The sequence below is a fragment of the Piliocolobus tephrosceles genome, chromosome 5, assembly GCF_002776525.5.
Source record: "Piliocolobus tephrosceles isolate RC106 chromosome 5, ASM277652v3, whole genome shotgun sequence".
NCBI classification, from domain to species: Eukaryota; Metazoa; Chordata; class Mammalia; order Primates; family Cercopithecidae; genus Piliocolobus; species Piliocolobus tephrosceles.
The window spans coordinates 1,177,205-1,465,562 of NC_045438.1; the positions used below are offsets into that span (position 1 = coordinate 1,177,205).

A 288,358-nucleotide genomic window follows, 5' to 3' on the forward strand; every position below is an offset into this window, starting at 1 on the left:
GAAGGAGAATCTTCCTAATGTGGCTTTAGAAATGAAAGGCCTAATTGGATATTCTCCCAGAATTTGTGATGGGGTAGAATCCTGAACAGTAGAAAAGATTATCAACTACATTGTCTTTGCTAAAAAATTTTCAGTAGTGCTATTATCTGCAGGATAAAGTCTTATTCTTCTGATATAATGTATAATCTTGGTCTCTAGTAATCTAGATACCCATTTGTTTTTGAGCATTAACCACACAAAGCTTCTTTAAACCCATTTCTCAATTCAACACTAATACTTGTGCTAGTCAGGGAAGGTATGAATCTTAAAATTTATTACTAGTGTCAAGTGGGCATGAATTGATACTGCTTTATAACTATTCTGGTTTGAACTTTCAGTTATACTCTATAAACACACCGATTAAATGTTGTTTAAATTAATTCAGTAGTATTTAGTATACCAAAAATTGTCTCAGAAAAATATAATAGTTTTAATAGCCAAACGCGTAAACAATCCAAATGTCCATTAAAAGTCAATGGATGAACAGTTTGTGGCATATCAATACAGTGGAATACTACTAAAGCATACATATGGAAGAACTATTAATATACCCACAACATGGACGAATCTCAAAGTAATTATGCTGAATGAAAGAAGAAAGACAAATAGTACTTATCATATGTTCCACTTATATATAATGCTAGAAAATGCAAACTGATCTATAGTGGCACAGAGCAGATGAGTGGCTGACAAGGGACAGTGAAGGAAGAGTGGGGAGGAATGAGAAGTACAGATGACAATACGGTTCCAGGAAACTTGGGGTGATGGGTACATTCGTTATCTTCATTGAGCGTTGGTTTCACATGTGTATACATATGTCAAAACTTATCAAATGAAACACTTTAAAGATGCAAAAAAAGCAAAGAGATATGTAATAGCTCTTTATTATTACTGGCAATATAAAGCTATAGATAGTGCTGTGTACTAATTTATGTATGCATTTTTTTGTTGTGAATTTCATTATTTTTTCTCATAGGATTCTGTGTTTATTGAAATAAATGTTTTTATTGAAGGAATCATATCTTTACAGAAGAACTGGCTGGCCTTATTATTTATTTCATGAGTTTAACATTTCTTGGTTATAAACACGTCTATCAATATGACTTCACCACTATACAATTCATCTATGTAACCAAAAACCACCTGTACCCCAAAAGCTATTAAAAAAATTAACATGGCTGGGCGCGGTGGCTTATGCCTGTAATCCCAGCACTTTGGGAGGCCGAGGTGGATGGATCACAAGGTCAGGAGTTCAAGACCAGCCTGGCCAAGATGGTGAAATCTCGTCTCTACTAAAAACACAAAAAATTAACCGAGAGCAGTGGCAGGTGCCTGTAATCCCAGCTACTCGGGAGGTTGAGGCAGGAGAATCACTTGAACGTGGAAGGCGGACATTGTAGTGAGCTGAGATCGCACCACTGCACTCCAGCCTGGGTGACAGAGTGAGACTCCATCTCAAAAAATAAATAAATAAATAAATAAATAAAAATAAAAATTATCATGCCTATCAATGTGAAATTATACACTGGCCACCATAATGAAATAAGAATGCTGAAATAAGAAATATTATAAAGAATCCACAAATGATATAATTTACTATTTGTTTAGTATATCCTAACATATATGTAATATAGTATAATATATATATATATAAAATATAAACAGCGGCAGTAGGATTAGAAGACAGATACAGATTGGAGACAGATTCGCGAAGCAGAATCAGTAACACTTGGTGATAGATTGGATTTGGGAGTTGAAGTAGAAGAAACAATGAAGAATGACTTCAGAGCTGCTTTTACTTAGGGAACTGGTAGATAGAGTGTGGATAGCGGGAAGAGGCTTAGGAATAGTGGAGATAACACTGATTTTAGAAATGATCACCAGTAGCTGGCAATGGTGAGTTTGGCATGTGGATATAAAATACATATTTTTAAAAATGGGTAGTTATGTAAGATGATACGAGATCAATGTCAAAGTTGAAAACTTAGGACTCATAAGCAGAATCTGGCTAGTTGAATGAGTAAAATAAAATTCAGCCAGTCATTCATCTGTGAGAGTTTTAATTGAGTTCTGACTTAGTTGTGTCCCTAGATGATCAGTTATTTTCTAGAATATATGTTGCTATCTACCATGGGAATGGTAGACTGGCCATCTCATCTTCAAATCCACCCTCCATCTACTGTGCTTTCTTGTTCTGTAAAGGCTGTGGCACTATCAATGACATTTTCAGACATCCTTGCAGCTAGTGTTCTGTGTGTGAATTTGGTTCTGCAAATTAAGCACACTTACACAATTGAGAAGGCAGAAGTTTTATGCCTTTTCTTGGTTGTATATATGCTGGCAAACATGGTCATGGAAATGTGACATTTTCTGTAGCATCCTTCCATACACTTATCTCCAGCTTCCTATGTATTGGGAAGCAATTTCAGTGGAGATGGTGGCCATATTTCACTACCCGATAAACAGCTCTATGGGATTTGATGGGGATTTGTGCTGATCACAGAAACTTCCAGACCCAAGTCTCCTATCCCTGAATTTGGCTATTGCTATTTATTTATACATTTCATGGTTCTGTAGTAGCACAGAAGTAGTGTTGCTACTAGAGGGTCAGTTCTGTAGTGCTCTGGGAATAATTTCTTGAGGCTCAGTTTAGAGCCTTCTTCTTTGGTCCTTCCAGTAATTTTATAAACTCCTAAATTCCTGTACTTCTTTTTTTTTTTTTTTTCTTGTTTTTTGAGACAGAGTCGCACTCGGACGCCCAGGCTGGAATGCAGTGACGGGATCTCGGCTCACTGCAAGCTCAACCTCCCAGGTTCATGCCACTCTCCTGCCTCAGTCTCCCAGGTAGCAGGGACTACAGGCGCCCGCCACCACACTGGCTAACTTTGTGTGTGTGTGTGTGTGTGTTTAGTAGAGACGGGGTTTCGCTGTGTTAGCCAGGATGGTCTCGATCTCCTGACCTCGTGATCCACCCTCCTTGGACTCCCAAAGTGCTGGGATTACAGGCGTGAGCCACCGCGTCTAGCCCCTGTACTTCTTAAAATATCTAGACTGGTTTCTGTTTCCTGTACTGAATAATATCTGATCTAGCCAGTAAATAATAATGCGTACAATTTGGGGAAAGCCAGAATATCACCATAGGTATATATGGCAGAGACTGCCGGCTATCTACCAATATCCATTCTGCCTTTCTCCTCTGAGTCACTGAAGATCCTAGTTTTATTATTTAAGCAAAGACCCCACTTTTTAGCCTCTGCAGCTGCACGTGTTCACGTAAGTATGTCCTGGCCAATGAGATTAAACAGGAGTAGCGTATGTCACTTTTTGGTGGTGCCTTTGCCCGCTTATCTTTTCACTGGCTAAGAAGCAGATGCAGTGGTGAGAACTGGAGAAGCCATCCTGGATCCAAAGATGAAAAATCCTTGTTGATGATGGCAAAGCCACTCTACCAGATTGGGACTGACTAGATCTGGATCCATACATAAGGGGTAAACTGCTATCTTTCTGAGGCTACTATATTTTTGGGTCCCCCCACTCTCTGCCTGTTTTTTTCTAGCAGCTTAGACTGTAACCTAAGCTAAGATATAAGTGAGCTATGAAATTTGAGCTCAAGTCTGAAGATGTATGTTACTCTATTAACAACAATTAATTAATGAGGTAGCATATATAATATGTTTATAGGAATAAGACTTGGAATAGCTCAAGCTATTATAAAACAAGAATCTTGCCTTCATTCTCCTTCTTTATCACCACCATCCATCACTAACCTAGTCCACATCTCATCCTCCCTCTCCAGGATGCCTGCGAGGCCCCTATCTCCATTCACTCACTTATTCCCAGGCACTTACAAGTCTTCTCCATGCACAGATTGTGCTGCACGCAGGAAGCACAGTGGAGAACTGAGCAGGCTGACTGGTCTGTGTTCCTGGTCTGCTGGGACCCAGAGACAAAGAAACGGACAGTGACTACAAGCACGTGAGTGAGGAGGGGAGCTGGGCTCTGTGCAGGTGCATGCAGGGATTTAGCCCACACTCACAAATTCTGGAGCCAGGGCCGGCAACTTCATCTGTGAAGGGTTGCGGGGAGGTATTGAAAAATGAAAACATGGAGTCGCTTGTTCACAAAACAGGAAAAACCACTCTCAATGGTACTAAAATACAAAACATTTTCTTTCTCTTTGTTCTAATAATTTACCATTGTTATTTGCTATTTAAAGTCATTCTGAGTAAAGAAAATTTTAATTCTAAATTTTTAGCTGAATTTTACTGTTCCTCTTCCTGTTGTGCAATGTTAATTTTAAATACAAATATAAGAGTATTATATTCCTATACAGAAACAATGAAATTACTCAATTCGCATTTTGCAGCTCATACATGCATATACATTTTGTTCTTATCAGAACAGTAGAAATGCTGTGCAAAACTATATCAAAGATTTTTATTTCACTTCTTGATAGTGGCAACGATACTGCCTTCTTGACACTGCCTTCAGCTTACTGGTGAACAAGGAAGAACTGAAAGAAAGGAACTAGGGCTTTTCCTGTCTTTCCCTATCTTTCCATGCCATTATTTTTGGCATAAGTGCCTGATTAATACAGGAAAATAAAAGGAGTAGGAAAAGGTATGACTGGGGTCGCTGGCGTGTGGTGTTATTCACAAGGTCATTGCCTTCTTTCTGTGTTTGAAACAAGACCTTACATAGGAAGTGTGGCCTCCCTGCAGACTCAGTTATAGACATACACGATGACCTGTTACTGGTCTGGAGCTCCGCTAACCTGCGCGTCGTAGGGGCACTGGAATACTGTGCTCACAGCGTCATCAACTCCTCTCCTCTGCTTTGTGCTCCTGCTGTGCAGTCCTTCCAAAACACAAGTTCAAAGATAAATAGTATTAAGATTCAAGGCAGACCTGGCAAAGCATTAAGCCTAGCACAGAGCCCTTTTGAGTGCAGGGCCCCCCATGACTGCGCAGATTGTATCTCTGTGAAGTCAGCAGTCCTCTAGTCTTAACTGCAGTCCACAGGAAATTCAAGGTTAGAGGAGCATGTTAAATGACACCACAAGGACACAGTCTGCAAATTCAGGGCACGGGGCGATGCAGAGTCAATGACCTGACTGCTCCAACGAGTCAGTGGGGGAACAAGAGGGAGAAAAGGATGAAACAGACTCAATGAAATGAAACGCGAATTTGTTTGGCTGCTGACTGAAATAAACCAACTGTGAAAACACATTTCTGGTCAATTAGGGAAATTTGGATGTTAACTTGTATTTGAAACTATAAAGGAAGTCTTTTGAATGTAGTTAGTAGTGAAGGAAAATCATATATATATAAAGTGGTTATGTGGGGAATAGGCCTGATCCATGAATGATGCAGGCTAAGGTGTTTAGAGATCAAATGACGAGATGTTTGAGGTTTAATGTATTTTAGAACAAATGGGGTGGGGGGTAATAGTTTTCATAAGATTGGCAAGATATTGAAAATTTTTGAATCTGAGAGGTTCGCTTTATTCTCTATACTTTTGTAAAGTTTTTAAAATGTTTTGTAATGGAAAGAAGGAAAATGTATGTGTGTGTGTGTGTATATATATAATTGTTAATATGTATTCCTTAAATAGTTATTTTCTTTGTTTTTAGTAAATTCTGTTTTCAACACCGAATTATTACCTTTTTTTGCAACAAATTACTTAACAGTTAATGAAAACATTTGAATTCCATGATTTATGCATAGGAATGTTGGCATGAAAGTCATTTTCTCCAACTTTGTGTTCTTTTATTTTCTTAGAGCAATATGGAAAATTTCCCAGCACATAAGACATTTTAATGTTCTTTCCTAAAGATGTAACTGTATACGTGTAAGTGGCTATTCAAGTTTTTATTTAGTAACGAATTCAAGAGAAATCCTATTTTTATTGAAAATTCTATTACTAAAATTGTTTGTGATAAATTAATTCATCCTATAACTCTTTTAAGGAACAAATATGTTTTTTATATTATATTTTTTCTTAAAGTGAGAGAAGAAATTCACATGTACACACAATGCACATGTAGTTTAGAGACTTGTTTAGACATGAGAGTAGATTGAATTAGACTGAATATGGTCTCAAATTAATAAAAACAAAGGAGGGGGAAAGTGTATTAAAATCAAGTCTTAAGAAGCAAGGTTCAGTTATACCTGATGTACAGAACTTTCTAGACCACATAACAAATATCTTTAAAGTTGGATTCAATGCTGGAAACATGAGAGTGAATATATTTTAGCCTTGCTTTCATTTCAGAGCAGTGAGATTCTTGTCTTGCTGGCATCATACTAAAAGCAGGATTAGGATAAGGCATTAGCTCAAGAGGCTTATTTGGAAAATTGCTTAGGCCAACAATTTAGGAGAGATCAGTAAGTGATCCCTGTAAATAATGAATGTTATGTTTCTTGTAAATAAGGAAACATAGTTATTTATACCAATTCAAATTCTTTTTCCAGACATGCAAGAAAACCTGCAAAGCCAAGAACTGTATTTTGGGTAATGGCCAAACTCTATGTTAGACTTTTGAAGAAATTTTTCATGAGTAAGTGTTTGGTTTTCCAATCAAATATCTCCCTAGGAAAAAGCAAAAGTCATTTTAAAATGGGAGATCCCAAAAATTAAAATAAGTCTTTAAGTAGAGATGTTAGAGATTTATAGCTCCCTAATTTCATTCTGATTTGTTACCTAGAGAAGAAAAAGCCAATTTCAAAACTTGGAAGATTTGAAATAGTTTACTCTCTTATTAGTTTATAAAAGTTGCATCTGGCTAAGTTCTATACAAATATCCAATTCAAAGTTGTAGAAATGGGCAATGATGATAACATTCAATAGTTATTCAACACTTTTCCAAAATCCAAGGCCTTTGCTAGTATTTTACATGTGTTATCTCACTGCAAATCCATGAGTACAAAGTACTTACTATGCTCACAGCCTTTTTAAAAAAGTAAAGAAAACACATTAAAAAAATTTAGATCATTGACACGGTTACTGTGGCCATATCTCTTTGGGACAAAAATTAGTTCTTTGACAAGAATCCCCTGTGTACAGAACAGAGATAAGGAAGACCTGGCAGTCTATGACATGACCAGAAACTCATGTTATTATTATAAGAACACCATGTGTTGGATAATGGGATAGTATCTGATTGACTGAATCAGATTCCATAGCCACATAGCATTCTCTCGGAAATAGATTAAAACTCAGAGATTCATATGCAGTAGGCTTACTGGGGTGTACTCTTGGGAACAAGGTCTGGGAAGAGTCTGGGAGGAAGAATTAGGTATAAGGTGAAGTTCAGCTGTAATGCTCTTGCAAAAAAGTCTCCAGTCAATCATGTGAGGAACTCTGAAGCTGAGATGGTACTTCAGAGTTGTCCCACAGATATCTTAGGAATTCAGCTTCCTAGGTTGAGTGCATCTTATTTAAGGATATATAAGAACATGTGCAGAAATATTCCCTGGAAAATATTGAAAATTTTGGAGAGATTAAGAAGTTGGTTTACTGATTAAAAATTCTCAAAATATTAAAAGTTCAACATTTTTGTGTCTTCCTGTTGAATTAATTTTAAAAATTACGATGTGACACTCTGTATCTCTGACATCTTTAAGTTTATTTTTGCTGATAGGAGTATACCTTCAACAGCTTTATTTTGGATAATATTCACCTATTTTATCTTTTCCTACCTTTTAAATTCTTACTTTTCTAGGATTCTTTTAAATTCTTACTTTTCTAGATTCTGATAGCATAGAGTTGGTCATTTTAAAATACAATCTGGCAGTTCTGGCTTTTAAGTGGAGTGTTGAGTTCATTTAAATTTATCAGTGTTTAGGGCTTTTTCCATAATGTTTCTTTGTATATTTTTATTTTTCCTACTTTTCTAATGCTTTTTTTTTCTTTTAAAAAAATGTATTCATTGTTTTCTCTCCTTATTTAACTTTTCTCCCCATTTTTTAAAATGAAAATTCTCTATTTCTTCTTTTCTTTTCTTTTTTTTTTGAGATGGAGTCTCACTCTGTAGCCCAGGCTGGAGTGCAGTGGCCGGATCTCAGCTCACTGCAAGCTCCGCCTCCCAGGTTCATGCCATTCTCCTCCCTCAGCCTCCGGAGTAGCTGGGACTACAGGCGCCTGCCACCTCGCCCGGCTAATTTTTTGTATTTTTTAGTAGAGATGGAGTTTCACCGTGTCAGCCAGGATGGTCTCGATCTCCTGACCTCGTGATCCGCCCGCCTCAGCCTCCCAAAGTGCTGGGATTACAGGCGTGAGCCACCACTCCTGGCCTCTATTTCTAATTTTTAAGTGGTTACATTTGAAATTTTGCCATGCTCACTCAGTCAGGTTTAACATCTTAAACTCCCTTTAGAAAAATACAAGATGCTGGATGCAGTGGTACATATCTGCAGTTCTAGCTACTTGGGAGTCTAAAGTTGGGGGATCATTTGAGCTCAGGAATTTGAGTCCAGATTGGGCAACATAGACCCTATCTCTAAAAAAAAGAAAAAAAAAAAAAACACACAAAAATACAAAGATTGCAGAACATTTCAACTTATGCTATTTCCTACTTTCTAATGATTGTTTCTAGTATTTTGGTACTATATTTTTAATCTTCACAAATTAGAATAATTTATAATCATTATTTTATGTAGGCAATATTTACAGAATTTTACCTTAAAGCATCCCTCCTCTGTTTTTTGACCTCTTTCCTTCTTGTATCTCAGATATTCTAAGTTTGTTTTCCTTCTTCATAAGGTATAATATTTAGAACAGTAGCTCTTAATCTGTCAAGTTCTATTCTCCCTTAGAAGGTTTTTTTGAAATATGTGGGGACATTTTGTCATCACGGTGGCTTCAGGGCACTTACTGGCATCTGCAGTGTGAGACAGGGACACTTAAACACCTTGAAATACACCCAGGACAGTCACGTACACAAAAGGATTGTTCTGGTTCTTACATGACTCTCAGTGGTTTCAATGGTTCTTCTGGGTATTTCATGCAGAAAAATGCTCTTGATAAGTATCTGAGTCTAGGATCTAATTCCATGTATATAAATAGATACAATATTTATACATAGGATCTAATTCCATATATATAGATAAGATATCATACAAACATGGAATTAGAAATATAAATATTATGAATATCCACTGCAGCTTCCTGCAGAACGATCTTTATATATGATACCATCACATGGTGTCTCTCTGGAATCCCATTACATCCTACTACTTGCACGAAAATCTCGAATCCCTTAACGTGCCAACAGATTAGACCCTTCCAGATGTGACCAATTTACTTCTTTAGCTTCCTCACCTCCTCTTTCTAACCCTAATTACCTCAAGTGCCAGTATATCCTACACTCTGAGGTCCCTATTCTTTGCATGTCCAGTTTGCTCTTTGCTTCTTTCCTCAACTCCTCTATCAGGTTGAAACTAATTCTGGGTCTCCACAGCACCGACTTGGCACATTTTTAAAATTTTCTAGCATGACATTTAATTGCACCGTATTGTAATCGTTAATTTATTTTTCTCTGTTACTCAATGAGGGAATCTTCTTCATAGCTCCTAGCAAGGTGCTTGGTAAGGAAAGTGTTTGGTGAGGCGTAGGAGCTTAGTAGGTGTTAGCCGTTAGAGGAAAACAACACTGCAACTTTTCAATACCATTTACTCTTCAATTGAGCCTTGTCAGGCTACTTTCAGTTTCACTTCTACTATCTTTCTTTTATTGATCACTTTCTCTTCGTACTCTCTTCTCTCCCACCTACAACGCGGCGGCGACGGAGAGCGGCTCACTCGAACATTTTCTGAGCGCCCCCAGGTCACCTGGTGCCACTCCCGCCCACCAAGGAAGCCACGTCAGCGAGCTGACGTCACGCGCACCGCTGACGTTCCGTCGTCGGTTCCTCCCATCAGATCATTCCCGATGTCTCTTTTGTTAGCCGGGAAAGCCTGAGGTCTGCTGGTACTGAAGGCTAGCAACTACGAGTAGCAGAGACGAGACCTCGCGGATCCCTGCTTCTCCAAAGTAAGGTGACTTGTTTTCCGAAATGACGCGCTGGCAGCTGAGGGCCCACCCAAGGCGCTAGCCGCGGTCTCCCTGGGAACGACGCCGCACGTAGCCGGGGCTGGGTAGTTGTGCGCGTGCGCAGTGCGCGAGTTTTGCTGGGACCTGTAATGAGAGTGGGCGTTTGATTCCAACAGGATGGCCAGTTTCTCCAGCGAGGACCAGGCAATGTTGCAGGCGATGCTGAGGCAGTTGTTCCAGAGCGTGAAGGAGAAAATCACGGGTGCCCCTTCCCTGGAGTGTGCCGAAGAGATTCTTTTACATCTGGAGGAAACTGATGAAAATTTTCACAAGTAAAATTGCTTTTGATATCTTAAGCCTACAAACCATTGATCCAGAGAAGGGTCAACAATGTTAATTTTTATTTATTGTTTTTAAAATAGTGCCCAACCTGGAGGTTTACTTTTTCTCTTATTTGCCAAAACGTCGAATTTATTTAACATTTATTCTTATTTCCTAAAGCTTCTTCCTCCTCTCTCTGTCTATATTTTTTGAGGGGGATTCTCTCTTTGTCGCCCAGGCTGGAGTGCCTCCCAAGTAGCTGGGACTGCAGGTGGCCGCCACCGCGCCTGGCTAGTTTTTGTATTTTTAGTAGAGACGGGGTTTCACCATATGGGCCAGGCTGGTCTCGAACTCCCGACCTCAAGTGATCCGCCCGTCTCGGCCTCCCAAAGTGCTGGGATTACAGGCCTGAGCCAGCGCGCTCGGCCCCCGCCTTGGCCACAACCACTGTATCCTAATAATCCATTACCCCGTGCCTCACCCGGGCAGCGCAGTAATACTAATTATAAATTATTCATCCTCCTTGAAAGCATACTTCCACGATTTCAGGGGATTCCTGTCACTATACAGTACTTAAAAGCGATGAGTTCCAACGATCTTTGTTCCTTTGCTGATATTTTCAGTGGCCACACGAATTACTCACCCTGAGCACTGCAGAAGGAACACCGAAGTGAGATCATTAGTTGCCTCTGGAATAGTTTCTGAAGTTTCTCTGGAGGGTAAAGCCACATAACTAAACGTCTGTGATACATGTCAGAATACAAGAGACAGGGAAGCGGGGACAGAGTGCTCTGCGTGTGGGAGCAGTAGGGAAAAGAGGTTTAATGAGAGAGGTGCCATTTGAGGTAGATCTTGAAGATCTTGAGAGACTTACGTTTTTCTTTTGGTTCATATAATTTCAGTTAAGTCTCTGAATGTACTAGTCTGCCTCCAGGTGCCTCCACTCATTATTATCACTAGTGTTTTTAACTCAGTGTTTGCATTTCATTTGGATCTGACAGAGATGACGTTGGAAATTTTTCTAGTTATACTACCTTTGCTGACTCTTGGTTACCCTGGGGTACCCTGAAGTTCTGCTTATCTGGAACTCCTATCAATATCATATATGTGCATCCGGGCATTTTTGAGTTCTTTAAAATTCTGTGTACAAGTTTGTGTTTACTTGCAGTTTTATAGGGGGAGTATTTACAGTTTTCACTACTTTCTCAATTTGAGTTTTAAAAAATGTGAAAGGAATCTTCATTAATATGGAGTTTCTAATTTCTTTGGTATTTCCGATTATACATACGGTTTCTTTTTCTTTTGTATTTCCATGATTTTCTTGTTTATTTTCTCATTAAATTCACTACTAATACCTGTTATTAGATGATAACGTTATTTATTTTGGAGCTACCAGAGACTAGCTTTTATTGGTTAGCTACAGATTTATTAAATAGTGGAGTACAGAAAAATTAGAACTTTTTCAAATATAGGTTGGGTGATTAAGGTTTTGTAAGCTCATATAATGATAATTTACCTCACACACATCCACATAAAGCATTATGTTTGGGATTTCGTTTCTGGTTTTTATTTCACATGGAATTGTTTAAATCATCTGTAAATTACTGAGTAGGTTTTTGCTAGGATCATATTCTGGGAATTTGGCCATTTCATCTAGATTTTCAAACTTATTTATAAAAAGGTTTTCATGAATATCCTGTCATCTTTTTAGTATTTCCAGTATCTGTAGTCATGTTCCCTTTTGTTTTTATTTGTATCTTCCCACTTTTGCTCTTCATCTGTTATGCTAGAAGTTTATTTTCTTAGCCTTTTCAATGGACCAACTTTTGAATTTTTCTCCTCCTGTTATATAGACACATGTTATTTTTTGTTTTATTAATTTCTGCTCTTTATTTTTTCTATGTAGGAAACCTTTAACCTTATGGTACTGAATACTAGCTCATTAATATGCAGCTCTTTTTCCTTTTTTATTAGAAGCATTTAAAGCTACACATTTGCCTATAATTATTGCTTTATCTGTATCAATTTAAAAATTTTTTCAAGTTAAAATTGGGTCATTGTAGTTCCTCTCAGAAGTCTAATGACTCTAGTAATACTGTATTACTCTTCAACAGCTCACTAGGTAGGTTAAATAAATGCTTTTTAAATGACATGCACAGTTAATAGTTACTATTAAAGAGATTTACTTGTGGCCTCCTAAGAAACAGTCCAGAGGGGCTCCAATTATAGCTAGTTTATAGTCTTAAAGGTAAGACTTGACTTAGAATCCTAAAAGTCATTTTTAATCTGAATAATAGGGTAAAATGTATAATGTCTTAGTTGCACTAGCCTGAGATCTGAGTCTTAGGAGGAGGGAATTCTTTTATGTGAGAAAGGAAAAGAGGAGGTGCTTAACTTTGGTGTCTCCACAGAATTTTCCAGTCTCAGAGTTGGAAGGGATCTTAAAAGGTCAGTTATTTCAGCTGCTTATATTTCCATTTCTCTTTCTTTCAGTGACCTAACTCTCCTTCAGCACTAATGTTCTAGAGTCACTTAGTTGTGTCTTCCTTTCCAAAGTGTTTATTTCAGAATTATTCCTTTTTCCACTTCTACTATTAGAACATTGATTCGCTAAATCCAAGTGATATTGGCCTGTAATTAGCAAGAAAAATAATCTAATTAAAAGACTTATAGGGGAGGCTGGGCATGGTGGCTCACGCCTGTAATCCCAGCACTTTGAGAGGCCAAGGCAGGTAAATCACTTGAGGTTAGGAGTTCAAGACCAGCCTGGCCAACATGGTGAAACCCTGTCTCTACTGAAAATACAAAAAAAAAAAAAAAAAAAAAAAAAATTAGCCGGACGTGGTGGTGGGCACTGGTAATCCCAGCTACTTGGGAGACTGAGGCAGGAGAATTGCTTGACCCCGGGAGGTGGAGGTTACAGTAAGCCGAGATCGTGCCACTGCACTCCAACCTGGGCAACAGAGGGAGAGAGACTCCGTCTCAAAAAAAAAAAAAAAAAAAAGACTCACGGGAAATCGTTGCTGGGCTGTTAACATTTTTATAAGAAGTTGGTTTTTAAGACAGTTGATGTAATTTCAGGTGGTATAATAAAGTGAGGGAAAATGTCATTTGGGGAGAAACTACAGCGTAAGCAGTACAGCCGTATCTAGGCATGTGTTTTATGGGACAGCTAAAATACTATCTCCGCTTTTCACAGGAACTTCTTTTTTTCTACAGTAAACTGTATACCCTCTAAAAGATCCAAGCTCTCCCGCTTTTCTCTAGGAATGGCAGCAAGGATTTGAGGCCTGGTGGGAGGAGAGAGAAAACAGTACGTTGTTTTCGTTATGTGTGTATGTGTTGTGTAAATTTTTACATGCAGACTGGCTCCCTATAAAGCAGCATTGCTTTTTCAACCTTTGCTGCACTGGAACCATCTGGGGGCTGTTTAGAAAAATACTGATGCTTAGTCCCTACCATAGATGAATCAAAATTTCCTGGGAGTTTTGGCAGAGGGAAGTGGTAGAGGCGAGGCCCTGGTGGTTTTAAAACAAAGCTTTCTATGTAAGTCTAATATGCAGTTAGAGTTGAGACCTCAGAATTAGAGTGTAGTTACTGGCATTTCAGTGAGAAATAGAGTGTTTTGTTGTTTTTTTTAAAAGTACCTACCAATTATAATGATTTTAACAGTCTAATGCAGAGACTCACCTTTATGGCCTTCTCACTTGGTTTGTTTTTGATACAGAGGGACTACAGTAATATTTATTGAATTGGGTATCATTCTTTGTTTTACAGAAGAATTCACCAGTGACTTTTTGATTAGGGAACTCTAGTATGTTTAAGTGGTAACTTCAAGAAAATATTTCCTCTGGGCTGGGCTCAGTGCCTTATGCCTGTAACCCCTGTACTTTGTGAAGTCCAGGTGGGCAGATCACTTAACACCAGGAGTTCAAGACCAGCTTGGACAACATGGCAAAACCCTGTCTCTACAAAAAATATGAAAATTAGTTGGGTGCAGTGGCATGTACCTGTAGTCCCAGCCTCTCAGAAGGCTGAGGTGGGACGATCTCTTGTGCCCAGAATGTCAACGCTGCTGTGAGCCTAGGTAACAGAGCGAGACCCTGTCACAAAATAAAACAAAATAAATAAAATAAAATAAGAAAGTATTCATTCTGTAAGGAGATTTACTTGTATGGAGAAAATTACCAAGAATTACGTGTGCTTCTATAATTAATGAATGCATTCCTTGTAACTGTTTATTATGAGCCAAAAGCTTATTTTTGACCTAAAAAGTTGTAGGAGATGTAAAATACTCGTTCTTTCTGTTATATGGTCTTATATACACTAGTGTGATTAAGTGTGATTATATACGCTAATGTGATATAAGATTGTCATATAATAAATTCTATGATTCTGAAATATAGCCTATTTTAAGAATTCCTCATGTCAACATTACAATTCATAACCACTAATAAAATACTTTAAAAAATTAGTGATAATTTTTTCCATATATGATTGAATATTTCTTGCCTTTTTATTTATTTATTTATTTTTTTGAGACGAAGTCTCACTCTTGACCCCAGGCTGGAGTGCAATGTCAAGATCTCAGCTCACTGCAACCTCCGCTTCGTGGGTTCAAGTGATTCTCTTGCCTCAGCCTCCCGAGTACCTGGGATTACAGGCATTTGCCACCACGCCCGGCTACTTTTTGTATTTTTAGTAGAGACGGGGTTTCACCATGTTGGCCAGGCTGGTCTTGAACTCCTGACCTCAGGTGATCCACCCACCTCGGCCTCCCAAAGTGCTGGGATTGCAGGTGTGAGCCACCGCTCCCGGCCTCTTGCCTTTTTAAATAGCTAAAAGGATGACTTTTTTGAAACAAACTTGTACCAATTAGATTTTTGAATGTCCTTATGTTGTAAGGGTAACCTCTGTACCTCTCCATATTTTTATATAATCATTATGAACATGTCAGAAGTTTATCACAGAAAAAAATATTGCGTTTTCTTGGGAAATATAGGTAAGAAATCTGGCAAAAAGAGAATGGAAAAAGTGAATGTTCTTTTACTCAACTTGGTAAAGTTTTTCAATGTAAATGTGAAGAATTTCAAATCATTGGTTACTGCTGATGAATGATCAGACACATTGCTGTGTATTTTAATTGAACTGCTTCTGAAATGTAGTGAGCTGCACTCCACATGTCTTTCTTTATTAACAAACAGTTGTCTTCTTAGGTTTTAATGTCCCTCTTTGAAGAATATTTTGTAAAAGATATTTTGCATTCATTTGGTAATAGTGGCATTGGTACCAAATTTTTATTTTTTTCTCATTAAATTACTTCTAAAGTAACAAGGTTAGTCAGATGTGTGCATAGTATATTTGGTGAGAAAAGTGTCAAAGTATATGAAAACACTATTTATATAAAAAACATTTTAATATTCAGATTATCATTACCATTAAGTAGTGGGCAATTGAAACTTAGGTCAAGTGTTTTGCCTAAGGTTGCAAAATTGGTCAGTGTAAACTTCAGAATTTAAACCGGAGGCAGACCTGCTTCATAGATTATTAAAAGAAGTATAAGAATTATAAACTTGTTTATTCATTGTACAGACTATATCTTTTAAAAAACTAGAAAAACCAGTTATTAGAAAAATTTTAAATGAATAATGAATACTGATGGACTTTAATTAAAATAGAAATAAGTGGAAGTTGTATTTATTGTAACCCATGTCAGTCAAAGCTGTATTATTCCTATTATTATCTTGATATTTTAAGCACAATTGGAACATGTGAAATCTGAAAATGTTAACAGCTTGCTTAAAGATCTGAAAGGATAGGACCTAAATTGTAACAAAATTGATTTAAATTAGACCTAGTAAGAATATTTTAAAATAACTTGTTAAGCATGATACAGATTTTTCAGAGAGCTTTTGTATTTCTTGAATAGAAATTTTAAACATATAGGACATTCACTAGTGGTTAGAATTTTGTCATTCTTGGGGAGAGAGGGTATTGAAAGGCCGGATTAGCATCCTGCAAGCCATATTTGGTCTGTGGACATGTTTGCTTTGACTACTTTAAAAAAAAAAAAAAAAGAAAAACACCATTTAAAAATTGAGAGATAATGCTTAAAAGTCAGTTTTCTGGCTTTTCTTAAAATGTTAAAAGGTTAACACCAGGCTCATATTTCTTAAAGACACGTTGCTGGAACTATGTAGAAGCTTTGCCTTTAGTTGGGGCATGTCTTCACCACAACCTCTATCCATTCTCTCTCATACATGGCTTGCTTTCCTTTACCAGACTGCCCTCTGTAGCATCTGAGTTTGCACTCCCTGGGATAAGCATAAGGGCCTTTTGAAAGTCTTCTTGAGGCATCCAGGGCTTTTATACAAAATAACTAGAATATATTATATCTCCAAATTATTTTCTAAAAATGATGCAATGGGAACATTTGATTAAAAAATCGGTAGTACTATCAATCTTTGGGATTAGATATAGATTTCATAAGAGCTAGTCCATAGCACCAATACTATCAGGATTACAATGTGGGAAACACAGTACTTAATTTTGTAGACCCGTATTTTTCCCTGCTCCATTGCAACAATAATTTTCTTTTTTTAGATTCAGGGGATTCATGCCTAGGTTTCTTACATGGGTATATTGCGTGATGCTGAGGTTTGGGCTTCTACTGATCATGTCGCCTAAATAGTGAACGTAGTATTTTGATAGGTAGTTTTTTTTAACTCTTGCTCCCTCCCTGTCTCCCATCTTTTGGAGTCCTGGTGTCTGTTTTTCCCATCGTTGCAACAATATTTTCTATCTTGGGGCACCATTATAGAACAGCAGCTTCATTTAGTATTTTATGGGGTACTGCCATGAATTCCGATGGTAAAAGAAATAACATAAAATTAATTGTTGGATTAGAATTTAAAGTCTTGAAGTACTCTTACCTAAAGAGTAGAAGGCCCACTTGAAGAAATGACTCTGTTCATTCATTTGGGATTGGAGGCTCTCAAAGTTTCTCAATGGTCCCAGAGTCAGTAGAATACCCTTAGCTATGGGCAGCCTGGCAGTCCTTTCATGATAAAGGGCATTGCCAACCCTAGGGATTTTTTTTTTTTTTTTTCCCCTAGAAGTTTCTTTTGAAAAGAGCAGTAACCTCTTAAGACAAGATTTAACCTTGGGGTCCTTGGGTTCATTTAATTTAGAACTTGGACGAAAACCTGGAAGCATTTCAAATGAGTCTTCTGGAGATATTACTGTGGTCATAGGTAAAAATTATGTCACTAGAAAAAAGCATGAGGTTATTCAAATTTCCACAGAGTAGATTTAAACGTTTTCCAGGATATTTGCTATTTAAAGCTGTTGCTAAATGGTGGAGATTTTTAAAAAGTAAATTTTATTTTTGAAATGACAAATAATAATTGAATGTATTTATGGAGTACACAGTGATGTTTCCGTACAGATCAAGGTAATTAGCATATTCATCATCTCAGACATTTATAATTTCTTTCAATTCGGTATCTTCCTTTTAGGTATTTGAAACTATATAATGTTTTATTGTTACTGTGGTCATCCTACCGAAGAATAGAACACTAGAACTTATTCCTCCTATTTAGTTGTATCCCTTCCTTCTCTACAGGGATTTTTTTCATGTGCCTTTTATTTTAGAATTGTGTTTTTTTTTAGCTTTATTGGCTACATTTTGTTAATGCGCTTGTGTTAACTTTCCTTACGGCCTCAATTACAGATATATCCTTTGTGTTGCTTACAGATTGGGCTTTATAACAAATCATACTGAAGAGTTACACTTCTCATTGTGGTTTTGATTTGCATTTCTCTAATGACCAGTGATGATGAGATTTTTTTCATTTGTTTCTTGGCTGCGTAAATGTCTTCTTTTGAGAAGTGTCTGTTCATATGCTTCATCCACTTTTTGATGGAGTTGTTTGTTTTTTTTCTTGTAAATTTAAGTTCTTTGGAGATTCAGAATATTAGCCCTTAGTCAGATGAATAGATTGCAAAAGTTTTCTCCCATTCTGTAGGTTGCCTGTTCACTCTGGTGATAGTTTCTTTTGCTGTGCAGAAGCTCTTTACTTTAATTAGATCCCATTTCTCAAGTTTGACTTTTGTTGCCATTGCTTTTGGTGTTTTAGTCATGGAGTCTTTGCCCATGCCTATGTCCTGAATGGTATTGCCTAGGTTTTCTTCTAGGGTTTTTATGGTTTAAGTCTTACGTTTAAGTCTTTATTTCATCTTGAGTTAATTTTTGTATAAGGCGTAAGGAAGGGATCCGGTTTCAGCTTTCTGCATGTGGCTAGCCAGTTTTCCCAACACCATTTATTGAATAGGGGATCCTTTCTTCATTGCTTGTTTTTGTCAGGTTTGTCAAAGATCAGATGGTTGTACATGTGTGGCACTATTTCTGAGGCCTCTATTCTGTTCCATTGGTCTATATATCTGTTTTGGTACCAGCACTATGCTGTTTTGGTTAGTCTTGTAGTATAGTTTGAAGTCAGATAACATGATGCCTCCAGCTTTGTTCTTTTTGGAAAGCAGTGATACTTTTATGCAATTGAAATATCAGATGTTCTGATACTTGATTCACTGGGTTCGTGGTTGTGGACGCATGGTTGTGGTGGAGAACAAAGAGCTTTTTTTTTTTTTGAGACAGAGTCTTGCTTTGTCACCCAGGCTGGAGTGCAATGGCATAATCTTGGCTCACTGCGACCTCCACCTCCTGGGCTCAAGCAATTCTCCTGCTTCAGCCTCCCAAGTAGCTGGGATTATAGGCACGTGCCACCACGCCCAGCTAATTTTTTTGTATTTTTAGTAGAGACGGGGTTTCACCATGTTGCCCAGGCTGGTCTTGAACTCCTGACCTCAGGTGATCCACCTGCCTTGGCCTCCCAGAGTACTGGGATTACAGGTGTGAGCCACTGCGCCTGACCCAAAAGAGCTTTTTTTTGACTTACCTCATCATGCACATCTGCCAACTCTGTCTCAGAGCCAGCTGTGTGTAGAAGCAGTATGGGCATTGTCAGGTATTACAAAATTGAGGACATGTTTAAAGGGTTCTCTTGAAATCTTAATCTTTGAATTTTTTTTCTTACCAGTGTGATTTCACTGTTTTATATGGAATGTGCAAAGATTTGGTTTGTAATTAGACATACACAAATTAAATAATGAGTAAATATTTAGTATAGATAGGAAGTTTCCATGTATATGGGAAGATCTTCAGATAATATAAGTCAATGATGAATTACCAAAAGAAGCGCAGACTATTTAGATGATGATTAGAGGCTGTTTTCTATGATATATGATTCAGTAAGCTTTGGGTTTTGTTTTTCTCGGATTGCATTTCTGAAAATTAATATTTGCTATTCCAATCTAATGTTATAAGACATTGGATTTACAAAATAGCTTCATCTTCCTCTTCTGCTATTCTTAATACTTATTCCCTTAACGCATAGGATTTACTATCTAAACATCAAATATAAATATTGAACATTTTAAAGGAAATTCAATCAATAATTAAAATAGTTAAGTAAATTATACTTTTAAATTTAATATGCTAGCTATAATTTTGGGAGAATAAAATTTAATTTTTCTTGCAAAATGAAATTGAAATAATATACAAATTGGTAAAGATATGAGTATTACATTTATTTATTTCCCTTTTCACTCAATTTGCAACTACAAAATATCTTATAACACTTCTGATATTTTTATGTCGTTGGGACTCTGGGATTATGGTATTAACATGGGCTTTGGAGTAAAGTGAATGAATTAGTAGCTTATGAATTTAACAAGGTTTTTTCATGTTTTGAATATGTGTCCTCATCTGTTTACCTATCATATGGTAAGTAAAATAATATTAATGAAGTGCTTAGCACAGAGTTTAGCATGGTAGTCACTTACAAGTTAGTTTGTCACCTTTTTTTTTGAGATGGAGTCTCGCTCTGTCACCAAGCTGGCGTGCAGTGGTGCAATCGTGGCTCACTGCAACCTCTGCCTCCTGGGTTCGAGTGATTCTCCTGCCTCTGCCTCCCGAGTAACTGGGACTACAGGCACATGCCACCACGCCCGGCTAGTTTTTGTATTTTTAGTAGAGATGGGGTTTCACCATTTGGCCAAGATGGTTTCGATCCCCTGACCTCATGATTCGCTCACCTTGGCCTCCCAAAATGCTGGGATCATAGGCATGAGTCACTGCGCCTGACCAGTTTATCACTTTCTTATATGAAGATCAACATAGTTGGAGGTTTGTTGGGAATTTTGAATGTAGCATTGTTTAAGTAGAGATACTCTTATAAAGAGATTTGATTGATGAGGTATTTAAAGTCCAGGCCAAGGAAGCAGTATTTGAGCATGAAACATAATAAGCAGCCAATTGTTTTAAATTCAGCAAATATTTATTGAGGCATTATGTGCATCCTTGACATGGTATGAGGTATTGGTATGAGTAAAATGGCTCTGGCTCTGACTGAAATAATAAAATAAGTTCTTTTGGAAGGCTAATATGTCTACAGTGTTTGGGATGAATATGAGAGGGAAGAAAATATGAAAGAAGAGAGAGGGAAGTGAGAAGTCAAACAAGAAGGCTGCTGCAGTAATCTCTGTTTGAAGTGATACGGCTTTGTACTGATTGGTAGAGAAAAAAGGGAGGCAGTGATGAAAGCCAGGGATGTACAGGAACATTAACACATGTTGGTGCCTGATTGAGTGGATGGGCGAGGGGTGCAGAAGATGCAGACATTAAAGAGCATTCCATGTTGTCAAGTCTGGGAGTCTTGAAAAATAATGCTGTTAGTGCCAAAAATATGGTGGGTAGTTGGAAAGAGGAGAGTGCTTTTTGCTGTACACTTTCTTTTTTTTCTTCCTTTCATTCCTCTTCTCTTTTTCTTATAGGGGAGTTACAGGAAGGATAAGAGGCCATATATGGGGGGGGGTAATTATTGTATAATGTCATCAGAAATTTGTTAATAGACATTAAATGAACAAGGTATTAACAACTAAAACAAACATTTAGAAAAGATAAGTAAATTCAAATTCACAGCCACTGATGTAGAAAATGAAGAGATAAACCTTTCCCCAATGCTATATTTCAATCTAACAAGTATTTATAAAGTGTCTACTATGTACAATATATTGCAGATGATAAACAAGTGGATTTGTTCTGTTGTCAAGTCTATAAACAATGTAGAAATCTGAGTGTAGAGGTGGTCAGGAACGAAGCAGGGGATAAAGCAGGTCATATAACTGCATCTAAGAAAATGTTTTGCATGCTAATAGAGAAGGACAGAGTACTTTTGGGTCTTAGGTGAGAAAGGATATCAGCTGTTGAGAAACGAGGAAAGCTTTTATCAGAAGGTAGCATTTTAGGCTGTAGAAGATAACGTATAGGAGTGGTGGTAAAACACTCTTAAGTGGGTGAAATAATGTTTTCAAAGGTATTGGGAATAAACATCACATGGAGAGTTGGGCATGTGTAAGGTAGTAATGGAACATAGATCTGGTAGGATAAATTGGAATCTATGAGGTCTTTAAATACCAGTGGCAAAGTGGGTCTTGAATTTAATAATAGTGATAATCTTAGTAACATAAGAACTGTTTAGGTGGAAGTTACATCAGTTACTACTTTCAAAATGTACACAAAACTCTTGTGATGATGGAAGTTAACTTTTTCCAATTTCTTATTTCATGATTACTATATTCTAGATGATTTTCCTCATCAGCCTGAATAACTGAAAATCCTTAACAACTGCTTTTCATACTCTTCACTGTCACATGTTAAAGATAGGAGCATAAAAAAGAAATGTGAAGAGTCTTCTAACTGCTAAAGTTTGGGCTGCTTCTGAAATTTGCTTTTTCCTACTGTGGTAATCTTTAAATGATGATTTTTGCCAAGTGTCTCAGAAAAATATAGCCAAAAATTTGTAGATTAGCTTGATGATTTGTGATGAATGACCAATTTAATCCTCATTTAAGGTATGAAATCTTAATATGTTACCTTTCTGTGTTGATTTTTTTTTCTGAATATGCTTATGATATTTACTGCATTTAATTTCTAAATATTTGTTTCAGCTATGAATTTGTGAAATACCTCAGACAGCATATAGGCAACACTTTGGGTTCTATGATTGAAGAAGAAATGGAAAAATGCACATCTGATCAGAATCAGGGTGAAGAATGCGGCTATGATACAGTTGTACAGCAGGTCACTAAAAGAACTCAGGAATCTAAAGAGTGAGTATGAGGGGAGGGGTCGGGGGGAGGGATAGCATTAGGAGATATACCTAATGTAAATGACGAGTTGATGGGTGCAGCACACCAACATGGCACATGTGTACATATGTAACAGACCTGCAGGTTGTGCACATGTACCCTGGAACTTAAAGTATAATTAAAAAAGAAAAAAAGGGTGAGTATGGCCATAATAATATTTTCAAATAACATTTTCTTCAATGAGACTTCTTGACAGCACCCTGATCTCTGTCGCTCACAGTCTGTTTCTCTCGTAGCAGCCAGAATGATTCTTTAAAACAGTGAGTCAGATCACGACACCCTTTCACCCAGACTCTCCAAAGGCTTCCCATCTCCTTTTGAGTAAAACCCAGAATTCTTTTTGTAGCCAAGCCAACGAGGCCTACCACGGGCCTTCTGCTCCCTCCCCTACCCCACTTCTTACCATTTCCCCCCCATACTGTGGTCTTGCCTGCTCTGTCACAAAAAACCAAGTAAGTCCTTTCCCGAGGGATCCGCACTCATGTTGCTCCTGTTACCTGGAACGCCCTTTTCCCAAATATTTGCATAACTTGCTCCTTCACTTTTTTTGGGGTCTAGGTTAATTGATGTAAACAGCACTTAAGTTCCTACAGCCTATTTCTGGTCAAAGAAACATCACCAAACTTCTAAATAAAGATGAAAACGCTTGTAATATTAAACACTAAAATAAGTGTGAGCTATACATGCATTTAAGAAACATTAATAAGGGCAGGATAATTATTTAACTGGAATAATTATTCCACTTCAGAGTTGCTGGTAGCCTATCCTGCCTGGCATCTCAGGGTACAAGGTGGGGACCAGCCCTCGGCAGGATGCCATCATCAATTTTGTTTTGCTCATCAATGTTTTAATGAAAAGATGTTGAATTACATGATGTCATTTGAAAACCTGCTGTGGCTCGTATTTCCAGTATCAGAGATGTTTGAATGTATACCTGAGCTTATATTACTGACTGTATTTTATTTTATTTTTTATTTATTTTTTTATTTTTTGAGGCGGAGTCTCGCTCTGTCACCCGGAGTGGAGTGCAGTGACCAGATCTCAGCTTACTGCAAGCTCCGCCTCCCGGGTTTACGCCATTCTCCTGCCTCAGCCTCCGGAGTAGCTGGGACTACAGGCGCCCACCACCTCTCCCGGCTAGTTTTTGTATTTTTAGTAGAGACAGGGTTTCACGGTGTTAGCCAGGATGAGTCTCGATCTCCTGACCTCGTGATCCACCTGTCTCGGCCTCCCAAAGTGCTGGGATTACAGGCTTGAGCCACCGCGCCCGGCCACTGACTGTATTTTAAAGTATTAAATCTAATATACTTTTAATTAGTTAAACTGTAAAAAAATTATTTTGGACAAAAGCTCTTCCTCTTTGGGACAACTGATTGTATTATTTAAATTAATATGTTAGTAATTGACAAAGTGACATCATACAGCTATTTCAGTAAATTTAGCAAGTTTGATGCACTAATCTATATCAAGCGTGAGTTATAAAGGCTAAGATTTCTTATTTCTTGATTTGGGGAAAACAAAAAATAGAATCACCTTTATCTTTGGATAATATTATAATTCCTAGTAAGTCTGTTTCTAGCAGTATCATTAAACAATTCTAGAAGGAATACTAAAATACTTTATTAGTCAGCTAATGAAAGTATTTTCATGGTAAGAGCAGAATTTTATGTAGTACTGCTAGGAAATTACTTTTTATCTCTATTTAAGCTATTTGATTTTCCTGTGTTTTAGTTCATCCATTTGTTAAAATTAATACGGTAATAATTACCTCACAAAGATTTTAAATGACTAAGTAAATGTTTATTTTCCACTTTATGAACCATGGATGAAAGATTTTACATTGTGCAACCTTTTTTTTTTTTCAGTTTTTTTTTTTTTTTTGGTGATTCTTCAGAAATCACTTAGGGCTAATGTAGCAACACTACATCTGTGGACAGCATTACAGTTATTATAAAGTATTTTTGTAATTAAACATTTTGAGATTTATTTTTTAAACAGATGTTTGCACACAGAATAATTCATTTATAGGATCTATATAATATACAATATTCCTCATATAATGAGTGGAAGTACTGTAGAATTTCATTGTTAATTGATGTGGTTTTTATTCACTGTTTCTTAGAGCTTTTTCTTTCTGTAGTCTTTAAAACTTGCAAAGCATGAAAGAATCTACTCAATGGTGTTTATATTCTATTTTATATCTGTTTTTTCTTAGTCTTTTCAAAACTGCAGTGGCTGCTATTGAGTTTTAGTTCATTTAACTCTTGATATTGATGATATGACACTATTTTTTAATTTACTTTTTAGAATTATTAGCTACTGCCTGTGGCCATTTTTTTAGTATTTCTTACAGCATAATTTATGCTGGTCTTTTCTAAAAGATCTGTTGGAAACATTTATTTTAAAAGCAAAACTTATAGATTTTCTATGGATTTTAAGTACCATTATCCTTATCCTGTATGTCATTAAGATGTACTTTTATACTTCTTTATTAAATCACCAGATTATAAGTTTTAAGGAGATAGGGACTTTATGTTGTTCACATGGCCTTACCTGCTATAAAGGAGGTTGGGGAGTATAGTATAGTCCTGTGCCCAGCTGGAATTCAATCACTGTGGAAGGAGAGAACAGCTTTTGATGGATGTGTATTGATTGCTGCCAGGATACTGTATTGTTTCCGTTTGTTGCTGCCCAGAATCAATCTGTAGAGGCAGAAGCTGGATCGCTGGGCTCAGTTATCGTTAAATATACTTTGCAAATTAGTGTGTGTGTCTCAGACTTCTGTTTGCTCTTTATGTCCCTTTATATCAAACTGGGATATTCTCTGGACTCTTTGTTACCTCTATTGAGTTATCTTCTGTATGTTTCTCCCCCTAGCGGTTCCTAATTTATTTCCGTCTGCTTTCAGTATTTTTGTGTTTTCTCATAATTTCTGGTACTTAAAGAAATATGTTAAATACACGTATTTTAAAACTTATAGTTCTATATGATATACATATTAAAAATTATATTTAAATATATTAACATAGTTTAAATTATGTAGAAATTATATCTATTTAACAAGAAAAATTTAAAATGTATTTTATACTTTTTATATAGAATCTCAGTCTATGATTTCTATTCAAATTCCCCAGCAGGTTTGGTTTCTCTTATGAGAGATAAAGTACCTTTTCTTCTTTTGATTTATGGAGTTACAATGACCCATTATCCAGAATTATACAGAAAAGGACATTTCTGTGCATAGTTTCCTAGTGTATTTTCATTATTTTAATGACAATAAATACATGTATATATGTATATATACACACACACTATACATGTATTTATTATCATTTCGGACATATATGTGTATATGTGTATATACACACATGCATATATTTATTTCTGGCTATAGACATATGAAATAGGTTAGCTAGATTGTATTTTTAGTCACATTTTATAGTTGAGGAAATTGAAACTTATTCATGATGACAAAGCTGGCCGGTAAAATAGTCAGGATCCCCATTCATGTTTTCTAATTTCAAATTTTATAATTTATTCACTATTTTTATTTACATCATTGTGCCTTTTTTGTTTTAAATAAGGAAATTTCAGTGGTTCAGGTCCCATATGCTTCATTTATAAAATAAAGAGCTCGACTATATTTATGGTTCTTTCTAGCTCTAAAATTCTATTCTTAGTGCTTTTGAGGATTTCAGTTTTGTATTCATAGGGATGCTTGAGAGTTTGAACTTACAAAGTGGAGAAATTTGATACCAGTTCTTTTTGAGCTTTTTAGACCAACCAGAAGAGATTTTAAATATTATCCAATTCACACTCTTAATAATTTCAGGAATCTTTTTCCTAACATCCTGAGAGTGGGTTTCCCAGCTTCTGTTTGAAAGGACACATTGATAGCTTAACTCTTACATAGGTCTTGGGAACATACAAGAGCTCTCAGTTGTGTCTATGGGTGTCTATCAAGTATGGACAAGGGAGAAGAGAAGGAAAGAAAATAGAGGATGGGAGGGGTGGAGAAAGAGATAGGTATAAGACCAGACGATGAAGGTAAGGTAGCCTGGGTTTTGGTGGTATAATATTAATAGTTGACTTTTTTGCTAGCAATTGGAATCCATGCTGTTGAAACCTCTTACCTTAGGTTCTTTTAATTTTACTACCTTGGTCCATGTAACCATGAAAAAACCCAGGAAATAACATACTTTTTGAATTCCCTATTAATTTTTATTGCTGTTTTGTGAATTCTGTTCTACCACTACTTCTTTAAGAAAAATTGAGTTTGATTTTTCTCTTTAGCATTGTGTTCTTAAAGGGACTTCCCTTTTTATAGAAAAATAGATAATTTAACTAGTTGACTGTTTTAATTTCTGATTGCATTTCTCTTATTAAGACTACCTTGAATTTAAAGGTACAAGGAAATGATGCATTACCTGAAGAACATTATGATAGCTGTGGTTGAGTCTATGATTAACAAGTTTGAAGAAGATGAGACACGAAATCAAGAGAGGCAGAAAAAAATCCAAAAGGAGAAAAGCCGTAGTTACTGCACAGACAATTGCTCTGATAGTGATTCGTCGTTCAATCAGGTGTGTGGTTTTGTTTTGCATTTATGTCTTGAAATGGTGTTTAATAATAGCTTCAATAAATTATTTCTTAGCCATATTTTTCCTGCCTTCTTAAGATTCAGAAGAAAAATAAACAATAAAATTAAATAACCTAATATTAAATATTTAGTCCACGAAATAACATCTTATAGAATTATGTTCAGTGAGTAGCTACATTATATCTGAGATAATTCTTGGTGAGATGAGGAAATTAATGTATGTTGGAATTAAAAAAAATAGCGTGTTGAACCAAATCTGCTTAAGCTCTAGTTGAAACATCTTATTCCCAGTTAATCTGCATTAAAATTTAACTAAATTAGAGATTACGTGTCGTGATAAAACATTTGGAGGTGAAGGTTGTGAATTGTTAGTTTTAAAACATTAAGCTTTTTTTTAATGTCAAGAGATTTGAGGTCTTACATTTTCTACTACCACGTTGTAGGAACCCTTGTCATTTGGCTGCAGCAAAGTTAAGAGAAAGATGGGGCCAGTGGCTAGATTAGCCGTAATAGAAGACAAGGAAAACTAGCTGGACTAGAGCCTATGCATGTGCCATGGACTTGTACACAGAGATGACCAGGCCAAAAGAAGCCTGTCTGACCTTAGTGTCGATCTCACCTGGTATTTTTAGTCAAACATTTTTCACCTAATAAGCTATACCACAGGGACATAACTATAAAATAGATCCTAACCATATACCAAGAAGGGGTTTGAGGAGTTTGGGTGAAAACATGAACAAATATGTATATTGGTCAAGTTGGGACTGCATGATTGAAGGAAAAAAGGTTTTGGAAATATTGGAAGCATAACTTAAAGGTTATGCTTTGTGCGTTGCCACCTGTGCGTTGCCACCATTGCATCATTTAGCAGGAGAGATGATGCTGAGTAGTGAACTTTTCAAGTCAAATTGATTACCTGATGTGATGGAGGACAAGACAAAGATTGTGAATTTTCTTCATGTTGTAACCCTTAATCATTTCTTGTTGAGGAACTGTGTGCAAAAAGGTGGGGTATAGAGATTTTAGTTTAATGCTGTCAGATGACTTGTTTAGTAAGTTTATTGAGCTGCTTCTTCAAATCAAGGACTTTCTGGACTTAAAAGGCACAAAAAACGCAATTTTATGACTCTGGGGGCTCACAAGATTATATGCTCTTACTTGCTGAACCACCTGAATACATTGAAATTGAAACATAAGAAAAAAGATGGAGCATTTGTTCTAAGAAGAACAGGTATTCAGATCTAAATAGGACCGATTTCGTAGCTGGCAGTTAAGACCTTGCCAAATCCCAAATGCTGAATTATTTCCAGTCATTAAAATGATAGATTTTTGAAACATGCAAAGCTTTGGTAGAAATGGGGTTATAGTTTTTGAAGATGTTCTTTTTTTTTTTTTTAATCTTGTTTTGTTTCAGTTCTTGAGGAGGGATCATGCTTTAAGTTTCCCTGGATTTCTTTGGGAGGTCCACAGGGTATATATAAGTTTTCACGTGTCTACCCTATAAATACGACTTTGTTTTAGAAGGCACTAATTGAGTTGAAAGCGAACTCTGCCCATCAAGAAGGCATGGTGTCCCTGGACTTTTGGGAAGAAGCCTAAGAGTGCCAGAACTGTCCTGAAAGCCCTTTCAGTATGTCCAGGTTCTAAGAGATATTGGGTATAGTTTTGCTTATAGTGAAATGAGACTCTCTTTCATATAGCTGACCAAAGAGAAGCTGAATATATTCAGAATTGAAAATATCTCTAAAAATATATTAGTCATTCATTCCATTAAATATTGACAATCTTATTCATGCCTTCAAAATTGTTGTTTCTTGCTGTGGAGTGAAAAAAAAGATCTGAATTTTCCTATGAATAACATTGTAAACAATGCTGATGTTAACTGTTTTGATATTAGTGAAATACTTGTGTTTCGTGAATAGAATGGGCTTTAATTCATTGTTATTACTTAAAAAATTGCAGCCTGATTATATTTGGAGTTTTGACCCATTACTGAAAACCAGGAGACTGTTAGTGTAAGTGTGAGGATATTAAAGAACAAAGGGGAGATAGCAGTTGTTACCATAGTTGCAAGCATTGCCATGAAAATATTTGGTATTGTGGTTAAACCTGGAACAAGTCTCTGCAAGATAATGCTAGAAAGATAGAAATAATAATACCAGCTCTAATAATAATACCTGCCGTATACTGGTCCCTGTACTTAGCTTTATATTCACTATAGATATTATTAGTCCATTCTACAGAAAAAAGCGAGGCTTATAATAATAGTTAAATAATTTCCCCAAACTTGAATAGCTAGTGAAGGGGGAACTTTGAGTTTAAAACTGGCCTCTCTCCCTGCAAAGTCGGTTCTTTTTATTCTTTTCCCAGCTACCTGGAGACTGCTTGGGTGTAAGTTATGGTTCCACCACTTACTGGCTGTGTGGCCTTGGACAAATTTCTTAACTTCTTTGTGCTGTAGTGTTTCCCATTTGTAAATGGGGATGAAAATACTACTTACTGTATAGGGTTGTTGAGAAGATTAACTGAGTTAATGTGTGTCTTGTGTTAGAGCAGGGCTTGGCACACAGACACTGCTTTATACAGGTTAGCTTTTATTGGTGACATCTCTTAAAGGGAATGCTGAAATGGACACAATTCAGAGACACACTCAAATATAAAAATTTCTCAGCTGTGGTCCTATATGATTTCAAACTGATCATCTCTGGGCCATTTCTAACTGCTTGGGAAATTAGAGGATTACCTCTGATATACATTAAGCTTTCAGAATTCCTATCCTTTCCTCTTGCAGTTTTTCTTTCTTTCTCTTCCTCCGTAGTAATTAGTATAGTACAGCACAGGCATTGTGCTGTTTTATAGCGTGAAGCTACTTTATAACCTTCCAAGGGAACTTCACCCCAGGGTGTGTAGCTTTATGCAGAAGGTGAGTTTAGGATAATAGTCACCTATTACTCTTGCCTGACACAAACATGTTTAAAGTATTCACTCTGCCTTTGTTTTCCAAGCAACTTCTCTTTGAAAGCCATCCTTTGGTACCTGTCATACATAGAATAATGGTCCTCTCAAAGATGTCCATGTTCTAATCCCTGGAACTTGTGAACATGTCACATGACATGACAAAAGGGACTCTGCTGATGTGATTAAGTTAAGAACCTTCAGATTGTAGGATGATCCTGAGTTATCCAGGCGGGACCCCTCTCATCACAAGGGTCTGTGTAAGAGAAACCCAAGAGGATCAGAGTCAGAGTAGGCGCTGTTAAGACTGACAGAGGTTGTAGTGATGTGATAGCTGCTTTTGAAGATGAAGGTAGGCCATAAGCCAAGGAATGAGGGTGGCCTCTAGAAGCTGGAAAAGGCAAAGGAACAGATTCTCTCTTTCCTGGGAACAACCTGAGCTCTATGTTGCTAAGCTTTGGATTCTTCCAGTAAGAATTTTCTTGAGTAGGTTTTTTTCATTATTGGGTACATGGCCTTTCTCCTGTCATTCAGAGTATGTCCTTTCAATTATCCTAATTTATTTTATGCTATTCAAATCTTAATCAGAATATCTTGCATTCAGCAACTGTTTTCTGGCCTCTACTAAAATCTTCAAAGCTCTACAGTGCTCTTTTTGGTGAAGAATTCTGCCTTTGAGGAGTTTATACAACTACTGAGAAATGGCAAGACACTGATTTCTTTTTTGGCAACATCACTCAGAGCAATAGGATTAGCTACATCCCAACCTGTACTTCAGAAGTTCCTCAATGTCTGGCTCCCTCACCTGATAAGATTTTAATTATAGCCGGGTGCAGTGGCTCACTCCTGTAATCCCAGCACTTTGGGAGGCCGAGGTGGGTAGATCACGAGGTCAACAGATTGAGACCATCCTGGCCAACATGGTGAAACCCCATCTCTACTAAAAATACAAAAATCAGCCGGGCGTGGTGGCACATGCACCTGTAGTTCCAGCTACTCGGGAGGCTGAGGCAGGAGAATTGCTTGAACCTGGGAGGCGGAGGTTGCAGTGAGCTGAGATCGCGCCACTGTACTCCAACCTGGGCGACAGAGTGAGGCGCCATCTCAAGGAAAAAAATAAAATAAAAAAAATAAAGGCCAGGCAGGCATTGTGGTTCATCCGTGAAATCTCAGCACTTTTGGAGAACAAGGCCGGAGGATTGCTTGAGACCAGTCTGGACAACATAGAGACAAGGTCTCTACACACACACACACACACACCTTAGCTTGGCATAGCATTGTGTGCCTGTATTCCCAGTGATGGGGGACTGAGGCAGGAGGATTGCTTTGTTACGGGAAAAGTGGTCTTGACCCAGAACCCAAGAGAGTTCTCAGATTTTGTGCAGGCAGGAATTCAAGACAAGTTGCAGAGTGCAGTGAGAAGAGATAGTTTATTGAAAGTTTATTGCCAGCATCTGTTGTTTCCTTACTTTTTTTTTTTTTTTTTTGAGACGGAGTCTCACTCAGTTGCCAGGCTGGAGTGCAGTGGCACAATTTTGGCTCACTCCAGGCATGTGCCACCATACCCAGGTAATTTTTGTATTTTTAGTAGAGAACGGGGTTTCACCATGTTGGCCAGGATGGTCTTGATCTCCTGACCTCGTGATCTGCCCACCTTGGCCTCCCGAAGTGCTGGGATTACGGGTGTGAGCCACCATGCCTGGCCTACTATTATACTTTTTATTTTTAGATGATGTTTTAGATATTATGTATGTTTAAATTGCCTTTGGTGGGAAAAATACCTTTTCTTTCTCCAAAATATCCTGTAATGTACTATAAACTTTTTTATAGATGGAAGTTTTTTCTTCAGGATTTTTTTCACCGAAGAAATAAGGAGAAAGGCTAAGGAAAAGTATAGGAAAGAAAGAGAACAAAACAGTCCAAACAGCACTGTAGCTGTGCCTGTGGTACTATTGGTAGTTTTTTTTTACTTCTTTGTTTTGTTTATCTGTCTGTTTCATTCATCTCACATTTCTGAGTATGCAACATTTTGGCTTTGTGTCTTTTGAGTCTTACAATGTTATATATATTTTAATTGCTTGTAAATAATAGTTTTCATATACATGAAGGTACACTGTTCTACTGCGACATTCAGTTCCCATTTAAAAGTCTTGGGAAGAAAAATTCTAAGTCGCTGCCAAATCAAAATAGATCATCTCCTTCTCTTGTCTGAATTATGTTTTGTGCTTGGAATTATATTGAAAAAGTAACTTATAGCAATATTTCTAAAAGCCTTTTAAATAAATGAATGTCCTGTCAATTGTGTTACAGAGTTACAAATTTTGTCAAGGAAAATTACAATTGATTTTAGACCAGTTGGATCCTGGACAACCTAAAGAGGTAAGTTTCAAGGATAGCTGTTAAGTTTCATGCAGATAGCATATATTTACCATGTATGAGATTACAATCAGTAGCAACCAGGTAGGTTCCCTTGAGGCTAAAGCCTTTATAATTATGGGCAATCCTAGACCGATATCCATAGTAAATTTTCAAGTCCAAATGAAAAGTCACAGAGCAAGGGAGGTTTTCCTTAGGGAATTGTCGTGGTTTGGAAGAGGAAATTTTTATCTTTAGCATCAATTTCAAAGGGATAAAGTTATAGGCAGTTGTCCCCCAAACTGTTCTTTCACTGTTGTTTTATATGTAACATTGTAGTTAGTCATTTCTTAAGAAAAAAGATTTTTAATTCTTTTTCTACTTTCAGAAAATGGGAACATCTTTTAAAAATAATTATTTTTAATGGTCAAATAAAAATTGTGTATATTCGTCTTGTATAACATGTTTTGAAACATGTATACACTGAGGAATGGCTAAGTTGAGCTGCTCTAACATGCATTGCCTCACATACTTATCATTTTTTGTGGTGAGGACATTTAAAATCTCTCTTAGCAGTTTTCAAGAATAAAACATAGTTATTAACATAGTCATCATGTCATCATGTTATACAGTAGATCTCTTGAATTTACTTCTCCTATCTGAAATTTTGTATCCTTTGACCAGCATCTACCCATGCCTCCCCTAACTATCTGAGCAATTTTGACCTATTTGTTTATTTTTTAGAAAAATTATATATATATATTTAAGATAGGGTCTTACTCTGTCACCCAGGGTGAAGCACAGTGGCGCAATCATGAATCACTGCAGCCTGTACCTCCCCAGGCTCAGGTGATTTTCCCACTTCAGCCTTCTAAGTATCTGTGACTACAGATGCACGCCACTGCACCTGGAGAAATTTTGTATTTTTGGTACAGATGGGGTTTTGCCACATTACTTAGGAAGATCTGGAAATACTGTGCTCAAGTGATCCACCTCTTGGCCTCCCAAAATGCTGGGATTATAAATGTGAGCCACTCTGCCTGGCCAGAAAAAGGATTTTTGAGAGAAGCAATTATATTGAATTGTGTGTGTTTATATTTTAAGAGATTGTACGAATCACTGTTTATGAAGACTTATTTCATTTGAAAGTCGGCATGAAACAGAAAATATGATAGGTTTTTTTTTTTTTTTTTTTTTTAATCTAAGCCTTTTATGTATTGGTATGCCTATCTTGCCATTTGGTCTCAATTTTTAAAATTATTTTTCTCAACCTATTAAATATAAACTGAATGAATAGTTGTGATTTACTCCTACTGAAATTTTCTAAAAAATCATAGAGAAGAATACTTTTTTCCTTCTCAGCATTTTGCATTATGATTTATTTTCTGGGTTCATATTAATAATAACATCTTTCAAAAAATATTGGAAATGAGTTTTGAATTTTTTATGATAAAAATCCTGTTGCCTTCAATTTAAACGGATGATTTGGAAATCTATACTTGTTTAGAAACCTTCATTTTGCTTCTGCAAGTAGTAAATTCTAAATGGGATTTTTTCCTAAAAATTTCCTGAAATGGAAAAATTACTTAACATTGTAAATGAATTACTAATTTTAAAAACTCTCAATGTTTCCCTTACTACTATCACAAATAAAGTTATATCGAGGAGTTCTTTCATATGAATATATAAACAGTTTCAAATATATGTATATTCTTTGTCTTTTTTGTCTAAAAGTTGGGCCCTGATTCAGAGTGTCTGATTTGCTGAGGTTTTGGCTCCTGTCTTTTAGGCCTCACCTTTTTAATGACTAGGCTTTAGTTGTTTCAGTTGGGAAATGACCACATTTTGAGGATGAGGCTGGAATTAGTGTGTTATTATTCACTACTTGGATATTGAGTGGGAGAAAAGCTTTGTTCCATTCTTCATTGGAGTGGAACTATTCTCTACTACTTTCCCTTGGGTCATACTGTTTTGAGTGAATTCTGATTGCATTTTGAGAAGACTGATTAAGAAGTAAGCTTTCTATGAAAATACATAAATTAGATTTTGCATCCCACTACTGAATGACTTCCTTTTTTTTTCTATCTAAGTAGTCAGAAGGCCAGAAAATATGGTATAGCACAAGTTCAAACTGATTGTTTTGTGAGAATCGTTCTTATATCCTAGAATGGGAATGCTTTGCCAGGGGCATATCTGGGCAACATTTTGAAATTAAAGCCCTCAAACTGTAGGAATGGCCTAGAATAGGGAAAGCCTGTAGGACAAGGCCACTGGAAAACATTGGTGATTCTGATTCAACTACTATTCTTCCTCCCGTTCCACTTAGACATGATACCTAAAATCTCCTACTACATTCAGTATTTTAATTTTGCTTTACACCAACAGCAACTGTTTTTTTCTCTGCTTAGCACTTAGTTTAAAAATGATTTCTCAAGAGCTTTTTAATATAAAGGCATCTGATAAATCACTCTTTATAAATTATCCAGACTTTGCCTTTTAGTAGTTTGTTAAATATTGTTTTGGAAAAGTGGCATTATTTTAGTGACTGAGTGTTAATAAAAGTCTTTTAAAAAATTGTAGGTGAGATACGAAGCCTTGCAAACATTATGTTCCGCTCCTCCATCTGATGTCCTGAACTGTGAAAATTGGACTACTCTCTGTGAAAAACTGACAGTGTCACTTTCAGATCCTGATCCTGTGTTTAGTGTAAGAAAATGGTTATAGAAATATTAAAAATAATATGTTTTCCCACCATTGTAGAAATAAGTAGAATATGATAGTTATGACGGTTTTCTTTTCTTTTTTTTTTTTTTTGAGACCAAGTTTCATTCTTTTTGCCCAGGCTGGAGTGCAATGGCGCTGCCTCGGCTCACTTCAACCTCTGCCTCCCAGGTTCAAGTGATTCTCCTGCCTCAGGCTCCTGAGTAGCTGGGATTACAGGCATGCCACCACCACACCCGGCTAATTTTTGTATTTTTAGCAAAGATGGTGTTTGATCATGTTGGCCAGGCTGGTCTCGAACTCCTGACCTCAGGTGATCCACCCACCTCGGACTCCCAAAGTGCTGGGATTACAGGCATGAGCCACCGCGCCTGGCCAATAGTTTTCTTTAATAGTAGCTCACACGCTTATGGAACTTCAGTTTCAGCTTTCTAATTGTCAAAATTTTTCTTAAGACAGTTTTATGATTAGATTCAAAATATGGTCATACTTCATTGCCAAATAATACACTGCTACCTTGTGCATTTTGTCTTGTAAAGGAATGTCCTAGTATTTTATTTTATTTTTGTTTTGCTCTTTGAGACAGGGTTTTGCTCTGTCACTCAGGCTAGAGTGCAGTGGCATGATCACAGCTCACTTCAGCCTCAACCTCCCAAACTCAAGTGACCTTCCCACCTCAGTCTCCCAGGTAGCTGGGGATTATAGGCATGCACTACCATGGGGCAAATTTTTGTATTTTTTGTAGAGATGGGGCCTCACCACATTGCTCAGGCTGGTCTTGAACTTCTGGGCTCAAGTGATCCTCCAGCCTCGGCCTCCCAAAGTGCTGGGATTACGGACTTGAGCCACCACGCCTGGCTGTGTCATTGCTTTTGAATAGTGCTGTTTTATGATACTCTCAAATTAAAAAAAAAGAAAAAATATTTTAAAAGGATTCATGGTCTATGGAAGTTTGAACTAAAAATGGTGAATTACGGTCAAAAGGACTTATAAACATTTTCCTCATGTATTTAGGTGTTTACTTAGAGATTGCTTAACTGCTTAAAGAGAGAAGCAAGAAAACTAATGCTGAGATTTTAGAAAATAATTTGAAGTGAATCATAATGCAAATATAGAAAGTTTCTAAAATTGTAAAATTATGAAGTCAGATATGATTTTATTTAAAATTTGATTTGCATATTACTTTTTAGTTTAATTTGCATATTACCTTTTGAGGTTATTTTATGATGAAAAGTAAGCTTTACATGAGCAAGTGCAGTAATTCTGCAGATAGTGTCTATGATGGAAATGAAGGAAAAAAACCCTGATTATCCAAGAATTACGTGTTAAACACAAATTGGATTTCCTTTCAGGGGATCTTTTCTTCCTAATTGATTTATCAGTGAAGATAGTTTTGGCTTTAAAATCAATATGATGTTTGGCATAGAATATAAGGCATGAGAAGAAGAGTTACATTTTGTTCTTTGTTCAGCAAATATGTACTGAGTATCTATAGGGTGTATCGTTCTTTAGACACTGGGAACACACCAGGGGCAGGACACAAACTCTTTGCCCTCAGAGAACTTAGATTTCAGTAGGTAACGCAGACAATAAATAAATATTTGTAGAAAAATATAAGGTATCCCAATATATTTGTCTATTTAAAATCAGTCTACCGTTAATGAAGATATGGTTATACTGGTAAACAGAAGTGGTTTGGGAATCTCTGTTTGTAACTGTTGTAAGGGGAAGAAGGTGTTTACCTAATACTTGGATGTAGTTCAACCTTGTTAACAGCAGAGGGTATTGTAGACTTCTGGAACCGCTCAATGATCCAAGAACTTCAAGGTGAAAAAAATGTATCTCAGGGTTATCTTTAACATTTCAAGCTCTCTAACGACAGATGCAATTGTAAATTTCCCTTTATTTTTTCTTTTACTTAATAAATACAGAATAGTAGCTGAGTAGGTTTCCTTTATTTTACAAATTATGAAATAACTTTATAAAATAGCAAATTGTAGCCATTTAAAATTATTATGCAGCAAGGTTCAGTTTTATTACTTACGCTAATAAAATTGGAAGCAATTATTATAGAGGAGAGATGCTAATAAAATTAGTCATTTTGAAGTAGAAAACAAGGCATGGAGTTTTTTTCATTTTAAATTTGTGCTTGATCCAAATTCTTTTTGAGTTCAATTCTATGTCTTCATCTCCTTCTCTAAAGGACTCTTACATGCAACTGAGTGAAGCCTATAGAGTTGAAAAGTGTGACAGATACCTATCAGTTGCTGCGACTATAAAAATAGACTTCCCAAAGTATCTAATATCCTTTGTTCAGTAGGAATTTCTTGGGGCTATTAGAAGATACCTTTACTAACTTGGGGAACTATTTCTTGTAAGTGGATTGTCTAAACTGATATCAACAGAGTTATTAATTCCCCCCCCCCCCCAGATTAGACTATTGAAGGCAACTTTATGTTTGTATTTAATTGAAAGTCAAATTTCACTATTAGGATTAATCTCCTCATGATATTAAAGCAGGTATAATTAAAAGGATAATAGCAGCTCCCATTTTAAAGTAACTCTTAGTGCCAGGTATTGTGCTAACTACATCCGTTGCCACTTTTAACTTATTTACCTTCTACTGGTTTCTATTTTGAGTTTTAATAATGTAAAAATTTAAACATAAGAGTAATTTTCTTGGGAATAGGCAAAATTATTAGAAATAATTCTAAATCTTTAATTACTGAAGCTACCCATGTAAGCAATTAAAAATGATGAATTTTGGATTTGGAAATATGGGGTGTTAAAAAAAATTTGGTACTGCCTACTCTGTTCCTTTGTTTGACACCTTTATATAGTCTCCTCTATGAAACCTCACCTTACCCCCTCCTCACCATGTCAGTAGCTACTATGACCAGATTGTGCAGTAATATCTTTCTGTTATTAGATTCACATATTAGTTTTGGTCAGTTTTAATTTTTGCTGACACAAGAGTGTGCCCTTTTTAAATAAGTACATTCTGACTCTGGTTTCTGAATGTCTTGTTTGTATTTATTTTATTTTCTGGGTTTTTACTGTGTGAAAAATATTTCATCTCTATTCTATTCTTGTAAGATCTTAGATGCAAATTTTCCGTCTCATTTCCGTAGGACCGGATTTTAAAATTCTGTGCACAGAGATTTTCGCTTTCTCCATTACATATGACCAAGGAAGTTTATACAAGCTTAGGTATGTTTATGAAAACATTTAAAAATGTTTTTGTCATTTGCATGTACTTAAGAATGGATAGGAAATAACTTTTTTCAGAAAACACTGTAAATGCATGATGTAATTTTTTTATGTTTTCCTTTTTTTTTCAGCTAAGTATTTGGAGTCATACTTTCTTTCTAGGGAAAATCATATTCCTACTCTTTCAGCTGGTGTAGATATAACTAATCCTGATATGACTCGTTTACTTAAAAAGGTATCCATTTACTAGAATAAGCTTTCGTTTTCATTTATTTAGTTTTATATTTGAGGATGCTAATTTTTTGAGAACTATTGTGCACTGCTTTGTAGGTTCGTCTTCTAAATGAATATCAGAAAGAAGCTCCATCTTTCTGGATTCGTCATCCAGAGAAGTAAGTCCCCTCCCATTGTATTTCAGCATAGAACTTAGCAGTGTTACCGCCCCATATACCTTTCAGACAGAAAGAGTAAAGACAGTCTTAATGGACTGACACAATTGGGAAGGGATTCATAAAATTTCTATTTTTATTTTTCTTAAGCTTGTCGTGTTTTATACTTAGCTATGTGAATCACAAGTACCACTTTACATCATTTATCACAAGGTAAAAAGAAAATGTAGCATTAGTTATTATTATTATTATTTTTTTAATGTATCAGTGATCTGAAGATCTGCATTAGGTCCTTATTGGTCTTTACTATTACATTTTGGACAAGTTCCTTAAATGTTCTTTAAACTTTTTCCTTTCAGCTCTAAAATTTATTCTAAGTTGTAAGAGAATCTGTGAGTCTAAAAAGGAAAGTTAAATTTGCAGATCCAGTGTTGAAGTAAAAAGAACCTGTTGTTAAAGCAGAAACATTGAGTATGAATCCTACCTATGTCATTTACTGAAATAGAAAAAATGTTTCTGAAGATTATATACTGCTTTATACAGTTTGGATGTTATCTAGCGATAGTGCTTTGTGCCTTTTACTAAGTTGTATGATAAATGCCCAATTAACCAGAACACAATTCTGTCACCAGTGGTGAGCCCTTACCTGGCCTATCTAGTAAGTGATTAATGTTTACTCAATTCCATAAACATAAAGTCTACCACCAGTACTATATAAGTAATTGCATTTCTTTTTTCCCAAACTTTAAGGTATATGGAAGAAATTGTGGAGAGTACTTTGTCCTTGTTAACAGTGAAACATGATCAAAGCCATATTGTCTCACAAAAGATTTTGGATCCGATCTACTTTTTTGCATTAGTTGATACCAAGGCTGTGTGGTTCAAAAAGTGGATGGTAAGGAAAAATAGAATATTTTTATACCTTTTAGTGCATTGCTGTATCATTTTAATAAATAGCTAATGTTTGAATAGTTACTGTGTACTAAGAGTTCTAATCAGTTTTACATGTGTTAACTCATTTATTATAAAAATTTATGAGGTTGGTGGTATTAATTACTCCCCATTTTTCAGATGCAGTAACTGAGATATGGAGTTAATTTGCCCAAGATTTTTTACCTGTTAAGTGGCAGACCCAGAATAGGATTTTAAGTGGTATTTCATTTGAGTCTATTTAAGCTGAATGACTTATTCAAAATCTATTTTTTCCTTAGTGTAAAAGCTTCAAAAATTTTAAGCAGATGTGGTATAACATAAGGATTCAATACGTATTTTTTTCGGGCTTAGGCGATATTTCTGAAAGTATTTTTTCATTTGCCTCCCTCCTGAATCTGAAGTTTGGGGAATGTGTTTAGTGTCTGAACCTGGCAATTTCTCATGATGCTGGCACTGACACTAATATTAAGAGTAGAGAGATCTTTATACTGTTACCTCCCTCAACCTCTGTCAAATAAGAGGTGTCTGTGTTTGTCAGTAGTAGCAACAGGACTGACTTTTGTGCTCACGTTGTTTTCTCTCTCATTCCGTACTGGGCACCTAGGTACTATATTTCTTGCACTTGAGAAGAGAGAGGCTGGGGCATTCATTTACACTTCAGCACAATTTGGATGTTATCTAGCGATGGTGCTTTGTGCCTTTTACTAAGTTGTATGATAAATGCCCAATTAACCAGAACACAATTCTGTCTCCAGTGGTTAACCCTTACCTGGCCTGTCTAGTATGTGATTAATGTTTACTCAATTAAATTAAATTAAATTAATTTAAAATGAACCCTTTGTTCCTCACATCTAACACTTAAAGTTTTTTCTTGATTATCAAATTATACCGTTATTTGAGAAAATATGCAAAATATGTAAGAGCTGAAATAAAATTAAAATTTTCTAATTATACAGTGCAGGGATAACAACTGTTGAGATTTTGTTTCACGTAGATATGTTGTATATACTTTTATATTTATCTGTTTAGGTCTTTTTTTTTAAACAAAATCAGTCATATTTTACTAACTGTAATTAACTTTTTTTCATTTGACTTTCTTATTGCTAGGAGTTGATTCTTAAGAGAATGGGGTACAAATTTATTTAAAAATCACATTCTGAAGTGTGTTCTAGTATACATGAAAATTCGTCAACACATCCTCCTATAATTTTTGCATCTAAGGCAGGAGTTGCCAAATTTTTTTATGTAAAGAGCCAGACCATAAATATTTTTGACTTTATGGGCTGTACAGTCCCTATTGCAGCTGTTCAACCCAATTGCTGTAGCTCCAGAGCATCCGTACATAATAGGCAAATGAATGGACTTGACCGTTCCAGTGAATTTTTTTTGCAAAATTGGGTCTAGGCAGAATTTGATCTGAGGGCTGTAGTTTGCTGACCCTGGTCTAAGAGATATACTATGAGGATTTCTTTTCAGAACATGGTCAATATTAAAAATAGTTTAATACTATATCAACTTATTTCTCTTATTAAATTTGAAAAAAAGGATTAATAGTTTTTGAAAACATTTTAAGCTACAAGGTTTAAAACACAAGGTTTTGATTAACCTTCAGTTAACCAAAACACAATTTAATCAATGTTTGATTAAAAACTCTATTCCCAGCTGGGCACGGTGGGTCACATCTGTGATCCCAGCACTTTGGGAGGCCGAGGTGGGTGGATCACTTGAGGTTGGGAGTTTGAGACCAGCTTGGCCAACATAGCAAAACCCCATCTCTATTTAAAAAGCAAAAAAAAAAAAGAAAAAAAAAGAAAAACAGTACAAAAATCCTCTATTCCCTAGAATTCTGAAAAGATTTTGACTTGTATTATGCTGTTTAATATTTTTATTCTTTAAAAAAATTTTTTTTATTATACTTTAAGTTCTAGGGTACATGTGCAGAACATGCAGGTTTGTTGCATAGGTGTACATGTGCCATGGTGGTTTGCTGCACCCATCAACCCGTTATCTATATTAGGTATTTCTCCTAATGCTATTCCTCCCATAGCCCCCCACCCCCTGACAGGCCCTGGTGTGTGATGTTCCCCTCCCTGTGTCTATGTGTTCTCATTGCTCAACTCCCAATTATGAGTGAGAACATGCTGGGTTTGGTTTTCTGTTCTTCTGATAGTTTGCTGACAATAATGGTTTCCAGCATCATCCCATTTCCCTGCAAAGGACATGAACTCATCCTTTTTTATGGCTGCATAGTATTCCATGGTGTATATGTGCCACATTTTCTTTATCCAGTCTATCATTGACGGACATTTCGGTTGGTTCCAAGTGTATGCTATTGTGAACAGTGCTGAAATAAATATACGTGTGCATGTGTCTTTATGGTAGAATGATTTATAATCCTTTGGGTATATACCCAGTAATGGGATGGCTGGGCCAAATGGTATTTCTAGTTCTAGATCCTTGAGGAATTGCCACACTGTCTTCCACAATGGTTGAACTAATTTACACTGCTGCCGACAGTGTAAAAATGTTCCCATTTCTCTGCATCTTTTCCAGCATCTCTTGTTTCCTGATTTTTTAATGATCGCCATTCTAACTGATGTGAGATGGTATCTCATTGCGGTTTTGATTTGCATTTCTCCAATGACCAGTGATAATGAGCATTTTGTCATAAGTTTGTTGGCTACATAAGTGTGTTCTTTTGAGAAGTGTCTGTTCATATCCTTTGCCCACTTTTTGATGGGGTTGTTTGTTTTCTTCTTCTTAATCTGTTTAAGTTCTTTGTAGATTCTGGATATTAGCCCTTTGTCGGATGAATAGATTACAAAAAGTTTCTCCCTTTCTGTAGGTGGCCTGTTCACTCTGATGGTAGTGTGTTTTGCTGTGCAGAAGCTCTTTAGTTTAATCAGGTCCCATTTATCAATTTTGGCTTTTGTTGCCATTGCTTTTGGTGTTTTAGTCGTGAAGTCCTTGCCCATGCCTGTGTCCTGAATGGTATTGCCTAGATTTTCTTCTAGAGTTTTCATGGTTTTAGATCTTATGTTTAAGTCTTTAATCCATCTTGAGTTAAGTTTTCCCAACACCATTTATTAAATAGGAAATCCTTTCCCCATTGCTTGTTTTTGTTAGGTTTGTCAAAAATTTATTCTTTTTTTTTGAGACGGAGTCTCTCTCTGTCACCCAGGCTGGAGTGCAGTGGCGCAATCTCGGTTCACTGCGACCTCTTCTTCCTGGGTTCAAGCGATTCTTCTGCCTCAGCCTCCTGAGTAGCTGGGACTACAGGTGCGTGCCACCACGCCTGGCTAATTTTTATATTTTTAGTAGAGACAGGGTTTCACCATATTGGCCAGTTTGAGACCATACTTGAACTCCTGACCTCGTGATTTGCCCACCTCGTCCTCTCAAAGTGCTGGGATTACAGGTGTGAGCCACCGCACCCGGCCAATATTTTTATTCCTAAGTGAAATGAAGAAACTATATTTTGAACACTAATGATATCTTATATAATCTAGCTAAACAATATTTATAGTTTTCCCTGGCTTTGTACAATGCTATACATTTAAATGTTTTAATTATATCTATATTTTGCTCCAAGGAGAGATTTAAAGCTCTTTTGACACTTTGAATCATTTTTAATTATGGTTGGCAGAAAATGATTAGGGTACTGTCACTTTAGAGCATTTCAGTGTTGGCAGATTTCTGCACATGTAGACCATACAGTATCCTCTTCAGTGTAAGAGTTGTGCTTTTTTTTTTTTTTTTTTCTTTTCCCCACTGTGTATCTTTTTTTGGATTCTGTCATATGTATACTTTTTTGGTGGTGATTTTAAAATAGTTTAGTGTGGAAATTGGACACAATTGATGGATAGAATGTTCTTCTACTGGTCGGTCACTAAATGATCTGCAAGTTTTTTGATACGATTTGCATTCTTGTGATTGCTATCCTCCTAATCAATGCACACATAAACACCTGTCATTGACTATAATGGTTTAAATCTAAGCTATTGTGTGATTTATGATGTTGTCATTGAAGATAATGCAGGAAAAATAGATTTTGAGTGGCACAGCTTGAGTATTAAATATCATTTCCTTTTAATTTTAGCATGCACATTATAGCAGAACTACAGTATTAAGACTTCTTGAAAAGAAATATAAGTCTCTGGTAAGTCTGTAATTCCTTCTTTATGTTGAGAAATAATACTACCAAAATATATATGATGTAATAACTTGAATATGCAAGTTGTGTGGTGATAATTAATATTGGATAATGAAGCAATTCGCCTTTTATGTGATCTTAAACTACCATCCTGTGGAACATAAAGTGATAACAATAGAGATTTAAAATGAATGCAGTCAGGATAGCAATTAGAAAATATGTTTTATGTATATAGTAAATTGGCTTCTATAAATAACAAGCTGGTTTGAGAGAAGCCATATTTTTAAGCAGTAGCATGTAGTTTGATTCAGATCAAGTATTAATAAAGCCATTACTTCTATAATATAGACCCGTATTTTTCAGTGAAAATTACATGACAAAAGTCATAATGATAAATACTTTTGCATTTTCAGTAATTAGTTTGAGTTATACCAAATGTAGACTTAATACTCTAAAATATATTACCAAAATCATCTACATTTGTTACTACTAGTAGAACAATGTATAAGGGTACTGAAAGAATTAAAAAGAAATCAGCAAGTCTAATAAATAATTGACAAAATGAAAAACACAAAATTTATTAAGATATTCAAATATTATACTGATATAGCTTTGAGTCAATAAACATCGTTTATTTAGTTAGGCAGAACCTTGATTTAGAAGTCACATGAAGAAAAGATTCTGAAATTGTGATTTTTGGTTGAGTGCAGTAGAGCATAAAATGAGGGAAGGAGAACAATAATTATTTTGTGTTTGAGAATCAAGAGAATTGAGCAGCAGCAGAAGAGAGGGATATTGAATAATAGGGTAAGAATTTATTTGTAAAGGTAAAATATACTTAAAAATTTTTAGAGAAATTGAATTTAAATAATTCTTTCTCCACATTTCATTTTTCTCTCATTCCCATTTAAATAAAACTTTGTTTTTGCTTTATGAGCATAGACTGATACAGAAAGGAAAAATAAAGAACAGGATGATTTTTCCCCATGGTTTATGTACAGCTAATAAGTCACTGTTGCTATCACAGAGGCTCCAGTGAAAGCATTTCAAATAAGGTTTTTGACAGATTAATTCTTAAAATTGGTTTCTTATTTGAAAAGTTAACTATACCTTAACTTTTAACCTGCAAATGGAATTATGTCATTATAAATCATCTTAATATTTTATCAACTTAGTCAAATAGTTTATTTTATGTATATAGTGTATCAAACTTTTTTGACATTTCAACTTAAACCTCCTTTGCTCTAAAAAGCTTTCCTAAATTTACAAAGTATCAAAATATTATTCATATTATATTTATTGTTTTAAAGTAAACTTGGCCCCACTTTTGAAAATAAACATTGGGGAAAATGATGCAAGATCTGTTTATTCCCATTGTATTTTCAGAATCAAGGATCAAATTTTGTGCATCTGTGATGGAAATTGCAGACCACTCCATCAATTTGTGTTTCTGTTCTATAAGAGATTCTTGTGTAAGAACTTTACTCGTAGCAGCCTGTTTAGCATGATGATCTGCTGATGTATTTCCTCTAGCTTCTCATCAGTGCTCTCTGATGTCGTTTTCTGCAGTGATGAAATATCTGCATTGTACAACATGGTAACCATGAGCCACATATGACTGCTGAAAACTTGAAATGAGACTAGAGTAAATGGGAAACAGTATTTTAAATTTTATTTAGTTTTTATTAATTTAAATTTAAATAGGCGTGTGGTTGGTGGCTACTGTATTTGTGTGGTTCTATTCTATCTTATGTTTATGACATTTTCAGTAGGTGGCATTAAGCTGTCAATTTTTGTATATGCTGTTGGTTTTTTATAGATATCCCTGAAAAAGTTAAGATAATCTTTGTTCCTATAGCATCTCAAAGACATGAACTGGTTAAAAGTTTTGGCTGTCAGCGTAAATATTTAACCTTTAATTTTTAACAATTTGAATCTTGATTCAGTCAACCCCTAAAGGAATGGTTTCTGAAACGGCTTTATTTAGTGCCATTTTTACTGCTCTCTGAAAGTCATTTTAAAAAATGACTTCACGGCTTGGTCATTTAAATTCTCCCTTGGTTTTTCCTGTCTTATTGTACTTAACCTTTTTAAAAATCTCTGCCTTAGGGGTTAACAATTAAATGAACTGGCTGGTATATATTTGATAGTATAGGGCAATAAGTATCAAATACAACCCTGAATTTTATAGCAAATTTGTGTCTTGTATTTTCACAGGGGTTAGAAAAATCATTCATTATACTCTCAACTTGACTCTTTAGACTAGTACTTAAATTAACCTACTATAGATCTGCTTTCTGCTCCTGTGGTTTAAAGGGGTGTCATGTAATGTGATTGTTTGTGCCCTGAGATTATTCCTTTTCTTTCCTGTGATTGCTGCCTTTTCTCAAATAAAGATAGCATGTTTAAGAAAATATAAGGGAAAGAGTAGAAGGAAAAGAAGGGAGTGTAAGTAAGTGGATAGTGAAGATAAAACTGGGTAGGAATTGTTGCAAGGAGGGTGGATTTCTAAAGCCTTGAATGAATGAAAGAATCTTTGAGAGAGATTATTTTGGAGACTGTTTTGAGTTTTCAGTTAAAGAAGCAGTCTATTGTTTGTTCTTTTGTCTTCTAATGCTTTAGAGCTTCTCTTAAGTGTATTATTTTATAAATTTTTCATGTCAAGAGTTTCCTAAAGTGTCAGTTGTTATTTTAATCCACTTCTGTTTTATTTTGTTTTTTGTTAGAAAATGGGTCGAAGGTTCTAGGTAGAGATAGGGGAGAAGTATTGAAGCAAAAAGATGTTTAATACATTGTATAATAATCCAAGCAAAAGATGATGGAATCATGGAAGAAGGATAAGACAGAATTGGGATAAATGGATGGACTCGAAATACTTTATTTAGAATGTAGGATTTAGAGGACTTTTGAATGAGGGGGTTGTGATTGAGGCCTCAGACAATTGATGATTAATGTCATTCACTGAGATAAGTAACACAGTGGGAGGCACACATTTGCTGGAAAAGATAATGATTTTTAGATTTGTTAGATTTAGTCATATTTGAAATGCAGATTTCTAGGAGGCATGGGTCTGGATCCCTGACGTTTGATTTAGAAAAGACTTGTAGATATGGGAGGGGGAGGGGTCCCCAAGACAACCCCCAGGTTTAATGATTTGCTAGGAGGAGTCATAGGATTCAGCATATAGTTATGCTCTCAGCTATCATTTATAACAATGAAAGGATACAAAGAACAATCAGCAAAGAGGAAAAAGTTCATTGAGTGAAGTGTGGAAGATATGAAATCGCTTCCAAGAGTCTTTTCCCCACTAGAATCACATAAGACATGCTTAATTCTTTCAGCATGGAGTTGTGGCAACTTATGTGAAATGTTATATACCAGGGAAGCTCATTAGAAACTCAGTGCCTGGTTTTTGTTTTTGAGGAAGGGCTGCTGATCACATGGAAACTCTCTGCCTCGTACATACCAGGGTCCAAGACTCCTAGAGGTAAAGCAGGTATTTCTCATAAACCACATTATTTGTGTAAACATTGTCAGCCATTCTCAGTTCTCAGAATGATGACAGCCCTCCTGAAATCCAAGTTCCTAGATGCTCTCAAAATCCCACCTTGTACGGAGGCCTTTTCTAAAGACAGAAGTCCTGCCATGTTACCTCTTTTCTGCCTGCGACTGAGGCCATAAAAATGAACGAGATGGGAAAATCCAGTGATTCCTTGATGCTACAATTATGAACTTGCTTCTTTTCAAACCTTCATTTTCTTTCCTATCTGAAGCTTCATTAATCCTTCCTTCCACTTGGATTCCATCTGCTTCTTCCTCTTGTATATATATTTTTTCTCTCAGCTCTCCCCTTTCTCTCCTATATAGTCAAACTCTTCCTCTGTTGGCTTCCCCCAGTAACATTTAAGCATAACCATATCCTTCTAACCTGAAAACGAGTTTAATCCGGACTCCAAGATACAGTTGTTGGTCTGTTTTAACATTTTTCCTCGCTGTCTTTCTTGAAAATAAAAATTATGCTAACTGCCTTTACTTTTTCACTTCCTGTTCCTTTATTTGGTATAGTCTGGCTTTATTCACCAAACTCCTCGGAAACTGATCTTTTCAAGGTCCCCAACAACTGCCTTGTTACCAGACTTAACAATTACCACACCGTATATCACTGGTGACTTTTATTTTTTTTGGGAATTAGGATAAGAGGCCATCGATGGGTAGGCAGGTGCTGAGGAAAGGGGAGAAGATTTGAAGCCTCTGTTGTGGAGAATGAGAGGAGGAGTTAGAATGGAGACTAGGAGGAGAATCGCTGGGTACAGTAGGGGTTGGAGATCATTTTTTTATTGTGACTCTTTTCTTTGACTTACGAGATTTTTCTTTATCAACTTTTAGCAATTCTGGTATTTGAGATGGAAATAAAGACTTGATCCACTTGGTATTTTGCTGCCTGGGTAGGAGGAAAAGATTCTAAGGCAAAGGAACTGGACAAGATAGTTTCTAAAGTTATGGTCATGGCCACAGAGTTTTTGCATCTTTCACTATAAAATATAAAGTGTATATTTATTTCTGTCCAGTGACACCAACATTATAACATTATTGTATTTGTTGGTCCACAAATATTTTCACGGTGTTCACCAGAGTGATGCCATAGTTAAAATGTAATTGAGGAGGCTGAGCTTTAATAGCTAGAAAGGTACTATACTAAATATTTTTCTCAAATATTTCTCCAAAGCATTTTTATAGCTTTGACTTTTAATTCTTGGACTTGAGGGCTGCAAAGTTCTGGAATTAATAACTTATTATTTCATCAGATAACTACAGCCATTCAGCAGTGTGTTCAGTACTTTGAACTGTGTAAGACTGGGAAAGCTGAGGAAACTTTGGGACATTCAAAGCATTGCAGTAAGTATTACTTCCTCTATTACATACTTTTAAAAATGGTACATTTTATTAGTAAATAGAGTTTATTAGTAACTTTTATTTTTAAATGATTGTTACTATGGTAAATGAGGTCACTTTTATTAATGACTTTGGAAAATATATTTTACACATTTATAAGATACACTATAATCATTATTTTCTATAACAGATCTACATTTGAAATTAATATACAACCATACTGATTCTTATTAGATGCAGTTCTTCAATTCATACTAGGGTATATAACCTAATCTGTTATATTGCAATAATAATACAGTCCATTCTTTCTCCTACAGTAATGTGTCAGTCATCTAATCAGGCACATATGCACTTTAATGGGAGAAAAACTTCCATAAAATGTTGTTTTTATTTTTGAACACTCCGTGTCACCCTGTGATCCTTCTTTGCTTATTCTCTGTCTGAGCTAAAATGTCCCGAATGCTTCGTAATCTGGCCCCAATTTCTCTATACGATCTCTTCTCTAGTTATTGACTAAAATGAATCTTCTCTTAGTCTTTTTTGCATACCAATGCCTATACAACATTGTTTTTACTCCTACTGCCCCATCCATAATTCCCTACACTAATAGATATCTTATTTATCATGAAAGAAGAAATTGTATTTTATTAATTAATTTTTTTAGACAGAGTCTCGCTGTGTCATCCAGGCTGGAGTGCAGTGGCATGATCTCGGCTCACTGCCACCTCTGCCTCCCGGGTTCAAGCGACTCTCCTGCCTCAGCCTCCCAAGTTGCTGGGAGTACAGGTGCCTGCCACCACACCCGACTAATTTTTTGTATTTTTAGTAGAGATGGGGTTTCACTGTGCCGGCCAGGCTGCTCTTGAACTCCTGACCTTGTGATACCCCCACCTCGGCCTCCCAAAGTGCTGGGATTACAGGCCTGAGCCCCTGCTCCCGGCAGAAACTGTATTGTAAATTTCAAGGCCTCCCTGCCTATTCTGAATTTTCCTTGCTCTTGCTTATGTCACACGATTTGCCATGTGAACCTGATAGCTTTTATTGTTCTGTTGTTTTTATGTTGTTTCCTTAAGCATATAGTAAGCTCTTTTGAGAGTATGATGATATCTTGTACTTTTCTTCATTCTTGGGTGAATTTCTTTTTCTAACTTAAAGCAAGGGGGATGGTGATAGACCAATAATTAATGGGTTTCACAAGCTAGTGTTTAGTAGGGGAGGAGAAAGTATAGAAGTTATAATTTATTCTTTAAGAGAAGGAAAAAGACATATAAGTTCATGTGTTATCTCATTTACAGACTTACAGATTTCTCTAATTTCTTGATATTAAAATGTAATATTTAGCTCCTTTCCCCCCATTACTCTCTCAGCCCTTCATGGTTTTGCTCTCTTCCCTATCTACTAAAGACCCCAGAGTGCCTCACTGCATTTTTTGTTGTTGTTGTTGTTGCCATGTTTTTAAAGGAATTCTTGCGCATTTCTCTTTCAGAGTTTTCTGCCTGAAGTTGCCCAGCTTTAGGTCAATTCAATTCTGTATGTTTTCTGGTACTCAGGAAATTAAGCAGAAAGTATATGGCTTGATAGTAAATATATGTTTTCTGACTTCAGTTGCTCTCTCTCTGTTGCTTTGGAATCCTCCTAGATGTTCTTTCTTCCGGGTTCCATAACAGCTATTGCAAGCCCTTGTCAGTCTCATCGAACCCTCTGCTTTGCTCCTGCCTAATTCTCTCTCAGGAGGAGGAGCCCTTGCTTATTCTTTCATTAAGAAAAATGGAACTTTCCAGATATGAATTCTCTAAGTGTCTTGCTTCTTTGTATGCAAATATATATTTATGTGCCCTAATTAATATTTCCTTTTCTTAGCCTGCAAAGAAGAGATGTTTTGTTTTGGATTGGTGTCTTGATTGTTTTATCTTCTCTCTCTGTGTGTGTGTGTGTGTGTGTCTTTTAAGAACCAGAACATTGCTTGTGTGTGTGTTTGGGTGTGTGTTTGTGTGTGTTTTAAGAACCAGAAGGTTGTTATTATTGCGTCTCACTTTCTACTGGCACTTTTCCCTGCATCCTCTAACCTTTTCGTGTGTCTTTCATATTAAAAAATTGAACAAGTTCTTTGCTTCATTGTGTGCCTTACCTCTCTGCTTCCCATTAGAGAAGAGCTCTTCTATTCTAAGTAGTCTCTATACTCTCATGTCCCATTCTTTACCTTATATTCAGTTTTCAGCCATGGAAATAAGGCTTTTATTTCTTCTGCCCCATGACCTTCCCATGTATCAGCATCTCCTCTTTCTTGTCCTACTTCTACAGCATCTGCTTTCACTCTTCGTCATGGTAACATTCTTGTTTAGAGTTCCTCATTCTCTAAGTTTTTCTTGGTCACTTGAAAATCTCTTTCTTTGTATGTTTGTGCTCATAAAGATTTTGCCCTTGGCTCTTTTCTCACCTTAGTCTACCTGCTCTCTTGGGAGGAAACTGTTTACTTTCATGGTTTCAAATATTATATATTTATATATAAATGATGACTGGAATATTTGAGACCACATCCCTTTCCTGAATTTCACACACATGCACTCACCTTATTTAGTGTCTCTATCTGGATATTACATGGGCACTTTGAATTAAAATATTAAAGATTGAAATCACAGTTTTTTTCCTTTTTTAGACTTTCTTTTTTTTTTTTAGACAAAGTCTCACTCTGTCACCCAGGCTGGAGTGCAGTGGCGCGATTTTGGCTCACTGCATCCTCCGCCTCCCAGGTTCAAGCAATTCTCGTGCCTCAGCCACCGTAGTAGCTGGGATTACAGGCGCGTGCCACCATGCCTGGCTAATTATTGTATTTTTAGTAGAGACGGGGTTTCACCATGTTGGCCAGGCTGGCCTCAAACTCCTGGCCTCAGGTGATCACCTGCCTCGGCCTCCCAAAGGGCTGGGATTACAGGCATGAGCTACTGTGCCTGGCCTTCTCTTTAGAATTACTTAAATAGAAGAAAACTTTACTCTGAACAAAGATACTTGAATTAGGACCTTGAGTTTTCTTATCTTCTCTCATTCTTTCACTCTCCATATGTAATCCTTCCTAAGGCATATTGATTTTATTTTCTTAAACTTTTATTTTTACAACTCTTCTGCATTCCTTTCACTAATGTTTTGTTGATGATTTTCTTGATAGATCTTTTTATTTCAGACTTTGACCTTCTTTTATTCACTTTTATATTGCCATCAGAGCCTGATTTCCACAGTTCATATTTATTACTTTGCTGCTTAAAACCCTTTGATGTCTTCCCAATTGCCCCTATAATAAAATCCAGATTCCTTATGAGGCTAAGTCCCTCCGTGATCTGCCCCTTCTAGTCCCTTCTCTTCCACTTGTTCTCCTCGTGCTCTGGTCAGATCAGATGATTTGCCGTACTCTGGATTGGAAGCCCAGTTTCATGGTTCTTAATGGTTTTTGACACTAGTGTTCAGGATCTTGTATAAAACTCAACAGACTTTGGATGTGCAGGTGAATGAATGAATGACAAATACGTTTTGGGAAATGTCTATATCTTAGAGATTCTAATTTCTTAGACGTGTGCTTGTTAATATGATCTTTTGTAATATTGGCTTTTAATTGGTGGAATTAAACAGTAACTAACATTTTCTATTAATTTTCTTCTGCTCTTAACTTACTTTTGGAGTTTCTCCTCAGTGACAGATAACTGTGACAATCTTATGGTATTTATTTTAGAATGGACACTATATGTATACTATTCCTTTCTGAGGCTGCTTTTTAAGATGATTGCTTTTCTTTGGGGTTTTATTGTAAAGGATCTTAGGAAACAATAAGGAAAATAAATAATTAAAAAATTTTACACCAACAGTGTCTCCATTCTAGCCTGTAGCCTTGTTTAATGTCTAGAAGGGAATGAAGACAGGTGCTGTAAAATATAATGACGCGAAATAAATGTTCTTGTTTGCTTCTCTTTTAAGGAAAAAAGCAGAAAACTTTCTACTACTTAGGACAAGAATTACAATATATTTATTTCATTCACTCACTGTGCCTTTTAGGAAGATTATTGATCTATAAACAAGGCAGAAAATTATTTCCTATTAAGCTGAAGAATAAAAAAGGTAAGTACAATTAGGAGAAATAAATTTTGTTAAGATATGCTAAGATTTATATATGATGGAGTATTCAAACTTGGAAATTTGACATGTTCCTTTCTACGGTACTTAGCTACGTACCTTTTAGTCTGTTGATAGCTTATACACTTTGAAGTGTTTGTTTTCTTTCAGTTTTCAGTGTGTACTTCTTCCTACATGTATTTTTTGTTTATTTGTTTTTGCTTTTGTTATTCCTTCAGCCTTTAGGAATCCAGATATAGATTTAGAACTAGAAGACCTTAAGTTCTCATTCCATTATAAACTAGTTGTGATCTTTTGGGAAAATCACTTAACCTTTGTTGTTTCAGTTTCTTTATCTGTAAAAATTGAATTGTGAAATCAGTAATATTTGGCTTGCAGAATTTTTGTGATCACAGAGAGATGAGGTTTGCAAATACTGTTTTATAAACTGCAAAGCCCTGTGTCATTTTATATATTACCATATTATTTTTACCCTAAGTCTCATTTACGTTTTTTCCTGTCAAACTTCAGCACATGCTGTTAGTATATTCTTAAACTCTTAAGGGAATTAAAAATGATAACTAAGAATATAGTATATAGCAGGGACCAGCAAAGGGTTTGTGTGTGTGTGTGTGTGTGTGTGTGTGTAAAGCACCACATAGTAACAAAGTAAATATTTTGGGCTGTTTTGGCCACATACTACTTTTGTATATTCTATGTGTGTACGAAAAAAGAGTTAATGCAGCAGGCCAGAAAAAGCTATCGTTAGAAAGGCGTTTGCAAAGTTGAACCTTGGCTGGGACCTAGGATCTTGGATTTCCTATTATTTCTAGAACTGATGAGTGCCTAAACTGTGCAGTGATCACTGCCTAAACTGTACAATGTTAATTATGTGGAGTATCTGGTTTTCTTTTGGGAGTTGAAAATTTTGGCGTGTGCTAGGTAGAGTGTGCTTACGTACTTAGATTCCCCAAAAACCTAAGGGACTGGTTTTCTAATGAGTTTTCTTGGTAGATGACATTTCACATGTGTTGTCATAACTTGCTGCTGAAGTAATTAAGTGTATTTTCTATGACTCAGCCAGGAGAGGACGCTTAGTAGTTTATACTGGTTAGCTCTGGACTTCACCCCATGCACTTTTGCGCTTTGATTTTGCTTTGTATCCTTTTGTTACAGTAAATCATAGCTGTGAATACAATTGTATGCTGAATCCTCTGAGTCTTCTTAGTGAATCATCGAATCTGGGCATGATTTTGAGGACCTTGGACACATTTAAAAAATGTGAAATCCATTCCTATCTTGTGAGCCTTATAAAATCAGTCCACAATGGCTATAGTTTGCTGACCCCTGGTATAGAGTATATTTACTTTGAATACTCTTTTATACTGTTTTGTAGCTTTTTTAATTTCTCTAAATCTTTTCTTCTCAGTTGATTGTGAGCTCCTTGAGAAAAGACATTGCCTTATATACATCTGTTGTAGTTCCCATGGTAGTGCCACATAATTGTATGCATAATGAGCACTCAGTAGATAATTGACTTTTAATAAAAGAGCTCTTACTTTATAGGATACTGCTGAACTTTACAGAAATATACTAACGTATACTTGTGATGGTGCAGTGTTCAGCTTACATTTATATGTTTGTCATCTATAATTTGTTTATCATTTTGTATTGACTTTTAACATCTACATTTTGGCCTACCAGATATTGTAGATCACCTGAAAATTGAGTTTCTAGAGGTTTATTCTACTATGTTAGACTGTGTTAGACTAATGTTAGGTCAACATTTACCTTTAAGTTTCACGTGTGATTTCACTAGACTCTTTTAATGTAAGCCTCTATAGCAAGAGTTGGTAAATTTTGTCTGTGGTCCACATTTGGTCTACTATCTTGTTTGTACACTTGTGAGCTAAGAATGGTTTTTATGTTTTTAAATTGTTGAAAAAAATTGGGGTGTTTTGTAATATGTGAGAAATATACATTAAATTTTAGTGCACACAAAGTTTTATTGGTGAATGGCCATACTCATTTATTTGCATATCATCTACATATATTTAGTGCTACCACGGCAGACTTGAGTATTTGTGATAGAGACCATTTGGCCACAAAATCTAAAATATTTATTCTCTAGTTCGTCAAAGAGGAAAGTTTGCTAAGCCCGGTTCTACAGTTTTTTTTTTTTTTTTTTAAGACAGCCTCTCGCTCTGTCACCCAGGCTGGAGTGCAGTGGCCAGATCTCAGCTCACTGCAAGCTCCGCCTCCCGGGTTTACGCCATTCTCCTGCCTCAGCTTCCCAAGTAGCTGGGGCTACAGGCGCCTACCACCACGCCCGGCTAGTTTTTTGTATTTTTTTGGTAGAGACGGGGTTTCACCGTGTTAGCCAGGATGGTCTCGATCTCTTGACCTCGTGATCTGCCCGTCTCAGCCTCCCAACGTGCTGGGATTACAGGCTTGAGCCACCGCGCCCGGCCTGTTCTACAGTTTTGTGTAGATAAATCAGCTGGACCAACTTGGCAAACTGAATTTTACTACTTCTAATTGAATAAACGCAAATAGCCTTGATCAGATTCATACATCTTTCTATCATAGGTATATCTTAAGTGATTGGTTCAAAATAAATGGTAAAACTGTATCTTTACATAGCACCTACAACATTGCTTGCCTTACTGTGTTTTAATTTGTATGTAATTTCTTCTGGAGTCTTCTATCTGAGATTATAGCTCCCTTCTGCCTGATTGCCCAATAGTCTGTACAAAAACTCAATTATATAGATGGGTAGATTGCAAAAATTTTCTCCCATTCTGTAGGTTGCCTGTTCACTCTGATGGTAATTTCTTTTGCTGTGCAGAAGCTCTTTAGTTTAATTAGATCCCATTTGTCAATTTTGGCTTTTGTTGCCATTGCTTTTGGTGTTTTAGACACGAAGTCCTTGCCCATGCCTATGTCCTGAATGGTACTACCTAGATTTTCTTCTAGGGTTTTTATGGTATTAGGTCTAACATTTAAGTCTCTAATCCATCTTGAATTAATCTTCGTATAAGGAGTAAGGAAAGGATCCAGTTTCAGCTTTCTACTTATGGCTAGCCAATTTTCCCAGCACCATTTATTAAATAGGGAATCCTTTCCCCATTTCTTGTTTCTCCCAGGTTTGTCAAAGATTAGATGGCTGTAGATGTGTGGTATTATTTCTGAGGACTCTGTTCTGTTCCATTGGTCTATATCTCTGTTTTGGTACCAGTACCATGCTGTTTTGGTTACTGTAGCCTTGTAGTATAGTTTGAAGTCAGGTAGCGTGACGCCTCCAGCTTTGTCCTTTTGACTTAGGATTGTCTTGGCAATGCGGACTCTTTTTTGGTTCCATATGAACTTTAAAGCGGTTTTTTCCAATTCTGTGAAGAAACTCAAAGGGCTAATATCCAGAATCTACAAAGAACTCAAACAAATATACAAGAAAAAAACAACCCCATCAAAAAGTGAGCAAAGGATATGAACAGACATTTCTCAAAAGAAGACATTCATACAGCCAACAGACACATGAAAAAATGCTCATCATCACTGGCCATCAGAGAAATGCAAATCAAAACCACAATGAGATACCATCTCACACCAGTTAGAATGGCAATCATTAAAAAGCCAGGAAACAACAGGTGTTGGAGAGGATGTGGAGAAATAGGAACACTTTTACACTGTTGGTGGGATTGTAAACTAGTTCAACCATTATGGAAAACAGTATGGCAATTCCTCAAGGATCTAGAACTAGATGTACCATATGACCCAGCCATCCCACTACTGGGTATATACCCAAAGGATTTTAAATCATGCTGCTATAAAGACACATGCACACGTATGTTTATTGCGGCACCATTCACAATAGCAAAGACTTGGAATCAACCCAAATGTCCATCAGTGACAGACTGGATTAAGAAAATGTGGCACATATACACCATGGCATACTATGCAGCCATAAAAAAGGATGAGTTTGAGTCCTTTGTAGGGACATGGATGCAGCTGGAAACCATCATTCTTAGCAAACTATCACAAGAAGAGAAAACCAAACACCGCATGTTCTCACTCATAGGTGGGAACTGAACAATGAGATCACTTGGACTCGGGAAGGGGAACATCACACACTGGGGCCTATCATGGGGAGGGGGGAGGGGGGAGGGATTGCATTGGGGAGTTATACCTGATATAAATGATGAATTGATGGGTGCTGACGAGTTGATGGGTGCAGCACACCAACATGGCACAAGTATACATATGTAACAAACCTGCACGTTATGCACATGTACCCTAGAACTTAAAGTATAATAAAAAAAATACAAAAAAAAATTATATAGATGGATGAAAGCTCAGTTAAATTTCTCTAAGTTGAAAGAATGTGTTAGAAATTAATTTTCTCTTTATTTTCTTTTTAAAGGTTTGGTATCCCTCGTAGATCTGCTTGTTCTATTTACCCAACTTATCTATTACTCACCAAGTTGTCCAAAGATGACATCAGCTACACTTTCAGGTAATTCTGTTTCTATTTTAAGTAGAAAAATAGAAAACATCTAAAAATAAGTATTCTATTGTCTAGATGTTTTGAGTGCCTGACCTACTTTGGTAAGTAGGTTTCATTAAGATACAGTATTATGAGAAATTACATTGGTCCTGAAGTAAGCCATGAAATTTAATTTTGTTCGTTGATGTTTTAAGATGTTTCTACTCTACTACTTTTTAAATTTATAATTTAATCACCGAGAATTTTAATGATGTTCTTTATTAAGATCAAAATGTTCTCAAGACATGGTACTGAGGGATATTTGATTGATAGGTCATAGTGTGATTTTTTTTCCCTGTTATTTCCCATTCTTTATACTTTCTAAAATGTTTTGATCAACTCACTTGTTTTGGCTTACATCCAGAACATCAATCTTTTCAGGGTCTTCTTTTATTGAAGAATAAAGAAAAAACTCTTCATGTTTTTCAGAAAAATGCCTTTTAGTTTTACGGCTGTTGACTAGCTTTTAAAAATGTTCTAAAATATTAACATTTAAAAGATAACTTATATTTTTCCTTTGAGTATCGAGAATAGTTTCCAAAGTAAAACACTAATAGTAAAACACACCAATAATCCATAGACATACAGTGTTCTAAAACTAGGAAATAACCCTAGAATTGCTGACACAAATTCTGAGGCGAACTCTAGTGAATCAAAGAAAAAAATGGTTTGGCCTATATATTAGTGCTGTAACATAACTATCAACTGGTAGGTTATTATTCAGTACAGTGTTCACTGTGCAGGTGATGAGTGCACCAGAAGCCCAAATCTCACCATTATTCAGTATATCTATGTAACAAGTCGACACATGTACCTTCTGAATCAATTAAAAAAAATATGAAACTAATAGGTTTTTTTCCAAGCAGTTATACTAGCCTATTGATCTTCACAGTGTTTCTCAGACATTTTTTCTGTCTTTACAGCATTTACATGTATAAAGAACCACCTTAGGTCTTCTGACTATATACTCCTACAACATAGGCATCCTTTATGATTAAAATCATCTTTCTTTGTTGTAATTACTTGTTTATATCTTGGTTTACCATGATGTGGATTGTGTTTGTCTTATTTACCTTTCTGTTCATAGTTAGTTCCTAGTACAGTGTCTGGTATATATTAGGCACTTAGTAAATAGAAGACGATTGGATGAGTGAAAGAATGACCCTATGCTCATCAGTAATATCTGTCGTTCACATGAAAAAATGCTCATCATCATTGGCCATCAGAGAAATGCAAATCAAAACCACAATGAGATACCATCTCACACCAGTTAGAATGGCAATCATTAAAAAGTCAGGAAACAACAGGTGTTGGAGAGGATGTGGAGAAATAGGAACACTTTTACACTGTTGGTGGGATTGTAAACTAGTTCAACCATTGTGGAAAACAGTATGGCGATTCCTCAAGGATCTAGAACTAGATGTACCATATGACCCAGCCATCCCACTACTGGGTATATACCCAAAGGATTATAAATCATGCTGCTGTAAAGACACATGCACACGTATGTTTATTGCAGCACTATTCACAATAGCAAGGACTTGGAATCAACCCAAATGTCCATCAGTGACAGACTGGATTAAGAAAATGTGGCACATATACACCATGGAATACTATTGCAGCCATAAAAAAGGATGAGTTTGCGTCCTTTGTAGGGACATGGATGCAGCTGGAAACCATCATTCTTAGCAAACTATCACAAGAAGAGAAAACCAAACACCGCATGTTCTCACTCATAGGTGGGAACTGAACGATGAGATCACTTGGACTCGGGAAGGGGAACATCACACACTGGGGCCTATCATGGGGAGGGGGGAGGGGGGAGGGATTGCACTGGGAGTTATACCTGATGTAAATGACGAGTTGATGGGTGCTGACGAGTTGATGGGTGCAGCACCCCAACATGGCACAAGTATACATATGTAACAAACCTGCACGTTACGCACATGTACCCTAGAACTTAAAGTATAATAATAATTTAAAAAGAAAAAATATCTGTCATTGTAAACAGGGTTTCTCACTTGGAGCTGGTTGAAAAATCACTTAATTTTCCTTTTCCATTTTCTTTTTGTCAGATATTGACCTGGAGTCAGCATGTTTTTTGAGTATGGAATATTGTAACATAAATTAAGAACTTTCATCTTAGAATAGTTTCCAAAGTATAACACTTAATAATAAAAAAACACCAATAATGCATAGACATACAATGTCTAAATACTAAAGTATTGTATCCTACTACAACAATCTTACATTAAAAACTATTATTTTGAGGATATTAGATTATGTGTCTGAAAATGTCACTTTATGAAACTGAAAATCATTTAATTCAGTGATGATTCCAACCACGTTACACTTACATGTATTGTGTTTTCCTGTATATACTGTATTTTGAAAGAAAATCTAAAAAAATGATCTTTGTTTCCACTGGCTTTATGGTAATACAAGAAGTATAGTAGTGTCTATAAAAGTTTATGAAAGTTTCCATTCTCTTCTGCCTCCTTTTTCCCATTTTCTTGTCTGATTGTAGTTTTCTTGTAGGCTCAATATTTGAATATGTTATTTAAGAAAAAGAATAAATATAAGTAAGGTAAAAGTGTATTCTAGGGAGAAAAACATGTTTTCTAGGAGGAAAAAATGCTGTACATTTGCTTCAGACCTCATCTTCAATATTAAGCAGTAATTTCATGTCGGACAGTAAATGATTACGTATTCTCGTCTTTTGGCATTCATGTTTGTTGTCATTTGCTTACTTTTTATGTTAAGCCAATTGAAATCCCGTAAGTCAGGTTATAGTTTGGTAATACATCATCCTTTGGACACTGAGTTGTATAACTTTTGAAGTATTGAATTAACTTTGATGTTGACCTTTTTGGAACAACAACAGCTAACACATAAAATAGTTCTAAGTATTTAATGTTTTGGTTTTAAAAAATATTTATTGTTTATTAGAGAATTACTCTCCTGCAAGTATGGTGACTGAAGTTCTATGGATACTCTGTGATCAAAAAGAATGTGCAGTGGAATGCTTATATAACAACATTGTAATAGAGACCCTTCTTCAGCCTATTCACAATTTAATGAAAGGAACTGAGGTTGGTATTATTTACTAAGGAGAAAAAGAGTCTCTTACCTGGGTATTAGTAAATATTCAGTGGGACTTTATTTCTAAATTTGAAATATTTTATTATGCTGTCCTTCCATGTATGAATGTATTTTGTGTTGGTATATATTTTTATTTAGTATTAAATTATAGCTTATGCAGTTGATTGATTTATTATGATATACAGAGGGAAAGTACATAGAATATCCAAGTTTTTTTTAAATCAGGACTAGATCTTCTGATGCAAATAACTTAGAAAATTTATTCTATTAAGAAGTTATTTGTTTTGCAAATCTAATAAATCTTGTAAATGTTTTGTTATTTGTTTTACGGCATTTTTATAGCTTTTGGAAATATGATTATTTTCCTTAGTAACCAACTCTGTTTTATATTAAGAAGAACTGGTATTACTTTAGAGAGAACACTTATATAGAATTCCAATTTGAACAGATGCATGTCTCTTTACAGTTTGCACAGTATATTCCCTTACATTATATAATTTAATAATCACAACTGAGACTGAAATAAGTGACTTGCTCTAGGTCGGACATTTAACAAGTTGCAGAGTTACTACTGTTACTACTTGTATGACTTAAACTTCTGGGCAGTGATTTTTAAGGCTTATCAGTAGGTTAAAAGCTTTTGCCTTTTTGTATCTGTTTTGAGGTGTTTTTACTGTTTTCATCTTTCTCTGATGTTCACCCGTCAATGGGCTGTCACATACTTTTCTGCTTGTTGCTTGCTAGGTAAACTTGGCAAATGCAAGTTTTCTGTCCCCTAAGTACTTTCTTTCTTATATATTCCAGTTGTAACAGACAATTTGCACTTTCTAAATAAGGTTATTATATCTCCTTGTGTTTGAATGCTTTTTCTTCACCCTAGTCCACATGAAAAAAATTCCTCTTTAGACTAGAGTTTATCTTTGAAATTTCCTCCCAATTCTCCTTTGCAAAGTTAGGTGGGTTTTTTCTGTGTTCCCATGTTATGTACTTCTGTAGTTGTACTTATGTTATGCTTGAATTATTTATTCTTAACAGTAGCCCTCTGGCACATAGTGGACACTCCGTATCTAATTTAAGACATCCAGCATCACCCACTGAGCTTCTGCTATATCATTAGCCCTCTGCTGGGTACTGCAAATATATAAGTGAATAATACATGTTTATTGCCTTTAAGAAGCCTACTGTAATAGGCAAGGCAGACCTTTAAACAAAAAAATATTTAAAATGAGGAATAGAAAGTTTTAAAATACTGTGTTTATATGTATATAGACATGAGAGAATATATATAGTCTCATATGTGAGAGAAGGAATGTATTCTAAGGAGAGAAATTATTTTAAGAAAGATAATTAATATGAAAAGTGATATACTTTTTGTGCTAAGTAGTAAGAATAGTGCTATTCATACTAAACAACACGATTAGTAATAATTAGGACTTCTTTAGGTGAATATACCTGACTAATCATTAGTTAGGCTAGCCTACTACATTAATTAGAATGTATTGATTGCAACGTTTACATTTTCAAATGTATTATAGATGATATGTGTGTTGGCATCCATGCAGGTTCAGGTAAATAAGCAGACCCCGCAAAGAACAGGAATTACAATACTGTAGATGCACTCTAGCATTGACATGGCTCTCTGGTTTTCAATGTGTGCTTTGTGCTGCTTTGGTATATATTGGCAAAGGCATTTTAGTACTTTCATTTGAAAGCAAAAGTGAGCAAATATGGTTGGTTCAGTCTTTGTTTTCTTATTAGGTGACATCATTGACTATTGGCCAGCCCATGAATTGGCTATCCCTAGTCGGATGTACATTCGTGATGCAAATGTGTATAAGAGGATGACACCCTTAGAAGGGATGGCAGTGTGTTAGATATCATATATAATGTAATTATACTCAGGAGCCCAGTGGATGGGAAATAAAGGGCAAAGTGGAAATACAAGGTCTACTACATTTGCCAACCAGAAATATATATAAAACTGTAACAAGAGCAGCAATTCTTAATAATTCTTAATTAATTTGGGTGAAAAAAATCTGTATTTATTTGCTTCATCAGTTGGGCTGGTAAAATAATATAATCTAATAACACATTTTATACGGACATATTATTTCACAGCCGAACAAATCATTAAGCTTGTTTTTTGTTGTGGTAATATAGCTTTATGAGACTACATACAATCCTTGAATTTTAGTCTGTGGTATGTTAGCATGTCATTAAATTATGTGATTTGTCTTGTTTTCTTTTTAATGTACAGGCATCTCCAAATTGCTCTGAGACAGCTTTAATTCATATAGCTGGTATTTTGGCAAGAATTGCATCTGTAGAAGAAGGACTTACTTTACTCCTTTATGGAGCAAATATGAACTCTTCTGAAGAAAGGTATGTGCTATTTTAAATCTGGATAATTATTCCAGGTGTAGTTTGGTTTTCTCACAAGCCACTAATAATATATTAAATGATCTAAAAAAAAGTTGGAATAACCAGGATTATGGACTATGCAGGCAGAGTAGACCTTGATGTCTGTAATTTCAAAATAAGGAGAGTTCACTCTTGATGGGTCTCCTTACCCCCCCATTATCTGCTCCCTTGTATTTTCACTTGCAGACTTTTGTCACACATGATTAAGTCAAACCAAAGGTGTGTAAAGAAGCTAGCTACTTTTTTCTTCGTCCTCTAGTTCCTATTTTCTCACTTAACCAATGGTAATATTTTAGTGTTTACACTTCTAGACTTTCTCTGTGCTTATAATTATCCAATGCATCAGACAAACCTACATACAAGCAGTCATATTTTTATCTTCTCTTTACAAAAATGGTGTTATATTTTATACATTACCCTGCAGCTTGATTTATTTTATAACTATGGGAGTTTTCTTAGGTGAATACAGAATGAAACATGCTTTTTAATGACTGCATTATACTTTTGTGTATAGCTTTACCACAATTTATTCAAACATTTTCCCTCTTAGTGAACATCAGATTGTGTCTAGGATTTTTCCCTCCATAAATAACACTGCAATAAGTATTCTTTTTTTATGTAGCCTGATATTACATTAATTGATGTTCGAATGTTGAGCCAGTTTTACATACATGAAATAAATCCCACTTGTTCATGATGTATAAATCATTCTTACACTTTGTTGGCTTTCATTTGCTAATATTTATTGAGGATTTTTGCCTCTATGTTCATGAGATATATCAGTCTGTAGAATTTGTAATGTCTTTGTCTGATTTTGGTATTATTGGAATGGTGACCTCATAATAAATGAGAAGTTATTCTTTCTTCTGGAGGGTATGACACAGAATTGGTTTAATTTCTTCATAAAATATTTTATAAAATTCACCAATTTTAGCCTGGTGTTTTTTATTTTGGAAGGTTATTATTGATTCAATTTTTTTAATAAACAGAGGCCTATTCAGATTGTCTACTTGCTCTTTTGCGAATGTCGGCAAAATACGTCTTTCAAGGAAATAGTCAATTTATCTAAATTACCAAATTTGTGGGCACAGAATTGTTCATAATATTTCCTTATCCTTTTAATGTCATTGAAATGAGTAGTGATGGCCCCTCTTTCACTTCTGATGTTAGTAATTTCTGTCTTCTCTTTTTTTTTCTTAGTTAACCTGACTAGAGGCTTATAAATTTTACTGTTCTTTTCAAAAAACTAACTTCTGGTTTTGTTGATTTTCCTCTCTTGATTTCATGTTTTTAATTTTATTGATTTCTCTTCTAATTTTTATTTCTTTTCTTACTTTGGATTTAATTTTCTCTTCCTGGTTTTCTATAGTGGAAGCTTAGATGATTCGTTTTAGCTCTTTTCTTCTTTTATAGTATTTGTACTTTTATACTTGTACTTAATGCTATAAATTTCCCTCTAAACCACATCTTTCTTACATCTCATAGTTTTGATAAATTGTATCTTCATTTTTCATTTAGTTCAAAATATTTCCATTTTCTCTTGAGATTTCTTTTACCCTTGTGGTTTTTTTTTTTTTTTTTTTTTTTAAATGAAATCTTGCTCTGTCACCCTGGCTGGAGTACGGTAGCATGATCTTGGCTCACTGCAAACTCCACCTTCTGGGTTGAAGCGATTCTGGTGCCTCAACCTCCCAAGTAACTGGGACTACAGGTGCATGCCACCATGCCTGGCTAATTTTTATATTTTTATTAGAGATGGGCTTTCACCATGCTGGCCAGGCTGGTCTGGAACTCCTGACCTTAAGTGATTCACCTGTCTCGGCCCGCAAAGTGCTGGGATTACAGGCCTGAGCCACTGCTCCCAACCCTTGTGTTTTTACAGATCTGACAGCACACTTTATATAATTTCTAGTTTTTAAAGTTTATTGTATGTTTTATGGCCCAGAAAGTGGCATCTTAGTGAATTATCTATGTGAGCTTATGTAATATATATTCTACTATTGTTGGATGTCAATTATATTCAGTTGATTGATGGTACTGTTTGGTTCAATTTTGACTTTACTGACATGCTGCTGAATCTGTCAATTACTGATAGAGGTATGTTGAAATCTCCAGCTATATTAGTGAATTCATCTTTTTCTCCCTGCAGTTCTATCAGTTTTTGATTTAAGTATTTTGATACTTTCTTGTTATGTGCATACACATTAAGGATTGTTATGTCTTCTTGGAAAATTGACACCTCTATTATTATTTAATGTTCCTTTTTACCCTTGATAATTTTCCTTGCTTTAAAGACTGCTTTGTCTGAAACTAATACAGCTACTCCAGCTTTCTTTTGATTATTGTCAGCATGGTATGTCTTTCCTTCATCCTTTTACTTTTAATTTATCTTCGTCTTTATGTTTAAAGTATAAAGTGGGATTTTTATAGACAACATATAGTTGGGTCTTGACTTTTAATCTACCTTGATAATCTTTTATTGATGTATTTATGACATTAACCATTAATTATTGATATAATTAGATTAATACTTACCATATTTTCTGCCCTTGGTTTTTTTTTTTTTTTTTGTCTTTTACTCTTTTTGCCTTATCTGGCTTTGATTGAGCGTTCTATGTGATTTCATTTTATCTCCTCTGTTAGTATATCAATTATACTTTTTTTGTCACTCTTTTTAATGGTTGCTATTAAGTTTGTAATATACATTTACAACAGAATTAGTTGTAATTGCTAATTATATTGTTTTAGTTGTATTTAGTCCTCTTTCAAATAACACTATATCACTTAACATCTAGTCAATGACCTTATAAGTAGTCATTTCCTCCCTTCTGTCCCTTATATCATTTCTGTCAATCATTTACTTTTTCATAAACTATAATCACCACATACTTTTTTGCAATAATTACTTTGAACAAACTTGTTCATTAGATTTTTTGTTTGTTTGTTTTTGTTGTTATTGTCATTTGTTTTTTTTTTGAGACAAGGTCTCACGCTGTTGCTCAGGCTGGAGTGCTGCGGTGTGATCTCGGCTCACTGCAGTGTCTGCCTCCCAGGCTCAAGTGAGTCTCATGCTTCAGTCTCCCCAGTAGCTGGGACTATAGGTGTGCACCACCATGCCTGGCTAATTTTTTGTATCTTTAGCAAAGACAGGGTTTCACCATGTTTCCCAGACTGGTCTTGAACTCCTGAACTCAAGCAATCTGCCTGCCTTGGCTTGCCCAAGTGCTGGGATTACAGGTGTCAGCCACCTCACCCAGCCTCATTAGATTAATTAACAAGAAAAATAAAGATTTTGTGGGTTATCAAATGCTTTATATTGCTAGCCTTTTTAATTTTAGTAAGATAGTCCTGAAAGTGATATTGCTGGGTCAGAGGGCCTGTACATTTTATATCTTATAGATCCTGCAAGATTACTTTTCAAAATAGTTGAATTTTACCTTCTTGCCAGAAGTCTATGGGAAGTATGAGGTATCCCCTCCTTTTTATATTCTTGTCAGGACTGCATAATCAGTTTGTAAATGTTTTGGCAATCTAATGAGTGAAAGATCTTGTTTTGATTTATATTTACTTATTCGATTTATGTTTACTTATTTGATTCATATTTCATGTGTCATCTCACTGAGTTTGAGCATCTCATTGCTCCTGCGGCAATAGGGTTATTGACTATTTCCATTTCCTTGATAGTAATGTTCCTTTCCATATCATTTGTCCGTTTGAAATTTGATTTATTGTTCATTGAGTTATATATGCATACAGTAAACATAAAGGTTTATTATAAAAAGTAGCAGTTCCTTTCTTGCTGTCTAGAGACAACTACTTTCAGCTGTTTTTGATATTTTCTTTAGTGTTTATGTTATCAAATAATGTGCATATAATTTCTTTTAGCTTAAGGCTAAATTATCAATTGTTGATTGACTTACATTACAACAGTTTATCTCTCTTCCCTGCTTTCCCCACCAAACACACAAATACATATAGGTACCTAGTCCCTTCATTCTCCATCGGTGCAAATACTGTTGTGCAATCAACTTTTTAATGCTTTACTGTGTTCACATTATTGTGAACAGTTTTCACAGCTGAGCCATGTGGTATTCTTTTGTTACTTTTCTATTCTTTCACAATTTTTGCTTTCTCTGGAGTTAATATTTTTTTTGTTGGTTGCTACAGTTTTCATTGTACTTAGCTTTCACTGCAGTGCTAAGCCATCTACATGTTTTTTTCTAATTGACTAAATCCTCTCTCAGCATATTAAAATACCAAAGTCCATGAGTTTAATTAAAGACATCTGTTTTTGAGCCTGCCCACCTACTTTATTCAGAATGGATTTCTTCCTCAGTTTTGTGCTTAACTTTTACCTTGAAATATACTTTGTCATCATTATGGAGTAGCCTTATTTTTCATTTTCCTTTCTCTGGAAGTTTTTTTTTTTTTGTCTTTTTTTGGTGTTTAGTGATCCAGAATGTTATGATGTTTCTTGATGAAGTTCTACTTTTATGTATTAGATGAATGTCTTTTTAAATTGACACATAATAATTGTACATATATTGATGGACACTGTAAATTTGAAGATTCATGCCTTTTAGGGAAAATAGTTGGATTTCTTCTTTTTTTTTTTTCTTTCTGAAAGTCTATTGTTTGAACTTGGACATTCTCATCTGTTCTATTTTCTATTCCTTTTAAAATCCTTTTTTCTGGGAACTTTTTTCTGCTTTCATTTTCTAGCCTTTCTGTTGAAATTGAATTTTTCATTTAAGCTGTGTGGGTTTTTTTGTTTGTTTGTTTATTTGTTTGTTTGTTTTTGAGACAGTCTCACTCTGTTGCCCAGGCTGGAGTGCAGTGGCACGATCTTGGCTCACTGCAACCTCCACCTCCTGGGTTCAAGTGATGCTTTTGCCTCAGCCTCCAGAGTCACTGGGACTACAGGCGTGTGCCACCACACCTGGCTCATTTTTGTATTTTTAGTAGAGATGGGGTTTCAGCATATTGGCCAGGCAGGTCTCCACCTCTCGACCTCATGATCTGCCCACCTTGGCCTACTAAAGTGTCGGGATTATAGGCATGAGCCACTGCACCCGGCTTTTTTTTTTTTTTTTCAATTCAACAGAGTTTCATTAAGCAAAGAACAATTTGCGATTCAAGCAGCCTCCTCAGCCAGAGTAGGCTCAGAGAAACTCCAGCACAGCTGCATGGTGGAAGAAGATTTATGAACAGAAACAGGAAAATGATGCACAGAAAGTGTAAGTGAGGTACAGAAAAAGTCGTTTTGGTTACAACTTGCTGTTTGCATTATTTGAACACAGTTTGAACAGTTGGCCCACTTTAGTTGGCCAGTGGTGATTGGTACAAGAATAGGTTATAGTCTGTTTACACTTCCATCTACGTTACAGTTCACTATGTACAGAGAAACGTTTAGGCTGAACTTAAAATATGCAAGAAGGCAGTTTTAGGCCAAACTTGATTCAACAGCTCTTTTTTTTTTTTAAATTATACTTTAAGTTCTAGGGTGCATGTGTACAATGTGCAGGTTTGTTACATATGTATACATGTGCCATGTTGGTGTGCTGCACCCATTAACTCGTCATTTGCATTAGGTATGTCTCCTAATGCGAACCCTCCCCTCTCCCCCCACCCCACCCCACAACAGGCCCCGGTGTGTGATGTTCCCCACCCTGTGTCCAGGTGATCTCATTGTTCATTTCCCACCTATGAGTGAGAACATGCGGTGTTTGGTTTTCTGTCCTTGTGATAGTTTGCTGAGAATGATGGTTTCAAGCTTCATGCATGTCCCTACAAAGGACATGAACTCATCCTTTTTTATGGCTGCATAGTATTCCATGGTGTATATGTGCCACATTTTCTTAATCCAGTCTATCATTGATGGACATTTGGGTTTGTTCCAAGTCTTTGCTATTGTGAATAGTGCCGCAATAAACATACGTGTGCATGTGTCTTTATAGCAGCATAATTTATAATCCTTTGGGTATATACCCAGTAATGGGATGGCTGGGTCAAATGGTATTTCTAGTTCTATATCCTTGAGGAATCGCCACACTGTCTTCCACAATGGTTGAACTCGTTTACAGTCTCACCAACAGTGTAAAAGTGTTCCTATTTCTCCACATCCTCTCCAGCACCTGTTGTTTCCTTACTTTTTAATGGTCGCGATTCTAACTGGTGTGAGATGGTATCTCATTGTGGTTTTGATTTGCATTTCTCTGATGGCCAGTGATAATGAGCATTTTTTCATATGTCTGTTGACTGCATAAATGGCTTCTTTTGAGAAGCGTCTGTTCATATCCTTTGCCCATGTTTTGATGGGGTTGTTTGATTTTTTTCTTGTACATTTTTTTAAGTTCTTTGTAGATTCTGGATATTAGCCCTTTGTCAGATGGGTAGATTGTAAAAATTTTCTCCCATTCTGTAGGTTGCTTGTTCACTCTGATGGTAGTTTCTTTTGCTGTGCAGAAGCTCTTTAGTTTTATTAGATGCCGTTTGTCAGTTTTGATTTTTGTTTCCATTGCTTTTGGTGCTTTAGTCATGAAGTCCTAGCCCATGCCTATGTCCTGAATGGTATTGCCTAGGTTTTCTTCTAGAGTTTTGATGGTTTTAGGTCTAACATTTAAGTCTTTAATCTATCTTGAATTAATTTTTGTATAAGGTGTAAGGAAGGGATCCAGTTTCATCTTTCTATATATGGCTATCCAGTTTTCCCAGCACCATTTATTAAATAGGGAATCCTTTCCCTATTTCTTGTTTTTGTCAGGTTTGTCAAAGATCGGATAGTTGTAGAGGTGTGGTATTATTTCCAAGGGCTCTGTTCTGTTCCATTGGTCTTTAACTGTGTTTTGGTAACAGTACCACGCTGTTTGGGTTATTGTAGCCTTGTAGTATAGTTTGAAGTCAGGTAGCGAGATGCCTCCAGCTTTGTTCTTTTGGATTAGTATTGTCTTGGCAACGCAGGCTCTTTTCGTTCCATATGAACTTTACAGTAGTTTTTTCCATTTCTCTGAAGAAAGTCATTGGTAGCTTGATGGGGATGGCACTGAATCTATAAATTACCTTGGACAGTATGGCCATTTTTACGATATTGATTCTTCCTATCCATGAGCATGGAATGTTCTTCCATTTGTTTGTGTCCTCTTTTATTTTGTTGAGCAGTGGTTTGTAGTTCTCTTTGAAGAGGTCCTTCACATCCCTTGTAAGTTGAATTCCTAGGTATTTTATTCTCTTTGAAGCAATTGTGAATGGGAGTTCACTAATGATTTGGCTGTCTGTTTGTTATTGGTATATAGGAATGCTTGTGATTTTTGCACATTGATTTTGTATCCTGAGATTTTGCTGAAGTTGCTTATCAGCTTACGGATATTTTGGGCTGAGACAGTGGGGTTTTCTGAATATACAATCATGCCATCTGCCAACAGGGACAATTTGACTTCCTCTTTTCCTAATTGAATACCCTTTATTTTTTATTCCTGACTGATTGTCCTGGCTCGAACTTCCAAAACTGTGTTAAATAAGAATAGTGAGACAGGGCATCCCTGTCTTGTGCCAGTTTTCAAAGGGAATGCTTCCAGTTTTTGCCCATTCAGTATGATATTGGCTGTGGGTTTGTCATAAATAGCTCTTATTATTTTGAGATACATCCCATCAATACCTAGTTTATTGAGAGTTTTTAGCATGAAGTGCTGTTGAATTTTGTTGAAGGTCTTTTCTGCATCTCTTGAGAAAATCATGTGGTTTTTGTCTTTGGTTCTGTTTATATGAGGGATTATGTTTATTGATTTGCATATGTTGACCCAGGCTTGTATCCCAGGGATGAAGCCAACTTGTTCGTGGAGGATAAGCTTTTTGATGTGCTCCTGGATTTGGTTTGCCAGTATTTTATTGAGGATTTTTGCATCGATGTTAATCAGGGATATTGGTTAAAATTTTTCTTTTTTTTTTGAGACAGAGTCTCGCTCTGTCGCCCAGGCTGGAGTGCAGTGGCCGGATCTCAGCTCACTGCAAGCTCCGCCTCCCGGGTTCCCGCCATTCTCCTGCCTCAGCCTCCCGAGTAGCTGGGACTACAGGCGCCCGCCACCTGGCCTGGCTAGATTTTTGTATTTTTTAGTAGAGATGGGGTTTCACCGTATTAGCCAGGATGGTCTCGATCTCCTGACTTCGTGATCCGCCCATCTCGGCCTCCCAAAGTGCTGGGATTACAGGCTTGAGCCACCGCGCCCGGCCCTTTTCTTTCTTTTTTTTTTTTTTAATGTTTCTGCCAGGCTTTGGTATCAAAATGATGCTGGCCTCATAAAATGAGTTAGGGAGGATTCCCTCTTTTTCTATTGATTGGAATAGTTTCAGAAGGAACGGTATCAGCTCCTCTTTGTACCTCTGGTAGCATTCGGCTGTGAATCCGTCTGGTCCTGGACTTTTTTTTGGTTGGTAGGATATTAATTACTGCCATAATTTCAGAACTTGTTATTAATCTATTCAGGGATTCAACTTCTTCCTGGCTTAGTCTTGGGAGGGTGTATGTGTCCAGGAATTTGTTCATTTCTTCTAGATTTTTTTAGTTTATTTGCATAGAGATGTTTCTGGTATTCTCTGATGGTAGTTTGTATTTCTGTGGGGTCGGTGGTGATATCCCCTTTATCATTTTTTATTACATCTATTTGATTCTTCTCTCTTCTTTATTAAGTCTTGCTAGTGGTCTATCAGTTTGGTTGATCTTTTCAAAAAACCAGCTCCTGGATTCATTGATGTTTTGAAGGGTTTTTTGTGTCTCTATCTCCTTCAGTTCTGCTCTGATCTGAGTTATTTCTTGCCTTCTGCTAGCTTTTGAATGTGTCTGCTCTTGCTTCTCTAGTTCTTCTAATTGTGATGTTAGGGTGTCAATTTTAGATGTTTCCTGCTTTCTCTTGTGGGCATTTAGTGCTATAAATTTCCCTCTACACACTGCTTTAAATGTGTCCCAGAGATTCTGGTATGTTATGTCTTTGTTCTCATTGATTTCAAAGAACATCTTTATTTCTGCCTTCATTTCAGTATGTACCCAGTAGTCATTCAGGAGCAGGTTGTTCAGTTTCCATGTAGTCAAGTGGTTTTAAGTGAGTTTCTTAATCCTGAGTTCTAGTTTGATTGCACTGTGGTCAGAGAGACAGTTTGTTGTAATTTCCGTTCTTTTACATTTGCTGAGGAGTGCTTTACTTCCAACTATGTGGTCAATTTTGGCATAAATGCCATGTGGTGCTGAGAAGAATGTATATTCCTTTAATTTGGGGTGGAGAGTTCTGTAGATGTCTATTAGGTCTGCTTGGTGCAGAGCTGAGTTCAATTCCTGAGTATCCTTGTTAACTTTCTGTCTAGTTGATCTGTCTGATGTTGACAGTGAGGTGTTAAAGTCTCCCGTTATTATTGTGTGGGAGTCTAAGTCTCTTTGTAGGTCTCTCAGGACTTGCTTTATGAATCTGGGTGTTCCTGTTTTGGGTGCATATATATTCAGGATAGTTAGCTCTTCTTGTTGAATTGATTCCTTTACCATTATGTAATGGCCTTCTTTGTCTCTTTTGATCTTTGGTTTAAAGTCTGTTTTATCAGAGACTAGGATTGCAACCCCTGGCTTTTTTTTGTTTTCCATTTGCTTGGTAGATCTTCCTCCATCCCTTTATTTTGAGCCTTTGTGTGTCTCTGCATATGGGCTGGGTCTTCTGAATATAGCACACTGATGGGTATTGACTCTTTATCCAATGTGCCAGTCTGTGTCTTTTAGTTAGAGCATTTAGTCCATTTACATTTAAGGTTAATATTGTTGTGTGTAAATTTGATCCTGTCATTATGATGTTAGCTGGCTATTTTGCTCATTACTTGATGCAGTTTCTTCCTAGCATCAATGGTCTTTACAATTTGGCCTGTTTTTGCAGTAGCCAGTATTGGTTGTTCCTTTCCATGTTTAGTGCTTCCTCTAGGAGCTCTTGTAAGGCAGGACTGGTGGTGACAACAATCTGTCAGCATTTGCTTGTCAGTAAAATATTTTATTTCTCCTTCACTTATGAAGCTTAGTTTGGCTGGATATGAAATTCTGGGTTGAAAATTCTTTTCTTTAAGAATGTTGAATATTGGCCCCCACTCTCTTCTGGCTTTGAGAGTTTCTAAGGAGAGATCCGCTATTAGTCTGATGGGCTTCCCTTTGTGGGCAACCCAACGTTTCTTTCTGTCTGCCCTTAACATTTTTTCCTTCATTTCAACTTTGGTGAATCTGACAACTATGTGTTTTGGAGTTGCACTTCTCGAGGAGTATCTTTGTGGTGTTCTCTGTATTTCCTGAATTTGAATGTTGGCCTCCCTTGCTATGTTGGGGAAGTTCTCCTGGATAATATCTTGAAGAGTGTTTTCCATCTTGGTTCTCCACGTCACTTTCAGGTACCCCAATCAGACATAGATTTGGTCTTTTCACATAGTCCCATATTTCTTGGAGGCTTTGTTTGTTTCTTTTTACTCTTTTTTCTCTTAACTTCTCTTCTCACTTCATTTCATTCATTTGATTTTCAATCACTGATACCCTTTCTTCCACTTGATTGGATCAGCTACTGAAGCTTGTGCATGTGTCATGTTTTTCAGCTCCATCAGGTCATTTAAGGTCTTCTCTATGCTGTTTATTCAAGTTAGCCATTTGTCTAATCTTTTTTCAAGGATTTTAGCTTCTTTGCGACGGGTTCGAGCATACTCCTTTAGCTCAGAGAGGTTTGTTATTACTGTTTGTCGGAAGCCTTCTTCTCTCAACTCGTCAAAGTCATTCTCCGTCCAGCTTTGTTCTGTTGCTGGCGAAGAGCTGCGTTCCTTTGGAGGGGAAGAAATGGTCTGATTTTTAGAATTTTCAGCTTTTCTGCTCTACTTTCTCCCCATCTTTGTGGTTTTATCTACCTTTGGTCTTTGATGATGGTGACGTACAGATGGGGTTTTGGTGTGGGTGTCCTTTCTGTTTGTTAGTTTTCCTTCTAACAGTCAGGACCCTCAGCTGCAGGTCTGTTGGTGTTTGCTTGAGGTCCACTCCAGACCCTGTTTGCCTGAGTATCAGCAGCGGAGGCTGCAGAACAGCAAATATTGCAGAATGGCAAATATTGCTGCCTGATCCTTCCTCTGGAAACTTTGACTCAGAGGGGTACCCGGCTGTATGAGGTGTCAATCGGCTCCTACTGGAAGGTGTCTCCCAGTTAGGTTACTCGGGGGGTCAGGGACCCACTTGAGGAGGCAGTCTGTCCGTTCTCAAACCTCAAACTCCGTGCCAGGAAAACCACTACTCTCTTCAAAGCTATCAGACAGTGACATTTAAGTCTGCAGAAGTTTCTGCTGCCTTTTGTTTAGCTACACCCTGCCCCCAGAGGTGGAGTCTACAGTAGCAGGCAGGCTTCCTTGAGCTGTGGCGGGCTCCACCCAGTTCGAGCTTCCCGGCTGCTTCGTTTTACCTACTCAAGCCTCAGCAATGGCAGACATCCCTCCCCCAGCCTCGCTGTCACCTTGCAGTTCAATCTCAGACTGCTGTGTTAGCAGTGAATGAGGCTCCTTGGGTGTGGGACCCTCTGAGCCAGGCACGGGATATGATCTCCTGGTGTGCCGTTTGCTGAGGCCATTGGAGAGCGCAGTATTAGGGTTGGAGTGTCCTGATGTTCCAGTTACCATCTGTCACAGCTTCCCTTTGCTAGGAAAGGGAATTCCCCGACCCCTTGTGCTTCCCGGGTGAGGCGATGCCCTGCTCTGCTCCCTGGGCTGCACCCACTGTAGGACCAGCCTCATTGAGATGATCCCAGTACCTCAGTTGGAAATGCAGAAGTCATTTCCAAGGACGTTCCAAGACGGTTCCTATTCAGCCGTCTTGGAACCTCCACCATCTTTTGCTGGTTTTCAAAGGAAGTGCTTCTAGCTTTTGCCCATTCAGTGTAATATTGTCTGTAAGTTTGTCGTAAATAGCTCTTCTTATTGGAGATATGTTCTATCAATACCTAGTTTGTTGAGAGTTTTTAGCATGAAGGGGTGTTGAATTTTATTGAAGGCCTTTTCTGTATCTATTGAGGTAATCGTGGTTTTTTTCCATTGGTTCTGTTTACCTGATGAATTAATGTTTATTGATTTGTGTATGTTGAACCAGCCTTGCATCCCAGGGATGAAGCCACCTTGATCATGGTGGATAAGCTTTTTGATGTGCCGCTGGTTTTGGTTTGTCAGTATTTTGTTGAGGATTTTCACATCCATGATCATTAGGATATTGGCCTGAAGTTTTCTTGTTTTGTTGTGTCTCTGCCAGGTTTTCGTATCAGGATGAAGCTGGCCTCATAAAATGAGTTAGGGAGGAGTCCCTTCCTCTTAATTGTTTGGAATAGTTTCAGCAGGAATGGTACCAGCTCCTCTTTGTACCTGTGATAGAATTTGGCTGTGAATCCATTTGGTCCTGGGCTTTTTTTTAGTTGCTAGGTTGTTTATTACTGCCTCAATTTCAGAGCTTGTTATTGGTCCACTCAAGGATTTGACTTCTTCTTGGGAGGGTGTATGTGTCCAGGAATTTATCCATTTCTTCTAAGTTTTCTAGTTTATTTATGCAGAGCTGTTTGTATCCTCTGATGGTATTTTGTATTTCTGTGGGGTCAGTAGTGATACCCTTTTATCTTTTTATTGTTTCTTTTTGATTCTTCTCTCTTTATTAATCTAACTAGTGGTGTATTTTATGTTTTCAAGAAAACAGCTCCTGGATTCATTGATTTTTTTGAAGGGTTTTCATGGCTGTCTCTCCTTCATTTCCACTCTGTCCTTAGTTATTTCTTGTCTTCTGCTAGCTTTTGTATTTGTTTGTTCTTGCTTCTCTGGTTCTTTTAGCTTTGATGTTCAGGTGTTGATTTGAGATCTTTCTAGCTTTCTGATGTGGGCATTTAGTGCTATAAATTTCCGTCTTATCACTGCTTTAGCTGTGTCCCAGTGATTTTGGTATGTTTGTCTTTGTTTTTATTGGCTTCAAAGAAATTATTGCTTTCTGCCTTACTTTCATTATTTATCTAGGAGTCATTCAGGAGCAGGTTGTTCAATTTTGAGGTAGTCGTGTGGTTTTGGATGAGTTTCTTAATCTTGAGTTTTGCACTGTGGTTTGAGAGACTGTTTATAATGATTTTGTTTATTTTGCATTTGCTAAGGAGTGTTTTAATTCCAATTATGTGGTTGATTGTAGAGTAAGTGCCATGTGACACTGAGAAGTAGGTATATTTTGTTGCTTTAGGGTGGAGAGTTCTGCAGATATCTATTAGGTCCTCTTGGTCTGGAGCTGATTTCAAGTCCCGAGTATCCTCGTTAATTTTCTGACTCTTTAGTACTCCACTGTCTAATATTGTCTGTGGTGTATTAAAGTCTCCCACTATTATTGTGTGGTAGTCTAAATCACTTTTAGGTCTCTAAAAACTTGTTTTATGAAACTGGGTGTCCTATGTTGGGTGTATATATATTTAGGATAGTTAGCTCTTTTTGTTGAATTGATCCCTTTGCCATTATGTAACGTCCTTCTTTGTGTTTTTTGATCTTTGTTGGTTTAAAGTCTGTTTTGTCAGAAACTAGTGTTGAAACCCTTGCTTTTTTTCTGCTTTCCATTTGCTAGGTAGATTTACCTCCATCTTTTTTATTTTGAGCCTATGTGTATCTTTGCACGTGAGATGAGTCTCTTGAATAAAACACACTGATTGGTCTTGACTCTTTATCCAGTTTTCCAGTCTGTGTCTTTTAATTGAGGCAGTTAGCCCATTTACATTGTGGGTTAATAGTGTTATGCGTGAATTTGATCCTATCATCATGATGCCAGCTGGTTATTTTGCACACTGGTTAATCCAGTTTCTTCATAATGTCATTGGCCTTTGTGGTTTGGTGTGTTTTTTTCAGTGGATGGTACTGGTTTTTCCTCTCCCTATTTAGTGCTTCCTTCAGGAGCTCTTGTAAGGCAGGCCTGGTGGTGATGAACTCCCTTAGCATTTGATTGTCTGTAAAGGATTTTGTTTATCCTTCACTTATAAAGCTTAGTTTGGCCAGATGAAATTCTGGGTTGAAAATTTTTTTCTTTAAGAATGTTGAATGACTGGGTGCCATAGCTCATGCCTGTAATCCTAGCACTTTGTGTGGCTGAGGCGGGCAGATCACCTGAGGTCAGGAGTTTGAGACCAGTCTGCCTAACATGGTGAAACTCTGTCTCTACTAAAAATAGAAAAATTAGCCAGGCATGGTGGCACACGCCTATAGTCCCAGCTACTCTGGTGAAACTCTGTCTCTACTAAAAATAGAAAAATTAGCCAGGCGTGGTGGCACACGCCTATAGTCCCAGCTCCTCAGGAGGCTGAGGCAGGAGAATCGCTGGAACTTGGGAGGAGGAGGTTGTAGGGGGTTGAGATCTCGCCACTGCACTCCAGCCTGGGTGACAGAGCGAGACTCTGTCTCAAAAAAAAAAAAAAAAAAAAGTATTTAATATTGGCCTCCATTCTCTCATGGCTTGTAGATTTTTTTTTTTTTTTTCTGAGATATCCACTATTAATCTGATGGGTTTCCCTTTGTAGGTGACCTGGCCTTTCTCTCTGGCTGCCCTTAACATTTTTTCTTTCATTTCAACCTTGGAGAATCTGATGATTATGTGTCTTGTGGTTGATCTTCTCATGGAGTATCTTAGTGGGGTTCTCTGTTTTTCCTGAATTTGAATGTTGGCCTATCCTGCTAGATTGGGGAAGTTCCCCTGGATGATATCCTGAAGTGTGTTTTCCAACTTGGTTCCATTCTTCCCATTTCTTTTAGGTACTCCAATCAGTCATAGGTTTGGACTTTTTACATAGTCCCATAATTCTTACAGGTTTTGTACATTACTTCTTACTCTTTTTTCTCTAAGCCTGCCTTATTTCAGCAAGATAGTCTTCAAACTCTGATGTTCTTTCTTCCACTTGATTGATTTGGCTATTGATTCTTGTGTGTCATTCACAGAATTCTCATGTTGTGTTTTTCAACTCCATCAGGTCATTTATGTTCCTCTCTCTCTCTTTTTTTTCTTTTTTTGGAGACAGAGTCTCACTCTGTCGCCCAGGCTGGAGTGCAGTGGCCGGATCTCAGCTCACTGCAAGCTCCGCCTCCTGGGTTTACGCCATTCTCCTGCCTCAGCCTCCCGAGTAGCTGGGACTACAGGCGCCCGCCACCTCGCCTGGCTAGTTTTTTGTATTTTTTAATAGAGACGGGGTTTCACCGTGTTTGCCAGGATGGTCTCGATCTCCTGACCTCGTGATCCGCCTGTCTCGGCCTCCCAAAGTGCTGGGATTACAGACTTGAGCCACCACGCCCGGCCTATGTTCCTCTCTAAACTGGTTATTCTAGTTAGCAGCTCCTGTAACCTAGTATCATGGTTCTAAGCATCTTTGCATTGGGTTATAACATGCTCCTTTACCTCAGTGAAGTTTGTTATTATGTACCTTCTGAAGCCCACTTCTGTCAATTCATCCATCTCAAGACTGTCCAGTTCTGTGCCCTTGCTGGAGAGGTCTTATGATGATTTGGAGGAGAAGAGACAATCTGGCCTTTTGGGTTTTCAGCGTTTTTTTTTCATTGATTCTTTCTCATCTTCATGAGTTTGTTTACTTTGGATCTTTGAGGCTGCTGACCCTTGGATGAGGTTTTTTTGAGGATTTTTTTCGTTGATTCTGTTGGTGTTGCTTTCTGTTTGTTTTTCTTTCAACAGTCAGGTCCCTCTTCTTTAGAGCTGCTGTGGTTTGTTGGGGGTTCACTTCAGGCCCTATTCATTTGGTTCATTTCCACGCCTGGAGATGGTACCTGAGGAGGCTGGAGAACAGCAAAGATGGGTGCCTGGCCCTTTCCTCTGGGATCCTTGACCTTGAGGGGCACCAACCTGATGCCAGTAGGAATGCTCCCGTATAGGGTGTCTGGTGACCCCTTTTGGGGTGTCTCATCCAGTTGGGGGGCATGGGAACCAGGACCCCTTTAATGAAGCACTTTGCTCTTTGGCAGAAGGGGTGTGCTGCACTGGGGGGAAGCCAACTCTTCTGGGCTGCCCAGATTCCTCAGAGCTAGCAGGAGGAAAGACTAAGTCTGCTGTTCCATGGAGACTACAGTCACCCCTTCTTCTAGGAGCTCAGGCCAGGGAGATCAGAGTTCTGTCCCTGAGCCGCTGGCTGGAGTTGTTGTAGTTCCCATAGGGAGGTCCCACCCAATGAGGAGGGTTGGATCAGCATCTGGTCTGAAGAGACAATCTGGCCAAGATCTGCCACAGCTGGTGTGCTGTGCTGTCGGGGAATACCTCTTGGTACCAAGCCATTCAGCCTCCCTGGCTCTAGCAGGGCAAAGCACGGCCTGGAGCTATAGTGATAGCTGCAGCCCTTCACCCCTGGGAGCTTAGTGTCTTAGGTAGCTAGCCGCAGCAGTGTTGGCTCTGCTGCTCCCCCAGGGAGCTCAGATGGCTTAGATAGCAGGCAGCAGCAGTGGTGGCTGCCGCCCTTCCCCCAAGGAGCGCAGATGGCTTAGACAGCAATCAGCAGCAGCAATGGTGATGGCCACCCCTCCCTCCAGGAACTCTGCAGACTTAGGACGATCCCAGTTGAGTGGCTGTTGAGAATCTGCACGACTCCGTGGTTGGGACTGAAGGCCTCAGTGGTGTGGGCTCACGAGTGGGATCTTCTGACCATGGGGAGCACAGTTCCTTGGAAAAGCACGGCTTCCCAGGCTGGGTAGCATGATCACTCACCGCCCCACTTGGCTGAAGGGAGGGGGCTCCCCTGCCCTGTGTAGATCTAAGGTGGGCTGCCGCACCACCCTCCTCTTCCTTCCTCTCCATGGGTCGCCAGCCGCCTGGTCAGTCCCAATGACAAAACCTGGATACCTCGGTTGCCAGTGCAGGATTCGCATGTTGTTTTGGTTCTTTTCAGTGGGAGCCTCTGATGGCTGCTGCTTCTAATTTTTTTGCCTCCTGCTCCGTTTTTTTTTTTTTTTTTTTGAGTATAAATTCTTTTTACCTACATAAAGATAATAAAGTTTTAATCTGTCATATTTTCTTTTTTGCTTCTTAATTGCTTTCTGTATTTCTTATCATGGTCTCTATCTTTTAAATTGGAGGTTTATTCAAATATTTGAAAGTCAGTAAGAAGATGCTTGGAAACTATACAAGAAAGTGGGACTTGTAATTTGTGGTCTCTACTTTAGTGGGCCCTTTTTGTGGCATTTTTTTGGGAACCCCTAATGTCAGTATATTTGGTTTTTCCTTGTTCTTACAGGATTCCGTAGAGAAACCTCTTACTGTTCGCTGCCTGAGGAATGGAAGCCTAGTGGGAGAAGAAGGCTGTGTGGAAATAGTGATGGGTCTCAAGTGTTAGTATAGAAACTTTGATTGAAACATGTGACACCCGCTGTTGTCTTCTCTTTCTTGAGCTCTGCCTACCTTCCAAGAAGCACCCTGGGTTAGCTGCATGAAACGCGGAAGGGAGTCTGGAGGTCAGACTCCTTCAACTGGCTTTCAGGCAGCTCTTCTGTTTTCAATTTCACTTTTACCCCCCAATTTAGAGATATTTGTTACCACCAATTCCTGTGTGTTTTTGAGAGGGTCTGTAAGGTGAATCAGGTTTATTCTGTTTTTCACATTGTGGCTGATAATTGAGGTTTTTCTATGTCCCGAATTACTGCTTGTTATTTTGATTTCCAGGTTCTAAAATTTTGTTACCACATCGTTTCCATTCTCCTTGTCTTTGGTGGTTTTACTGCCTACTGGAAAATCCTTTTACTTTTGAATTTTAGTATTTATGGAGGGAGCAGTGAATGTACATGTTCAGTCTGCCATGTTTAACTAGAGGTCCTTATCAATAACAGCTGTTTTTAAAATAAGGAAGACTAATTCTTTGTCATGAGTTCCAAGACTTCTTTTTATTGTCTACCACTTAACCCTATTTAAGTTTCTTTTTCTATATAGATATTATTAATTCACATGTAGTCAGATTTTTCCCAATCATTATCTTTATGAGATTTGGGTTCTTTTTTTTTTTTTTTTTTTTTGAGATGGAGTCTCACTCTGCTGCCCAAGTTGGAATGCAGTTGTGCGATTTCTGCTCACTGCAACCTCCACCTCCCAGGTTCAAGCGATACTCCTGCCTCAGCCTCCAGAGTATCTGAGACTATAGGTGTGTGCCACCATGCTGGGCTAATTTTTGTATTTTTAGTAGAGATGGAATTTCGCCATGTTGTCCAGGCTGGTCTCGAACTCCTGACCTCAAGTGATCCACCCGACTTGGCCTCTCAAAGTGCTGGGATTACAGTCATGAGCCACTGCATCCGGCCCCCTTCCCTCCCCTCCCCTCCCCTCACCTTCCCTTCCCTTCCCTTCCCTCTTTCTTTCTTTTTCTTTCTTTCTTTCTCTCTCTTTCTTTTTCTCTCTTTCTTTCTTTTTCTCTCTTTCTTTCTTTTAATATTAAAGAAAGTCTCCCTTACATTGAAGTTAAACAGATAAGGCATAAAATATTAGATTTTCTTCTGAATCTTCATTGTCCAGTTAAAACTATAGGTTCTGATTATTTATATTAATGGAAGACTGGAATAATCTCAAATGTTCAATAAGAGGCTAGTTGATTGAATTATGTTTACACGATGGAGCACTGAGCTGTCTATAAAAGGGAATCTTTTTGTCTATTTCTGTGGAGTTATTTTCAGGATATGTTGTTAAGTGAATAAAGGAAAACAGAAGAATGTTAATAGAATGCTGCCTTTTGTATGGTACAGAGAAATATGAATGATCATATTTGTTTATGTTTTTAAAAGAGAATGATGAATGGACAAAGTGAAAACTAATGAAAATGGTTAATTTTAGGAGAGGGGAGAGAAAAATATGGAGAAACAGATATGGAAACAAGATATCTAGGATTATACCTTAATTATACCTAGATTTGACTTGGGACTCATCTTGCTGTTTACATACTAAAAACAAAAAAAAAAAAAAAAAAAAAAAGAAATGAAGCCACAATATTTAAAAGCTGCAAACAAAGGGATTAGTAAATTTAAATATCAATCAAGTTAGTGACATATTCATGCAGAGAAAAGAATTACTTCAAATAATCTAATTTTGATTGATAATTTCCAGTGGGATATATTCTAAGGTGAAAAATATCCTCAAAATAATCTGAAACTGCATTTATTATATGTTTAGAAGTAATATTGCTGTTGCTGTTTTGAAATTGTTATACATAATTATAGAGCAAATAAGTAATTATAGTAATGTCATAAGGAACTAAGATGTTCAGTATAAGAGAAAAAGATAAAAGTATAAAGTTAAAGTAGTTAAATAAGAAACCTGAATCTTCATAATAGAAATAAAATTATGAACTTTTTTTTTCTTAAGTTATGTTTTTCCCAGCATTATCAGTGGAATAGTAGCAACTGCTTCACTGTGAGCTGTTATCTGTATTGTCTAAATATCTTTTTGTTCTAAGAAGAGACAGGAGTGGCTGATTCTGGGTCTGGGCCAGGAAGTGTGGAGGATGATCCTGGGATATCTTACCGTTTTAGAAGCAATCTAAGACCAATGGGATAGTGTCAAAAGGACTCCAGAGCCAACCAGAAGGGGCCTGCTACTGGCTTAAGATGGACAATTTGAGAATCAGAAAAATAATGACTGCAATGAATTGACATACATAAAGTATATAAAAAATACATGCATTTGAAAAGGCACTAAAATAGAAAACAAACAAAAATAAACTTTATCAGTTACCTGCTGAAATTACTAGGACACCAACTTATTGGTATGCAAATTGATAGAAAGAAAATTTAAGCATTTTTTCTAGCCTTTTCTGTACAAACTGTATTTTAGTGTAACTAAAACATTACTGAGGAAAAGTTCTTCACAGAAGAATTCTAGCTGATAAATGCAAGATAAATGGTATAATCAGAAAAATCATAATTTGATAATCCTTAATGAAATAGTAGATGTAGGAAATGATCATTAATGAATGCTAAATCATTAGGTGAAAGGTTGATGGGGAGGACTACATACTCGAGAGGTCAGGGTGATACCATCTGACCAGTGATCTTCAGCACCACTAAAATTGGGACATCCAGATAGTGCTTCATTCAGTAGGAGGTAGACAGCGGCAATCAACTATGAAGTTATTTTACCAAGGAAAAAAAAGGAAAGGAAACAAATTAAACTTAAATCTAAATAGTCTTCTAGATCTAATGATCACTTTATAGGATATATGGAGAACTAGAGAAAAAAGTTAAATGACACCACGGTAAAGCATGGTAAAGCAGTTATCCAAATAAACATGACTGTTTTCCCAACAAATCAGTGGCATGGGGGAAAATATTAGGACCTGTAACTACAACAATCTAATGCACACCATTGAACTTGTGTAAATTCTGAGCATTTATTAAGTACTTATCTATTATTATTATCTATTATTACTTTTTAAAGTGTCTCAGCTGGCCGGATACCTGTATCCCAGCACTTTGGGAGGCCGAGGCAGGTGGATCACCTGAGGTCAGGAGTTCGAGACCAGCCTGGCCAATATGGTGAAACCTGGCCAATATGATGAAACCCTGTCTCTACTAAAAAAGTACAAAAATTAGCCAGGCATGGTGGCATGTGCCTGTAATCCCAGCTACTCAGGAGGCTGAGGCAGGAGAATTGCTTGAACCCGGAGGGCGGAATGAGCCAAGACCGCACCATTGCACTCCAGTCTGGGTGACAGAGCGAGACTCCATCTCAAAAAAAAAAAAAAAAAAGTTTCTCAGCCTTTGATATAGGGGAACTAAGTCCTATTAATGGGATGGGGAATGTGTGAGTAAGTGCTAGGAATGGAACGTTTAGGACTATGTTTTCACTATAGAATTGACAGTACTTATCTACATGGCCGTGGTCTCAATGCGTCCATAATCTTTTAATTGTAAAGTTTTGCTGCTTTTTCCCTGTCTGTATATTTTTTCCTTCCACCCCACTGAAACTGTTCTCATTGCTAGACATCTGCTCGTGGCTGGGAACATGAATACTGACGTATCTGAGAAAAGTTAGAGGAGGACTAAAAGGGATCCAAGCAAATGAAGAGTTTTTGTGACAAGACTAGCCTTTTTGGTATAGCTTTATGAAGTCAAGATTAATATAACCTTGGAATCACTTTCAGGTATCATCTTTTAGTTCTACAGGTGCTCATATAATTGCCCAGTTTTCGAAAAAACTTCTCGATGAAGATATTTCTATATTTTCTGGATCAGAAATGTTGCCTGTGGTTAAAGGAGCTTTTATTTCTGTGTGTCGTCAGATATATAGTACATGTGAAGGCTTGCAGGTGTTAATCACTTACAATTTGCATGAATCTATAGCAAAGGCGTGGAAAAAGGTAAATATTTTCAAGCTTCGTTTTTCCTCCCTGCAAATCTTTATTTCAAATATAAGCACCATTCTAGTGTTGTACTTTGGATGAAATAGTTAACTGGGCAAATATGACTTCTTTAGCATCACAGTACTCTAGGTGACATAATGCATCTTAATTTGGCACAGGATGACTGCAGTATCTCCTTTCCCAGTGGGACAAAGTTCTAAGACTTAAATGGGTACTACAGATTCTTTTCTTCTCCTAGATGAGGCTTTAGGTTGATTTTCCTTACATAGACTAACACTCTTTGTGAGTTATTTTAAAGTAATATTTAGAGACGGCTGGGTTTTCATTGTGGATGCTAGAGATCGTAATGTAGCAATAGCCATATATGTGTATATCATTGGACAACTAAGTCTTTTACCCCCATTTAATACGGTTTATTTGTAAAATATGTCACATAATATTTAACAACCAGATAATTTAAAATTTGAAGATAACTTTGATTTTAATAACATTAAGGATAAAACAAAGATGCAGCATAGGAAATCGTATGGGTAGTGCTATCAGTAAGAAAAATAATATAAATTATTCTGCTATTTTTTTAGACAAGTTTGCTGTCAGAAAGAATTCCTACTCCAGTAGAGGGTTCTGATTCTGTTTCTTCAGTAAGCCAGGAATCCCAAAACATGTAAGTACAATTGATGAAAGTCATCTGTTTATTATATTTACTGAAATAAATTTAAAATTTATTAAAATGTAATAGAATACTATGGCAAAAATGTTCTACAGGATGGTAAATGTATATATACAGGTTCAAGGAAAATTAGTTTGGAAGAACTTTAGAGATCATACAATACTCATAGCCTTTTTGAAATCTAACAATATTTATTATACTTGTTTCATTCTGGTTTTACATCTTAGATTAGGAAACGTGACTTATTATCATGTTTCCAGAAAATTCGGAGAATTACTGAATACTAAAGTTGGAAAGTTAACTGGACAGAGTTCAGTAGAAATAATATTTTCTCAAGTACCAATTAAGTGTATATATATTTAAAATACGATTTTTCTAAATGTGTTGGGAGTGCATTTCAATTAGGTTTTGACTTTGGAAAATTATTTAAATCAATATTTATATCAAATTTTAATGTAGATGTCTGCATGTTCCTTTACAGATATCAGTAGGATATAGAGTCAGATTAATGGGGAAAATAGATTTTTTGAACTAAACTCTGGCAACATATTTTTCTGGGTTCTGTTCTTATTTTATAATTGAGTATTGGCATAGTCTAAAATGGTAATTAGGGAGAACTTGAAGGGCTATTCTTTGTTAAAGAGATGTTGAAGTGGAATTTGAATTTTTTTTTAAAGGTAGGTATAGTTTAGCTTACAAAACAATCAAACAAAAAGCCTTCCGCATTTCCTTAACAGGGTAATGGTTCAACAAATAGTTAATTCCCTAAACATTTGCTATAATTTATTTTCTAATATAATTGTCACACAATTAGCTGCTTTGTTATTTTTTTTTTTTTTTTTTGCATTAAAGGGTGAGAAAAAACATTTCTATAGTTTATTTTTGAGGTAATTTTTAGATCTCATTTTTTAATCATTAATTTTCATTTTTAATTTCAATAGTTACTATTTCAATTTTTATCAATAGTTTTCAGGGTACAGGTGCTTTTGGTTACGTGGATACATTCTTCAGTGGTGATTTCTGAGCTTTTTGTGCATCCATCACTCAAGCAGTATACACTGTACCCAGTATGCCATTTTTTATTCCTTATCCCTCTTCCAGATTTTCCTCCTGTACCCCCAAAGTCCATTATATCATGTTTATGCCTTTGCATCCTCAGAGCTTAGCTCCCACTTATAAGTGAGAACATATGATATTTGTTTTTTTATTTCTGAGTTACTTAACTTAGAAAAATGGCCTCCAGCTCCATCAAGCTTGGTGCAAAAGACATTATTTCCTTTTTTTTAAATGACCGAGTAGTATTCCATGGCGTATATGTACCACATTTTCTTTATTCACATATTGGTTGATGGGCACTTAGATTGGTTTCAGATCTTTGCAATTGTCAATTGTGCTCCCATTAACATGCTTTTGCTTGTGGCTTTTTCGTGTAATGACTTCTTTTCCTTTGGGTAGATACCCAGTAGTGGGGTTGCTGAATCAAATGGTAGTTCTACTTTTAGTTCTTTAAGGAATCTCCATATTGTTTTCAATAGTGGTTGTACTAGTTTACATTCCCACCAGCAGTGTAAGAGTCCCACCACATACATACCAACATCTATTGTTTTTTTCACTTTTTAATTATGGCCTTTTTTTCTTGCAGGAGTAAGTGGTTTTAATTTGCATTTCCCTGATGATTAGTGATGTTGAACACTTTTTTTTCAACTGCTTGTCAGCTGTTTGTATGTTTTGAGAATTGTTTCTTCATGTCCTTTGTCCACTTTTAAATGAGATTATTTGTTTTTTCTTCTTGCTGATTTCTTTGACTTCTTTGTAGATTCTGGAAATTAGTCCTTTGTTAGACATTGCATGGTTTGTGAATATTTTCTCCCACTCTGGGTTGTGGTGACTCTACTTATTTCTTTTGCCGTGCAGAAGCTTTTTATTTTAATTATGTCCCATTTATTTATTTTTGTTTTTTGTTGAAATTGCTTTTGGGGTCTTAGTCATGAATTGCATAAGCTAATGCCCAGAAGAGTTTTTCCAATGTTATCTTCAAGAATTTTTATGAGGAGTTGAGGTTCAGAGAATTCATGCACAGCAGAATATTAATAGGAAAATAGAATGAAATTAGTATGTAGATGAGAGAACCTAGGTATAATAAAAATGCTGACATATGCAGTTAACATTTTTTTAATTCAGTGAAGGGAACTTACAGGTATAGAAAATGTAGGAATAAAAGAATTCACTACCAAAGAAACCGTGTTTTTATTTAATTTTAAACCTTTATTGATTAGTTTGCAACCAGTATGTACTGTGTAGCTTTAATTGTAAACAGGGTTAAGCTCAGCTAAGACATAGTCTTTGTTTTCAGTTTTTAGTATCTTAAAAAAAGCTCTTTCTTTTACCTATTTCAGTATGGCTTGGGAAGATAATTTGCTAGATGATTTACTACATTTTGCTGCCACCCCCAAAGGATTACTACTTCTTCAAAGAACAGGTGCTATCAATGAATGTATGACATTTATGTTCAACCAATATGCAAAAAAATTACAGGTATGAATTACCATCTGCCACAGGCAAAGGGAGTTTTTGTAGTTGCAAAAGCCGTTAAGAACATCATTCTGTTTTCTGTGTATGAAGAAGTGATTAAGCCTCAATTGAAAAACCGTATAGCATTGTAATAGTCAACTTGATTTTTTTTTTTTTAAGGAAAACATTAGAGAGTTGATATTAGTGTCTGTGGCTGTATTTACAGAATTGCAAATAACCAGACGGAATTGAAGAATGCACTTAATTATCATATGTTTTATAATTATGATATCAAACATCTGGATGTAGTGAAACTGGGTGATTTTCCTAGAGAAAGAAACCTATTGAGTCTAAATGTATATGTCAGTGAAGGTTTAGGCCTCACATTTTAAAGGAAACAAAAATATTTGTAGAGGCGTTCTATTATTCTACTGTTAAATAAATTTACAATGTATTTTAGTCTTTACTCAAACAGTAAAAGGCCAAAGGTCACTGGGTTGTAATCAGCTTTTTTTCTCTCATACTAAATATCCCTAGAGTTTTGGGCTTTTTAAGATCTTAGGTATGATTTTAAAATATTTTTCAGAGTTTGTTTTTGCAATTCTTACCATCTTGAAGGAATGTCTAGTTAGCATGCCATGTTTTCTTGCTTCTCATTGCTGTTCCATATTTATGTTGTTAGGTCAGCAGGCATAAAAAATTTGGCTGTGAAGTTTTGGTTACACAAGTGGCATCAATAGCAGCAGGTGGCATTGCACTAAAAAAGTCAGGTAAATGTTTCTTTTCATTAGAATTATAATTATTTTAAACATAAAATGAGCAAGCCAACTGAAAATTTAACTGGCACAATCAAGTATCAGGATATTTACTCTAAAGTTCTTTTTACTAAGTTAGACCTTATGTAAAAGAAAGTTACAGGATTTTCTTTTTGTCTTTCTTCTTCCATGAAATTCCAGTAGTTTTGTGTTTCTGTGAAATGTGTACAACCTTGTTCTCTTGCCTTGAACCAAAGGCAAATAATGAACTCAGGAGAAACGTACTTAATGCTTTAAGAATCTTCCTTCATCTTATAAATCAGAAGAATATCATCTTCTCTCAGTGCAGTCCCATCTGATAGGATTATCTAATGCTCATTGTCAGTGGCTTATATATGCTTCAAAGTTTACACTCATTTACATAAAATTTCCTAATTCCCTTGCTCCCTCTTTTCTTCTTGAAGTCATTTGTCTCACCACTTAGCTTTCACATTATCTTTGAAGTTGGTAGTAAGTACATCTGTCCATTTGATTTGTAAGAAGTTAAAACATTGGAAATTTAATATGTCTTTTTTTTTTTTTTATGAGACAGAGAGTTTCACTTTTGTTGCCCAGGCTGGAGTGCAATGGCACAGTCTCAGCTCACTGCAACCTTCGCCTTCTGGGTTCAAGTGATTCTCCTGCCTCAGCCTCCTAAGTAGCTGAGATTACAGGCACCCACCACCACGCCTGGCTAATTTTTGTATTTTTGGTAGAGATGGGGTTTCACCATGTTGGCCAGGCTGTTCTTGAACTCTGACCTCAGGTGATTCGCCCGCCTTGGCCTCCCAAAGTGCTGGGATTATAGGTGTGAACCACCACACCCGGCCAATATGTCTTATATTAAGGTTATCTGAGCTCTGAACAAGATATAATCCCTGATAGAGATGCTGTGACAATATGTTTTTCAAGGCTTAGAGTTGAATTATAACATGAGTGATCACTACTGATTCTCTCTTCAAATACAAATGCTTTTAAATTTGTTTTTTGGCCAAACTAATCTGGGCTACTTGTATTATGAAACATGTTTCTTGGTTAAAAAAAAAAAAATTGTCCTAAACTGAACCACTAATTTTTTTTTCTTCTACTTAGAATAAAATTCATGTAGTGTAGTATTCAGAGCACATTAACTGAAGTATTTGGAGACTGAATTTAATCTCAGATCTCACCCTTGGTAAAGTCATTAAGCTTCTGAGCATGATAGTTTCAAACTTTTCATAAGAGGAGTAAGTGTAGTTTTCAAAGTACAGGAGGAAGACGACAGTTTTTTGAGCTTCTCCAATGTCTTAGGTACTATATTAGGAACTTCACATGTATTGTCCTGTTGATACTTCATGGCAACCGTGGACTATGGCATCATTATTTCAATTTTCAAATGGGAGAACTAAGGCTCCAGGAAGTCGCGGGATTTTTGCAAGGATGGACAGCTAATAAACTGGCATATTTGGAATTTAAACTCTAATATTCTCGGTTTTAGAGCCCATATTTTTTCTCTCATACCAGAAGACCCTTTCCGATCTAATATTGTTGTTATGAACTTCCTTATTTTATGATTAAATGTTGTGTTTTACACTTTTCCACATGATTTTTCTACTTGATTTTTTAATAGACTAATTTGATAATTGGGTTTTATATTCATTTTCATTTAGTTGTATAGTATGACTCATAAGAATTTAAAGACTAGGTTGAAGCAAAAGTTGTATAAAATGCAGAGTCGTTCTTAGTGGATGGAATTACACAAAAAATTAGTTACATTGGAATAAGGGAGCATGCACTCTTGGGATGCCTACCCGGCCTCCTGTTACCTCTTTCTCTCCCCTCACCTCTGAAAAACACAGCCTGATTTCAGACTGCCTTACTTTGCTGGCTGATTTGCAGAGCAAAGTATACACCTTTTTGTGTTTCAGAAAACACGCTCAGAGAAGTTACTGGCCAAAGTGAAGAAGCTGGGACTCAAAATTCAGCAGTCTTCCAGGGAAATAGTCTCTCAGAATTTAGTTATTACAGAGTTTTATGATAATGAAATATCATAAAACTATATTAACAATAGTAGATATAATTTCTACCAAGAAGAGATTATTTCTTATATAAGATGCAAGTATGTGTCTTCTGTCAAAGTAGACCAGATTTGTCAGTGGGATCATCATATCTTTCCTTCATAATCCAAAGAAATATTATGCTATAAATGACTTGAAGTAATAATTCTTTTTAGGGTTTATTAATGAACTCATAACTGAATTATGGTCCAATCTGGAATATGGAAGAGATGATGTTAGGGTAACCCATCCCAGAACTACTCCAGTGGATCCTATTGACCGAAGCTGTCAAAAGGTAAGAAGTTATTTGACTAATAATACACAGATTTGAAAAGTATTTCGCAGAAATGAATTTATTCAAACTTTATCCATATTCAGTTACAACCAGCAGACTTTTTAATGTATTTATTTCTCCTCTTTAATTTTCAAATTATTATTTTTTATTTTCAAAATAAGTTTAGCAAATAATAGAAATCCCGGTGTTTCATGGGAATAATATTTTGCAAGAATGATTTTCTTTTACTTTATGTTTATTAAAGTTTTTCTCCCTTAATGAAGAGTAATAATGTACCAGACATGTTACAAAAAATCAAATCACTGGAACAAACAAAAACCAACCAACCAACCAATCAATATAAAAATCCAAGAAATGTTTTGCCCTATAGCTTGAATCTAATAGAAAATTGTCAGGAATATTTGAAGGAAGGGCAGACAGAGAGAAGATGCTATCATTTAGAGTAAAGTCATAAAATTTTTAAAAATCAGCCACCTAATGTTCTATCACAATTCAGTGACTTTTTACATTTAACGTATTTTCCAAAGAAAGTGACGGTTTCTAACTTTGATTGTACGGTAGCTTAGACAATTTTTGTTCAAAAGATGTCATAAAATTGCTTAAAAAGCGAAACACTCCAATGTTTCAGAAGTTCCTCTTTATGTACTAGTTTACTCCCATAGAAAGCACAAATTCTGGAAATAAATGTAAAAATCAAGTAGCTAAAAGCATTGGAATGATCAAAAATAGGCAGAAAACAGAGGGAAGTTAATATGTGGATGAATAGAGTGGTATTTCTTGAGATTCTGGATTTAACAGATTTTTGGTTAAGGTCAAAAATTTGTGTTCCACTGATGGAAATCGACAATCTAAAATGCTTGGAGAAACGAATAGAAAGCTTAGGACTACACAGCAGGTGGAAAATTAAAGGGGGCCCCTGGAAAATAGATCCACAGAGGGGACACTCCAAACTCTGTGTATATACTTTGCCCAGAAATGTGACTAATAATTCAACTATGCATGTGAACTCTACAGAAATATCAGATGCTACCTACCACAGGTGTTAGAGGTTCAGTTTGGATCTGGCCAATGTAACTGCTAATTTTTTTATTTTATTTTTTTTTAATGTACTCTTTGTCAGGGAGTATAATAGAATCCAGGAACTCTATGGCATATCTCACAATGTATAGGATATAATCCAAAATCACTAGACATACGAAGAAAAAGGAAATTTGATTCATACTTGAGAAGGAGGCAACTAATACAGATTAATTATGAAATGAAGAATTTAGGATTTTAAAGCAGTTATTATAAATAGAATATAAAGGAAAATGTCCTTATAATGAATAAACAAATTAGAAATCACAGTAGAGAAATAAAACTATGTAAAAGAACCAGATAGCCTTCTAGAATTAAAAAAAAACTTACATGAAATAAAAATTTCTACATGGCCTTCACAGATTTACACAGGATAGAAGAAGTAGTGAACTTGAGTGAGATCAATATAAATTATACAGTCTGAAGAACAGAGAATGAAATAAGAGAAAAACTTTAGTAATTTGTGAGAGCATATCAAAATGTTTAACATGTATGTAATTGGAATATCAGAAATACATTTGACTAAATAATAGTGGAAAATCTTCAAATTTATTGACAAGTAGAAATTTATAGATAAAAATCATACTAAATCTCAAAGAGAATTTATGTAGAGAATGAAAATAAAAAGGAAGCTACAGTAAGGCTCATCATAGACAAACTGCTAAAAGCCAAAGATAAAGAGAAAATTTTGAAAGAAGTTTAGGAAAATAGCACATTACATATAAGAGATTAGCAGAAAAGTTTTTTCATATCTCATTACAACAGTGGAAGCCAGGAGGCAATACAGCATCTTAAATGTGCTGAATGGAAAAGTAAACAGAAGCAGTCAATTTAGAATTCTACATATAGTTAAAATTTACTCCAGTAATGAAAGTGAAAGAAATTTTACAATAAACAAAGGCTAAGAAAATATTTGTCAGCAGACCTGCCTTTCAAATAATGATAAAGAAAATTCTTCATGTTGAAAGACAGTGCTACCAGATGAATAGTTGGATTTTCAGGATGGAAACAGGGAATTGCACATAGGTAAGTGAGTATAGAAGCCTGTTATTTTTCCTTTTAACTTGTTTTAAATACATCTGATTGATTTTTTAAAACAAAATTATGACACATACTTGGGTTTATTTTGTACTTAGAAATAAAATAGTGCATGGGATAGCTGTAGCATAAAGGACAGGGGAATTGTATAATGGTAAATCAATCTGTATGGTTCAAGTTCCTCGCGTTTTATATAAAGTGGCACAATATTCCTAATGCCTTGGAAATATTTCTAATTAAAATAGAAGATTACAGGGATTTTATTCAATTTGTTTGACTTTGCAATAGAAATGTCAGTATAAACTAAGGATTACTTTTTAAAAATACTTTGTATTCTGCTAATCTATATACAGAAAGACCTAGAAATGACAACTCATTGTAGTAAACAGCCCTAGGGTCCAGCTTCTAGTCTCTAAGTCTTATTTCCTAAGGATTCTTTTTTCATTTGTAATCTAATTTGGTCTTCTAAGTTGTGGAAAGCAGTTATGTAGTTTCTATATATAACTAGGTACCTTCAGAAATTTACTTCTATTCCAGTCCCTGTCCTTCATCTTCCCTCCCTAGCTTGCTCTACGACTGTGCTGTTAAACATGGTAGACAATTGCCCTGCATAGCTATGTAAACTTGTATTAATTAAAATTAAAAATTCAGTTCCTTAATTATATTAGTCCTATCTTAAGTGGTCAATAGCACGTGTAGCTAGTGGTTACCATATTGTAAAATTCAGATTATATAATATTTCTATCATTACAGAAAGTTCTATTACACAGTACTTCCTTAGGAAAGCACTAAAAATTAGTACAAAGAGGAATAGCTCATACATAAATTTTACAATTAAAAAGCCAGAGTAAGGTGGAGAGGAAAGAATAAAAGAACAGGAAATGAATGGGGAAAAAAAGAAAACAAATAGAAAAATAGTAGCTCTAAATGCATCCATATCAATAATTGCACTAAATGCAAATGAACTAAATATTCTAATTAAAATACAGATTTTCAGAGTGAATAAAAAAGGAAGATACAACTGTGTGCTGTCTTTAAGAAATTAACTTTAGCATTAAGATGGTGGATGGGAGGTAGGACTAGCTTGCAGCTCCTGCTCAGACAGACAAAACATTGTGTGGAGACTTACATCGTGAACTATTGCTTCAAGAACTACCGCAGGAACATACTAGGAAAGATGACAGAATCCACAGACCCTTTGAAGGAACGGGATCACTGCTGCAGGCTCACTGAGAGATGGAAAAACTGTGAGTCTGCTTGCTTTCTCAACAGAGAAGCTTGTGGTCTGGGTCAAGTTCTCAGCCCTGATCACTGGCTGCCTGGAAATAGACTTGGTGATATCGAGGGGCAAGGTAGGAATGAGACTGGTCTTTAGGACTGCCAGCTGCATGAGAGCATCGTGAGGCTGGTCACTGCCAGTTTTCCCAACTTCCCTGGCAATTTGTATGACTCAGGAGAGGCAGCCATAATCACCCTGGAAATATAACTCCACTGGACTGGGAACCACTCACCCATCTCCCACAGCAACCACTGCAAACCTTGCCCAAGGAGAGACTGAACTCAGACACGCCTCTTTCTGCCCCCTCCTGGTGGTCTTTTTTTTACCCTCCCTGGTAGCGGAAGACAAAGGTCATAATCTCTTGGGAACTCTATGGCCCTGCCCACTGCCTGAGAATCCTAAATACTTAACCAGGTGTCTCTAGGGCAAGTTTGCATCCTCCCTATAGGATCACAGCTGATGCCCTCTTGAAATTGCTACCTCCTGGCTGGAGGCCAAGCAACACAAAACCAGTGCACTGAACAAAAACACAACCAAGGAGCCTCACAGAGTTCACTCCCCTGCCACCTCCACCAGAGCAGGTACTGATATCCGTAGTTGCAAGACCCGAAGACGGATCACATCACAAGACCCTTTGCAGACACTCCCCACTACCAGCCCAGAGCCTGGTAGCTCTGCCAGGTGACTAGACCCAGAAGAGCAAAAACAATTACCATAGTTCAGCTCTCAGGAAGCCCATTCCTAGGGGAAGGAGAAAACACTACATCAAGTAGTGTTGGGATAAAAGGATCTGAACAGCAGCCCTTGAATCCCACATCTTCCCTTTGACATAGTCTACTCAAATGAGAAGGAACCAGAAAACGATTCTGGTAATATGACAGAACACGTTTCTTTAATACCCCAAATGATCATATCAGCTCATCAACAATGGATCCAAACCAAGACAAAACCTCTGAATTGCCAGAAGAATAATTCAGAAGGTTGATTCCTAAGCTAATCAAGGAGCACCAGAGAAAAATGAAGTCCAACTTAAAGAAATGAAAAACATGATACAGGATATGAAAGGAAAATTTTTCAGTGAAATAGCACAAATTAAGAACAATAACCTGCTCCTGAATGATCATTGGACCAACAATGATATCAAGATGGAAATTACAAATTTTTGAACCAAATGATAATAGTGACACAACCTATCCAAACCTCTGGGATACAGCAAAAGCAGGGCTAAGAGGAAAGTTTATAGCATTAAATGCCTACATCAAAATGCCTGAAAGAGCACAAATATACAATCCAATGTCACACCTGATGGAACTAGAGAAACAAGAATAATCCAAAACCAAACCCAGTAGGAAAAAAGAACTAAAGAATACCAAGCTGAGAATCAAAAAACTCAACCTGTTTTACAATAGCTGCAAAAATAAATAAATAAATAAATAAATACAATACTATACTATACAATACTATACTATACTATACTATACTATACTATACTATACTATACTATACTATACTATACTATACTTAGGAATATACCTAACCAAAGACATGAAAGACCTCTACAGGGAAAACTACAAAACACTGCTGAAAGAAATCAGATAACACAAACGAATAGAAAGACATTTCATGTTCATGAATGGGTAGAATTAATATTGTGAAAATGACTAAACTGCCCAAAGCAATTTACAGATTTGATGCAATTCCCATCAAAATACCACCATAATTCTTCACAGAACTAGAACAAACAATCCTGAAATGTATATGGAGCCAACAAAGAGCCCACATAGCCAAAGCAAGACTAAGCAAAAAGAACAAATCTGGAGGCATCACATTACCCAACTTCAAATTATTCTTCAAGGCTACAGCATGGTACTGGTATAAAAATAGGCACATAGACCAATATAACAACAAAAATAGAGAACTCAGAGATAAAGCCAAATACAGCCAACTGGTCTTCGACAAAGCGAACAAAAACAAAGTGGGGAAAGTATACCCTATTCAAAAAATAGTGCTGGGTTAATTAGCAAGCCATATGTAGAAGAATAAAACTGGATCCTCATCTCTCACCTTATAGAAAAATCAACTCAAGATCAACCAAAGACTTAAATCTAAGATCTGAAACCATAAAGATTCTAGAAGATAACATCAGAAACACCAAACCCCTCTAGACTTTAGCTTAGGTAAAGACTTTATGACTAGGAATTCAAAAGCAAATGCAACAGAAACAAAGATAAATAGATGGAACTTAATTAAATTAAAAAGCTTCTGCCCAGCAAAAGAAATAATCGGCAGAGTAAACAGACAACCCACAGAGTGGGGGAAAATCTTCACAATCTGTACATCTGACAAAAGACTAATATCCAGAATCTACAAAGAACTCAAACAAATCAGCAAGAAAAACACAAACAACCCTATCAAAAAGTGTGCTAAGGACGTGAATAGACAATTCTCAAAAGAAGATATACAAGTGGACACCAAGCATATGGAAAAATGTGCAATATCACTAGTTATTAGGAAAATGCAAATCAAAACCACAATGTGATACCACCTTATTCCTGCAAGAATGCCATTAAAAAAAAAAAAAAAAGATGTCGGTGTGGATGCAGTGAAAAGGGAACACTTTACACAGTCAGTGAGAATGTAAACTAGTATAACCACTATGGAAAACAGCGTGGAGATTCTTTAAGGAACTAAAAGTAGATCTACCATTTGATCCTGCAATCCCAGTGCTAGGTATCTACCCAGAGGAAAAGAAGTCATTATACAAAAAAGATACTTGCAAATACATGTTCATAGGAGCACAATTTGCAATTGCAAAAATATGGAACTGTCCACATGCACATCAGTCAATGAGTAGATAAAGAAAATATGGTGTATATGTACACACACACACACTATGGGATACTACTCAGCCATAAAAAGATCAGCCAGCTGATCTTTGATAAAGCAAACAAAAGCATAAGGTGGGGAAAGCACACCCTATTCAAAAAATGGTGCTGGGATAATTAGCAAGCCACATGTAGAAGAATGAAACTGGATCCTCATCTTTCACCTTATGCAAAAATCAACTCCAGCAACCTGGATGGAATTGGAGACTATTATTCTAAGTGAAATATTTAGGAATGGAAAGCCAAACATTGTATGTTCTCACTCATATGTGTGAGCTAAGCTATGGGGACACAAAGGCATAAGAATGGTACATCAGTCTTTGGGGACTCACGGGAAAGGGTTGGGGGTGGTGAGGGATAAGAGACTACACACTGGGTACAGTGTACACTACTCAGGTGATAGTGCACCAAAGTCTCAGCAATCACCACTAAGAGAACTTATTCATGTAATCAGACACTATCTGTTCCCCAAAAACCTATTGAAATAAAAATAAATTAAATAACTAAAAATACCATACAATCTGTTCCCCTAAAACCTATTGAAATAAAAATAAATTAAATAACTAAAAACAGCACACAAGTGGCAAATATATATATACACATGTGTGTGTATATATGTGTATGCGTGTGTGTGTGTGTGTGTATATATATATATATCAGATTTCAATAACATTTACCAGTAAAAAAGAAATTAACTTTATTTTTTCTGTGGATACTTAGATAATAAAATAAATATATTCTGATTCATTTTAATTACAGGTAGCTTAACATCACCTAAGTTGCAGGTTGTTGATAATGATCTCTACTGAACTATAATTAGAAACAAAATGAAATTACATTTTAGGTGGTAGGAAAATGTAGTTAACCAGTGTTAAAGATGATAATGTATTTATCATAATTTTTTGCATGTCAAACTGTGATAATTTATAAAAGTATATGGCAGAATGTTTGGCATATAGTAGGCACTCAATAAATGGTAGAAAGTATTATCAGCATTGGTATGTTTAATTAGTCATGATGCGTAGTGTGAATATGAAAGCAAAACTATTAAATAATATTTTTTAAAATTGGTTATGCTCAGAGGATGATGGAGAATCAATTTATTATCTTCAAACTTGTTTACTAAAATAACAGCATTTATTATGCCATTCCTGTATGAACTTGTTTTAGCCCATTTTCACACTACTATGAAGAACTACCTGAGAGTGGGTAATTTATAAAGAAAAGAGGTTTAATTGACTCATAGTTCCACTTGTCTAGGGAGGCCTCAGGAAACTTACATTCAGGGAGGAAGGTGAAGGGGAAGCAAAGCACACATCATACATGGCTGCTGGAGAGACAGAGAGTAAAGGGGAACTGCCAAACACATTTAACCCGTGAGATCTCGGGAGAACTCACTATCATGGGAACAGCATGGGGGAACTGCACCCATGATCCAGTCAGCTCCCACCAGGTCCTTCCTTTGGCATGTAGGGATTACAATTTGAGGTGAGATTTGGGTGGGGACAAAGAGCCAAACGATATCAGAACTCCACCACTGGGTAACCAAATAGTAGGTGAAGGTAGTGCCTCTTTTTCATGAATTATCCCAACTAATAATTCTTTTTAAATGATGGAATTAGAATGTCACCATTTGCAGTCTGCAAGAATTAATAGAGCCACCTTAATATCACTAAAACAGAAATGGCTAAACATTATTAATATGCCTTCTAATGAAAGAATAAACCACCATCTCTAGTCTTACCAAGGTATCTAACTTGATCAAGCCTTTGGATTCGCTGCCAGTTTGCAGAATATGGAAACTGCATATATCCAAAGGATGGAAGAACAGGGTAAACTGCTGCCTGACTGTGTGCTTCCTAAAATCCAGACTGGTTAAAACTTTACAGGTCAAATGGCCTGAGCTTGTCAACAGACGAAATGAAAAGAAAGGTGAGGGAGAAGATGAATGCCTGTAGATTAAAAGAAGTTTTAAATGACATATCAAGTCTTGAAAATTGTAAAGACAAAATTATACTGTCTAGATATGTACACCTGAGAAGTAAAACCACAAGAGAATCTTTGAAAATGATTATTGTAAAGGTCAGGATATTGGGTGTTATGGAGGGATGGCAGGGGAGGTAATTGTAGGCACAGAGAAGGCTCTCTGGAGCAGGTGGCAGAGTTCTAGAAGAAATTCACTTTAAAGATAAAGATAAGTTGGATGGAAAAAATATATAGAGAGAAGCAATATACATTAGAAAACTGACATGGCTACATTTAGTGTCAGAGATAAAGAAAAGGAAAAACTATCAGATTAAGAGACACATTTTATAATGATAATATGAATGTGGTCAAAACACCAGAAAGACATAATCATAAATCAGTATGATCCTAACAAAATGTTTAAAATATATGTAGTATTGAAATAGAATTTAGGGAAGAAATAGGCAAATCTACAATCAGAGTTGAAGATTTTAACATTTCTCTCAGCAATTGATAGAACAGATCAAGAGCTCTCTGTTAAGAATTATGTGATATGAATACCACTATTAACCACTTGATTTTATACAGTATTATCCTCGGTGACTGCAGAATACACATTCTTTTCAAGAACACATGGCGTGTCCTCAAAGATAGACCATGTTGGGCTAAATGCAAGTCTAAATAAATTTAAGACAATTGGAATAATATGAAGCATATTCTATAACCACAATGAAATTAATTAAAAATCAAGAACTAGAAACTAGAAAAAAAGATATTTGGAAATTAAGCCACATACTTACAAATAACTTGTAGCTCAAAGAGGTCACAAGGGAAATTAGGAAGTATTTCAAATTGGATGCAAATAAAAATACATCAGAATTTGTGGTTATAGTTGAAGCAGTCCTAAGAGGGATATTTTTAACTGTAATATTTATATTAGAAAATAAGAAAGATCTAAAATTATTGACTCAAGTTTCCACTCAAAGGGAGTAGAAAAAGAAGAGCAAATTACACCCAAAACCATTGCAACAAGGGAAATAATAAACATTAGAGCAGAAATCAGTGAAACAGAACAAACTAAAGAGAAGTAACAAATCCAAATGTGATTTTTGGAAATGATTATTAAAAGTGATAAACCCCTCACTAGATTGATGACAAAAATAAGAGAGATCCAAAATTACCAATATGAAGAATGAAAGAGGGGACAGACTAATGAGTCCACAGATATTAAAGGTTAATAAGTGAATATTATGATTTGCTTTATGTCATTATCTCAACCACTAAGATCTAATTGGCAAAGTTTCTTTAAAAGTAGGGTTACCAAAACTGACTCAATAAAAAAAAAAATAGGTATGCATTTGTTAAAGAAATTGAATTTGTCATTAAGAACCTTCTTACACAGAGAAAAACAGATGGTTTCACCAGTGGATTCTATGAAACATTTGTAGGAGAAAGAACACCAATCTCACACAAGGTTTTTCAGAAAACAGATAGAGGAAACGCTAATTTATGAGGCCAGTGTAACACTGATGTAAAAACATCACCAAAAAAGAAGAAAGTTATAGATCTGTAGCCTGATGAATATAGACAGAATACTTTTTAAAATACTATACTATCAATTGTAATTGAGCAGTGTATAAAAGGACCGTTTATTATGATCAAGCGGGGTTTATTCCAGGAACATAAAGTTGGTTAAATGTTTCAGTACGAAAATACAACTTACCATGTTAAAGAATAAAAAGAAAACTCTTAACATTATTTCAACATATGTAGAAACACTTTACTAAATTTCATACACATTTATGATAAAAATTCAAATGATTTAATCCATAATCTGATAAATGCTGTGTTTGGAAAGCATACAGTTAGCATCATCTTTAATGGTAAAATATTGACTCTAAATTTGGTTGACTGTTACCACTTTTATTTACGTTATATTATATAAGTATAATAAGGCAAGAAAAAATAGAAGGCATACAGATTGGAAAAAAAGATGTAAAATTATTTGAAGATGGCTTGATTCTCTCCTCCAAAAACAAGTATCACCCTTCTCGCTCCACCAGCCCAAACAAAAGATCCTCTCCCTGAATCTAAGTGCTTTCCTAGTGTCTTCTAGTGGTTTACATCATAGCAGACTTTAGAGCAAGCTTGTAGAACCTGCGGCCCATGGGCTGCATTCGGCCCAGGACAGCTTTGAATGTGGCACAGCACGAATTCATAGCCTTTCTTAAAACATTATGAGATTTTTGTTTGCAGTTTTTATTTTTATTTTCTTAGCTCATCAGCTATCGTTACTGTATTTTACGTGTGGCCCAAGACAATTCTTCTTCTTCCAATGTGGCCCAGGGAAGCCAAAATAATTGGACACCCCTCCTTTAGAGTAGTGAGACTCTGCTTCAGAAGCCAGGTGTTCCTTTCAATGGTCTTACAGTTGTACATATTAAGGTTTAAAATAGATAATGTATATAAATATTGGTACTATAGCATTTGGCCAAAAATAAGTGCTCATATAATGATAGCAGTTAAATTTTTATCACTATTCAGTCTTCCTCCTCCCCTTCTTGTCCATACTACTTTAAAGACTAGAATACTTTATACACATAGTCTTCACTGACCTTTCCTTTACTCCTAAGGCATGTATTCCCCGAACACTAACCTTCTGAGTAACTATTTGATCATTCTGTCTATTGGACATGTTTTCAATACATCTGTGTTCTAGTAGGTGTAATGTATCTCTGACAGTCTTACAACTTCCAAATTCTCATTTGTTTCTTTATTCCTTTATATTGTCTACCCTCAAAACCATTTTTTCTTTAGAGCCTTCTATTTAAAATGTAAAATTTGATCCCCACTACTTTTCTGAAAATACTTTGGCCCTTTTTTTTTCCCTAGAGGGTAAAGATAGAGCTCATTAACATAGCACTTCTCTGCCTGCCTGCCTGCCTGCTACGTATACAGTCTTACCTCTCACCTCTCCCTACATTGCTGAAGAGTGTCATCCTTATATCACCCCATTGCTCTCCATATTGTACTAATGTCAGAACATTTAGGCACTATTTTAAGTGATTTAATAGTGTAGTTTGTCCTGCACTGCACTATGAGTCCTTGAGGGCAGGGACCATGCCTTTATTCATATTTTTATTGTTAGCATTTGGCACAATTACTGATAAGCAGCTAGCAGTAAAATAGTTTTAGTGAATAAATAAGTGAATAGAAGATCATTATCAACCTGAAAGATTTTAATTTAAAAGAAAACTTCTTGACTTGGAGAATTAATTTTATACTTTAGTCTTAAAAATATATCAAACTTTGACTTTTCATTAGTTTCCTTATCATTGCATAAAGTCTCATTCTTCTATTCAAAACATTGATGACATAGATTTATGTTTTGTGCTACTATGAATTTTAAGATAATTAATGTCTGATATTAGCGACATCTTATAATGTGTGTTTGTGGGAGCCAATAATTACATTGTATATATTTTTATTCCAGAAATGCTTAATACATCACAATTTTGCAGTAAGCTAACATCTTTTAAAATGCCCAATGTGTGAGAAATGAATGTATTTCTTCTAGAAGCAAGCTGCTGAAATCTCAACCTTCTTTAAATTCTGTTCAGGTTGTTTTAGTTTGAATACAGTTGTTGAATTATTTTTACCTAAAGTTTTACTTGATTTGCTTAGAGTAGCGTGTCACACCTTACCTTGATTGTATGTGGTCCACATCATTTTATTTCTTACGTGAAGAGAGGTTCCATAATCGTGAACTGAATTCTTCGTGTATAAATAATATAAAAATGCTCAGTATACTATTGCTATATGTGATTTATAAAGATTATATTTCTTTTTCTACCCAAATAGACATTTTTAAAGGCTTTTTTGTAAACTTTTGTGATTATGGTAGAAAAGATTCTGTAAACATAAAGGATTTATTCATGATAGTATCCAAATATTGCTGGATTAATATTAAGGACATTAAAACATGTTTGCAGATTTAAATTACAAAGCATTATTACCTTGTATTTTTTGGTTCATCTGTATTCTCAGGATAAACTAGATTGGATTAAAAATAAATCTGTAATGAAATCTGTTCTATTAATCATCTTTCTAGTTAATACCCGGTGATTAGAGAAGTTCATACAGTAGTTTCCTAGGTGAACCCTCCAGTTTTTCTGCAGTTCATTTTATGTATAATGAATAGACATATTTCTCAAACATTCTTTCCTTGGCAATTTTTTTCTTCCTTTTCTATAGTGTGTACTATAGTGAAAATGTAAAGCAGAAAACTTTACAGTTATAAGTAAGTACAATTAATATAATGCAAGCAAAAGATATAAGTATTGGCAGAATATAGGGCTTCTGGATGTGGATGGAGTTAATTGGAAAGTCTTCAGAAAAGACGTGACATATTTTGAAGGCATGTCAAATGGGCTAATGAGTAAGTGGAGGGCAGGAGAAGTGTGTTACTAGGATACAAAAGTACGTATAGGTGGCAGTCAGTTGAAGGAGACCACAGGCATATTTGATTGACTGAAGTGGTGACTTCATGCTGAGGAATACTAGGAAATGAGGCTTTTGAGACTGTGAAGAGTAGAATCGTGTCAATTAGAGAAGTGCCTTGAAAGCCATGCTAAGGAGTTTAGATTTGATGGTTAGTGATGAGCAACCACAGCATGCTTTTGAACTAGGGAGCCCAAGAATGAATGTGGCTGAGAAAAATATTCTAGTTGTGTTTAATAAGATGCAATGAGAGTGAAGAGCTTAAATATTTCATGGAGAGATTGGTAAAATTGCACCAGCAAACGAGTTAGCTTTGATAGGAAAAGCCATGGCTTTTAAAAACTAGCTATCATATTTAGGTTAGTTGGATTTTCAGTGCATGTAGTTAAAAGATCGCCTCATGGTCTGAGGGCAAAAATATATAGAATTTATTATCTTGCCCCAGAGTCCCTAAGTATTATTCTCTTGCATTTTCTTACGTATTGGATATGGCAGTGCAAAGAATGAGAAAGATGGATTATTGAATTTTTGTCAGAACCAAACTTTTAAGAGATACATGATATTTAAAGCGTATTCCAAATTTCATATATGTATGTAATGGTTGTTACATCATGTGTTGTCAGCTTATAGAGTATTGCTGTGCGTGCTAACTGTTTTGTACTTATCATATATGTAACATTTCAAACTTACGGGCATTAGGTATATTTAAAAATGAGCCCTCAAAGTCATACAGATACGAAGCTACATTGATGACTCTTCGTGGATGTGGTTGACAAAAATGAATCATTTAAATGATTGTTTTCTTTCCCTCTAGTCGTTTTTAGCGCTGGTGAACTTGTTATCCTATCCTACTATTTATTTAAATGATTGTGTTCCTTCCCTCTAGTCGTTTTTTAGCGCTGGTGAACTTGTGATCCTATCCTACTATTTATTTAAATGATTGTTTTCTTTCCCTCTAGTCTTTTTTAGCACTGGTGAACTTGTTATCCTATCCTACTATTTATGAGCTGATAAGGAATCAAGATCTTCCTAATAAAACAGAATATTCTCTTCGTGAAGTCCCAACATGTATTATTGTAAGTCATTTTCTTTAAATCTTTCTCTGTTATAAATGCTACTGTTTGAGATTCGTAGTAAAAATGCAATTTGACCAAAAAGAGAAAAAGGAAGCATTATGTAATGGCATTTAAGGGCTGATTTGATTAATCATGCATGAATTATATCAACTTGAATTTTCTGTGCATGGATTCTTTGATCCAGGTCACCTAACATTCCCAACACCTATCAGAATACGAGGCTAACTCCAACCAGGAAAGAGACTTGGCATAAATAGAAGTACACTTGTGAGTGATTTTTAGATGGCTCGTTACATTATTAGTCAAACCAGTGATGCTCCTTCATTGGCTAGGATTAGTAGGAATAAATTGTATCCATGGAGTCCACTACATTTACTACATATTATTGCCCCATGAGGGCAGTATATACAAATTTTTTTAATTTGAGACCTAGGTTGTACTAATATTCACAGTTAAGTAACTTGTTTTAATCATTAAGGGATATTTAGTTCCTTATCTTTGGGTACATTTATGAATTAACCCAGAAACATACGTGTATATGCATATAAGGGTTAGTAAAGACTTACTTGATATTGAAATTTTATTATTGGTCACTCTTTTTCATTTTCTGGTCACTCCATCCTATGTGATACTGTTTTTATAAACATAGTTTTGCCCTTTTGAATACGTTTAAACCTATTAACCCTAAATACTTAGATTTTTAAAAATTTTGTCTACTATGGGAAACTTTTAATAGCTTATATGATGTGAAATACAAAGATAGGTACTTCTGTCATTTAACATTAACTTAGATTCTCTTATCTTCTTTTCCTTGAAGTTTTTCAATTGTATGTTGTGCTTACTTGTATGTTGGCACTTCAACATCCAACCCTACCTGTGGAGTACAGGTAGACTTCAGAATTACTGTGGGCTCAGTTCCGGACCACAGCAATAGCATGAATACTGCAATAAAGGAAGTCACACACATTTTTTTTCCCCATGTAAAAGTTATGTTTACACTATAGTCTAAAGCGTACAGTAGAAATATGTCTAAAAAATGTTTATTGCTTAATTAAAAGTGCTTTATTGCTAAAAATGCTAATGAACATCTGAGCCTTCAGTGAGTTGTCATCTGTTTTGCTGGTGGAGAATCTTACCTCACTGTCGATGGCAGCTGACTGATCAGTGTGTTGGTTGTTATGGGCTGGGGTGGCTCTGGCAATTTCTGAAAATAAGAGAACAGTGAAGTTCACTGCATCAATTGACTCCTTTCATGAAAGATTTCTCTGAAGTATTTGATGCTTTTTGATAGCATTTTACCCACCGTAGAACTTCTTTTAGAATTGAAGCCAATCCTCTCATCCCACTCACTGCTTTATCAACAAAGTTTATGCAATATTTTAAGTCCTTTGTTGTTATTTCAACAATGTTCACAGCATGTTCTACAGGAGTGGATTCCATCTTTGCTCATCCATAAGAAACAACTCAACTCCTCATCCGTTTGATTTTGATCTTAGCATTGCAGCGATTCAGTCACATCTTCAGGCTCCACTTTTAATTCTAGTTTTCCTGCTATTTCCACCACGTCTGTAGTTACTTGTTCTACTGAAGTACTGAACTTCTTCAAGTCATCCATTAGGATTGGAACCAGCCTCTTCCAAACTCCTTTTAATGTTGATATTTTGACCTCTTTTCATGAATCACAGATGTGGCATCTTAACGCTGAATCCTTTCCAGAAGGTTTTCAATTTACTTTGCCCAGATCTGTCAGAGGAATCACTATTTATGGCAGTTACAGCCTTACAAAATCTATTTCTTAAATATTTGAAAGTCAAAATTACTCCTTGATTTATGGGCTACAGAATGAATGTTATGTTAGCAGGCACAAAAATAATACTAATCTCCTTAAACATCTCCATCAGAGCTCTTGGGTGACCTGTTGCATTGTCAATGAGCAGTAGTATTTTGAAAGGAATCTTTTTACTGAGCAGTAATTTTCAATGGTCGGCTTAAAATACGCAGTAAACCCGTACAGTCACATATGTACTGTCATTTACTTTATTTTTCCGTTTATATAGCATAGGCAGAGTAGATTTTCCAGTGCTCCAGGATTTTTGGAATGGTAAATGAGCATTGGCTTCTGCTTAAAGTCACCATCTGCATTAGCTCTTAAGAAGAGAGTTAGCCTATCTTTTGATGCTTTGGATCCAGGCATTGACTTCTCCTTTCGAGCTATGAAAGTCCTAGACGATATCTTCTTCCAATATAAGGCTGTTTTGTTTGCATTGAAAATCTCTTGGCCAGGTGTCGTGGTTCATGCCTGTAATCCCAGCACTTTGGGAGGCCGAGGTGGGGAGATCACCTGAGGTCAGGAGTTTGAGAGCAGCCTGGCCAACATGTTGAAACCCTGTGTCTACTAAAAATACAAAAATTAACTGGACGTGGTGGCACGTGTCTGTAATCCCAGCTACATGGGAGGCTGAGGCAGGAGAATCACTTGAACCTGGGAGGTGGAGGTTGCAGTGAGCCTAGATTGAGCCACTGCACTCCAGCCTGGGCGACAGAGTGAGACTCAATCTCAAAAAAAAAAAAAAAAAAGAAAAGAAAAAGAGAAAAAGAAAAATCTCTTTAATGTAGCTAATTTCATCAATTATCTTAGCTAGATCTTCTGGATAACTTGCAACTTCTACATCAGCACTTGCTACTTCACCTTCTACTTCCATTTACTCAGACAACTTCTTTCCTTGAATCACATGAACCAACCTGTTAACTTCAAACTTTGCTTCTGTAGCTCCTTCGTTTCTCTCAGCCTTATTAAAGTTAAATAGAGCCTTTTGTGGGTTAGGGTTTGGCTTAAGAGAATGCTGTGGTTGGTTTGATTTTTCTGTTCAAATCACTCAAACTTTCTTCATATCAGCAATAAGGTTGTTTCATTTTGTTATCATTCATGTGTTTCCTGGAGTAACACTTTTAATATCCTTAAAGAACTTTTTCTTTGCATGCACAACTTGGCTAATTGGCAAAAGGGGCCCAGCTTTTGGCTTGTCTTAGCTTTTGACATGCTGTCCTCACCAAGCTTATCACTTTTAGCTTTTGATGTACAGTGAGATACACTCAACTTTTCCTTTTATTTGAATGCTTAGAGGTTTTGTAAGGTTACTAATTGCCATAATCTTGATATTGTTGTGTCTCAGGTAATAAGGAGGCCCCAGGAGAAAGAGAAAGCTAGGTGAACGACCAGTTGGTGGAACAATAAGAACAACATTTATCCGTTAAGTTTGTTGTCTTATCTGGGTACAAGAGTTTGAATTCTGAAGCCAGACTGCCTGCGTTAGTTTCCTGGTTCTGCCTCTTACTAGCTGTGTGACCCTGAACAAGTTAGACCTCAGTTTTTTCTTGATAAAAGAGTGCCTTATGCTAAATGAAATAAGTCAGACACAGGAAGGACAAATACTACAATATACCACTTGTATGATGAATCAAAAATAGTTAAACTCATGGAAGTAGAGAGTGGAATGGTGGTGGCTGGGGTGAGAATGGGGGAAAACAGGCAAGTATTAGTCAAATATACGAAGTTTTGGTTATACAAGATGATTTAATCCTAAAGATCTACTGTACAGCATAGCGCCTGTAGTTAGCAATACTATATTATCTACTTAATAACTTGCTAAGGGGGCAGACCTCATGCTAAATGTTTTTATCTCTCACATGCACTAATCAATGAGGCAGGAGGAAACTTTGGGTGGTGATGGATGGGCTTATGGCATAGATTGTGGTTGTAGTTTCACAGGTGTATACATATCTCCAAACTCATCACATTTATGCATTATTAGTACAGCTTATTTATGTCAATGAAACCTCAATGAAGTGAGTTTTTTTTTTTTTTTTTTTCTAAAGAAGAGCTGTAATATTTTCATCTCAGGGTTGTTGTGAAGACTAAATGCATTTAGATCACCACCTGGCAGATAATAAGTGATATATAAATGTTTGCTATAATTATTTTCTTCTTCTCTAGATGGTATTCTCCATAGGAGAGGACTCCATAGTCCTCCATTCCCCATAGGAGGGGCTACCTGTTATTCTATAGTGATAGCTTTACCCTCTCCCCTTTTATTCATTTCCTAGGGCTGTCATAGCACATTACCACAAACTGGGTAGCTTTAAATCACAAAAATTTATTCTCTCCCAATTCTGAAGGCCAGAAGTTTGAAAACAAAGTGCCAACAGGGCCATGCTTCCTCCCAAGGCTCCAGGGAAGAATCCTTTTGTTTAGTTTCTGTTTTTTTCCAGCTGTTTCATGTCTTGTTGCTACATAAATCCAATTTCTGCCTCTATCTTTACATGTCTGTTTCCTCTTCTCTGTCTTATATCTCCTTCCGTTTTTCTCTCAGGACACTTGTCTTAGATTAAATGTCTACTTTGATAATCCAGGAGGATATGGGTTGGCTGTGTCCCCACCCAGATCTCATCTTGAATTATAGTTTCCGTAATCCCCATGTGTCGTGGGAGGGGCTTGACAGGATATAACTGAATTATGGGGGTGATTTCCCCCATGCTGTTCTCATGAGAGCGACTGAGTTCTCACAAGATCTGATGATTTTATAAGGAGCTTTACCCCACTTTGCTCCCCACTTCTCCTTCCTGCTGCCATGTGAAGAAGGATGTTGTAAGTTTCCCGAGGCCTCTCCAGCCATGTTGAACTGTGAGTTAATTAAACCTCTTTTTTTTTTTTTTAAATAAATTAGTCAGTCTCAGGTATGTCTTTATTAACAGCGTGAGAATGGACTAACACATACCTCAAGAGTCTTAACCTCTGCAATGACTCTTTTTCTGAATAGGGTGACATTTACAGGTTCTGGGGATGAGGCCCTGGACATATCTTTTTTTTTTTTTTTGGTGTGTGTGTGAGGGTCACCATTTAATTCTCTGTAACCCCAAGTAGGAGAGCAGCCTTTTCCTCTACTTTTCCATGTTGAAAAATCCCAAGGAAGGAATTTGATCAGCTTAGCTTTATTCATAGGCTAACCAATCATTAGCCACTTCTAGAAGTGGAAGTGCAGAACTATTGGGGTGTTACATGTGACCTATCCTCACCCTTCACTTGCCTATTTCTTCAATAAAACGAGTCAGTCACATAGCCCAAACCTGGCTATTGGGGCAGTTGTAAACAGTAGGCACTCAAACATATCTTTATATAGAATTGATATTCCTTTTTGTTTTTCCAGTGTGGCCTCAGTCTGACCTAGTAGGTTATTGAAAATATTCTCAAGCTGGACAGTATCTTTTAAAAAGATACAGGATTTCTGTCTACTTTTTGTAAGTCCCAGGTCTTCTTGCACTAGTTTGTTGCTGGGAAGCTGCTTCTTGATTTTAGGAAGCTGATTCCCTTATTGACACGTTACGGTGCTTAGACACTGAAGCACTCCGTAAGGCTTCCCAGGAGTTTTGTTTTCTTCCCTAAGTGGTAGTACATCAATGTAATCTTCTTCTTTGAAAAAATTATTTACCATAACAATTGTCCTTTGAAAATGCATTCTCATTGATAGATTACTGTAATCTACTCTTCCATTAGCTTGTTGTTAATACAGTGTATCATTTTTATTCTAACAGTACCTAGTACTTAGATTCAGAACTAGAATCTCAGTTACAAGATGTCACTGGCTATCAAATAGTTTGAGCTCTGCATTATATTCAGATAGCTGCACAAATTTCAGCTATATGAATTCCCTACTAATAAATAAATATTTATTATAATACATTTAGAAACTTCTGTGCATAGAACTAATTGGCAACCTCTCTCACCTCAGGTACAAGAAGGTTAATGATTCCTAATCAATTCTAGATTGTTTTATGAAGATTAACAGTAGTTAAAAATAGTGATAATAGGTCCTTTCTTAAAAATTATAATAATTATTAAGTAATAAAACATTTACCTATTTGTAGAATAGGTAGTTAGTAAACAAGTTTCATCACTATGTCCAGGGCAAAGACTATTTATTTAATAGTATTCAGATGCTTGAGCAAGTCATGGCAATCTCTGTGGCTCTATCATGTAGCCAATTCAGGAAAAAGTAGAGAGGTTAAAGGAGATGGAAAGAGTCGTGATGCAATTAATGAGAGTGACTGTGCAGCTGGAAATATGAATATGACTTGTTTAGCTCATGTTCTATTGTAATGTTTGAAGCAAATAGTGCACAGCAAAGTAGTAGATAACAGTAACAGATCATTTAAAAATAATAGTCTTTTTATTCATCATTGCTAGGTAGTTTATTAATATTTACCAATTTAAACTCTCATGCTAGTATTGTTTACACACTTCTACAACATAACCTATAGAATGGTAAATACATTCTTATATGTTGGGTACAAATTTCTACTAGGTAGCTTTACCCACAATCCAGTTGTTGTATTAGTATTGATCAGTATTTGATTAGTAGTTTTCAAATGTGATTTTGAAATGTCTATTATTTCCTCCTTTTTACAAATTCATTCCCTTGCCTCTTTTTTTAATTTGATGAAATAGTCTTTGTATCATAAGCCACAAATTCCTCAATAAATATTATGTGACTTTACTCCCCAGTAAAACCTTTCGTCTTTTGCCCTATTGGTAACGGAAATATCCTGAATTTAAACTCATTGGAGAGTAGCAAGTTTCTTGGTCAGGAAAATGAGCAATGAGAGAGATAGATATTTGTCCATGAATAAATTTCTTAGGCCTGAACCCAAAGATATACGTAAAAGCAGGGAATTATAGAAAGAAAGACTTCTTTTTTTTTTTTTTTTTCTTTTCTGAGACAGAGTTTTGCTTTGTCACCCAAGCTAGAGTGCAGTGGCACGATCTTGGCTCACTGCAACCTCCACCTCCCGGGTTCAAACAATTCTCCTGCCTCAGCCTCCCGAGTAGCTGGGATTACAGGCACCCATCACCACACCTGGTTATTTTTATTTTTATTTTTTTTTATTTTTATTTTTTACTAGAGACGGTGCTTCACCATGTTGGCCAGGCTGGTCTCGAACTCCTGACCTCGTGGTCTGCCAGCCTTGGCCTCCCAGAGTGCTGAGATTTCAGGTATGAGCCACTGCAACCGGCCAAGAAAGCCTTTTAAAACATGTTCAAAATTGTGTGATTGGCTAAAATTGTCAGTGCTAGGACAACTGCTGGCACTTAGATCATCAGGTTCTGTGTGTATTTGCATTAGTGGTTTTGAAGCCTTGGCAACACACTGGAACATCACAGGGAGCTTTTTTTTTTTTAATTTTTAAAAATTTTTATTATACTTTAAGTTCTAGGGTACATGTGCATAACGTGCAGGTTTGTTACATATGTATACATGTGCCATGTTGGTGTGCTGCACCCATCAACTCGTCAGCACCCATCAATTCATCATTTATATCAGGTATAACTCCCCAATGCAATCCCTCCCCCCTCCCCCCTCCCCATGATAGGCCCCGATGTGTGATGTTCCTCTTCCCGAGTCCAAGTGATGTCATTGTTCAGTTCCCACCTATGAGTGAGAACATGTGGTGTTTGGTTTTCTCTTCTTGTGATAGTTTGCTAAGAATGATGGTTTCCAGCTGCATCCATGTCCCTACAAAGGACTCAAACTCATCCTTTTTTATGGCTGCATAGTATTCCATGGTGTATATGTGCCACATTTTCTTAATCCAGTCTGTCACTGATGGACATTTGGAGCAACAGCAGCAAAAGCCAAAATTGACAAATGGGATCTAATTAAACTAAAGAGCTTCTGCACAGCAAAAGAAACTACCATCATAGTGAACAGGCAACCTACAGAATGGGAGAAAATTTTTGCAATCTACTCATCTGACAAAGGGCTAATTTCCAGAATCTACAAAGAACTCAAACAAACATACAAGAAGAAAACAAACAACCCCACAGGGAGCTTTTAAAAGAGTATTAATGCCAGAATCCCACCCCTAGATGTAGTGATTTAATCGACCCGGGGTTGAACCTGGGCACCTCTGTATCTTTTTTAAGTTCCCTATGTGATTCTAATGTTCAACCGGGGTTGGAAACCGCTGATTTACATGAGCCAGATAATCTCTATTAAGAAAATCTCAAATAATTACTAGATACCATATTTGGATCCATTATTCATTCTTCTCATTTGTGGATTTTATATTTGTTTTTCAAAGTAGTTTACATTTTTGGCAATTTTATCAATATTTAACTGATGGTATAAGGTGCTCACTAGTGCCAGAGTAGGGTCCAAATCAGTGTTTTCCACTTTGGCTGAACACTAGATTCACTTCGGAAACTTTTACAGTCCTAATGTAAATTGAGGCCACACTCAGACCAGTTCGTTCAGAAACTTTGAGGGTTAGGACCCAGACATTACATTATTATTATTATTATTTACAGCTCCTCAGGTGATTTATTTATAAAGCCAAATTTGAGAGCCACAATTCTAAATAAATTGTTGTTGACTTAATTTTCTTTAAATGATTTCAGTTAAGTACAGCCTCACTTTGTCTCTTTTTTTTCAGGATATTATTGATAGACTTATAATTTTGAATTCTGAAGCTAAGATTCGTTCTTTATTCAACTATGAACAATCACATATCTTTGGTCTAAGGTAAAGTGCTACATTTTACTTTTGATATTATATTTTATGTTCCACAAAAAATAAGCATTTGTCCTATCTACTTTTAAAAAGTATTTAAAATTAGCTAATATGTAAAAGCTTAAAGGTAATTTGTCTTCCTGTAATGTTATAGACACAGTAAATTATGGCAATTAGATATTTGTACCATGGCCTTTGTCTGAATTTGGATTCTGTATTATTATAGTGTCTCCCATTCCTTAATTTAATAGAGGCATTTTGGGGACTATTTCATTTAGTTTACTCAGGAGTCAACTTGACCTTCCCTGGGTTGGTATTTGGCTAGATTCTTGTCACAATATACCCTTAAAAGAGGCTTAGAAATGGATGATTTATCCTGAGGCCCAAGTTTTGCTCTTTGGTGTTAATCATTACTTTTCAACTTTGCCTGAAGTTTAAATCTTTCTAGTTGAGTTCATGTTCCTTGATATTTTATTTCCCATATTCAAATGGGAAATAAGTCATAGTTGGTAGGGCTATAGGGACTTGTGAAATTCGCAGTCTTTTGCTCATATGTAAACTTATAATTTGCTTCCCTACCTGTAAATTACTACCTTTAAAAGCAGCTGAATTAAGGAAATTTTTCATTTCCATAGTTTCATTATTTTTCTTTCTTTTCTATTAGCAAAGTAACTTTTTTAGACTTGAGGGAGATCAATGATAATTCACCACCTAAGAAAGGAAGCAATTATTTTTCCAAAGTTAGAATTCTCTGATGATAGTGTATTTTTAACTTTTTAAAAACTGTATATTAATAGATGAACTTCGTGTTTGGACTTTATAGTTCATTGGAGGTATAACAAAGGTGCTGCTATTATAGTTCTTTGGGTGGTGTGCCCTTTATCTCCAAATGCGTTTTCACATTAAATTTTAATTTTTAGTCTATAGTCTCAGATACATCAGATAGCAAGTTTTGATGGGTTAAACTAGGAAAAACTTCATTCAGTAGAATTTCCTTTTGCATAGCAAGTATGTTTCTGAGTTTTGCAGTTATAGAACATCGATTTTGGCCTCTTGTTGTTGATATACTGTGTAAATTTCTTTTTTTTTTCCTGTATATTTTCTCGCTTGTGTGGAATAATATTTTCTGTAGTGTTCTTTGGAAGAAGATTTAACAATAGGACTTTATTAAGTTATATGAAAAGCAATCCAAGAAGTGAAATGCTCCTGGGAATAACATACATTAATTTTCATAGTATGTGCTTTCTCATAATATCCAAATGTTATCATTCTATTCTATTCTAAAGAATTTACTATCCCGTTGTTGATAGATATAATAGAATAGTGCAATATGGTGGTTAGCAACATGGACTTGTGGTCAAACTGCCTGCTTTTTCTTTACTGGTTGTGTGAGATGGGGTCTCAGTTACTCATCTGTAAAGTGGAGGATAATTACATTATTTTCCATGTAGAGTTATTGTCACAATTGATATGAAAAATTAAAAAGGCTTAAAATAGTACCTGGCACACAGAAAGCACTGTAAAATCAGTAGTAGTAATAGTTCTAATAGCAATTCTTTGTGTCTTTCTTTATATCTGCTTGACCTATGCTATTTTTGTGTTTTACTATGAAATAATTTTTGTCCTCATTTTTTCAGTATCTCAGTAGTCATAAACATGCTACCTAGTAATTTGCTTGTTTTATATCAGCATTCAAAAAGAGAAAATGACAAAATTGCTTTCTGAGAAAAAGTTTGTATTTTAACTTTATTTGCTTTTTAACAAGTTTTTCTTTCATAAATTTAGGTTTTGAGATTCCTATTCATAATAATCTTTAATTCAGGTATATTTGTAAGTCATATATTTTAAACTAATAATTTACTTTCATTTTTCTACTAATTTCTATCTGTTGTTGGTCATTGATATCTAATGGTGATAAATCTAGATCATAGGTTTGCATTATTCATAAATCTTGTGTTTCTATGTGTTTGGGATTTTTACCCATATGTTTCTTTCCTATTCCCACAGTATTTTTGTTTGTTTCTAGTTAAGCCTTCCTTGTACCTTTCTCTTCATTGGATTATCCATTCATGTGTCTGAATCTATGTTTATCACTGCTTGTTCCGTTTACTTTATATTTTCTTCTGCCTCAAAACTGTAGCAGTAGCATTAAGTGTAATGCTTGATACAACTTATTTATCACAACACTCAGATGAAGCTAATATGAGGCTTAGTGAAATGTGGCATGAACAGCATCACATTCTGTTTAAAGGTCTGAATTTTAATTTGCTAAGATCTTACAAATCTTACATTGTAAATGACTAATATTCAAGAAGGGTGCTCCTTTGATTAACCTCCCCTCTTCACCCCTACCCCTTTTCTCCCTCTTCCAACCTATCCTTTTATTCTACATCATTCCTATTAGTGTGAAGACATGCTTTCATATGTCCCGTCTTACAATGAAATACAACAAACCACACAGAGAAATACCCTTGACCTTGTGTCTCCTTGCAGCCACTGATCTATATAGCAAAATATGTCTATACGAACTGTCCTCAGTTCCTAACCTGTATTTACTCAACTCACTTTGATTTGACATTGACTTTATAATTTTGTCGGAACTATTCATCCTGCTCATTGCTAGATCACTTGTAACTTCCATGCTGATGATTCTAGTGCATTCTTCTCTTTTCTTATCTTACTATAACTGCCAGTAGCATTTGATATAGTGGACCATTTTTTTTTTTTTTCCTGTGTGAAAAATTCTCTTCATTTCTGTGCTATCACACACTCTTATTGCTGCAGTTTTTTTTTTTTTTTTCATTCTCTAGGCAAACTCTGAATGTTGGAATGCTCAGGATTTAGTCTTTGGCCCAGGTCCAAGGATCCTAGCTTTCTGTATACTCTACTCCTAATTTATTCCACTTAAACGTTTGCCTTTAAATATCGTTTATATGCTAGTAGATGCCCCCATTTATATCTCTAGCCCAAACCTTTCTTTTCAGCTACCAGACCTGTATATACACCTTCCTTCTGACATCTCAATTTATACATTTCTCGTTTAAACATGTTCATAATTGAACTCTTGGGTCTCCCAAACCTCCTTCTATGAAAACAAACAAAATAAATCTTTCATTTCTATCTCGTTAAGTGACTCAGCCATCTCTTTAACTGCTTAATCTTGAAAGTCATTGTAACTTTTTTCTGTTTTTTAAAACAATTTATCTTTATTATAAGTATTAAATATAATGAAGTGAAATTCCTTATAATTCTAAAACTGTCATTATTAACACTGTAGTAAATCATTCTAGACCTCTTTCTATGCATATACAGACACAAAGATATACAGATATATAAAAATACATTCTTTTATAAAAATAGAATTATAGTACAGTTGCCACTTTAAATTTGAACTGAAATTTATAGGGGGGGAAAAAAGAAAAGAAGCCCCAGCATGAGACTGAAGGAATTGTTGAATTTCAGATAACAGTTTTTTCACTCCGGGGGTCTTTATTTTCTAAGTGATTCCTCTGAGGTCAGGATAAAAGATGATGTAAAACATTTCAAGAGGTTTGAGCGTGATTTTTCACTTTTGGACAGTATTGATCAACTCTACTATGATAGATGAAGATATTCATGCTCTTGTCAACTGCCCACTTCCCCGGTCCTCACCTGTGTTAAAAAGTAGTTCCTTTGCCCATTTCCTAACCTACCATCATGGGTCAGAGACCCTGTCTTCTTCCCTCCCCAGGAGGGTGATTAAACAATAAACTAATCTGCATTTTTCAGTGTAGTGACCTAATACATGAAGTGCGTTTTATGATGACTATACAGTAAGATTTACAATTTTAAAATTTACTTTTCTATATTTACTCAACCAGTATTTATTGAACACGCACTCTGAGCTATGGACTGTGCCAGTATGGGGGTTGCAATGATGAGTGAATCAGATGTGGTGCTCATTCTCTTTAACCTTGTTATCTAGTGAGGAGTAAGATATTAAGTTAATCAAAGAATCTGAGGTAATTAAGGCAGAAAAGAAACACGTTCTTATAAAGCTCTCATCCATCTTTTATCATTTAAGTTACTGGCAATTCTGGACACCATTGTGTGGCTTACCTTAATATAGCTCTACCTTTCCTGTGTACAAGAGTTCCTACCCTTCCTTAGCCTGAACTAATGCTCCGAGGAGGTGAGACTCCTTATCTTGACCTCAAGGACAAAACAGCATTTATTCTTGCCTCTATACTTGTTTTTTATGTCTTGACTCCTGTCTTTGCTTTTGTCTACTTATACAAATTCAACCCATCCTTCAACACAAAGCTTGCTCCATGAGTTACTTATAGCCCATTCTGATCTTGTCTTCTCTTTGCATGTCTCTTGCCTTTTTGGTCCTTCCCACAGATTTAATATTTTATTTATTTCTTCTTTCTGAATACAACTTCAGTTTCCTAAAGGAGTATTATTTTCTTCTACTTTCGTGTTTACCACATTGACAGATTGTTTTGAGTTCTTTGATTAGCATTTATTTGTTAAATTTGCTGATTGGTTAAAACAGTTGCCTGGAAACTTTTGATACTGCCCAAGGCTTAGGAGCTTGAACTTTTCTTAACCATTTTTAGTAGGTTTAGAGGAATGTTATATTCCTTCTTGGATATTTTATTTCAATACAAAAGCTGTAAATTTCGTGGGGAAACATTATATCATCATTTAATATGAACAGTTTTCTTTATATCAAACTGACCACATTAAGTTTTATTATAGGCTGTAGAATTGCAGCTTTTCTTTTTTTTTTTTTTTTTTTTTACTTTGAATGGTCTTCAGTGCTAAAGATGTCCTTAGTTTACACAACTTAAATCTTATATAGTAACTCTTAGTTAAATGTATATTAAAATTTAGCATGGTTTAAAAATGTTAATATAGTTCTCCTAAAACCTATTTCTTCTTTGCTCATTTGAAACTATAATGTGGCCCATTTATTGTTAATTTTCTTAAAAACAAAGTTCGGGAGTCTATACTTACAGAGTAGCCTTTAAAATTAATCATTTGCTGTTTGTTATTGTTTTATATTTACCCACGAACAGTAAATGTTATATACAGTACAATGAACAGTTTTATACGTCATTAACTTCTTTGTAAAAGAAAGTCTGACCTCTGAGATGATGACTTTAATACGAAAAGTTAAAAATTCATATTTGTTTTAAAAAAATTCATATTTGTTTTAGTGTAATTAAAAGCAGTTTGGTTATTTTAACAAGTAGCAAACATAGCCAAATGTTAGTATTTCATCACAGCAAATAGCCAAATTATTTATTTCTAGTGACCCAGTTGCTAACTAGACTTAAATGTGATTAACCTTAGTAATAAGAAATAATCTCACAATTACCTCATGTAATCTTTTTTTTAATATCAGAAATTAGAATATAATGTGATGACAAAACCATCCACATTTTGGATTTTATATACACATGTATACATACATACATATACATGCATATCTAGAATTTATTTTTTCAAGTTAATAAAAATAAAATGATCAATTACTAATTGGAAACATCAGTAACTAATTCAAAATTCTAATTTAATCAAACAATTCTTGTTTACGTAGAAAAATTCAAGAATGCTGAAAACAAAAGGAGAAAGCAACACTCATTACCCTACCTCTTCATGGTAACCACTGTTAATCCTATTATGCTCATATTTTGCCTTTTAGCTACAGATTTTTTTTTTTTTTTTGGAAAAATAGGAGTGTTATTATTTGAGACTTCCTTTTTTTACTTAAGTATTTAAAATTATCTATTCACACCTATAAATATTAATCTGTGTCATAATTTTAAAGGATTAAATAATGTTCCAGTACATGATTGAATCCCAGTTTTCTGCTTTTACACACGTAGGTTTTTGTTTTTGTTATAAATGTCTATGGATAAATATCTTGATGTTTATAGTTGTTGCTCCGCAACAAATCCGTAGAAGTACACTTGCTGAGTCAAAGGATGGGCACATTTTCCAACCTTATGTATTTTTATCTATACCCTTATTATGATTTAATTTTCTTGACCTCTCTGTAGCATTTTATATTCTGCCTACTTAACGTAATGTATTCCTTTCATTTTTGTTCATTCATTCAAAAAATGTTTATTGAGTCTTTGCTAAGTGCCATACTTTCTTAGATACAGTCTTTTTGGCACCCTCAGTGACTTTGTTCTTCTTTATTTTTGGATTCCTTTGTGTCTTTCATTTTTGCTAATTCTTTATTCTCCTCCTTTATTTAACTTTCAATTAGAATTGTCTTCTAGAGTTATGTCTTTAGTTCACCCTCCATTTTGTCTACAGTGGCTTCAATGATCACTTGTTTTTTTTCGTTTTTTGGAGACAGAGTATGGCTCTGTCGCCCAAGCTGGAGTGCAGTGGCATGATCTCGGCTCACTGCAAGCTCCGCTTCCCAGGTTCACACCATTCTCCTGCCTCAGCCTCCTAAGTAGCTGGGGGGCTACAGGCGCGGGCCGCCACGCCCAGCTAATTTTTTGTATTTTTAGTAGAGGTGGGGTTTCACCCTGTTAACCAGGATGGTCTTGATCTCCTGAGCTCGTTATCTGCCCACCCCGGCCTCCCAAAGTACTGGGATTACAGGCATGAGCCACTGTGCCAGGCCGACCACTTCTTTACTGACTACCCCTATGTCTCTATGTCCAGCCCTAAGCCTGTCCTGAGCATATTTGCAAGTTTTATGTGGCATTTGGATCTGTGTATCATGCAAGCTCCACAAACTCAATATGCCCTGTATTAGTCAGAGTTCCCTAGAGGGACAGAACTTATAGCATACACATATATGTGTCTGTGTGTGTGTGTGTGTGTGTGTGTGTGTGTGGGTATCATTACAGTTGGAAACGCCTCAATCCCCAACCATGTGTATGGATCTCCTGTATTCCAAGCATACTCTTCCTTACCTCCATTGTGGAGCAGTAGACTGATTTCATCTTGATAGTCCAGGTCAGTCACCCCAGCCAACACTGTAACTCCCTTCTTAGTCTGTTGACTTAAAGATAGGAGGAACCCAAAGTGTCCAGGTGGCAATCTTAACTTCCAGTTTAATGGAATTGTTGTTTTATCTCTTCATGGCAGTGTTCCTCCCTCTGGAGCTAAGACCTCTAAGTCAAGAGAATGTAATGTTGTGGGAAAAGGAGGCAAACATTTTGCTAGTAAGTCACTAGCAGTGATGGTGAGTGGTGCTACCTCCACTTCCACTCCTTAATTCCTGGAATCATGAATCCTGGCTATGGCAGAAACAGTATCATATATTGGACGCTGATTCAGAGCATACATGGCCTTCTGTAGAATTTCCCCAGCCCTCAAAGTATTGTTACCTAGTTGCCATTGTAATTGTGACTTCAAAAGGACATTCCATTCTTCTGTCAATCCAGCTGCTTCAAGATGATGGAGAACATTGTAAGACCAGTGAATTTCATGAGCATAAACCACTGCCCTGCTTCTTTAGCCATAAAGTGAGTGCCTTGGTCAGAGGCAATGCTGTGTGGAATACCATGATAGTGGACAAGGCATTCCATGAGTCCACCGATAGTAGTCATGGCAGAAGCATTGTGTGCAAGATAGGCAAACCCATATCCGGAGTAAGTGTCTATTCCAGTGAGGACAAACCTCTGCCCTTTCCATAATGGAAGAGGTCCAGTGTAATCAGCCTGCCACCAGGTAGCTGGCTGATCACTCCAAGGAATGGTACCATATCAAGGGCTCAGGGTTGGTCTCTGCTGCTGGCAAATTGGGCACTCAGCAGTGGCCATAGCCAGGTCAGCCTTGGTGAGTGGAAGTTCATGTTGGGGATCCCATGAGTAACCTCCATCCCTGCTACCATGGCATCCCTTCCACCATGGCCAGTTTGTTCATGGGCCCGTTGGGTGATGACAGGGGTGGCTGGAGCAAGAGGCTGAATGGTGTCCACAGAACAGGTCATCCTATCCACTTGATTATTAAAATCCTTCTCTACTGAGGTCACCCGTTGGTGAGCACTCATATGGGATACAAATATCTTCACGGTTTTTGACCACTCAGAGAGGCCCATCCACATATCTCTTCCCCAAATTTCTTTCTCACCAGTTTTCCAATCATGCTTCTTCCAAGTCCCTGACCATCCAGCCAAACCATTGGCTACAGCCCATGAGTCAGTATATAATCACACATCTAGCCATTTCTCCTTCCATGCAGAGTGCACAAGCTGGTGCACTGCTCGAAGTTCTGCCCACTGGGAAGATTTCCCTTCACCGCTGTCCTTCAGGGATTGCTAGAAAGGGGCTGTAGTGCTACAACTGTCCACTTTCAGGCGGTGCCTGCATATCGCGCAGAATCATCTGTGAACCAGGCCCTAGTCTTCTCTTCCTCTGTCAGCTGATCATAGGGAACTCACCACGAGGCCATCGGTGAAAGCTGGGGGAGAGAAGGCAGGGTGGCAGGAGTAGAGACAAAAGGCATTTGAGTCACTTCCTCATGTAACTTTCTTGTGCCTTCATGACCTGCTGAAGCCCGATCACGTATATACAACTTCCACTTGATGAAGAAATGCTGCTGTGCATGACCCACTTTATGGGTAGGTAGGTCAAAAAGCACCCAGTTCATGATAGGCAGTTCAGGTCGTCTGGTGACTTGACCCATAGTCAAACGTTCAGTTTCCACCAAAGCCCAGTAACATCCCAAGAGGTGTCTCTCAAAAGTAGAGTAGTTATCTACAGAAGATGGTAGGGCCTTTCCAAAATCCTAGAGGCCTCTGCTGTGATTCACTTATAGGGGCCAGCCAAAGGCTCTAAACAGCATCCCTGTCTGTAACAGATATCTCAAGCCTCATTGGATCTGCTGGATCATATGGCCCAACTGGCAGAGCAGCTTGCACAGCAGCCTGAATCTGTTGCAGAGCCTTCTCCTGTTCTGGACCCCACTCAAAACTGGCAGACTTTCAGGTCACTTAATAAATGGGCCGGAGTAACACCCAAATGAGGAATGTGTTGTCTCCCAAATCCAAATAGGTCTACTAGGCGTTGTGCCTCTTTCTGGTTTGTAGGAAGAACTTGTTCTTCACTTTAGAAGGAATATTTCAACAGGCTTCACACCACTGCACCCCTAGACATTTTACTGAGGTGGAAGGTCCCGGAATTTTCGTTGGATCTATTTCCCATCCTCTTGCAGGCACACGTCTTAGCAGTAAGTGCAGCGTGTTTGCTACTTGTTGCTCACTGGATCCAATAAGCATAATGTCATCAGTGTCATGGACCAGTGTGATATCTTGCAGAAACAAAAAGCAATCAAGTTCTCTCTGGATGAGATTATGATACAAAGCCGGAGAGATATACCTCAGAGGTAGTACAGTAAAGGTATATTTCTGGCCTTGCCAGCTGAAGGCAAATTGCTTCTGGTGGGCCTTATGGGCAGGAATGGAGAAAAAGGCATTAGCCAAGTCAATGGCTGCATACCAGGTACCAGGAGATGTGTTAATTTACTCAAGCAGTGAAACCACATCTGGTACAGCAACTGCAGTTGCAGTCACCTCTTGGTTAAGCTTAGGATAATCCAGTGTCATTCTCCAAGATCCATCAGTCTTCTGCACAGGCCAAATGGCAGAGTTGAATGGGGATGTGGTGGGAATCACCACCCATGCATCCTTCAAGTCCTTTGTGGTGGCACTAATCTCTGCAGTTCCTGCAGGGATGGGATATTGTTTTTGATGTAGTATTTTTCTAGGTAGAGGCAGCTCTGATGGCTTCCACTTGGCCTTTCCCACCATAGTAGTCCTCATCCTACCAGTCAGAGAGTCAATGTGGGAGTTCTGCCAGCTTCTAAGTATGTCTATGCCAATTTTGCATATTCTGGCACTGAGGAAATGACCACAGATGATTCTGGGGACCGACTGGACATGCTGTAGGTCAACGTGAGCTAAAACTCCATTAATTATCTGACCTCCCTAAGCTGCTACTTTAACTGGAGGGACCACAATGATGCTTTTATCCCTGGAATCAACGTTACTCAGCGCCAGTGTCCAGTAGTCCCCAAAATGTCTGATCATTTTCCTTTCCCCAATGCACAGTTACCCTGGTACAAAGCCAGAGGTCTCCTTAGGGAAGCATGGGAGGAATATTCACAGCATAGATTGTCAGTACTGAAGTGGGGTGCTTCCTCAGGGGGACCCCGTCTCTCCTTCACTCAAAGGGTTCTGGGTCTGTAAACTGGCTCCAGTCTGGAAATTGATTGAGATGCCATGATTCTCTGTTTTTATAATTCAAATTAGTCTTTTGTCCATTTGACCTAAAAGTTTTCTGCTAACATAAATTAAGCAAGAATGCATTAGGCTTCCTGTCAATTTCACTTCTAGAAACACTGTGATTAATTAGTTAATGTCAGAGCTCTGCATGAGTCAGACTATTCTGTTTGCTGCTTTGTCTCTGTTGTCCATTAAGGTAGGCCCACCTTGCCTTTGATGGTTGAGTGCCACCACTTGGCCCTTGCCACATCGGGATCCAATTATTCTTATTGTATTTAGATTTTGTAGTTGAATGACTTCAGTTCCCACTGTTAGATCTGACATACAGAGACGAGCAATTACAGAGCTCTTCAGAGATGCAGGTGCAGCCCTCACAAATCTGTTTCAGAAGGCATTGGTCAAGGGTGTATCTTCTTCACCCTCCCGGCTGGGATGAGTAGGTCTAGTTACTAATCCACTCCACCATCTCAGTCTCCCTAAGACTTTGAATCCCTTCCCCTACATTAAACCAAGGGAGTTCAGACATATTCAGCTTTCTCACAGTGGGCCATCATTTAATCCATATTTCAGCTAATCAAGCAAATAGACTATTAGACTTTTTTTTTAACTCCCGGAGCTGCAACATTAAAAGCAGAGTCCCTACTTAGTGGACCTAAATCAATAAATTCAGCCTGATCCAACTCTATGTTCCTCCCGCCATTTTCCCATACCCTTAATATCCATTCCCATGCCTGTTCTCCAGATTTCTGTGTATATAGATTAGAGAACTCAAGCAGTTCTTTTCTAGTGTAGCGCACCGCCTCTTGGGTCACAATCTCAACCTCACCTCTAGAGGCCTGCCAGGACTTTAGTTATATGTCTAGAAGTAAACAGGGGTGTTGGAGGTGGCTCCTGAGGAGAATCAACATTATTTTCTGGGCAACTGTTTCAGGGGAGGCCATCACTGTTGCCTCAGGCATCACAGGGTTTGTCTCCTCAGACAAAGGTGGAAAGGCTGATGGCAGCATGGGTCGGGGAGGGGATGTTGCCACTACTGGGGATGGAGAAGCTGTTTGTTCTGGCAAAAATTTCATCTGAGTTTTCAAACTCAATGTCCTCAGCTTCATCATGGTCCCCCCACACATCCCCATTCCCAGTTGCAGGGTCCCATTCTTTTCCAATCAATGCCCTCACTTTAACAGTAGACACCTGGTAAGGCTGTGCATGCACCTTTTGTTGCAGGTCAGCCACTTGCATAAGAGCTTGTGTGTGTTTTTTCTACAATTTCAGCTCCTTCTCTACAGGAAATGAGCCATTCACTTTGGGTAATCTTAGCAGATTTGAACCTCAGCTTCTGAAACCAGGAGACAGAATCCCCGAGTTCATCATTTTCTTTCATCAGTTTGTCCACTGAACTTAGGAGCAACCAACCAGCTTCATTATGTTCCTTGGTTCTCCACATATGATCAAAGGTATTGTGTAGCGTCACTAAAGTCTTTGTCTCTCATGAGCGGTGAATCAGGAGTGTCAAATGTATTTATTTTGTGTAACTCTCTAAAGAGTTCATACCAGTGTTGTCCATACTATTAGTGTTCTCCACACTATTACAGTGTTCTCCATGCTAATATCAGTGTTCTCCAAACTATTACAAGTAGAGTCCTTAGCATTTTGGATCTAATCATGTTAAGCAGCCAACTCCAGAAACCCCAAAACCAATGAAAGAACATCCTTAATATTCTATTCCTCTAGAACCATTCCTGGTACCAAAATCTGTATTAGTCAGGGTTCCCCAGAGGGATAGAACTAATGGGGTGTGTGTGTGTATACACACATATATATACCATATATATATACCATATATATATATATATATATATGGTAGTTTATGAAGTATTAACTTACATGATCACAAGTCTCACAATAGACTGTCTGTGAGCTTGAAGAACAAGGAGAGCCAGTCCAAGTCTGAAAACTGAAGAACTTGGAGTCCAATGTTTGAGGGCAGGAAACATCCAGCATGGGAGAAAGGTGTAGCTTGGGAGCCTAGGCCAGTCTTGCCTTTTCACGTTTTTCTGCCTGCTTTATGTTCGCTGGCAGCTGATTAGATGGTGCCCACCAGATTGAGGGTGGGTCTGCCTTCTCCAGCCCACTGACTCAAATGTTCGTCTTCATCGGCAACACCCTCACAGACACACCAGGATCAATACTTTGCATCTTTCAATCCAATCAAGTTAGCACTCCATATTAATCAACACATGCCCACAAACCATACTCTGTGTGTTTACAAAAGCTCCAACTGATATCCAACTGCAGGCGATCCAGAACATTTTGTAAAACACAGTTCTGAATTTGTTACATAGAGTAAGTGAGCAGTCCTCCTATAGACTCCGCTCATTCTTTGCAGCTCTTACAGAATTTATTGGCAAGCTGACCCTGCTCCCTATTTCTTTTCTCCAGTTATGGTTGTATGTGTATTAAAAATTGAAAGTGTCAGATTTGAGGGTGTGGTTACTGTATGTAAGTTATGTTCTTCTCTTGGTTTTGATAGCAGACAGAAAGGGAATTGGGATTTACATTTCTGCTACTTTTGTGTGTGCTAATCAGAAGGAAAAATTTTATGTTAGGGGAATGAAATGTGTTTGGTTAAGTAAGATACATATGTGTGCACGTGGATGTGCATGCATGTATAGAACAAAAATTTCCATATGTGTAGATATGTGTATATATCCAAATATATGTATATATGTAAATGTTATTACATATCCACACATGCATATGTATCTTAACCAAACACATACATATATGTGCATATATATATATGCGTACACATATTGTATTTGCTTAGAGTTTGTAAAATTATAATTTATGGTGATGTACACATGGAATTATTTAGACTGTTAATAGAAAAGAAATGTTTTTCTTCCCTGTATGTATTCAATTAGTACTAGAATAAAGTGGCAGGATAAAGAGAAGGAGCTTATGACTGTAGTTGTGAGATAAACCAAGAACATGTTTGGAATTCTTTCAAGTGAAAATGATAGACAGCTAAGACGAAACTTCATAGAATCATTCCAGTTACCCCAGACAAATGCCCGCCTCCACACATTAATGATGTGATAATATTTTAACAGCAACGTAGAAAGTTTATAGTAATTAAGAACAGAGAGTTATGTTTCTGGTGAGATTTGATTTGGGTTTTACGTAAACTCCTAGAGGATTCACCATATCCAAAATATGTCCCAAAACAGATGAAAAGGCTAGTCCCTCATCTCACAGATTATTTTATTCCTCCAGATAGTTCAAATAAACATTTCACATACAGGAGACACTGATTTTCATTTCCAGAAATAAAATTAGAGTGGGAGGCGGATCGTGAAGAGGGAAGGGAGAGTAGGTAGATGTGGGGTGGGGGGAGAGAGAGTGGATGTGTGTGGGGGGAAGGGCGTGTGTTTGGAGGAGAGGTGGGAAGGAAGACAGAGGGAAGAATGGTGGGGGGCAGGGAGAGGGAGGAGGAGGGAGCATGGGAGAGCAGGAAGAAAGGATGAGGTGGAGAGAGAATGAGGAAAGGATGAGGTGGAGGGGGAAGGAGGGAGGTTGGAACTGGTGGGGAGGCAAGGAGGGAGGTCAGGTGAGAAAAAGAGCGGGAGGCTTGTGGGGAAATTGGGAAGGAGAGGGAAGGAGGGTGGCAGGGGAAGGACAGGTGTGTGTGTGTGTGTGTGTGTGTGTGTACTGGGCTAGGAGAAAGAAGGAAATTATATAGTGTGTGGTATTTTAAAATCTACCTCTTTGCAGTGGTGCTAAATGCCCGTTTTCACACAAAAATGGGCATTTAGTTGGGAATGTCCCTTTGTAACTGAAGCAAAACAATGTATCTTGTCCATAATTGGACATAATTCTTAGTGTCCTGGCTTACTTAGGGCATATGTTCTGGGCCTAGCAGTCTCTTCAGGACTGATGAGAAAAGCCCAGGGAGGGCTCACAATATGGTTAGTGTGAGCTGGTATATGTATATCTTGTCCTTAGACTGCTCTTTTGATTATAACTACGTTATGCTAGTTGTGCTTTTTTTTGGTGCATATTCAAAGATATATTGATGTCTCCTGGGTAATGCTGACATGCTATGCAGCTGTGTATAGTGTTATAATGATAAATTAGATGTCTGTAAACTACTTGGGGCTCTAGAATCAAACATGTTACAAGCATTTTTTTCTAGTGCATAAGAAGCCCTTAATTAGTGTATTTACATTTTATAATATATAGACATAACATATACACGTATAAACGTTTATAGGGTCAATATAATGAACATTAATATTAAATATAATACTATTTAATATTTACATATAAAATTATATTAAATACAATATTAATATCATGTAACAATATATCATCTGTTGGAAATGCTCAGTTAGAGTCACTGTGTCAGTCTTAATGTTCAGCATGGAAATCCTGTGAGTCTTAGGGCTCTGGACTGACTGTGGTGATGGTTCTTTGCCCTGAAGTTCTGATTAAGTATGCTGTGGTTTGTTCCTGAGTACCTTTCCATTTTTGGATGTCAAAAATGCCGGTTTCCTATGGTTAAGCTGAACTCTTTTACCCAGAAGGAATTTTATTTCAGGTTTTTAATGTAAACAAGATAAATTCCTTTGGGATGTCAAATTGGCATTTGTTTCCTTAAAAAAAAAAAAAAACTTATTTACCTCAAATATTTTTCTTTATGACAACAATTAAATCATACTAATTCAGTTTTGTTACATTAGAGATAAAATTTAATAAGGTGAACATAAGTTTTTAAAAAAGACAATTTAGAGCTTAGAAAACAAATATGTTTGTTTTCGTTTTATCTGTTGGAGCCAAAGCAAAGGCCAAATAAAGGTCCAGATTCTATGTGGCTTCAGTTTCCTTTCCACTTCCAGCCCAGAGCCCGTATTTATCTTTTTGCAGCGCAGCTAGAGAAGATAATAGTTCGTGGTCTGTGTGATATCTACTGATCACTACTTTTTATTTTTATTGAAGTAATAAGTATACATAATTTAAAAAGTCAAAAGGTATGGGAAGGTTTTTAAGAGTGAAGAGTATCCTCTACCCATTCTACTGCACTCCCAAGTTCCACTCCTCAGAGGCTGCTACTTTCAATTCCTTGTTTTGTTGTGTTTTTGTCGGGGGGAGGATTCATCTCCAGGTTTAAAAATAACACACTTACACTATCTTGATTTTTTTAACTTTCAGCTTTCATCTCTTATCTTTAGGGATTTAGAAGCTTAGGACTTAGATTTCATTGGCTCTCTTTCTCTCTCTGTGCTATAGTTTTATCATATTCTTGATTAAATCTCTATTAAAAGCTTCTATTATAATGTCTATAAATATTATTTATTGGTAGCTTAAGTAATATGACTATGTATCCTTTTTCTTAAAACTTTACTTTTCTTGGAGTTAATAATTCCATGATATTTTACATTTACTTTATGTTCAGTGTACATACTAGTAATATATCCCTAGGATATTTATATCCTAAAAATATATTGCTAACCTCTGCTACTGCATAATACTAATATAGTGCTCATTATGTCTCAGGTATTTGTATTGGTTTTATATTGAAGTCACTCAATTTCAGAACAAACTTTTGAAGTAGATACTCTTAATATCTCCTTTTTTTTTTTTTTTTTTTTTTTTTTTTAAAACAAATGCTTCAACTGGGACACAGAGAAGTTAAGCCATTCAATTAAAGTGACACAACTGGTAATTGGGATTGTTGGTATTTAAATCCAGATGGACCGGTTCCAGAGAATGTAATGCCTAACCCATATATTGTACTGCTTCACAAAATGTATGTCAAGGTGCCCTACAATCATTCTTTCCAATTATGTTTTATAACTACAAGGCTTTCACATTCCTGAGGGCAGGGATAATATCCTATTCGTATTTGTGAAAACATAAACTCTCAATCAGCTAAAAGGAATCAGATAATCTATTTTTTTTCTTTTATCACATTCTTTTGTTCCACTTTGTACTGAAGGATTTTTTTTTTTTTTTTTTTTTGGCCTTGAGCATCAGCCTTCATGGGATTTCCCTTCATCATCATCCTGGAAATTTCTTTTCTCTCTTCTGGGTTAGATCCCCTGTTACCTGGGATCCAATTACCTATCCTGGTTTACTCCCTTGTTTTCATGGAACCACTTTCTCAGTAGGAAGGGATGTATGGGAGGAAGTTTTTCAGGGTGGGAATGAGATGGAGGCTTCCACAATATAATTTCAGGAGCTGAAAAACCAATGGACGAGTTGTAACTGATTTATTAGGACAAGAAAGCTAAAACCCAAGCTAGCAGTAGGGAAAACTCAAAAGCTACTTATTCGCATATTACGACATTCTAGAATTACTAGGAATTAAGGGCACTACTGAGAATGCAGATGAAAGTAGAAGATTAGGTGAAAGTCTAACCTTGTCAATAATAAGACTAGTTCCAATTATAAGATTCAGTTATGCTTTCAGATTTCCTGCATTCCTACACCATTTAGCAGAGGGACTGTTTTTTTCCTGCCTAAGCAGAACATTGGAGGGTTTTGCCTTCTGGAAAATAAATGAATCAGAGATACTAAGTGCCCCTGAGAGAAGGGATACTATGCTGAAAATGGTTAAATGCTATTCACTGCCAATTCAAAGATATATTGTGATTGTGATTATATTTTATTTCCTTACCCAATTTGTTTCTTCTAGAATTAGTAAGGAATCGTTTATTCCTATTTTTCATTTGCTTAGTTTTTCTCTATATCTCGCAGTAATTTATCCCAAGATTGTTATTACAAATATAATAATTCAGTACTAATGTCCAATAGTTATAAGAGTGCTTACTGTTGGCAGGACCAGTCTAAGCTCTTTGAATATTTTGAGTCATTTAAACCTCAGAGCATTAAAGTTTCAGTCAACAGTAATAGCAGTAACATTCTTTCAGCTAATACAGTATATAATTTTCCTTCCACAACAAAAATGGCCTTACCCTCTTCCCTAACAGGAAAATCTAGAATCCCATCAGTATTTATTTGGTGATTTTTCTTCTTTGTTACTTTAGTTCTAGTTATATCTTCATATCCTTTAACCTATAGACTAAATTACAAAATTAACACCCTACATAAGGCAGGGGAGAGACGGAGAAAAAGGAAATTATAAATTTCCTTTTTAATAGATAAATGCTTACTTAACAGAGCAAAGTTTAAAATATGGTTAGTTAGTACAGTCTTTGTCTCTATAAGTGGACATGTGGCTTTAGTGGGTATTTATAACTTTTCCCCTTCTACCCAATCTGTTTCTCTTGTAATTCAAACAACTCTAGCTGGTTAGGATGCTATATATTGTCCATATCTAAGTTTTGTTTTTTTAATATCTAAAGCTTTGTTATTGAGGTTCTGGACCCCTTTGTCATCTTGTCTGTATTGGTTTGCATTAGTCTTCCATCAATTTTTATCACTAGATATGGCAGTACTAGTAGGTGCTGCAGAGGATCCCTGGGGCACCAGGCTTTATTTACCTCTACCTCCATTGCATACGAGCAGTCTTCCTTTCACTGAGCATAATGATCAATTCCTCTAGCCAACGCGGTTAGCTTTTTCTGCTATTGGTTCAGGGTTATGAGAAGCTTCAAAGGTTAGAGCAAAGTTTGAATTTTCAGTTCTAGTAGAAGTACGCTCGTTTGGATAAGATCTCAAAACCATCAACTTTCTTACCACCCTTCACAAAGTTAAAGGGTTAGAAAACCAAAGAAAATCATTTTCCCTTCTACTCTTTAGTTCATCGACTCATATATTACAGGTATAAGAGAAATAACATCATATATTGGTTTCCAGTTCAGAGCATTTTGTGGGATAGCACCTCAGTTTTCCAAAGTGTTGTGTCCTACATGATATCATACTGAGTTTTCAACATGCCATTCCACCAATATCTATGATCATCTGCTTCTGGGAGCTAGGGTACATCATAAGACCAGTGAATATTTGCTCAGTGCCTTACATTTTTTTAATTGTTAAACTAGTTTCTTGACCAGAAACAGTGTTTTATGGATGCCATCACCCCTAGAAAATCCGTAGTAAGATAATGCTTGATAGAAAAGCATAGTAGCCAAGGATGTGAAGTTTTGTGTGTGGTGTAAGAAGGCATTTTTAATGTAATCACCCTGCCACTAGGTAGCTTGTTGGTCTCCCCAGGGTTATTTACTATCTTCTGAGTCCAGGGTTTGTCTCTGCCTGTAGCAATCTGAATGTTCAATAATAGCTGGAGTCAGATCATCTCTGATGAGGGAATCCATATTGTTCAACTCACAGATATTTCCTATACAAATTTGGCAACCAGTCTGGCATTGTGCATTACATGACTTTCTGAAATATAGTTTATATGTGCACGATAGCACTCCACCATCAAGTGAAAGTGACATTTGTTAGATAAGTTTAAAGTAGCCCTGATAACACAAGTGAATTGTATGAGCATATGACTCACATTCACAATGTACACCTCTGGCTCATGGGAAATTTTCTCTAACTAGGTGACCAGGGAAGAAAAACGGTTACTAAATCTGATTTATAAGTTGTATCATATAATATATTAGTACCTGCTAGAATTGGACTACTTTTCAAAGAGGGAAAATTTTGAAGTAGCATATCTGCTCATTTACTTTGGAGATGGTTGAGACTTCAGGTACTGATTTGTATAGATTTATAGACCATTGCTAATGGTTGGGCTAGATGGTCGGGGTTCAGAATAAAAAAAACTTGTGGAATAGTATGAGAAGATTGGTGGAAAAAAGTATATAGATGGTCCTCTGAGAATGCATACAGGTTGAGGGAATAACTTTGATTTGTGAATGTTCTTTAAGGGCTTCTTCTTCCTGCAAAGCAGGCAAAATAATCCCTTGCATTGATAGGTCGGCCTCTTTCCTCAGCTGCCCTAGTGCTTGCTCGAATGGGGTTATGTGCAAAGTGGCCATGATGATGGGAGCTCAAAATTATGTTTATCAAATTGAGGATCACAAAGTAAGAATAGTTATTTAACAAAGGGAACATAGATTCACTCCAAAATCCTAGAAATCTGTGTGTGATCTCGTATTGCACCTTGTCAGAAGTTCCTGTACTATCCAATCTGTCATTGAAACCATGACCAGCATTGAACCTGCTGGAGTAAAGGCCCAAGTCGTAGACTATGTGAACTTGGAGGCTGCATGAGTTTTGTTTGTTTCTTTGTTTTTGCTGTAGGTCATGAAGTTGACAGAATTATAGGTGATGTCATAAGTAGTTCTGAGCAGTACACCCAAATATTATAGAAGTTGCTTCCAAAATTGGAAGAGGCTAAAATCATGCATTGTGCCATTTTCTTGGTGGTAATTAATGTGAGATGTAGCAATTTGTCATGCATTTTACAGGTGATTCTAGAACTCAGAAACTTTACTGAGACGGCAAGCCTTTCAATTTTTATGGATTACTTACCCTCTGGAATTCTTGTTTTACTAAAGCATCTAGAGTACCAGCTACTTTCTGCCCACCTAAGTCCAGTTGATGTTATATCATCAATGAAGTAGTTTTTCATGATGACTTCTGGTTTGGTAGGACAATCAAGGCTACCCTAGACCAAATTTTTGGTAAAATGATAAAGATATGTTGTTGTCCATGCCAGGTGAAAGCACCCTGTGCTTCACATTTGGCCAAGTCAGCAGTATCTTCCCAGTCATAGAGACTGTGTTGATTCACTCTTGTGAAGACATTTTTATCTTGATGATGTCTTGTTACATACAATGAACAGATACACTGTGGTAAAGCTGAAGAAAACCTAAGAACATTGGGCAGATTGACCAGTACTTCCAGCTTCTCTGGTGTATATGAGAAGTTTGTTCCCTGAAGCATATAGGGCATATTGTCTGTGTTTAGTATTTCAGAGGGTTTTGATAGCAGCCATAAAAACATCTGGGTAGTTTTTTATTGCTGTGAGAAGACTGTTGGAGAAATTCTGCAACTCTCCATTGACATCTTGTACTGTGTTTTTTCTTTCCAATGGGCATACATACAGTTCATAAATTGTGGCCATTTTATTTATATAGTATGGTTTAGGGATTTCTGTATTTCTTCACAGAAGGTTTAATTCACTTATTAATCTCACAAAAGGGGAAGAGAAGATGTAATGATAGGTTTCTGTGAAAATTATTTGTCTAAGATCATACTTACGTGTAGCACAAGATTCCTAATAGAAGTAAGGACTTGGCCTTTAGTGCCTGAGGTAAAGTGAGAAAGGTGATAAACCTGACTCAAGGAAGGCAAGACACTTGACTGAATATCACCTCAAGTGTACAAATGCTTTCCTAGATTTACTAAAAGTCTAGATACTTCCCACCTTTAGCCACCTGCCGTGCCTCTAAAGCTTTGCTGCAAGCAAACAAACTGTTAATGTCTGTATCATCTTCAAAGAGCATCCCATATCCTCAAGGGTACTAGACTTTTGGAGCCTCTGAGAGCCTTAAAATTATGATAGTAGAATAATAGTTGCACATTGCTTAGCATTGTATGAAATGGGGAATAAAGGAACAGCTAGGAATTTTACTGTCTTTCCTTTGGTGTACAGAAACTTCTCTATCTTGGTAAAAGTAACTTAATAAGGCCTAATCTAAGCGGGTTTTTGTGTGGGATAGATGGAATTAGTCTGTTTTTCTAACTGTGTCCTAAGAGACACGTACACAGAGATGCTCTAGTGTATTTACACACACATACACACACACACAGAATCTGTCTTTCTCTTTCTCTCTGTTTTCTGAAATTTCCCTGTTAATATACTGTTGATATCTTTACATAAATTTACTTTAAAGGATTTTTAATACTTTTATCTTTTTCATTAAAAATATCTAAAAATATACTATTAAAACTTGTATTACCTGTTAATTTGGATTTAACATGGATAATTGTTGACTTTTTTTTTCAGCCAGTTTATATGTGAAATACATACCTGATTTTTTTTTTAAATAATTGAGAACTTTGGATTGGCGCCAACAACAACCAAAAAAAAAAACTGACAATTTGTTGCTTATAATTCTAATAATAAGAATGTTTTCAGACATATTTTTCTGGTCATTTTGCTAGATTGGTGGATATAAAATAACCCGTATACTTCTATTCACTTTGTAAACCTAGCCTTAATATTATGGTTAGGCAAAAAATAAATTGTGTTACTCAAGTACTGTTTCCTTCTATGTTTAGTCTAACTGCTAACTTATACAAATATGCTGGTATAATTAATGAGCCATTAAGTCTGTTTATTAGATGATTACATAATTGAGTACCAAATGGCATTTAGCTGATATCAAGTCTTGCAGGAATCTTTATACATAATCATGAAAGTATGCATTCTTTTATTAGTATTCTGAATTTGTTCATTTGTTGCATACCCATCTAGACTTCTTGTCGATATAATATATACTTTTTCTCATTACCTACCCTAGCATAACACTTCAGTTTTTAATGAAATATTACAAATATAAATATTTGATAAAATATAAACATACAGCTTAACAAATTGTTGTAAAATAAATACTCATGAAATCTCAATCAAGTAAACAGAGAATTTGCAAGTACTATTTGCATTTGTTGGTCATGGCTCCGTCCCTTCCCTCTAATGGTAACATTTTGACTTTTATGATGTTTACTTCTTTGGTTTACTTATATGTATTTTATTACCTAGTCATGTATTCCTAGACAGTGTATATATTTTTGGGTTTTTACATTTATATGTCATAGTTGTACATATTTTGGGGGTATGTGTGATATTTTGATCCATATATACAATGTGTAGTAATCAAATCAGGGTAATTGTGAACCACCATTTTACTCCCGACTTCCATGAAATCTACTTTTTAAACTCCCACATGAGTAAGAATGTGTGATATTTGCTTTTTGTGCCTAGTTTATTTCACTTAACATAATGATGTCCAGTTCCATCCATGTTGTTGCAAATGAGAGGATTGCATTCTTTTTGATGGCTGAATAATATTCCATTTTGTGTATGTATTGCATTTTCTTTATTTATTTGTTGATGGACAGTTAGGCTGATTCCATACCTTGGCCATTGTGAATAATGCTGCAGTAAACATGGAAGTGCAGACACCTCTTTGGTATACTGATATCCTCTTCTTTGGATATACACCCAGCAGTGGGGTTACTGAATCATATGTTTATTAGTCTGTTCTCACACTGCTGTAAAGAAATACCTGAGACTGGGTAATTCATAAAGAAAAGAGATTTCATTGACTTATGGTTCTGCAGGCTGTATAGGAAGGATGGCTGAAGAGGCCTCAGGAAATTTACAATCATGGCGGAAGGCAAAGAGGAAGCAGGCACATCTTACATGGCTGGACAGGAGGAAGAGAGAGAGAAGTGGGAGGTGCCACACACTTTTAAAGAACTAGATCTCATGAGAACTCACTATCATGGGAAGAAGAGAGGGAGGAATCTGCCTCCGTGATCCAATCACCTCCCACCAGGCTGTCTTCCAAAAATGGGGATTACAATTTGACATGAGATTTGGGTAGGGACATAGATTCAAACCATATCAATATGGTAGTTATATTTTTAATGTTTTGAGGAACCTCCATGCTCTTTTCCCTAATGGCTGTTCTACTTTGCATTCCCACCAATAGTGTATGAGTGTTCCCCTTTCTCTGCATCTTCACCAACACTTGTTATTTTTTTTTTTTTTTTTTGTCTTTTTGATAATAGCCATTCTAACTGAAGTGAAGTGTTATCTTGTTTGGGCTTTGATGTGCATTTCCCTGGTAATTAGTGATGTTAAGCATTTTTTCATATACCTGATGGCCATTTGTATGTCTTCTTTTGAGAAATATCTGTTTATATCTTTTGCCCATTTTTAAATTTGGTTATTATTATTATTATTATTTGCTACTGAGTTGTTTGAATTCCTTGTATATTCTGCTTATTAAACTTTTGTTGGATGGATACTTTACAAATATCTTCTCACGTTCAGCAGGTTGTCTCTTCAGTTTGTTCATTGTTTTCTTTGCCGTACAGAAGCTTTTTAGCTTGATGTAATCTCATTTATCTGTGTTTGCTTTGTCGCCTTTGCTTTTGAGGGCTTACCCAAAAAATCTTTCTGTGGACCAGTGTCCTGTAGTGTTTCCCCAGTGTTTTCTCCTAGCAGTTTCATAGTTTCAGGTATTACAGTTAGATCTTTAATCCTTTTGCATGTGGTGAAAGATCTAGTTTCAATCTTCTGCATATGAGTATTCAGTTTTCCCAGCACCATTTATTAAAGCGAGTGTTTCTTCCCCGCTGTATGTTCTTGGAAACTTTGTCAAAAAGGACTTGGCTGTAAGTGTGTAGATTTATCTCTGGGTTCTTCTTTCTGTTCCATTGGCCTGTGTGTCTGACTAAACAATGTATCTTAATTTTGTTACTTTTTGAACTTCATTTTAATTACTATAGCTTTGTAATAAGTAAAAATAACTGATAGAGCAAATCTTCTTGCTTTGGTCTTTTCGTAAATATCTCAAGCTATTTTTAGTCCTTTTCTTTCCATATAAATTCCAGAATCAGCTTATCACATAAACCAACTAAGATTTTAATTATCATTGTATTGAGTCTATAGATCAATGGTGGATGAATTGATATCTGCATAATACCGTTTTCCAATCTGTAAACATGGCCTATATCTCTGTTTAATTAGGTTTTCTTTAATTACTCTTATTAAAGTTTTATAGTTTTGTATGTAGAAGTCGCTTATATCTTTCATGGATTTATTTTTTTAGCTTGATAATATGTTCCCCAGTGTATATTATAGTATGTGGCAGTATCAGTGAGCAGTTAAGAACGGGGACACTGGAACCACATTGCAACATTGTTGTTAGGGAAGGTCCTTAACCTCTCTGTGCCTCTGTTTCTTTTTATATATGGAGACAAAAGCTGTATGTTTCTTACCAAGTTCATGAGACTGAATATATTACAACTCTCCCAAATTTAGAACATGGTAAGCACTTGATAGGTAGTGATAAATGTCTATTAGATTCTTTCAGATTATTAATGGAGGTATTTTGTTAAATTCTGCACAAATATTTTGTATCGTTTTGATTAAATTATTACATAATGTTTATTTAAATTTATAAATAAAGTTAAGAATACACATCTTTAAAATATTTAACATTCTCATCCTGGTAGGTGCTTTGTCTTTATTTATTGAACTCTTCACGTTTTTCAGTCATACATTGTAGCTTTCTTCATATAGATCCTGTCCTTTTTATATTGTATATTCTCATCTGTAATATTATATCATCTATTATTATCATCTGTTATATTTTTTGCTATTGCTAATGGAGTCTCTTCCATGGTAATGCTTCATTGGTTATTGCTGGTATGTTATAAGTAAATTTATTGGAGTTTTATTTTTGGTACTTTTTTTTACAGGCCACCTACATAATTTTCACACACACACACATACACACACACATACACACACACATACTATATATACATAGATATGTATATATAAAATATGTTTTTGTCTCCATGTATAAAATAAACATACGTATTTATTTGTAAAATATATATAGTATGTGTGTATATATGTATGTATGTGTGTATATGTATCCCCCCTGCCATTTCCAATTGTTTTCTGCTTATCAACCAAATAGCAGCATCATACTTTTAATTGCTTAGCTGTTAAAGTTGGAGTTTATGTTATTTTTATTGCTCTATTAAAAATTACTATAAACTTTGTGACTTAAAGCCATGCATATTTACTATCTCAGTTTTTGTCTAGACACACCTTAGCTGGTTCCTCTGTTCACAGTCTCACAAGGCTGAAGTCAAGATGTTGACTGTGGCCGTGGTCTCATGTGAAACTCAAGAAAGATCTGCTTCCTAACTCACATAGGTTGTTGGCCGAGTTTAGTTCTTTACAGATTTAGGACTGAAGCCTTTGTTTTCTTGCTAGCTAAAGGCTGGAGGTCCTTTCTTACAGCTATCTACTGAAAGTTACCCTCAACTCCGAGCACAGGAGACACCCCAACAAGAAGAGCTCTACAGTCTTATGGAATGTAATCTTGTAATCACATACATATAATCACATCCATCATATGACCTATACCATGCTCCATTGGTTAGAGACATATCACAGGACCTGCCTACACTCAGGAGAAGGGAATCACACAAGAACATGAGCACCAGGATGTGGGCATCTTGGGGGCTACCCTAAGAATCTGGACAATGCAGAGCCATTTTTTCAGTACAGAAATCCTAACAATACCCTGTTTTAAGCTACTATCTTATCTAAATTATTGCTATAGTTTTTCTTTTTGTCTGCTCTTGGCTAATTTTAGCCTATTACATGCGTAGCAGCTGGAGTGATCCCATTAAAACACGAATCAGGTCATCTCAGTCCTGTACTCACAAAGCTTTTCATATCATCAGTATGAAACCATCCCCAGTGATTTCTCATGTCACCATAAAAAAATCCAGAGTCATCACAGTGGATCAGGACCCCTACTGATGTGGTTTGGCTCTCTGTCCCCACCCCAATCTCATGTTGAATTATAATAATCCCCACATGTCAGGGGCGGGGCCAGGCAGAGATAATTGAGTCATGGGTGTGGTTTTCCCCATACTGTTCTCAAGATAGTGAGTTCTCATGAGATCGGATGGTTTTATAAGCATCTGGCATTTCCCCTGCTAGCACTTCTTCCCTTGCCTGCTGCCATGTAAGATGTGCCTTCCACCTTCTGCCATCATGGTGAGGTTTCCCCAGGCATGTGGAACTGTGAGTCTATTAAACCACTTTCCTTTATAAATTATCCAGTCTTGGGTATGTCTTTATCAGCGGTGTGAAAAAGGATGAATACACCTACCTAGTATTGTTTTGACCTCATCTCCTAATACAAGTTGAGTATCCCTTATCGGAAATGCTTGGGATCAGAAGTGTTTTAGATTGCAGATTTTGAAATACTTGCATATAGTTTGATATCTTGGGGGTAGGGCCCAAGTCTAAACATGAAATACATTTTTGTGCCATATAAACCTTATACAAAAAGCCTGAAAGTAATTTTATACAATACTTTAAAATAATTTTGTACATGAAACAAAGTTCGTGTACATTGAACCATTAGAAAGCAAAGGTGTCACTATCTCAGCCACCAATGTGGGCAATCTGTGGTTGCCTGCTGTCACCATCTTTCCTGACTCTAAATTTGTATGCTACTGTATTAGTCCATTCTTACATTGCTATAAAGAGATACCTGAGATTGAGTAATTTATAAAGAAAAGAGGTTTAATTGACTCATGGTTCTGCAGACTATACAAGAAGCATAGCAGCTTCTGCTTCTGGGGAGGCCTCAGGAAGTGTCCAATCATGGTAGAAGGCAAAGGAGAAGCAAGTGTCCTACATGGCAGGAGCAGGAGCAACAGGGAAGATGTTACAGACTTTTAAACAATGAAAGCTCATGAGAACTCATTCACTATCACGAGAACTCACCCACTGTTACGAGAACAGCACTAAGGGGATGGTGTTAAACCATTGAGAAATTCACCGATATGACCCAGTCACCTCCCACCAAGCCCCACCTCCAGCATTGTGGATCACAATTTGACATGAGACATGGGCAGGGACATATATCCAAACTATATCAGCTACTGATAAGCAATCATTTCCTTACACTTATTCACACGTAGTATTTAACACTAAAAAATGTGACATACCATTTATACAGTAAAAAAAAAAAAAAAAAAAAAATGACATATTCAGGGATAACTGGCAGCATAGTAGCATCACCAGAACACCTGTATTAGCTGTTGAACAATAAAACTGCAGGCTTTCAGTCTCCACCTGTGATGCTGTACCTTGGGCTGGGTGTGGTGGCTCACACCTGTAATCCCAGCACTTTGGGAGGCCCAGGTGGGTGGGCGGATCATGATGTCAGGAGTTTGAGACCAGCCTGACCAACATAGTGAAACCCCATCTCTACTAAAAATACAAAAATTAGCTGGGCGTTGTGGCGTGTATCTGTAATCCCAGCTACTCCAGAGGCTGAGGCAGGAAAATCGCTTAAACCAGGGAGGTGGAGGTTGCAGTGACCGAGATTGTGCCACTGCACTCCAGCCTGGGTGACAAGAGCGCTTCTCTTTCCATCTCGGGGTGGGGGGGCGTGGGCAACAGGTAATGTACATTGAACAGTAGGAATGCCCAGTAAACTGTGTGTTGTGCATTTTGACTGTGTTGTGACCGTGATCCATAACATGGTGTGGAATTGCCCACTTGTGGCATCATGTTGGTGCTCAGAACATTTTGGATTTTGGATTTGGGGATGCTCAATGTGTACTTCTCCCTTTCTTATTCCACTTCAGCTATATTGGCCCCCTTACTGTTCTAACTGTCAAACAGGTCAGAAATTCTGTCACCTTAGGTATTCGGCTGAAGCTATTTGCTCTACCTGGAACACCTTTCCCCCCAATAGCTATATGGCTTACTTCCTCATTACTTTTAGGTCTCTCCTAAGAAGGTTATCACCTTCTTAATGAGCTCTTTCCTGACCACCTTATTTAAAATTACACAGAGTGATACATTTTTTTCACTCCCTTGTTAAAACTCATTTTTCACTTTCTTGTTTTAGTTGTATCCATTACTTTGTTGTTTAATTTTTAATTTTGTTTATTGGCAGTTCCCTTCCTCTACCATTTAGAGTCCCATAAGGACTGGGATATCTCTGTGTGTATGTGTGTGTATTTATTGGTGAATTCCCAACATTTAAAACAGTAGTAGGCACTTAGTATGTATTCAACCAATGTTTTTCTAAGTAAATTGAAATTTATGTCATTAGGAGATGAATTCACAAATAGTTTAATTGTTTTCTAATAATGAACATTCTATCTCCTTTCACATAGCACGCCTCTTTATTTTATTCTTGTGTTTTTGCATTATCTTGAATTTCTAGAATGATGTTAAAAAATAATGGCCAGTTTTGCCTTCCTGTTGACTTTAATGGGAATGCTTTTCCTGTTTATGCTTTTAGGTCTTGTATTGAGATAGATTTGTCTTTTTAAAAATCAAATTAAAGAGGTAACATTTCTTTAATTTACTCAGAATTTTTTGGAGGACAAGGAATGGAGAGTAGATATTGAATCTTAAATCAAAGAGCTTTTAAGCATCTGGTCCAATGATTATATGGCTCTCTTCTGTTACATATTGGTGTCATAAATTACATCAGGAGATACTTTAATATTAAACTCTCTTTTTATCCCTGCAATGATCTGTACTTGGTCACAATATGGTACTATTTTAATTTACTGTGGGATTAAATTTGCTAAGCTTTACATTATTTCTAGTACTTGTAAGATTTTAAAAGTCTTACATCATTTGTTATTTTAGATTTACTCATTCCCTAATTAGCAGAATTCAGTCCAGGTATGTATTTGCTCATCAAGTTGCCCCAGTTCACCTTGGATCACCTCATTTTACATCCAGATACTGTAGATCTCTCTTTTCAAATCTTAACTAAAAATCCGCTGACAGTTTCTTTCATTATCTGTTCAGTGGTTTAGTAGTCTAAAGAAAGAAAAGGGTTTCCCTAAACCCTCTTAACCTGTAGCCTTTTATATCTGGGTTGACGATAACACGATCCTCCCTGTTGTTAAAACCAAACACCCCAGAGTCATCCTTGATTTCTTTCTTCTTTTATTCTACATCATAAGTAGTTCACCAGGAAATCTTATCACTTTTTTTTTTGACAAGGTCTGTCACTCAGGCTAGAGTACAGAGGTGCAATCACAGCTCACTGCAGACTCGACTCCCTGGGCTCAGGTGATTCTCCCACCTCAGCCTCTCCGGTAGCTGGGACCTATGGGTGCGTGCCACCCTGAGCAGCTAATTTTTTATATTTTTAATAGAGACAGGTTTTGCCATGTCGCCCAGGCTGGCCTCGAACTCCTGGACTCAAGTGATCAGTCTGCTTCAGCCTCCCAAAATGCTGGGATTATAGGCATGAATTCACTATGCCTGGTCCCTTTACTCTTAACATAATTTAAAATTTCTGTATGTATTAGAGTCTATGTCTTTATTTTCTTTTGCTTTGTCATTAAAACTGTCTGAATACTTACAGTTTGTAATATGTTTTGATATCTAATCATGTTAGACTTCCTTCCAGTTTTGTCCTACTGTTCTGGTATTGAATGTTGCTGCAGCTATGTCTGGAACAATTTGATTTCCCCTCCTTCTGCATCCCTCACCCTACTCTTGTAGTAACTTGATCTTTTTGCCTGGACACCCCCATGGTTCTTTGTTACCTGTTAAGCTTACCTTGACCAGGTTCTGTCTCTGTGCTGATTCTTTGGATTCAGTTTACTCTGGGACATACTGTACAGTTTACGTACTTGGCTTGATGGCTTTTTTTCTCCCGGGAAGAATTTCTTGACTAATATCTTTAAAGATATATCATGTTAGATTATTTCAGTTTTCTCTTCAAGAAATCAATAATTTAAACTCCTTATTTCCATTATACTTTTCACACTTTTGTCATTCTGTTCCCTGTATTTGTTATCTTCTTAACAGTATCTGTTTTCTTTTTTACTGTTTGCAATTATACTTTCATTTCTATGACAGTTTTTTCTTCTATTTCATTCCTCAGCTCTGCCAGCTCATGTTTTGCTTTTTCTGGTTGCTGTTTCTTCCCTGTGTTCATAGATTTTTATTTGGTGCAAGGAGCTTAATGGAGACCACTGCTTTATCAAACCTGTTTAATTCATAGAAAATTGTGTGTTCACAGTTTAAGTATTTAAAGACAACTTGTTTTTAGTATGTATCTCCCATCTGTTTATCTTTTTAAAATTTTTTTCTTATAGCACCTTTGTATGGTACTTCTTTTTGGAGAGATGTGAGCTTTTTAGCAGCAGCTGTTTGTAGGAGGCTTATGCTTAAGAGAAACTAGAGAAGCTAGGGCAATGCTCCTGGTTAGATGGAATTTTTCTAAAGGTCCAAATTTTGTATGTGTGTGTTTGTACCTTTTTCAGGCCATCCTCTCCCCTCCCCTAGTACCCCTCATATATCTTGATATGGAGGTAGACAATTTTCTGTTTGTTAGCAATTGTCGCTATAATCTAACTAGTAATTAATTGTTAATTGAGTTTTTTGCGACTTCTGGTTCCACTGTGCTCCTTCTGCTTCTTGGAGTCATATTGGGGGTCCTGTGTATTCCATTTCCACTGTTGAAAACAGAGGATTAGGCATTGACTCTTGGGTTATATTCCTTATTTTTGAGAATTTTATTTTGTTTTTCTTCTTAGAAATGTATTTTGCTTTTATTTTTGTATTACTCAGGTTTCTCTAGAGGGACAGAACCGATAGGATAACAGGTACATAGAAAAGAGAGCCTATTAAGGAGTGTTGACTCAGGCAATCACAAGGTGAGGTCCCACAATAGGCCATCTGCAAGGAAGCTTTGCTCCTGCAAAGAGCAAGAAAGCCAGTCTGAGTCCCAAAGCTGAAGAACTTGGAGTTCGATGTTGGAGGTCAAAAGCATCCAGTATGGGAGAAGGATGTAGCTCGGGAGACTAAACCAGTCTACTCTTTCCACATTCTTCTGCCTGCTTTTGTTCTGGCTGCGCTGGTAGCTGATTAGATTGTCCACCACCCAGATTGAGGGTGGGTCTGCCTTTTTCAGTCCACTGACTCAAATGTTAATTTCCTTTGGCAACACATTCACAGACACACCCAGGAACAATACTTTGCATCCTTCAATACAATCAAGTTGACACTCAATATTAACCATCACAAATCTACCCTTTGTCAATGTGAACTCATAAACATCTGAAATCATACATAATCTTCATATAAAGACAATAAAAATATTATAATTACGCCTAACATAATACAACTATCCTTTGTACAACCGGAAAGACACCAGTCCCCAACCCAAATGCTACTACATAAAGTTAACAACACTTAAATGCTGATATGAAGTCAAGAAATCTACATCACATGATAAAGGAGAAAGGAAATAAAATGAAGATATTTTCTTAGTACAAATGTATATATGAACAAGCATGTTCTTAACAAAATGAAGAGGAAATACTCATGACAATTAGAGTTCTCATTTCTGCAGCTGGTCACATGGTCATAGCTGGTCTTGATGACTACCTTCTTCTACTACCCATTCTGTATTCCCTTTGCCTTCAGCAAGCACCTCAGCAATTCATGGTTTTTTACCTGGTGGAGTGACCCAAACCTTCATTCTTGAAGGGTCTGAGCCATTTGTAGTCCTGCCTAGATTTAGCTGTTGTAGTTTCCCATTGACCTTAATCACAGGGCCTGGTAATACTAAGAGACACCCTAATGGATCTCCTGTATTCCATGCATACTCTTCCTTACCTCCATTGTGGAGTAGTACACTGATTTCATCCTGATAGTCCAGGTCAGTCACCCCAGCCAACCTTGTAACTCCCTTCTTAGCCTGGTGACTTAAAGGTAAGAGTAGCCCAAAATTTACTGTATTATTCTATTTTCATACTGCTGATAAAGACATACCCAGGACTGGGTAGTTTATAAAGAAAAAGAGGTTTAATGGACTCACAATTCCACGTGGCCTCGTAACCATGGTGGAAGGTGAAAGGCACGTCTTACATGGTGGCATTCAAGAGAGAATGAAAGCTAAGTGAGAGGGGTTTCCCCTTATAAATCGTCAGCTGTCATGACACTTACTCACTACCAGAAGAACAGTATGAGTGAAACCGCCCCCTTGATTCAATTATCTCCCACCAGAGCCTTCCACAACACGTGGGAATTATGGGAGCTACAATTCAGGATGAGATTTGGGTGGGGGCACAGCCAAACCATATCAATTTTTTTTTGAGAAATGTTCTGGTTTATATATATGAATGACAGCCACAATATCCTGTCTCATTCTTTCCCTTCTTCAGCACCATTTATCCTATTTTTACTGCCTTTGGCTGCCCTTCAATTCATTTTGTGGGTAAACATTTCTGTGATATGCTGTTTTTCTCCCTCCTCTATGCTTTGGATTATTTCTGAGAAAGGGAAATGCCAGCATACTCCATCATCTTTTCCCTAGAAGGCTAACATATCTTTCATCTTGCCTTCACCTATATTTTACCTAACAAAAATGTTTTTATTTCTGTAAATTGAGCAGAGAATAGCTCTCTAACGTAATGATAGATTTGTCTTTAGTTTTATATTCGTTTGAATATTTTAGCCACGTTCTAGAGAGTGACATTGAATTGCTATTTTTGACTCTTAAAGGCATCCACAAAACTTTTTTTTCTTATGTGTGCTTTTGTATAGGTAAAACATGCAGTTGTACCAAAACTCAAAAATCAATACCAGTAAGAAGTAAATTCCCTGGTTGTCTCTCAGACCACAACTGCAGAGCTAACAGTTTTTCCTACTTTCTTTTCTCTCCTGTGATAGATATTTTATGTAAAAACAAACATGTATTTATATGTATATTCATGGTTTTCTGTTTTTCACTCAAATGCTAGTACTAGACACAATATTTTGTGCCCCTCCTTTTTCAATGAATATTCCTTGGAGATAGTTCTTTATAAAAACCATAAGCTACTGTGTTCTAATATTTGCAAAGTATGCCACTTAAAAATATTCTGGCATTTAAACTTTTTTTCTGTGGATAGAGAGTGATTGATTCCTCATTGATTCCTATGTGGCCACTCTGCAATAAATATCCTTGTATGTAAGCCATTATGCTCATATTTCACTACACCTCTACGATAAATCAGTAAGTGTTATTGGAAGGTTGGTTTCTTCTTGGATCACCTATTTCCTCAAATACCACCTTTCAGAGAGACCTTACCTAACCACCCACTCTACCATAGCCTCCCAGCATTCTCATCATATTATCTTTGTTTGAACACTTTTTAATCATAGAATTTTTAAACATATAAAAAATGTAGTAAATGGTATAATCTTTCATGTGCCCATCACTCATCTTTATTATCAGTGTTTCACCAGTCTTGTTTCATTGCCCTCCCTCCACACACATTTTTTTCTTAAGTACTTTAAAGCAAATTTCAGATATGCTGTTTTACATATAAAACATTCAGTGCATATCTCTAATAAGTAAGGAAATGTTTTAAAAAATGAACCAAAAAGCCCTCACCACTGTGCCATTGTTACATCTAACACAATTAACAATGTTTTCCTGATCTCATCTCGTAATACTCCCATATTTTCCTGTGTGATTTAAAAATGCACTTTTAAAGTTTGCTTGAATCAAGATCAAAACAAAATCTTGACATTTGGTCCTTTTTGTTTGTTTGTTTTATTAACTTGTAAGAGTTTATTTTCCCCTCTGTTTTTTAAGACTTTTTGTTTTCTGAACAAATAATATATAAATAATGTGTAGGATTCTCAAAACTCTGAATTTCATTGACTGTTTTCTCCTTACGGTGTTTTTAAATATGTATCTCTAATGCCTATGATTCCCATAAACTGATAATAAGATGTATAGGATTGATTAGATTGAGGTTCAGTTTCCTGGGCAAGAGTACTTCATAGACGGTGCACTGTGTGTGTCCTCTTGCATTATAATAGGAGACACATGATTTCTGCTTGTATCTTTTGATAATATTAAGATAGCTAAGTGGGCTTAGGTGTTCTCAGCTTGATCTGACAATTATAAAATTAGCCATTGACATTTTATCTAATGAACATTTTCTAGATTGGCAGATGGTTCTATCATAACTTTGGTAATTAACTGCTGAATAAAAAGTTATGGCAATTTGGAGTTTTTCTGGATTTGCTAATGTTCTCTGATGAATTTTTGAATTAAGTGGCAGTTGAGAGGCAAATTTACTATTTATGTAGATTTAGATACATTTTTAAAAATCTGGATTAGAAATTACCCATGGTCTTTTAAAAATACTCAGTAAGAACAACTTTTGAAGAGGAGATGACTATTCTAATTGATCAAAAATATATCTGAAATAACTAAATGATACTTCCTGTAAGATTTATATTTTGATGTACAGGTATTACTTTGAGACATCAAGGATGTACTTATGCTTTTGGGACTTATTTTACACAATCTACTTTTATTTTTGTTTTTTACATAGGTTATTAAGTGTGCTATGCTGTGATCTGGACACTCTTCTCCTGTTAGAGGCTCAGTATCAGGTATCTGAAATGTTATTAAATGCTCAAGAAGAAAATACCTTGGAGACTTCAGAGAGCAACAGGTAAAAATGGATGATTAAAACACAGTAATAGCAGTTTTCTTTAATGATGTTTCGTTAAGACAGTAATTTTTGATATAGTTTAATATTTTTCTGCTCTCTAAATTCAATCCATTTAAATAACACAATACAAAGCAACTAAAGTGTAAGTGTCACAGACAGATTATGATAGAAGTGTTTAGAGAGTGCTTTCAAAGTCTGTTGCTTTTGTTGTGCGCATGTGCGTGCGTGTGTGTGTGTGTGTATGTGATACATAAAATTTTAGGTAAGACCTAACTTTATTAACGGTTCCTTAAAACTGTATCACCTTTTAATTCAGTATTGTAAGATGACCCATTGAACAAAATTTTTGATTTTGTGTCCTTTGCAGAAGCACTCTTTACTCTGTCCCCTTAATTATGTTAGTTCATAGTCATAAATTCTGATTATTTCCAAAATGAGGTTATGGTAATATCCTGATAATTTTTTTCATTAATAAATCATACTTGCCATTACCTCAATTTGGCTGACTGTTGTCAAATACACATTCAATAGCTGGCATTGCCTTTATGTCTGTAATTAATTTTAAAAAAGAATATGTCTGCATCTTAGCGAGGTCTTGGAAAATTATTATGGAGTGTATTACTTGATACTCTAGGTTTTATGTAGAAGGAAAAGATTAACAGCTGCAGAGTATGGAAGCTGCTCACAAGTAACATTTAGATTTTGAATTTAAGGTACCAAGTTTAAAACTTAAGAAAACCTTGACTGAAAATATGATTGTTGAAGTTACTATAGAAATAATGCATGTACTAATTCCATTTATTTAAATGCAGTAATATTGATCTAGGAAAGTATCCTTTAACTAATGTCATTGTGTCTTCATCAATTTTTTGCTATCTAGCAAAGAGAACTTAAAATGAAAAGTGAATTTAGCTTTTGTATTTTAAGAAATACATTGATTTTTGTATATGGTATAAGGAGGGGGTCCAGTTTCAATTTTCTTCAAATGGATAGCCAGTTCTCCCAGCACCATTTATTAAGTAGGGAATCCTTTCCTCATTGCTTGTTTTGTCAAGTTTGTAAAAGATCAGATTGTTGTAGAGGTTCGACCTTATTTCTGGGTTCTCTGTTCTGTTCCATTGGTCTATATGTCTGTTCTTGTAGCAGTACCATGCTATTTTGGTTACTGTAGCCTTGTAGTATAGTTTGAAGTCAGGTAGTGTGATGCTTCCAGCTTTGTTCTTTTTGCTTAGGATTGTGTTTGTTGGCTGTTCAAGCTCTTTTTTGGTTCCACGTGAATTTTAAAATAATTTTTCTCATTCTGTGAAGAATGTCAATATAGTTTAATAAGAATAGCATTGAATCTATAAATTGCTTTGGGTGGTATGGTCATTTTCTCAATATTGATTCTTCCTATTCATGAGTATGGAATGTTTTTCCATTTGTTGTGTCATCTCAGATGTCTTTGAGCAGTGGCTTGTAGTTCACCTTGAAGAGGTCCTTCACTTCTCTTGTTAGCTGTAGTTCTAGGTATTTTATTCTTTTTGTGACAGTTGTGAACAGGAGTTCATTTGTAATTTGGCTCTTGGCTTGCCTGTTGGTGGTGTATAGGAATGCAAGCGATTTTTGCATGTTGATTTTGTATCCTGAAACTTTGCTTATCAACTTAAGAAGCTTTTGGGCTGAGATGATGGGGTTTTCTAGATAGAGGATCATATCATCTACAAATATAGTTTGACTTCCTCTCTTCCTATTTGAATGTACTTTCTTTCTTTCTCTTACCTGATTGCTCTGGCTAGAACTTCCAATACTATGTTTAATAAGAGTGGTGAGAGAAGGCACCCTTGTCTTGTGCCAGATTTCAAGGCTAACGCTTACAGCTTTTGCTCATTTAGTATGATACTGGCTGTGGGTTTGTCATAAATGTAAAACCCACTTAAATGTAAAATCCAAAACTATAAAAACCCTAGAAGAAAATCTAGGCAATGCCATTCAGGGCGTAGTCATGGGCAGAGATTTCATGAGGAAGATGCCAAATGCGATGGTAACAAACACAAAAACTGACAAATGGGATCTAATTAAACTAAAAAGCTTCTGCACAGCAAAAGAAACTATCATCAGAGTGAACAGACAACCTACAGAATAGGGAAACCTTTTTGCAATCTGGCTATCTGACAAAGATCTAACAAGGCCTAATATCCAGCATGTACAAGGAACGTAAACAAATTTACAAGAAAAAGGCAAGCAGTCCCATTAAAAAGTGGGCAAAAGACATGACCAGATGCTTCTCAAAAGAAGATGTACGTGTGGCCAGCAAACACAAGAGAAAAAGTTCAACATCACTGATCATTAGAGAAATGCAAATCAAAACCACAATGAGATGTCATCTCGCACCAATCAGAATGTCAAAAAACAACAGATGCTGGCATGGTTGTGGAGAACAAGGAATGTTTTACACTGTTGGGAGTGTAAATTAGTTCAACCATTCTGGAAGACAGTGTGGCAATTCCTCAAGGACCTAAAGACAAGTAGCATTTGACCCAGCAATCTCATTACTGGATATATACCTAAAATAGTATAAATCCTTCTCTTAGACAGATACAGGCACACTTATGTTCATTGCAGCACCGTTCACAATAGCAAAGACACGGAATCAACACAAATGCCCATCAGTGATAGAAAATGTGATACATATATAGCATGGAATACTATGCAGCCATAGAAAGAATCATGTCCTTTGCAGGGACATGAATGGAGCCGGAGACCATTATCTTCAGTAAACTAACATAGGAATGGAAAACCAAATACTCCAGGTTCTCACTTATAAGCAGGAGCTGAATGATGAGAACATATGGACACATGGTAGGGAACAACACACACTGTGGCCTGTTAGAGGGTGAAGCTGGGAAGGAGGGAGAGCATCAGGAAGAACAGCTCATGGATGCTGGGCGTAATACCTGGGTGATGGGATGATCTGTGCAGCAAACCACCACGACACACGTTTACCTATGTAACAAACCTGCACATCCTGCACATGTACCCCGAACTTAAAAAACTATATAAATGTTAAATGAAGCAAAGAAAAAGAAAAACATTGATAAATATTTCTGCCTTTTTTCTTTACAATTCAGAGACTTGATTTAAAAATTAACACATTCAATCAAAGGGATGACAAAGGTGATATATTTATTTTTTTCAGGGACTTTATAATTGATGGCTTATCAGTGGAGAGAAATCACGTTCTTGTTAGAATAAATCTTGTTGGTGGGCCATTGGAACGGATTTTGCCTCCAAGGATACTCGAAAAGGTGAGTGTGGGGCAAAGAGAAGTGGGGTGTGTTTTTCTGACATATTTTGAAGCAAGAGAGCCAATTCAAAGTCACCCTAAACTTTACCTCTTAAATGTGTGCATCACAGAGTTGAACTTATTACTTGAGAATATTTAGGATGCAAATAAATACTTTCAAACTAAAATAATATTTTTGATGTCTAGGGGTCATGAATGCTAAAGTAGAGTAAGTATTGTTTGCATGTGTAGTAGAGTAGGTATTGTTTTATTAAAAAGTCATTTTTCTTGTGTGCCTTTGAATATTTTACTTTCAGTGTCTTGTTCATGATACTTAACTTTTATTATTAAATGACGTACTATTTTTTATTTTATTGGAAACATTGAGTACCTCTTCTTCCATCAATATTCAAGTATGGGTTTCTCATGGAGGTTTTTCATTTGTTTTCATTGTTGTTAAGAACCTTCTTGCTTTGACTGTTACTCTGGGAAAGATAAGATAGAAATGATTAACAGTACAAGAAAAAGTTTTGTGGAAAAAACCACAGGTTTCTTTTGAAGATTACAATTTTCTTTTTATGAAAAAAAAAAAAAAAAAACCCAGTAAATTTGTCATTATCAGTTCTGCTTGCTACAAGTTACCATATGTTTGTCCTCAGTACTAATTTAATGTTGTTTCTGTTACAGCTTGTTTTAATCGTTACCCATTGAAATATTGAAGTATAGTATCAAATAGCTTTTGGTTAATTGGACAACAATTGTAGAATTTATGAGCAAGAAAAGCCAGTTTAAGTTAATGATATTTCAGATAGCTTTAAAATTCAATATTATTTTAGACCATTTCCTAAAGTCATCTGTCTTGCTTCTTTTTTAGAGTGATAATCCATATCCTTGGCCAATGTTTTCATCATATCCTTTGCCAAACTGCTATCTGTCAGACATTACAAGAAATGCTGGCATAAAACAAGGTAAAATATTTACCATCAAATGCTGTGTTATTTTTAAAGCTTTTGTTATAATTTGAAAAAAAGAAAATATTAAGGAAGATGAATACTGACTGCATTTAGCATGTATACATGTGTGTATTTATGCCTGTTTCTTTGTATTTTTTCCTCATGTTTCTTACTAACTTGGTACAGTCACGTGCTGCATAATGACATTTTGGTTAATGATGGACCAAGCGTACGAATGTGGTCTTAGAAGATTATTATACCACATTTTTACTGTACCTTTTAAAATCTTTAAATATGTTAGATGCACAAATAACATTATGCTACGATTGCCTACAGTATTCAGTACAGTAAATGCTATATAGGCTTCTAGCCTAGGAGCAATAGGCTACACCATGTAGGCTAGGTGTAGAGTAGACTATACCCTCTAGGTTTGTGGAAGATACTCTACAGTGTTCACAAAGTGACAACATCGCTTGAGGATGCAGTTCTCAGAATATATTCTCATTGTTAAGCAATGCATGACTATTTGTATGAGGCTAATAATTCTTATTTCTTGTTGCTAAGGTGTAGCTGATCTGTCTAGTAGCAACAGCTGTTTGATTAAAAAGAAAAGTAATGGTTTTTGATTTGTTGAATTAATTCTGGGTATGTATCAACAGAGTAGTATTTTTAAGTAACTGCTGTGTGCTATACACAGGTCTTGTATACTCAACAACTGAAATTAGTGAAGATTATGGTTCCCACCTTTGTGGAGTCATGAATTCTTTACAGAATGCATTCAAGTAATTAGATAATTGACTAGCAGTACAATGTGATGGGAACTAAATAGAAAATGTGTAGCCTGCTAGGATAGTACGTAAGCAGGATACTCTTCCAAAGAAGAATATGTATATAATGAGGCATGTAGTTTAAATATGTATTTTCTGGATAATAGAAGACCAGTTTTTCTTTTTGGCACAGGAAACAGCAGAGGGGCTGGAAGAAGCAAATTATAGTCAGAGAACTGTGGTAGTTGAACAATGTCTAAGATTTGAAATGTGACAGCAAGAGTGACAGGAAGTAAGACTGAACATGTAAGCCCAGCCATAAGACCAGTGGAGATCAAACTCAGGTGTTTAGACATTATCTTATGAGCCACTAAAATTCAAACAGAATTTTTAGGCCAGAGAATTCTAAGATGAAAGATGAAGCTACATGGCCTGTCTGCAGGCCACCACTCAAACTCTACCTACTGGATTGAAGCCCAAATTACAACACCAAAAACATTTTGCCAGTATACAGTACCTGTGACACTTAAGGCAAAAATTCAGCCACAAATAAAGATTCTGTATGGAGTTATAGCTCTCTGAAAGCACCCAGAAACAAAGCCAACTGAGTATACTCAACTTACCTCACAGTTAAAGGAACACCAGCCCTCCATATGTCTATTCAAACAGCCAGAGTGTCCTCTTACTTCCAACCAAATGCACTAGTCTCCCAGCAATGGTTCTTAACCAGATTGAAAGCAATGAAATGACAGACCTAGGATTCAGAATCTGACTGGTAAGGAAGATCATTGAGATCCAGAGAAAGTTGAAACCCAGTCCCAGATATCCAAGGAATCCAGTGCAGTGATCCAAGAGCTAAAAGAAAAAATAGCCATTTCAAGAAAGAACTAAACTGAACCTCTGGAATTGAATAATTCACTTTAAGAATTTCGTAATTAGTCATAAAGCATTGTCAGAAGTATTAACAGCAGAATAGACCAAGCTAGGGAAAGAATCTCAGAGCTTGAAGACTGGTTCTTGAATCAACTAGTCAGACACAAAGAAAAAATAATTTAAAAAAATGACAAAACTTCCAAGAAATATGGGATTATGTAAAGAGACCAAATCTATGACTCATTGGCATTCTTGAGAGGGAAGGAGAGAGTGTAAGTAACTTGGAAAACATTCAAAGTTCATCAGATTTTTCCCAATTTTGCTAGAGGTGTAGACATAAGAATTTAGGAAATATGGAGATCACTTGCAAGATACTGTACAAGATGACCATCCCCAAGGCACACAGTCATCAGATTTACCAAAGTCATTGCAAAATAAATAACTTAAAGGCAGCCAGAGAGTCACCTGTAGGTCAGGTCACCTACAAAGGGAACCTCATCATGCTAGCAACAGATTTTTCAGCAGAAACTTTAAAGCCAGAAGAGATTAGAGGCCTATTTTCAGCATTTTTAAGGTAAAGGAATGTCAACCAAGAATGTAATATCCCACCAAACTCAGCTTCAGGGTAAAGGAAATACAAAATCCTTCTCAGACAAGCAACTACTAAGGGAATTCATTACTACCAGACCAGCCTTACAAGAGGTCATTAAAGGAGTGTTAAACATGGAAATGGAAGATCAAGACCTGCTACCACAGAAACACACTAAAACACATAACCCACAGACAGTATAAAGCAATTACACTATCAAGTCTATGAAGCAACCAACTGCCAACACAGTGACAGGATCAAAATCTCACATATCATTACTAATACCCTGAATGTAAATGGCCTAAATACCCCACTTAAAAGGCATAGAGTGGCAAGCTGGATAAAAAGATAAGACCCAAACTGTCTGCTGTCTTCAAGAGACACATCTCACATGTAATGGCACTCACAGGCTCAAAGGGATGGAGAAAGACAACCACACAAATGGAAAACAAAAAAGAGCAGGTTTTGCAGTTCTTGTATCAGATAAAATAGACTTTTAACTAACCACAATTAGGAAGAACAAAGAAGGGCATAACATAATGATAAAGTGTTCAAGTAAAGAAGAAGACTTAGCTGTCCTACATATATATGCACTCAACATAAGAGCACTCGGATTCACAAAACAAGCTTTTCTTGACACAGGAAAATACTTATATGGCCCCTAAATAATAGTAATGGACTTCAATACCCCATTGACAACATTAGGCAGATCACTGAGGCAGAAAATTCCACAAAGATATTATGGAATTAACTTGACACTTGATGAATAAGACCTAATAGGTATCCAAAGAATACTCCACCTAATAATGACAGAATATACATTCTTGTCATCTACACATGGAACATATTCTATGTAAAATCTGGAACATACCAATAACAAGTTTCAAAACTGAATCAGTAATACAAAACCTACCAACCAAAAAAAGCCTGGGACCAGATGGATTCATACAGAATTCTACTAGATGTATAAAAAACTGATAGCAATCCTTCTGAAACTATTCCAAAAAGTCAAAGATGAGGAGTTTCTTTATAACTTATTTTACAAAGCCAATATTATCCTGATACCAAATTCTGACAGAGACAACAAAAAAGAAACTTTGGACAAAATATTCTTGATGAACATAGACAAAAAAAAACTCAACAAAATACTAGCAAACCAAATTCAGCAGCATATTTTTATCCAGCAGCAAAAGTTAATTCACCACAAGTTAGACTTCATTCCTGAGATGCAAGGTTGGTTCATCATATGCAAATCAGTGAATGTGATTCACCACATAAACAGAATCAAAAACAAAAACTACATTACCATTTCAATAGACACAGAAAAAGCCTTCAATAAAATCCAACATCTCTTCATGATAAAAACCCTCAATAGGCTAGGCATAAAGGAACATATCTAAGAGCCATCTATGACAAATCCACAGCTAACATCACAGCATTATACTGAATGGGAAAAAACTGGAATCATTCCCTTTGAGAACTGAAAGAAGACAACTATACCTACTCTCACTACACTTGTTCAACATAGTACTGAAAGTGCTTGCTAGAACAATTAGGCAAGAGAAAGAAAGAAAAACATCCAAATAGGAAAAGAAGAAGTTAAACTATCTCCCCTTGCTGATGATACAATTCTATACATAGAAAACCCTAAGGATTGTGACAAAAGGCCCCTAGGAATGGTAAATGATTTCAGTAAAATTTCAAGATACAAAATCAATGAACAAAAGTCAGCTTTTCTATACAACAGTATAGATTGAAAGCCAAATCAAGAACACAATCCCATTTGCAATAGCCATACACACACATACACACACACAGAGAGAAAATAAAGCCTAGGAATACATCTAAGAAATGATGGGAAGGAGTTCTACAAGGAGAACTACAAACATTGCTGAAAGAAATCAGATGACATGAATAAATGGAAAAATATTTCCTGCTCATGGATTGTAGGAATCAATATTGTTAAAATGGCCATACTCCCCAAAGCAACTTATAGATTCAGTGTTATCCCTATTAAAATACAAATATCATTTTTCACAGAATTACCTGACTTCAAACTATACTATAAGGTGAAAGTAACCAACATGGCATGGTACTGGTACAGAAACAGACACATAGACCAATAAAACAGAATAGAGAACTGAGAAACAAGCCTGCACACTTACTACCATCTGATCTTCAACAAAATTGACAAAAATAAGCAATGGAGAAAGGACTTCCTATGTAAGTAATGGTGCTTGGATAGCTGGGTAGCCACTTGCAGAAGAATGAAATTAGACCCCTACCTTACCATATACAAAAATTAACTCAAGATGGATTAATGATTTGCATTTAAGATCTCAAACTATAAAATTCCTAGAAGAAAATCTGGAAAACACCCTTCTTGACATAGTCTTTGGCAAAGAACTTATGGCTAAGTTCCCAAAAGCCATTGTAACAAAAACAGAAATTGAAAGTGTGACCTAATTAAAAAGCTTCTGCACAGCAAAAGTAGTTATCAACAGAGTAAACAGGCAACGTGCAGAGTAGGAGAAAATGTTCACAAACTATTAATCTGAAAAAGGTCCAATATCAATAATCTAACAGGGCCTTGAACAAATCAATGAGTAAAAAGCAAATAATCCAGTTCCATGACAAGATGGCCAAATAGGAACAGCTCCGGTCTGCAGATCTCAGTGAGACCAATGCAGAAGGTGGGTGATTGTTGCATTTCCAACTGAGGTACCCGGTTCATCTCACTGGGACTGGTTAGACAGTGGGTGAAGCACACGGAGAGTGAACAGAAGCAGGGTGGGGCATTGCCTCACCCAGGAAGCTCAAGAAGTTGGAGAACTCCCTCCCCTAGTCAAGGGAAGCCATTAGAGACCGTGCCATGAGGGACGATGCTATCCAGCCCAGACACTATGCCTTTCCCACGGCTTCATGAGGGACGATGCTATCCGGCCCAGACACTGTGCCTTTCCCGTGGCTTCACAACCCAGAGACTAGGAGGTTCCCTCGAGTGCCTATACCACAAGGCAACCATTTGGGCAGATACCGAACTAGCTGCAGGAGGTTTTTTTTTTTTTTTTTTTTTTTTGTACCCCAGTGTCTCCTGGAACACCATTGAGACAGAACCATTCACTTCCCTGGAAAGGGGGCCCAAGCCAGGGATCCAAGTGGTCTTGCCCAGTGGATCCTACCTCCATGGAGCCCAACAAGCTAAGATCCACTGGCTTGAAATTCTTGCTACCACTACAGCAGTCTGAAGTCGACCTAGTATACTCGAGCTTGGTGCAGGGAGGGGCGTCCACCTTACTAAGGCTTCAGTGGTGGTTTTCTCCTCACAGTGTAAACCAAACTGCCTGGATATTTGGACTGGGCAGAGCGCACCTCAGTGCCTCAAAGCCCCTGTAGCCACACTGCCTCTCTAGCTTCCTCCTCTCTGGGCAGGGCATCTCTGAAAGAAAGGCAGCAGCCCCAGTCAGGGGCTTGTAGACAAAACTCCCATCTCCCTGAGACAGAGCCCCAGCAGGAAGGGGTGGCTGTGGGCGCAGCTACAGCAGACTTAAACGTTCCTGCTTGCTGGCTCTGAAGAGAGCAGCGGATTCCCCAGCACAGTGCTTGAGCTCTGCTAAGGGACAGACTGCCTCCTCAAGTGGGTCCCTGACCCCATACCTCCTGATGGGGAGAAACCTCACAGCAGGGTTCAACAGACACCTCATACAGGAGAGCTCCAGCTGGCATCTGGTGGGTGCCCTTCTGGGGGGAAGATTCCAGAAGAAGGAACAGGCAGCATTTTTTGCTGTTCTGCAGCCTCCAATGGTGATACCCAAGCAAACAAGGCCTGTAGTAGACCCCCAGCAAACTCCAGCAGATGTGCAGAAGAGGGGTCTGTTAGAAGGGAAACTAACAAACAGAAAGCAATAGCATCAACATCAACAAGAAGGACCAAGCAAAAACTCCATCCCAAGATCACCAACAGCAAAGACCAAAGATAAATCCACAAAGATGAGGAAAAACCAGTAAAAACAGCTGACAAGTCCAAAAACCAGAGTGCCTTTTCTCCTGCAAAGGATTTCAACTCCTCGCCAGCCAGGAAACACAACTTTGGACAGAGAATGAGTTTGACAGATTGACAGAAGCAGGCTTCAGAAGGTGAGTAATAACAAACTCCTCCAAGCTAAAGGAGCACTTTCTAACCCAATGCAAGAAAACTAAGAACCTTGATAAAAGGTTACAGGAATTGCTACTAGACTAACCAGTTAAGAGAAGAACATAAATGGCCTGATGGAGCTGAAAAACACAGCACGAGAAAATTGTGAAGCATACACAAGTATCAGTAGCCAAATCAATCAAGCAGAAGAAAGTATATCAAGGATTGAAGATGAGCTTCATGAAATAAAGCATGAAGACAAGATTAGAGAAAAAAGAATGAAAAGGAATGAACAAATCCTCCAAAAAATATGGGACTATGAGAAAAGACCAAACCTACATTTGACCGGTGTGCCTGAAAGTGGTGGGGAGAATGGAACCAAGTTGGAAAACGTTCTTCAGTATATACCCAGGAGAACTTCCCCAACCTAGCAAGACAAGCCAACATTCAAATTCAGGAAATATAGAGAACACCACAAAGATGCCTGGCCAACAGGGTGAAACCACGTCTTTACTAAAAATACAAACATTAGCTGGGCATGGTGCCACGTGCCTGTAATCCCAGCTACCTGGGAGGCTGAGGCAGGATAATTGCTGGAACCCGGCAGGCGGAGGCTGCAGTGAGCCGAGAGAGTGCCACTTTACTCCAGCCTGGGTGACAGAGTGAGACCCCCATCTAAAAAAAAAAAAAGGAAAAAAGAAATAGGAATGCTTTTACACTGTTGGTCAGAGTGTAAACGTCAAGACAGTGTGGCAATTCCTCAAGGATCTAGAACTAGAAATAGCATTTGACCCAGCAATCCCATTAGTGGGTATATACCCAGAGGATTTTAAGTCATTCTATTATAAAGACACATATGTTTATTATAGCACTGTTCACAATAGCAAGGACTTGAAACCAACCCAAATGCCCATCAATGATAGACTGGATAAAGAAAATGTGGCACATGTACACCATGGAATACTATGCAGCCATAAAAAAGAATTAGTTCATGTCCTTTTCAGGGACATGGATGAAGCTGGAAACCATTATTCTCAGCAAACTAACATGGGAACAGAAAATCAAACACTGCATATTCCCACTCGTAAGTGGGAGTTGAACAGTGAGAACATATGGGCACAGGGAGGGGAACATCACACACTGAGACCTTTCAGGGGATGGAATGCAAGGGGAGGGATAGCATTAGGAGAAATACCTAATGTAGATGACAGGTTGATGGGTGCATCAAACCACCATGGCACATTTATACCTATGTAACAAACCTGCACGTTCTGTACATGTATCCCAGAACTTAAAGTATAATAAAACCAACCAACAAACAAATATTGCAATTAAAAAATGGGCAAAGGACATGGACAGATACTTCTCAAAAAAAAAAAAAAAAATACAAGTGGCAAAAATAACATGAAAAATGCTCACCATCACTAATCATCAGATAAATGCAATCAAATCAACAGATATTATCTCACACCAGTCAGAATGGCAATTACTAAAAAAGTCAAAAAATAACAGATGTTGGTGGGGCTTCAGAGAAAAGAGAACACTTACACACTTTTGGTGCAAATGCAAATTGCTTCAGCCACTGTGGAAAGCATTCTGGAGATTTCTCAAAGAACTTAAAACAGAACTGCCCTTCAACCTAGCAATCCCACTACTGACTATATACCCAAAGGAAAATAACTCGTTCAAGCAGAAACACACATGCACTCGTATTTGCATTGCAGCTGTTCACAATAGCAAAGACATGGAATCAACATAGGCACCCAACAATTGTGGACTGGATAAAGAAAATATAGTACATATTCACCATGGAATACTACACAGCCATAAAAAGGAATGAAATCATGTCCTTTGCAGCAACATGGATACAGTTGGAGGCCATTATTCTAAGTGAATTAATGCAAGAACAGAAAACCAAATACTGCGTATTCTCATAAGTGGGAGCTAAACATTGAAAACACATACATAAAGATGGAAACAATATACACTAGGGACTACTAGGTAGGGGGATAGAGGGAGGAATGGGGAGCATGGGAGGAAAAGCTACCGTTGGCTGCTGTGCTCATCACCTGAGTGACAGGACCATCCATATCCCAAACCTCACTGTCGCTCAATATACCCATATAGCAACCCTGTACATATTTCCCTTGAATCTAAAATTTAAAAAATAAAAATAAGAAAATTAGGTTAATTGAACACTTTTGAGTAGAAAAATATCGTATTGGTTCTTAGGAATCAGTGCTCAGAGAAGTATAATTTTACTCTCTCTCTACCCTTATCAGTGATTCAGGAAAAGGAGTAATAATAGTTTCTCTGTGCAACCCAGAATAACTGCAGATGACTGACTTAGGCATGAATGTACTGCTGCCAGTATACCCAGTATGGTGTGTCTCCAGGTTACTTTTCTAGTCTCCTAGATTACTGTTTTCAAAATTTCTCTCTTCTCAAACCTTATTCTCCTTCCCCATGCTTCGTTTAGTTAGTAGCCATGTTTCCTATTTTATCAATGATGTAGAAATAGCCAATAAAGAGCTTCCATGTGTTCCTGAGGCATGTCAACTCACTTAACTACATCTGTGCCAATTTAGGCTGTCTGGTATTATCATAAATGAACTGCCAGTGTGACTTGTGAAAACCAATTTCTCCATTTGTGCATTACATTCCATCTGGTTTCTTCTGGAAGATTTTGCTTCTAACAGTTTCCCCTTTTTCTTTTCTCCCTTTTTCTGCATCTCCAGACTACTGGCCAGCACTGTAGATTCTGGACACACCAGCCTCTATAATCACATGAGCCAGTGACTTATAATAAATCTCCTTCTATATATATACAAATTCTATTGGTTCTGTTTCTTGGAGAACCCTGTAATGCAGTTGGTTTTTAGCATCTATAGCATAGTGTGATGGAAGGCATCCATCCTTCACATCAGTCTTCAACTAGCATTACCTCACTTTTGATCTTGCCTACCCAGCTTTGTTTACTTTCAAGGTTTTAAACTGTTTTCTCTCTCCAGCTAGAGCCTCCACACCTGTCTGTTCTACTTGCCCTGTGTCTACTCTTTAACCTCTCCAAATCAGTCATTTAGTATCACTCTTCATTCAACTTTATACAGACCATTAACCCGTTAACCCTTTTCTGGTTGTTATTGAATCCTATTCAGGTAGATCTCCTTGAACAGGGACTACTGTATTATCATCAGTCTCCTGAGTGAACCTGATTTTTACCACTGCAATTTTTAAAATTATTTTATTTTTTAACTGACAAGTATTCTACATATGTATCAGGTACAACATGTTTTGAAGTATGTGTACATTGTGGAATGGCTAAATTCAACCAGTTAACATATGCATGGTCTCACGTGCTTATTTTTCTGATGATAATATTTCAAATTGCTTTCTTGGCAATTTTCACATATATAATACGTTGTTAATAACATAGTCACCATGTTGTACAATAGACATCTTAAAACATATTCCTTTCCTGTCACTGAAATTTTGTATCATCTGACCATCTCCCCCAGCACCCTGCCCTCCAGCTTCTGGTAACCAATCTATGCCCCGTTTCTATGAGTTTAAATTTTTCAGTTTATACATAAGTGAGATTATAGAGTGTTTGTCTTTCTGTACCTAGGTTATTTTACCAAACGCAGTGTACTCAAGGTTCATCCGTGTCGTCACAAATAATAGGATTTCTCTCTTTTTAAAGCCTGAACTTCCTCTTTATTATCATTTTTTGGCTTGGGGCATCTTTACTTGATCTTTTCCATATGCCAACAAGCATGGTGTTTATTCTCTTATATTTAAAATATCTTCTCTTGGACATACTTTCCCCTCACTAAAATCTCACTTCTGGCCTTCCTTTTACTTCAGAATTCCTTGAAGGAGTTATCTGAGTATTCCCGTTACTCTCTTTCCATTCTGTCAGGGACCCACTTTAAGCTATTCAGGCTTTCACCCTAATACTCCACCAGCACTCAGCCTACTGGTCGGATCTCAGTCCTCATCACCTGGCAGTATCACTCAAACCTGCCCTCTTTTTTGAAACAATTTCTTCATTTGACTTCCAGAAAATACTCTTGTTTGGTTTTCCTCCTGCATCTCTGATGAATTCTTCTTTTGTCTCATTTGTTGGATCTTTCAAATTCTCTAACATTTAAACTTTGGAATGCTCCATACTCAGTTCTCAGTTGTCTTCTTTTTTTTTTCTAGCTACATTACTGTTGTGAGGATCTCATGACTGAAATACTGTCCAATATGCTGATGGCTCTCAGATTTAGTATCTCTATTACCTATCTTTGCCTTGAACTTGTATCTCATATATTAAATTGTCTCCTTGACATTTGTCCTAGTAAGTTGAATATATATATCTTTTTAATACTCCCCCAAAATTTGTTCCTACGGCATTTTCTCCCCTTTCAGAAATGGCAACTGTTTGCTTCCAGTTCTTCGGACAATAAACCTAACGGCATTCATGAGCCTGTCTCTGTCTTTATACCCTCCATCGCATCTGTCAGCAGATCTTGACTCTCCATGTCTAAAATGAAACCGCTCTCACTCTTCTACTACCACTCTCATCTCTTACCTGTTGCAGTGTCCTGCCAAGTGTTTAGTCTGTTCTCAACACAGCAGCCAGAGGATGCTGCTGAAACATGGGTTAGATCATATTACTTTGCTAATCGAAATCCTTCAATGACTTCCCTGTAGCTTACAAGGCCCAACACATTTGTAACATCTTTACTGGCATATGCTCTGTTTTAGGGAGTGTAGTACTATCTTAAGCCTTGTTTAATTGCTTGTTTTCCCACCATACTGGACAGGAACTCTGACTTTCTTTCTGTTTGTTTCTAAAGCAGAAGTGTTTGAATAGGACATTCCCAATTTAAAACTAGTACCTGATACTTCCTTGTAATAAGAGTGATCCTGATATTATTGTGGTTCTTGTTAAGGAAGAGAGTATGATCTAGGCAGCAATAGATAGCCTGGGAAGAGATTTTTACAGAGATTTAGTCAATTCATAATGACTGTATCTCATTCTGATATTGCTGATATCTGTGTCACTCACCATATACTCTTAGCAGAAAATGGGAAAGTCAGAAGTATGTCCAGCTTCATTTTGTACCTAGGTGAGTATAGTGATGCTTTCTCTGTGAACTCAATGAAAGAAAAAAAATAGTGCTAAATGTGTTTCTAACAGGTATGTGTCTGGTTAAATACTGTTAAATAAAGCTAAACATTAATAGTGCACTTTTAAGAATACTATGCTTAAGGTAGTAATATTTAAGACACCAAAGTTATTTTAACAGCAAGAGTCATCTACTTTCCATTCTTGTTTTGTGATTCACATGTGATGATTCACAGATTTTGTAAGGTGTTAGTTTAGTCATCATTTGCACTGCACAATTTTGGGATATAATTTTATTGTTGTGGGAAAAAAAATCACTTCAGTTGTGTGCACATGGTGACATCCTCTTCATTTGTCTCCCAGCTTCTAGATTTATTCTGTTTGCTACAGTTAGCATCTCATCTGTTAAATTGCCTCTTGTTAGCTCATTGGCATCAGTGTTAAGTGTTAGATGATTCTTCTTCATCTATAAATAAGACTTTTGAGACATCATTTGGTTCAACTGTTTTTCTTTATGAACATTTTTAGGATGACCATATTATAATGTAAGTGACCATTTAAAAGCTATTGATCTATACATTCTCTGTGTATATATATGTATACATATGTGTGTATATGTACACTTGAATACATGTATATGAGTATATGTATAGATCATCATACGCAAAAACATTCACTTCCATATGGTAGAACTAATTTCTACTTAGAATATCATTTCTCTGTTACCTGAGGGTGTAGATATGTAGTATAATATGTACTAGTGTTATAACTTATAGTACTAATGTTATAGCTAGTATTGTAATACAAGCATCAGTTATATGTACTAGTGTTATAACTTACTGCCTCTGCAAAAGACAAAAAAGAGGCAAGCAGATTGGATGGAAAAGAAGAGTCATACTATGGTCAAAAGCAAATACCAGTTAGAATGTTAGGAGCTTTTAAGGTGAACTACTGGAGATTGCCTTATAATGCCCTTCCATATGGAACAGGAAGGTAGTAAAATGGTAATTCAATTTCTTTTGTTTTTGTTTTTCTGAGCTAAAATTGGATTTCCCAGGAGTTACTACCCCATTGGCCGGTCCACTTTACTATGTTGCATTTCAACATGCTCAGAATGAGGACTTCTTTCTCAGAGGAGTATGGGAGATTCAGAACTTTCATGTAGAAAATTAAAAGTCACTTGAAGAGTTGGATAGCATACTCCAATCATTGAAAGCATCACAGAGACACATCTCAAGAAGATGAGATGTTTGTTGTTCTTATTTTCCCATCTAGCTTCCTATATGCATTTCATCACTTAAAAATACTTTTATAATGTTTATTCAGGATGACCTATAAAATAATCAGCAGTCTAAATTACATCTATATCCTATATGTCTTACTACTGTGGAATTTCTATCTTTATCAAGAAAACTTTTGGATGTATAGTTAACTCAGTTGAGGCTGCTAACTTTAAAGAGGAAAGTAATTTTTCTGGTCATTTTTTGTATGTTTCTAGTGCTACTAATGAGACCAATAGTGCATCCAAAGTGTGGTGCTGACTCGCAAGGTTACTGGCAGTCATGCCACTTGGCATTAGATTGCCTTTCTCTGATCTTATGCATAAACATTCATGCCGAGTCTGTCCTGCAGACACTGGCTGAGTGACAGATGAAAGGAGTACTTAGATAAAGGTATCCAGTGAAAGAGCGGGCTAGGAGACTGTCAGCACTAGGGGTCAAAAGAGTTTGCAGCCCCCCTAAAGCTGGCAATGCTTGCATTTATTTAGTACAGATTTAATGACAAAGGCTTGGAGCAAACACAATCTGTGGGTAATAAACATTGTTGACCCCTCGAGTAGAGAGCAGTCTTGTGCATGAATGATCAAAGGTTGGTTTTAGGACAATATAAGTAAACAGGCTGCCTAGATAAACTCCTCTACATTCCCTTGTTATTTGCTTTTTGCTATTAGCTAAAGGTAAGAGGATTAGGCTGCCTTTAGCCATAACCTTTTCCTAAGGCTTTTGCAAAACCTCTGGCTTTTTAAGAAAATCTGTATCTGTCCTATAACTTTTGTTTTTACAACTTTTCCCACCACCCTGACCAAACTCCTACACATTCATGCCTATGTTTCTGTGTGAACATGCATTTCATTTCTCTTCAGTACACCTAGAATGGAATTGCTGGATTATATGATAATCTATGTTTAATCATTAGAGCAGCTGACATAAATTATTTTCTATATCTCTTCATCTGGCCTTTTGATCTAACTATTCCAGTGGCTATGAAGTGGTATCTCACTGTGATTTTGATTTGTATTTTGCTGATGACTTTTCATGTGCTCATTGGCCATTTGGTATCTTCCTTTGAGAAGTGACTGTTCCATCACTTTGGCCATTTTTAATTTCGTTGTCTTTTAATAATTGTGTTGTAAGAGCACTTTCTTTATTCTAGACACAAGTTTCTTATAGACATTAGGCTTATGCCTCTGATCCTTTGCTCCTGATACTCCCTTTTCCTGGAATACTAATTCCTACTCTTCCCATTGGTAGTCCTGTTTAAACCTTTTGAACTTAGTCTAAATGTCACTTCTTCAGAGAAGTTACCTCCACTTTACCTAAAATATATTTCTTCTCTTACTTATTTATCTCTCTGGACCTTTGTTTATTTCTCTAAGAGTATTTATACCTTACAGTGAGCTTATGTATTTATTTATTGTCTACTACCCTAAAATGTAATTTCTATGAAGCAAAGATGCTGTTCCCTTAGGTAGTAGGCAGTACATAAATATTTATTGAATGAAAGAGTGAATCAATGTTGGACTTCTTTCTCCTGTATTTTTCCATTATCAAGCTGTCTCTTTGACTTTGTCACTGAACGTTAAAACTTTTGTTCAGGCTAATCTAAATAAATTTAGGAAATTTTACTCATATTTGGAATAACCTCTGATTTGACTCATGTTCTTGAGTATGCAAAAGTTTACAGTTAGAAAGCTTCTTGAATTAGACTTGCGTATATATTATTCGTGAAGTAGACACCTCTATTATAGTTATTTCATCACTTAGCAAGTGGTACTTTACATTTTTATGGCACATAAAAGGTGTGCATTGTTAGCATTACTTCCTGTTTTTTCACAGTTGAAAAAAAAAACTAAAAAATGTACAGCCTTTTAGTCTGTGATTACTTCAAATTTAGTCTTTTATAGCTTCAGTATCTTACTTGACTGCTTCCTCCATCACATTTCTGCTTATCTGATAGGAAACTGATTTTCTGCCTGGTAAAACATTCCCTTTCAAATACTATATAAAAGAGTAAGTTATATGGTTATAATCATTCCTTTTAATGTAATATACCAAGTAATATTAAAATCTTTATAGTCAGATCATTCCAATACTTTTAGCCAGATAGTTTCAGATGATATTATTCCTCTGTGAGAAAACAGATCATTTTAAAGTTAATAATATGTAAGATATAAATATCCCTCTATAGTATATTTTTCTTTGCCCCAACCCAAAGTAACTTTTTTTTTTTTTACTACAAATTAAATGAAATCAGGGTGGGGAGAGGTTTATATTATATAAAGTAGAAGCGAATTCTAGTTAGAACTTGTTTTTCATCATTTGTAAATTTTCAGCTCTGAGTGAATTCAGTATAAAATATGTCTTAAATCATTGGGTTCTATGTATGAGTCAATGTCCTTGAAAATCATATTATGCTCTTAGGTAAAGACCATGAGGCTAAGTCACTATATTGCATCTATATTTTTTGCATAGTTTTGGCACTTTATAAAAGTAGACAAGTGAAAATACAAACCCCTGGCAATGTTAATGCATTAATATTTTGGGGAATGGAAAAAGTTTTCCTTTTGTAGGTATTACTATTTATAAAGTTTATTTTGAATATTTTATCGTTGCAAAATACCATTTATAGAACAGTTAGAAAATTATTGCAGTGTGTTTTGGTTAATAACAAAACTAATGATAGATAACATTTCTAAATTAGTGATGGGGCCAAAGAACAAGAATGCCATATTCTGTGTCTCTGGAGCTATGCAGTGTTCAGTGAGTGAGTAAAAAAGCTCTTGGGTTTTATAATTATAATCTTAGGATGCCTACATATTTTATCGTCTTATGCTGATATTGTTTCTTTTTCCATTAAAAGATGTTGAAATGTAGCCTTCTTAACTACAAATGTCTATTTTTTTCACTAGAACAATATCCTTAATTTAACAAGATAGTTTTCATTAATCTATACTGATTTCGTTTAACAATTTTTCTTGTTCTTATTGGATATGTATCCTTATTCACTGCTGTTGATTCTTGCTGATACTTTCTGCCTTTTCAGAAATTAAGTCTCTGTTCATGTCCCTGATGAATTTATTGCCATTTCATTTACAAATTGATGACAATCCATTCTCTAATTCTAATAGTAAAGATTTAAAATTGGAATATTACCTACATAGTATGTGGAAATAAGCTTTTTAAGAGAGAAAAGGGGAGAATGAGATGGACTGTAATTACAATTGCATTTTGATAAAATAATGAAAATTGCCTGTTTAACAAATGACTGGATTGGATTGCCTTTGCAAGTGTGATGAATTATGTAAAATTTAGGATTACTAATTCTCCCCCAATAAAATAGAATCCCCTAGGCATAAGTAAAAATTCTTTGAAAAATAATATGGTACTATATTAAGTGTACTATAACGTGATGATAGGTATTGTGTGTGCTTATTTTAAAAGCCTTTTGTATTCTGTCTTACACATATAGTTAGTCTATAAATACTTGTTGTTGATATAGTCTTTTATCAAATATTTATCTAGGCCTTTATGTCAAGTCAGACATTTTCTCATGCTTTTTTCTTTTCTTATTGTTTCTAACCTTGGAATTAAGGTTTATTTTCTGCAGATAAAGGTAATTGACTTTTATTTAACATCAACCTATGAACTAAGGAAGCTGGTAGTATGACTGAGATTATGGATTTTCCCCTCTGTAGTAAATCTTGAGCTGCAGCTATTAAAATGACTAGAAAATCAGAATAAGTATTTTCTTTTGATAAGTCAAACTTAGTTTTCATGTATTTGTACTGTCATATTTGAAACACCTATCTATAGTAGAGAAAATAGATCTTCTACTAGTGTAGGTGCAGTAGGATGACAAGGGAAGACTAATTCTTCATTTGTTTATTTCCACCAATTTCTCCTGTAGTAAATGCTTAGTTATCAAATATTAATGAAAAGCAAAAGTGGGATGATAAATCCAAAATAAGGAATGCTGTATGTAAGATATAGATGACATACCTTAATCCATAGCTGTTCACACAAAATAGAGACTTGTCAGAATTTGGATACTCCCAAATTTATAGATGGAATGATACCTAAATTCCTTGTATTAGTTTTCTGTAGAATTACTTCTCAGAGACCACTCCAAGGTTTTCCTTGCTTATTATAGTAATACAGTGAAATACTGACTGCATCAATCTAAATGGAGGAAGAGAAGGTAAGTAGAAATACAAAAATAAACTTCAGGATAATACAAGGTTGGCTATCAAAATTAAGCCTAGGAATCTCTTGCTAGTTTATGAAGTCTTTATTTTACTTTTTCTCCCTTTTGAAATGTCAGTTATAAGTAGGCACTCAAAATTAGTGACTGACATCCTAGAAAGAAATTATTAAACGTTTTCTGTGTACATTGCATGCTTTCCTTTCTATTTATATTGACCTTACTGTTTTCCTCCCCTTGAAATGAAAGAACTGTACAGATGTTCTTTCTGTATAGTCTCTCTTTCTACATTATCTATAATAATCTTACATTTTTAATATAATCTTTGTTCCTATATGACCTGAGAAAATAATTATATAATATCCCCAAATATGAAAAGATTATAATACTTACCCTAACAAAGAATTTCAGAGTTTTTGAAATATTTTCAACTATCATTAATCGATTTTTTAAACTTGAAACTTGATGTTTTCTTTTTTGTTTTCCTTTTCCTCAGTGGTGGTAAGGACAGATTAGTTTTTTTTTTTTTTTTTTTTTTTACTTTCTTCCAAATTTTAATAGTTGTCTATAAATCATAGTGGTCTTAAAGAATATAGAGAAGAAGACTGTTTCTTTCTCTACCTTACTCATTTAGATACTTCAAGCCTTTCTTGGGAAAACAAACTGGTAGTTTTCCATGGTGACTCTATCATAACTGGATATAGAATGGATATACTGAGACATCATTTATTATACTCTGTCTCTAGAAATAATACTGCACTCTTAGAGGAATGTAGACATGGTTGCTATAAAAATAAAGCATTGTGAATTTAAAAGGGATTATTATATTTAATCACCTAGAAAGTATAAATTGCTTTCTTATTTAGTCCTAATAAGTGAATGTTCATTTCATTACAGGAGCCTGTATTTCACTCAGGAAACAGTCAGAACCTCATATCAGGACACATTAATGAGGAGTTTTAAAATACATACTTTAAAACACTTTACCATAGTATAGTCATTAGAGTTCTTGTAAGTGAATCATTTTACACATTCATATACTTTTAGTTAAAGCTCAGTGAGTTCTGATATAGACTTCATAACAAATTATGAACTATAACTGCTCATATTTTAGTAACGTACTAGTATGCTTAATTTCAAACACTTAAGTAACTTTTAGTTATACACATACTTGTTTCCATACACATGTGTATATAATAAAATTTCTGTATACAACAGAATGCGTCTGTTTTAAGAAAGGAGTTTGAATGTTTAGAAATATTTATACACAGATAACCACCACCATAATCAAATGTAGAACATTTTTTCATGATCCCACATTAATTCCCTTTGTCTTTTGCAGTCAGCTTCTCTCCACCCATTTGTATGCTACCATTAATTTTTTTCTTTACTATAAGTTAGGGCTTCTCAATCTTAGCACTATTAATGTTTTGGGTAATTTGCTTTCCTTTGCCGGGGGGATTGTCCTGTGCATTGTAGGATTTTTTAGCAGCATCCCTGGCTCCAATTCACTTCATGCCAATAAAACTCTCCCTGTCTCTTCTCAGTTGTGACAAATCAGAAATGTCTATAGAAATTGCCAAGTGTTCCCTGGGGAGCAAAACCATGTCCACTTGAGAACCACTGCTGTAAGATTAGTTTTTCCTGTTCCAGCATTTCATACAAATAGAATTACATAGAATACATTCTTTGTACCTGTTTCCTTTCTCTTAGCATAATGGTTTTGAGATTGACTCAGGTTGTTGCATGTCCCATTCAATTGTCTCTTTTTACTGAGATGGCAGTATTGAAAAACTACAGTTTGTTTAAACATCTACTTTTGGTTTGTATTTTCTTTAAATCCCTAAGAATAATTGCTCTTATGTCCTTTTAATTTCAGTCTTTGGTGAATCTGTATCTGTTAATCTGTTAGTTGATGTATCTTCAAGTTGTGAGTCACATTCTTCCTTTTTCTTCATGTTAGTGGAGTCTTTGAGGGCATTAGACCTTATTTACACTGAGTGCTAGATTTTATTGTCTTTCTTTAAGGAGTGGTGGACATTTTTTTGGCGGGCAGCTAAGTTACTTGTGGATCAACTTTACTTTCAGTACTTCCATTTTTTTGTTAGGGTGGATGTATAATTGCCTTGCTTTATGACTAATTTTACCTGTTACCAAGATATGACCTTTCTGGGACCTCTGTGGAAAACCCAGGTAATTAACTAGTACTCTCCACTCTGTTTGGAACTTGGACATCTTGTAACTCTAGGTATGCTCTGGAAATTACTCAGTTTATAGCCCCCAGCTGTTGCTTGCTCAGCCTTGTGAAATTTCACCCTTAGTCTCCACAGCTGATCAATCAGCAGCCAACTTGACAAATAGTTAACCAGTTTGCTAGAGCTCTTTCTCTCCAGTATTCTAATCCACAAATGTTAGCCTCTTTAATCTCTTTGAAATCTGACATCTGTCTCCTTAATTCAACAAAACCTCCAGGAAGATAGTGAACAATCATAAAGCTCACCTGATTGGTTTCTCTTTTCTCAAACATTACAGTCCTGCACTGCCCATTGGCTAATATCTGAAAACAGTTGTTTGATATATTTTATCCAGTCTGGTTGTTTACAGCAGAAGGCAAGTCTATTCCTAGTTCCTCCATCATGGCCAGAGGCAAAACTTTTTAAAATATTCTTTTTTCCCTGATTATAAATATAGAAATGTTCCATGTATAAATTTTGGGAAATATGGAATTCTATGTATTATTCATATTATACTCACAGCCACTAATTTAGAATTGTCATATGCCTAAAATATCTATTATGGAGGAGCTTTCATTTTCCCTTACCTCATGTCTCCATATCAAAGGGCCTTTGCTAGAGTAGTACCATTGGCCTCTCCCTGGACTTCCTTACTCATTCTGCATAAGTCAAGAGGAATGGTTGATAAGTAAATCTGGAAGAAGGAATAGAAGGTCGTGGGCTAGCCTACTTGTAGGCTGCACTTTTAATTTAGCCAGTCTTTAGGTTATTTTTGCGCTTTTTCTAGCAAGAAGAGTCAGGAGAGGCCTTTGATTGTCTCTGTCTGTCTATGGCTGAATTACAATGCAGGGTACACAGCTGTCTCTCTAACAGTCTTTTAGTCAGCCTGTTTTCAGCTCAGCATTTCTTTATTGCCTCAAATCCAATTTCCAGCTATCTAAACTGGGTCCTTCAGGCTGTCTACCAACTGGTAGATTCAGGCGCATACCACATATGCTGCCTCGGTGCTGTTTACAATTATAATGCCTTGTGTTCTTTTCCTTAGAATGAGATGATGAGAAAGCAAAACAGAATAGCAAGTGTGAAAGGAGAGAGAATGGAGAGCAAGAGGAGGGAGGAGTAAAAAGAAAACAGACTTATAAATAGCAGATAGCCTATGAAAGGGCTATATGGATGTCCTCTGAAGGAGGTAGTAACATCCTTTGTTTGAAGGAGATAAAAGATGGAGTTACACATGAGTAGAAAATAAAATAGAGGAGGAAACAAAGATGAAAAAACTGCATTGTCTTTGCAATCATGTGTCACTAGTGTTTCTTATTAGGCTCTAGGTATTTTATTCTTGGGAATATGTAATGTGGATATTTTAAATGAAAACAATAAAAATTCAATTTCAATAATGTTGAATTAAGTCTTTACCTAATTCTTGTCAAGATACATTTAACATTAAAAATTTTTTGTTAACCATAACATAATTTTCAATAAAATTACTAGCTGTGTTGAAATTTTATGAGTTTATAGTTTTAAGTGTTTTTATTAAAAAGAATCATTTTCTCTTTTGATTTAATGCTTGATAATTTTTCTCTAGTTATTGCTTCTGATTGAGGCTATTTGTGAAATGTGTCATTGTAGTCTTGGTATTCAAAGACAATAGATTAGTGCTGAATATCAGAATTACATATGCTTTCAACAAAACAACTTTTTGCTTTATGTATTTATGTGAGTCCACATGTGTTTGGTGTATGTATCTGTGTATTCATGTGTTTGTATGAGAGAGTATGTGTGTAGTTTTGATATAAAAAGGCTTTTTCTGACCTAAATGTCAAATAGGGAAATATTTACAAAAATCGTGATTTTATATATGATAATTATGAGGACCATGCAGTAATACGTTAGCAGTTTCTTAGGGCTAAATAACACTGACATTTTAGATCACAGGAGTGACATGCCTTGATGACAATATTATTATCTGTTTGTTTGTATGTGTATACACACATGTACATGCATATATATGACATGTGCATTTCATGAGGGCAGTGATATTGTCTTTATCCACATAGGAGGACTTCTGTATGTAGTAAATGGAATTTTATAAAAATTGGGCTGAAAAGTTAAATTTAAATAGTTGTATTATGCTGGAAAGCTTATTTGATTTTTAAAACCTGGAAGAATAAAGACTTGCTTTCATCATTGTAATTTTCTTTTTTAAGAAAAAAGTAAGACATTGTTAGCTGAAACCCTCTCAAGTATCAGGTTGACCACTGGTGTCTTCCTAGTGGGATTAATTAACCTAAAATAAAGCTTAGGTAGATGATTTTGTAGTGTTAATGTTCCCATACCCTAATTTAGAGCAGAAACAATTAAACCTTTAACCCTATAATTTCAAAGGGTTCTTGTTCTATTTTTATCCCCAAAATCTCTTTCAAGAGAAGTGGTAAAGAACAAGCTATGAATTAATTTGGCTGCTGATTCTCCCATTTTATTCTAGAAAATAAGAGAACATCTTTGCCTCTTTTGTCTCCTTTGAATTTTTACATATGTATATGTCTATATGAATACATATGCATATTTTTTAACGACACTTAATTGTTGATTTACTATATTATTCATTGATTTTTTAAAAATAAAATCGCATGGTTATAAGTACCTTTAAAGCTATGTAATTAAATGGAATCTGCTATGTATTCATGAGTTCACTTAGAAGAAAAGTTATATTTTAGCAATAAATACTTTCTTTAGCCCTATTCATTATCTTCAGTGTATATGCAGAAAATCTTTACCTCCATCCCCTTTGGGTCCCAGCAGGATCTGATAATTAAATTGAAATAACAGATTAACAGGAGAAAAGCATAATACAAGTTTTATGTGGCATGAGAGTTCTCATAGGGAAATGAAGACTCAAAGAAGCAGTTACCTGTATACTGAGTTGAACAAAGAATAATAAACTGTGAAAATGTGGCTAAATTATGTGGGAGACTTAAAAGATAAGTCATTTTAATAAGGTTTGCAAAGTACTCTCTGGTCTCAACTTCTCATCCTTGAAGGTAAATATGTGGTCTTTTCTTCTGGTATAGAGAGTGTCTTTCACATGAGAATTTCATTTTCTTCCTAGAGAAACACCAGGAAGGTCAACGTGATCTTGCACTTGCTGTTTTTCAAGTGTCTTCAATTTAAATAATCAAGATGCCAGAACAGCATATTTTAACCCCTTCATCAACAGATATTTTCCAAGATGAATAACTAAATGATTGACTAAAAATTTTTTACACTTTTTTTTTGCTTTTAAAGAAGTAAATAAAAAATTGTATCTGAAAGTACATGAGGAATGAGTTTAGTGTTCCTGTCAGTCTACATAATGAAATTTTAAGGTTCATGCTGTCTATTAAAACAGATACTCAGTAATGAGCCATATTCATATAAGAAAAAGGCTATTCAAGAATTATGGTTATAAATCACAATCCATTGTATGAGCTTTTAATAATTCAGTAATTCATTGTTGTGAACTTTTAATACATGTAACAAACAAACAATGGTATAAGATGTCATTACAGAAGAATATCTGTTTTCCTTTGAAAGCCGTATGTATTCCATATGGAATTTTCAACTGTTTGCATAGTTAGCATTAATAATTTTTCAGTATATCTAGCATGTCTTATTATAATAATATAATGTTATCTTTCTGATTAGACAATGATCTTGGCAAGCTTTTATTATACCTCAAAATATCTGATAAACAAACTGAATGGATAGTAAACTGCCGAAGACAATTTTGCAAAATGATGAAAACCAAACCTGATATAATCAGTGGAGAGGGTAAGTACATTCTTTCCATTTTGGGTTTTCTTATGTATGAAAATTATATTCATAGAATCTGTGGTTCTTAAAGATGAGTATTGGCATATGTAGGAAACATAATGCTAATTCCAGAAGTTCGCTGCTTTCTGAGAAACTTAAGAGAACACAAATTAAAATCTGAGGCACTACTAAGCATCGCTTTTTTTTCTTTGCTTTTTTTTTGAAACTGTCTAAACAGTTTTGGTGAGCAAAATTAGAACACTACCTCTACCTATGTAGCAATTTGCTTGGTTTTACCAGTTTTTACCTAAGTATGACATATTGCTATATTTTTTAGAAATTTTATTGATTTTTTAATCAACATTATTATTTTGAATCACTTTTAAATGCATGCAAGTAAATTTAGTGACTCCTAAAGAAATTTTGTTTTAAGGGAACAGCTATGTTTTCTAAATTAGCAAACAAGTTTATTTGTATTCAGTTATCTACTTGTGCATTTGTTTTCTGAAATCATTTTTTAAATTAACATTACTTATTCTGAATAAAGTAAAAAGAAGTGCTGAGAAAAAAGTTCTAATGTCAGTGTAAGCTAGATTTCCTGAAAACTGTAATTTAAAAGTATTGTGTACTTTATCAGCAATGCTTTATAGTTTTCGTATTTGTGTCATTTGTTACAAAATTTAAAATGGGAAATGGAGAAAAGTTTTTATATTGTTAGTTGTTGGAGGAATATTTCCAGAGAATAATGTTATATATTTATGGCTTGGAAATTAAACATAGTTCTCCAAAGTTTGAGTATGAAGTGAGCAGTTAAACTATGTTTTATCCCCCCAGATATTTATAAAATATCTATTCTAAGTATATATTTAACATTGATTGAATAATAGAGAATATTTAATATAAACTGTGGACTGCACAGTTTAATATAAACTCTTAATTTGCACAACAAATTAAGAAAGCAGCAGACTGGAATGATGTTCAGTTTAAACACAAGAACTAAATGTGTATGTAGTTCTGAGTTTATCTCTAGCACGGGTAGTTAAGACAAAAGAGAAATACCAGCTGTTTTAACTCTTATTCATTCCTCTGAAACAGGACAAGCATGTAGAACATTACCATTAAAACTGTGTTCTCTTTGGAATCTTGGTATCTTGGGGCACTTTCCACAAGTCTTGACCTCAGTTATTTATTACTTTGTTTTGTTTTTGAGACAGAGTTTTGCTCTGTCACCCAGGCTGGAGTGCCATGGTGCAATCTTGGCTCACTGCAACCTCCGCCTCCTGGCTTCAGGCGATTCTCCTGCCTCAGCCTCCTGAGTAGCTGGGATTACAGGCGCATGTCATGACACCTAGTTAATTTTTGTATTTTTAGTAGAGACGGGGTTTCACCATGTTGGCCAGGCTGGTCTCAAACTCCTGATCTCAGGTAACTGCCCCAGCCTCCCAAAATGCTGGGATTACAGGCATGAGCCACTGCGCCCTGCCTATTCATTACTTTGATACTCTTAAAAAGAGAGTCTAAGGGTTTCTGGTTCCTTTTTATGGAACATAGTGTTGGGGGAAAATCTCGTCTCCAGCAATGAGCATTAGGTGATTCCACATAATTCCTCATAATTATAAAAAGTCTTCTTATCTAACAGTCTTCTTTTTTAAAAAGGAATATGGTGATTTCTAATTTACCTTTGGTTATATTTAAGTTTATTTTGCTCTGGTAATTTAATCCTATTGTCCCCTTTGTTTAAATTTTAGTGCTCCCAATCTTTAGGTTTTTCCTGTGTGAGATACCATCGAGAGTATAAAATGAAGTATGTTCTTCCTGTTGCTTTCTCTTTTCTGATTATGACCAATAGTAATCTACTCAATCGTTGAAAGGAGAAACCTTTTCCTTGACTTCTTCCTTTTGTCCCCTGAATTATACCTGTCCTCTTAGTCACCACGTCTTACAGATGCTATTCCTAAGTCTGTCTCTAATTTGTTCTTTCTCATTCATATCCTCTGCCACTACTTTAAGTATTCATCATTTAGCAACTGGACAATTATCTAACATGTTTATTTTTGGAAAATCAGAAATTATAAATAAGCAAAATAAAGAGCTAAAATTTACCTATAATTTCATCCTTCATGTATTATCACTTTTTATTTTTAATCAAAATCAGTCAATGTAAACCATACTTTTTTTTTTTTTTTGGACATTTCACTCAATACAATATTATACAGATGCTCTTCAACTTACAATGAAGTTACATCCTAATAAACGCATCATAAGTTGAAAATGCATTTAACACACCTAACCCATTGAATATCACACCTAACCCATTGAATATCATAGCATTCAATATCATTGAATATCATAGCTTAACCTAGCCTAGCTTAAACATTCTCAGAATACTTATGTTATCCTGTAACTGGGCAATATCTAACACAAAACTATTTTATAATAAAGTAATTTATTGAATACCATACTAAAAGTGAAAAACAGAATGGTTGTATGGGTACTCAAAGCATGGAGCTGTCCTAGTTTTGGAGTCAGTTATTGTTGTGATGATATCTTAGTTTCTTCAGGCTGCTAAAGCAAAATACTTGAGAATATTTCTAATGAATAATCATTAGGAAATTATTTCTTACAGTTCTGGAGGCAGGGAACACCAAGATCAAGGCACCAGCAGATTCAGTGTCTTGTAAGGAATTGCTCTCTACAAAGATGGTGCCTTCTTACTACAGCCTTACATGGCGAAATAGAGGGAAGGACAGCTCCCTTCAGCCTCTTTTATAAGGGCACTAATTCCTTTCATGAGGACAGAGCCCTCATGACTTACTCACTTCCCAAAGGCAAAACTTCTGAGTACTATCTCTTTGGGTATGTATTGGATTTTAACATAAGAAATTTTCAGGGATCCCAACATTCAGACCATAGGAGATGACAAAGCCCAAGGAGAAAGCAGAATCAATACTCAGTATCCTTGAACGGTCTGCCTTAGTTTTCTCTCGGCAGAAAACCCACATGTTCTTCTTAGTGTATAAATATTATAAATTTTGGTTTCATAGTCTATTTGTGTCATATTCCTACCCCAGGAAATAGATATGAGTAAAGGGAGAAGGCCCATAATTTAAAACCCTCTATAGAAATTCCAGATATGTCATTTAAAATTTAAAAATTCACTTTAGAGGAAAGAATATTCTGTAGTTTACTTTCTGGATAGTAACATCCTAGAGTTAATTTGTTTTAAAGTTAGGGATTGTTTTGTGACATGAATTAATTTCCTTGAGTTAATGGAATTTTCAGTGGGTTGACAGTGAGGCTGTTGGTCATACTGAGATAAATAGCCACTTTAGTAATTATGTAGTTCAGCTACACTTACAATTGGTTAGAAAGATGTACTAATGAGATAAGAGTCATACGTTCAATTACCACATATAGATCGATTTTTAGCATCGTTACATGAGTATAGCCTATCCCTCAAAATACCTAAAAATATATGTTGCTATTTAAGGGTTGCTGGGCAAAATGAATAAATAGGCATCAGTAGAAATCTAGAACTTTCTGGGAGTACTTTAGTAAATGTCATTTTTACCTATGCAATATAGAATTAGTTCATCTGTAAGCCTCTAATATACTGATCTAATAACATTATGTTTGAATATCAGTATTGTCAGAAAATAGTGTGGCTTGCTATGTATACAGTTAGTCATGTGACTCTTAAGTATCAAATTATTTTGTATGTAGTTCTTTCACAGATGTAATGAATTTTCTGTATTTCTGACCTAATCTCAGGCACAGGATTCAGACTTGCTTAGCAATATGCTGTGTCTTTTCCCATTAACTAAAGCACTTTGCTTAAATACATAGCATGTAGCAAACATGGTTGTGCTGAAGTAAAAATAATTACATTATTACATTATGTTTAGAGTTGTAAAAGTGTCTTTCTGTATAATCTTTGTTACTAATGTATATCTTGCATCTTAAATTATTATTAAACTAAGAATGATTATATCTGAACTTCATGAAGACATTGTTCTTTCTGCAAAATTTATGATCTCAAGAGACAGTATTAAGTGATTTATAAAGAAAGAAGTTTATACACATAGAATTTAAATGCTCTCACCTGAGGCCTATTTAATTTGTTAATTCATAGAAGAAAGACTTTTGAAAGATTTTTATAAGTATGGCAAAATTTGTGTCTACACATGAAGATGGAACCAGTCTAAGCAACTATAAACATAAATAGCTTACAATACTGATGTCCTTTCTGACCCATGATGACTGGATTCTTATACTTTTAATACTCATTTAGCTTTGAAATCATCATATGAATAGAGTTCAATGAATACAATCGTTTCATTTTTGTCCTAAGCCATTAAAATATTATGAGATAGAACTTGTCAGCTACAACTGCTGAAAAGCATATGTTATTCCTCTTTGATTTTGGACTTTTCACCCATTGAACACTAACTTTTCTTCAAGAATTACATACTTAAAATGTACTTATATATGAAATAGGTTCATTTAGTTAATGTAGGTTAGAGTTAATATCCTGGATATAATTAAGGGACAATTTTACATAGTGAGTAAAGTGTACTTCTTATTTAAAGCATAACATTGACTCTATAAATTTATTTATTTTCAACAACAACAAAAAACTCAAACAAGGGTTGCATATTAATTATATTGTACATGTTTATATCCATTTCAAGGGCATTAGATGCAAGCCTAGTGGCATTATCAAACCAGCCTAGAAAATAACCATTTTATCACTTCCAAGCCAGCTAGGTCAAGCCTTCTTTTGATATTGGTTGCCTTGAATAGATACCATCAGTTGCAAAGCATGTAAAACATATAATATGTCCTGATTTTGAATGAGCTATGCATTGATCCTAGCCTTAGAACCCACTAATATTTTTTTTTAGTTATGCATAAAGAACAAAGGTGTTATAGCATAATTGGTGATACTTTCAGTTTTGAAATCATTTAGCAAATTCTGAAATAATTCTTAGAGGATCTAAAGATAACAGATGATCCTTCTTCAGTTTTATGTTGAATAGGTTCTCAGCTAAGCTATTAAAGTTTAATTTGCATCAGAAACAGTGTTATGAATACTAAAACAGTATGCATTTGAATTGAACTCCCTTAGAGTGTATCTGTGAAGTTCAGATGACTTTTATATACTAGTTCTGTGATTTAAGGATGCATTGTCACATATTATTCTGACCTTTAATATCCTAATTATTCTCTTGTTTATTACAGCCTTAGTAGAATTACTTGAAAAATTTGTACTTCATCTCACTGAAAGCCCATCTGAATGCTACTTCCCTTCAGTGGAGTATGCAGGTACATTTTTAACATTTTGAAGTTTGAAAAAGACTCAATATATAACAAGATAATTAATGGAGATGTGTAATGATATTACAGACGTGCAGTTTTCTCATCCTAACAGACTCTTACTTGGTGCCATGTACATTCCAGATATCATTAAGTCTCTTTTCTTTGTAAATGTCTGGGTTTTCTTGTAACTCTGGGATTCTTTCTTGAGCTTTTTTTTCTCTCTCTCTATCCACTAAAAGTTGTTTTGCCTTAAGCAATGTCTTCTACTCTTCTGATTCTATCCATTATTCCCTAGTGGTCTCCTCTGCTTATACCATTTTACCTATCTCTCATATACTGATGATTTCAAAATTAACATCGTTCACTCAAAGATCTACTGTAGGCTTTATTCTTATATTTCCAGCGGCCTAATAAGAAACATCACCTGGATAATTCCACAGAATCCCTCAAACTCAGTATGTCTAACAAAAGATGCATGTATTTGTCTGGGTCAGTGTGATAGGCATGCTAGCGTGTGTCCCGCAGCAGATAGTGAGAGGACCCAGTCTCAGCCCTGGCTTCTTCTGCTGCAATCTTAACTGTACAGGGACTTACTGAGTGACATGTACCCCTCTGAGCTAAGACATGTCTCTCCAGCTTCTATCCCATAGCAGATCCCTAGGGTACTAGTATCAGCTCTAGTCTCTTCTACAGCAGTTGGGGAGCTGTCTTTTCAGTGCAGGGACCTGCTACGAGATGTGTGCGCATCTGAGCTGTCATGATAGACAGATGAGGCTCCATCTCACAGCAGATCTTGAGGAGCCTAGTATCAGCTCTGGCCCCTCCTGTTGTGACAGAGGAACTACCCCAACTTGTACAGAGACCTGCTGGCTTACACATCCCTGTCTGAGCCAACGAGTTAGCCTATCAGCCTGCTTTCCACAGGAGATACCCAGAGGCCTAGTCTCAACTCCAGTCTTCCTTATACAGAGACCTGCTGGGAAGCGCACCCATCTGAGATTTACAGTCATCTGGACTCTGATTTCTGGCCAGAGTTCCTACATAGCTCCAGTGTTCTCTTTGGATCTTCCCCATGTCTTTCTGGGCTGGAAAGCTATGTCAACCTCAGTCCTTGCAAGACATGCAGCAAGCCTGGGCTTAGAGTGTTCTCTAGATGGGTACAATAGTCACAGGCTCAGGGAACTCTACGGGCAGTCTGCTTAGAATCCCTGGAAGGCCCTCTAGAAAGATAGGCACAAATAAAGCTAGACTGCAAAGACTAAAATATATACATAATTCTGCAGCATGTAGATATCATCGCATGTCCACAAGTATTAAGAACATTCATGGAAATATGACCTCACCAAATGGACAGAATAAGATGCCAAAGACCAACCATAAAACGATGGAGATGTGTGATCTCACAAAGATTTCTAAATTGTTTTAAGGCAGTTCAACATACTTAAAGAAAACACTAAGATCAATTCAGAAACTTATCAGAGAAATTTAATAGAGAGATTGAAATCATTCTTAAAAATTTAGCAGAAATCCTGGAACTGAAAAATAGAATGATTGAAATGTAAAAATGTAATAAAGAGCATCAACAGCAGAATTGATCACACAGTAGAAAAAAAATCAGTGAGCTTGAAGATAATTTGAAAATACATAGTCTGAGGAGAAAAAAGGATGAAAAGGAATAAAGAAAGCTTATAGAATTTATAATGACATCAAAAGAACAAATATTTGAGTTATTGTAATTAAAGAGAGAACTGAGAAAGACAAAGGCTAGAAAGTTTATTCCAGGAAACAATAACGGAAATATTTCCAAACCTGGAAAAATGTACAAATGACTAGATACAGGAAGGTCAAAGGTCAACAATTAGATTCCACTCAATTAAGAATTCCCCGATACATATTATAATCAAACTCTCAAAAGTCAAAGACAAAGAGAAGATCCTGAAAACAGAGAAAATAAGCAGATAATATACCAGGGAGCTCCAATATGCCTAACAGCAGATACTTTACAGGACAAGAATGAGTAGGACAGTATACTCAAAATGTTGGAAAATAAAATAAAATAAAATCATGTAAACCAAGAATATCATATCCAGGAAAGCTATGTTAAGAAATGAAGGAGAATAAGACTTTCTCAGACAAACAAAAGTTGAGGCAATTTATCACTTTCAGACCTACATACAAGAAGTGCTAAAGGGAGTTTTCAAATGGAAAGAAAAGGATGCTATCATGATTATTGCATTAATATTTAGTCATGGTGTGTTAAACCACTTACATCTTTACTAAGAAGCCTAAAAGACAAACTGTTAAAAAGTAATAACTACAACAATTTCTTAAGCAATAGACAATATAAATATAGATTGTGATGTCAAAAATTCAAAATGGTGGTAGGAAGGAATTAGTGTGTATAGTTTTTGTTTGTTTTTGCAATCAAGTTATTATCTTTTTAAAATAACATCATTATAACTATAGGAAGGCTTTGTAAACCTCATGGTAAACAGAAACAAAAAAAAAACCTATAATAGGTACCCTAAAAAAATACTAGCAGAAAAAAATAAATGCAAAAGAAGGTAGTAAGAAAGGATAAAGGAAGAGAGAAGTCACACAATAACTAGTACACAAGTAATAAAATGGTTATTATTAATAATAACATTGAATGTGAACGGACTGAATTTTTCTATTGAAAGATACAAAATGGCTGAATAGCAAAATAGGACCTAACTATATACCTCCTACAAGAAACTCACTCCACTTATCAAGACTCACATAGATTGAAAATGAAGTAATGGAAAAAGATATTTTATGCCAATGCAGCCGTAAAAGGATAGGAGTAACTATACTTATATCAGATGAAATAGACTTTAAGGCAAAGACTATAAAAAGAGACCAAAAAGGTCATTATATAATGATAAAGGGATCAATTCAGTGAGAGGATATAACAGTAATAAATATACATGCATCTAACACTGGAGCACCCAGATTCATAAAACAAATATTACTAGAATTTATGTGAGAGGTTAACTGCAATATAGTTTTAGAGGACTTCTCTCCACTTTGGCCATGGATAGATCATCCAGGCAAAAACTATAGAATCGTTTCAATAGATACTGAAAAAACATTTGATACAATTCAACATCATTTATGATAAAAAAAAAAAAAACTCTCAACAAATTGGGTATGGAAGGAACATACTTCAACACAGTAAAGCCCATATGTGATAAACTCACAGCTAACATCATACTGAGAGGGGAAAAATAGAAAGCTTTTACATTAAGATCTGTAACAAGAGAAATTGTCATAATAACCTTTTTAGTTGTTATCTCTACTTGGAGTCTGGTTTTTTTTCAAAGGTGCTCTTTACACTGCTCTCAGAGTGATCTTTGACATGTAAATCTACCCAATCATTCCTCTGCCATTTCTCACCATTGACCACAGCATAAAGTCTCAGCTTATTATCATGGTACCCATGATCTTACATCATCCTGCCCCTTCCTTTTTTCTAGCATCATACTTTCTTTCCATGCAGAACACTAAACTCTTCACATCACTCCCAACTACCCTCTGTCCCAGACACACATGTTCATTATTCAACAAATTATCCTATATTAGGTACTGACACTGTGACAGAAGAAGTCTTCCCCTTATGGAGTTTACTTTCTAGCGGGAAGAGAGAAAATAAGTAGAATATTCAGTAAGTTAAAAGGTGTAATGATAAATGAGGAAATACACAACAGAAAAAATAGCTGGGAAATTTTAGTTAGGAGTGAAGATTACAGTATTAAATAGTTTTCATATAAAGTTTTATTGATGATGTGTTTTTTTGTTTTGTTTTGTTTTGTTTAACCACAGTTCAGCAGGGGAAGTACAGGCAAGATATATGGGTATGTTCAGGGCAAGAGAGTGCTAACAAATGGTCACGAAGGACACTAATATGGCTGGAAAGGAGTAAAGGAGAGGAATTGGTGGTGTTAAAGTCAGATAGGAGAGCATGATACAGGATCTTGAAAGTCGTTGCAGGGTTTTGACATGCCGATTTACATTTTATAAAAGCATTGTGGCTGTGGTGTTGAGAAAAGACTGGAGGAAGACAAATGACTGAAGCAGGGAAATGAGTTCTAAGAGGCTATTGAAAAACAGTACTGGCTGAGATAAGGATGTCAGTCATGGAGACCGTGAAAAGTTTTTGGATTCTGGATATATTTTAAAGATAGGGCCAACGTAATTGGGTAACAGATTGAATGTGGGGTATGAGAGAAAGAAAGAAGTCAAGGAGGAGTCTAAACTATTTTTCTGAGTTTCTAGGAGGATGGGATGATTGTACACTGAGATAAAAAAGAATGGGAGAGGAATGGGAGATTAAGCCCTGCCTTTTTTGTTGTTTTAGATACTTGTTGGACATTCAAGTAAATATGCTTTATACATTCTGCACATGTGACTCGAGATTAGAGGAAAAATGTGGGCTACACATACAAATTACTAAGCCATCAGCTTGGTATATAAAGCCAATACATCTCATTGTAATTTCTTTCTCATATTCTGACTTAGTGTCTAATTCTTCACATTCATGTAAATTTCTTTAGGGTTTTGTGTGTGTGTGTGTGTTTTACCTATCATTTCATTCTCTGCACCTGGAACAATAACATCAATAAATGTTTGTCAAATAAAGAATGGATAAAAGAATGGTAGAGGAAGGCTTTATAAAGTGTGTCAGTGAGTATCGTAATAGGCAATAGAGTAAACCATTTAAGATTTCTGAGCTGAAACTTTACTTGATTCACCTGTACCTTACAAAGATTATTTTCTAATAGTAACTGTGTAAAGGAAAAAATGGAGTACAGAAATGAAGTTTTCCACGGATGAATATCCAATACTTAAGGAGCAGTGAATAAAGAGACAGTGAAGAAAGTAGAGTTAGCATATACTACTGATAACAGATCATCTTTCCTGTAAGGGTGATGTGACTTCTTCTTTTGCTGAAGAAACCATCATTCAAATATGTGTTATTTATTCAAGTTAGACATATCTTTCTAGCCTTATTACCATTAACTGCCCAAACACATTCTGCGCATTTGCCTCACTAAATTTTGGCTCCTGTTGTTCCTTCTAGATGAATGCTTTCCTCTCCATGACATCCATATCATAATGCCCGATCACCTGTAAAGTTTCAGGATTCTGTCTTCTCTGCTCCTACTGCATTCACTTTAAACTACCGTTTGATAGTTTTATTATATTATATATGGCTAGATTAAATTGTTACATTAGGTATCAAACTCCTTTGTATCTTCAATATGACATTTAATTTTATTTATATATATATATATATACACACACATACATATACTATATTCACATCTGTATTCAAAGAAATGTATTATAGTTCTGGAACAAATTTAAATATCTAACAATTCACATATTTAGATATATGTGACTATACAGATGAATCTATACTTATTTACACATAATGACATCTAGTGCAAATCTGGGAAAGGGGTAAAAGAGACCTAAGATAATGTAAAAAAAAGAAATGAGAAGAAAACACAAGATACTATTAAACAAAAGTTAAGGTAGGTGAAAGGAATTGATATCTATTGTTCACCTCTTTTAAATTAGGTATTATGTTGAGGCACTTGATAAACCTTGTGTCATTCAACCCTCTCTGAAGTAGACATAATCATCATATTTAAAATGAGGAAATTGAGGCATAGATGAAAGAAAACAGAAGTTGGGAAGAGATTTTAAAGGAAAGAATTTGTGAAGAAAATTATAATCTTATGAATGAATGTAAAAATTTATTCAAAAAACATACAACTATTAATGGTTAAGTTGGGGAGTAATAGGAAATGAGTAAGAAGTATGATAATCATGGAAATTTGCATGACCAAAGTGGGCATTTCTTTAGACTTAAGCATAATAATCTCCAATTTGTGTAGCTCTTTTGCACATTGTTTAATTGGACCGTATTTTCTGTAGAAAATCTAAAATTACAATTATATATATTATCTAAATATTCAGCACAACTGAATGCTCAGTGTGCATGCTTTACTGCCCTCTGTTACATTTCTAAATTATGCCGAGTGAGATCTCAGATGTCGGCTTTGTTGAATGTATTAGCGAGGCAAGTAAACCCTGAATGCGGATTTAAATTCCTTAAAGGTTCCAGCTGAAGCTATTCACCAGTCTTATAGTAAAGCCAAAAAATGAAGTGACTTTCTGTTGATTGATTGTTTAATATTCATTATTGTGATATACTGAGCTTGTTGCTATTACATTGTTTTCTTCCCAAGATGGTAGGTATTCTCATCCTTTATCACGTATTTTTCGGCTGGCGGAACAATTTTTTTTATTGTAAAATTTCACTCTATTTGCTTTAATTTAAAAATTGTTTTGATATAAAATGTTTTAAATCAAATACTGGGTAGATGTATTCAATTTTTTTTAGGTTTCTGGAAATGAGAAATTGATTATCTTTTAAAAAATGACAGCCTTCTAAACCCTAAGGTAGTTAAAATTAGAATAACACAATCATCCTTCTGTTGTTAGCTCCCTCAGGATTTCAATCCATTATAAAATTTGCAAATCTGGAGAAATCAAATTAGTGTGACTGTTTATCCCTTTAAAGAAAGAGGAAAGAACAAACAGATAAACTTCTGCACATTTGCAGTTTGTAAATTCATGCAGGTATCTTTCCATATCTTAACAGACATTTCCTTTTTGTTGATTCAATTCCCTGGAACAAGTTGGGAATTTTTTTCTAGTGTACTTGCGTTTTTGAAATGATAAATTAAATGGCCCTTTCAGGGTAATGTGTATTTTTATTTCACTTCTCTTCGTGATGCTAGTTAATCAAAAGTTAGGAAAGAATCAACATTTTTCTTGTTTCACCATTTGATTATTAAAATATAGTTTTAAATTTAATTAAATACCCTTAAACACCTTTTATACTTTCTTTGAAAAGCAAAGATGCTCTCTTCTATCTTATATTTACGAAACGTTTGTGAGTAAAGCACAGTGTGTGATAATTGCAAAGAGATATTTAATATGAACCTTTCCTCAGGAAGGAAAAATAGGGCATATACCTAAAATTAGGAATTAAACAAATTGCAGCATATAGTAAGGTAGAAAATAAAAGAAACTGACAGTTCTTCAACTGGCTACTTGCTTTCAGGCAATATGCTTTTTCATATGCTATTCAAATTTGGTAATTGTCAAGAGAGGTTTTATTTTCAGGGCCACAGGTGTCCAGTGGAAAATGGCATCTGTGTCAAATTGGTGCCATCATGGAAAATAAGAGGAGGAAGCGTTAATAGAGAGCAGGAGTAGTACTTGTGCTGCCTCCTGGGTTATTAGAATGGAAAGAAACAAGAGAAGAGGGGAAAAATCTTCCAGGCAGGGGTAATTGCATAATCAAGACATGGAAATGCTTTTTTTCCCAAATAACTCTGACTACATCAATTAGGAGGCTGAGACATGTACAGTAGACTGGTCACAAGGTACTGAATTCTGTGGTGGTAAGAATTGAATAAAATGCATGGATACAATTACATGTTGGAAAAGAAGCAACAGAACTTACAGACTGACTTTGGGAAAGAAAGCAGGGAGGAAGAAATGTAGTCCATTGATTTCTTTGGGTAGTAAGAGTTTTCTTACGTTAGGACAGATAAGGGAGGGCATTAGGAGAGTCAGTAAGCAGCCGACCAGTAACTACCTCTCCATCCATGGGAGAAATTCTTTACTCTTCTGAAAGTTTAATTTTTTTCCACACTATTAGGTGCCAGGCAGAATAGATTTAATTTCTTCTACTGCTGCTGTATGTGCTAGCTTTGCAAATCAAAAATAGAACAGAATGCATTACCACACTGAGTGGTCTCAGTTCATGTTACATAAATTTTGTCAACTCATTTTATGTTGAAACTATTGCATTTATAATTAAAAGTATTGGTTATTTTGAATAATTTAATTATTAACTCTAGCTTAGATTGAAATAAGCATTGTTAGTACGTGGGTAAGAATAATGCTATACATGTCATTGGTTGACTGACTCTTCAACAACTTATTTCATTATGCTTTTCACAGTGACTTCAGGGAGTGGGAGCTATCTCTTCTATGTGTTATTTGATTTTAATATACAGAAAATATTTTTAAGTCTATGTCTGTTTTCTTCTCCATTTTGCTTCTAGTTTGATATTTAAAGTATAATTTCTTTTGTTGCTATTCTTTGGATGTTGGTTCATTCATTTACTCATTCATTCATTCATTCATTAAATATGTATTATGTATCCTATGCACTGTTTTTCCTACATCAATTAATTACTCGTTACCAGCCATGCATATGGATCAAAATCCTCTGAAGACGTCCATTTTTAAAATTATTTCATTTTACTTATTCATTTTTTCCCATCAGTTTTATTTTTGAGTTTTCAATTCCTGCCTTATAAATTAATGTAGTCCAGAGTTTTATATAATAAAAGTTTCTTCCACCTAACTTTTGTCATCTGAGATGTATTTGAAATACAAAATTTGCTTGCTAAGTTACTGTATATCAATGATATACAGTGATTTATTGTATATTGATATTGTGTATCAAATATCATACAAATTTAAAATGGAAACCTCTTTTTTTTTTTGAGATGGACTCTCACTCTGTCACATAGGCTAGAGTTCAGCGGCATGATCTCAGCCCACTCACACCTCTGTCTCCCAGGTTCGAGCAATTCTTCTGCTTCAACCTCCCCAGTATCTGGGATTACGGGCATGTGCCACCATGCCTGGCTAATTTTTGTATTTTTAGTAGAGATGAGGTGTCACCATGTTGGTGAAGCTGGTCTTGAACTCCTGACCTCAGGTAATCCATCCCCCTCAGCCTCCCAGAGTGCTGGGATTACAAGCTTGCGCCACCATGCCTGGCCTGAAGCCCATTTTTAAATATATGCCCCTAACTCATTTTCTGATGTCTTTATTCCTGCTTTGGGAAAGTTTTTATTCCTTCCATATTTTTATCTGCATAGTTTTGCTCATTCAAAAGTTATTTACATCTCTTTCACATCAGTGATTTTTTAAAATGGATATTTGATGTTTGTTTTGGTATGCCAACACCTCCATATATTCTCATTTAAAAGCTCTTTTGAGAATTTGCTACACTACACTAAAGTGAAATTTGGATAATGTTGTATAACTGTCCAATTGTTACTATATCTAAGTTTAACTTTTATTCCTTTAAATGTAAATCTTAACTTTATTGTGTAAGAAATAAACTGTAGAGGTCTTTAAAAATACAAATGACTGCACATTCCCTCTGGCAATCTTATTTAGTAGTCTGGAGTCAAGTCTATTTATCTTTATTTTTAAAAAGTTCCTCAGAAGATGCACCGCCATAGTTGAGAATCATTATCTGTTAAAATGTGTAGAGTTATTTTTTTACTCTGAAGGTAACAGTGTCATAAAGTTTTAGGTAGAGTCTAGACCTTGGAAATTATTTGTACAAGTCTAGAAAAGTGAAAGGACTCATTTCAGGCCTCACAACTAGACCACTATGTAAGAACTCTCTTCTTACACAGGGAAGAACGAAAACAACCTTCTCATTATTTAACACATCGAATTCCTTTGGACAACTCCTCTCACCTTGCTCCGTAACTTTATTATTTTCTTCACTGATGTGTTAGGTCAGTGCTTCCTGATAGAATCCACTGTGGTCGGTGGAACACATCATGGTGGGAACGCCCATTCTTAACACCTGTCTCCACCCACTGCGCACTCATCCTTTACCAATAAGATAGCTATCGATGTCATACTTTCCAGAGGGAAAAAACGTTAGTATTACTATAAGCATGCACACATATATATGTTAAGGTTCAACTTAAATGCCACTTCTTCCTAACTAGACATAATCTCTTCATCTTCTGAATTCATGTAACACTTTATCTGTATCATTCCTATTTCATATAGGACTTTAAAATACCTTTATCAGAGTTATCTATATACACATTTGAGCTCTGACACTACATGGAAAGTTTTTTAGGGAATGAGGTATGATTTATCTTTTATCCCTCATAGCTTCTTGCATGGTGTTCCACACTTACTATATCAGAGATGATTTATTAAGGGGATGAATGAGCCTGGAAGTGAAATAGATTATATTGATAGTATGAGAAACACCAATGTGTAATGAAGTAAAAAAAACAAACAAAAAAAAAAAACAAAAAAAACCCTCATGATGTTCTGAAAACCTAGGTTTTGGTCTTCTCTACCACTAGATAACTGTGTGATGAGTCTCTTAATTGTGTGTGCATGCATTGTGTGTTCATGTGTTTGTGTGTATGAATGCATACTACAGTTTTCTCAGCCAGAAATTGAAAGTTCAGCTAGACCCTGAATGCTATTTGGTTGTGCCTTTGAGGGTTCACTCCTAGTTTGGTCTTCTGCTGTTCTCAAGAACTAATCCAGACTTTCAGCCTCTCCTGCAGTCCTCTGTACTATGCTATTTCTATTCTGAAATGGACTTTGTAGATAATATAAGCAAGCTAATCACTATCTTATTTGTAAGAAATAAATGAAAAGTGATTCTTTATGAAATGTTTGGATATATTACAATATAAGATATAACTAACCCCTTCTTCACTTTTGATTAGATGATTACAACAACTACTTCACAAAGAAACTTGGCTTGCAGGAAGACACTTACTTAAAGATTAGTGTCAGGAAGGAAATAACCATGTTTGTATATATTTGTAATTCAAAGTTTTGTGTATATATTGCATGATGAAAGTAGTATTTCTAGATCACTTTTTGGATCAATGCCTCTTTTTGTTCTGAGAGTCAAGTAAAATAGATTGTTTCAAAACTACCATTGTTTTGTATTTAATATGTTTTCCAACACTTTTTATGGGAAAGAGTTATTTGTAAAAAGTTTTCTGTTAATTCCTTGGAAAATGTAACTGACAGTTCCTAAAATAATGAATTCATCAATGTTTTCAAAATTCACATTAAAATATGTAAAAATATTGCTTTCATCAATTTTCAATTAAACTGTGATTATTATGCAAACTTCTATACACTTTTATAACTCAGTTTTCTGTTGTGTTTAGCTACTGATGCAAATGTGAAGAATGAAAGCCTTTCATCTGTGCAGCAGCTTGGCATTAAAATGACTGTCAGGTATATTATAGGGAAATATCTCCCTTGTGCATTTCTAGAATTTGTTTTATCTGCCTCATATGTGCTCAGCAGTATTTAATTTAACAACCAACTATTTTGTATACTTCAAATGCAGAGTTTATCATTTGGAAAATGACTTTGTTTTTGAGGACATTGGCACATGATGAAATTACCTCTACAGGCAAATCAGTTACAGTTCATTGCTGTTCCAGAGGCCAATCACAGTGTGTTTAAGCTCTCATGACTATCAGGTTTTTTACAAAAATAACATTGTAAAAGTCAGCACATTGGTAGCACAGTCATACTATTTTCCAGAATATGATTAATTCCGTGGTGATGAGTACAAAAGTACCCGAAGGACAGATGCAGAAGTTAAAATTAAAAAACTTATTGCAGTTTGAGTTTTTAATGCTCAAGTTGTAATTTTGAAAAGAAATGGGTAAGCTAAACAGCGAACAGAGAGTTAAGGACTGAACCCTTGAAACTTCCCTTTCTTTCTTATTAAATGGGGATTTTAACATTCTCATTTTACTTATAGAGTCACCTTCAGAATCAAGTTTTAAAAAGATACATGTAAGACTTATTTAAAAAGCTGAGCATTTTTATAAATTCACAACATGATGAAAATGATATTATTTAATAATTTGAACTTACACGTCTGTATCACATTGGGCATATGGTTCTCTTAATTATGTTTTGTGATGCTGTGCCTGCTTTTTATACAAGTATTTTGTAATGCCCTATTGCTATTCTGAAATGGACTTCGTAGATAGTATAAGCAGGCTAGTCACCTATTTTTTAACTCAATATAATATCTTATTTGTAAGAAATAAACAGAAAGTTATTATGAAATGTTTGAATATATTACAGTATAAGATAAATAGCTGGCATCCAAATGTAAAATCATTGTGACTCTGGCAGCTACAAATACAGACGAATTTTTGATTTCGTTCCTCAAATACTACAGTGTTGTCATGAGCAAAGAGACTTTTTTTTTTTTTTTTGAGACAGAATCTCGCTCTATCACCCAGGCTGGAGTGCAGTGGCACAATCTTGGCTCACTGCAACCTCTGCCTCCTGGGTTCAGGCGATTCTCCTGCCTCAGCCTGCTGAGTAGCTGGGATTACAGATGCATGCCACCGTGCCCAGCTAATTTTTGTAGTTTTAGTAGAGACGGGTTTTCACCATGTTGGTCAGGCTGGTCTCAAACTCGTGACCTCGTGATCCACCCACCTTGACCTCCCAAAGTGCTGGGATTACAGATGTGAGCCACCACACCTGGCCCAAAGAAACTCTTTAAAAAGTGATGAGCAAATATTAGTAAGGTTTCAAAAGTACAGAAGTACAAAAGCACTACCTTTGCTTGATTTACACATAGTTGCATTGTATGTATACTAAAAAATACAGAAGTTTCTTTTTTTTTTTTTTTAAGACAATTAGTTTCAGATAATTATAAACAACTTTTTCATCCATACCAGTAACAAATAGGACATTTGCAGGTTATTGTTCAGGACTGTCCCATGTCTAATCATCTGGCCCTCGCTCATTAAGTGCCTGTAGTGCCCCCCGATCACTATGACAATGAAAAATAGTCCCACAAATTTCCAAGGTGGCCCCTGAGGGAAGTACCACCTCCCTTTAGGGCCATTACTATATGAACTACAGGTTCTTCTACACCCAACATTTCGTAAAACTAACCTGTCAACATTCCATGTTTCAGATTCAGTTCAGGAAAAAATGCTTATATTATACTTTCCGTCTACAGGATATCATCCTTTTGTTCTCTCATTACTGTTTCATCTTCCTTTAAAGTTATTTATATTTACCAGATGAATACTGCTAATCCAAATATATCATAATAATCAGATACATACATTGAGAGCTAATCTTTCATAAGTGCTCTGTATAACATAGTTATGCTAAAAGAACTAACTTTAAAACATTCATTGCGAGACCTGATATTTTTTATGTGTTGTGGGCTTTTAATATAGGTATGGCAAATTCCTCAATCTCTTAAAAGATGGTGCAGAAAATGATCTTACCTTGGTTTTAAAGCATTGTGAGAGATTCCTGAAACAGCAGCAAGCTTCCATAAAATCTTCTCTTCATATCCTTTTTGAGTAGATTCACAATAGTTTAATTTTTTTCACATATTTTTCATGATTCTTTGATGGTATACCTGGACACATTTATAGTAAAATAGTACATTGAGCTATATTTAGTGATTTGTTATGATATATTCTTACAGTATTTTATTCTGTATTTTAAACATGAATTTTGTTAAACTGAGTTGTAATCATTATATTTAGTCTTACTCATTGAATCTTAAACTGAATAAAGTCATTAGAATGTATTTTCAGACATATCTAAGAATATTTAAAAACTAGGTTTCATAAACTCAGAATAAGAATGTCTGCTTTTTTATTTAATATATTCATTTTATTGTATTTATAGAATTTTAATATTTTGTCTTACAAAATATTGTGAAGTTTTCTTAACTTTGTTTTTCAGTCTGCCTGCAAGGGAATTATACTGGCCATGACTGGTTTGCATCTTCTCTGTTCATGATAATGTTGGGAGACAAAGAAAAAACATTCCAATTTCTTCGTCAATTCTCCAGGCTTCTGACTTCTGCTTTCCTTTGGTTGCCAAGACTACATATTTCTGTAAGACTTCAATCTGTTTTTAAAGAGGGTTTGAAATTTTAAGAGATATTATTCTTACATTCACTGGGGTGTTATTGTATTTGAAGGACTTTGTCATAAATTATACTCATTTTTCTACTTGAATGTTTTTTGACTGATTCTCTTTGATTATGTAGATGTGACATTTTCTCAAATACTTGGTGTCTTACCTAATAGCAACTGAATGATTTATATTAGAAGCATTTTCATGAAGTAGAAACATGATAATGAAATAAAAATGATAGTTTTATCAGTTAAATTCTGCACGTAAAAAGAGAACTATTGAATTGGTGTTTTGTATCATTGCTTGGTTAGAAAGAATCTCTGGCTGATTATAGTATAAGAAAATCATTTATTAGGAAGATATTGTAACTATTTTCTATAGAATAAGAAAATCACTCATTTTATATATATTTTAGAAATCTATACTGAGTGTTTTTTTAAGTATTGTAATGTATTTTGAAAGATTTTACTAGTCTTATACAATCTCAGAGGTTACTTTAGAGGTAAGTATATCCTTCAATCAATTTATAATGTTTATGTTTATTTTATTTATAGGCTGTTGTTAAGATTTCCAACTAGGGGAAACTGCCAAACATATCAGCTATGCTAATGTTTCTCAAACCTTTTCCATGACATGTTGCATTTGGACAGTGAAATCACATGGCAGTCAAGGATAAACTAAGGAGATTGACGAGTATCTATGTGGAGATGAAAATATTCATTAGGTGTTTTTTACAATATATATTTGTGATAAGGAAAATAAAATTAATTCATCATGGAATACATTAAATATTAAAATTTTATAATGTTATGCTTCAAGTAGCTATGTACAGTTACTTAAAAAGATCATCCAGTTCTTGGTCTTCACCACAATGAGAAATTTTCCTCCCATGAACAGAGGGAAACAAATGGCAAAAAAAAAAGTATGCACTGGTTTTTCTCCAATCAATGAAACCATTTTCCTGCTGTTAACCAGAATTTGAGTAATTCTGTTCCTTTAAACTGTACTTGAAGATTTTTAAAAATCTAAAAGCCTTTTCACTCTTTCATTTTCAAATGTCATGTTGAAAATCTTTTGATAATGGGTATGGATTTTGTGTCCAATCATTCATTCTCCTGTCAAATATTTTAAAGTAATATCTACATTCCACTAGTCTTAACAGTTCTGCCTTTAGTGTTCAGATTATGACACTATCTAAACATCACCAGTTAATCATATTGAACCATAATTTTCTAAAGTTCTATTTATACTTTGAGCCTATAAAATAGTACTTTTTTTTTTTTCATAGCATCGATGATCTTGTGTTCTGATAGCATTTCTTTCTGTAAAGCTGAAAACAAGCAGGACTCTAGCAGCTTGAATTTTATTTGACTTACCATTTTGATAGCATCACTGAATATGGAATATGTGAATGGAAGGAAGTGACACATTACTGGCTCGGGGTTTTCAGAATGATCTCTTGATGTAAAGCCTTGACACCTTTCTACTGATGCAGCTATACTGTCAGTGAAGACTTAACGCAGTGCCTTCCATAACATCATTTTTTCTTTTCAATTACAAATATATCAAGTTGAATGTTTTATTACTAGTAGTTTGTTTTGATGCTTCTTTGTAAAACAAATGACATGCTGTTAAGATTCCTCTGCAGTAATTCTGTCTAGAACTGTTAACTAAGTGCTGCTACTAATATCTTACATTTATACGACAGTACAAATGTTTCTGACTAACAAACTTTTGAATTGCTATTTCCCCTATGTCACTTGACTTGATAGTGCATTCAGTAAGTCTTAATATATTATTTAAAGGTGATACCTTTTCTATTTCATTTGTTCCATTGTCTCAAACATTGTGGTGATGGTTTCTATGCAACTTGATAATATGAACAAATCTGCAACATGGTGACAGACACTTTGGTTTTAGCTGTTAATTAGTACAAACTTGTCTACCTTCTTTAGCTCAACCTCACATTATTGTAATCAACCTAAAAAGAAATCAGCCTATATCCTCAATTCCACTTACCTCAACCTCATTACCCTGTCCTATTTTTTAACATTTTTATAGCCTATATCAAGTCCTAATATTTATTTATTTATCTATACACTTAATGTAAGTTCTTTGAAAAGAGTTTTCTGTTTTGTTCATAGGTGTGTCCCAAACTATAGGCCCATAGTAATCACTCAATAAATGTATGTTGAGTGTGTAAATATATATATATATATATATTTTTTTTTTTTTGAGACAGAGTCTCTGTCATCCAGGCTGGAGTGCAGTGGCACAATCTCGGCTCACTGCAAGCTCCACCTCCCGGGTTCATGCCATTTTCCTGCCTCAACCTCCCAAGTAGCTGGGACTACCCGGCTGGGTAGCCCACCACCATGCCCGGCTAATTTTTTGTATTTTTAGTAGAGACCAGGTTTCACTGTGTTAGCCAGGATGGTCTCGATCGCCTGACCTCGTGATTTGCCCTCCTCGACCTCCCAAAGTCCTGGGATTACAGTTGTGACCCACGTACATTAATATTTTAATAGAAATATGTAAGGATCTGTAAGTTTTTATTTTAGAAAATGTATTTGAAAGATACTAGATCCCCTGCATTCATAAGAATGTTGTAAACAAATGACCTTAAAAAGATTTAAAAAAAAATAAGCTTAGGATAAGCAAAACAGGAAGTAATGAAACATTAATTTGAAGTTCTTAAAATTTTGTAAACTATGATTATATTACTCATATGAGATAAAAATAGTTTGAAAAATTATCCTTCGAAATCATTTACACCAGAAGAACCCTTTAATGTATTCATTTAATCAAACTATCTTCAATTATTCTTTGCTACTAAGAAAAAAAACTTTCTAAATGATGGAATGGTTATTCTTTATGGAGTTTGATCAAGAATCGGAGTTTGACCAGTTGTTAACAATGAAGCCATTAATAAAATGATATATTAAGAAAAATCAGGAGATTATTTTCATAGAAATATGTAATTTCAAAGAATAAATAAAAGTAATGATCATAAATTTCCTCTCTCTGTAAAAACATATGAAAAAGGAAACCAACCTATTTAAACCGAAATAAAAACCAGAGTATTTTACATGCATATACAAACAAAACTCCACTGATAAATCAGGCTAAAGTAATACTCAAATGAAGTAGTATAGTTCAACAGGAAATTCATGCAATAGTTATAGGGTATTCACTACAGAAGCCCTCCCTTACTCTTCTTAAAATAACAATTACCTAGTTCAGAAAGTTCATGAATTTAAAAATTCTAATAGTATTCAAGTATAAATTTACATTTAAATTTTACAGTTAGTAGAATGGCATGACATACTTGTAACCCCTTTGTAGAATATCAACAAATGTAAGCCATGTGACCAATCACTTGTAGGAAAGATGTCTAGTGTAAAACCCCTTCCTTTTCTTATATGTGACTGTAAGTCTTAATCATATTTGCAGATTCAGTTTTCCCATTTTTTTTTTCTGACAGGAGAAAGATTGATGTTATCTAGAATTATAGAATCAAAGTGTTAAAAAACCTGCAGAATTTTTTGTTTACCCCTATGCATGATGCACAAGCTAACTACAACATTGCTGTAAAGCATGGCACATCTTTTTTGCCCACGAAGTCTGAAAGGTGGAGAATTAGACTGGACCAGACTAGACTGAATCCATTTGAATTGGAGAGTTTCAAATCTTTCTAATGGGGTCTTTCTATTTAATTTTCATAGCAACGTAGAACTAGTTTATTTTCTTAATATCAGGAATAAAATGACTCATCAAAAGACCTATAATGGAAGAAAAAAAATTAAGACCACTGTGTTTTATTTTTAAACATTAATCTTTTATTATTAATCACTAAAGTAATATATAGTATTCTGAAGAGTGTTATGTTGTAAAGTCCTAGCTTCATGTTATGTCACTTTCTAGGATCTACAAAGCCAATGTTTTTATTGACAACTTTTTTGCACTTTATCTTAGCATAGTTTATATATTAGATTATTAATTAGATGATGCTAAATGCTGTTGTCCTGCATGTGTTCCATTAATCCGATATTCTGAATGATAAAGAGTTACTGTCCTTTCAGAGAGTGGTGACTAAACAAATTACATCAAAACACTTTAAGTATAATAAACAATTTATCATTTAATGATTCAGAAGACCTTGTGTTATATTCATGTGACTCAGAGCTGTCACTATTGATCTGGTTTTATGAACAATGTTTACTATAAAATAGAGGCATGCAATGGTAATTAATAGATGAACTAATAAAACTTTTTATATAAGCGAGCTTACTGTATGACAGAAAAGACACTAATAATTGCACACTGTGCAATCTGTGTGTGTAATCATTAGCATCTTTTCTTTTTAGCATTCAGTCAATAATATGTTGAGCAACTATTCTAGGCAAGGCTTGGTATCAGGAGCTGTGTTACCACAAAGTATGGCAAAATTTCTTCCAACAGAGTCTAATTTATAAGAATAGAGCTCTTGCCTCAGTATAGAGAGTTCATTACATAACAGTGACTTATTTTCCTTGAAAATATAATTAATAAATCTATTGTCTCGATCTCTTAATGGACCTACTCTAAAGGTATTTCTAATGTGGCCTGTATATGAATCATTTCCTATACATAGAACTCTTATAAATACTAGTAGACATGTGATCAGAAAATTATTACCTAAGTTTGCATGGAAAAACGAAAATGTGTTTATGAGTTGATTTTTGTTTTCATGTATGCTTATTAAATTTGCTCATTCTACAAATAGTCATTAGTGAAACACATTGCAGTATTTCACAAAAGAAGATAAATCAATGGATACTATTTCTCATTCAGTCCATATTATTATTTTAATGACTCATTAAAGTTTTGTTTTTGTCCTACTGATCAATACAAAGTTGGCTACAAGATGTCCATTTACTGTGCTATCTCTTCATTCATTAATGCACAAAAATAATGTTTTTTTCAAGTACTGTGAGGTGTCTCTGGGAGAACCCTTCATAAATATACATTTACATAAATATTTATGTTTCTACAAATATATATTTCTGGAATGTGAAATAATAAATCATTTATGATGATGAATGATAAAACAGAAAAACCACTGTAAATCAACTTGCTGATTTCAGAAACTTCAGTGTATAACTCAAACCTAAATTCTTAAAAGCATCCTAGCATTAGCAATAAGGCTTTAAAGAAATCTTCCGTATTTCAACTCATATAATTGCTATGAGTTTAATTTGTTTTAAGTTAAAAGTATTAACTTTATTTTATTTAAAAAGTTTGAAAATAAGATTTGTCCAGTAAAAGCCAGAAGATAAGATACCTTTTTGGCAGTCTTTGAATTATTTAAAATATTCAGATCTAATTTGATTAATGTTTTTATTGATATAATTGCTAGTTGAACAGTTTTTCTTTTCATAAAATTATACCTTCAGGTTTATTACTCTTTGTTAAAAAGCAATTATTATGGGTATATGTCGAATTTTTGGTAATACCCTGTTCATTGTTGATCATTTGCAATGATAAATTGTACCTAAGATCTAAATTGAAAAAATAAACAACATATTTGTAAATGTATATGCGTGTATATATTCACATACATATGTACTATATATAAAATAAAATATAAGTTACTATCAATATACAATTATATAAAAATAAACATAAATTTTATACAAAAGAGTTGGCCTGCGAACCTTGATGGGAATGCCTTGTGCATTTCTTTCCCAGTTTTAGAGATTAGTTTCTCATATCATTCCCAATTTGAATTATCATTAATTCAGGGTCAGATTTAGGTTAATATCAACATAGTAAAGGGGACAATGCAAATATCTTCAAGAGCTGACAAAACTAAAATCCTTTGACATTATAGAATCATTGGCCAAAGCCAAGAATATTAAGCATATTTCAATACAGTCAGTATTAAAATGTAAAATATTACTCATGTACTCACACGTGTATTTTTTCTTTCATGTAACAGCCCTCCTCATCTTTCCAAAAGGGTTTAAGCTGCCAAAATTATAAATTATTAACTCTATTCCTGAGTCTTGGAAGGTATATAACACTGCCTTTATCAAAATTTCTTCTTTCAACACTGTTTAACATTCTTTTTACTTTACGTAATTATGATATTTACAGTAATTTGTTATGCCACCATATTAATTTTGAAGCAGCAATTTACAGCAAAAGGAAAATAGGTATGTTGGATTATTTTAAATGATCTGTGTATTTATTATTTAGTTTTTAATTTTTCTCTTTTATGCAGAGTTACCTACCTGTTGACACTGTAGACTCTGGCATCCATCCAGTATATTTTTGCAGCACCCATTATATTGAAATGCTGCTGAAGGCTGAGTTGCCTCTTGTGTTTTCAGCTTTTCACATGTCTGGTTTTGCACCATCACAGGTAATCCATAAGAGAGTAGCATTTCTTCAACTGCTTTATCTCAATGTCTTCAAATAAAACTGTGTTCTCATCAGATAAGGAAATACATTTAAATTAATAAAAATGTGTATTTAAAATCATCAAGCTAGCTTTTTCCCCCAGGCCTGTTATGATATAAGTTTGCTTTATAAAACCTTTTACCATTAACAAAATTTCAGCTATTCAGGACATGGACTGTCCGAAAGTCTGTAGGCTTTTTAATGGAGATGGTAATACTTGCTTCATAATGCCAGTGATTAACTGAGGTAACAGAGGGCAAGAATTCTTACCAACATTGTTTCGTATCTGAGATACTGTGTCTTATCTAACAAAAAATCCCAGTTGATTAACCTATGTGCCTCAGCCTTAGTTTCTACTGTCGGGATCTAGGAAGGCTTAATGTTTTTTTCTAGGGCCTCAAGTTACACAGTGCACAACCTTGGTGGTCATATACAGTAGTAGCCACAGATCCTCCTTTCTGTGCATAGCCAGTCCTTCGTTGGTGGAGGTGTGCATTGTTGCTTCACTATGTTATAATCAGGCTAAAAGTAATATTGTAGGGTTTAAACCTTCATCTGTCTTTAGAATTAAATCTTTAGGTCAGGATCTGAGAGAGCAGAAATACTTAATCTAAAGTTGTAAGTATTAATAGTTTTGAGGCTCTTGACTCATGTTATCAAATGAATTTGATTGTGTTCTTCTAACAAAAATGAAGACTGTCCCTATTTTTCATGTTTAGGTATTTGGCTTTTTCAAAACTAATCACTAATTTAATAGGTGAAAATTGTTACCCTTTTTAAAATTTTGTGTTTCTTTGAACATTAGTAAGTTTAATGATATGTCCATAATTTTGTTAATTAATTGAATCTCATTAATTGCCCACCTATACTAGAGTGTATCTTATTGATTTGTAGACATTTTAAAGTAGCACCAACTGTCCAAATTGCTTCAATTCCTAAATTATATTTTACTTATTGTAACTTTGTATTATGTCTTAATGTTGAGTAAAAATAAGCCTATCATTTACTTTCCACCTTCCTCTAAAAAGTTAATTAACTATTTCTGTGTATACTGCATATACTTTGAGATGTGTTTGCTCAATTTAAACTGGCCATTTAAATTTGGATCAGACTTAGATTGCTATTATGTTAAATTATAAATTATTTTGAGAAAAATTATGTTATTATACTCAGTCTATCTAGGAAGATAGTAAGCTTTTCCATTTGTTTGTTCCGTATCATATCTAGTAAGACCATATTTTTTTCCACATGGATATGGTACATTTCTCATTACAGATATTGCCAGTGAGTATAGTTTGAGATCTGTTTCAATTTTATTTTCTCTTTGGTTATGGCTAATAAGTACTCTTTATATTTAATATAATTTAATATAAAATTATCTTTTTATATTCTGTTATATTTTTTCTAGAGTTGTGTCGATTTATTTATATTCTCCATCTTTGTAATGTTAATATACTGTGTTTCATTTTATTTTTATTAAATTATCTAGTTCTTCCAAAATAATTATACATAATTGCTTACATGTTTTAGACTTGAATTATTGAGAAATTATCCGGCATGTTATCATTAAGTAGTGTCTGTTAGAGAGAATTATTCTACATCAATGCTCTAGAAGAATCCTGCCAGTCTTGCTTTCTAAAGTATTGAATTTTGTCTCATTTAATTAAATTATAATGTAGAATTTCACCAATATATTTTATGATTAAGATTAACTTGATCTTGGGACTTCTTTGATATTTGTATGTGATACAGTAATAGATTTCTTAATAGTAAACTATCCTTGCATTCCCTTAGATTTATCCTATAGGGAATCTTTTCCACCTAATTAGACACTAGTTTTTCTTGATATTATGATATGAGCTTTTATATTTATTTTGAAGAAACCTTATATCATTTATTAAATTTATTTGTATGAGGTTATTCTTCCTATTTTAAACTTTCTCAAGTTAATAAGAAATTTAAATATAGCAAGGAATTGCACGTAGTTTAAAGGAATACTCTTCCTTGGTCAATTTTTGCTCTTGCTATATGTACCTAAAACGCCTTTTAGAATTTTAAATCACAAAATTTTTTAAGTCTGGTCAGAGGCAGTTGTTTAAACGTTTACTATAAACTCAATAATCAATTCTTTCTATTCTTCTAAAAAAACTCAACTGGGAACAGTACATTTCTGAGAGTTCCTTTTTGCTTTTCTAATCTGCGTTAGTGTAATGTGTATTGTCTAAAGAATGCAATAATTTATGAGTCTCTACCATATGCTCTTTACTTTAAAACTGGACCAACAAAGACTATGGGAAAACCTTGCAATACCTCAAGCCCTGCTCTATCGATTTAGTGATTAAAAAGAGAATATCCATCTAGTAATTGGATATATCTTTATCAGTTTTATGTATTTTTATTAATTTGGAACTACATGCAAATGGCAGATTTATTTAATAACAACCACTTCATTATTTTGAAACAGTAATGCTATTCTTTCTCTTCAAGTCATACAAAAATGTCCTTTTAATGACTCCCCATGTGAGTTAATCTGTCTTAAGAAGTTGTATCACTGCTCTGTTGATATTATTTGCCATTTTATTGCTAATTATAAAACATGAAAACAACTTTTAAGTAACTAAATAGGTATATGTGATTAAGTAATTATTTGGATACAAATTTCGTAGCTTATTCATTTTGATCTAATTAGGAGCAGTGCTTTTTGAAGTTGTGTATTTGTAGGCACTGAGGAATTGGTTGATTAGTGAATAATTTGTAGGCAGATTGCTAAATGAAATACACAGATCTCTAAAGTAAAAATAAGCTCAACTGAAGTACAAAAAAATAAATGTAGTAAGAAATGCACATTTGTTGTAGAGTTTCTTTTAGTAGTAACTGAGTTTGGAAAGAAAATAGAAATTCGAATATATATTATTTTTGAATGAGCAACAGAAAATCAAATGTTCTCATTAACTTTTTGACTAATTTTATCTTTTGTTAAAAAAATGTCTTACTGTATTTTGTTCATTTTCCTGGCTTAAAGAAGTACCATGTATCTTTAGTGAATCATCTCTTATAATTCCTTGGAGTCACTATCCTGCATATCATTGATTATTATATTGTACTATGTCAACAATTAGGCTAACACAGATAATCCCCTGGATATAAAGTATAAAAACCTGCTTAGATTTTCTTATTTGCTGTTTTTTCCCACGATTATGAAAGCGGGATTATAGAAAACTGTTTCATTATTTTTTTGTGACACAATGCTTTTTGAAAATGTAAATCATACAAATGCAAAGCAGGATCTGAAGGCTGGGCATGGCCCTTGTTCAGCGTCAGATTTATAAATGCATATGTCTTTATAAATGTGTATGTCTTCCCTCTCTTCATGTTTTGGATCCATTGCATCTTGAGATAACACCTTCTCCCTTCCTGTGAGTTGTTTTTGCTTGTCGGTACTTGTCCTTTAATATATGTCCAGATGGAAATATCCTGGATCATTTACAAGTATTTTGCTCTGTGTTTGTACACTGCTTCTGTACCCCTCTTTTAGTAGAAACGCATGTCTTGCTTTGTGGAATCATTATTTGTATTCTTTACCTTGCTCTTTTTAATTGAAGATCTTTAAAGGTATGGATATATATGTGCCTCACTTCAGGTCCCTTGAGTTTCTGACACAGTGTCTTGCTTCATAGTATTATATCGTACTATATATACATAAGTGTATATATGTACTACATATACACACTTCATAGTATTGTACTATGAAGTGCAACAAAAATAGTCTTATGTTTTTCATGTTTCTTCATAGTTTAAAGAGTGGTTCTTTTTTCATTTAAAATTTTAACCTTTATTGTGTGACAGATGGAGAAATTCAGGATCAATGAAGTGAATTGACTTGCAAAGGTCATTCAGATAGTGTAAGGACTTGAAACCACTTTTATTCCAAAGTTAGTTTTCTTCCTTACTTTACTGATACTTTTTCTGTGATGAAAGCAAATGAAGCCACAGTAGTTGTTAAAAATAGTGTCTTTGAATCAGAAAAGTTTATCATTTGTAAATCATACCTATTTTGACTTAATTGAGTATCTGTAGGTAATTGTTTTAACCAGACTTTTTTGACTTATGTTTTATTATTATTATTATACTTTAAGTTCTGGGGTACATGTACAGAATGAGCAGTTTTGTTACATAGGTATACATGTGCCATGGTGGTTTGCTGCACCCTTCAACCCATCATCTACCTTAGATATTTCTCCTAATGCTCTCCCTCCCCTAGGCCCCCACCACACAATAGGCCCCAGTCTGTCATGTTCCCCTCCCCTGTGTCCATGTGTTCTCATTGTTCAACTCCCACTTATGACTGAGAAGATGCGGTGTTTAGTTTTTGCTTCTTGTGTTAGTTTGCTGAGAATGATGGTTTCCAGCTTCATCCATGTCCCTGCAAAGGACATGAACTCATCATTTTTTATGGCTGCATAGCATTCTATGGTATATATGTGCCACATTTTCTTTATCCAGTCTATCATTGATGGGCAGTTGGGTTGGTTCCAAGTCTTTGCTGTTGTGAAAAGTGCCACAATAAACATACGTGTGCATGTGTCTTTATAGTAGAATGATTTATAATCCCTTGGGTATATACCCAGTAATGGGATTGCTGGGTCAAATGGTATTTCTGGTTCTAGATACTTTAGGAATCACCACACTGTCTTCCACAATGGTTGAACTAAATGACACTCCCACCAACAGTGTAAAAGTGTTCCTGTTTCTCCACATCCTCTCCAGCACCTGTTGTTTCCTGACTTTTTAATGATTGCCATTCTAACTGGCGTAAGGTGGTATCTCGTTGTGGGTTTGATTTGCATTTTTCTAATAACCAGTGATGATGAGCTTTTTTTCATATGTTTGTTGGCTGCATAAATGTCTTCTTTTGAGAAATTTCTGTTCATATTCTTTGCCCACTTTTTGATGGTTTTTTTTTTTTTTTTCTTGTAAATTTGTTTGAGTTCTTTGTAGATTCTGGATAGTAGCCCTCTATCCGATGGATAGATTGCAAAAATTTTCTCCCATTCTGTAGGTTACCTGTTCACTCTGATGATAGTTTCTTTTTCTGTGCAGAAGCTCTGTAGTTTAATTAGATCCCATTTGTCAATTTTGGCTTTTGTTGCCATTGTTTTTGGTGTTTTAGTCATGAAGTCTTTGCCCATGCCTATGTCCTGAATGGTATTGTCTAGGTTTTCTTCTAGGGTTTTTATAGTTTGAGGTCTTACATTTAAATCTTTAGTCCATCTTGAGTTAATTTTTGTATAAAATATAAGGAAGAAGTCCAATTTCAGTTTTCTGCATATCACTAGCCAGTTTTCCCAACACCATTTATTGGACAGGGAATCCTTTCCCCATTGCTTGCTTTTGTCAGGTTTGTTAAAGAACAGATGGTTGTACATGTGTGGTGTTATTTCTGAGGCCTCTGTTCTGTATATCTGTTTTGGTTCCAGTACCATGCTGTTTTGGTTACTGTTGCCTTGTAGTATAGTTTGAAGTCAGGTAGCCTGATGCCTCCAGCTTTGTTATTTTTCTTTAGGATTGTTTTGGCTACCCAGGCTTTTTTGTTCCATATGAACTTTAAAGTTTAGTTGTTTTCCAATTCTGTGAAGAAAGTCAATGATGACTTGATGGGAATAGCATTGAATCTATAATTTACTTTGGGCATTTGGGTTGGTTCCAAGTCTTTGCTAATGTGAATAGTGCCACAATAAACATACATGTGCATGTGTCTTTATAGAAGCATGATTTATAATCCTTTGGGTATATACCCAGTAATGGGATCGCTGGGTCAAATGGTATTTCTAGTTCTAGATCCTTGTGGAATCACCACACTGTCTTCCACAATGGTTGAACTAGTTTACAGTCCCACCAACGGTGTAAAAGTGTTCCTATTTCTCCACATCCTCTCCAGCACCTGTTGTTTCCTGACTTTTTAATGATCGCCGTTCTAACTGGTGTGAGATAGTATCTCATTGTGGTTTTGATTTGCATTTCTCTGATGGTCAGTGATGATGAGCATTTTTTCATGTGTCTGTTGGCTGTATGAATGTCTTCTTTTGAGAAGTGACTGTTTATATCCTTTGCCCACTTTTTGATGGGGTTGTTTGTTTTTTTCCTATAAGTTTGTTTGAGTTCTTTGTAGATTCTGGATATTAGCCCTTTGTCAGATGAGTAGATTGCAAAAATTTTCTTCCATTCTGTAAGTTGCCTGTTCACTCTGATGGTAGTGTGTTTTGCTGTGCAGAAGCTCTTTAGTTTAATTAGATCCCATTTATCAATTTTGGCTTTTGTTGCCATTGCTTTTGGTGTTTTAGACATGAAGTCCTTGCCCATGCCTGTGTCCTGAATGGTATTGCCTAGGTTTTCTTCTAGGGTTTTTATGGTTTTAGGTCTAGCATTTAAGTCTTTAATCCATCTTGAATTAATTTTTGTATAAGGTGTAAGGAAGGGATCCAGTTTCAGCTTTCTACATATGGCTAGCCAGTTTTCCCAGCACCGTTTATTAAATAGGAAATCCTTTCCCCATTTCATGTTTTTGTCAGGTTTGTCAAAGATCAGATGGTTGTAGATGTGTGGTATTATTTCTGAGGCCTCTGTTCTGTTCCATTGGTCTATATCTCTGTTTTGGTACCAGTACCATGCTGTTTTGGTTACTGTAGCCTTGTAGTATGATAGACTAGGTTAAGAAATTATGGCACATATACACCATGGAATACTATGCAGCCATGAAAAAGGATGAGTTCGCGTCCTTTGTAGGGACATGAATGAAGCTGGAAGCCGTCATTCTCAGCAAAGTATCTCAAGGACAAAAAACCAAACACTGCATGTTCTCACTCATAGAGGGGAATTGAACAATGAGAACACTTGGACACAGGGAGGAGAACATCACACACTGGGGCCTGTTGTGGGGAGTCGGGAGGGGGGAGTGTTAGCATTAGGAGATATACCTAATGTAAATTGACGAGTTAATGGGTGCAGCACACCAACATGGCACTTGTATACATATGTAACAAACCTGCATGTTATGCACATGTACCCTAGAACTTAAAGTATAATAATAAAAAAATTACTTTGGGCAGTATGGCCATTTTTATGATATTGATTCTTCCTATCCATGAGCATGGTATGTTTTTCCATTTATTTTTGTCCTCTCTTATTTCCTTGAGCAGTGGTTTGTAGTTCTACTTGATGAGGTCCTTTACATCCCTTGTAAATTGTATTCCTAGGTATTTTATTGTCTTTGAAGCAATTGTGAATGGAAGTTGATTCATGATTTGGCTCTCTGTTTTTCTGTTATTGGTGTATAGGAATGCTTGTGATTTTTGCACATTGATTTTGTATCCTGAGACTTTGCTGAAGTTGCTTATCAGCTTAAGGAAATTTTGGGCCGAGATGATGGGGTTTTCTAAAATATACAGTATCACCACTGATCCCACAGAACTACAAACTGCCATCAGAGAATATTATAAACACCTCTACACAAATAAACTAGAAAATCTAGAAGTAATGAATAAATTCCTGGACATGTACACCCTCCCAAGACTAAACCAGGAAGATGTTGAATCCCTGAATAGATTAATAACAAGTTCTGAAATTATGGCAGTAATTAACATCCTACCAACCAAAGAATAGTCCAGGACCACACCAATTCACAGCCAAATTCTACCAGAGGTTTGAGGAGGAGCTGGTACCATTCCTTCTGGAACTATTCCAAACAGTAGACAAAGAGGGAATCCTCCCTAACTCATTTCATGAGGCCAGCATCATCCTGATACCAAAACCTGGCAAAGACACGCATGAAAAAGAAAATTTCAGGCCAATATGCCTGATGAATATCGATGCGAAAATCCTCAATATAATACTGGCAAACTAAATCCAGTAGTACATCAAGAAGCTTATCCACCACGATCAAGTTGGCTTCATCCCTGGGATGCAAGACTGGTTCAACATACGCAAATCAATAAACGTAGTCTATCACATAAGCAGAACTAATGACAAAACCTACAGGATTATCTCAATAGATACAGAAAAATTCAACACCATTTCATGCTAAAAACTTGCAATAAACTAGGTATTGATGGAACGTATCTGAAAGTAATAAGAGCTATTTATGACGAACTCACAGCCCATATCATAATGAATGGGCAGAAACTGGAAGCATTCCCTTTGAATACTGGCACAAAACAAGGATGTCCTCTGTCACCACTCCCATTCAACATAGTGTTGCAAGTTCTGGCCAGGGCAATCAGGCAAGAGAAAGAAATAAAGGGTATTCAAATAGGAAAAGAGGAAGACTTAATGTTCTTATGAGAACCTTTGAAGATTGTTTTATAATTCTAGTTACAAGGAGGAATAATTTATCTCAGATAAAATAATGTGCACCTCCGTGTGGCATCTTAATGTCCTTTGGCATAATCTTAAGTATGGTTCAAGAACAAAATTGCCTAGGAGAGCTGTGGTAGATTTTAATGCATATTATGTAAGTGATTTTCCTTCCTTACAAGCCTAAAAAGCTATTTAAATGTCTTAAAGTGTAATTAGTTCTACATTACATATGGAATGGTGGTTTACCATAAAACAAAATTCATTTGTTTCACTTTCTTTATAAGCCTGTTTCATTACTATTGATAATAACATTTTTTTCAATGAATATAAAGACTCAACTGATTGTTTTTGAAAATATAATAATATTTTTGAGACATATAAATGGTAATTTGTCATTTTCTGACAGGGTTATATGTCCATTTATTCTTTAACACAGCAGTCTCATTTGTAGAGCTCTAAATGAGGAATACACAGGGACAAAATTTGAAAATACATATCCACAAATACGTTTTCATAGTATTCTTTATAGTATCTAAAGACTAGAAACACTGGAAATGTCCATGAATGGGGCTTAGTTGAATAAATTGTGGTTTATCTACAATGGAATACTATGCAGTTGGAGGAAACATCTTTAGTAGGAGAAAGGGATGCAGGAAAGGAGGGGAACCTATAGGGGAAAAGTAACTTAAGACATATATCAACCAATCAGAATTTGAAATTGTCTAGTTCATGTACTATTCTATCTTCCTTTATATATGTTTTTTAAAATTCCATAATGTTAAAGAAAAAACTACATTATGTCTGTTTGGACACATACTATTTCCTCTGTCCTATTAGAAATCTAGGTTGTCAGTTGATTTGCAGAACTTTATAAAAATACGAAAGTGGCCAGGTGTGGTGGCTCATGCAGGTAATCCCACCACTTTGGGAGGCTGAGATAGGTGGATCACTTGAGGTCAGGAGTTCGAGACCACCATCCTGGTCAACATGGTGAAACCCTGTCTCTACCAAACGTACAAAAATTAGCTGGGGTCTTGGCACACACCTGTAATCCCACCTACTCAAGAGGCTGATGCATGAGAATCATTTGAACCCAGGAGGCAGAGTTTGCAGTGAACTGAGATTGCACCACTGCACTCCAGCCTGGGTGATGGAGTGAGACTGTCTAAAAAAATAAATATATACAGAAGTCACTTGCTCAGAGATTAAAATTTATGACTCATAGCTCAGCATTCTTCCAGGGATACAGTGTTTTGGAATTCTGCTATTTCAATGTAAGTCTGAAGGACTTGCAAATATAGTAAAGCCAATATAATTTCTACCAAGGGAAGAGGGTCATATGTTTAAAAAGTATATCTCCCCTTTAAGTGTAAACTTTGTGAAACAGGGATAAATGTCTTTTGTTCACATAAAAAATGATAATATTACCTTGTACATATGAAGTGGACAAGAAATATTTGTTAAATAGTAACATCTATACCTTTGTTATAACATTTATATAGCACTTTTTCAAAGTACTTTCAGTTACAGTCTCTGAGTTTTCCTCCTCGAAATTTCCCATGTGATGGAAAAACATAGGTATTATATCCGTTTAATGGAAGAAAAATTCAGTGTACAGAAAACAATGCTTGAATGTATATACATGCCAAAAAATTACAACTGCATTAGAAACTGTGTATAATAATGAACTGTTGAAGATTCTAGGGTGACTTTCTTTTAACCAATGTAGATGGTGGACAGAAGCTGAGATCCCACATCTTTATCAACTTCCCATTCACTCCTGAAGCTAACAATTGAATGGGAGGAACCGTTTTCTCTAGCTGTGGGGATCGTTGTATTTATTTTCATTCTTGAGTTGTTTCTTTCTTTATCCATCCAGAGACTCTAGATTTTCATTAATACAGCATGGCCTTAAGTTGATTGGCATTAATAGCTGTAGCACAGAACAGAGAGAGAATCTTGGCAGCAGGGCAACCAGCAATTAGAGCATTACTGCTCCTAGTCAAAGTACTACAGACTGCTTCAGTCTGCCTCGTCAAGACGGGGCAGGAGGTACTTCTTCCTCAGTCCACTAGAGCCATGTTACAGGGATTTGTTGGGGTGGGGGCAATGGAAATTTAGTAATGTACTCTGCATGCCAGCCTACCTCCATGTTGAAATTTGGGAGGTGCATCCCATTAATGCCAAGTGAACAGTAAAGGTAGGACCAAGGAGAATTTAATATATACTGCCTGTTGACAAATATTGGGTATTCATAGATACATTCTAATTTAATATTGAGTTAAAACTTATGGGCTCTTTGGAAAGATTTTGGAACATAACAGGAGGGAAACATTATAGTTGTAAAGCAAAATCTTATACCTGAGAACAGAATTAATAGCCTTATTTAAAGGTTAATAATTGATATGAGTAATAATGTCTGGAAAACAAAAATTCAATAATACCCTCTGGTATAGGCTGATTGTGTCTCCTCAAAACTCACCTGTTGAAGTCCTAACCCCACTACTTCAGAATGTGACTGTATTTGAATAGGGCCTTTAAAGAAATAATTAAGTTAAAATGAGGTCATTAAGTTGGACCCTAATCCAATATGACTGGTGTCTTTATTAAAGTGGAAATTGGGACACAGACATGTACTAAAGGAATCCCATGTGAAGACACAGGGAAAGACAACCATCTATCTATACGTCTCAGAGAGGCTTCAGAAGAAACCAGCCCTGCCAATAGCTTGATCTTGGATTTCTCCAGAATAGAGAGAAAATTCTTTTGTTGTTGTTTAAGCCCCCCTGCGTGTGGTTCTAGCAAAGTAATATGTGTTAGTTTGTTCAAATCAGTTAAAAGCATGCCCGAAAGTTGAATCAAGGGTATGAAAAATAACTTTTAGAACCTTTTCAAGAATATATTTTTAGAAGAACAAAATGATAGAACACAAAAGGAAAATTTCTATATCTGTATCCTCTATACCTATGACAAATTGAGATAAGCCATTAAATCTTTTACCTTTTCCTCCCCACATCTCCAAAAAAAAAAAAAACCCATAAAACTAAAGAAGAAGAGATATTCAATAAGGGGAATCTTTCATCGAAGGTAAAGTAATTTGTAAATCATAAATGAAAGTGAAAATATTGGAAAGTAATTGTGTTCGTTTCTTACAACTATAATAACAAAGTACCATGAATTTGGTGGTTAAAAACAACAGAAATGTATTTTCTCACACTTCTGGAGGCCAAAAGGCCATAATCAAAGTGTTAACAAGACTATGTTCACTCCATAGTTGCTGAGGAAAGAACTGTTACTTACCTCTCTCCAGGTTTCTAGTAGCCTTTAGGATCTTAGCTTGCAGAAACATACTGCTTCTTCACATGGTATTCTCGTGGTATTCTCCATTTGTGTCTTTTCATTGTTTTCCTTTCGTGTGCCTGTCTTTGTGACTGTATTTCCCCTTCTTATAAAGACACCAGTCGTATTGGATTAGGGCTCACTGTAATGACCTCGTTTTAACCTGATTACGTTTGTCAAGACCTTATTTTCGAATAAAGTCATATTCTGAGGTTCTGGGGGTTCGGGCTGTGATGTATCTTTTGAGTGGGGCTCAGCTTTACCCATAACATTGATGTATCAAAATGTTTCCAGTATTTATAATCTCTGTGTCATCGCTACTGTTTTTTCTTAAACTTTTCTGTTTTCCACAGTGGGTGCGCATCGCTTTTATAATCTGAACAAATGTTATTCAAAAAATAAACAGGGAAAAAAATCCTTTTGTAAAAGTCTCACTTTTGAAATATTCTCTGCATTAGCTCCCGGTTTTTATGTTATGTACTTCTGTTAGGTTTAAATTGTTTTCTGATTCGGGAAGAGTCCATTTGCATTAATGTAACATGTAGCAATCTGTCATCTGCATAATTATACATCTGTGGCTGTAGGTAGGATAGATAAAAAAACTCCCATCTCTGAATTAAAATAGTCTCCTAGCATTTGTGATCTGTAGAGAGCAGATTGGTGTTTTGGGTAAGAGGAGCACGGTATGAATAAAGAAGGCATTGAGTAATAGGGATGTGAGGAGCGTGGCCACTATCAGTTACCCTTAGGGCCTGAATTCCAAGGCCGTGAAAGTTTTTTTCACAACTGAAGCAAATAGGAGAAGCATCCTTGTTAGGCATCTATGAAGACTGTCTTTGTATTTTGATTAAGTGCTAAGCTTTTCATTGGTTTTGTATGAGTTACTAGTTAATGTTTTTTAAAAGTCAAATGTGGCTTTATAAGTTTTTAAATGAACTTACTTCTTTTTTTTTTTTTTTAAAGATTTGCCTGCAATGGATAACCCAGTGTTTTTGGAATTATTTAGATTGGATAGAAATCTGCCATTATATTGCTACTTGTGTTTTCCTTGGTCCTGATTATCAAGTGTATATCTGTATAGCTATATTCAAACATTTACAGCAAGACATTCTACAGCACACTCAGACGCAAGGCCTGCAAGTTTTCCTAAAAGTAAGTACGTTTATATAGAGAGGAAAAGATGGAGTTAATAGCTAACTTTGGTTGCTTAATTTTAGATACTTTTTCTAGGCACTCATTTAATCCTAAAAACCAATGCTGAGAGGTAGATATTATTATCCCCATTTTAGAGATGAGTAAACTGAGGCACAGAGTTAAGTTGCCCCAAACCATATAGCTAAAGTGGAACTTGAATATGAAATAAGCTCTCTGGATCCAACACTTTGTTTGTAACCCACATGCTATGCCAAAAAAGAAATATTTTAAAAATATTCCTATGGGCTATTTGGTCAATAAAAGTTTAATTTACTGGTTTGATACTTTTAAAATATATTTAATATATTAATAATTTCCTAAGCTTTCATATTTTTATAATATTTTTCTAAACTTCCGTTTTTATAAAAGATTTTCATGAAAGATTATTTTATCATAGCACTCATTTTAAAAAGTTATCACCAAATGTGGTGCTACTTTTAAAAAAGATATAGTTACTTTCTCAATTACAATAATGTGATTTTGGAAGTTGGGGACTTTAGAAAGTGCATGAGATATAAATACATCCCAGTGTTCATTTCTTGGTGGAAATCCAGCTATTTGTTTAAAGTTAAGAATCTTGGAACTTAAAATGTTTCCTTATCCCTACTACCTTTGCCATCCCACATGAACGCATATACACGGACACACTAAAAACAACATTCATCATGTGCTAGGCTTTCTCTAGGTCAACAAATAGTTTCTATGTAAATTAATTTCATTATTTACCATTAAATACTTGCCATGGTTATTTTCCATTTAATGATATTTTTCTTTAAATAAATGTCATTGATCCTTTAAGATTGCCAAATTATCAAGCATTTTTATTTCATCAATTCAGAATTCAAAAGGTTTTAAGCTTTCAATATATATCACCAGAAGTATAATCTTAGAAACAGTCTTAATGAAAAAGTATGCTGAGAAAAATGATTGCACATGTAGAAGAAAAACTAAGATAGAAAAATAAAAGAATGCTCTCTAAGAGGTGATTTGGAATACTGGAAGTGTTAAGCAAATTGAAATTATGTTGAATACAAAATGCAGGTTCATTTTCAGTAAGGGACATTTTCATCATCTACAGTGGTCAATTATAGGAATTTCAGAGTCTGAAATTTTCCTGTACTCATATCTGTCTGTATCCCCCTAACCTGTAATTCTCTAACGTCTTATCCCACTTTAGTTTTTCTTACAGTTTTTATCACCATCTGAAATTATTTTATATGTGTTTTTGTCTGTCTTCCCTGATAAAATGTGTAAGTTCTATAAGGACCGTGACTTGGTCTGTTTCATTTACTGATGTATTTTCAACAATATATCAAACAGTAATACCTGGTAGATAATAGGTATTCAATACATATTTGTTGATAGTATAAGTAAATAATGTAAGTAAATAAATGGGAAAGGTGAATAAACTTTGTTTTATTCACATCGAATAACAAACATTACTAAATTCGTTAAGTGCTTACCGCTTATTTTTCTTCCTATCAAAAGCATAATCTTTAAATTTGATTGATGTTGATTTACAGTTTCATCTCTCTTTTGACTATTTGAGGGAAGGAAAAATTATAATAGTTTACAAATGATAACTTCTTTAAATGTGTCCCAAACCATTCTCCATTGTGTTTTCAGCATAATGCTATCAGTTTAAAACTAAAGGATTTTAAATGGAGAGAGGAGATTATGACCTAAGCCTCTGTTAAATTACTAAAATTTGAATAGTGTTGGTTTAAATACAAACTAAGAACATGTAAGCAAGGAATTAATTTTAGCGTATGTCCTAGAACTAACCTTACTTTTTACCCTTGTTGTTTTCATTTATCTGAGAGATTAGGAAAAATGCTTTTTTGATTGATAGCATGACTTTACTTTTGTTGTTTTATTTTCAGTGGATAGGTGTCAAAATTCACTGTTCTCTTTTAATGGGCACTCATTTTTCTTGTGAGATAAACTCTGGTATAGTGTATTTAAATATATATTTACATATCCCTTTAACTGCTCCATTTGGCCCTGAAATAGTCTTTTGTCTACAAAATATATAAATATATGTACAGCATTTTTCACTTATTCATATGATAACCAATAATGAAGTATTGATTAATGAACTGATTTTATTATGCCTACCCTAAAAACATCCCCTGTCAAAAATACACACATTATTTAAGAATTCCTCATTCAACTGAAGCTATAGAGATTGAACCTTGGAAATTATGTTTTACGCTTTCTTATTCAAAATCTCAGATTTGTGCAAAGAGAGAAAAGACTTACCAATAATTCTTTATATAGGCCAGGTACAATGGCTCACACCTGTAATCTCAGCATCTTGGGAGGTCAAGGCAAGTGATAGCTTGAACCCAGGGGTTTGAGACCAGCCTGGGCAACATGGCAAAACCCCATCTCTACCCAAAAAAAGTACAAAAATTATCTGGGTGTGGTGGCACGCACCTGTAGTCTCAGCTACTGAGGAGGCTGAGGTGGGAGGATCAATTGAGCCCAGGAGGTCGAGGCTGCAGTGAGCCATGATCATACCACTGCACTCCAGCTTGGGCTACAGAACAGGACCCTGTCTCAAAAAAAAAAAAAAAAAAAAAAAAAAAAAAAAAAAAAAATTCCCCATGTAACTGCATACCACAGCCATAATAATATTCTTGTATAGATTATTTAATCACATTATCCCCTTGCTCTACAGATTTAATAATGATTGCTTCCAGGAAGAATGAAGATAAAGTAGAACAAGATACTTTTACTTTTTATTGTATATATTTATGTGGGCTTTATTTTATATTTGAGGAATCAGCTCATACTTCTATTATCATAAAACTATTTTTAAGAAGAAATTGAATAAGTATATAAAAATAAATAGATCAAACATCTGACTGTTATAAATGGGTTCAAATAATTGGGCCTAATTGAATTCATTTTCAAAATGTTAAAAACCGCAAATATGTTATGCTTTCAGTTATTATCGGTTATCTTGAGAAACTGAAGATATGCAATTCTTTTCCTGATTTAAATTTCATGTATTGAGATAAAATGACATGATAAAAGCATTGTTTTAGAAATAAAAATCTGTGTGCAATATTCAGTATCAAAAAAATATCAGTCCATTTGTAGTCACTTTGATTTAGGCTCAAGATTTTAAATCAGGTAATTGAGAGTATAGACTCATTGCCTACATTTCTTACAGCTCACTGAAGAGCTCTTCATGATTCCAAATCAATATATGAAAAAGATAAGTTAGAATTTCTTGGATCAGAAGGTGAACAGTAATAGGCAGAACAGGTTTATGGGGGAAAGAAAAACTTACTTTTCCTCTTCAGATTAAACCTCTGAAATACTAGATTAGATGAGCGCCATGGGTATGAGTTGATACCAACAAAACATTGTCTGATTGTTTCACAGTATCCTTGTAGACACAACTAGAATGTGGACTGGATATTAGAGCAGTTAAGTGCATCATTTTCATGCTGTGGTGATTAATGGATTAGTACCGAGCTAGAAGGCAGCCTCTGAAGATATGCTGAAGAAAGAGCTCAGTCCTTGGGCCCAGAATTCTGAACATTTTTATCTGTGACAGATGATGGTTCAGAAAGTCCGTAGATATTGTAATTCCAAGGAGAAAAACATTCAACAAAGTAAATATTCTGTAATATCCCAGCAAGCTGGAAAGTCTTAAGTTCATTCTTCATTCTTTCAATTCATCTGTAGCTTGCACACACACACACACACACACACATACACACAAGCAGGTTTAGTGACAGTTTAGTTTAATAGTAGTTCATATGTGGATGTCCTAGTGCTTTAGTGAGCTGTGTTGTATTCTTCTCTAACATGCTAATAGGCTGTCAGCAATCTTGGCTTTAGTTTGTGAATTCAACCTGGAGACAAACTTCACGGAAATACCAGCCTAGAAAAAGTTGCCTTTCTGTGAAAATCAGGCTGTGAAGGCTCAAACTACTTAATTAAAATGCTTCAACTAAATCCTGCATATTATGACAAAATCAGTTTATAATTATGAAAAAATCAGATTAATTTCAACCCAATCAGTAAATTGGCAAGAGGGATTTTTTGTTGGTGCTATTGCAGCTGCTATTACCAGAGAATGTTGGCAGGGTGAAAAATGAAGATCAGACTGAGAAAATCTGATTGAATACTAAGCTTTTCTAAGATAAAAGTATACATAATATTAAAAACATATGAGCAAATATTTTAAAGGTATTTAGTACAGTGTCAACTGTGTTTTGCAGATATGTTTTCTGCATTGGCCTTTATTAGTCGATTCTATCTGGCTTCACATTCTAACTTTGTCACTCACTGTGTGAGCTCGGGTATGTTGCTTAGACTTTTGTGCTTATTTCTTCATCACGTAGGGTTGTGGGAGAATTAAATGAGATGATATTTGTAAAATACTTTTAGACCATTATCTGGAACATAGTACTTAACTTAGCTGTTATTAAGTTTCTACATCTCTCTACTAGATTCCTTTTATTTCTTTGTTAAAGAAGAAGCTATGTAGAGAATACAAGCAAAGGAAACAGGATTTTCTGAGTGCATAGCTACACTTTGGTGTACTTTTGCTCCCATTTTTCTCCAGCTCCTGAGACTTCTTAAGATGTCATATAATAGTAATACCTGTCAATGACATTACCTTCACACCTTGGTCAGAAATATCCTCTTATACTGTTTCTGATCAGGGCCTATTCTCTCATTAACCTGGTCAAGGCTAAGTCAGGTCTCTGGTACAATCACATATTTCCAAGTACCCTTCAGCTGAGTTTAAATCTTCAAGACTCTGTCCTGAATCTGTAAGAGCTTCACATTCTATCCAGAATTACAAACACTATATAAACTCCCTGATCCTAAGGATCACTTAGGGTACTTATGAAAGTTAATGTATTTAGACTCCTTTCCAGACCTGTTAATTCAGAATTTATTTGGCTGAGGCATGAGTTGTCAGATTGTAGTAGAAAGTCTCAAGTAGCTTGAAAACCTTTAGAATACATAGAACTGTGACCTTTGGAGCTTGTTAGTAAATCAGAATCCAGAATGCCAATGCCAAGGATTCAAAAATTTTAGGGACTGCATCCTGGAGTTTCTAATTTTACTGAACACCCCAGAAGGAACATACTGGAAGAAACATTGCTTACCAGTTGTTTATGTTTCTAGCACTTTGATCAAGAAGATTATATATACACATACACACACACACACACACATATCCACATATGCATATATATATATGCATATATATACACACATACACACACATAATAGGTAAGACACGACACACAAAAAGATTAGTAAGGGTAAAGAGTAGAACTATATTCATAAATCATTCTCTCAAGAGCTTTCTATATGAGATTTGACATTAATGCAAACCTTCAACTTTTGTTAAGTGTATGTTAAGTTCTATACTTTTGGTGGTAATTTTTTATTGTATGTGCCTCATAGTGTTGTTAATAAAAGTCAACTCTTCCAGTTTAACCTACTCAAAGTAACTTACCTTACCCTTTTTTTCTCCATAAAGAGCTATTATATTTTAAAAATCATCATTTTGCAAGGGCATTAATAATTAAATATTTGGGATAGAATATATCAGAGAATATCTAAACTTGGTCCTGAATTCATAAACCAGGGTATACCGTGTTAGCACACTTGATCTTTTTATGCTTTTTATCTGTTTACTACTACAAAAGACCTTATCTTCAATTCAGATTTTAAGCTCACATGGCTTGCAGTAGTTCTAAAAAAAATTCTGCTAAAAATTAGTATCTTCAATATTTTTGCAAACATCAAGTAATGCAAATAACTTTTGAAAGTATTGGTATAGCTTTCTTTCCAAAATAGGCACATTTTTGAAGTTGCAAGAAAAGCCAGTAACATCCTAATATTTTAGATAAATGGTTCCTTTATATATCCATGGCAAGGGGTTGAGGAGCAGAGACTGGAGTCAGTAATCCTGGATAGGTCCACCCATGCCTAACATCGTATGTCTGTAGTGTGATCAAGAAAATGTAGCTGAGCCATTTCAAAGACCATCAGTAATAAAAATGTGTTCTCATTATTTATAACCACTATGAGTATCTTGAATGCTTATTGTATGGCACACACTGGTCGAAGGGCTTTACAGGTATTGCTCATTCACTCATGGACTTATTCAACTATTTATTGTTCAACAGCTGTGAGCCAAGTACAGTTTTTGTCACAGGGCAGGATGTCTCTGCCCACGTTGAACTTAAATTCTCCTGGAAGTCTAATAAATGAACAAATACATAATATCTTAAGTACTATAGACCTTATTGTATTGATAATAAGGAAATCAAACATGGTGGAGGAATCTAAGGTACCAGTCAGATAAAGATGCCAGGCAAGACCACCCTTGATGGGGTAAACAGACACCTAAATGAAGCAAAGAAAAAGTCATGAAAAGACTTCCTAGGCAAAAGCCTGCTTAAATAGGAATAAAGGCAAGTGCAAGATCTCAGAGGTCTGAATGAGCTGGCTCACTTACAGAGTGTCAAGAAGACCGCTGTGGCCAGAGCAAGGTGAAGAAATAAGAAAGGTAAAAGATGAGACAAGGACCAAATCATATAAGATAAGAAGTTCAGATTTCAGAATATTTAATCCAGAGAGCAATCGTATGATATTATTGTCCACATTTAACACATGAAAAAGTGAGGCTTAGAGTCAATAAACTTACCCAAGTTCATACATCTAGTAACTTAGTAACTAACATAGGAGAATTCAAACCCTTTCATTTGATCTGAATCCAAATTCAGTGTTCCTTTACTAATCTGATGTTTTAATAAATATCCTAGATTCAGTGGTCCCAAATCAAATGCTCACAATAGTTAAAACAGACGAATGCATATTTGACATTTGAAACTGTACTTCTATACACAAAGGAGAGAGGGATACTACATATATACTATATTATATAATATTGAATACATCCAACTTTGTGGTTTAGAATGGGAATTTTTAATACTTTTGGATGTTTCAACATTTGAAACTCAGAATTAATGAAGCGAGCAAATTATTAAAAACAAAGCAGTTGAATAGCATTAGATACAGCAAATGAAATGCAGTAAGCTCAAAATGAACTTCCTAGCTAAAACTTAAATCACTCTAGTAGTAATCTATCAAAAAAATTTCTGGAGCAAATACTACACCGTTAATATAAAGCAGAATAGTGTTATCGGCCGGGCGCGGGGGCTCAAGCCTGTAATCCCAGCACTTTGGGAGGCCGAGACGGGCAGATCACGAGGTCAGGAGATCGAGACCATCCTGACTAACATGGTGAAACCCCGTCTCTACTAAAAAATACAAAAAACCAGCCGGGCGAGGTGGCGGGCGCCTGTAGTCCCAGCTACTCGGGAGGCTGAGGCAGGAGAATGGCGGGAACCCGGGAGGCGGAGCTTGCAGTGAGCTGAGATCCGGCCACTGCACTGCAGCCTGGGAGACAGAGCGAGACTCCGTCTCAAAAAAAAAAAAAAAAAAAAATAGAATAGTGTTACTACCTTATGTAATTAATGTGTCTGCTACTTAAAAAATCGGGGCATGCATATTTTTATATGTAGAGTTTGATATACTTTGGTCTATAAATGAAATGATAATGAAGGAGTATTCTAAGGAAATCGTCTGTTATAACTTGAATGATAAGCTGGAAGTCTAAATGGTCCTATTACAAGTAAAAGTTATCCACTAAAAGGGCCATTAGAGAACATTTAGGATAAGATGAAAAAATGTTCTACTTTGAAGACAAAATGTAAAATGTAGATATTTTGGAATTTTATTCAGAGCTAAAATTGCCTACAAATTTTCATTAATGAACTATATCATTTGAAAACACTCTTTTTTAAATGTGAATTAAAATTTTTCTCTTATGAAATAAGACGTTAATAGCCTTATGTGTCATTTTTATGGGTATTTCTTTGGTGTAGTTATCAGGGCATTTACAATTAATGTTTAAAATGGAAACCATGATTTCAAAAAATGCATTCTAAGGAAAAAATATATTTAAATTGAGTTATAACTATGGCTGTCCTTAGGTGGTTTTTGTTAAAGTGAAACAATAATTAAAAGATGTTGAATAGATACTGCTTATTTTTTGCCCAGAAATGAATTGTTAGAGATTTGTTCAAGTGCTGTCATCTCCTATTATAATACATATTTAATGCACAATAAGTATTCCTTTGAAAATAATGAATATGTCCTGAAACAGTTCTTCTGCCATTGGATCTTTAGTCTCTGGTTAGAATAACACATTACTGTAATTCCTCCCCATCTTAGGTATAGTTTTAGTGAAGAGGTAGTTAAGGCCACATCACACATAATTTGAATGAAGTGAATGGATAAATTCATAATTGTTCCACGACTATAACAATAACTGTTTAAAATGAGTTCTTGAACAGTAGGGTTGTTGTTACTCTGATCCTATTTTTCCCCAAAGAAAAAAGTGAAATATTTTTGATAGGACAGGAATTTACAAAGACCCAGTATTTCTGCTATTCATAAGATAAAAATATTCCCTTTGACTCAGTTACTTATACATAAAATCAGAGACATGATCTACATCTCAGTTGTCAACATTTTAGAGCAGGGCTCTTCTCATCTTCATGTCTTCAGTGCTGATCAAGAACCTTACGTATAATAAAAGAATGAATGAGTGAAGAAGTGAAAGAAGGATTGAAATAATTTCACAATTATCTTAAGATTAGAGCTCAGATACTTATGTTGGAAGTTATTTGTTCTACCCTTAATGGTATTAAGTATATAACAACACCGTTTCATTTCTTCAGCTATAATGTCAGCCTTGTAGATCAGTCGTTAGTTTTTTAGAATGTCCCGACTAACCTTTCCCCCAAACTATGTAGACTTTTGGTGATGATGGCAAAGTAAGGATAAAGTTACATCAAGTTATATGCAAGCTGTGAATGATTACTACCGTAAGTGACAAGTGGTATCTGAAGCCTTTAAAAACATCTGTTCTCATTGAGATGGTGTAATGTTTTCCTAACTATTTCTGTATTGAGGTTTCTTCTCTATAAACTGCCTCTAACACGATATCTGGTATATGATATGCATTGGCTTTTATTCTTTGGGGTTGCTTTTTTTTTCTTGTTATAGTAATTCTTGCCTTTAAACTATAAACTCCTGAAAGGCATGAATTTTCCAAAGTTTTTGTAACCTCCAAAACTTCTAATGTTGTAAATATTAATTACACTGAATCAAAGATGACTTTTCTTCTGCGTATTTTGTTTTGCCTTTAGTGTAGGTACTGCGTAAATAGTATTTGGAGGTACTAAAAGGAATGGTCATAAAATTCCCTTAAAAACTCTAAAATGTTAAACCGGTGTTCTTACTGTTTATTCTTGAGTGCCTCGTTTGAAACACTAACCATTAAATTCCAAATTAGTGTAGATGTGCATAGTACCAACATTAGTAATTGCAGATTCTTGGAGGTTTTATGGACAGTAGCTTATACAACAGATTTCTTGCACTATTATGATATCCTTTGGTAGATAAGCTTCAGCGTCTTTAATAATTACAAGTCTGACCAATCATTGTATAACATACTATTTTTAAAATTAGGAAGATTTCCTTATCTGCCTTTTTTTTTTTTTTTTTTTTGGTAGCTGTAAATCATTTTTGGTTTTGAAAATAGAAAACCTTATTTGAGGGGGACATATAGTTTCTTCCTGTCATATATATATATACACAGCTCACTAAATAAAAAGCAATTACACATTTACTGGCAACATAACCAGCCCACCCCCATCTATAGCTGAAAATAAATGGTATATCAATTATTTAAAATTCACTAACTTGGAATTGTGAGTCTTACCCAAGTAAATTTTCCCTGTATAATTTTTGGCAGGAAGAAGCACTGCATGGGTTTCGAGTGAGTGATTATTTTGAATACATGGAAATGTTGGAACAAAACCACCGAACGGTGCTGCTGAGGGACATGCGGAACATTAGACGGCAGAGCACATAGATCATGAGACACACAGTTTACATTTATGTTTTGTTTATTTTTAAAGGCAACAGGGCGGCTTGATTGTTTTCTGTGTCTGTAACAACATATACTTTGTGAATATACATATTGTAAATACTGAGAGGTTTTGAATATAATGATATATTTAAGTAGGTATAAGCTCAATTTGTGAATTCATTTTTGTAAGTTTGTTGTTTTGTAAGGTTATTATAGAATCAGATCTAGCTTACTTACAGTTCTTATTCATATTTAAGAGTCAGTCCTGGCCGTGTGCGGTGGCTCATGCCTGTAATCCCATCACTTTGGGAGTACGAGGTGGGCGGATCACGAGGTCAGGAGATCGAGACCATCCTGGCCAACATGGTGAAACCTCATCTCTGCTAAAAATACAAAAATTAGCTGGGTGTGGTGGTGCGCCTGTAGTCCCAGCTGCTTGGGAGGCTGAGACGGGAGAATCGCTTGAATCCGGGAGGCAGAGGTTGCAGTGAGCCAAGATCGTGCCACTGCTCTCCAGCCTGGTGACAGAGTGAGACTCTGTCTCAAAAAAAAAAAAAAAAAAAATTGGAAAAGGCCAACCTACGTCTCCTTCTTTATTCAGATGATTAAAATATTTTTTCCAGCGAATTTGGAAAGGAGAAGTAATAGTGTAAATAATATTTTGACTAGCTGCAGAAAGCCCGTAAGACAAGAAAAAGACACTATTTCCTGCATTCTTTATGTCTGTACATATAAAGGAAAACAGACAAAACCACAACTGCTTCTTTAACATGTGAAAGAGCAATGATATTATTTATCATGGCAAGTGGTAGAAAGACTGTTGTCCTTGGACATAATTGTTTTTTAGGAGTTGCTTTTAATACCTGTATCAGTTTATAATTTTTTGTTTGAAACGAAGTCTTTACATGGTTCATTGAAGAGATAGATTGGTTATTTCATACTGATAAGTATTCTACTCTTATTTGTTATGCATCTTCCTTAGTGATAGATTTTACTTGTACTGAACTTGAAAATATAAAGGAGAATACATTTCTAAATTATTTTAAATGGCCAACACTGTGATTTGTTTTATTTAAATAGAAGTCTCTGTACCAGTAAGATTAATACAGTATGTGAATGTCTATTTTTTATATCATAACTCACAATGAATATATGAAAGATAATACATGAATATATTACATTATTCATTTTTAGTCATAAGTTTATTGCAAGAAGTTTTTCTAATTGTAGATGTTGTTTTTTATTCTTTCCTTGTATCTAAACATAAATCAACCATTAAAATCATTCTAACTCTAACCCTGCTTTTTTTTTCCTTTTCAACTAAAAGTGGATCATTCACAAACTAAGTTTTTCCTTCAGCATGATCAAATAACTGGTACTATACAGTTTTCAATTTAGTAATATTTAGGCTATAGCAATATCAGCCTTCCAAAATCGAGTTTTATGCTGTAAATGCCAACAATAGCTTCTCAGTAATAGTGTTCCTAAAGGGCATTGTAAAGTTGAGAAAAGTAATTTGAGCAAGTTAATTTGACATATTGCACACTTTCACTTTGGCCGATGTGAGTTAAAAGAGAGTCATAGATGACTCAGAATACCAAGCTTTGTCTACTTTCAAACTTAATTTTGAAAAGCTGTTCCATGGAAGCTGTAATACATGTTTATGGTTCCATTTCTTCACATTCTTTTCCTGAGCTATTGTTAATGGGTCCTAAGAATCGTGCAGCTTTATTTCTTTCTATAACTGCGTACACAGTAGTTGAAAATACAAATGGAGAAGAATGAACTGTAATTTAATGTCCATTGGTGATTTTCATTGGAAACTGAGGTAAGATCTAGATTCTAACAATTGCATTTTGGGAAAAATAAATAAATAACTTCAGCTAGAGCTAGAAGGCTTTCATCTTCATTTGACATATAAGTGTCTTATGAACAATGACCTAGTAGTTTGGTGAAAGAAAATTTAAAATAGATTGTGTGGCTATCATTATGAGTTATTTTTACGCTTATTTTTAGAGTACCCTTTAGAACAGTCATACCCTGTCATGCCCCTTGGTTTTATTTTTAGTTATTTAAAATGTAAGCCCTTAGACTTTATCTCTAATTTGTGGAGGGGTAACTCATACATTTTATAGGATTCAATTACAATAAAATATACATTATGGTATAATGTAAAAAGGTTTATGAAAAAATATATAAAAATATTTGAATATCTGCTTTTAAAATTTCATATTTGTAGTTCTATCTCATAATACTCTCCTAAAGTATCTCTGGAGGTAAAGTAAGCCTCAGAAATTCATCTGAACTTTCAAACAAGGTTCTACATAAATTTGCGATTAGTAAATCATGACGTGCTCTTGTTTGAATTTCCAATTTTCAGATGTTAAATTTTGTTTATTCATTAAGCAGGTACGTTTTAAGGGTTACACATATAATGAAATATTTTAAATGTTCAAGATAGCACAATAAATGATATACAGCATCTCAAAGAGTTCACAGTCAGCATGGGGAGATGAATTTTAAAACCATGGAGAAGTAGTGATAAAGATGACAAAAGAGAATTGACCTCCGGATGTGATGACCTTGATAAGAGTAGTTCTGATTAAGTAAGTGCGGGCAGAAGTTTGATTGGATTGGGTTTAAATGATGCCGAGAGGAGAGATTTTAGAAACTGCTCTTCCTAGGAATATTGCTGTAATGGGTGAAATAGGAATGGCAGCTAATGCAGACTGGGACCAAAAGATGCTTTTTATTTGTTTGTTTTTGTGCATGTGTTTTGTTTTTGAAATGCAAAATGGAAACATGTTTTTATTTGGATGGAAATGATGCAGTAGAGAAGGAAAAATTGATGGTAGAGAGGAAGAGCTGGAGTAAATGTCATGAAGAGATGTAAGGGAAATGGGATTTAGTGAATAAGTAGTGGAATTAGCCTTTGCTAGGAGTCTGGACACTGCATTTAAAGTAACAGAAGAAGAAACAGAGTAAATGGGCACAGACATAGGGTAGGCATTTGTGGAATTCTTTTTTTTCTCAGTGATGTAGGAAACAAGGTCATCTACTAAAAATTAGAATAGTAAAAACTTTGGTAGTTTTCAGGAGATAAGAGTATGTGAAATAATTGTCAAAGAGTGAATGGAATAGGAAAATAAGTGTTACTGTGATTTACTGGTCATGAGATGAGTTAGCAAAGTTTTATGTTTTTCTCCAGCTACCTTACACTGTGCATGGGTTGGCAAGGAGTAAGTGGTGAATTGGTTTTGCTTTAGCCAAGAGAATGCACTAAGCAAGGAAGGGCACAAGGGAGTTGATGTTACATGCAAGTTAATTTTTATAACATTGTGACTGTGGTATTTAAGCTGGATCAAAAGGGAAATGGAGACAAGAGGGTGGATATGTATGATGCAGTGAAAAGTTGATGGGATCAACTGATTGTAGGTTCTTATGTATTGAAAGATTATTTGCTTTGGAATCCTCCAGAGAGGAGGTGAAATGATTAGACCTAACAATTGTTAAGTAAAATGCTTAAAATTGAGATTTTAGAAGGGGTTGACCGTGAGAATGAACAACTAGAGGAAAGAAGAGAGATGAGATTATGTGAATAAAGGAAGTCAGGGAGCTGAGGTTTTGGTTTTGGAAGAATTATCTTTTTCGATACTGGAGTTACCAAAATTGTGACAAGGAATTATTTTGAATAACTTGAAAATGAGCCAAAAGCTAACATCTTCAAGGGTTGGTCTAGAAAGAAAAAAATGACAAGGGAACATCTGAGATGCAAAAATAAATGGAAACCAAAGGCAATGGTACATAATCATTATTTTAAAGTAGTATCTAATTTGTTAATAAAACATATCTAATTTCTTTGAGGCCTTTGATTAGTCTGGCATTTCTTACACATAAAATATACATCACAAAAGAAGAAATTGTTACATTTTATGTACTTCTTTAAAATAAAAAAGCCCTCAAAATATACTCTCAAGTAAATGAAAAAAGCTGTAAGAGAATAGATTTGCAGAACATATCTAGTAAAGAATCTTGTGTTCAGAATATATGAAATTTCTAACCACTCAACAGTAAGAGAATGAACAAACAACAAAATAGAAAATATCTGGACACTTCACCAAAGAAAATGTACACAATTGACAAGCACACAAAAAGACACTTATCACCATTAGTTTTAGAGAAATGCAAATTAAATCCACAAGGAGATAACCACTGCACACTCACTAAGATGTCTAAAACTAGAATACATAAAAAGCAAAAACCTAATTTAAATGACTAGCAAGAGGTGGAGCAATTGGAACACATGGTCTCTTATAGGAACAGGAAATACAATAGCCATTTTGGAAGCTGAGTTTTTCGTTTTTGTTTTTTTTTGGGGAGCGGGGGATTTGTTATTGTTGTTTTTTGCGTTAAACACTTAGTATATGACTCAGAGCGGACTCAGTCACAACCCCTCTAGGTATTTACCCAGAAGAAAATACGTCTCCATACAGAGGTTTCAATGTGATTAATAATTGCAGCTTTATTCATAATAGCCCAAACTGGAAACCAACCTAAGTTTCTCTTAACTGACGAATGGATAAACAAATTGTGGTTGAGCCGCAAAATGGACAACAATTTAGCAATAAATATAGCCAGCTAGCTACTGATGCACACAAAATGGTGGATGAATCTGGAAAGCATTATGGGGAGGGAAATAAGCTAGGCGCAAAAGAGTACATGCTGTATGATGTCTTGTCTATGAAATTCTAGAGAAGGCAAATCTAGAAATTCTAGAAAAGGCATAAAGAATATTTGTGGTTTCTAGGGGCCAACAGGTGAGGAAAGAGGATTGACTTCATAGAAGAAAGGACTTGTATATTGTAATTGTAGTGATAGCTACATGACTGGATACGTTTTTAAAAACATTTTGACATGTATGCTTAAAATGGGTGAATTTTATTATATGTAAATTCCACCTCAGTAAAGCTAACTTTACCAAAAAAGGATAAATACTACAAATAAAAACCGACAGTTTATCCTAATGAGTTTAACATTAGCAATTATGTTAGCTGTAGGTTTCCCAGGGATGCCATAACCAGGTTATGGAAGATCCCTTCTATTCCTATTTTGGCGTGAGGTTTTTTTGTTTTTGTTTTTGTTTTTGTTTTTAAAGAATACATTTTGTATTCGGAAGTGATTTATCAAATACTTTATATAAAAATGATCATGGTTTTTTCCTTTTTTCTGCCAATATATTGACGTATTGATTTTTGAATGCTCAACCAACCTTGCTTACCTGGTCATGATTTTATCATTTTTACATATTATCAGATTTGATTTATAAAAATTTTGTTCAGAATTTTTTTATCTATGTTCATGAAGGAATTTTTTAAAAGTTTAAAAAGTGTTTTAACTGTACAAGTACAGGTTTGTTACATAGGTAAACTGGTGTCATCGGAGCTTGTACAGATTATTTCATCATCCAGGTATTAAGCCTGGTACCCATTAGTTATTTTTCCTAATCCCCTCCCTCCTGCTACACTCCCACCCCACAAAAGGCCCCAGTGTGTGTTGTTCCTCTCTGTGTCCATGTGTTCTCATCATGAAGGATATTTATCTGTAGTTTTCTTTTTTTGGTTTTGGTAGCAGGATGATGCTGGCTTTATAAAATGACTTTTGAAGTGCTCTTTCATCTATTTTGAGGAAGAGTTTGTGTATAAAATGGTATTTTTTTCTAAATGTTTGATGGAATTCCCCAGTGAAACCTTTGTGATAAGCTTAACTAAAAGTTCAATTTATTTCATAGCTATCTATCTATTCAAATGATTTCTTCTTAAGAGAGTTTTGGTAGTTTGTTTCATTTAAAGGATTTCTCCATTTCTTCTAAATTGTCAAATTATTGACATCAAGTTATTCATAATAGTTCCTTATCCTTTTTAATATCTATAATTTGTGTTGATGTCACTGCTCTCATTCTTGATATTTGTAATTTGTATGTTCTTTTTTTCTTGATCAGTTTAGCTAGAAGTTTATGAATTTTATAATTTTTTTTTTTTTTTTTTTTTGAGACGGAGTCTTGCTCCGTCACCCAGTCTGGAGTGCAGTGTCGCGGTCTGGGCTCACTGCAAGCTCCACCTCCCGGATTCACGCCATTCTCCTGCTTCAGCCTCCTGAGTAGCTGGGACTACAGGCTCCTGCCACCACGCCCGGCTAACCTTTTTGTATTTTTAGGAGAGATGGGGTTTCACCATGTTAGCCAGGATGGTCTCAATCTCCTGACCTGGTGATCCACCTGCCTCAGCCTCCCGTAGTGCTGGGATTACGTATTAATGTTTTCAAAGAACCAACTTTTAGTTGCATCAATTTTATCTTGTATTTTGATCTCTGTTTTATTGATTTTCATTCTGATCTTTATTATTTCCTTTATTCTACTTTCAGTTTCATTTACTCTTTTTCTAGTTTCTTAAGGTTATTCATTTGAGAACCTTCTTTTTTCCTAGTATACGTGTTTAGTACTAAAATTTCTCTGTGACTACTGCTTTAGTTACATCTACAAATTTTAATGTTATTTTTTCATTTAGTTAAAAACACTTACTAATTTACCTTTGTTATTTTCTCTAAACCAGGTTATTTAGAATTCTGTGGTTTAGTTTCCAAATAATTTGGAATTTTCCAGGTAAGCTTCTGTTATTTATTTCTAGTAGGATATCATTGTGGTGGGAACATTTTTTATATTATTTTAATCCTTTTAAATTTGCTTCAACTTGTTTTATGTTTTATGTTTCAGAATATTGTCTGTCTTGGTAAATGTTTTATGTGCACTTAACCTGATTGTATAGTATATTTTTTCATTAGGTGTTTCCTAAATCTCAATTAGATTAAATTGGTTTATATTATTGTTTAAGTTGTATCTTTCCCGATATTTCTGGCTACTTGTTTTATCAATTATCATGAAACCAATGTTGAAATTAACCTTATGGATTTGTCTGTTTCTCCTTTCAGTTCTATCAACTTTTGCTTCTTGTATTTGAAGCTCAATAACTAGGCATACAACCTTTTATGATTGTGACATCTTCTTGATGAATTGACTGTTTTATCCTTAGGAAACGATTGCCTTTTTCCTAGTGATATCTTTGCTCTGAAGTCTATTTCGTTTGTTATTAGTATAACCACTCCAAGTTTTTGGTTTTGTTGTTGGGGGTTTTTATTGTTGTTGTTTGTTTTTGTCTTTTTTGTTGTTGTTATTCGGATTTGCATGGTCTTTTTCATTGATTTACAAAATATTCTTTTAATCCTTATGTATCTTTATATTTAAAGTGGCTTTATTGTAGCCAGTAGAGAATTGGGTCTAACTACCCCATCCTTTCCCAATTTGGCATATCATGCCTTTTAATTGGAGTGTTTAGACCATTTACATTTCACGTAATTATTGATGTGCTGGAGTTTACATTTACATTTATCTTTCCATTTGTATTATATTTTTCATATTTTTGTTCTTTTTAGTTATCACAGTCAAGTAATATCACACCACTTCAAGTTTAGTAAAGGAATCTTACAACTATGAAATTCCGAATCGTTGCTGGTACTCTAATCCATAGGATTCTCTTCTTCCTCTAAAGTTATGTAAAGTTTCTTAACCCTCAACTGGTAAATATTATATAGCCATATATAGTATTCTTATTTTTTTGAATTGCTTTTTAGCTATTATTGTGATTGAATCCCAGCATTATTATTCAACATATGTATCATTAGTAAACACTTTTTCTTTGGGAATATTATATATCAAAATTAAGTATAAGCAGTTTAAGGAAAGAGGCAAAATCATTTAATTCATATTCCCCAGAAATTCTGTTTTAGTGCTAGGCATAAAGCAGAATATCAGACTGTTTACTGAATGAAATATCTTAGTTGTTTTGAATTACGTAGATACAGCTGTAACAGAGATTGAAACATTAGACAAGATTTTCCCCTCAGCTCTCTTAAGGAGGAAATTACATATGTTCTTGGTACAAATGTGTTTTCTGTGGATTGTATTTTTATTAAAAATAATAAAAGTTTACTACATTTTATTTAGCAAATGTAACTAAAATATGTATGTGTAAGATTTTCTTTTTGTGGAAATGTGTATATGTGAGCATGTGTATATTATTGCACATGAGTATTATTTTGACCATAACATGCATCTGATAGAGTTGAGTGAACTATTCTGATAGCCTAATCATGATTTGGATCCCAGACTATAGCTTTGTTAAATACAACAACAAGAGCAAATGTGCACCTATCTTGAACTTATAAAAACTGACAGGGATTAATTTGGTGTTTGAATCTACATAGTCTTTCTTCCTAGAAACCAAGAGCCAGTCAGACATCATATGTCCCAAATAATGTAGTTGTGAAGGCAGAAGACATGAAAGTCTGTTGTGTCAAGATCTCTTCTATCACAATGATGTTGACTATTCCTAAATTTGTTCTTGCTAAAGCTAGCCTAATCATTCCATTATTACATATGATAGTTTTCACATAGGTTGACAAACTACAGCCTGCTAGTCAAATCCAGCCCACTGCCGGTTTTTGTAAATAAAGATTTTATTTGGAACATAATGCCAATTTGCTTTCCATGGCTGCTTTCATACTACAGTGGCAGAGTTTTGAGAGAGACTGCATGATTTGTAAAGCCTAAAATACTTATTATCTGGCCATTTACAGGAAGTTTGCCAACATCTGCTTTAGAATCCTAATTATATATATATAAATCCAAATCCACGTTAGGTAGAATCAACTTTTTGGAGGTACAGGGGAAGAGGTGACCCAAGGTCATACAGAGGGGAAATATGCAGTAGGTAGATAGAGGGCCTGGGGGACCAGGCTGTCTGGATTTGTGTCCCGTCTCTGCCTTCAGCAAGTTATTTCCTCTGTGCCTCGATTTACTTGTTGGTATAATGAGCATAAGAGTATACCTGCCTCATTTGCTTATGATGAATGCCTATGTTTATGACAACTTCTTTAAGTACTCTATAAATTATAGCTATTATAATTATATACTATTATAGCTATTACAAATTATATCTACTTTTGATTTTATGAGGAATCATCAAACTGTTCTACATTGTGGTTGTACTAATTTACTTTCTGCCATCACAAGAGTACAAGGGTTCCCTTTTCTCCACATCCTTACCAGCCTATTTATTGCCTGTCTTTTAGATAAAAGCCATTTTAACTGGGGTGAGATGATATCTCATTGTAGTTTTGATTTGCATTTCTTTGATGATCAGTGATATGGAGCACCTTTTCATACACCTGTTGGACCTTTGTATGCCTTCTTTTCAGAAATGTCTATTCAGATATTTTGCGCATTTTTAAATTGGATTGTCATACTTTGTCCTATTGAGTTGTTTGAGTTCCTTACATATTCTGTTTATTAATCCCTTATCAGACAGTTAGTTTGCAGATGTTTTCTCCCATTATGTAGGTTGTCTCTTCACTTTGTTATTTCCTTTGCTGTGCAAAAGCTTTTTAATTGGATGTGATCTGATTTGTCCATTTTTCCATTGGTTGTCTGTGCTTGTGAGATATTACTTAATAAATTTTTGCCCACTCCAGTGTCCTAGAGAGTTTACCCAATGTTTTATTTTAGTAGTTTCATAGTTGGAAGTCTTTAAGTCTTTAATCTATTTTGACTTGGTTTTTGTATATGGTGAGAGATAGGGGTCTAGTTTCATCCTTCTGCACATGGATATCTGGTTTTCTCAGCACCATTTATGGAAGAGACTGTCTTTTCCCCAGTGTGTATTCTTGGCACCTTTGTTGAAAATGAGTTCACTGTAGGTGTGTGGATTTGTTTATGGGTTCTCTATCTGTTCCGTTAGTATATGTGTCTGTTTTTATGCCAGTACCGTGCTGTTTTGGTTACTATAGCTGTGTAGTAAAATTTGACATCAAGTAATTTGATTCCTCCAGTTTCATTCTTATTGCTCAGGATAGCTTTGGCTATTCTTGGTCTTTTGTGGGTCCATATAAATTTTACTTTTTTTTTCTCTATTTCTGTGAAGAATGTCATCGGTATTTTAATAGACATTGCATTTAATCTGTAGATTGCCTTGGGTAGTATGGACATTTTTAACAATATTGATTCCTCAAATCCATGTACATGGAATATCTTACCAAGTTTTGTGTCTTCTTCAGTTTCTTTCATCAGTGTTTTATAGTTTTCATTCTAGATATTTTTTACTTCTTTGGTTAAGTGTACTCTTAGGTATTTTGTTTTATTTTTAACTATCGTATATGAGATTACTCTCTTGATTTCATTTTCAGATTGTTCTCTATTGGCATATAGAAATGCTACTGATTTTCATATGCAGAGTTTTGTATGCTGCAACTTTAATTAATTTGTTTATAAGTTCTAATAGTTTTTGATGAAGTCTTTAGGTTTTCACCAGAAGGTGAAGGAGGAGCAAACACACATTTTACATGGCAGCAGGGAAGAGAACATGTGTAGGAGAACTCCCATTTATAAAACCATCAGATCTCATGAGATTTATTCACTACTGTGACAACAGCATGGGAAAAACCCACCCCCATGATTCAATTACCTCCCACCGGGTCCCTCCTACAATATGTGGGATTATGGGAGCTACAATTCAAAATGAGATTTGGGTGGGGACACAGCCAAACCATATCATTCCACTCTGGCCCCTCCCAAATCTCATGTACTCACATTTCAAAACACAATCATGCCTTCCAAACAGTCTTCCAAAGTCTTAACTCATTCCCAGAGTCTTAACTCATTAACCCAAAAGTCCAAGTTCCAAGTCTATCTGAGACAAGGCAAGTCCCTTCTGCCTATGAGCCTGTAAAATTAAAAGCAAGTTAGTTACTTCTTAGATACAATGGAGATACAAGTATTAGGTAAATACACCCTTTCCAAATGGGAGAAATTGGCCAAAATGAAAGGGCTACAGGCCCCATGTAAGTCTAAAATCCAGTGGAACAGTCAAATCTTAAAGCTCCAAAATGATCTTCTTTGATTCCATGTCTCATATCCAGGCCACATTGATGTAAGAGGTGGGTTCACATGGCCTTGGACAGCTCCACCCCTCTGGCTTTGCAGGGTGCAGCCTCGATCCTGGCTGCTTTAACCGGCCGGCATTGAATATCTGTCTGTGGCTTTTCCAGGTGCACGGTGCTAGCTGTCAGTAGATCCTACTATTCTGGGGTCTGGAGGGCAGTGGCCCTCTTTGCACAGCTCCATTAGGCAGTGTCCCAGTGGAGACCCTGTGTGGGGGCACCCACCCCACATTTCCCTCGGCATTGCCCTAGCAAGAGTTCTCCATGAGGGCTTTGCCCCTGCAGCATACCTCTGCCTGGACATCCAGGTGTTTTCATACATCCTCTGAAATCTAGGCAGAGGTTCCTAAACTTCAATTTTTGAGTTCTGTATACCCACAGGCTCAACAGCATGTGGAAGCTGCCAAGTCTTGGGGCTTGCGCCCTCTGAAGCCATGGCCTGAGATGTATCTTGACCCCTTTTAGCTGTGGTTGGAGTGGCTGAGATGCTGGTTACCAAGTCCCAAGGCTGCACACGGCAGGGGGGACCTGGACCCAGTCCTGGAAACCATTTTTCCCTCCTAGGCCTCCAGGCCTATAATGGGAGGGGCTACTGTGAAGTTCTCTGACATGCCTTGGAGACATTTTCCTCATTTTCTTGGTGATTAACATTCTGCTCCTTGTTACTTATGCAAATTTCTGCAGCTGGCTTGAATTTCTCCCCAGAAAACGGGTTTTTCTTTTCTACTGCATCATCAGCTTGCAGAATTTTCAAAGTTTTATACTCTGCTTCCTCTTGAATGCTTTGCCACTTAGAAATTTCTTCTGCCAGTTACCCTAAATCATCTCTCTCAAGTTCAAAGTTCCACAGATCTCTAGAGCAGGAGCAAAATGCTGCCAGTCTCTTTGCTAAAGTGTAACAAGAATCACCTTTGTTCCAGTTCCCAAGTTCCTCACCTCCATCTGAAACCATTTCGGCCTAGACTTTTTGACCAAAACCATTCCACAAGTCTCGAGGAAACTTCAAACTTTCCCACATCTTCTTGTCTTCTTCTGAGCCCTCCAAGTCTCTAGGAAGTTCCAAACTTTCCTACATTTCCCTGTTGTCTTCTGAGCCCTCCATATGATTCCAACCTCTGCTTGTTACCCAGTTCCAAAGTCACTTCCACATTTTTGGGTATCTTTTCAGTAGTGCCCCACTCCCAGGCCCAATTTATTCTATTAGTGTATTTTCATACTGCTATGATGAAATACCAGAGACTGTGTAAGTTATAAATAAAATGAGGTTTAATGGGCTCACAGTTCCACATGGCTGGGGAGGCCTCACAATAATGGCAGAAGGTGAAGGAGAAGCAAAGGCATGTCTTACATGACAGCAAGCAAGCAACAGAGCATGTGTGGAAGAACTCCCCTTTATAAAGCCATCAGATCTCATGAGACCTATTCACTATTATGAGAACAGCATGGGAAAAACCCACCCCCATGCTTCAAATACCTCCCAAAAGGTCCCTCCCACCACAACTGGGATTTATGGGAGCTACAATTTAAGATGAGATTTGGGTGGGGACACAGTCAAATCATATCAAGCATCAACTGAAATGAAAGGCTATTTTTTTCTCTAGATTTATTGATGTAGACCAAGTCAATGTATAATGGATTAGTAATGTATTTTTGAATGATTTTCTATTCTCCAGTGATAAGTAAAACAAATGTTTGATTTTATATGACATAACATTTTACTAACATGTTCTTTGTAGCAAAATTGGCTTACCTACTTTTTTGCATAATATAAAGGGAAAAAGTTATCACTTAAGTAGGTGACAACGTACTTATCTGGTGAGTTTAAACGGGGTCAGGGGAATTAGCCTTACATAAACCCTGAATTTTCAATGCGAGCAATATTTTAGCCTTTAAAATCAGTTAACTTCTTTGGCATGTTTCCCACCCTATATTCTACTGTTGGCAATAGCCCACCATGAAATGTTAAGAGCCATGGAAGTAATTGGGCTGTCATGTTTGCTAATAGAGTGCATTTGAGATACAGTGGGGGGACAGAGTCATTAAAATGCTGGCCGTTTAAGTTTGATCATCTGGTGCAAGATTTAAGCATTGATGTACTATCAGAATGTGTGTTAGCTGTTCTTTCTTTAATAACACATTTATATTTAGCCCTGTCCTGAAATGCCAAAGTTTATCTTTTTTTTATAAAAGCATCTTTAAGTCCTTTTTCTTACAACATTTAACATAATCAACTACAGTTTTAATTGAAATACTCAGATAATGAAAACACTTTTTTGGTCAAATTATCTTCATCACTGTCTAAATTTTTATTTCAATTTTCCTCAGAGTAATATTATTATTATTATTATTATTATTATTATTATTATTATTATTAATTTTGCTATGGGATCTCACTGCACCCAGGTGCTTACTAACATGATTTTTTTTTTTTTGGATGAGATCTCACTCTGTCTCCCAGGCTGGAGTATAGAGGCATGGTCACAGCTCACTGCAGCCTTGACTACCCAGGCTCCAGCAATCCTCCTGCCTCAACCTCCTGAGTAGTTGGGATCACAGGCACCTGCCAAAACACCTGGCTAGTTATTTTTCTATTATTTGTAGAAATGGGATCTTGCTCTGTTGCCCAGGCTGGTCTCAAACTCTTGGGCTCAAGGAATCCTTCCACCTCAGCCTCCCAAAGTGCTGGGATTACAGGCATGAGCCTCTGCACTCAGACGTGAAATAATTTTGAGTTGAAAAAGTTCTTGATCAAAATAATTGATGGGTATGGTAAAGACTGACTAATCTTCAACTATCACTTTCCTTTTCCTAGGCAAAGAATATTGCAGGGCCTCTAATCAGCTTAACTACTGTAAAGTGAGCAGTCCAAAGCATAAAGACCAGGGCTGGCTTCTCTATGAGCTCTCTTCTCTCCTTCCTTGGTGACTTTGGAACCTTAAATCCCTGAATTCGTGAAGAGCAAAGCCCCTTATCAACCCACATTGTATTATGACCTGAGGAAGAAATAAATCCTACATTAAATGTTTGAAATCATATTATTTCATCTAAGCATTAATACCTTGTCACCATCTTTGAGTTTCCCCATGTTTGTCCCCTTTTATGAATAGTTTTTGATATGCCTAGCTAGTAGTCATGTTCCTAATTCAATGTCTTATTAGATTTCAAGTGAGAGTTCAAATGTGCATGAATGAGGCAAAGCTGTCTAGCACAAATTAAATTTAAAAGTTTCATTAATATTTGTGCCCATTAGCAAACAGTTTTGGACATGGTAGATACTATTTGACTAGCAGTTATATATAGTATCAAGGAAGCTTTGTTTCTGTAGATAAGGCTGAGACATTTAAAGATTGCCATTAGGGTATCAGTCTCATCAATTAACTCAAATTTGATGACAGTTATGTATTTTCAATACATATATATTCTATATGATAAGCTTTAGCCTAGAATTTCTTTCTACATCTTTTTTTTTTTTTTTTTTTTTGGACACTTAGGTTCTCATTTGTACGCTGAAAAATATTCCAAGCTTTTTGCATACAATGAATGTTAACTTACTGCTCACTGGAAAATTAATGGGAATTTTAGAAAGTACTTTTGTGTGCAAATAGAAGAAACATATTTCAGTTGTTCTAAGGATTGCCAGGAAAACTACACATAGCCACACATGTAAGATAAGGTCAGATTAAGTTCCTGAATTATTTAGTCACAGATATAGAAATGTTTTAGGTTTGAGGGTCAGATGTAGCGTATTTAGTGTAGAGAGTTGTATTAGTCTATTTTCACGCTGTTGATAAAGAAATACCTGATATTGGGCAATTTACGAAAGAAAGAGGTTTAATTTAACTTACAGTTCCACGTGGCTGAGGAAGCCTCCCAATCACGGTGGAAGGCAAGGAGGAGCAAGCCCCATCTTACATGTATGGCAGCAAAGAGAGAATGAGGAAGATGCAAAATCAGAAACCCCAGATAAAACCATCAGATCTCGTGAGACTTATTCACTACCATGAGAACAGTATGGGAGAAACTGCCCCCATGATTCAATTATCTCCCACTGGGTTCCCAACAAGTTGCTCCAGTTCCCAACATGTTCCTCATCTCCATCTGAGACCACCTCAGCTTGGAACCTACTGTCCCTATCACTATCAATATTTTGGGCAAGGCCATTGAACACATTTCTAGGAAGTTCTAACCTTTCCCACTTTTAAAAAAAATCTTCTTCTGAGCTCTCCAAACTGTTCCAGCCTCTGCCTGTTACCTAGTTTGGAAATCAGTTCCACATTTTCAGGTATATTTTCAGCAATGCCCCACTCTACCGGTACCAGTTTACCATATTAGTCTGTTTTTATGCTGCTGATAAAGACAAACCTAAGACAGGGCAATTTACAAAAGAAGTTTAGTTGGATTTACAGTTCCACATGGCTGGGGAAGCCTCACAATCACAGCAGAAGGCAAGGAGGAGCAAGTCACATCTTACATGGATGGCAGCATGCAAACAGAGAATGAGGAAGAAGCAGAAGCAGAAATTCCAGATAAAATCATCAGATCTCATGAGAATTATTCACTACCATGAGAACAGTATGGGAGAAACTGCCCCCATCCTTACTCTGGGAAAGAAAACTTGATTAGGATTCACACATACTGGAGCCGTATCTCAGCCATGAGCTCAGCAGGATTTCATAAAGCCCAATTCTCCTCAGATTGCTAAATGCCAAAAGCAGGGAAGAAATAGAAGTGACAGGTACTGAGTAGACAGCATGCGCCTAATATATCAACACTGAAAAGCCAGTATGCTCTGTACCTTTGTATAGTGATTTATTGTTTTCAAAATATCTGCATGCACATTTTATCTTTCCAACAACTCTACCATGCAGATATCTTATATTCAGATTTAAAAAAATATGTCTCATGAACTGAAATTTAATCTTTATATTGGGACAAAGTTGTGATTATACTATGAAGATAAATTTTTAAAATTCATTTTGATGTTAGAAGCAGTGATTATTTAAACCCAAAAATGATTAAACCCAAAAATATGTTCCACATGAAAATTACATACATATCTTTCATATTATAGGATCCCTTGATAATAAAACTAATTTCAATCTGTCAACAGTGTCTGAGTCTATTCTGTTAGGAAATCAAATGTAAGATGATCTCTACGTTCAAGGAGTTTATAATATGCTTCAGAGTGATAAAACATGTGCAGCAGAAAAGGCAAGGGTACAGTTTCACACTTTGTATATCCTGAGCTGTATATCAAGGGCAATTGGTGATAGGAATATTTATAGGTAGGCGACATTATTTTGAGCTGAGTAATCTAGGAAGAAACAGAATTTTAATTGGCTCATCTGAAATGGATAGGAATAAAGCGAAACAGTGAGGAGCACACAGGATGGAGGTGGAGAGGGAATACTGAGAATAGCTTGAAGATAGGGAGGCTATAGAGGAGCAATGAAACCAGCTTAAATAAAGTCCTGTGACTAGGGGGGAGACTTGTTTAAGGAAAAAATACTAAAAGATAAGCTTATTAGTCAAGTAATTTAGACTCTCTCCTGTAGGCTGAGTAAATACTGAAGATTTTTCAGCAAAGGAGTAACATGTAGCAGTTCACCTTGAAACTTAAAACAACTATCTTTTAATATTCCAGCAGCTAATTTTAGACCTAACTTGATTTATTTAATTCTCTTTAAAGAATTTCAGTTTTAACAATCACTTTATTTTTTGGATAAATATTATTAAATAATTATTTTTATTGTGAATAAAATGCCATAGTCAAAAACATTTTTTTCTTTTTTTTTATTTCAAGAAAATATTTTAGTTTGGGGAATAGGTGGTGTTTGGTGACGTAAATTATTTAGTAGTGATTTCTAAGATTTTGGTGCACCCATAACCCAAGCAGTGTACACTGTACCCAATGTGTAGTCTTTTGTCCTTCATCCCCCTTCGACCCTTTCCCCCGAGTCCCCACATCCATTGTATCATTCTTATGCCTTTGCTTCCTCAGAGCTTAGTTCCCACTTATGAGTGAGATCATATGATGTTTGGCTTTCCATTCCTGAGTTATTTCACTTAGAATGATAGTCTCCAATCCCATACAGGTTGCTGCAAATGCCATTATTTCATTCTTTTTCATGGCTGACTAGTATTTCATGGTGTGTGTGTATATATATATTTCATTTTCCTTATCCACTCATTCATAGATGGGCATTTGGGCTGGTTCCACATTTTTGCTATTACAAATTGTGCTGTTATAAACATGCATGTGCAAGTATCTTTTTGGTATAATGACTTCTTTTCCTCTGGGTGGGTAACTAGCAATGAGGTTGCTGGATCAAGTGGTAGTTCTACTTTTAGTTCTTTAAGGAGTCTCCACAGTGAAACACAATTTCTTTTAAAACCAACTTTTCCTTTTCTTATTTTACCATATATTTTATAATATTTACCAATAATACATATATCTAGAACTTTTTAAGCTTCAGTTCATGCTAATTTGGAACAGCCTTCAAAATGACATCATGTAATATTTTAAAAATTTCTCCTTACATGGTATTTGAAATGCACTTCTAGAAGCGACATGAGGGTGAAAAAGTTTTCATTTAGAATAAAAGGACAAGTAAAACCTTCAGCAACTCTGAAATAAGAATCTATTCAAGAGAGTTAGAATGAACACTGCTAAATTTCTCTAATGAAGTAATTATTTCAAGCTGTGTTTCTTAAGGAATATTTAGTAATTAAGTTTATGAGTCCTTAATGAGAGCAAAGCGGAAATAAAGCACTGTACAGAATCCTCTTGACAATTATAAAACAGCTTTAGAAAGTAGATGAAAGCATGTAACCTTGAAAGGCCCCCATCCGTACTATTTTTACTGTGTGAGGATCTTGACAATAGCTCTAATGCTGTTTTAAAATGCTGTGTAGCTGCCGTGATGGCCCTGACAAAACTGCTCTGTAAGGAATTTATCAGTACCCTTTCTCCATCACCCATCTACCTTCTCTTTATTTGCCATTAATTTTCCTTAGAGAACCAATTGATTTCTTTCCGTTCTCCTTCCAATACACCCTGGTTCTTACATTCTGCAGTCTAGAGCTTTAATCTTTCAGGTTTAATCCTATTACATAGTGTGGAGAAGAACACTGAGACAGGATGTCAATAAATGTGTATTCTAGTCTTGCTACTGTGGACATGCTACTGTGGATAAATAACCTTTTCATCTTAGCACCTGAATGTTTGTAGGCCTCAGTTTCTTCCAGTGTAAAACAAGAGTTAATGACCTACATGACTTATTGGGATCATCTAGTCTAACTATTGGTTTTAATATTCTGTGCTATGGTACTGAAGCTTAATTTACAGTGAGGCACAGATGGCTGATAAAAGTTTCAGATGATCTTCCCAGATTCCACTGGCATTTTCAAAATAAACTTATTAAGTGAGATTATAGAACAGTAAGGGTTGTGGGCATAGTAGGTACTAAAATATGAATTGCCTTTGCCTTCTTCATTAAAAGGAATCTTGGTGAGAGTTGTAGATAATGTGGAATACTGATGGAACAATGTTTTTATTGTGTTATCAGTGGAAACGTCACCTATTTTATAAGCACACATGTACATGCCATTTAAATAAGAAAACGTTATTTTAAGATAATTTGTGAGAATGTGATAGTCCTGAGCTACCTCTTTTTCTACAGATATATTAGTGAAATAAATGAGAACTTTTTGAATCTGGTCTATAATCATAATTAACGGGTACTCAATGAGTATTTGACACTTCAAAAATGACACACAGGAATTAAGACTGTCTTCAAGCAGTTTGCCTTTGGATAGCAACAATACTAAAAAACTGCTGCTCATTAGCATCCCTTATATTGAGAATCCACTGTGACTGAAGTGTTATTATCTGCTTTATCTTACTCCCATTCTCTTTAGTTTCAGTATAAATAAAACTAATCAACAGTATAATTATTACTAGCATAGAGGTAAGGAGGGGAGCAATTCTTTACTCAAACACTGCAAGGCAAGATTTGAAACCATTACAGTAACTTTGGGAGTAAATTGAGTTTTAATGTTATTAAGTTCTCAGGAAAATAGTAGGAAAGGTCATTTGTCTAGGTTATTTTGTTTTATTTGATGACAAAATTGCCAATACAGGTAAGGATGGAAAATTAAGAGAAACTATAGTGCTTGGATTCATAAAATTCGTATTGAACAGTGCTTAATGGAAAGCAGTATTATCAGTAATAATTCATCCTTCTAAAATATTGAACATTTGAAATTTGCTAAGATAGAAATTTTAAAATCTGTACTTTAAAAGAAGGAAAACCCAGAGCAGTACTTTTATGTATAGTTGGCAGAGAAGTAAAGTGTTGGAAAGCAATCTGGCAACCTGCATTAAAATTAAAAATACATATACCTTTAGATTCAGCAATCTTCCCCCTAGGAATTGATTCCCACAGAAATAAAAGCACCTGTACTGAACGTATTGGTACAGAATATTTATAGCAGCATTGTTTGTAATTAGGAAAAATTCAAAAATTGAAACAAATATTTATGGCAACACTGTTTGTAATCAGGAAAAATTGAAAACAAAATGAATGCCCATTAATAGGAAAAGAGCTGACTAAATCATGGCACATCCATTAAGCAAATGACCTAAGAGTTTTATCCCACTTCACGGGATTCCCATATTGTTGAATGCACAAACCAAGTGTGTTAGTCTATTTGTATTGCTATAAAGATATATCTAAGGCTGGGTAATTTATAAAGAAAAGAGGCTTATTTGTCTTATAGTTACTTAGGCTATACATGAAGCGTACTGCTAGCATGTGCTTCTGGTGAGGACCTTAGGAAGCTTACAATTATGCTGGAAGGCAGAAGAGAGCCAGCATGTCTCATGAAGAGAGACAGAGCAAGAGAACACAAAAGAATATGTATAAGACTAATTTTTTGTTAAACAAAACCTGTATGCATATGCATTGTAGATGTTTCTGTATCAGTATATTGTTACATGAATGCAAAAGAAAAAATGAAAAAATAAAACTAGGGATTCTGATTTGCGTGGAAGGAAACACAAAAAATACTAAAAAGGGAAAATCAAATATTTAGCAGTGGAATAAAAAGGTCAAGAAATACAAAATTTACAACTGTAATTCATTATTTTGGGGGATCAAGTTTCTTTATCACAGAAATTCCTTCAACTTCTTAAGCTGTAAAAGCTCCCATTTTGACTTATTGATGCTCAAACCACTGAGAGCTATCACAAGATCATCTTGATTGACAATTCTCAATGAACACAGTGAAAAAATTAGATATGTAAAGTAAATGAGGAAAATGAGGAATGTGAAGTCAAAATATGATATAACGAAAAAGATAGGGGACTGATAGCTTCATGTGAGTAAGCCAGTCTAATAACTTTATAATATTATACACCATTGCTTTCAAATTGTAAAAACTAATTGTTGCTAAAAGAATTCTAGTGATTAACAAAATAATATAGCTGGTATGCTATTCAAATGAAAAACTTCTAAATGTATTGAAATATAATTATAATAATTACAATTTAGTTTACTTTAGAGGACCATTCATTTCAAGAATTCTTGGTCATCCCAGCAGACCACTGGGTTCCTTTGTGCATAAGATTCCCTAGGCAATTTGGAAGAGTTGAGGAAAGCCTGTATTGATGATTGTATGAGCAAATATCAGGATTAAGGGACATGGGTATTGGTTAGTCCACACCAGGGCAGAGTCTCTTACTATGGCAGGGGAAAGAAAGCAAAACACAGCTCAAGTTTCCGTACAATCTCAAGGGGACAAAGTAATTGCTTTAGAGTAAGTCTAAACATGGGAGGCAGGGGCGTGTCACACAAAGAACTCTTTAGCCTGCTCCTTGACAAATGCAAGTTAACCTCCTAAAAGAATATGGCTACTTTGGGTAGAACGAAAGAGTTTTATCACTTAGAAATCCAATTATCTAAGGTTGATTGAAGTCATTGTCACACAGAGAGAAATTTCTCTGTTGGGTGGAAGGAGCTATAAGTTGGAGCAGGGATGGTAACATTTACCTGACTAATTAGGGGCAACTGGAGTGGAGTCATCAGCTGCAGTAATGGTTGAGGCTGGGAAATGTAAGTTATGGGGGCAATAGTGAGTTGATACTGGGAATTGAAAGAGTGTGAACCCTTGGAAAATTTGTCACTGGGTATTTTTTCTTCTAAACTTTCTAGTCTCTTGGAAGGAGTTGGAGGAGTTAAAATTTTTCTAACTGTGGGTCTGGAGCTCAGTGTTTCCAGGATAACAGCTTAGGCCATTGATTTTCCTCATGACTGGTGTGTAATAGAAATAGTATCTCTGCATTCTTTTATTAATTTATTCAACAAATATGTATTAAGCTTGTCCATGGCAGATTTTACTTTGTGTATATGTAAACCAAGCAGATAGATTAGCTATGCATTCACCCATGCTCCCCAGGCTGCAACCCACGAGCACTAGCTCTTCCTAAGTATAATGTTTTGTGTTTCCAGAAAGTACTAAACCTTGATTTATGCCACAGTTCCCTCACCTGTCCTTCATACCAGGAATAGCTTTTGCCTTTGATCCATCTTTCTCTGTATCTATTCAAGATCTACCTCCAGCCCTGGCTTATCTGTCAACACAGTCCCTTTATCCCCTGTTGCATAAATTCATCATGATCTTAGGTCTTCTGATATTTCTAACTTCAATCCTCAATGCTGTTATGGATTAAATCTTTTAACCCACTTCCATTATATTGATGAGATTTTGAAAAGAGGAATGATAAATATGACAGGAAGATATTTTATAGTGGAAATAGAACAGGTGATGGTCAGAGTAAGAAAAGGAGCAGAGGTGAGGAGATTAGATGAAGAGACTACTGTAATAGTACAAGTCAAAAAATTTTACTTCTGTTTTATTTGAAATATGATTTTTCTTTTAATAGCTAAAAGGAAAATTGGATTCAAGTATGTAAAACAGTAAAAAAGTTAGAGTAATTTAATAAATTATCAAACACTGTGTAACAGTCTTTATTTCAGAGTTTTTATTAATAGATTTATCATGTTTTGTTATGTTTTAATGGAATCACTTCTCAGTTGAAAATATTACTGCTGATCCTATTAAAAGTACGTATTTTTAATATCTGAGTCTATATAATTATCTCAAACTTCTATTTTGAAAGGACTTATTTTGGCAGTTACATAAATTCCTGCAATTATACTAGACAGACAAATATTTGTACATTAACAAAAACAAATATATATATATATATATATATATATATATATATATATTTAATAAAGAGGCACCAACTAGTGAAATTGAAAAGGAAAGCTAAATGTAGGCTGAAAGTTTCAGAACTGGAGCTTCAAAAATGGGAACTCATTTAGGACCCAGTTAGAAGCATCATCAAAAGTCTTCATATTCGATCAGAACCTAAACTCTACCTATAGAGTAGTTTACCACTTGTAAAACCACGTGCCTCTTTCTTCTGGCTATTCAGTCCAGTTTCATTATACTCACCATAGGTGTTTGAAGAAAGAATGGAAAAGCCCAAACTAATGAGTTTTTGTAGTGTTGTAAATCTGTACAATGGCCGAAAGCTATTGCTCTGTTGTTTTCTGCAGCAGCACAGACCACTTTTCCTCTGGGCAGTCACTGCTTGAAGTAATTACTGACATTAATGATGCAAGCTACTGAATTGAATAGATCTAGGTTTATGTTGCCATACATCACTGTGCAACATCTTCTGTCTTCTCTGCTATTACCAAAAGTTTCTTTAAGTGTTTTAAGATACTTTATTTGACCCAGCGATGCATTTTAACTACAAGAAACCACCAAGCAAAAATTCCAGGACTCTGAGTTTTATGTATATTATGGTAGTTATATTGGTATAAAATTATTTCTTCATCCAAACTAAAGAACAATAGATGCTAATAAGTGCCACGTAAAACATCATCTTAGTCTCTTATGTGTCACATAATCTTGTAACGGTAAATTGTTAACACTTAATAAAAGCCTTCGTTTGATAAAGGTTTCTTTTGCCTTTTTAAAAGGTGGATTTTTACAGAACTTTCTTACATACTTTGAGATGTAACTACCGCCATTTTCTGCTGTTCAAGTACTGTCTAAGTAAGATGAATTTTCCTGAACTATTATTAGAAGGGAAGTAGGGTCAGGAGACGCTCCTAGTTTCATGGCTCTAGAGCTCCGTCTCCTGTGCTTATTGTGAAGTGCTAAAAATACGGCCTTTTTGAGATGTGTCTCCTCTGCTCTCCTTCTCCAGTTTTTATCTGTGCCATCCCTTAGCCACTGTTGTCCCTGTTTTGCTCATTCTAGCTTGAGAGAACTTCAGTTGGTTAGTTTCAAAAGTTCATAAACCCATATCCCTCCAACACCACCTGAATTTTGTGTTCCCCTCACTGTCACTTAACCTCTTTCTAGATTTGTCTGCTCTTTGCAGATTGGCCTGCTGAGCTATATTGAGCAGGGACTCTGCTGCGGAGATGACTACCTGCCAACAATTCAATATATGGGATTCTCAAAAGTCATTTTGTTTTTCCTTTGCTTTCATTGTTGGGCACTTTGCTGATACTACACATCTTATTGCTGTTGAAATTTGATGGCACCCACTTGTATTTTGGAATCTACGGAGATAACATGTCATTTAGTTTTGTTGAAATGCTGTCCGTGGATTTTTTTGTTTGCTGTATCATTTTCTTTGATTGGTTGGGGGCTTGTGGAATTTACCCGACTAGGCTGCCTATTGCAGCTCCAATCTTGCTCCAACTTATCTATTTCATCTTGACTCTATTTCGCTAAATTACATATTTCTAGACATTTGTCCATTCTTATTTCATTGTGTTGAGAAGTATAATATATAAATAAAAAAGTACAACAAACAAAATGTATATATGATGAATTTCCATGACATTAAATTCCATGTAATCACAACTAAGTTAAAAAAATAGAATTAATATTTTCTAATTTCCTTTTTGATTCTTCTTTGACTTGAGTTCATTAGAAGTATGTTATTTAATTTCCCAATATTTGGAAAATTTTCATATATCTTTTTGTTATTGATTTCTAGTTTAATTCCATTATGATAAGAGAACATCTTTTGTATGATATAAGTCATTTAAAATCTGTGAGGCCTTTTTAAAGACCTAGTATATGGGCTGTCTTGGTAATTGATGTACAGTTTAAGATTGTGTTTTCTGATGTTGTTGGATGAAGTATCCAATAAATATTAACTAGGTCAAGTTGGTGCATAGTCTTATTCATGTCTTCTACATACTAACTGCTTTTCTGTCTATTTGCTTTATTGATTACTGAGATAAGAGTGATAAAGTCTACAATTGTAATTGTAGATTATCTATTCTGCCTTAAATTCTATCAGTTTTGCTTCATTATTAAGGTCTGCTATTAGATGGATGCACATTTAGGAATTATTAATGAATTGGCCTTGTTATGAGTGTGTAATATCCTCTTAATGCCCTTGTAATATCCTTTGTTCTCAAGTCTACCTTTTGCTAAGACAAATACACCTACTTCCCTTTGATTAGTGTTTGCATGGTGCATCTTGTTCTATACTTTTAACCTATCTGTTTAGTCTTTAATGTGAGTTTCTTGTAAACAGCAGGGATATGAGTCTTACTTTTTATCCAATCTTTATTTTCATTGGTCTTTAGGTCCAAACTTTATTTCAATTAGTGTTTAGGTCTTTTATATTTAGTGTAATTATTGATATCATTAGATGAAACGATACCATCTTGCTAGATTTTTTTTCCTTCTCCTCTTTGTTCTAATTACTTTCTTCTAATTTTGGATTATTTATGTTTCATGATTGTTTTATCTTCACTATTGTCTCATTAGTGTGAGTGTATATATATGTATATAATTATGTCTTTAATTAGTCACAATCTATCTTCAAATAATATACTGTCTAAAATGTTTTTACTCACAATACTTCTGACACCAAATGTATAGGGTTTTCCTCACACCAGTCAATTTTTCAACTCCCTAGACCCAACTCAGTGTCCTGCAAGTCAATCAATTCAATTTAGACACTACCCGGATTTGCACAAATCCCACATTGTTAAGGGTTCAATCCCACAAGACTGTCCCCACTTCAGATGTCAGTCACAAGTCCAGGCAACCCATATTTCTGCCCAACTATAAGTCAGGGTGCACAACCCATTCCTCACGTTCTGTAATTTCCTAGAATGGCTCACAGAACCGAGGAGAGTGCTTTATTTACTAACTTATTTCCTATTAACAGTTCTTATCATTTATTTACTATTTATTAACTATAAACAGTTCTTTTAGTATTAACAGTTTACTATTAACAGTTCTTATTTTAAAGGATATCACTCAGAAACAGTCAAATGGAAGAGATGCATAGGGCAGGGTATATGGGGAGAGGTGCTTTTATGTCCTTTTTAGGCATGTCACTCTCAGTACCCCAGTGTGTTCACCAAACTGGAAGCTATCCACATTTTATTGGCTAGGGGTTTTTAATGGAGATTTCTTTATGTAGGCATGAATGATTACATCATTGGCTTTTGGTGATTACTCAGTGTCCAGATCCTCTCCACTTCTGGGAGATCAGGGGCTAGGGCTGAAAGCTCCAACCCTCTAACTACATGGTTGGTCCTTGAGCAGCCAGTTTCCCTATGAATCTATCTGGCCGTCCACCAAAAGTCACTTCATTAGCATGAAATCCAGTAGAGTTGAAGGGAGCTTATTAAGAATAACAAAAGTATTCCTGTCACCCCATCACTTACACATTTCCAAGCATTTTAGAAGTTCTTGTGTTAGGAACTAGCACAAAGACCAAATATACATTTCTTATATCATAATATCACATCCTGCTTCACATACAACAGTATATTCCCAATTCTTCACATCCTTTTTGCAGTGTTGCCATACATTTTACTACATTGTTACGCTTTTACTATAGGTCATCAAGTAGTTTATTTTATGTTTTGGTCTTCTGGCTAGAAATTGAGGGTTTACTCCTTTCTGCTTTGTAATTACACAACTCTGCTCACATCTGGGGTCAAGCAATGAGAAGACGGACAGAGAAAAAACTCATTGGGGTCGATCCCACCTTCTGGAAACCCCTGCTTCACCAACTAGAAACTTTCAGAGTTTTAGTTACTGTGGGGCTCTTTCTACCAGTCATTGCCAACATCACCACCACCACCACGACCATGGAACTTCTTGGAGACTGTGGGGTCAGACAATGCAGAGATGAGAGAAAGAGAAAACAAACAAAACAAAAACCAACCAACCAACCAACCAAAAAACCACATAATGCTACTCTCGTTAGAATTTCCTTTTCCAGCGCCTCAAACTAGAGCTACAGATATTATCCATTTGTATCCCAGTGCTAATTTGTGGGGACACTGGAGCTTTGAGTTCAGGTCAGAGCATATTGAAAGAAAACAATATTGAACACTGCCAATTCAGTGACACTTTGAATTCCGGTCTTCTCCCCCAGTTCTTCTGCTGCTGTTTAATTTTCTGTGTCTTCAAACAGCTGCTTCATGCATTCTGACAAGATTTTATACCTGTGTTCGTGGAGGGAGACAGGCTAGAGTATGCTTCATCTTATCCCCAAACTGGAATGGTTCATGGTTGTTTTAATTTGATTTAATTTAATTCTCTGGTTACTACTATGGTTGGAAACCCTTTAATGTACTTTCTGGCTGTTTGGCTATCCTGGTTTGTAAATTGTATGTTAAAGTCTCTTGACCATTTCTTTTGTTTGTTTATAATTGGGTTGCATATGGTCTTAATTAATAGAAATTATTTTTACTCTAAAGTGACTTTTTTTCAATTATCAAGTGTCAGGTATGTTGGAGATCTGTTCTTGGGCTCCTTATTTGATTTCTTTCCTATATTTGTTCATTCTTTTGCATCAATACCACATTGACCTAATTATTGTACTTTTATAAGCTTGGTATGGAACATAGGAAGTCATTTTACCTCACTTCGTTTTTCTTGAGTTTCATGGATATTTTTAGTTGGTTTGCATTCACATACAAATTTTAGGATCAACTTATCAATTCATACCCCAGCACCCAAAATGAAAATATTTTATTAGGGTTTTGTTTGGCATTGCACTGAATTCATAGATCAGCTTTGGGAGAATTGACATTTTTATGACATTGAATATTCCAATCCCTCCATATCTTTCGTTGTTCTTGTTTTTAATCTCAATAGCATTGATATACTTTTCTGCGTCACAGTTTCACATAACATTTTCTTTCTTATAATGTGCTTTTTCAGTTTTGTATCAGGATTATCCTGGATTCATTAAATAAGTAAGAAAATATTTATTTTATCTTTTTTTTTTTGAAAGGTAGTCATAGAATTAAAACGATCTTTTCCTGGAAATTTGGTGGAATTTGCCTATAAAACTATCAGGTGTTTTCTTTATAAAAAATTTATAAAACTACTTGACTTTCTATTATTTTTTCTGTAAGTTGATAAACATTAATTTTTAGAAATGTATCTATTAAGTATTTAACTATATTGGCATAAAATTAGTAGTAGTTTTCTATTATTTAAAAAGGAATCTTTTCTATTTCTGTACTTATGTCCCTTTTGGCATTCAAAATGCAGTTTATCCATGGCTTCCCTCTATTCTCTCTTACTTCATGAGATTTTATCAGAGGTTTGTCTAATACATTACTCTTTCAAAGTACCAACTTTATTGATCATCACCTAGTCTGTAATTTCAATTTAAAAAAATTCTGCTCTTAACAATATTATTCACCCCTAGTGAGATGTCCAGGATAAAGGGAGGCGATAACCCTTAAGACAGAAGGCACTGGGTTCCCCGTGAGAGTGGGTAATGTTTGCCATTCATCTCTCCACTAAGCATCTCCTTAGATGAGGGCTTTTCACTGGAAGAAACAGCATTCGAAGGAGGTTGTTCTTCTAGTTTGTAACCTGAGAGCCCCAGGGGTTTCCAGATGGAAGCGCGGAAGAATGGCTGCCCAGATAGTTAGGATGGTTGTTTTAATCAGTACCTCACCCAAGTAGAATTTTTGCACAGGCTTTGTATTGTTCTCCTAGTCACCTTTAGCAACATAGGATCAATCTCCTTAATTTCTCTAGTGAGGATGCAGGCATGATTTCAAGCTAATAGCAGAATGCGGCAAGAGAAAACTTAAAAGACTTATCTGTTATCTATTTTACAATTGCTATCATAAGCCAAACTTTGCTTTAGATTACTCTCATGCTTAATAGTTCAATCCACTTTTTATCTCTCCAGGGGAAGATATATCAATAATATATTATTAATATAAAAAAGTAATTTCAAGAGTTAACAAAAATATTAGATATAAAACTCTAATAGTTGAAATAAATAATGCAATACATATAGTAAATAGAATGGATGAGGCTGAAACATAAATTAAGGAGTTAAAATAACAGTCTAAGGAGCTCTCTTGGAATGAAGTGTAGAACAATTACAATTTTTTTAAAACAAGGAAAATGTTAAGACACATAGATTATAGAAGTAGATCTAGCATGATACAGCTAATAGAAGTTGTAGTGGGGAAAATATTAAAATAAAGAGTAGCAAATATTGAAAACATAATGTAGATGAACATGACAGAATTAAAGAAAGATAAATGGCCTCAGATGGACAAGGCACAGAGTGTTAAACAGGAGAGACAAGAAAAAGTTGACACTCAGACATGTTATAATAAAGTGCAGTACTTAGGAGGAAAATTTTCTGTAATCCCAGCACTTTGGGAGGCTCACAAGACGGGCGGATCACAAGGTCAGGAGATCGAGACCATCCTGGCTAACACGGTGAAACCCCGTCTCTACTAAAAAATACAAAAAACTAGCCGGGCGAGGTGGCGGCGCCTGTAGTCCCAGCTACTCGGGAGGCTGAGGCAGGAGAATGGCGGGAACCCGGGAGGCGGAGCTTGCAGTGAGCTGAGATCCGGCCACTGCACTCCAGCCTGGGCGACAGAGCGAGACTCCGTCTCAAACAAAAAAAAAAAAAAAAAAAAAAAGGAAAATTTAAGACTCCTGAAGGAGCAAAACATCTTTGAAGATGAACAGTGGTCTTCATCATAGCAACATTGTATACAAAAGGACAATGGAGTCATATTTTAACATATTGAAGGCATATAACTTGGATTTGAAACTGTTTATTCTTCTATGTTGATATTTCAATGTTCGCGCAATTTATATTCAGCTACTTAAACCTCTGAAGTTATACTACATAAAAGCCTTCATCGAAAGAACTTCTGAAAGAACTGCTAAAAATATACTGACAATGCTGCATATTTTTTCATAAAAAGTATTAAGAGTTTAAGATACCTTGATAAAATCATTGTTTAAAAAAGTATGACATTTTTCCACAAAAGAGAAATATATATATTTTCGTGATAGCCTAGGATGAAAATACCTATTTAATATAAAATCATGCACATTTAAGAGAGGAAAAGGCGGAACTACAGATATTTGGAAAATGTCAAAGTTTTTGTTTTGCTTAAAGAAATATATATATTAATTTTTATATAGGTAAGGAAATAGAAGAAACAAATGTAGAAAGTGTGGTAAAGATTAAAATAAAAACGTTAGATAAAATGTGCATATATCCAATCATTGTCAATATTGATTAGAATTAAAGTTAAAAACCACAGGCTGTCACACTAGGAAAAAAATCTAGCTTCATGCTTTTTATGAAAGATACACCTAAAACATGTAATATGCAAAGACTGAAAATTAAAGAATGGAAAAGGATATATCAGGAACAAACCAACCATATGCTGTTGCTCTACTAACATTAGACTAAACAACTTTAAACCAAACAAATTCATTATAGTCAGTACATAATACTGAAATATTTAATTCATCAAGAAGATATAAAACCATTCTAAATATACAAATATAAAATAAAACACTCAAAATAAATATATAAAGCCAAAATTAAATTACAGGAATCAGTGAATAAATCTGCCATTATATGGAAGATTTCAACACAGTTCTGATTCACCATTATGTCAAAAGAAAAAGAAAAGGAAAAATACATTTGTAAATTGCTTACAAGCAAAATTACACACAAATTTTGAGGACAGAAAAAATAATTTTCTCTTGGGATTTTTCGTGGACTTAATTTTTTTGTTCCTATCTCTTATTTCTGGAAATTTTGTTTTCCTCTGGTTTCTCCATGGTTGACTTTTAGAAAGGAACCACATCCTCTGCTTATTTTTGTTGTTGTTGTTGTTCTGGCAGGAGCTAAAGCCAGTTTTTTTTTTTTTTTTTCCTAATACAATAAATAAATATACCTTAAAAAGCAGAAAACTGATAAACTGATTACTAGGTTTATTAGCTTAGAAGTAGAGCTAAAGGAGAAACAAAAGCTAGTTCACAATCAAGACAGCCTGTTAATTTGAAGATCGAATGCATTGGACTTTAAAAAATATATAATTTTATATAATTATCACTGTTTTTTACTTCTGTAGAAGTAGAAGCAAAAAACAAAAGTCATCCGAAGACCTTTTTGGAATGAGATGTTTATAAACAATCCTAAGTATTCAAATATCACTGACTGTTCAGAAATGTACACCATGCCTGGCTAAAAAATTATGCACCTGGGAAATTGCCAATCCATTCACGTGGACTCTGGAAACATTCAGAATGTGCAAGTCAACAAATACTTAGCCAGAGTTCTCAGAATAATTAAGAGAGGCCAAAAGAATATAACTACTACCTTTAAACATGAGATGTAAGCTTCTTGAAGAGCTTGTTGAGATCCTCATCCCAATCAGACTGTGCCACAGGAAGTTTTGAGTCTCTCTAGGGAGGAATCTGGGGTCTAGAGAAGTCTGCAATTTTAAGTAGTAGCATGTTGCTATGTATCCTTGCTTGTGAAGTAAAGTTGCCTGTATGGATGAGTTATTATAAACTGGTGTCAGCTGGTGTCTTTTAATCAATTATTATTACACTCATAACAACCACTTAGTATTTAACAAAACGGCCAAAGAAAATGTGTAAATGGTTGAAACTCAAGAAACAAAGTCTTGTTAGTTTGTCCCACTAGGTCGTTTTCATATAATCTAATTGCAATATCTTAGAAGTGGAAATATGTCATCGTTTGGCTAGATTTAAGAAAACAGAAAATATCCTTCAGAATATATGAATATGAAAGTAGATAGTTCAAAAATGTCTGACAATCATCAGCTATTTGCTGATTTGATAACTGATATGAAATAGTAAGCACACAGTTTTTTCCCCAGCATTTTATTGTGAAAATTGTCAAGCATACAGAAAAGTTGAAAGAATTTTACAGTAAATATCCAAATACCCACCACTAAGATTCTACCTTTAACATTTTACTATATTTGCATTATCATATATATCTCCAAATACACACCCCTCTCTGTATCCTTAATCCATCTTGCTTTTCAAAGTAAATTTCCTATATTAGTACTTTTCCCCCTAAAGGCTTTAGCATGTATATCATGAACTACAGTTCTATATTTGCTAACATTTTATGTAAAATTAACGAATAAAGAAATGCACAAACAGTAAGTGTACCTTTGCATGACCTTTGACAAATGCATACACCTGTGTAACCTAAATCCCTAAGAAGACATTGAACATCATCACCAATCCAGGTAAGTTCCTTCTTTCTTTTCCCAGTTAGTCTCTGTTCCCCCATCCCCATAAGAAACTATGAGTCTGATTTTATGCACCACAGAATAGTTTTGCCTATTCTAGAATTTCATCTAAATTCATAGATATTTAGTCATACTATATTTAATGATTTGTGTAAGGCTTCTTTCAGTATATATTACACTAACATAACGTTTTTGAGACGCGTTTTGGAGTGTATGAGTTTGTTACTTTTTATTGCTGAGTAGTATTCCATTGCTTGTATATATCACAGCTCGTTTATCCATTCTCCTATTGATGGACACCTGTGTTAGTTCTTGTCTTGGGCTATTATGAACAAAGCTGCTATGAACATTCTTATACAAACCTTTGTGAATGTACATTTATTTCTCTCGGGAAAATACCTAGGAGTCGATTCACTAAGTCATAGATTCAGTGTATGTTTGCTTTTATAAGAAATTTTAGCACACGTTTTAAAAAATTATTATTAGAAAGGTTGCTACAAAAGGAAACAATGGGAGAGAGCATATCAACTTTAGAATCAGTCTTACTGTTTAAATACAGGCTCTATTACCTTTATGACAATATTAGACATACATGTGCTAAATGGAGATGATATCTCAAACCTAAAATAATTTTATTTCTCACTTAAATATCTGTCCAAGTGGGTGTTCCTAGTCCTGGATTGTTATACTCTCTAGTTTAATGATATTTTGTTTATATTTATTATTCTCCTTATTGCCTTGAACTGAATTGAGAGATTTTTAACAAATGTCCCATAATATTTTGTTAAACTTTAACTTCGACATCTCCAAAATTTCATTTTTAACACGGTAACCTTTTTTCTTAACAGATTCTGTGCCAACCCGCTTTCCTACATATTGCTGTTGCTGAACTGCCACATCACTGTAAATAGAGCTTCCCAATTCCAAAAGTCATTCTCAATAAGCAAACGCCATGCACTAAAGAATTTTATTGGCCGGGCGCGGTGGCTCAAGCCTGTAATCCCAGCACTTTGGGAGGCCGAGACGGGCGGATCATGAGGTCAGGGGATCGAGACCATCCTGGCTAACACGGTGAAACCCCGTCTCTACTAAAAAATACAAAAAACTAGCCGGGCGAGGTGGCGGGCGCCTGTAGTCCCAGCTACTTGGGAGGCTGAGGCAGGAGAATGGCGGGAACCCGGGAGGCGGAGCTTGCAGTGAGCTGAGATCCGGCCACTGCACTCCAGCCTGGGCGACAGAGCGAGACTCTGTCTCAAAAAAAAAAAAAGAATTTTATTGTCCTTATGTTTAGCAGAAATTCCATAATTTAAGGGCAACATAATAGCAAATTCATAGGTAAAAATATTAGCCCTTTGGGGAAAGGAAAATATATATCTGTATAAATGCCTCAAACCTGTGGTTCGGCTACTCCTAACGTTTTTGAGTGCTCTTCCTGTTTCTCCCAACAAAACTCAGTTCTAGTGGAAAATGAGTAGGAAGGCTGGAGGCAGGCATGCGAATGGTGGAGCGACATAAGAAGCAATGGGGTCTCTGGTGGTGTTTGACACGCACCTTCCCGGCCTTGCTAGTGTGAAAGCCACGACAGAGGATGACTTCCCTGCCAGAGCCAATGTGCAGTCCACGCAAGGCCATGCTTACCGACACCGGAAATCCGGTACATCCAGTCCACCCAAGGCCATGCTCACCGACACCGGAAATCCGGTACATCCAGTCACAGAAGTGTGGGTGCTATTGGGAATAATGTAAGCCTACTGGAACCCCTCATCACTGAGAAGCTGGGAGTGGAGGGAAAGGCGTCTAAAAACCACTCATCAGTGTTACCCATTCTCACTGGCATCTTGCTGTTCATGGAGAGGAAGAATTGGACTCTCATCTGAGTGGGTTACTGCCAGTGGCATGTAATTCCTCACATCCTCAAGACTTATTCCGAAGAAAGGACAGTCAGCAGTTGACTGGTTTCCTTGTTACCTAAATAAATATTCAGTTCAAGACTATTCTAACAGCTGTCCAATGTTGACGTCAGCGGGCCGTATTTTTTTACCTTTTTAATTTTTTTGAATTACGTTTTGGCAATTTGGGAACTTTCCAGCTAACCAATTTTATGCATTTGAGTCTTAAACATAGTTAGGTATTACTGTGGCTTCAAACAAGCTATTGATTCTGAAGTAGTGGGTTCTAATTGAATTGATTGTTTTAAAAAAATTTGTTAAGACTTTAATTGCTATGCGGAAGTCTTAGTAATAAATATTTGGTTTTTACTGACTTTAAGACTTTACTTTTACTCTGGTAGATAAGCTCAATAAAGTTCATATCCTGACACACATCTCCCGTGCCTCCTGAAAAATATTCTCACCAATATGTTGAACATCAGGGGAGACCAGTGACTCTTAGAAGCAAAACAATTGCTTTCTGCACTCGTTTCCAGCTGTTGGAATAGTCTCCTGGTCTTTCTTGTATTCATATCAAGGACTGAATCAGCTTGTGAGAGTCAACACCTGTTTTCCTAATAACCCTCAACAGAGCTCTCACTTCCTCTATTTAGAAAGGGTGGCCCCTGTTGTACTCCAAGAGCAATGGTTGAGAAAACTGATTGGCAATACCTTACAAAGATAACTGTCGGATGTGTTGTTAAAACGTCAAAAGGGCCACGAGTAATTCCTTCTTAAGAAAAAACTATCTTCATTTTTTTCTTCTGTTCAGAAGAAACCTTTCCAGCAGGTAGGAATCCTTGATTTTTTTTTTTCTTTTCAAGGTAAGGATTGTGCAAATCTGAATAACTCCAAAATAATCAAGCAGTGATATGTGGTAGTCGATAAAAATAGCACAGCCTTGGACAGACCAGTGGCGCAGGCACAGGCCTGTAATCCCAGCACTTTGGGAGGCCAGTGATGGCAGATCACTTGAGCTCAGGTGTTAGAGACCAGCCTGGGCAATATAGTGGAACCCCATCTCTACAAAAAAAAAAAAAAAAAAAAAAAAAAAAAAAATTTAGCTGAGTGTGATGGTGGGCATCTGTCGTCCTAGCTGTTCTGGAGGCTGAGCACGGAGGATAGGTGGCTTGAGAGCCGAGATGAGATCTGCCATGACACTCTAGCCTGGATGACAGAGCAAGACCCTGTCTCAGAAAAAAAAAAAAAGAAAAGAAAAGAAAAAAAATACACAATCTCAAACTAGCTGGCCAGCCCTCTGATATTTTATGAACATCCGGGCCATTCTTCCCAGCATACTCAATGGCCCAAGCTTTTATAGGAAATGGATACAAAAGAATACGGTAAGCTTTTATTGCACATATTTGCTCTGGATGTGTCATAAACATTGTAACAAACTCTAATTTTCATTGAAGCAACAAGAAAAATCTAATGCAATTTTGCACTGAGAAAGGTGTGCATAGTTCATTTGATTTTCTATTCAAAATGAATACAGACTCCTTTCATCTGGTGTTCCTCTCACTAGTAATAATAGTAGCAATAAAAGGTTAATCCATTCCTACTGAGAATGGAAATTCTATGTGAGAAAAAAGACTGATAGTTAATAGTAATCCTTTTAGAGAAGTAAGACCAAGATTAGTTTTTTAATTTACTAATTATTTTGCCCAGTATCACTTGAAATTTTCATATCCTTTTGTCTAAGCATCTCTGGATTTTTTTTGTTTCTTTTGTTTTTAAAAAATAGTATTTTGGTTCAGTGTCTACTGTCTTGCACTGTATCCAGTGTACAACACATTGGAGAGTTTAAATGTCAAATAAATACTTAACAAAATATTTAGCTATGCTATGTTCTTTAATACTTAAACTTTAAAAGGGTTTAAGAAGAGAAAAACCTTATATATGTTTAATATAATGCTTTACTACATAGCAACATTGATGATGATAACAATAAAATTATAAAATTGCATTTGAATTCTTAAAAGTGTCACAGAGTAGTAGTAAAATGAATTTGTGGTCTTTGATTCTTATTATGCACAAAATAGCTATAAAAGACATTCTTATAATGATTGAAAAAATTTGATTAGAAACTGGGTGTTAGATAATAGTAGGAATTTATGGTTTATTGTTTGTGATAATTCCTTCATTTTACATAATAAAATATCATAATAAGTTTAGTGTGAAATGTCATGATCTGTATAATTTATTTTTACTTTAAAATTTTTAACCAAAATAAACTACACAAATTAAATATGATAACTTGTTGAATCTAAGTTATGGATATATGGATATTTCTTATACTCTTCTCTGTACTTTTCTGTATGTTTGAAATATATCATAATGAAAATTACAAACACAAAGACAGAAAGAAAGGAGTGAAATGAAGAAAAACAGCAGTGAGTAATAAGAAAAGCAAATAAATGAATATAGAATCAGAAACCAAGATAGAGGTCATAGCTTCTGCTACATATGCAATTAAGGGAAAGCCATTAATTGATCTGAATTTAGTTTTCCTATTTTTAAAATGGGGATAATCTAAAATGAAATGCTGTGACATATCTACTAGATGGTTAAAATAAAAAAGACTGACAATATAAAGTGTTGACAAGTGAATGGAGCAAATTAAACATATGTCGCTGGTAGGAGTTTAAAACTGTATAACCACTTTGGGAAATTTTATAACATCTTTTACTAAATATATATGTAATATAGAAAGGGTTTCTATATTTCAAGCAACTTCACTCCTAGTTACATACAAAAAAAAGCAGATAAATGCACATGTCAACAAAAATGTATGTTCAAAGTGTTCATAGCAGTTTTATTCATAATAGCACAAAACTGAAAACAACCAGATGTCTGTCAACAGGTGAATAAAGAAACAAATGTTTGTTTCTTTTGAGGGAAAGTAGTCTGGCACAAAGACATCTTTATTTTGTGATTCTGTTTTTTTATTTTTAATTTTTGAGATGGAGTCTTGCTCTGTTGCCGGGCTGGAGTGCAGTGGCGTGATCTTGGCTCACTGCAACCTCCGCCTCCCAGGTTCAAGGGATTCTCCTACCTCAGCCTCCCTAGTAGCTGGGATTACAGGCATGTACCACCACACCCGGCTACTTTTTGTATTTTTAGTAGAGATGAGGTTTCACCATGTTAGCCAGGATGGTCTCGATTTGTTGACCTCGTGATCCACCTGCCTCAGCCTCCCAAAGTGCTGGGATTACAGGTGTGAGCCACTGGACCCGGCTTTTATATATTGATTTTTACTCAGGCATATGCATATATATGTAAAAAATATCATTCTTTACTTAGAGTGTTTTACGTACTTTCCTGTATTCCATGCTGTCTTTCAATTAAATAGAATAAATAAAACAAAAATATTGATATTCAAATCCCAGGAAAGAAGAGCAAATACAATAATATGGAATTATTTAATAAATTATAAAACACTATACAAATTTCCTAACTATCATTTTCTTTATTTCTTTATCGTTTTTGAGATGGAGTCTCGCTCTGTTGCCCAGTCTGGAGTGCGGTGGCCCAATCTTGGCTCACTGCAAGCTCTGCCTCCCAGGTTCACACCATTCTCCTGCCTCAGCCTCCCAAGTAGCTGGGACAACAGGCACCCGCTACTACACCCAGCTAATGTTTTTGTATTTTCACTAGAGTCAGGGTTTCACCGTGTGAGCCCAGATAGTCTCGATCTCCTGACTCATGATCCGCCCACCTCAGCTTCCCAAAGTGCTGGGATTACAGGCCACCGTTCCCAGCCATAATTATCATTTTCTAAGCTAAACTTCAAAATTTTTGCAAAAAACAAGATTTTATTTTTACATCGTGACAAGCATTGTTATTATTTGTATTATAGTAAATTTGGCTCATCTTTTACTCAAATCCTTTTTTTTGGACTAAGCCTTGTCATAATCTAATTCTTATCATTTTTCCCTTTTCACTGATAGTGGAAAATTGTATATTTCTATTAATTTGCAGTTGCCAAATATTCACACAAAAGTTAGTTGAGCACCTACTATATGCCAAACATTGTGCTAGGCACTGGTGACACAGATTTATATGAGACATTATCTCTTATTTTCATATCTTCACATTTTAGTCTAAAACTCAATTGTAATACTTGAGTTGCACTAGATTCCATAATTTTTAAATGACAGAAGCCAAAATGATTATTATACATTGAAAACAAAACACAAAAATAACTTTAGTTGATATTTGAATTAAATTGATTTACCTCTATTTTGCTTCTAGTAAACTTCTGGAAGTTAAAAGGTATTCTAGGTTAAATTTTTAAAAAAATAAAACTTTGAATTTCAGATAATTTAAAAATATATTAAACTTGATACAAAATTCACTTAAAAGTACTTTTGAAACTACAAATTATTATTTAAATATTTTTACACTATTAACATTTTCTTAGAAATGTGTAAATAGCTAGTATTATTTTATAATTATTTAAAATTCCCTGGTCTAGTTTTTTTTTATTTAATGTTCCATTCCTCAGTAGTAATCGTTCAGTGAATAAAACACTCTTTTATGCTTTTGATATTCTCAGAGACTAGCAAGTTAGCTTCCTTCCTGAGGTTTGAAGCTGAGTTTTTAAATAGGAGATTTTAGTGCTCATTTTTTCAGATGTCACTCATCGAGAATACTTGAATATAGGTGCTCAACTCCTGTGACTCCCATCTTTCAAAGCACTAAGTACAAATTGATCTTCCAAAAAGCGTGCAAATGATGCACGATATGCTGAGCAGCATGTGATCATTTGAACGAAAGATTTGAAAACAGTGAATTACTCTAAAACCCCTGGAGACCTTTTTATAATTCAGGCAATAAGAGCCCCCATTCTGAAAGGTAATATGTCTTTTTAAACACCCAGGTTTCCTGTTCTCATCTCCCAAGGTTTCATTTCATAAAAAAATGTTAGTTGACATTATAAACAGATGCCAGAATGCACTCATCCAGCTCATGAAAAATTCAGCATAAGTTTAGCAAAGCATAGCAAAATCACTTATTAGGGGAAAATGCATAGTCTGATAGATGACCATGATTATCAGGTAAATTATTCACTTCTTTTCACAAAGCAATCACCCAGTGAAGACTAACTGGTTATGTCAGGGAACAGGATGTGAGGAGTAAAGATGTGCTGGGAGTGAGCAGCAATGCCATGTAAGTTGCAGAGAAATGCTGGAATGCACAAAAGCTGAGCGCTATTTAATAAATCCAACCGACGCCAGGGAAAACATGAAATCTGGAGCTACAGACTTGCAACGGAACTACTATCAAGCTAGCATATCGGTGCTACAGAAATAGGCTAAAGCCATGTGAAGTCATCAGAGCCTAGACATTATTTTTTCCACAAACTAAAATCTAACTGCATTAGAAATATAAACACAAATTCATGGCAATTCTAGTTTCAAATCTTCTCAAGACAAAAATAATCATAAACTAGAAGCAGCACTGAGTAGGTTGCATGTGGAAACATTTCTGTCAGAGATTGAACTTTGAAATGATTAGCATTCAATCTATCAGATTATAGATTATGTTATACTCTGTAAGCATTAGAAAATCCTACAATTTTTAGGATTTGTGAAAAAATTAAAATTATAGTTATGTCTAGTACAATTTCATAAGAAAAATTCTTTACCTTTTGAGCCAGTTTGAGCCACCTTCTCATTGAGACTTTCAGTAAATATTTATAATCTATGTTGTCCAGTTGTATTTGAAGTTAGTTTTGAGGATGAGTTGTAGTCAGTATAGTTCTGCTCTCCCGCGTCTGCAGCAGTCATGGAGGAAATGATAAGATAGATGTCACTTCTCTTAACCAAAAACAAAAGGATTTTGTCTTCTATCTAGAAAGTAATGTCTTCATAGCTTATTATCCATAATTCAATCCTGTTTTATCTCAGGGTTTATCTGGACCAGAGAGTTCTTATGTGGCTTATAGCTGGGGCACATCAATGTACTAGTTTATTGTGCAATGCAGGATTCCATCATTTTTAAAAAATAACTTTTACAAAAATTAATAGATTTTATTTTTTAGTTAAGTTTTAGGTTTACAGAAAAATTCAGCAAAAAAAATATAATTCCCAAATACTCACTTTTGCTCCCACACCACACAGTTCCTTCTATTATTATTATCCTCCATTAGTGTGGTACATATGTTACAGTTTTTATTGATAATATAATTCATCCAATATCAATACGTTATTACTCACCGAAGTCCATAGTTTACATTAGTATACACTGTATATATTGACTACTCAGTGGGCTTTCACAAATACAAAATGTCATGTTCCCTCCATTACAGTGTCCTAAAGAGGTTTCATTTTCCTAAAAATCCTCTGTTCTACCAATTCGTTCTCTCCCTTCCTCCTGCCGGAACACTGGCTATTATTTTACACTTTCTACTGTCTCCATAGCTTTGCCTTTTCCAGACTGTCATATACCTGTAGTCATACAGCATACAATCTTTGCAAATTGGCTCCTTTCGCTTAGAAATATGCATTTAAGTGGCCGGGCGCGGCGGTTCATGCCTGTAATCCCAGCACTTTGGGAGGCCGAGACGGGCGGCTCACGAGGTCAGGAGATCGAGACCATCCTGGCTAACACGGTGAAACCCCGTCTCTACTAAAAATACAAAAAACTAGCCGGGCGAGGTGGCGGCGCCTGTAGTCCCAGCTACTCGGGAGGCTGAGGCAGGAGAATGGCGTGAACCCGGGAGGCGGAGCTTGCAGTGAGCTGAGATCCGGCCACTGCACTCCAGCCTGGGCGACAGAGCGAGACTCCGTCTCAAAAAAAAAAAAAAGGAATATGCTTTTAAGTTTACTTCATGTCCTTTTGTAGCTGTGTAGCTCATTTATTTTTATTTCTGAATAATAAACACCTCATTAAATGGATGTGCCAAAGTTTGTTTATCCATTTATCTGTGGAAAAATATTTTGTTTGCATACAAGTTTGGCAATTTGGCATTTTTAATGAAAAAAAAATGTGCTGTAAACATTTGTGTGCAGAATTTGTGTGAACATTAATTTTCAACTTATTTGGGTAAATGCCTAGGATTTACCTATGATTGCTAGATCATAGGTTAAGACTACATTTAACTTCATGTGAAACACCAACCTCTTCCAAAATGACTTCTCAACAACAATCCATGAGAGTTTCTGTTGCTGTACATGCTCTCCAGCATTTGGTATTTTCCGTGTTTTCTTTTTTCTTTTTTCCATTGTAATAGAAGTGTAGTGATTTCTCATTTTCATTTGCAATTCACTAATGGTATATGATGTTAAGCATATTTTCATGTGCTTATTTGCCATCTGTATATCTTTATTTTTGAGATGCCTATTGGGATCATTTGTTCAATTTTTAAAAATTGACAAATGTTATATATTTTCAGGGTACAATCTGTTGTTTTGATACGTGTATACATCGTATAATGATCAAATCAGGATAATTAGCATATACAGCCATTTATCGTTTCTTAGTGATGAGAACAAAATCCTCTCTTCTAGCTGTTTTAATATAAACAATCCTTGTTGCTGAATATAGACATCTACTGTAAATAGGACACCAGAACTTGTTCTTCCTTTCTAACTCTGTACTATCTTCTCCCCGTTACCCCTTTCCCCTGACCTTCTCAAGTCTCTGTAGCCACTGTTATGTTCACTATTTATGAGATCAACTTCTTTTAGGTTCTGCATATGAGTGAGAACATGTGGTATTTTTCTTTCTGTATCAGGTTTGTTTCATTCAACATAATGTCCTCCGTATTCACTCATGTCACAGATGACAGGATTTCATTATTTTTTATGAAAGAATGGTATTTTCATGTATATATTAGTAGTATTTTATTATATATGATATGTAATGATTATATAATATATGATTTATATATGTAATATATTTATATATACATTTTTGTAAATTTATATATTACATATATGCACCACATTTTCTTTATCCATGCATCCATTGTTAGACACTATTTGACTCCATATCTTGGCTGTTGTAAGTAGTACTACACTAAACTTTGAAGTGAAGATATCTCTTTGACACACTGATTTCAGTTACTTTGGATATATATGCCCAGTAGTGGCATTGCTGGATCATATGGTAGTTCTAGTTTTAAATTTTTGAGAAATCTCTATACTATTTTCCACAATGGCTGTACTAATTTACATTTCCACCGACAATGTACAAGGGTTCCCTTTTCTCCATATTCTCACCAACACTTATTATGTTTTTTCTTTTTGATAATCGTCATTGCAACTGGAATAAGATGATATCTCACTGTGTTTTGATTTGCATTTCTCTGATGATTAGTGATGTTGAGCAATTTTTAATATACCTGTTGGCTGTATTTATTTTTTGAAAAATGTCTATTAAAATCTTTTGCCCATTTTAAATTGAATTATTGGTTTATTTGATATAGAGTTGTTTGAGTTCCTTATATATTCTGGATGTTAACCCCTTGTCAGATGTATAGTTTGCAAATATTTTCTCTAATTCTGTAGGTTATACCTTTACTCTGTTAAATATTTTTATTGCAGTGCAAAAGCTTCTTTAGTTTGATGTAGTCTCATTTGTCTATGTTTGCTTGTGTTGTCTGTGCTTCTGAATCCTCATCCAAAAAAAAGATATTTCACTAGTCCAGTGTCACGAAGCATTTTTTCTTATGGTTTTCTTCTAGTAGTTTCATAGTTCCTGGTCTTACATTTAAGTCCTTAATTTATTTTAAGTTGAGTTTTGGCATGTGATAAAATATAGAGGTCCATTTTCATTTTTCTGCATTTGGACATATGATTTTCCCAGCACCATATACCGTCGCGACTGTTCTTTCCCCAATATGTGTTCTTGGTTGTCAAAAATCTTTTGACGGTATATATATATGAACTTATTTCATAATCCTGTATTCTGTTCTAGTGGTCTGTGTTTCTTTTTAAATTCCAATACCATGTTGTTTTGGTTATGATAGATTGGTATTATATTTTGAAGTCAGATAGTGTCATGGCTTCAGCTTTTTTTTTTTTTTTTTCTTAAGATTTGATTTGCCTATTAGTAGTCTTTTGTGGTATCATGTGAATTTTAGGATTGTTTTGTATATTCTGTAAAAAGTCACTATTATTTTGGTGGGAATTGCATTGACTCTGTAGATTGTTTTGGGTAGTATGGATGTTTTAACAATATTAATTCTTCCAGTCAATGAACACTGGATATATATCTATTTATTTGTGTCCTCTTCAATTTTTTCATCAGTGTTTTATAGATTTCATTGTAGAGATCTTTCCCCTCCTTAGTTAAACGTGTTCCTAGGTATCTTGTTTTTTTTTTTTTTGTTTGTTTTTTGTTTTTTGTTTTTTATCTTTTGTAAATGGAATTGTTTTCTTGATTTCATTTTCAGATAGTTCATTATTCGGGTATGGAAATACTACTGATTTTTGTATTTTGATTTTATATCCTGCAACTTTACTGAATTTGTATATTAGTTCTAACAGGTTTTTTAGTGGAGTCTTTAAGGTTTTCTATTTATTAAATCATGTCTGTAAACAGGGACAGTTTGATTTCCTCCTTTCCTATTCAAATGCCTCTTTATTTTTTTCTCTTGTCTAATTGCTCTAAGACTTCCAGTACTGTGTTGAAGAGAAGTGGTGAAAGTGGGCATCCTTGCTTTGTTCCAGATCTTAGAGGAAAAGCTTTCAATGTTTCCCTGATTACTTCTATTTAGCTGTGGATCTGTCATATATAGCCTTTATGGTGTTGAGGTGTGTGCCTTCTATACCTAATTTGCTGAGTTTCTATTATGAAGAGATTTTGGATTTTATCACATGTGTTTTTCTGCATCTATTGAAATGGTCCTATGATTTTTGTCCTTCTTTCCGCAAATGTGGTGTATCACATTCTTTGATTTGCATATTCTAAACCATCCTTGCATCATTGGGATGAATTCCATCTTATCATGGTGGATGATCCTTTAAATATGCTGTTGAACTTGGTTTGCTAGCAACTTGTTGAAGATTTGTGCATCTATATTCATTAGTAATATTGGCCTATAGCTTTCTTTTTGTGTGTGTGTCCTTCTCTGGTTTTGGCATCAGGGTAACAGTGCCCTTGTGGGATAATTTTAGAAGTACCTTCTTCTTCAATTTTCTGGAATAGTTTGAGAAGAACTGATATTAGTTATTTGACTCTTTTATCTTTCTCATTTATGTGTCTGTTCCAATGTCTTTGTGGTTACAGTGGGATTAACATAAAGAATCTTGTTATACTATTTTAAACTGATGACAACTTAACTTTGGTCACTTAAAAACACTCTAGACTTCTTCTCTCTCCCTTAATTTACATTTTTATTGCCTTAATTTTTACCTTTGTATATATTGTGTGTTCTTTAACAAGTAATTGTAGCTTAGTTATATTTGAGAATTTTGAATTTTAACATTTATACTAGAGGTTTGAAGGATTTACATAGCACCATTACAGTATTGTTTTATTCTGAGTTTGATTATGAAATTACCTTTAATAGTGAGTTTTATACTTTTACTTTTATACTTTCATGTGTTCAGCTGGCCTGTGTTTGGTCTCCACACTGTGTAGTGCTGCTTGTTCCTTAGGGGTAGGGCATCGTGTGGACTTGGGCAACATAGTCATGGCTGTTTTGCTGGGCCCAGACTCCAAAGGCCAGAGTCTAGCAGTGGCTCTGATTTCAAGATTGTACCATGCAGTGGTACTTACAGTTGCTGAGGGTGAGGGAGGTGCTCAACTTGGGCTCCTACTCTGGAGCAATGTGGCTACATGATTTCAAGGCAGCTCCCTAAATTATGCTCAGAGTCTGTGAAGACTACTGGATTCTTCTGAAGCAAGGACTGCAAGTATCTGAAGTTGCAATGGAGGCTTTGGGGGTCCTCTGTTTACTTCTTCCCTGCATGGGGAAGTCTCTCCTGGCTCTGAAATAATCCTTATGGGGGATATAAGGGAGCAGAGATGGGATGCTTTGTTCCCCTGTCTGTACTGCTGTCATGGGTTTATGTGCATGACAATGATTTTTCCAGTTCATTGCTGTACAGCAGTACTCTCTTTCGGAGACTCTAGTTGAATTTTAGTTGTTTACTTGTTGTTTTGTTTTTGTGGGAGGATGAGCACCAGTTACCTCTAGTCAACACTCTTGCGATGTTGCTCGTCCTACTGAGACTCACCTCTTAGCACACATTTGGAACTGAATTGCATTCAGAAATAAGGATGTATTCCTCATATATATTTCACATTTCAGTAGGCTCTACTGCTGCTATTACCCAAGAAAACACCCATAAGGAAATGTGTGTCTATGTAAAAAGCAAATTTGGAAACCTAGTCCCATTTCATTAAACAGTAACTCCCTTTTGGGGAAACTGTGGAGTATGACTGCTCAAGTTACACGTGAGATTAAATAGCAACCACTACAACGTAATATTCAGGCTAAAGGGACCTGAAGTTTTAGTTCAATTTGTCTTCCTATGAAACCCTATATGCAATCAAACTAATCAGGCCAAATCTGTCCTGGAGTTGTGAAATCAAAGGACTGGAACAGGGGCGTTAAGAGTTGGCCTGGTCTATCTTCCCATCTTGGCACTAGATTATAATCAAAAGACCAGGTGAAAACTGGGCCTTGAGTAAGTTCACCAAAGAACCTATTTCTTATAAATGAGTGCTTCTAATCACAACAACAAAGAAAAATGTTGTACTGTGAGATCTTGGACTTGATTTTCTATTCCTGCTTATCTTTCATTTCCTATACCAGCTTTTGAATTCTTAAGTCCACAACTAATGGACTTTCTCTTTTAATAATTATTTTGCATGTAGTCTTTAACAAGTTTTAAACTCTTTTAACAACACTTGAGTGTTGTGCATGTCTTTACACTCTTTACATTTAAAAGTGTCCAAAACTAGATGTGGATTAACATTTAAGAACTGAACAGTAAGTACAGGGAAGCCTATGGAGAAATACTGAAGCCAACAGAGAAAGAGCTGTTGGAGGATGAAAAATGAGGTAGGAACTAGTGGGAGGCCATGCAGCCCAGACTGGTCACAATGAATAGTTCTATCAGCAGTGAATAATTTTTGGGGAATAATGAGTGGGAAGAGATTTTTGAAAACGAGTAGCCTAAAGCATAGACACAAATAAAATCAGCCTTTTGCATATGACTACACTGGGTAAGCCAATGATTCATAGAGGCTTTCTCCATTTTGGCATATTCCATTCTTTTTTTTTTTTTTTTTGCCATTATGAATGTAATTTTTATTTTTTTCTTATTCAATATCTGTTAATATATATATTTATTATTATATTTTAGGTTCTAAGGTACATGTGCACAATGTACAGGTTTGTTACATATGTATATATGTGCCATGTTGGTGTGCTGCACTCATTAACTCATACATTTACACTAGGTATATTTCCTAAGGCTATCCCTCCTCCCTCCCCCACCCCACAGCAGGCCCCAGTGTGTAATGCTCCCCACCCTGTGTCCAAGTGTTCTCATTGTTCAATTTCCACCTATGAGTGAGAACCTGAGGTGTTTCATTTTCTGTCCTTGCAATAGTTTACTCAGAATGTTGGTTTCCATATTCATCCATTTCCCTACAAAGGACATAAAGTCATCCTTTTTTTATGGCTGCATAATATTCCATGGTGTATATGTTTGGCATGTTCCATTCTATCACTTGATCTGTTCTTCTTTCTTTCTTTCTTTCTTTCTTTCTTTCTTTCTTTCTTTCTTTCTTTCTTTCTTTCTTTCTTTCTTTCTCTTTCTTTCTTTTTTTATTTGAGATGGAGTTTCACTTTTGTTGCCTAGGCTAGATTGCAATGGCACAATCTTGGCTCACTGCAATGTCAGCCTTCTGGATTCAAGCGATTCTCCTGCCTCAGCCTCCTGAGTAGCTGGGATTACAGGCATGTAGCCACCACACCTGGCTAATTTTGTATTTTTAGTAGAGACGAGGTTTCTCCATGTTGGTCAGGCTGGTCTTATACTCCTGACCTCGGGTGATCCACCCGCCTCGGCCTCCCAATGAGCCACTGCACCTGGCCTCCTTCTTTCCAGATGGCTCCTTTCTTAGAGATTCTACTAGGTGGTAGTAAGTTCTGTATCACTGCAAGATTCAGTTTTCTACCTCCTTTTCCTCCCTTTCTCCCTTCCTTTAGCAATAAATACAGCTCAGATACAGGCCATAATCTAGGCGCTGGAGATACTTCAGTGAACATGATTCTTGCCTTGGGGTTGCTCATAAACTGTTGTGTGAATAAAACAAATTATACACATATTTTTATTTTTCTTCACATCCACTAAGGATTTGGTACCCAATCTAATTAAACCCTGAAAAAATTGTGAAGTCACCTATATTATCAGCTTGGGCTATCATAACAAAATTCCATAGATAGCGTGGCTTAAGCAACAGAAATTTATTTCTTCCCAGTTCTGGAGGCTAGAATTCCAACATCAAGGTGGCAGCATCGGTAGATTCTGGTGAGGGATCTCTTTCTGGCTTGTAGATGGCTGCCTTCTTGCTGTGTCTTCACATGGTGGAGAGAGAGTTTTGGTGTCTCTTCCTCTAATTATAAGGACACCAGTTCTATTTGTTCAGGGCTCCATCTTTATGACCTCATTTAACATTATCACTTTCATGACTCTATCTCCAATACAATCACATGAGGGGTTAAGACTTCAACATATGAATTTCAGGAAAACAAAATTTGAACCACTGCATCACCCAAGTGACTCTTCAGTGATCTTTCTCTTCTCCCACTTTGAATCCATCTAAGGTTCCATCATTCTAGTCTAACCACTTTGGTCAATTATTTAATGTTAAATAATTTCCAGGTCAAAAACCTTCTGTCTTCTGTTTTTTTTAACCTCCTCAGTCATAGAATTTGATACATAAGTACCATAGCACTTTGACATGTAATTAGTTATGTGTTTTAGCTCCCCTAATAAACAACAAGCACCTCAAGGGTAGTGTTCCAAAGATCCATTGCTGTGTTACAAATCACACAAAAACTTAGTGACCTAAAATGAGAATCACTATTTTATCACCTTGCATAGTTTTCTGAGTCAGGAATTAGGGGAGGGCTTGGCTGGATGGTTCTTGCTTAAAGTCTTTGTATTAGTCTTCTTGGGCTGCCATAACAAGAAGTCCAAGATTAAGGTGCCAGCAGGATTGGTTTCTTGTGAGGCCTCTTTTTCTGGCTTGCAGACACTAACTTCTTACTTTCTTCTCTGGTCTTTCTTCTGTACATGTGTGGAGAGAGAAAGGTCTCTGATATCTCTTTCTCTTCTTGTATGGACACCAAATCTATTGGATTAGGGCCCCACCTTTATTACTTCATTTAATCCTGGTTACCCCCTTAAAGACCCTATCTCCAAATACAGTTGCTTTGGGAGTTAGGGCTTCTCCATAAGAATGAGAAGGGACCCAATTCAATAGTCTCTTATGTGGTTTAGTTAGATAGTGGATGGAGCTGAAATATAGGGGGTTGGAGAAGCTGGGAGCTGATTTGCTTGTTCTTGCTCTTGTCTTATTCCCTCTCCTCCTACTTTTTCTGTCTCCACATATTTATAGGATCTCTCTGCACTGCCTCCAAGTTGACCTGTTTGGGCTTATTGGACTACTTAGATGGCATCTGACTTCCCCCAGACCAAGTGTCTCAAGAGAGCAAGGCAGAAGAATATGGCATTATTATGGCCTTGTTTTAAGATTGCATCTCTTCTAACAGACTGTATTTCTTGAGGCAAAACCCCACAGAGGTTCAGGAGGCATAGACTCTACCTTTGGATTGGAGAAATATCGAAGTCATATAGCAAGAAGGGCATATTGGTTTGGTGGCATTATTGCTGCTATTTTTGGAAAATATGTTTTGTCATAGAAGGACACAAGTTTCCATCAGTTTTATTATCTCCATGTCTAACACAGGCCCAATAAGGGAATATGTCCTATAAATAACTTTCAAATTGGTTAATTACTGTCAACTCATGTGCATATGTTTTTCCAATGGAACCTTCTATGGAAAGTCTTTTTCTGTTTCACTCATTGTTTTTTATAGTTATAATTGAAAAGATAAGAGATACTTAGGATACGAAAGCAGTAGCAGGACTCATGAAGAATACCTAAGCATATTTCCGTGTCAAGTATATTAAATCCAGAATCAACCTAGGATGCCATTTTACCTGACATTGGCTAATTGACAATGGTTATTGTTTTTCATACTGGATCTCTTACATGATCTACCTCTTTATTTTAAAATAGATACTTTAGAATTGAGGGTTCTCCAGATGAACAAAAGCAATAGATGCACACAAACACACGTGCGCGCACACACACACACACATTACACACACACACACAGAGAGAGAGAGAGAAAGATTTTTAAAAAATTCTTAGTCTTTAGACTAACAATTGTTTCACGTGATTGTGGAGACCGACAAGTACAAAATCTGAAGTGTTTCTAGGCAGCTTGGGGACCCAAAGATGAGTTGATGCTGCAGCTCAAATTCAAAAGCAGTCTTTTGTCAGAATTTTATCTTCTTTGGGATAGGTCAGTCATTTGCTTAATGCCTTTAACTGATGAGATGAGGCCCATCTACATTATGGAGGTTAGTTCGCTTTACTCAAAGTCTATGATTTAAATGTTAACCTCATCTGAAAAATGCTTTCACAGCAACATCTAAATGTGTTTGACCGTATATCTTGGTACCATGACGTAGCCAAGTTGGCACATAAACTTAATCATTGCAAACACTGATGACAGGGTTGGTCAGTGCTTTCACTAGGAACATTTAACAACTTTAAAACCACATCAGACAGAAACTTTACCCATGAAATTATCTGAAATAACTACTATCTGCATTCCACAATTTCCTCTTTGCTGAACTGACTCTGTACGTGCAAGATCCTGAATGAGACATGATGTTACAGTGTCAGGCTAACTGCAATAATAAAGAAACCCAACACTGTAGTGGCTTAACGCAATGCAAATGTATTGCTCACACAAAAGCTTAATGTCCCTGAGATAAATCAGACATGCAGGCTCTTTTTAGTTATGCCTCTGCCTTCCTCTCTATTTTCAGCATCCTTTCTACTCAGCTGGTATATAGGGAAAGGGAGAGAGTAAAGAACAAGTCTTGCTGAGATGGAAGAGAGGTGAGAAAAACATTTACCAGTGTCTCCAAGAATCAGAGGAAATCATAAACATCAGTGAACAATCTTGGGCTCAGACACAGGCTATCATTTAGGGACGTGGCATTCGTTGGGACTGCCCTCTATCCAGCAGTGAACATAGGAGTAGTAGTAACAGAACAGGAACTCCAATTAGGAGGAATTCACATTCTCTTTAGATAGCCTTGCCTCTTTATTGGGATATGGCTAACAATGTGCTACTTTCCATTCTGTAAATATACATGAGGTATATTCCTTCCATTTTAACTACCTATTTTATTTTAAGTCTTTATGAAGAGAGAAGATTCTACAAATTCTCTTTGCTGGAAAACAAGAGATTAAAAGCAAGACTCCAGTCTTTAGATCAATCACTGGTTCCATATGGTGAATGTTCTCTTTGATGGCATCATTTAGAACTTCAAGAAATTTTGCTCAGATTTAAAATTCTCATTATGGACCTTGCCAAAGCATCTTAATGCAAAGCAATCTTAGCTTTAAAAATTTAGAAATTACTGAGGAGATATACTGTTTAGAGCCAAAAACCGAAACCCGTGAGATGAACTGGGTCAGGGGAAAAAATTTCTAGCACATTCTAAAAGACTACTGCTCTCTGACAATAAAATACCTTCATTATGGGTTTTAATGGTTCTTTTCTATATAGAGCTGCATTCATTTTTCTGTAGCTTATAGGTCGCACCCCAGTTTATAGGAAAACACGACATATTGCTGATAAGAGATTTTTCTTAACATTTGCCACTTCCTTCAGCTTTGGGATGAATCCCAAATGGACTTGGTATTATAAGTTACATGTTTTCTCTGCTCTTCAAGCAATATTGATCTCCTTCAAATCCATTTCTTTGTCTTCTAGAAAAACGGACATCTCTGTTTCTGCAGCATGTCCTATATGGCTGTTTTCAGTGGATAATAAAATAAAATACATTCATTTCCCCCTCAAGAAGCACTATATTCTGTCATTATATTAACCCTGGCCTATCTTAGAGTTTTTGGTGTTTCTTACTTTTAATCCCTTTCCGTAACACGATCTTATTGTTACTGGGTTTTGGGATATCTTGGTAACTTGACTATTTTATCTGCAAAGGTGTTTTCCATACTTTATGTGGACTCCCATAATGCTTATATTTTCTTCCATATCTTAATGTTTGCTGAATTGACATATGCATAATTTTCCTTGCATATTTTTCCACTCAAATTTTTATGTACCACTATCTTCTCTATGGTAAAAAGAAACAAGTAATATTTCTGTAAAAAAAGTAGAAAAGAGAGAATAAGCAGCAGGAAAGTGTGCAGAGCCATCACAGTGATAGATTGGCAATATCTTTGTAATTATTTCTATCATAACTCTTACAGTGATAGCACACAATGACTTCAATAAACGATATACGTATTTAAGTTTCCTTGGGAATGTCAAACACAATATGCTAGAGAGAGGTGCAAGGCATATTGCCGCACATTCATAATGCCAACAAATTGGAAACAACCTTATTTAAAATTTCTTTTTTTAAAAGTAAGGCTTTCTTTGCTCTATCCCCTCTATTTTCTACACAATGTATGGGAAGAATAGGCAAAAAAAATTCTCAATTTGCAATGGAGATGGAAGAAAAGGAGAGAATCAACATTTTGTGAGCAACCTCTTTGGGTCAAGATTTCACATAAATTGCCTCATTGATTCTCACAGCAATGTTCCAATTCCTATGCGTGTATAATTTGTCCCCCCGTATGTATGAGGAAATGAAGACTCAGTTCAAGTAATAAACCAAAGGTTGAATTGCTAACCAGAAGCCACAGAGGGATTTGAATTAACTCAGTGTGACATCAACTCCAGATGATTATGACACTACGTGGTGGGGCGTGAGAAGAAAAAGAAGCACGTGGCATCCATAGAATGGCTTTGAGCACATTAATGCACCATTCATTAAAAGAATAGCTATCTTCAAACCTATCCATTTTAGTGTTTGATGAAAGCTGAGCAAGTATAATTCAATTAGTTGTGATGTGGATATGTTCAAAGTGATGGTAAAGACTGAATTTGAACTTAACAAGACATTCATGATTTCATAGATGACTAAATTAAAATAACTGAAAGGTCATTAAACACACAGGATTGATAACTAAAGCATCTTGCCAAATTATTTTCTTTGGCTCTCTTTGAGAATGAGGGAACATAAATTTCCATATTTCCTAAGTTAAGTAGATGAGAGAGAATATATTTTTCATAGTTTCTTCAACAACTAAGTATCCCTTTATGAATTATCCTAACAATTGAATCTTTTATCCTGTGCTTCCTCAAACACTTAATGTACCATAATACTTTGCATAGTGATTTATGCCTGGTTACCCAGGTTCTGTAAATGTGTTTGGAGTATTACATATACTATTCAGTGAACTGGTTAATGAGCTTTTTCAGGGCAGTGATCAGCTCTTTAAATGTTTTTCTGGGGTACATCAGGGAGAGAAATAATGGGAGAGAAGGGCAAGGAGGTCAATATTTTAGCAAATTATGTAGAGCAACGTATAACACTGAGAGGTAGTGAACATAAGAAGTAAGAGGAAAGCCAAAGAGAATGAAATCATGAGTCAAAAGAAAGATCTAGACTGAGAGGAGAACCAAATACTGCAGAGAGGTTGAGAAGCATGGAGTTGACCAAAGGCTACTTGTTTTTAAGAAAGTTATCATTGACAATTTTACTAGAGTGATGAGAAATTAACACAGACTATAGAGTATTGATGAATGAAGTGGAGATGAGAATGTGGAGGCAAAAAGTAATATTATCTTATTTTTCTAGAAGCTTGATGATAAAGAAGTGGAAAAAGTTGGAGTGGTGACTTGAAGGGAAATTAAAACCAAGGACAGGTAGTTTTTGGGTAAAATACTTGAGCATGTTTAGAGATGGAACAGAAGGAATAAGAGGTTAGGAATAGATTGAGGATAAGCAATAGAGGAGACATTATCAGTCAGTGCTAATCATGTGTGATCTGGTACTAGACCACTAGAGTTGAAACTTGAATTTATGATATTTATAAAAATATATTTTATTAGTTCTGTGGACCTGAACACACGTCAGTTTTGTCACTTACTTAAGAACGAAAATTTAGGGTTGTTGTGAAGATCAGATGTTACGGTACTTCAAAATGCTTAGTCCAGTGGCATGTGACGTTAGACACACAACGGCTATTATTATTGTCGTTGTTAGAAAGCTCCTAAACAGAAATCACAGATGAAGGTATTGTTGGTGCACAAAAGTACACAAGCATCACTTTTTCTTACTGAGGAAGGTAGTACTGATGATGTTATAGTTTACATGTAGGAGGTAAAACCAAGGAGAAAATATCAGATGGACTCAAGTTTTTTTTTTTTTGTTTTTTGTTTTTTTGTTTTTACAAAGAAGGGAGTTAGATTATCAATTGGGAACAAATGCTTAATCATACTAGATTTGGTTTGAAACACCTTTGTTCCACTGACAGAGAGAATTATGAGAAAATGATAAGTAAAATAATGGGTAGAAAACATTGAAGACTACTAAAGTTGAAAATGACAAATTTTATTGTAGGTTATCTCTACTGTTATGTGATTTTTCTCCAGTAGTTTGCAACACTCCAGCAGAAAGAAATGGAGAAACAGGTATGTTTGTTCTTCAAAGTTGATGATTGGAGAACTTGTTATGATAAAAGTTGAGATGGCCATGAGATTTGTGAAAGCTTGTAAGAAAGGAGTTGAAGTAGGGTTTAGACTGGATTGGGAAGGAAATGAGACTAGGAAGGGATAATTTAACAGTAAATTATGTTGAGGTTGTAAAACAGGATCAGTAAATCCAGCTGTAGGAGGAGGAAGTTGAATCAGAGGAGGGAATATCAGTAGTTCAAAATTTCAGAGGTACAGAAGTATAGTTGTTGAGGGTGGTAGTGATCTCCATGTTTATTGGTCAAGTTGAGTAAAGGTAAATTTAGAATAGTTTTGTCTTCTGTAAATGCAGCATAGAACGTGCTGACAATTAGGCCTAAAATTTATTTATGAGGGCAGTAGGGATCCAGAGAATATTTACTCCTCACCTTGTAAGTCTACTGTATCAAGGTCAAAACTCTTATTGAGAAGGTATAGAATCCTGAGATTTGGGATTGGGACATTTGAGTCAAAAAACTTGAAAACCTGAATCCTCACATTTCTCTGAAATCTCAGCCTGCAGATATGGCTGACTTTTCCTTGTTGAAGATACATGCTCTATCATCTTCTGGAAGATGATACAGACACCACATGCTGACCTCCATCTCTCCTCTTGTATTAACATAACCCAGCTGGGATAATGCTGGACTTTCTATAGAAAAGAAAGGACCTAGTTAACGTGTTTCAGGAAGAGCCTAGAGAATATGTGTGGGGCTGGATTCTGGGGATAACTGAATTGAGGGAGAATAGAACTTAGTTGGATAAGAGATTTTATTGATATGGAAATGCTTTCTTTTGATACAGGATTTAACACTGCTTCAAAGATGCCAAGAAATGCTATTAAAATGCAACTAAGTTGGTTCTTAGAAGTTTGGAGAAGGCAATGGCATACATTTAATGAAACAGAAATGCTAGAGTTGCGATAGCAGACAATGGAAGAAGAAACCAACAGACTCAGAGAACATGCTGGAGGGATGTATTAGATAACCACAGAGGATACTCCGTTTTCCAGAGCAACAAGTAATGTTCTCGTGAAAGGAACCAGCTTCACTGAGAAGCTCAGTGGTGGCCGTCCTCTGTGGGTTATGGCTGATGACAGAGTTGGTGTTACAGAATTGGAGTCCCTAATTGCAATGGAAATGTTGATTTTTGGAATAATCAAAGCCAGCTTATAGTATTTAAACCATTTGAAGCAAGATAAATGAGTGGCAATGTCAAACAGGCATATATATGTGTATGTTGGTGCATGAGTATGTGTGTGTGTTTCTGTGTATGTGTATGCTGACTCACAGAAAGCTATGGAAATGTTTAATAGAACACGACATGCCTAGTGGTGTGATTTAAACCCTACAAAAGCTAATTGGTTTATTTCATCACCTACAGAATGGTCTGCAAACTTGTAGGGTATCCACTCAAATGTATAGCACAAATCGTTACATCTCATAATTCTCATTACTTAGTAATAGTGCTCAGACCCATTTACAAGTGACTGAAAGATTTTAGTTTTCACTAGGGCTCAGATGAGGTCTAGGATGGAATTGACATAATAGTCTGGGGTTTTTTGCATTTCCTGAGACTAAGTCTCAGCCAACATCGGTACTTGTGAACTGACAGAGTATGAGGCAGGAGTGGCCTCACTTATCATTCCCAGTGATCTACTGGGATAATTTGTGCTTCCTGTCCCCAGATTTTAGGTTCTGAGCAACTAGAATTATTGTTCCACAGAGTGGGGATGGGTCTACAAGGAGATACGGTATGAGTCGTGTTAAAATTGAAGGTATGGCTGCTGTATGGTCACTTTCGCTGCCAGGAGTATTGGCTGCACTCAACTTAGAGTTGAGTACCTCTCTACCCATTGTTTTTATTCAAAGGGACCTGCCTTAAAAAAGTCATGCCCTTTCTTTGGGAACAATGACTAGTCAATATGGGGTTTTAGGGACTCAGCCCTTTTGCCTCAATTCCAGGCACATATGAAGGGTAATCTCAGCTCTTGGACTTCCTGTGTGATTTTCTCAGTCCCCTGTTGTCTGTAACAGTTCATTTTCCATTTCTGCCTAATTCTGCTTCCTTCACTTCCTTACAAATCTTGTTTCTAGGAGCAAACTTTAAGAAAACTACTACATGGAATTTTCTGACACAGAGTCTGTTCCCTGAGTACTCAAACTAAGTAATATGGTTTGGCTGTGTGTCCCCACCCAAATCTCATCTTGAATTGTAATCCGTATGTGTTGAAGGAGGCGTCTGGTAGGAGGTGACTGGATCATGGGGGCGGTTTCCCTATGCTGTTCTTGTGATAGTCAGGAAGGTTTCACAAGATCTGATTGGTTTAAAGGTGGCAGTTCCTGCCAAGCACGGTGGCTCACACCTGTAATCCCACCACTTTGGAAGGCCAAGACAGGTGGATTGCTGGAGCTCAGGAGTTTGAGACCACCCTGGGCAACATGGCAAGACTCTGTCTCTACCAAAAATACAAAAAGTTAGCTGTGCATGGTGGTGTGTGCCTGTGGTCCCAGCTAATCAGGAGGCTGAGGTGGGAAGATCACTTGAACCCGGGTGGCTGAGGCTGCAGTGAGCCAATACTGTGCCACTGCACTGAAGCCTTGGTGACAAAGCAAGACCCTGTCTCAACAACAACAGCAAAAAATAAATAAATAAATAAATAAATAAAAACATAAAAATTAAAAGAAATAAAGGTGGTAGTTTCCCCTGCTCTCTCTTTCTCCTGATCCCTTGTGACGAAGGTGCTTGCTTCTCCTTCCCCTTCTGCCATGATTGTGTTTCCTGAGGCCTCCCCCGCCATGTGGAATTGTAAGTCAATTAAACCTCTTTCCTTTATGAATTACCCAGCCTCAGGTAGTATCTTTATAGCAGTGTGAAAACTGACTAATACACGAAGACAGTAGTGGATTGGAGAATTGGAGAAGGTGAGTACACCGCCTGTTAGGAAGCTACTCGAGTAGTGCAAGAGTGGCCTTCTTTACCTTAAACTTGCCAATTTACTTTCCAACTTCTAAATACAATTTTCGGTCAAACTTTTTTTGAAAGGTTGCATAAAATATCAGAGTATTTTGTTAGTATGTAAAGAAAATAATATTAAAATAAATTTATCTTATACAGAAATTGGGCTTTATCAATTAGGGATTATTAATAGGAAAGTTAGAAAGAAAGATGGTGAATAACCAAGACAACTCATTATCCAGAACAGGTCCAGGTGCATAGTGCACACTCTATAATTGTTTGTTGAATCAATGCATGAATGAAATGTTTAGTAGTATATTCTAATTTTCATACTGCTATGAATATCCAAGTTAGTATGGTATTTAGGACATAGATGATTCTCAGAAAATTCCACCTTCTTTAGTTCTGTGACTAGGGCAAGATGTTTAATTTCTATGAAACTTTGTTTCTTTGCAAGCATATGAAGGATAATGCAACCGTAGTAGTTTATAATTGCTACTATAATAAATTACTACAAATTTAGCGAATTTACAATGCAAATTTGTTATTTTACAGTTCTGTAGGTGTGGTACACAGAATAATGGCTCTCCAAATATGTCCACTAACTTATTGCCAGAACCTGTGAATATGTTACTTCACATGGTAAAAGAGATTTTAAAAGTGTGATAAAGCTAAGAATTTTGAAATGGAAAGATTATTCTGGATTATTTGGGTAGACCCAATGCAATCATGATTCTTCCCTCTGCACCCCCAGAGACATGGCCTTTCTATGTTACTGTCTAGGCTGGAATGCAGTGGTGAGAACACGGTTCTCTGTAGTCTCAGATTCCGGGGCTCAAGCGATCCTCCCACCTCAGCCTCCTGGATAGCTGGGACTGCAGCTGCATACCACTATGCCTAACTAATTTATTTATTATTTTGTAGACATGGAGTCTCACGATGGTGCCCAGGCTAGTCTCAAGCTCCTGGGCTCAAGCAGTCCTTCCACTTTGGCCTCCCAAAATGCTGAGATTACTGGCATGAGCCACTGTGCCTGGCCTATGTGAGACTTTATCAGAGGGAGGCCAACAGGTCCAGAAAGAAAGAGAAGTGATGATGGAAGCAGAGATTGGAGTGATGAAATTGCTGACCAGTACTGACATCTTGATTTTAGCTCAGTGAAATCTATTTCAGAGTTCTGACATCCAGAACTATAGGATAATTTATTATCAAATTTGATAAATTTAATATGGGTCTTGTGTGAAAATCAAGGTGTCAACAGGGCTGCATTTCCTTCTGGAAGCACTAGGGAAAATCTGTTTCCACGCCTTTTCCAGCTTGTAAAGTTACATGCATCCTTAGATGCTGGATGCATTCCTTCCTCTCCAAATTCAGCAACACTGCATCTTTCCCTGACAAACTACCGCCAGGAAAGTTTATCCGCTTTTAAGTATTCATGTGATTAAATTACACCCACCCCCTCATCTCGGGATTCTTAACTTAATTACAGCTTCAAAATACTTTTTTGCCATGTACAGCAATATATTCACAAGTCCAGGAGATCAGGATGTGGACATCTTTTGGTGTTTGTGGGGAGGTTGCCTTATTTTGCTTATCACAGCCACTGACCTTACAAGGATTATATTAATATAAGATAACTGATGAAATATAAACATACAGCATAATGCAGTAAATGTTAACAGAGTTTTTCCTCTTTGGAATTCAATTTCATATTTAATTCCTTTTATCTCCTTTGATGTGTTCTAATGGTTACACTATCCAAATTAAATATAGTGACTTGGTAGATGTTACTTTAGGCTCATTTATTAAAACTGTTAAATATTTTTCTTAATTTCCCTAGCCATCTGAACCTTACTTAAAATTATTGAAGAAGTATGTGAATTGGGTCAAAACAAGCTCACCTTCAAACATTAGTTTTTAAGTTAGAACTAAACCTTGTCCATCCAACAGATATTTATGTAGTGGCTGGTATGAACCAGGCACTCTTCTGGGCCCTGGGTGGGGGGTTCGGTAGTGAATAAATAGTCTGAGCATTCACGTGGGTTTCAACTGAACTCAGTCTTGAAAGTAAATTGTCTTTTTTATTGTGACTATTCTTTATGTTCAAGGAATAGCACTATTTGCTTAAGGAGTACCTTTCTCTTTTAGTATTGTTTTAATTATTATTTTCCTGTAGGGGGCTTATATTAAGTGTTTATTTAAATTCTAGATCTGTCGGTTCTTGCAAAGTTCATATTTGTAGTAAATCATAATTTGCAAATGTCATTAAGCAAGCACATATTTAATTAGAGAAATAATTAAATTGTTAACCATGAATTTTGGCAGTTTTCCAACTATAGTCAGCAAAAAACAACGGATTTAATCAATTGTGATTGTAGATCAAAAGATGCATAACCAAAGCTTTTACCTGTATGACTGAATGAGAAAAGTATATTTTTATTCACTGAAAATAAAATTCCTTTTAGGCAAGGACCTGTCCTTACTTAGGAAAATAAAGATATGCAACTTTTAGGTCACTTGGAGTTGGAAAGAAAAACACCAGGAATTGAAGAAGATTTAACAAAAATACTACAGTGACATTACTCTCTCTCTCTCTATTAAAAAAAGGATGATAAGCCAGCATTTTGGATCTTGAAAGTAGTAATGAGAAGGGAAAGACAGAGATGGAGTCAAATAACATGGAAAGAACCCAGAGCCGGAATAGCCAGAATTGTCTAAAAGACTTTAAAAAACAAAAAACAAAAAAAAACCCACAAAGATATCAAGTATGAGGTTGTTTTCTTTGCTGTGATGTTACTTCCTGCTCTCCACCTAGCCAACCTGTCTGTGAAGTGTGACCCTTCAACACACATGGAATGGGTTTGTTTCTGGCGAAAGCTAAAGAAGAGGGGTTGAAGTCCTAGTACAGAGCAGACAGAAAAGAACACATAACACAGAATGAAGACTAAAAATTCAGTAGATATAGAAAAGATGGCCAGAGGTGGTTCTAGAAGAGGAAAATTCCTGGGACTTCAGGCCCTTGTTATTCCTGTATGGCAGAATGAACCAGACTGACTCTGGGTTATACGAAGTTTGATCTCAAGGTGCGTAGCAATCATTTCTACATTACAGGCCGTGATACTTTGATCAAATCACTTGTCACTTTCAGTCTTAGTTCACCTACAAACATTGAATAAAAATTAAGGGCCTATCTAAGTGGGTTACTGTGTAATTAAATATTAAATATTATCATTGCAATTGTTGTTATTGTTACTGCTAATATTGTCTCTTCTTTTTTTTTTTTTTTTTGTCTCTTTCATCCCTAGAGGGCAGTAATTATTAATAATAGTACTGTTAAAGACAATGAAGACCTACAGACATGGAGACAAAGAAGAATTGAAGTGGATACGAGCAAAATAAATATATTTTCCTCCTACTCATCCAGAGTTATCAAAAGGTAGTTTATATTCACTGTCTCTCCTTCTGTATTTCTATGTACTCCTCCACCCACTTATCTTTATGCTACCAATTACTTTTTCTAAAATGTCGCTTACATGAAGGATACAAATGTTCCAGTTGGCAAAATTTATTCTTCCCTTCTTTATTTTCATTGTACCTTTCCTACATCTACACAATTGATACATGCTATTTCTTAAAATATTTTCCACTGTTGTTTTCTGTATTCAGCTCTCCTGGTTCTGCTCATCTTTACTTCTTTTTGGGTTTCTCATGACTATCTTTTCCATACACCTCAAATCTATCAACACTGACACTCCCATTCCTGCCAGCAAATATCGTTATCCCTTTCACCTCTGCCTGGATCTGCCACCTAGTGTTCTTCCTCTTACCCACTTCGAGAGTTTTAACCAGTATTGTACCTTATTAGTTTCCAAATCTGTATGTTTAATTCCTGAGTTTCAAACCAATTTATTCAATTGTCAGCTAGAAAGCTCTACCAAGATGTCCTCAGATACCTAAACACACATCCAAAATTAAATCTATTGTCACCCTTCCCTAAAACTGGCTTCTAATCTGTTATTTTCTATCTTATTTGGTGGCAAAAATATATACCTGTCACTTGAGCAGAAGCCAGTCTTCTCCGTTCCCTTTTCTCCCTACACTCTACCCACATCTAAACAGTGGTTTCCAAACTATTGTGATCTCGCACCCTAATAGTAAAAAAGGTTAATCAGGCACTTCAAAATGAGTTCATTTAGTTATTATTTACATGCATTACCAATCAATGTATTAAATAGAATAAAATTCTATTTTTTAAGATAAAAGAAGTTCTAATGTTTATTGCCTACAACTGCTATATAGTCATTCTACTCCGTTTTGGAGACCCCTGCAATAATTATGAAATCCTGCTAATTCCACATCTAAATATTTGTTTAATTGATTTCCTTCTTTCATTTCCTGCCTTTTTCCTTTCCTCTGCTCTGGCTCAGAAACTTGTTGCTTCCTGCCTGAGAGATTCCTGCTCCAAATGCCTCACTTCATGGTTTCCTGACTTTGCATGTGTCTTTCCCAAATCCTCACATACGTCTTATTTTATTTATTTTTATTCAAACTGTACAACTGAATCTTTACACTTCCTTTTTCAAAACCATTTGTTAACCTTTCATTGTCTGTTGTATAAAACCCAGGTCTGTTATAAAGCTCTGCGTGGTCTACATCCTTTTCTAGCTTGATGTGTTACTACTCCATTCTTTACATTTTAAATTTCAGCAAAATCGAACTGGTGTGTTTTCTTAAACCACCTGATTTTATATTGTAACAAGACCTTTGCCTCCTCTACCTTCATATTCCTATCTCCCTTACCCTGCACTACTTTTCCTTTTTTGATAGCACTTATTACTTAACATATTATGATTTCTTGATTTTTTTAAACTTATTATGGATGTGCTCTCAATACAATGTAAACTTCATTTAAAAATTTTGGTTTTTTTGATGATGTATCTTAAGGACTAAAACAGTGCTTGGCACTTAGTATGACCTCCACAAATACATGTTGAGTGAAATATTTGTTGAAATGCTACCTTTAAAACATTATATTATAGTTAGTTCATTTATCTGTCTCCAACAAAAAATTGCAAACTCCATGATACAGAGACTGTCCTAGTCATCTTTCATTGAAAAGCCATATTTATTAAGGTACAATTTAAAGACCCTAAAATACACCTTTTTAAAGTAAACAATGAATTTTGACAGATTGATACAGTTACCATAACCACCAGCACAATCAAGATACAGCATATCCATTACCCCAAAAAGTTCACTCATGCCTCTTTGCAGTCAATCTCTTCTTTCTAGTCCCAGCTGCTGGCAAACATTGATCCATTTTCTAAACTTGTTTTGCTTTTTGTTAAATTTTAGAATGTCATATAAAAAGAATTTCACAATATGCAGCCTTTCATATCTGACTTCTTTCCTGGCCATAATGATTTTGAGGTTTATCCATGTTGCATGTATCAAATATTTTTACTTGATGTTGATAAGGAATATTCTTTTGTGTTTGTGCACCACAATTTGTTTATCCAGTCACCAATTAATGGACATTTAACTATTTCCAGTTTTTTGATATTATAAACAAAATTGCTCTAGTAGCATTATGGTGGATTTCCTGGGGTTCTCTATGTAAACAGTCATGTAGTCTGTAAAGAGAGAGTTGTACTTCTTTCTTTCCAATCTGTTTGGGGGGTGTGTGTATGTATGTGTGTGTGTATGTATGTGTGTGTATGTATGTGTATGTGTGTATGTATGTGTGTATGTATGTATGTATGTGTATGTATGTGTGTGTATGTATGTGTGTGTATGTGTGTATGTATGTGTGTGTATGTGTGTGTATGTATGTGTATGTGTGTATGTATGTGTATGTGTGTATGTATGTGTGTGTATGTATGTGTGTGTATGTGTGTGTATGTATGTGTGTGTATGTATGTGTGTGTATGTGTGTGTATGTGTGTGCATGTGTGTATGTGTGTGTGCATGTGTGTGTATGTGTGTGCATGTGTGTGTGTATGTGTGTGTATGTATGTGTGTGTGTGTATGTGTGTGTATGTGTGTGTGTATATATATATGTATGTATGTGTGTTCCCACATGCATGAATGTGCAAATTTACTCCAGTTCAGTGTTAATTAGGAGTGGTGAGGGTGGATCAACTTGTCTTTTTTATGATCTTAGGGAGAAAATATTGAGTCTTTCACCATTGTATGTATTCTGTAGTATTTTACACATGTTCTTTTTAAGACAGAAGAATTCCCTTGTGTTTCGAGTTGGGAATTTTTGTGTGAATGGATGTTGAGTTTTGTCAAATGTTTTTTTCTGCATCTATCAAGATAGTCATATATTACTTTTGCTTTCTTTATATGTTAATATGATGAATTAAATTAATTGATGTTTTAATGTTGAACCAACTTTGCTTTCCTAGGATAAAGCTAACTGAGTTGTGTTGTATTATCCTTTTTGTATGTTGCTGGATTGGACTGCTAGTAATTTTAAAAACTGTGTTTAGATTTAAATATTTATTATTTTTTACATCTATATTTATAAAGTATATCCTTGTGTGTTTTGTTTGCAGTGTCTGGTATTGGTGATAGGTTTATGCTGGCCTAATAAAATGAGTTGTTAAGTGTCAAGTCTTATCGACTTTCTTAAAGAGGTGATTGAAAATTTATACTAATTCTTTCCTAATTTTTGGTTGATTTCATTCTGTGAAGCCATTTTGGTCTAGAGTTTTCTTTGGAGGAGTCTTTAATTTCTGTAGTAGATATAGAGATAATATGATTATCTATTATCTGTTCTTTCCAAGCGTTTGCCCATTTCATCTTTTAACATACTAATCATATTCATTAAATTAAGTTAAACTAATTTATTTATTTGAGGTGGGGTCTCGCTCTATCACCCAGGCTGGAGTGCAGTGGCACAATCATAGCTCACTGTAACCTCAAACTCCTGGGTTCAAGCAATCTTCCTGCCTCTGCCTCCCAATTAGCTAGGACTATAGGCATACACCACTATATCTGGCTAAAGTTTAAATGTTTTGAAGAGATGGGGTCTTGCTGTGTTGCCCAGTGCTGCTCTGGAACTCTTAGCCTCAAGTGATCCTCTTGCCTTGGCCTCCTAAGCTTTGGGATTAGAGGTGTGAGCCACTGTGACCAGCCCATATTCATTTTAAAATCTCTATGTGGTTGTACCATTATCTGGACCATTTCTGGGTCTAGTTCTGTTGACTGTTTAATTTTTTGACAATGGATCAGTTTTTCTTGCTGATATTTTGTGTCTCATAATTTTTAAAATTTTAAAATTTTCATGGATACATGGTATTTGCACATAATTATGGGGTGCATGTGGTATTTTGATACAAGCATACAATGTATAATGATCAAATTGTAATTAAAACATCCATCACCTTAAACATTTATCATTTCTTTGTGTTATTAACATTCCAATTCTAGTCTTCTAGCTAGTTTGAAATATACAATAAATCATGGTTAACTATAGTCACTCTACTGTGCTACCAAACACTAGATCATATTCCTTATATCTAACTGTGTTTTGGTGCCTGTAACCAAGCTATCTTTGTTTCCCTTTCCTCACCACCCTTTGCAGCCTCTGACAACCATCATTCTACTCTCTATCTCTATGAGATCAAACCTTTTATCTTCCAGAGATGAATGAGAACATGTGATATTTCTGATTCTGCACCTGGGTTATTTCATTTAACAGAATGTCCTACAGTTTCATCTAAGTTTTTACAAATAATAGAATTTTATTCTTTTCTATAGCAGAATAATATTGTATTGTGAAGATGCACCATATTTTGTTTTTCATCCATTGATGAACATGTAGGTTAATTCCATATATTGGTTATTGTGAATAGTGCTGCAATAAACATGGGAGTGCAGATATCTCTTCCATATACTAATTTCTCTTCTTTTGGATATATACCCACCTGTGAGATTGCTGGATCATAAGGGATCATATGATAATTCTATTTTTAGTTTTCTGAGAAACTGCTATACTGTTCTCCATAGTGACTGTACTCATTTATATTCCTACCAACAATGTACAAACATTCCCTTTTCTCTACATCCTCACCAGTATCTATTATTGACTATCTTTTTGATAAAAGTCATTTTCACTGGGGTGATACGATATCTCATTGTAGTTTTGCCTTTCTCTGATGAGCAGTGATATTGAGCATTTTTTTGATATGGCTCTTGGCCATTTGCATGTCTTCTTTTGACAAATGCATATTCATATTTTTGACTCATTTTTAAATTGGAGTATTTGTTTTTTGTTAACTATTGAGTTATTTGAGTTCCTTGTATATTCTGGTTATCAATCTCTTGTCAGATAGGTAGTTTGCTAATATTATCTCCCATTTTGTAGGTGATACCTTCACTTTGTTGATTGTTTCCTTTGCTGTGGAGAATCTTTTAGCTTGCTATGATCCCATTTGTCCATGTTTGCTTTAATTGCCTATGCTTTTGAGTTCTTACACAAGAAATCTTTGCTCAGACCAATGTCCTAGATTGGTTTCCCAATATTTTCTTCTAGTATTTTCAGTTTTAGGTCTTACATTTCACTATTTAATCAACTTTGATTTGATTTTTGTGTATGGCAAGAGATAGAGGTCTAATTGTATTCTACTGCATAGGGATATCTAGTTTTTCTAGCACCATTTATTGAGGAGACTGTTCTTT

General features: G+C 35.6%; 1 protein-coding gene across 1 annotated transcript; it reads left to right on the top strand.

Moving 5' to 3' along the window:
- Nucleotides 1-9,954: 9,954 nt before the first annotated feature.
- On the top strand, nt 9,955-223,345 carry TBC1D32 (TBC1 domain family member 32). The gene is made up of 34 exons (XM_026456419.1): nt 9,955-10,071; nt 10,248-10,403; nt 22,462-22,623; nt 27,068-27,245; nt 32,528-32,596; nt 35,153-35,278; nt 38,425-38,503; nt 38,635-38,738; nt 38,834-38,895; nt 39,643-39,787; nt 43,925-43,984; nt 48,784-48,874; nt 52,835-52,975; nt 57,390-57,482; nt 60,462-60,604; nt 62,872-62,996; nt 84,199-84,400; nt 84,985-85,067; nt 87,470-87,608; nt 88,267-88,354; nt 90,591-90,709; nt 104,413-104,529; nt 113,017-113,105; nt 147,415-147,537; nt 150,716-150,824; nt 151,677-151,770; nt 174,638-174,763; nt 179,987-180,070; nt 191,140-191,209; nt 193,201-193,316; nt 193,721-193,875; nt 200,163-200,303; nt 212,996-213,184; nt 223,101-223,345. The coding sequence occupies exons 2-34, from the start codon at nt 10,249-10,251 to the stop codon at nt 223,218-223,220; spliced, it is 3,897 nt and encodes a 1,298-aa protein (XP_026312204.1). The 5' UTR covers nt 9,955-10,071; nt 10,248; the 3' UTR covers nt 223,221-223,345.
- Nucleotides 223,346-288,358: the final 65,013 nt, after the last annotated feature.

Coding starts and splice junctions, on each gene's coding strand:
- TBC1D32 (XM_026456419.1), top strand. CDS start 10,249: ATGGCCAGTTTCTCCAGCGAGGACCAGGCAATGTTGCAGGCGATGCTG. Junction 35,279..38,424: donor ATCCTGATCCTGTGTTTAGT/GTAAGAAAATGG, acceptor TCATTTCCGTAG/GACCGGATTTTAAAATTCTG. Junction 147,538..150,715: donor GAGACTTCAGAGAGCAACAG/GTAAAAATGGAT, acceptor TATTTTTTTCAG/GGACTTTATAATTGATGGCT.